The sequence below is a fragment of the Pinus tabuliformis genome, chromosome 7, assembly GCF_031772625.1.
Source record: "Pinus tabuliformis cultivar Carrire ecotype Pingquan chromosome 7, CPIR1, whole genome shotgun sequence".
Classification (NCBI taxonomy): Eukaryota; Viridiplantae; Streptophyta; class Pinopsida; order Pinales; family Pinaceae; genus Pinus; species Pinus tabuliformis.
The window spans coordinates 671,864,398-672,152,755 of record NC_142293.1 but is presented as its reverse complement, the minus strand read 5'-3'; the positions used below and the strand labels follow the sequence as shown (position 1 = coordinate 672,152,755).

At 38.1% G+C, this 288,358-nt stretch overlaps 1 protein-coding gene and 1 pseudogene across 1 annotated transcript; both read right to left on the bottom strand.

Moving 5' to 3' along the window:
* Positions 1 to 11,001: 11,001 nt before the first annotated feature.
* LOC149249249 (2-hydroxyisoflavanone dehydratase pseudogene) lies at positions 11,002 to 11,543 on the bottom strand (annotated as a pseudogene).
* A 60,356-nt stretch (positions 11,544 to 71,899) lies between these two features.
* LOC149249248 (uncharacterized) lies at positions 71,900 to 176,847 on the bottom strand. The gene is made up of 5 exons (XM_089458662.1): positions 174,739 to 176,847; positions 134,456 to 135,550; positions 133,741 to 133,966; positions 72,561 to 72,703; positions 71,900 to 72,424 (listed from the first exon to the last, which is right to left on the bottom strand). The coding sequence occupies exons 1-5, from the start codon at positions 176,527 to 176,529 to the stop codon at positions 72,083 to 72,085; spliced, it is 3,597 nt and encodes a 1,198-aa protein (XP_089314788.1). The 5' UTR covers positions 176,530 to 176,847; the 3' UTR covers positions 71,900 to 72,082.
* Between the last annotated feature and the right edge of the window lie 111,511 nt (positions 176,848 to 288,358).

Here is a 288,358-nt window from a genome sequence, read left to right as displayed (position 1 = left end):
ACCACCCTCTTCTCTTAATGAAGTTTAACTATATTAGGATTAATTTTTATAATTAAATCTATGTCCCTCTACCCCCCTTTTACGTAATTAAAATACTTATGTACATTATCTACCTAATATTTTCCAAGATGGGAAGGGTAGGGTTCTCAGGGTACAATATTTTCATTTCTTCCTATTCTCCCTTTACCCCAAGTTTTATTCTTACTTTAATTGCCTTGGTTCTAACCTATTTACCACCTGATGTGAAATATTAGGATTTTCATACATTGACTATATTTAGTAGTTTCTTTTCTATTCTAAGGGTGCCAAGTCGGTCACGCCCTTCAAGAACTTCCTTTTGAAGTTCCAAGGGTTCCACACCTAACAATTTCTTCTTGATGCCAAGGGTGCCAAGTCGGTCGTTCCCTTCAAGAACTTCCCTTGAAGTTCCAAGGGTGCCACACCATTTTCCCTTCAAGCATCCAGTGGCTACGAGGGGAAAATCTAGGTGCAATGACAGATACCTCTATCATCTCTTGTGTTTCCCACTACAGTGAGACTAATGGTGTTAGGGATCAAGGAATTTGCCTTGATGAGCACCCCTAGTGAAATCCTCATGAGCGACCCAATTTGGGACCTGCCCCCACGACATCGTGATCTTCAAGGCGAAGATGTCCCAACTATTCTAGCCCAATTCACGACGGGAGTGCCAACGAGTGAAATTAGGGACACTGTCCCACCCCTCCCATGTAGTTCCATCCATTTGTACAACCCCATCACCCATTTGTGGGTCATTCGACCAAACAAGTAACTTGTGCCTGCAACCACTAACATGTCATTAGAATTTATAGCAAGATTCAAACTAAACTTTAAAATTTCAAATACAAAATATTAATTTCCAACAAACCAGATGTCGTCAACCTCATCACATGTGAGTGTAACTGGTGGTTTCTTTTCAGACTCAATAATCATCAGTAACAAAGTTTCTCAGTGTTAGTCATTGTCATAATAACATCATCAACATGACCTAGTCATTCACATTGTTGGTCATCGTGAACCAAAACTAATGTAAGTAGTCAACATAAGGAACACATCCATCACAACTATCATCATCATAACATTAGCAAAAAACATACATATCCGTCAAAGTTGTCATCATCGTAACATCAATAGAAAAAAAGTACATATCCATCAAAGTAATCATCATCATAACATCAATAGAGAACATACATAGTCATCAATGCTATCATCATCATAATATCAATAGAGGATATACATATCCATCAAAGCTATCACCATCCTAACATCAACTAGGAAACAAATATAACCATCACATCCACTAATAGTAGAGTCAAGTGTCCAGATCCTCAACTTGAGGTCCCCAAAGAATGTTGTGTGAGCCTTAAGGCTAAATCAATGTTAATTTCATATAAAGGTCAGTTAACTAGAGTGGCGCACTACAAAACTCAAACCATTATTCCTTAGATATATATGATCTGTTTGTGTTTGAAAAATTAAAAGACTATTGCCATTGATTCTCTATTTTGTATGAATATTTTTGCACCTTAAAAATTTGAAGAGGATTGGGATTGTTTTCTCCAATGTGGGTTGTGTTTATATTCTTATGCTTTGTAAAGTATTAGTATCAATTATCACTTCACAATCCTAGTTGGAATTTTTTTCTTTATTATGACCTAGTCTAAAAAAGTTGTTAAGATGGGTATTTAGATAGTTAATACATGGTTGAAATACTACATTTCATGTAATCTTATCCATGTGTTGACTTTGTGAACATATACATTTAATAACACTTTCAACTCTCCAACTTTATGCAGAGACTTTGGATCTATATTTGGTATTTTTTGATATGTTGGTGGTTAAAAGGTCAAAATTCAATAATCTATACAAGTTTCGGTCGAAACAATCACATCCTTTCATTTGACACGGTCACACCGTGTTATTTTTGCGGTCGATGAAAAAAATGAAAAATGTTTTTAGTCGAAAGTACTCACTTTTTGGTCAAAAACATTTTTTCGTTAAATTTAACTTTTGGCTGATGAAATTTATTACTTTCGGCCGAAATTGCAACCCTGCAACCAACCAAATCTAGCTCACATCTGTTCACCCTTCTCCAATTTCAGAACGGTTAAACTCCATCAAATACATGGAATTTACTTTTGGAACCAACACCAACATTTGCAGAATTGAATCTACTTTCATTAGATATTTGCCAATTTTAACTAATTTTCTAGTAAATTTGTGCATAAATTTTCTGAAGGTCATTATGATTCAGTGAAATCAAAATTTGGTATCTTACAAAATACACTATGAAAAGATGGAAAATTTATGGTGCATTACATTGGCCTATTCTCTTTAATGGGTAGTTTTTAGATTTTTTAGTTTTTAACTAATATGATTAGAAACATGGTGCGTTGTTAAACATCTTCAAAATCTGTTGTTTTTTCACAAATTTGGTTCAATTCAAAATTATTTAGTAATTATGATATGCATATGTTGGCTTCATGAATATAATCATGCCACAGTAGAGTCTGCCTATATTGTTGCAACATATTTTTTTTCAAAAACACAAGGTTAACAAGGAATACATTGGTGCACAGAAACATGACTTTTTATCGATCCCTTGATTTTTAAAGAACACACAGTGAAACAATTTCTATGTTTCCATATCAAATGTGAATAAAACAATTCTAAAAATAAGTAGTAGGAAGCTAATAATTTTTTTGACATTTTCACCCAACTTCACATTTTCACTATACAACCACCCAATATTAAACATAATATTTAACAATAAGAGTATCACCATTATAATTACAATACTTAGATGATTAATCATTTTCAACTTGTGTGTAAACATTATATCATCTCATAGATGTGCCTATTTACTCTAAGATAATATATATCATCAAGTAAGAGGACATTGGGTCATCTTCATGATTATCATCACAACACCATCATGAAGATCACCACAAAGAAATATTATAAGAGATATGAAAAGTCAAATGATGAGGAAATTCCAATAATCAAGAGAACACGAAAGGGATGATCAATCCAACCCCTTCTCATTCATAATAGTGTTGTTCTAATATCTAGATCATTACATATAAAAAAGCAAAAAAATTCATCAGAGGGGTTGTTATTCCTCCTTTTACATAGTCTTGGTTTTAAAATCTATGTCATCAAGTTCGTCAAACTTCAATCTTTAGGTTTGAAATTCGGTGCATCTATTTTTTTTAGGTTTGATGATCCTCATTGAACTTTATAGCCATTGACCAAGTCCATAACTCAAAACTCATAACCTCATGTCACAACTCAAGTTTGTAATCTATCTATGTAGTTTCCATGTCCATGACAATATTTTTTATGATTATCGATATTGATTTCTTACTATTTTATGTTATATTTCATTTTAAAGTTAATATATGTATTATATAGAAAATGTATATAGACAAACTTAATGGTAAGCTTTAACCTTATCAAAAAATTCAAACTCAAATCAAACATAATTATTGCCAAACCCAAACCCAAACCTAAACCATATAAATTATTTAGAAATAATTTTACACCCACATCTCCTTAAAGCAAGATGGAAAAAACTTGAATAAAAAATGCTAGAGGAATGGACTATACTTTCCTATTTTATAACGAGAACATATTAAAATTAATAACCTAGATCAAATGCCTAGTGCCAATACAATTTTCATCCATACATAAGATTTTTAATTGAAAACTTATGTCCAAAGAATTCCCTTATCCACATTCCAAAGTGGAAGGGGTGAAGGTTAAGTAGTACACAAGTACTAAAGAAATATCAAGGTATGGGATCTTCTTTTGGGGCTATTTCTAATTTTCTATAATTCATACATCCTCAAAGAAACTGAGAATTGAATTGACCATTTTACTTGTTTGGAGGATTTTTTCTTTACTAGGCCCAATCGCAGGGTCGTTTGGGTGCAAGTTGAAGTAGACCTAAGAGACGGTCTCCTCAAAGAAATAAAGCTAACCTATAAGGATAAAAAATGGAATCAACCAATTGACTGTTGGAGACTACCTTCAAGTGTTTCACATGCCATAAGGTAGGACACCTAAGTGAATATTGTGACAAAAATGTTCGAAATCTCCATCTTTATAAGAAACTCGGATCAAAAAATTTCCTTTGGTGGATTTGCAATCATCTTTGACAAAGGGTGCAATTTTGTTAGAGGTTCATTATTAATTAATTTAGTAGGTAGGAGGGAAGACAATAGATGTGGGCCTCAATTTGATCCTGCTTGCTAGACTATGGATCTGTGTAAGAACCATCCTCATATCCCCTCCTCCTTAATCCTAAATGATGACATGCATAAAAATCATGAAAATTTAAATGATGAATTCCAAAAAATTATAATATTTCAAATGCAGATCTTGAAGGGATGCCAAATCTCCCTCCTTTTGCTTTTGTCGTCGGCATGTTGGCTATTTCCTCTAACTTAATTTTTGTCAAGTCTTCCTCCTTGGTGACCCTTATCCCTTTAGTTAATTACTATGTATCTTTCTCTCATGTTTCGAATCATTGGGATCACATACCTGAGAATAACCCCATCAAGGAGGTTGGTTCACATGTCTCCTCAAGTTCTAGATAAACAATCTAAAAGGAGGTCATATACCCTTCGTTCGAGTTGGTATTTAAGAGAGCCACCCTTTTTCGACGAGATGGCGATGAATGCCTCGTCAGTGGGACACACAAGAAGAAAATCATATTCGTCAAAAGCCCAGTAAAAGGGCAAATAAGATATTTAGAGAAAAAAATAGACTAGAATTTTTAGGGCTAGTAGAGCAAAAGGCCCCTCTTAGGCTCTCAATGAAGATTCTTTCTGAATTTGTAGGGGTCTAGGGGTGCTCCGAAAAGGCTCACCCTCAAAAGGATTATTCATAATAATAAGCTAGACATTATTCTATTACAAGAAACTATGGAAAATGGCCATAGAGCCAAAGATTTTCTTGAACCTTAGCTTATAAATTGGTTTTTCTTCACTGTCGATTCTCAAGGTCTATCTGGTGGTCTCATTGTAGCTTGAATTCAAGATTCATTGATTCATCAATTTCTTCTTCTCTTCGCTATATTTCTGTCAACTTGGAGGTTTATGAATTCAACCAAAAAATATGAATTTTGAATGTCTATAGTCCTTCCTTGGACCAGAGAACTTTATGGGAAGATTTAGTAGTTTTTGAAGTGCTTAATATACAATTCATGATTCTAGGGGGTGACCTAAATCTCATTGTGTCTCTCAAAGAAGTTTGGGGTGCCTATCCTCATAAGGACCTATTCGACAACTTCTTGTCTCATATTTTTCATTCAAATAAACTGATTGATTTGGAACCCATTAAAATTGTCCCCACTTGGTGAAAATTCAAACCTGATAATAGTTCTATCTCCAAGAGATTGGATTGGTTCCTCTATCCATTTTTTCCCCCTATCTCTAAGATTGAAATCCTAGGTGGAAGCAGGAGGCATTTCAAACCATTGTCCCATTGTCTTAGAGATTGTCCAAGATGAAAACAAACCTCCTGCCCTGTTCAAATTCAATAATGTTTAGCTCAAGGAAGATGATTATAAGGAATTGGTCAAGGATTCTTTGTCCCCTCTAATTTTGGAATGTCTGGGATCATATATGTAATAATTTGTAGGGAATTTAAAACTTATAAAAAATAAGTCAAAATCCTGTGCTAAGGAATACAATGCTAGATCAAATGTTGAGTTGAAGGATTTGGAAACAAAAATTCATGACCTCTACAATTTGGATGATGTGGGCTCCCTTTCTAAGGCAAAAATTGAAGCTTTGCGCTCTTTGGAGTGCAAAAAAAGAGAGTTTTTAGCCATTGAAGAGGAAGCTTGGAGACTCAAAAGTTGCATAATCAGGATCAGGGAAGGGGATAACAACATGAAAATTTCCCATATTTATGCAAATTATAGAAAAATGTCAACACCATTTGGTTTATTAAGGACCATAAGGTTCCCTTCACTCTTCTTTTCAAGAAATTGCGTGTTTGGGCTCTCAGCATTTCAAATCCTTTTTCTCCTAACTTGAGGGGTATCCAATTCAGGAAATCTTGGATACTCTATCCTTGTTCCCTCGATCAATTTATTGATGAAATGAATGAGTTCTTGTCACGTGAAGTTTTGAAGGGGGAGATTTTGGGAGCACTTTTTGCTATGTAGAAAAGAAAGAAACCAGGTTTGGATGAAATAATGGTATATTTTTTCACAAGATTCTACAATCTTATCAAATCTGATGTCCTAAAAGTATTTTCGGAGTATCAGGTTCCAGGAAAGCTTTAGATGCTCTTAACTTGACCTTCACAACACTAATCCCAAAAGTTGAAAATGCAATTTCATTTGATTATTGTTCTGAAATGACTTCACTAAGAACTAGCTTCAGTCTAGTATATAAAATGTTGTCTCCAAAATAGAAAATTCCATGATGTTGTCTCTTTGGCCTAGGAGACTCTTCACTTTATAAAAGTTAGGAATCTAGTGTGGTTGCCATCAAAATTGACCTATCAAAAGCACAAGACAGGGTGAACAAGATGTTTTGCAACTAGTGTTGATTCAACTAGGCATGAATCTGGGGTGTGTGAATTAGATATTGAGATGTATCTAGTCGACCAACTTTGTAATACTTATGATGGATTCCCTTCTTCCTTTTTCAGTGCTTCTAGGGTCCTCCATCGAGGATGCATCTTTCTCCTCTCCTATTTTTGCTAGTGGTAGAAGTGTTGAGTAAAATTATACATGAATCAATAAGAAAAGGAGAGCTCAAAGGAACATCACGTGAACCGCAACCATTTCTCACCTTATGTTCATGGATGATGTCTTTCTATTCATTTCTGGAAACAATTTATATTTCTAGAATTTAAATCGCATCCTAGCTCAGTTTTCTTTAGTCACTGGTATAGCCATTAATATAGAAAAATCATGCATGATCCTTCACAACCTTTTAGATAAATCCTCCTAGTAAATACGTGATTTGTTCCTATTCTAGGTCAAGACCATAGACGAAGGAGTTAAGTACCTGGGTTTAATGATGAAAGAAAATGACTATAAATTTGAAGATTGGATTCGGTTAGAAGGTGGGGAAATGTATTCTAGTTTGGACTAATAGACTTCTTTCCAAGGAGGCTGCCTAATCCTAGTGAAATCTGTTTTTGAGACTATACCAGTTTATTGGAACTCCATTACTTTGGGATTCTAACAAAAATTGGAAAGCTATGTTTCAGATTTCTATGGTTATGAAAAGTAGAATATAAGTGTTGTCCTCTTGTTTCATGGTCATCTCTTGCTATGCCAAAATCATTGGGTGGTTGGGGAATAAAAAATATATATGTTTTTAGTCGGTCCCTCACTGTTCACAGTTTTTGGCATTTCTCCAACAATGCTTTTTTGTGGGGGCATACTCTAAAATCAATATATCTTGGGGAAAAATCTATTTTGGACTAGTTCCACAATCCTTAGAAGAAATGAAATAATTCCTCAATTGACTGGAGGGCATTAACCAAATATTTTCACTTTGTTGGGAATTAGGTGGTGTGGAGGATAGGGGACAATAAAAGCATAGGGATTAGGGAAAATCCTTTGTTGGGTGCAGACATAGAATTCAGGTTGTCACAAAATTGATCCATCTCCTAAGATAAGCGAGGACATATGTTCTTGTTGACACAAAATCATAGTATGATATTGCTTTTGGTAGTCAAGCCTGAAAGTCAGTTCCAAATCTTTCCCTCCTTGAACTTGAAGCTTCCAAGTGGTCAACTTATGTAAGGTTGTTGGTCTCTTCACTTATCTGACCAATTGATGATGAACTAGATTGTCTTATGTGTTCTAAGAACTCTTCCTCTTGCGAGTACATTGTGAAGCTTAGTTATAAGGTGTATGCTGAATCCCTCTACTGTGGTGGTGTTTCATAACACAATATTGAATCCTTTGAAGTGTAAATTATATCTAGAGCTAGCTTTAAAAAAAAAGTTATTAATGTGGGATAATCTCATCAAATGGAGGTGGAATGGTTCAAACTAATGTGCCTTATGCCACATGGAATTTGAATCCATTCCTCATCTCTTTATTTCTTGTTCATATGCAGAAAAGGCATGGAGCATCCTTCACACTATTTTATTCCCTTCCATTGTTCGCTGGGACAAAATAAATTTAGAAGAATGTGTTTAGGAATGGGTAATAGATTCATTTGTTCAATGCTATCCAAATGTTCCAACTAATTTCGTTTATAATATATGGTGGGATCGTAATCAAGTTATTATCCAAGACAAGCTAATTCCTCCCGAATTTACTGGCGGGATTATTGAAAAAAATTGTAAAGAATTTCACTCAGAGCCAAAAAGAAAGAAAGTTCATGTGCGTATCACGTTGGATCTAGACAAATAGATACCTTGGGAGTTCTTCGATGATGCTAGCTAGGGAGACCCTCTGAAATCTGAAGTAGCAGTTGTTTATTTCTTAACTAATGACATCGTTATCTACGATATGCTCCTGGGATGGGAACTAACACAAAGGCTAAATTCACTACCTTCTGGACTCTTCTATACACACATAGACATCTCAAAATTAAAAAAATACAGGTTCTTAGTGACTCCAAGCTTGTGATTGACTAGGCTAATAAGAAAGTGGATGTTAATATTCCAAGTATAAATGACATCCCTAGAGAGATATCATTAGAAATGGATTTTTTGAATGGACATTTGTTCCCACATATAAAGAGAACTCAACCAAAAAGAAGACAAATTATCCAAGGAGGCTTTTTAGCTCCCGATAAGTTCTTTGGGATAGTATGAGCTTCAAGATGATCAAGAAATAAATGGAATGGAATCCCATTTTTAAGCTTGTCTGTAGACACTTCATTGTTTTATGGAATGTAATACCTTTTTAAGACTGTCAGTAGACACTTCATTGTTTTTCCTCTTGAAATTTAATTGTTTTTATCTGTATTTTTATTTGAATCTACTTTTTGAGAACACTGAATCATTCTTGGCAGATTGCACAATGTATATTTCTTTTTGAAATATAAGTTTTTTTTGCTTATGAAAAAAGTTATTGGAAATTAAAAAAATGTTATCCTTCTCACTTTAATTTTATTCATATAAATGAGATATTATTTTTTTATAAATACATTATTCAAGAGTGTAAACTTCTGTGATTCATAATGATTTTTCTAGTTAATTCTTTTGGTAAATCACATCTCAATTTTTCAAATTGATGCATTTTGGTGTGGTATGAATGGTCTAGTCAAGGCATGTTAATATATACCGTAGAGATGCAAAATGATTAGAGAAAAAATGATTAATTAAAAAATAACGTTAAAGAGAAAGTAATAAATTATTAAAATTGAACGTTAAGTTTAATAAAATATTATTATGTTATTAATAATAATATTAAATTATTATTGTTATTTTATTTTCAACTACAATAATATAAAACAATGCCTTTCCACTCACGTATTAATAATCAATTTAATTTGTTTATTATTAATAATAAGAGTATTACAGAATGATATGTAATTATTATTTTTACGATATAAATGATTAAACTGCTATTTAAAATTATATATATATATATATATATATATATAACAAAAAAGAGAAACAACAGAAAGATAGGAAAAACAAAAATTAAATACAATAAAATAATAATAATAATATGTTAATGAAATAAATTAAAAATGAGAAAAGAGTGAAAATAGAAATGAGAAATGAATGAAAATAGAAACAAAATTAAAGAATAAATAAGTGAAATAAAATCCCATATATATAATATTATAATAATAATATTATTAATCACGAATTTATAACTATGGGAAATGTCAAATGCGAAAAGGAAAGAAAAAAAAACAAAAAAAACAAAAAAAACAAAAAAAGGAAGAGGGGAGAACAAAACTAGTTTATATGACTTTTTTCATATTTTCACCAAGTAGAATATGTCTCCAGAGATTTGAACCAACCACAACAAAAAAACACAATATATTTTTACAGTGTGAGCTCAAGGCTAAAAACACAATATGTATCTCCACTGCTTGAGCTCAAATCCTTAGATTATAAATACATTATTATTAAAAATATATTACTTTTTATTTTTAATATAATATGATATTAAAATTATATGTGTCACAACCGCTTGAGCTCACATCCTTCGACTATAAATACATTATTAAAAATATATTACTTTTTATTTTAATATAATATCATATTAATTTTATTTTTAATGGTTTGGTAATAAATAAATATATTATATTTAAATTTAAAGTTAACAAAATATTTAAAAATAATTCAAAGGTAAAAAAATGTTTTACAGTGAAAACATTTTTTTAAGCTGACGTTAAAAAGAGAAGGAGAAAATAATGAAATAAAGAGAGATAAATAACTTGTGAGTGAATATTTTGTTAAGTTTAATATTTATTATTTATAATATCATTAAATAATAATAGCTTTTTTCAAGTTAGTTATAGTTTTATATTTATATATACATGGGAGAAATAATTTATAAAAAATTAAAAAGGAGAGTGATTATGTTTTAGAAATTAAAAAAGTAAAAGGTAAATAAAAAATATATATATATATATATATATATAAATTTTTTGAATTTGTAATTTATATTGGTAAAATTATATTTATTATGTCGTAAGGCATTCCCTCTGAAATCAACTCCTCTCCTTGCCCACCTGTCATCCTTGTCCGCCATACGATTAGATGTTAGACGATTGCACAAATTTCAACTGTTTGATCAAAATAGTTACAAATTAGTTGCGGAGCAGTATGCATTGGTTACCTGTAACAGTTCGCGGACTTATTTTTTAAACGATATGCTTTGCGACTACTATTCTCAAAGTCGGGCTGAACTAGAATGGCCCCTTGGAAACACAGGCCATCCCATTTCCTTCTACTTGCAAGGATTCCCAACTGATGCACAATGTTGCCTCCGGCACTATCACCTGCCACGAACACCTTCCTAAAATCTGTGCGTTAAGCCAACCACGGATCCACAGACACCCCATCTAGCGCTACTGCTTGACAGTCAAGCCATTCAAGAATGCCAAAACAATCATCATAAGCAGCAGGGAGGCGATGCTCGAGCACTTTCCTGTACTCCACCGATAGGCATATCACCTTGGCCTGTGTAGCGACTTCACTGACATAGTTGTGATAAAGCGGCGAGACAGCCGATCCGATACAGAAAGCCCCTCCGTGAATGTACACAAGTACCAGAACTTTTTGTTTTCCATCAGTCACTTCGAACGGAGGAAGGAAGAGCCGAACGAAGACGCCTGTTTCAGGATCGATGACCACGTCTCGAATGGAGGAAGGAAGAGCCAAATGAACACACCTGTTTCAAGATTGATGACCACGTCTTTGGATGCCACTCCTCCCTTGGATTCATTACCGAGCTGTGGAGAAGGGGGAACGGTACCCTCGTCGACCAAGTGTTCAACCGTCCCGTCTTTGTATATCCTCAGCAGACCGGAAGCCTCAGCTACGATAGATAAAGAAGAAGATGATTCCTCCATAGGTATGGCGTTGGTAGTGCTGCTATCAATAGCTAAGCCGAGAGGGAGGAACACAGATAAGAATATAGTTACAAACCCCAGATCTAGATGCTTGCATTTAAAGCTCCAGATACCCTGATAATTCCCAAACATACCATGATTTTAATAGCGAACCTTAATGTTCCATTAATATCGTATCATAAACCAGGAAATGTTTTGGACCTTACGTTCATGAAATGCTTACCGGGCCCCACACTTGTGTCATGGGACATAATTTGGTGCAAACTTTTGATGAAAGAACACTAGTTTCCATTATGGTCCGCCGGTCACTGTCCAATGAGTTGTGGCATCACCATAAATTACGGAAAGTTTATTTCTATTGGTTGCAGTTAGGGGGTTAAGTTTGATGGTATTTATTTGTATTTTTAATTAAATAGTAATCATTTTAAAATTTGAATGACAATTATTAAGTTTTCAAACTATCGATTTAATGCATGACTTAAAATTAGTGATTTTGATATAAACAAATAAAATAAATTAGGCATTTTGATTACTTACTGTCCAAGATAAGTATTGCACTATTTAACACTCACAATATTAACTTGACATGATTATGAAACGATTTTGATTATTGCGCTAGTTGTGATTGTTGGTGGCCTTGTCTCTTATATTAACTAACATGATTATGAAACGATTTTGTGTGTTTGATCGGTCTTGTCCTTCTCTTCTTAGAATTGTTGTGAAAATTATTATGATTTTATGGAAAAAACATATTTTTCTGGAATGGTGACATATGGCTCAATATTAACTATTAAAATGTAAATAAAAAAATTTAAAAATTTAAAAAAAATTGATGAAAAATATTAAAGGATTGAATAAATAAATAAAAAACAAAAACAAATTGACTAAATGCAAATAAAGTCATTGCCTATGGACATTTTCAGAACAAAGTATATAAATCAAAAGTTAATATTACAAATGAAGCCTAAATATCTTTGAATGCCTCTAACTAAATGCAAATAGAGTCATTACCTATGGACATTTTCCAAACAAAGTATATAAATCAAAAGTTAACAGTACAAATGAAAAATAATATTTGATTATATATTTTATGATATGGATTTTTTTAATTAATTACTTAATTTAATGTGATTTAAATTTTTTTATCAATATCAAATAAAAATCTAGAGTAATATAGAATAAAAATATAAAAACATGTATATAATTCAAATTTATATAACTTATAGATTAAATTTTATAATATTTTAAATTATTTTTTAAGATATGTAAAAAATTTATAGTATAAAATAAAAAGACTTTAAGGTAATTTTCAATATATCAATGAGTATATTATTGTAATTTATAATTCATGATATTGAGTGACTTATAACCTTTGTTTATAATATTTAAATATGAGGAAACTATTTCTTTGTTGCTTGGCTTTTCGGATACTCAGCTGGGACGCTGTTGAGCTGCGTGTACTTCTAACGGGGCAGACATACCATTCTCCTACAATGTTTGCTATTATGTACCATCTCTCCCCATACTAGCTAACCCACAAAACATATTATCATTTGCTGCCACCAGACTGATATGTGGATTTTTGGGTGGAATGGAAATTTGGATCCTTCTGGTATTGCTCTTCTTTGCGTCACCTCCTTGGTTTTTGGTGAAATGGTCACTTTTCTCTTATATCACCACAAGATTACAACACATCCAATCCTGAACAATTAACCGAGTTTGAAACTCTTCATTGATTTTTCATCCATAACATTCAAAAGTTTTAGCTCTTTGTTTTATTGTAATTGGGTCTAGGATACTTTTGATGTTTTGTCACTCAAACTTCTAGCTTTTTATTGTATTGCAATTGAAGTTGCTTGTGTTATTCATATTGGTAATCTAGGTTTGACATCCTTAAAAATCATAAGGGACTTTTATATGGCTTTGCGCAAGTCAATCTATATTTCTTTGTTTGACAAATTTTTGTTTTTGGTAGATATACCCACCCTAGTGTGGGTGTTGCCAAGAATTAGAACCAACATATAATAAAATTCCAAAGTAGCTTCGTATGTCTTAGCAGCATTGGGAAAAAGCTTTGAATAAACCTCCTATGTGACAAACCAATCCAAATTCCCAAAATATTTTAAGAAGGACAAGCAAAGGAAAATTCAATCACCTTAGGAGAAAGTGGTATAGTTCAATATTGAAAAAGAGCATCTTTTTTATCAAATATTTCCTATTTGAACTTGAAATAGCATCTTTGAAGATTGAGAGGCAACCTATGCTGGAAAGGTAAGGTTATAAAATTTATAAATTCAACATTATGTAAGTGATTTCTCTTTATTTTCTAGATTTGAATGACATTTTGTTTATTAATTTTTATATTCAGTGATCTTTGTCAAGATTCTTCTCGAATTTATGCCTTACGACGTTTCCTTTTCAACATCTGGTGCAATTGATAGTAAATATTTGGTTTGGAACCATTTAATGTGATGTACTATGAGGATTAAGATGGAAATGTGATTCATTATGAAGATCAAAATGGAGAATAGCAAGCAGTTAAATAATGTAGAGAACCAAAGATGGGAAAAAGAATTACAACAATTAAATTCTAATTGTAAAAAAAAAATCAATTAATAATATTTCCATTAATTTTTTTATTATTCAAATGAAACCTCTAAGAACCAATAAATTATTAAAGAGTTTAAGCAAGAATCCATATTAAAAAGATCAAATATAATAATAAAATAATAAATTGAATTTCATATAAAAGTTGATGAATAGTAAAAGCAAAGGACCAAAATATATATATATATATATATAACAACATTGAGTACTTGTTATATTATTACGCGTCTGGTTGCAACAAATTATACAGGTGAGTTACATTTGAATTTTCCCGGCTTCTATTTTGCCATTTCCAGCTTGATTAGCAGAGCCCAAATGTTCATGATCACTACAAAAGGTTACAACTAATGCATTTTTCTTATTTATCTTACTAGTATATATTCGACAAAATTAAGACATGACTGTTAGGTCCATATACTACTAGTGTAACCCTTTATTGTTATTAGTACAACCCCCTTATTATATTGTTGTTCCCATGCAGTCCCCATATTGTTATTATTGTGCCCCATAGAAGCCAACTATTGTTATTGTTGTGCCCTTACATTATTATTGTTATGTCGGCTCTGATTATATTATGACCCCTTAGACTCCTATATATAGAAAGGAGGTCTTGTCATTTGTATCATCCAAGAATTGTTCATTTGTGTAATGTAAAGGAGGTTTCCCCCTCGAAGAGGCTTATTTCTAAGGTGTTTATCTATCTTTTCTATCTTTTTGTGAGATGGTTTCATAACATTTGGTATCAGAGCTTTGGATTGTAGGGTTTTGCTACTCCAACAGGGAATCATGGTATTTTTGCTATAAATTTGTTTCTGCGACGTTTCAGAAGCTAAAATAAAAACCCATTTGAGAAGAAATTGCGTTGAATCTTGCGTCCTAATTTCAGATCTTGTCTCGCTATATTTTCAGATATATGATCTGTGGAAGTTAGGGTTTTTGCAAGCTCTAGAATTTCATCTAAAACAGGTCATCATGGAATTTTCGCTATAACTTTTTCGCTACAAAGTTTTAGAAGCTAAAGAAAAAACCCATTTGAGAAGAAAGTGGTCTGAACCTTAGGTCCAAATTTCAGATCTTGTCTCGCTATATTTTCGGATATATGATCTGAGGAAGTTAGGGTTTTTGCATACTCCCGAATTACATCCTAAACAGGTGACCTTGGAAAAATCGTCATAACTCTCTCTGAGCATCAGATTGAAATTTCGTAAGAAGTTACAGAAATAGGACAGACTGTATTTTGTTTGGGTATAATTTGCAGAACCTAAGGTTGAAATAGTGACACGTGGCACATCGTACAAGTTCACTCTACTGAACTAGTCTATAATTAGGTCATTGCGGGAGATTGGAAATAAATCTTTCTTCAGGAATCCAATTGCGATTAGACTTGCAGAGTTAGAAAGAGGACTCAAAGGGATATTACAAGACAAAATTCCAGAACTTAAAGATCTGAAATTATAGAGTTACATTCGTTTCAAGATCGAGCTTCTAAAATCAAGAAAAAGCAAGATGAGGAAGTTTGATGGCAAGGATCCGGTAAATTGGATACTATAGATGGAGAAATATTTTGATCTACATGGTGTACCACTGTTGCAAAAGGTACGTATTGCATCTAATTATTTAAAAATGAATCAATTTTTTATGGTATAAAGGACTTTGTTCTCGTAAACCACTTGTTACGTGGTCAATTTTCATGGAGGAAATGATAGCACATTATGAGGATACAAAGAGAAACACCTTCTTTAGCCAATTGATAAATCTCAAACAAAAGGGTTCAATGGTAGAGCACATTGAGGACTTCAAAAATTGAATATAAGGGTAAATGATTTTTCGGAGAAGCAAATGATTGATGTCTTCATAGGGACTTTAAAGGATACCATTCAACATGAGGTTCATCTTTGGGAACTTGATTCATTGGAGAAGGCATTCAGGCTGGCAAAAAAATTGAAAGCGAAATTATGGAAACAAGGAAGCCCACCTCACAACTATAAATATGTAAGTGTTTTTTCTCCTAGCCTTCCACAACCTACAAGGTTTACACCACAACAATTTGAAGAAAAAAGAGAAAGAGGGCTTTGTTACATTTGTGATAGCAAATACACTAAAGGTCATAAGTGTGATGGGAAGAAATTATTTTACATAGATTGTGAAGAGGAGGAAGAAAATGATCAAGGAACATCAAAAGAAGAGGATATACACTAGGAACCAACCCTAGAGAAAGAAGAAATGAATCCGACCATATCTTGTAAAGCATTGGCAAGAATTACCACTCCTCAAACTCTCAAGATAGAAGGACATATCAAGAAGAAAAAGGTTCAAGAAGTGAAAGATCACATCGAGAAAGAAGAAATGAATCTAACCATATCTTGTAATGCATTGGCTGGGATCACCACTCCTTAAACTATCAAGATAGAAGGACACATCAAGAAGAAAAAGGTAATAGTGTTGATTGATTCAAGTAGTACCCATAATTTTATTCATTGTAAGATAGCCAAGGAATTGAATTGCTTCCTATACCCAGCACCAAAGTGTCGAGTGATGGTTGCAAGTGGAGGAACCATAAATTGCTCAGGAAAGTGCCATACTATCAAGCTATCCATGGGAGAATATGTATTGAATAACCCAGTGCTTTCCATTACAATGGGTGGTGTTGATGTTGTACTAGGAGTCCAATGGCTACAATCTTTGGGTACAATAGCTTTTAATTTTCAAGAACTTTTCATGAGATTTTGTGCGGAAGGAAAGGAAGTTGAATTAAGGGGTATTGCAGGGAAACCGGGAAAAGTAATCAGCTCTAACGGTATGACAAAGCTTCTAAAGAATGAACAATGAGGCGTAATTGCACAATTATATTCGCTAGAGGTTCCCACATCGAAATCATCTATTTCTCCAGATCTCCAAAAAGTCTTGGACAATCATTCCAAGGTATTTGAGACTCCCAAAGGCCTCCCACCTATTCATGACCATGATCATGCTATTCATTTGATTCTAGGAAGTGTTCCTACAAACATCAGGCCGTACAGATATCCCTATGCCCAAAAGAGTGAAATTGAACGTATGGTTGCAGAAATGCTAGAGGTTGGTATAATTCAACCTAGTCAAAGTTCTTTCGCTGCTCCAGTAGTATTGGTGCACAAGAAGGATGGATCATGGCACATGTGTCCGGATTATAGGGAGCTCAACAAGCTGTTAGGTCCTTATAATATTATTGATCCCCCCATTATATTGTTGTTGTATCCCTTATTGTTATTATTGTGCCCTTATTGTCCCCATAGAATCCCTCTATTGTTATTTTTGTGCCTTTATATTATTATTGTTGGGTCGGCTTGGTTATATTGTGACCCCGTAGACTCCTATATATAGAAAGGAGGTTTTGTCATTTGAATCATCTACGAATTGTTCATTTGTGTAATGTAAAGGAGGTTTTCCCCTCGAAAAGGCTTATTTCTAAGGCTTTGATCTATCTTTCTATCTTTTTGTGAGCTGGTTTCATAACATTTGGTATCAGAGCTTTGGATTCTAGGGTTTCGCTGCTCTAAATAGGTCATCGTGCCATTTTCGTTATAATTATTATTGTTATTTTTTATTTTTTTTATTTTTTTAATTTAATTTAATTTAATTTATTTTTATTTTTATTTTTTAATTAATTAATTAATTAATTTTTATTTATTATTATTATTATTATTATTTTTTTTTTGCGACGTTTTAGAAGTTAAAAAAAAAACCCATTTGGGCCAAAATAGTTCTGAACTTCGGGTCCAAATTTCAGAGCTTTTCTCGCTATATTTGCGGAGATATGATCTAAGGAAGTTGGCGTTTTTGCAGACTCCCGAATTACATTCCAAACAGGTGACCTGGGAAAAATCATCATAACTTTTGTTTTGAGCATCAGATTGAAATCTCGTAAGAAGTTCAGAAAGAGGACGACCTCTAGGTTTTTTTGTAATAGTTTCAGGTACTAAGGTCGTAACAATGACACGTGGCACGTCATACAAGTTCGCTCTACTAAACTAGTCTATAATCAGGTCACCGTGGGAGATTTGGCATAACTCTTCCTTGGAGAATCCAATTTTGATCAGATTGGTGGCATTGGAAAGAGGACGCAGAGGGCTACTGCAAGTCACAATTTTAGAACTGGGAGATCCAAAATTACAGAGGTACATTAGATTCAATATTGAGCTCCTATAAGTGAAAAAACGTGTGTACTTTTTAAATTTTTGCATAAGCTTGGTTTGAAAAATTAGTTTGAAGGAATTCAAAGGGCATAGAGAAGCATTTTATCGGTAATTGATGCCCCGAGGAAAGAAAATGGAAACACCTAGTAACCAACCTGAAAGATCTAGCATGACTCATGAAGAAGAGGAAGAAATGCAACATGATATATCAATATTGTGAAACCAAGTGCAACAAATTTCACTCGCACAAAAGGTAACAGAAAATAAGATGGATGGTTTAAAGAAAGATGCAGAAGCTAAGATGGATGGTTTAAAGAAAGGCGTAAAAGCTAAGATGAATGACATGGAAGCTAATATGGATGGCGTGGAAACTAAGATGGATGGCGTGGAAGCTAAGATGGATGGCATGGACACTAAGATGAATGGCATGGATGCTAAGATGAATGGCATGGAAGATAAGATGGAAGAATTGAAGATAAATTTGAATAAGTTTCTACAAAAAATGGTCACTAATGGTGAAAGGGTAGTAAAGGAAACTCATGATGAGAACAAAATAAATGTTAATCATGATTTCATAGAATCTAATGTTGGATTGAAGACCCACCATGTTCCAAAAATCGATATGAGGAAGTTTGATGGCAAGGATCCCGGAACATGGATACTACAGATGGAGCAATTTTTTGATCTCCATAATGTGCAAAACACACAAAAGGTACATATTGCAACTTTATATTTGGAACCAAATCAGTTTGTATGGTATCGATGGCTTTGCTCTCGTAAACAAATTGTCACTTGGGCAATTTTTACGGAAGAAATGATAGCACATTATGAGGATACAAAAAGCAACACCTTTTTTAGCCAATTGATAAATCTCAAACAAAAGGGTTCAATGATGGAGCACATTGAGGACTTCCAAAAACTGAACATAAGGGTAAAAGATATTCTAGAGGAGCATAGGATTGATGTGTTCATAGGGACTTTAAATGATAATATCCAACATGAGGTTCGCCTTTGGGAACTTGATTCATTGGAGAAGGCATTCAGGTTAGCAAGAAAAATGGAAAGCAAAATTATGGAAACCAGGAAGCCTACCACTCAACTATGAAGATGGAAGTGTTACTGCACCTAGCCTTCCACAACCGACAAGGTTGACACCACAAAAATTGGAAGAAAAAAGAGCAAAAGGGCTTTGTTACAATTGGGATAGCAAATACACTAAAGGTCATAAGTGTGTTGAGAATAAATTATTCTACATAGATTGTGAAGAGGAGGAAGAAAATGAATAAAAAATGTCAAAAGAGGAGGATATACTCCAGGAACAAACCCTAGATAAAGAAGAAATGAATTCGACCATATCTTGTAATGCATTGGCTGGAATTACCACTCCTCAAACTATCAAGATAGAAGGACATATCAAGAAGAAAAAGGTAATAGTGTTGATTGATTCGGGAAGTACCCATAATTTTATCCATTGTAAGATAGCAAAGGAATTGAATTGCTCCCTATATCCAGCACCAAAGTGTCAAGTGATGGTTGCAAGTGGAGGAACCATATGTCCAGTGGTACAACATCAATCTATACCTCATCTATAAAGGTTGCAGTGATGGCGAATTTGAGTTTGCATTTGCTTGTCACTTGCAATTTCGAATTTTCACATACCCAACCCAAAGGGTAAGGTTTAGGATGAGGTGTAGTTTCTAAGTTTAGTTTCTTGACAATAGCTTCAGAGATAATATTGACTTGGAATCCACAATCAAACAAGGTATCAACTTTTGTATGTTTTGTAATGACCTTGATATGAAAAAGCTTAATTCTTTCTTTATCATTTAGAGACTCAATAGGATTTCTAGAAGAACTAGTACTTGCATTAGAAGCTTTACCTTCCATTCCCATGGTTGTGATTTTGGTTTCATCACCTGAATAAGATCCTAGATCTTGTTGAGTTGTTGCAGCAATTTTTTGCTTCCCCTTGTTATTGAACTTTTTTGGTCTCATTTCCGAATGTAGTTTCCAACAATGGTCTTCATCATGGCCTTCTTTTGAGAAATGTTTACATGTAAGTTTCTCTCCCTCTTTCTTTATTTAGCATTCTTTTTTCCTTTTCCTTTAAACTCCCCCTTTCCTTTGTCTCCATATTTGGATAGTTTCTTGTTAGTCCCTTGAGGAACATTCTTGCCTCTTTCTTCTAAATGAGTTTCCTGAACACACACTTCATCTAGATTTATAGGGTTAAACATAAGTATAACATGTATCAAATAACTATGTAGTCCACCTATGTATTTAAGGAGAGTGCCTTGTGAAGACAAATCAAAATCCAAGATTAAAGCTCTTCTTCTAAATTCTTGTGTGTAACTTTGAACACTCCGATCTTTAGCTTGTCTAAAATTTTTCCAATCCATAATTCCTCCTTGCATATAAGATAATGGATAAAATTCCCTTCTTAATGCAACTATAAAATCATTCCAAAAAGAGATAATTTTACCACTTTTCTTCAAATATTCTTGAGTTATGGCCTCCCACCAGATGAGAGTTGCCCTTTCCAAATGAAGAGAAGCAAGCTGGATCTTTGTAACATCATCCTTAATCCTTTGAATCCTACAATAGAATTCAATTTTCCGAACCCAATTATCTAACTTTTCAACATTTTCTTCCACATTGTACATAAGCAATTCAAACTTGACATCAAGCTTAAGCAAATGAGACTTAGCATGTCCTTTTGGATATCTAGGAGGATTATGTCTAAGTGTTGAAGGAGGTGAAGAAGGAGATGAGTATGAAGGTGAAGATGTGTTGGAAATTGGATAACCTAATTCTCCCCGTGTGTTTCGCAACATGGACTAATAACCTCTCCTGGATCGTTATCTCTGGCAATGCAATCGTTGAATAACACCTGCGGGTTTTGGTCTAACGACAATCGTGATTCACAACAAGTGTTATCAGAGTGTAGGTCACGAGTTCGATACACACCCGACCCATGTTGGGGGGGACATTATTGGACATTGGATAAACCAACACTCCTTGTGTGTTTCACGACATGGAGTAACCGCCTCTCGTGGATCCTTATCTATGGCGATGCGATTGTTGACTAACACCTGCATGTTTTGGTCTAACTAAAATTTTGATTCCCAACAAGATGGAGGTGAAGGAGGAGGTGGTGGAGGGAATAGAGGCTTGCTCCCATCACCACCATTACCTTTTGGATGGTTTTAAATCTCTCCTTGCAACCATGTTGTCCTTAATTGTACAACACTTTTACCATCTCTGACATATCATAAAACGACTTTCTGAAATATCTCTCATCATTAAACATCAGCTCCTATCTTTCTTCATGTGCCATGACTAGTGGAGTTCATGGAGTTTATGACCTCCTTGAACCAATTTGAGGATTTGGTTCTTCAAGCACTCCTCCTCTCTTCAACTTAGACATTGTTAACATTTAAAAACACTTGCAAAAATAGTAAAACCTTCAAAACAACCATGCTCTGATACCAAGTTGATATGAAATTAAAAATTTTAAGGTTTCTTAAAAAATTTTGCAAGCTAGTTTATGTCTTGTGGGAAATGGATTGAAATTGCAAAAACACATAAACTTAGTATTTTCAGTTAAGTTTTGCAGATTTAAAATAGAGAAAATAGACTATATGCAACTTCACACAAACAACGATTTGATGAGGGAGTTCACCCCTCTTGGGCTATGTCTTTGGGTTTGGATTCCAATGTTGGCCTTTATATTATATGCTCAAAATGTAAATTACATCAACATACAATGCTAAAATCACAAAAGTAATGCTACCATTGTGTCCAGAACACCTAGAAACCCCTGTGAAGGCTCTTCTTGGGCTCAAAAAGGCTAAAAATGTCCAAGTTAGGCCTATTTCGCCATTTCTCTTCTGTCTTTCCTACAAAATGTAAAAAACTAGCTAACCAGGCAATGAAACTCACCTTTTCCAGGTTCGTCAAGTGACATTTCACGTGAATCCTACTGCAATTGGAGCAAAATGTCGGATAGTTAGTTTGGCATCGTGGCCCCAACTTCCACCATTGGTTTTGGTCATCTGGAGGTTAATGTGGCCAGGGGCGTGGTGCATAGGCCATGTGCCCACTAGCACTCTGCCCCTGGTCGTTTCAGTGGTCATGTGGTTGTGGGCCAAGGCCATGTGCCAACCCCAACCTCTGCAAGCCCTGCCATCCATTGTGCCATGGTCACGTTCATGTCAATGTGGCTTGGGGCTACGGTTTCCCAACACCCCCCCCTTCGCCTTCTGCTTTGGTTGTGTGCACTACCACATAACCATCAGCTAGGGCCACATACCCCACCCCCTCCCGCTAACATTCAAACTTTTAAATTTTAAATAAATTGTTTCCCATTGTATTAAACAAGCAACACATTTGGTCTAATGGTTTGACGGCCGGTTTTTGGATGTGAGGTCATGGGTTCGATTTTTATGGAGGTCTATTGGTCAACCCATTCAAATTTTTGCAAAAATCTCGAGGGCCACGTGGTGCCTCCTGATTGGTCCACCACAAAACTCACCAACCAATCACATCCCACCAAATATCCCTATACGAACATGCCACATGTCAGCACAAGATTGTCCCATACTACACATCATACCGCCTAGTTAGCCTGTTGACGTTATCGTACGACATGCCTAGTCAGCAACCTAGCCACCTTTGCAAGTTGAATTTTTAGTTATTTGCCAAAAAAAATTGAACGCAATAAATTTCTCATACGATGTCGAATTAAGGCGATTTAAGCATGTTGGAATCAAAACAACAAAATCTGTGATTTAACACTAGTTTCCGGTGATTTTGAATACTTTGATTTTTGAGCATATTTTTGATCACCTGGATCAACTCATGACAAAACAGATTGATTTTGAGCCTTTTTCATTTGAAGAAGCAATTTCCCATCACATGTGGGTATATACCATGGTGGAGGATTATGCCTCCATGATGAAGAATAATGCATAGGAGGTTGTGCCAAGACCTGAGGGAAAATCTGTTATTGGCTCTAGGTGGGTGTATAAGGTGAAGTATAAGGCAAATAATGGTAGTGTTGAGAAGTATAAGGTCAGATTTGTGGCCAAAGGCTTCTCACATGTTGAGGGAGTTGATTATGAGGGTATATTTTCCCCTTTGGCAAGATATTCTTCTATTAGGACCATACTAGCATTGGCAGCCTAGATGGGGTGGAAGATCTACCAAATGGATGTTAAGACTGCCTTCCTTAATAGAGTGGTTGAGGAAGAGATATACATTGAGCAACCAAAGAGATTTGAGACATTTGTCAGGGAGACACATGTGTGTAGACTTATGGGAGCCCTTTATGGTCTCAAGCAGGCACCTCGTGCTTGGTACAGTCACATAGATTCCTATCTTAGTGGTTTGGGCTTCACTAAGAGTGAAGTGGATACCAATCTCTACTATATTTTGGTAGATGGAAGTCTGCTCATATTAGTCTTGTGTGTAGATGATTTGATACTGACAGGAGATGAGAGGTTGATTCAGAAAGACATGGATTTGATGCACTACTTCCTTGGTTTGGAGGTGTGGAAGGGATATGGAGAGCTATTTGTTGGTGAGGGGAAGTTCACCTCTGAAATTCTTCAAAGATTCCATATGTAGGACTACAAGGCGATGGACACTCCTCTAGCTACTAACTAGAGGAAAGAGGATTCTTCTAGAGGAGAGGCAATATATGACACTATCCATAGACAATGTTATGTAACCAACTCACAAAATAGAAGAAAATATACATCAACGACTTCAAAATCAACCTCCTCCAGGGGCATCCTCCTTTACATTACACAAATGAATATTTCTTGGATGATACAAATGAAAAAACCTCCTTTCTATTATAGAAGTCTAAGGGGTCACAATATAATCAAAGTTGACATAACAATAATAATATAAGGGCACAACAATAACAATAGTGGGCTTCTATGGGCCACAATAATAACAATATGGGGACAATAAGGGCACAACAATAACAATAAGGGCTACAATGACAATAGTAATGGGGGAATCACATATATTATAGGGACCTAACATGTCCCTCTCCTTCAAAAAAATGTTGTTCTCAACGTTTGAGTAGTTTTGGATGCTTCTGTATAAAATTCTCACCCTCCCATGTGGAATCTTCAGCGGGTAAGTTCTTCCACTTGATGAGATACTCCGAAATTGATCGATTTTGTAGCTGTCGAGTTCTTATTTCTGCGACTGCTTCAGGTTCCAATATGATTTTTCCTTCCCCGTCAAGTTCTGGAAATATTGTTTGAACTGGGAGTTTGTCACCTATAACCTCTTTAAGCATGAAACGTGGAAAACTGGGTGCACTCGGGAAGTTGTAGAAAGCTCCAATTTGTATGCCATAGTACCAATATTTTGCAACACCTTGTATGTACCACAATACTTTGGTGATAATTTATTATCCTTCCTAGCTTGCTTAAGGGACATTTGTTTATATGGTTGTATTCGTAGGAATACCTAGACACCTACATCAAAAATTCTTTCGTTGCGATGTTGATCTGCCTGTTATTTCATTCTATTTTGTGCCAAAGTGAGGTTATCCTTTAAGAGTTGGAGAACTTGTTGTTGATGATCGATGTGATCTTCCATTGCTTGAACTTTAGAATTTTCTCTTAAATATGATGTGATGGAGGGTAGATGATATCCATAAAATGCCATAAATGGGGTCATTTTTGCTGCAGTATGGAAGGAAGTTTTATACCACCATTCAGCCAAAGGCAACCATTTGACCCATTGTGTCTGTTTATTAGATACAAAGCAACGAAGATATCCTTCCAAACATTTGCTTATTATCTCACTTTTCCCATCAGATTCAGAATGATAAGATGAGCTATGAGCTAACTGAGTACCAAGACAAGAAAATAATAATGTCCAAAAATTTCCAGTGAAAATGGGATCTCTGTCGCTTACAATAATATTTGGGTTATAGTATAGCTTTTGAATTGTTTCCATAAATGCAGTAGAAGTTGTACTGGATTTAAATGGATGCGATAATGCACAAAAGTGTGCATACTTGGTAAGTCTGTCAACTACCACCATGATGACACTCTTTACTTCGGACTTAGGTAAGCCTATGATAAAATACATTGAAACCTCCTCCCAACGTTGGCTTGGAATTGATAAAGGTTGTAATAGACCCGGGGTCTTAATTGTTTCAAATTTATTTTGTTGGCAAACCAAACATTCCGCCACAAACTTTTGAATATCCGATTTAAGGCCATCCCAAAAAAACTCCTTCTTAACCTTGTGGTAAGTTTTTAAAAATCTTGAGTGCCCTCCTAAGGGGGAGGTGTGAAATCCCATAAGAATCTTTTGTTTGAGTTTGGAATTCTTACATAGGTATAAGCGATCTTTGTACCATAACAAATAATTTTTCCATCTAAATGTATCAGATGTACTGGGATCTTGTTGTAGCTTTTGAATGAGTGCCCACACTTCTTCGTCATTCTTCCATTCATCCCTTTCTTCGTTTATCCAATCTGGTTGGATAATAGAAATGGCGCAAAGCAATGCTTCCACATCCTCATCCTTTCTTGAGAGTGCATCTGCCACAACATTTTTCTTCCCTTTTTTGTAGATGATTTCAAATTCATAACCTAACATCTTTATGACCCATTTTTGCTGCTCTTTTGAAGATAATATTTGTTCTAAAAAGTATGTAAGACTATCATGATCTGTTTTTACCTTGAAGTGTCTTCCCATTAGGTAGGGTCACCATTTCTTAAGTGCATGTAGTATTGCCAACATTTCCTTCTCATAAATAGCTTTGTGTAAATACTTTCCATTGATTGGACGAATTTCGAAAGCAATGGGTCTTTATTATTGTATTAAAACAACACCAATTCCATTTCCCGAGGCATCACATTCCACAATAAAGGTTTTTGTGAAGTCCGACATATCTAAGAACGGTGATTGGCACATTGCCTCTTTAAGATGTTCAAAGGCCTTCGTTGCTTCTGGAGTCCATGAAAATGCGTCTTTCTTCAATAATGTTGTTAGAGGTGCTGATATTTGCCCATAATTCTTAACAAACTTGCGATAATACCCTATCAACCAGAGAAATCCTCGCAGATGCTTTATGGATGTGGGGATTTTCCATTCCTTAATGGCTTTAATTTTGCTAGGGTCTACCTTCACACCTTCATGAGATACAATATGACCCAGATATTCCACCTCTTGTACTCCAAAGAAACATTTGGAGATTTTTGCATATAATTGTTTCTCCTCCAATAGTTTAAGGACTCTGTCAACATGTTGAACATGATCCTTCCAAGACTTGTTGTAGATTAGTATATCATCAAAAAATACTAACATAAATTTTCTAAGGAAGGGTTTGAAAATGGAATTCACCAAACCTTGAAATGTATAAGGTGAATTAGTAAGGCCAAAAGGCATGACCAAAAATTCATAAGGACCCTCATGAGTTCTAAATGTCGTTTTTGGAATGTCTTCAGTCTTCATTCTGATTTGATGATATGCTGAATGAAGATCCAACTTAGTGAAGTAAATTGATCCATGCAATTCATCCAATAATTCATCAATGACAGGAATGGCAAATTTATCTTTAATAGTGAGCTTGCTGAGCTCCCATGACCCATCCTTCTTGTGCACCAATACTACTGGAGCAGAGAAAGAACTTTGACTAGGTTGAATTATACTAGCCTCTAGCATTTCTGCAACCATACGTTCAATTTCACTCTTTGGGCATAGGGATATCTGTAAGGCCTGATGTTTGGAGGAATATTTTCTGGAATCAAATGAATAGCATGATCATGATCACGAATAGCTGGGAGGCCTTTGGGAGTCTCAAACACCTTGGAATGATTGTCCAAGACTTTTTGGAGATCTAGAGAAATGGATGATTTCGATGTGGGAACCTTTAGCGCATAATTGTGAAATTATGCCTCATTGTTCTTTCTTTAGAAGCTTTGTCATTCTATTAGAGCTTATTATCTTTCCCGTTTTCCTTGTGATATCCCTTAATTTAACTTCCTTTCCTTCTGAAGAAAATTTCATGAAAATTTCTTGAAAATTAAGAGCTATTGTACCCAAGGATTGTAGCCATTAGACTCCTAGTACAACATCAACACCACCTATTGGAATGGAAAGCATTGGGCTATTCAGTACATATTCTCCCATGCATAGCTTGATATTATGGCACTTTCTAGATAAATTTAACGTTCTTCCACTTGCAACCATCACTTGACACTCTGGTGCTGGATATAGGAAGCAATTCAATTCCTTGGATATCTTACAATGAATAAAAGTATGGGTACTGCGCGAATCAATCAACACTATTACCTTTTTCTTCTTGATATGTCCTTCTATCTTGATAGTTTGAGGAGTGGTAATTCTGGCCAATTCATTACAAGATATGGTCAGATTCATTTCTTCTTTCTCTAGGGTTTGTTCCTAGTGTATATCCTCTTCTTTTGAAGTTTATTGTTCCTTTTCTTCATCCTCTTCACAATCTATGTAAAATAATTTATTTTCAGCACACTTATGATCTTTAGTGTATTTGCTATCACAATTGTAACAAGGCCATTTTGCTCTTTTTTATTCCAATCGTTGTGGTGTCAACCTTATAGGTTGTGGAAGGATAGGAGAAACAACACTTCCAGATTTATAGTTATGAGTGGTAGGCTTCCTTGTTGCCATAATTTTTCTTGCCAACCTGAATGCCTTCTCCAATGAATCAGGGTCCCAAAGGCGAACCTCATGTTGGATGTTATCCTTTAAAGTCCCTATGAACACATCAATCCTATGCTCCTCTGGAATATATTTTACCCTTATATTCATTTTTTGGAAGTCCTCAATGTGCTCCATCATTGAACCCTTTTTTTTGAGATTTATCAATTGGCTAAAAAAGTTGTTGCTTTTTGTATCCTCATAATGTGCTATCATTTCTTCCGTAAAAATTTCCCAAGTGAAAATTTGTTTACCAGAGAAAATTCATTGATACCATACAAACTGATTTGGTTCCAAATAAAAGTTGCAATGCGTACCTTTTGTGTGTTTTTCACATTATGGAGATCAAAATATTGCTCCATTTGTAGTATCCATGTTACGGGATCCTTTCCATCAAAATTTCTCATATCAATCTTTGGAACATGGTGGGTCTTCAATCCACCGTTAGAGTCTATGAAATCATGATTAACATTTCTTTTTTCTCCTCATGAGTTTCCTTTACTACCCTTTTGCCATTAGTGAGCATTTCTTGTAGAAAATTTGTCAAATTTGTCTTCAAATCTTCCATGTTCCCTTTAAGTCTTTCTTCTATACCATCCATCTTAACTTCCACACCTTTCTTTAAACCATCCATCTTAGCTTCCATGCCATCCATATTAGCTTCCACGCTTTTCTTTAAACTATCCATCTTAGCTTCTGTTACTTTTAGTGAGAGTGAATTTTGTTGCACTTGGTGTTGTAATTTTGATATATCATGTTGCATTTCTTCCTCTTCTTCATGAATCATGCTAGAGATTTCATGTTGCTTACTAGGTGTTTCCATTTTCTTTCTTCGTGGAATCAATTAATGATAATAATGCTTCACTATTCCCTTTGAATTCCTTCAAACTATTTTTTCAAAACAATCTTATGCAAAATTTTAAAAAAACCACACACCTTTTTTCACTTTGTAGGAGATCGATATTGAATCTGTTGTATCTCTGTAATTTCAGATCTGCAAGGTTTGAAATTGTGTCTTGTGGTAGCCCTCTAATTCCTCTTTCCAACCCCTCAAGTATAATCAAGATTGGATTCTCCAAAGAAGAGTTATGCCAAATATCCCACGATGACCTGATTATAATCTAGTTCAGTAGAACGAACTTGTACGAAGTTCCACATGTCACTGTTTTTACCTTAGGACGTGAAGCAGATACACAGAAAACTAAAGGCCATCCTCTTTCTATAACATTTTACGAAATTTCACTTTGATGCTAAGAGAGAAAGTTATGACGATTTTCCCTAGGTCACCTGTTTGAGATATAATTCTGGAGCTTGCAAAAACCCTAAATTCCTTGGATCTTATATCTGAAAATATAGTGAGGAAAGATCTAAAATTCAGACTCAAGGTTCATAGATATTTCGGCTCAAATGGATTCTAATTTCAGCTTCTGAAATGTCGTAGAAAAAAAGTTATAGTGAAAATTCCACAATGATCTGTTTGGAGTAGCGAAACCCTAGAATCCAAAGCTCTGATACCAAATGTTATGTAACCAACTCACAAAATAGAAGAAAAGATAGATCAAAGACTTCAAAATCAGCCTCTTTGAGGGAGAAACCTCCTTTACATTACACAAATGAATAATTCTTGGATGATACAAATGACAAAACCTCCTTTCTATATATAGGAGTCTAAGGGGTCACAATATAATCAAAGCGGCATAACAATAATAATATAAGGGCACACCAATAACAATATTGAGCTTCTATGGGGCACAATAATAACAATATGGGGACAATAGGGGCACAACAATAAAAATAAGGGATACGATGATAATAGTAATGGGGGAATCACTAGTATTATAGGGACCTAACAGACAACTAGTGGGGTCCTTGATGTACTTGGTGAACATAAGGCCCGATATTTCTTTTGCGGTTAATGAGCTTAGTCAGTTTATGGTGGAGCATACCAAGTTTCATTGGAAACTAGCAAAACATGTTCTTAGATACCTTAGAGGCACACCATATTTTGATTTATAGTACATGAGGACTGATGGAGTGAAGCTCCAAGGGTTCATAGATGCAGATTGGGCAGGTATTTCATCAGACGAGAAGAGCACATCGGGAGCTATCTGTAATGTTGGGTCAACAATAATTTCTTGGTATAGCAGGAAACATATATTTGTGGCACTCAACTTAGCAGTGGCCGAGTAAATAGCTGGTAGTCACGCAACATGCGAGGCTATTTCGATGAGGAATATCCTGGTTGGTCTCTTCAGTTAGGGGATGGAGCCTACATTGATCCACCGTGATAATTTGAGTTGTATGAAACTCTATGAGAATCCAATGTTTCATGATAGGTACAAGCATATAGACATCATGTATCGTCACCTAATAGATTGTGTGCAGAGGAGAATCATTAGACATCATGTATCGTCACCTAAGAGATTGTGTGCAGAGGAGAATCATTTTGTCGCAATACATTTCTACAAAGGAGCAGGATGCAGACATCTTGACAAAGGTATTGTCAAGAGGCAAGTTCGAGTTCCACAAGAGTAGGATTGGGGTGGTCAAGAACCCTTTCCTTGCTAAGAGGGAGTGTTAAATTGTAGTAAGAAAAGGCTTCATTTGACTTATGCCTTAGTCAAATGGAGAAATTCGAAATTCCACATCTGCAAAATGGCTTGAGTTGTAGTTAGAACGAGTGACATGGCCAAATCACTTAGTTAAATTAGTTAATTAGAGTTTGTAAGCTAGAAGTAGAGTTGTGCATGAGTTGATTTCTAAAATCTAGCAATCTAGTGGTGTTATAGTTAGTTAAACTCAGTTATCTAAGCTCTAGTATATAATATAGTCAGTAGGGGTTCTGTTGAGTAGTATAACTATTGTTAACTCACTAATATCTTAGTTAACTGATCAATTTACTAAAAATAACGCTAGTCATGCATGTAATTTTAATTTCCTAGTTGAGGTGGAGGAAAAGGTACATTGTAATTGTCAATTGTATACTAGCTGAGTGTACATGTTTGTATTGAAGAAGGTGATTAATTCCTTCGGGATTTGTGTAAGGATATAGGGAATTATCCTATTTTTTAGGAGCTAATTTCGTCAAGGATTGTGCAAGGAAATAGGAGGAATATTGAGGCCTATTTTGGCTAAGTGTTGGTCAAATCAGGTCGGAGAACATGAGATCAGTATTGCAATGCAGATGTAGCTTCAAGGATTGAAGCAGACATTTTAATAGATCCATATTCTCATCTTATTCAATAAAAAATAGAGGGGTTTTTCCCAGTTGGGTTCCCCAAGAAAAATATTATGTTCATTATGATTTAATGGTTGCATGTGTTTCTATTATGTGTTTTCCTTTCCACAGATTGTGTAGAAGAAATTTGTGTCTATTGTTTTCAGTCTAAATTCATTAATCGCTGCAAATTTTGAGTTATTGCTACAATTAATTTACTTTTTAATATTAAATAAAAATAAACAAATATTAAATAATTACAAAGAAATAAATTTTCCAACATTATGTAAGAGCATGTCACATATCATCTATAATAATATTTAGGGAACATGTAACTAAGAATTGCAGAAACTTGCTAGAGAGTAGTTGGTGCAATCTACAAACTACCAAAGGAATATGAAAAGACCAAGAGTCTCACCATAAGAAAACTTGAGCTTGAGTGGACACATTGAGGACCATGTCTCAATTTGTTATAATGAGCTAAGTGCGTGAACATTATTCTACAATATTGATGGAAAAAATATATCATATATACATTCTATATAAGTAAAAAAAAAAAAAGTAACAGTTTGGTAGAGAGCTCAACTTGACGCAGGGACTGAAGTGGGCATGACAATGGAAGAACCTAGGGTTTCCATGCCTCTGGACAATTTTCCTGCCTACAGGGGGTTAAATCATGGTTTTTTTTTCCTCGTCGCTTTCGATCCTTTTCCTTGAAAATCCCTCGTCGGGTTCATGTGTTAATCCTTGTTTTGGGATGTTTTTTGTTCTAACTTGTGACTATTGAGTACGCATGTCATAGGGTTTGTTTGGTACATCCATGTTATTACATTTATTTATATGGATAAGGTGGAGCTCATAGATTACGAGCCTGAAAATTCTCTATTTTCTAGGATTTTTGTGACCTCCTTTGGACACTTGGATTTTTCTCTTGTTCACTCTAGGCCCCTATTGTCCCCCACTCCTAGTCGCTCTCCTATATCAACAATTTTCTCTATGACTCATGATTCCCCTCTCAATCCCACGACTCTTAGGCTGTCTCGATCTATGTCGGTCCTAGCTCAGGTTTTGGACAATCGTTAGGGCTCATAGCGTTGCAGTTTCGGTTCGATAAGCCTGATCTGGGGCTCAATACCTTCGAGGTCTCTTTCCATTGTGGATCTTCTACAAAATAACCAAAAATTTATTGCCACTAACTCTTGGGTTTTGGAGGGCGAGGGTTTTGATATGGGTTACAACGAGGGTTCTCAACCATTTTTTTCTAGTTAGGCTAGTATTCCAATGTCGGACATCAATATTCTCCAGTATACTTACCATACTACTTTGAGTCATTCTCATCCTATGACCTCATAACACCCTATCAATAATATTCCAACTACACACTCTATTTTTTCCAATGAAACCTTGTTCCGGGTTCCATCCTAGTGAAAGTTCAATTTCTTTAAGCTCGATAGCAAAAAGACTCAGTGTATTCACCATAAACTTTAACCTCATGTTGCTCTAGTTCTGGGTGGCAATGTTTGTATTGAGAGTGTTGGGGATTTTGCCTCGTATTCACTTGTGGGACGCGTTTAGGGTCATCGTTTCGCTATACTAACCCTTCATTTGTGGGTTTCTCAAGATGTTCCTCATTTTGTTCAATCTCCCCCTAAGGTGGAAATCATGCAGAAGGGGTGGATTCACTTGAAGTTTTCAAATGTGGAGGATGCTCATTCTATGGTGGGACAATTCTAGCATATCACTCTTCGCCAATTATTTTCAAATTCTGATCTCCTTTATCCGATACTAAGAAGGAACATTCAAATATTATGTTGGTTTGGGTTCGGTTCTCGGGTCTTCCTCTAGACTGTTGGATGGAAGAGCTTTTCCAAAATATGGGAAATTGTATCGGTACATATTTGACAGATGATTCTTCATACCTTTCTTCTGGTATACTGTCAAAGGCCTATGTGCTAGTTTTCATGGACCTGGGGGATGGTCTCCTTGAGGAAATGGAATTGGGGGATGGAGAGGAAAACATTCAGAAACTAGAGTATGAAGGGGTCCCTTTTCGTTGTCATTTTTGTCATCGATATGGTCATCTGGTAAATAATTTCCCCATAACTCAATAAATTATGGTGGATGAAGATAACCTATTTTGGGAGGATGTGAGCCTTCCCAATGGTCCCCCATCTACTAGTGGTAACTCAATTATCCCTCTTCGACGCTTTGAGGATTTGGTTTTGACGGTTGCCTGTTACAGATCCATTTGGGCACATCAAATTTGAACATTCAAGTCAGTATTTTAGGACTCATCAAACCCTAAATTCAGTTGTTTCATGCCCTAAACAAGTCAACCCTTTGAATTCCTCCTTCCCAGACAGTTTCATGACTTGAAGACATCCAAAAATTGCCTCTAGAGGACCAGCACAGGTAAGCCCTTATGAAGGTGCGCTGCAGAGCAGTTGAGTCGACTACCAGGGTGCTCTATAGAGCACTTAGGCTTCCGTTCACCTACGCTGGGCGAGAATGAGTGAAATTCACATAGGGTTTGGGGTTATATTTTAGAGTCATCTAGAAGTTTCCCTGTCTTATCAACTCCTATGAGCTCGAAAATGGATGAGGAATGAGTTAAGGATCATCCTATCCTCTCATCCCTTCCTCCATGGAACTAATTCTAAGTATGGAAGGTCATTCAATGTCACCATTAATGACAAAACCTCCTTCATCTTCCTATAAACTGACCACTCATCTAAGTGATCAAGGGTTGGCTGGCTGGATTATGTTGAATTGTAAGGAGATAATGTTGCTATGAGACTTGACTTTGGAGCAAATAATGTGATGCCACAAGCTTGTCTTGCTTTTGATGTGATGTGGATGGGATCCAAGCTGGAGGAATGACTTTGAATCAGACACTGATGGTTGTAATTCATTCTTCTATCTAATAAAGTGTTTGAACCTTTTCCCATATGATGTGTTCTTTCGTGATGCTTATATGTATGAATTTCTTCTGATTCCTTTCATTTATATTCAATGGACTGTATGCTTTGATCGGTTTTCGTCTTCTGTTGAGTTGACAGGGTACTTTTCAAGCGGATTAAGTACAGGAAGGAGTGATGGAATCTATACAAGGGAGACAAGAGGAAAGCGGAACTACAAGTAGGCCTTCTATCCTCTTTTCTTATCTATTGCTTATAGGGAAAGTCTAAAACACTTTAAACTATTGTTCCAGGCACAGGTACTTGTCTAGTGAATTAGTGTTTATCCGTAGATGCTAAATTCTCCAAAACAAATTAGTGACCATACCGGGGAAGAATCCTCTTTCCTAGTAGCTTATCCACCTCCTAAGACATCCTTGTAGACTCTATTTGTGTTCAAAGATTGTAATTCAACTGTTTACATTGAAAAATTGGTCAAAAATGTGTCAAATTGCCTCTTGAAATGGCTCACTGTCACCAGTGCAGGCTTGTGAGGGACACAGTTCACTGCAGAGCATCCTTGGCTTAGGGACAATGCTCTAAAGTGCACTGTCTCCCACTCTGGGCTACGCTGATCCTCCTAGGATCAGTTTCCCACCTTTGGAAAGAGTTTTTGCCAAGTTTTCTCTATTTGATTGTTTGTTGATTGATCAATGAATGTTATGTCTCTAAAATGAGTGTTTATCTCCTGGTCTAGCCCAGATTTGATTAGATTGATTAATGTTTCTTCATGTTTTCTTTTTCATTATCGATCAATATTCAAAGTTAGGATATAATCGATTAATATTCATTCGAAAGAAAGTGTCATAAAGTCTTCTCTTCCTTCGAATCTGAACTATCGTAAAAGTCTTCGTTCATATGAAAGATTAATTAATTGTATGTGCATATTTATTTTTGTTCATATTCACATTAAGTGAATCGAAAAGAAATACATGCATGTTGCATTGAAAAAGTTTGTGTGTGCTGATAGGAATAGTGTAGGGAAATTGCATTTAGATTTTTCTCTTTGCTCTTTGATCAAAAGAAATCTAATTGCTCTATCCCTAAGTAGCTAGGATTTTCATCGTTAAATTGAATGGAAAGAATGCTTATCATGATAGTTGCATTCCTAGGAATTTCAAAATACATCATGTGGTGAACTTGAAAGGAAAATTACTAAGCAAGAACAACTTAAAATAAACGTCAATTTACCTAATGGAGCATTGTCATTAACGAGAACATTTAGTGGTTCTAGGCTAGAGACGTGTTCCGGCATCGTAAAACAGAGCAGCTGTCGCTAACTTGTCTGCAATACATCCCGAGTGCGATACCTCATTCCACGTACGTAAGTATATCGTAGCTCATCCACGTACCTTCGGGTATATAGGGCGGTGTTATAGTACGTAAAGTATATGGGAATGCTCTCATTGTGCAGTTTTGCATTAGACAACGCTTATACGGATTGGGCCTCCACGTACCTTCAGATATATATGGAAGGACAACTCTAGGTTGTTATCCATCCTTAAGTAACCGAGTCGGCCGCCTTGTAAACTGTGATACACCGAACACAACATTCAGGGAGATTGCCTGCCTGTACTTCTTGGTTCGCCAGGAGGTATTCTGCAGTTCACAGTTGCTTGGTAAACCTTTTGCCTAGTATACCCCTTTTTGTTTATTTCTTTTTTGATAATAAAATTAATCAACCATTTTGGAGGAACATCAACCCATACCCCGTCATTCATAGAGAATAGCGAGCAAACCTCCTTTGCGTCCTGAAGAGACACCAATTTGGGCAAAACGGTCTCGCTTAACTGAGTCTAGTACATCAAGAACTCCTAGTTCTTCATTTGAATTACCTGAATCATCTATTTTGGTAAGTACTGAGACTCCAGTTACTCCAACTATTTCTGGCCCATCTGTTTCTGAAGAAGAAGTTTCACAATTACTTGAGGACATTAGCATTGATCCTAGTGAAACAGTAACCGAGGTTGTTCAACAACAAGTTGATCCTCAACTTGAAATTGCTCAACAAGAAAGTACTTCTGAACTTGAATCAGTTCAACCAGAAGTTAATCCAGAATCTATCCCAGTTCAAACAGAAGTTACATCTGAACCTAAAGTTGTTCAAGAACCTCTTTTTGAAACTGTTGTTCATTTACCCGAACATCTAGACTTTGAATTTGAACATTCAAAAGTTGTTACTTTACCGGAAGATGATCAACCGGTTACCCCTCAGACATCAATAACTATTGAAACTTCAACTTCATCAACACCAGAAATCTTTTACGGACCTGACGGTGAAGTTCTTCCACCAGGTTTAATTTCTATAAAGGAGGAATTGGAAGAAGATTCCACACCTGGAACCCTGTTTCACTTTGGAACTGGGCTTTATATTTATCTTAATACTCCTGATTTTTTCGCTTCATTTGATCCTGCTTCTTTTCAAGTACCCGTCGATTCTTTAGGACAACTTTTGGATCAATTAACTGTGGTTGAACAACCGTCAACATCTCAGACTGTATCATTTGACGCAGTTGTAGCAATATCTTCTGTTGTAACCTCTTCGATGTTTTCTACCACACCTGAGTCGCACCTGTATGGTGAATCATCCGTCTCGGTTGGTTACCAATCATTTTCTGGAACCCACTCAGGGGTTGCTTCTACACCATGGTCATCACCCATGTCCTCATCCAGAATTTAACCTGGTTCTTCTCTAATGGGAACCCAATAGTTTGATCTTGCATATCAGTATCAAGCTGGGCAATCTGGTCAACAAAAACCTATGTATCCATTAAATACTAGACTGCCACCATATGGAGAGCAATATGCTTATTCACCATATCCTCCTTATTCCGAAGGACTACCATATGGTAATTTCCCACAATATTCAGATCAATATAGAATTAGAGTTTGTCAATGGCAACCAACAATGTCAGTTCATCCGAGGGTTGTGTATCAAACACAACCAATGCAAACTGTGTCAGCTATTCCTACTACACCTGTTGTTACTACTGTACCACAGTCACAAGTTCAAACTGTTGTATCTCAACCGGTACAAACTGATCCTTCTACCTTGCAACCACAAGTTTCAGGTCAAGAAGTTCAAGTTCCTCAAGTTGTTGTACAACAACCACTTGTTTCTGGAGTTCAGCAACAACCTCAGGTTAGTATACCCTTATCTGGATTGACCCAAGCTTACACTAGTATAGTTTATTCACAACCTGGCCAACCTTTCATTGATGGACATCAACAACCGTTAAATCAACAACAGTTGATTCAACAATCGTGGCAGCATCAATTTCAACAACCCCAATTCCAGCAATTCCAACCCCAGTTTGGACTTGTTCCACAGGCTCAACTTGGTTTTGGTCAATCTCAAGCTTACCAAGGTCCTGGTCAACAAGGCTTTGCAGGTTATGGACAACCACACATTCAACCTGGGTATCAAAAACCACCTTATACTGGTTTTTTTCAACAACCAAACCAAGGTTACCAAATGTAGATGCCCTATATTGGTTTGCAAAGACCTATTGCTCAGGCAATTCCATCATATCACGGGTATGATCAACTTGACTTGAATCGACAGTCCGTTTGTAGCAACTTTAGAATTACCATATTTAAATCGGCCCTAATGATCCAATCTTATATGCACCTTGGTGGTCGATAGTTTCGCATAAGTTACCATCTGACATTTCGAAATTTAACGGAAATCCTGGAGAAGACCCATCAAACCATGTCATGACCTTTCAATTGTGGTGTTCATCAAACTCCTTAAATGATGATTCGGTTAGACTTCGTCTTTTCCAAAGAAAACTTACAGGTCCAGCTGCTAAATGGTACATCGAATTACCAAGAGATTCTTTCGATAATTTCACCACTTTAACCACTACATTTTTGACCCACTTCCAGTTACCTATCAGATACGAGACTGGAATGGAACTCCTAACCAACTTTAAATAGACTACTGCTACCCATATATTAGATCATATTCATGAGTGGCGGCGTTGTCGTCGAATGGTTAAGACATATGTTCCCGATTAGCTTTTAGCTGAGTGGTTCATAAAATCCTTATTGCCATCAATCACCGAGGATGTGGAAAAAGGTGGAGTTGTCACAGAAGAGCAAGTTATTGCTCGTGCCCAATACTTGGATTTGATTTACACACAATTCGGAACGCTTTATAACAAAATTCCCAATGCACCTCGACCAGCTTTCACTGTTCCCTCTCCTCCATAATCGAGTAAGGACTCTCATGTCGGCGATGGTGTGATTGGTCCTTCAAGCACGCAAACAGTAGGAAGACCATCTGGTCAAACTCTTGCTATTTTCAATCAAACTACCAATGCATTAGAAAATACCCTTGCCTCTGAGATTAATGTCGTGTCATCTAACAAAGGCAAAAATCCAAAGCAACCAGGGAGCAAGAAAAAGGGGAAAAACAAAAAGAAACAAGAAAATTTCCCTCCAGAGAAATCATCTAATTCCTCTACTTCGGCAAGGAAACCTCATTATCCATGTCTGATATGTAATGACGAGCATTTTACAAGAGATTGTCCACACCGCTCTGAGGTCTCTAAACTTTTAAAGACTTCAAACACATCAATAGTGTTGACTGATTCGTCTCCAACCTCGGAGACACATTTGGTTGCAATAGACCATGCTTTCACATCCCAAGTACTCATGTTGTCCATCACAAAGCCACAAAATGAAGTTTTGGTGTCAACGAGAAACAAATATTATGGAAATCCGTCGTCATCCTCGAATAATCAGGCCACTGATCAACCTAATCCTTCAACTTCAACTTCATCTGAAGTCGTTCCACCCATTGTACTTGAATTGACAAAAAAACCACCAAAGGGAGTTGTGCATAAATCGACATTCAACCCTCGGGCTCGAGTAGCTCAAAATTATAACATAGTGGAAGATCTTGCTCAATCGCCTTCTGCTATGTTGACATTCGAGGTGTTGCAAAACTATCCCTCCCAAAAGCAGGCTTTACTATCAGCAATAGGCGAATAGATCCTACGGATTCAAATCTTGTGGTTTTTAACCATGCGGGATATACACCACAGTTACCGCCACAGTTAGTTTTCCTAATACAAGTAAAAGCTCTCAATAAGAATGTTCACTGAACTATTATTGACAAGGGTGCATCTACTTGCATTATGTCCATAAGCTGCTGGAAAACACTTGGTTCACCGCCGTTGTCACGATCACCAACCACATTGAAAGCTTTTGATGGAAGAACATATACTCCATGTGGGATTTTGAGTAACCTGCAAATCGAATTAGGGGGAAAAAAATTACTGTTGAAGTTGAGGTAGTTAATGGACCCCTCGATTACAACATTTTACTGGGAAGGCCTTGGGTATATGCTATGGCTGTTGTAGTTTCCATGTACTTTCGTACTATTGCATTCTCTTTTAAGGGTGGAATCACAGTCATTGATCAGCTAGCCTTCTTTGCCAATAGTTCACAGGCTATGGTAAGCATTCCGTTGGTACACAGACCCCTGCTGTCACTTCAAAGTGTTGGAGTAGGTCTCTTTAAAGATCCTTCCATAATGGGTACTTTTACCCTACCATCACAATCTGATTTGGCAAGAGTGGCAAGAGTAGAGACTTGCAACATGATTTCCTCCACCTCATCTGATTTAAGGAGGATTACCAACAAAGTTGAAGTTGATAGTAATATTGAGGTGATGTCGTTAAGCCCCATTGAATCATCATAGCAATCAATCTTTCAAGCTTGTGCGGCAAACCCAAATCCGCACTCAACAATTGTATGGGTAGATAGGTCGTTAGAATATGGTACCTCTTCGAATCCTTTTTCACGTATACATTCTACGGATGAAGGAATCATCCAATCAATGATGATAGGAGAGGAACCATGGGAAGATTATCATCATCGTTCCCATCTTCCAGATGACATCGAAGATTATTCAAATGAACTAAACCACCCATCAGTTGTTGATTTCCTATCGAATTCAGTTTTCATAGACGCAATTGAATCTTAGCGAAATCTGTCAAACATTGAAGAAACGATTTCTATTAATATTTCGACCAAGCTTAATATTGTAGAGAACATTCATGTCAGAAAGTCTTGTTCTCCATTGGAACTTGATAACTACCGTGCTATTTTTCATGAATTTAGAGATATTTTTGCATGGTCTTACGAGGAGATGCCAGGCATTGACTCTAGTATTGTTGAACATGAAATTAAAATGTACCCTGATGTCAAGCCAGTTCGACAGCGGCTTCAACCTGTTCATCCGAAGAAAGCTGCTGCAATTAAAGCAGAAGTTGAAAAAAATTTGCGGGCTAGTTTCATTTACCCTGTTCCTCTTACTGACTGGGTTTCCAACATTATTCCCGTCATGAAGAAACAAGGAACAATACAAGTGTGCATGGACTATAGGGATGTAAATCAGGGATGTCCAAAGGACAATTATCCTACACCTTTTATCGATCAGATTATTGATGAGTGTGCCAGATGTGAAATATTCTCATTTATGGATGGATTTTCCGGCTACAATCAAATCAATATATGCCCACAGGAACAATTGAAAACAACTTTTATTTGTCCATGGGACACATTCGCCTATAGGAAACTCCCATTCGGCTTGAAGAATGCTGGGGCAACATTTCAGAGGGCAATGAATTACGCCTTCCATGACATTAAGCACATTGTTCAACCTTACCTTGATGATTTACATGCTCATTTACAAAAGTAGACTGATCACCCGCAACATTTGAGAGCAATATTTTTACGGTGCCGACACTACAAGATTCAACTCAATCCACACAAATGTGTGTTTTGTGTTGGTTCTAGTCGCTTTCTTGGATTTGTAGTGTCTTGAGAGGGAATTTGACTAGATCCTTTAAAGGTTCAAGCAATTTTGGATTTGCCTCCACCTTCAAATCTTTTACAGTTACAAAGACTTCAAGGGAAAGCCAACTTTCTGAGGAGGTTCATTCCTAATTACGTTGAAATGGATAAAGGTTTTACATGTCTTTTGAAAAAGGAGATACCCTTTCATTGGGATTAGGTTGTGCAAGCTTCCTTTGACGCTCTTAAAGATACCTTGATTAGAGCCTCATTAATGTATTCTCCAAATTACCAAAATGACTATTACTTGTATCTCACCGCTGCAGATACAACCATTGGCATGGTTTTAGCCCAAGAAGAAAACGGGATAGAGCATCCTATTTATTACTTGAGTCGTAATCTCAATGATACAAAAAGTAATTGCTCTTATGTAGAAAAACTAGCTTTGGCAACTATGCAAACTGTTCAAATATTTCGCCATTATATCCTGTTACGGAAAACAACTATCATTTCATATTACAACCCTATGACATACATTCTATCACATCAATTGTTGGGGGCCAAATACTCAAAATGGATAGTTATTTTACAGGAATTTGATTTACAATTCATCAAGTCTAAGTCAAAGAAATCTCTAGTTTTCATTGAGTTACTATGTGATCTTCCCTCGACCTCCATCGATTCAACATCTGAACCATCAATTTTGGATGAGTCTCTGTTTCTAATTTCGTCATCTGACACCTGGTATGGAGATATACTGATTTATCTCCAAACCCAAACTTTCCAGCAAGATACCTCTCGCTTGCAACAACGACATATTCGTTACCAAGCCAAAGATTATCTGATCATTGGCGACACACTTTACCATCATGGTATCGATACGGTTTTATGGAGGTGCCTCATGCATGAGGAGGCCGAGAAAAAATTGAATGATTTCCATTTAGGTGCCTGTGGTGGACATTTATTTAGATATGCAACCGCACAAAGGATTCTTTGTGCTAGTTACTTCTGGCCAACCATATTTAAAGATTGTATTATTGCTGTCAGAAGTTGTCATGTATGCTAGATATATGACCAAAAAACCAGATTACCACCTGCACCGTTGCATCCAGTCGTTGTTGTTGGCCCATTTGCCAAATGAGGCATTGACTTTATGACATGTAACCCCACCTCGGCCGGGGGGCATGGGTATATTATAGTCTTCGTTGACTATTTTACCAAATGGGCCGAGGCGATGCCAACATTGAACAACAGTGGCAAAATGGCTGCTCTTTTCTTTTTTAACCATGTGGTTGCCCAGTTTGGTGTACCACAAGCCATAGTTACAGATCATGGGTTGCATTTTCGCAATCACATGATGGCTGAGTTAACTGCTAAGTTAGGACTGTCACATGATAGTTCTACCCCGTATTACTTGCAAGCAAATGGACAAGTTGAGGCCATCAAAAAGGTCCTGAAGTGGTTGTTGCAAAGAATGATAGGGGTTCATAAAAGAAACTGGCACTTAATCATGTACTCTGCCTTGTGGGCATATCGAACCTTGGTGAGAAATGCAACTGGATTTACACCCTTTCAGTTGGTGTATGGTTTGGAAGCAATCTTACCGATACAATGTGAAATTTCATCGCTCAAACTCGCGATTGACATGTTACCTGACACTTTTGAAGAAGAAGCGCATTTATTGGAATTAATCCATCTGGATGAAATCCATCATGATGCCGCATTGGCTAACGAAGCGCATAAGAAATGTATTAAGGCGCAATATGATAGGAATCTGAAGCCTCGTATCTTCTCAGAAGGAGACTTGGTCTTGCTTTACGATTAGGAAGCTGATAAACTTGAAGTAGGGAAATTCAAACCAATGTGGATGGGTCCTTATGTTGTCAAGCATATTCTGGGAAAAGGAGCCTATGAGTTAGTAGATTATTATGGGATTCCATTGTCGCAGCCCCGAAACGGGCTGTACCTTAAATGTTACTATGCTTGATTAAGTGTAGTAAAACTCACTGTATATATGCTTTCATTGCATGTGTGTGTGTGTGTGTCTTTTAGAGATTTTTATCTGGTTAGTAATCTGCTTTGCATTTGTTGCAGATGTCAAAGTCTTCGGAACCTTTTGTTGGTTACGCTAATGGTGCTAGTTGTAGTATGCAGAATTTGTCTTCTGCAGCATGGGCCATTTTTGCTCCAAGTGGCGAGTTAGTGAGTTTTCAAGGGATTTGTATCGGTCGATCGACGAACAATATCGTTGAGTATAGCGCGTTGATTGAACTACTCTCTGATGCCATTTCACTTGGCATTCACTGAATCATCATTAGGTTGGACTCGCAACTCGTTGTACTACAACTAACAAACATTTATACTGTCCGAAATCTAACAATTTTTCGTATGTTCCTTAGAACTCGTATTTTGGAAATACGTTTTGAACACATTCAATAGCAACATATTTCCAGAAATCTTAACACATTAACTAATTGTCTAGCAAATTATGTGTTAAATAGACATTTGCGACATATGTAAAAGTAATATTTTCAATTCACATCATCAGTTGAATAGAATTGCATATAACCATAAAAAAATTTGAAAGTAAAATAGATAAGTGTTTTAAAAGTTTTTACAAAATTTGTGCCCAAGACACATTTGTTCATTTGACCCGAAAACTCAAAAATGCATACAAAATATCCTAAGTAGATCTAGTGGTACTCATGGTAACAGGTCACAGCCTATGTTATCATGCGCAAAAGCCAAGCCCAACGGTTAGGAACACCAATAGTGTGGCGCTGCAGCCTCATAGGTAACTCCTCGATTTGGATATCTGGAATACCAAGGGTTAATCCCTCTATGTGATCCTGCAACTCTGCTAAGGCCTTGGCCAAATCCAAGTCTTGGAGAACTGATCTCCCGATGTTTTTCTGCGCTGGCCCACCTACAGTACCCACATCTGTATGTAGAAGAGTAATTTTAGTTTAGTCTTGGAAACATTAAAAAACACAAAAAACATGTAGAAACTTGAAAAATCAAAAAATTCTTTGGTCAAACAACTTACCCATAGCACCCCATTACGCTCCAACTAGTAGAATCAAATCTGGATCTTCACGATAATCCATCCTTGAGTATGGATGCTTCTCGATAACGACATGTTGTCACTCAAGCCAGTTGAAAAATGCAGGGGAGAAAATGATTGTTGACTAACCAGCATGTCGAGCCATCAATTCAACCCACCTCTGCATATGTGGATCTCTAGGACCAGCCACACCCAGTGATACATGCTGTGGTTGCATCAATGGGATTTTCTCTAAGGAAAAAGCAATCAAGATCAAACCATAGCATAAATTCTTCGTCTTACCGTTTTTTACCTTAGTCAGTTGTTCTTTCAGCAGTGAAAGTACAGCCTCGCACCAGTTGAAAACTTTTGGCTCTAGACACTCCAGTGCATACTGCATATAAGATCTGTTCGCTAGATGTAGTGTCACACTGCTAACCAATTTTGCGATCGTAAAGAGGATCGTTCTTAAAGGAAAATCACTTACATCCTGGATGTTTATTTTCCCATCCCTGCTAGGCTGTGTACCTGGCCGACAAAACCATCTGATGTAATTTCTCAACGATTCACCTCCACGGGCAAATCCAGAAAGTGAGATGGGGGCACCTCGCCTCAATAGTCCGGTAAGAAAGTAAATATCCTCAATAGTAATAGGGATCATCTTGTCCCTAATGTGAAATGTCTGATTTGTCAGATCCCATGCATGAACAAGGAACTGCAATAGTTCTATTTGTTGCCTCATTCCGAACAACTTAAAGTATTTGAGTAACCCGCAATTCCTGAGGGCCTCAACTGTACCCGGGTTATTTAGGGCAACCATGTCTTGTCCTTCATGCTCTCTTTCTTACCATGTAATCGACACTCTGATCCGATGAAAGCCTAAAACACAATCATAAGATAAATCAGGATCCTTTCTATGCAAAAAACAGGATAAATTTTGGAGCAAACAGCTAAAACCAACTTGGGAAATGTGCTCAGCGCAGCCTAGACACAGAGACAGTGCACTGCAGAGCATCTAACCTTCTATCTAGGTGCTCTTCAACACAGTTTTCGATGTGAAATCCTGCGCTGATCCCAGGGAAAAAAAAATGATACCCCAAGGGCCCAAAAATACCCTAAATTGCATGAAATGACAAAAGAATGAACTGAAAAGAAAATAGAGAGGTTTAGTTCCAACCTGGTCCAGACGGCTCGAGAAATGGTCCACAGAATCTTTTGCAATCAGCCGGTGAAGTTTGAGGTAAAAACTGAGCTCAGAGCACAAAACTGGATGGTAAGTTCCAAATGGTAAAAATGATATGGTAAAAACTTATTTTATGTTTATTTCATGTTAATTAATCGACTAAACATTAGTATTTGCCTATTTTGCCTATGAAACAGATATTTTTAATCCATTTGGTGATGTTTTGAGTAGGTTTACAACTGATTTTGCGAAATTCAACGTGCTCGATTATAAGTTGTACTTTTGACCACAAAGCACACTTTTATCTCTTTTTCGAGCTTTGTTAAAAACGAAAAAGGAACCCCCTTGGAGTCCTCTTTAAGCTCTTTTCAGACTCTCTAAACATGAAAAGATTGCCGAGCGCTTGTCCTTTCCAGCTCATTAACGGATTGGAAATGATATCTCTCTTGTATTATTTTATGCTTTTTCAGACTTGAGAGATTAATTTACGAAAAATAACTTGTGGAGTTTTCTTTTTGTCCCTTTTCAAACTCTCTAAACATGAAAAGGACCGAGTTATCTTTGTCGTTAAACTCGTTAAAAACATCAAGTAGCGACAAACTTGTCATTCTAGACAAGACCGAGTTTCACCTTCTCTAGACTCATTAAAACATCAAATAGCGATGGATTTGCCCGAAGGGTGAAATTATACAAAAAGCATATGTTATCCTCCTCAAGCTTGATAAAAATAAAGAGGTACTCGTCAGCAATGACTGAGAAAATGGAGAAAGGGGAAAACCACTTTATGGTAGCAGGTCGCTCTTGAACATGACACTTTCACTTCATTACCATGACTATTTGGGTTGGGTTATTAACTTGATGGTTATCATACCGTTGGTCTATCATACCATCCATCGCTTTGTTTTGGGTCAATGCTACCAATTCACTTTAGTGTCGCCAGCATGTTCAAGAGAAGCCATCCAGTCAAAATCCATCTTTTGCAATACCATAAACCTTCACTTTCATGACCACAATTCCTGAACCTTGTGTCGTCAGTCACATTCCATCTCTAAAATCACTACACTTATTTTGTGTCATTGATGTGGGATACATCAAGGCCCTCCTGCAACGAGTCGCTTCTTGTTGACATCAACTCAATATCCAAGAAGTTGACTTAGAAACACACATTCAGTACTTTGAGGCTTGCATGCATCAATGGCAGGTTTCTCGCTTTTGGCGATAAACATACATCAATGGCCTTCGACCAAAAGACTTTGTATGGTGTTCGACATCAAATCATCCATTCACACGATGTAGAATGTGCTGCAGTACCTTGAGGATCATTATCATTATCGGTGATTTCTCTCACATCTGTTAATAGCTTACATCATCAGTTGGTAACCAAATGGCGTCTTCCCATGTTCGACTTCGGATCACATATTCACATGGTTAGACTCGTACTTGAGCGAACGGTTGAACGAGATTGAAGACCCCGGATCCAGTTTCATCCATTCGGGCTGCGATATCAGGAGTACTAAATCATATGTACATTGGCTTTACATTGATAGTCATTCTGATCATGGGTCTATATCTGTAGACGACTGTTTATGTACATGTAATGAAAGTTTATAAGCCGAGCATGGGTATGCCTTCCCTTAGCAATTCATGTAAAATCAAATATCATGATATATGTATTGTAATTGATGCAGGTCACCTTCCACTTCGATACCTCCTCATCACACCGTAAAGCATTTCATTTTACATTGGCATTTTTCCGACTTCATGCTTTAGGGGGAAACTGTTACAGATCCATTTGGGCACATCAAATTCCAACATTCAGATCAGTATTTTAGGACTCATCAAACCCTAAATTCAGTTGTTTCATTCCCTAAACAAGTCAACCCTTTGAATGCCTCCTTCCCAGACAGTTTCATGACTTGAAGACATCTAGAAATTACCACTAGAGGGACCATTGCAAGTAAGCCCTTATGAAGGTGTGTTGCAGAGCAGTTGAGTCCACTACTAGGGTGCTCTACAGAGCACTTAGGCTTCCTTTCACCTGCGATGGGCGAGAATGAGCGAAATTCAGATAGGGTTTAGGGAATATTCTTATCTTTTGGAGTCATCTAGAAGTTTCCCTATCTTATCAACTCCTATGAGTTCAAAAATGGATGACGAATGAGTTAAGGATCATCCTATCCTCTCATCCCTTCCTCCATGGAACTAATTCTAAGTATGGAAGGCCATTCAATGTCACCATTAATGACAAAACCTCCTTCATCTTCTTATAAATTGACCACTCATCTAAGTGATCAAGGGTTGGCTGGCTGGATTATGTTGAATTGTAAGGAGATAAGGCTGCTATGAGACTTGACTTTGAAGCAAATAATGTGATGTCACAAGCTTGTCTTGCTTTTGATGTGATGTGGATGGGATCCAAGCTGGAGGAATGACTTTGAATCAGACACTGATGGTTGTAGTTCCTTCTTCTATCTAATAAAGTGTTTGAACCTTTTTCCATATGATGTGTTCTTTCATAATGCTTATATGTATGAATTGCTTCTGATTCCTTTCATTTATATTCAATGGATTGTATGCTTTGATTGGTTTTCATCTTCTGTTGTGTTGACAGGGTACTTTTCAAGCGGATTAAGTACGGGAAGGAGCGACGGAATCAATACAAGGGAGACGAGAGGAAAGCGGAACTACAGGTAGGCCTTCTATCCTCTTTTCTTATCTATTGCTTATAAGGAAAGTCTAAAACACTTTAAACTATTGTTCTAGGCACATCTACTTGTCTAGTGAATTAGTTTCCGTAGATGCTAAATTCTCCATGTGGAGGATGCTCATTCTATGGTGGGACAATTTTGGCATATCACTCTTCGCCAATTATTTTCAAATTCTGATCTCCTTTATCCGATGCCAGGAAGGAACATTCAAATATTGTGTTGGTCTGGGTTCGGTTCTCTGGTCTTTCTCTAGACTATTGGATGAAAGAGGTTTTCCAAGATATGGGCAATTGTATCAGTACATATTTGATAGATGATTCTTCATACCTCTCTTCTGGTATACTGTTAAAGGCCTATGTGCTAGTTTTTGTGGACGTGGGGGATGGTCTCCTTGAGAAAATGGAATTGGGGAATGGAGAGGAAAACATTCAGAAATTGGACCATGAAGGGGTCCCTTTTCGTTGTCATTTTTGTCAACGATATGGTCATCTGGTAAATAATTGCCCCATAACTCAATAAATTCTGGTGGATGAAGATAACCTATTTTGGGAGGATGCAAGCCTTCCCAATGGTCCCTCATCTACTAGTGGTAACTCAACTATCCCTCTTCGACGCTCTGAGGATTTTGTTTTGACGATTGCCGCTCCTATATTGGATCCTATGGCAGTGGACGAAGTTGTGGTGGCTCCGCAGAAGCCACTTGATCCAAGTATCATTTTATGTCCTTCTTGTATTATTTCAAATGTTTGCAATGTTGACTCTATTGTAAATCATAATGTTGGCCCTATTTCTAATCTCCTGAGCATGCCCTTTGATTCCTCCCTTCTATCCCATGCCCTCTGCTCTCTATCAATCCCACCTTGTGATCTATCATCTCCCAACACGTCCCCGAATCAATCTCTTTTCTACCAATCGGGAGATGACTCTTCCTATAACCTTTGGCCTAGATCAAATGGTCATTTTCAAAAGTCTCATGACCTTGGGCTATGGTAGTTTCATCTCATGTGTCCGTAGTTAAGGGGCAGTGGTAGAAAGTCCAACATCACCTTGGCAAAGGAGCGAGCTAAGGTGGATATGGTAGCATGCAGAGAAGCTTCAATCTCTGGGGTTCTAAGAGAAATTAAAACCCCTTCCACTGTTCATTTATGAATATTCTTTCCTTCAATTATAGGGTTCTAGAGAATCTCCCCAAAAGACTCGTGTTGAAACATATTATTGATTCTGAATCTTTGGGCATAATTCTTCTTCAATAGACTCTTGGTTTGGGCCTCTCTATTGTTCAGTGTCTGGGAAATTTGTTGCATGTGTTGGAAATTTCAGTATACTTATGCCATAAGCCGTTAAGGGGGTTTGGTGGTGGGTTGGATCAGTCATTCTTTCAATCTCATTAACTCTTGGAGTACTCTGGCGGGGATTGGGGTGGAATTGTTCTCTGAAGAACTTTCACATTCTTTCTCACTACTCAATGCATATAGTCCCTCCCTTCATCGACGTTCTTTCTGGGAGTTTTTTTCAATAACTCCCTGATCAATTTTCCTCGAAGATTTAAATGTCTTGTTGAATGTCTCTAAATCATGGGGGGTACAGGTTAATTCTAACCCTCTGGCTGATTTTTTCGTGACTTTGATATCCCAATCCTTGATTGACATAGACCCTCTAAAATTTCATCTTACATGGCAAAATATGAGAACATGACTAACATGAATCACCAAACGATTAGACCGCTCCTTGTAACAAAGGGTTTATGGGGCTCTATCAAAACATCAAACAATGGATCAACACTAGTGGTATTTCTTATCACTCTCCTATCTTCTTAGAATTAAAAGGTGATGCTCATAAACCTGCCTCCCCTTTCAAATTAAACTCTTCTTGGTTGAAGGATGCCTCTTTTATTGATATAGTAAAGGAGCAGTGGGATCACTTTTCTCCTATTGATGGGCGTTCTGCAGGGAAACATTTTGTGAAGAACCTTAAGCACATCAAGAAAAAAACAAAAGAATGGGCACACACCAATAGGGTGGTCGAAGTTGTGGACCTCAAGACCCTTGACGACCATATTTGGTCATTTGTCTCGGTTGAGGACGAGGGTTTTTCTTCAGCTGAATCTAGAGACCTCATATTTCAATTAGAAAAAAAGGCACATTTTGCAGCTCAAAGAGATTAAGTGCCGATTAAAGAGCAGAGTTGTATGGTTAAAATGTGGAGATAATAAACCCAAAATTTTCCGTTCTTTTGCTAAAGGTCGTAAGATGGCGAATACTATTTGGTCATTGAAATATTCTGCTAGGAGTGATGTCTTATATTTCCCAGACTTGGCAACTACGGGTGTCAACCATTTCAAAAATATTTTTAGTGCTTAGGATGAGGCAACTATTGCTAAGATCATCCAAACAATCCTTCCTTTCCCTTGTTTCCTAGATGAGTCGGAAAATATGGACCTTATGACATAAGTTTATGAAGCTAAGCTCAAAACAATCCTTCAAAGCTTTCAAAAGGACAAAAGCCCTGGCCCAGATGGTTAGGGCATTGAATTTTTTCTGGGGCTATATGAAATTTTGGGGAAAGATCTACTGGAGGTGGTGGAGGTATTGAGAAGGTTGCAATATTTAATCTCGAATTTAAATTCTACTTTTATTTCCTTGATCCCAAAGGTGGACGCTCCTATTTTCTTTGACAATTTCAAGCCAATTTCACTTTGTAATGTTGTATACAAAGTGATTTCTAAAGTGGCTTCACTTCACGTCAAGACCATTCTCTTGGATTCCATCTCAATGGAACTATTTGGGTTCTTGGAGGGACGTCAGATCCATGAAGCTATATGGGTGGCTCAAGAAAGATTTCTCATCCTTAAGACTATCCATCTAAAAGGAGTTATTTTCAAACTTGATTTGTCAAAGGCCTATGATCAGGTCAGTGGGATTTACCTTCGCCTTTTATTAACTCATGAGATATTTTGCCTCGATTTCATCAATTGCGTTATGAGTTGTATACAAAAAGTCTCCTTTGCAATGCTTATTAATGGTGCAACCTCTCCATTTTTTCATGCTCAAAGGGGACTTCGTCAGGGATGCTATTAGACATTGACATATCTACATCAATGAGCTTTACTCGGGGAACATCAAAGATGAAATCATTTGGTCAGGTGCTAAGTGTGATGTATATTCTCTGAGGGCAGGGTAAAATTATATCTTTGTTGCTCAACAACCACCAAAATCTAAATGGTGGTGACCTTGGGTGTGTAAAGTAAAATGCCCACCCAAGGTAAAAATTCTTATGTGGTGCATATTGAGTGACACTTAGGATATTTTACCAAAAAAAAAAAATTCCACCGGCGCTGGATGGTGTGTTCTTTGCCAGACTGATGGAGAAATGGAGAACCGATTGATCACATGTTTATAAATTGCTCTTTTTCTCAATCCATTTGGGTATAGTGTCATGTTCTAGATTCAGAGGTCAACGAATGGAGGGGTCCATCTGTGGATTCAATCTAGAAATAATTGCACACTTACATGTCCTCTCACAAGTTCATGGCCCTTCCTCTTATTATTTTATGGGGCATATGAATCACCTGTCATCGAGCCATTTTCCAGAGCCACACTATGATTCCTTACCATGTCGCAGCTGAAGCGATGACGACCCTCTGTTGTTTCCTTCAGGAAATTGAATCTCGTCGCTCTTGTGTGCTCGTAAGATTCAATCCAGATAAATCATTCCCATGGGATTTTTTTGCTAGTGCTTCCTCAGATTTTGGTGCAATCAGCGGTGCTGGGTTCATCTTGCATATATCCTTTGACCACTCCTTTCGCATCTCCATTGGATTGGGGTCAGGCTCAAACAACCATGCCAAAATTCTTGGATATCGGTTCCTTCTCGCCATTGCCATTGGTCAGGAAGTGACTCATCTACATTTATTTATTTGGCGACTCAAAGCTAGTGATAAATTGGATGAATGGCTCACAAACATGCAAGAATTTTCTATTGCAGCCTATTTTTTTTATTCCATGAAATTAAAATATGCGAGATATGCTCTCGCAGTGCACATTTCTACACATATACAAGGAATTAAATTAGTGTTTCGATGCTCTTTCTAAGGTGGCACTCTCCTTTGAAAAATATTTTTGACAGGTCTCAGAGGTGAATAATGGAATTACTACAACTACATCTTTCAGCCAAGCTTCCGACCATACTCTCTTGGTCGTAGGCGAGTCCTGACCACTTCTAGGCAGTTTACAGTTTATATATGTTTTCTTTTTGTTTTTATAGAGGATTGATTGATCAACAACCAAATATATATGACAAAAATGCAATATTTTTTGGTTTATGTATGGATGATATGGGAACCTTTAAAAAGTCCCTGAAAATCTAGATAATTATGAAAGACATGATGCACCAATTAAACTGCATACACACAATAGTGTGTTTATAAAATGTAATTTTTAGTAATCATTAATAAAAATTACGATCATAAAAAATTAGTAAATAAAAATGATCTTTTAGTAAGAAAAATAAATCAAACTAATAAAAAGGATCTACACAATAATAGAACAAAATGATATTGCATTATATAAAATGTTTTATAATCCATGTGTATAATTATGGATGGTTCAAAATGGTGTTATTCATTTAATGAAGTCATAATTTTCAAAGTATTGATATAATTTAAAAATAAATTATTAAAAAAAATCTACAAATCCAAAACATTTGTTTATCAAATTTAAATGGATTTTGTCAAAAGATTTGGGTCTTTAAATTCAAAATGATTTTTGGGAAAATAAAAATAAAAATAGTGTCTTTACTCTTTGTTTGCTTGCGACCATATTGCAAGCATCTTAATGGAAAACTAGCTGATATGTTTTAAGAGAAAACTAATTTAGAAAAATAAATTTAGATATTTCTTAAGTGAAGATATCACATGTAATTAATTTTTGAAATGAAGAGTTCACATGTAATTGATTTTTGAAAATTGAATTGTAAAGATATATATTTGAGGGAAAATATTATTATTAATTAATTATAAAATTGATGGACAACTTTAAATTTAATATATTCTATAGATATTTTAAATTAATTATATCAATCAATATGAAATTGTTTTTAGAAATTAAGGAAAAAGTTATCTATATATATAGTGTTGGAATAATTGAGAGGGGGTGAATTAATCCCTTTTTTTTTACAACTTAGTATCAAAAACATTAACTAACAAGCTAGTTTAAATATCGTTAAATTAAAGTAAAAGACTATGAAGATTTGGCAAAAAGGTAGGTAGTCTATATAAGTGCATGCAGAAATCGTAAACCATAATCAGAAGAAAAAGAAGAAGATAAATGGAAAACAAGAGACTAAAGAAAGAGGGGGTCTATTTTTAATTATATAGAGTTAAGTTATGCAATTTGTAAATTCTAAAGGTTTTTTATAACATATTGCTAATTATTTTTCCTTTATTAACATATCCTATTTTATAATTTTTCTTTTAAATATAATATTCAGCGATAAGTAGCATGCATTTGTGGATAGCAGCCAAAGACCACTATTCAAATGTTAGTTTATGATAGGTTTTCCCACTATGAAAAAAAGAGAGGAGAAAACTTCACATAAACCAATGTGGATTTAGAATTCGTAGATGTTTAACATGAATTTTAAAGATGGATAGTTTTATAAGATTTTAAATATTATAAATTTGAATTAATTTACCAAGTTAACAACATACATTTTATTCAGATTCCATACAAATTGGATCAAGTATGCTAATTGGTGCAAGGGATATAGAGTTGGTTAATTTATTTTTATTGTTTTTTTAACTAGCGCTCTTTTATTAATAGAACAAATGGTATTGCAAGTATTTTTAATAATAATAATAATAATGTTCAATGTTCTTTTTTGACTAATTCTCTTTTTAATGGAACCAATGATATTGCAAGTATTTTTAATAATAACAATAATAAATGTTCAATGTTCTTTATTGGCTAATTCTTTTTAGAGAGGTATGTTACATTTGAGTTTTTTTTTTTCAACTTTATTTAATTATATTAAAATTTTGAATAAAATGATATTTGGTATTTGAATTGTAATAATTTATTTATTTATTTTATTTAAAATTTAATTAGAAATTAGAAAATTTATAAGTTTAAGTGAGACACTTTAGATAATTGTTCTAACAATTTATTTTTTAAGAAAATGGAGCTATTGTACTCAAAAGTTAATTATAGTGACAAAACCATTAAACTATTCCCTTTGACATTCACTTTTATATTTACAATACAGTTTCAATGATAACGCGTTGTGATTATTGGAATAAAAGCTACCTAAGATTAAGAGAACAAACAAATTGGATATTAATAGTGAGTTGGGTTAAGACACTCTTGATGAATGACATTTAATACCCTAATGTACCAGAAACCCAACCCACTCTCGTTCCTCAACGAATCCTAATTTAATCCAATATTGTGGTATTGAGAGTTTAAAGGGGAGTAGTTAGATTTAGATTTAGGTTTTTAATAATTTTAATAATTTAATCTAACTATTTTATGTTCTTTGTTTTGTAAGATAAACAGAGAAATACAGTTTTTGGAAAATTCTAAACTTGTATATAGTTTTGAATGTATAAATAAATCTAGTGGATAAAAAAATTCACAAATTTCACAACTCATATTTACAATTCTTACAAATTCCAAAGTGAAAAATAAAAATAAAAACCAAAACCTTGCAATGTTTAGACTATCTTTTTTTAATTTTCTTTTTATAATTTGTAAACCTTGAATCTTAAGCAATACCTCACAGATGTGATTTCATTTTCTCCAACACACTGCACTAATTCATTTATTATTATTTTTTAATAATAACAACAACAACAATAATAATTTTTAATTTAATTAGGATCAGGCGACGATGGAGGCTCTGCGACACTGAGATGATGCACCTTGGGGCCTAGGGTAAGTTTCATGGGTGCCACTGCCATTACACCTTCCAGTCTCCTACCTGCAGGCTCCCATGCGTTACAGTTTGCGGTCTGACCCCGAATTTTTCGTGCAAACGTTACAGTCCCCTGACCTCCATCTCGATTTTCGACATGGAACAAGACGTTGTCGACTATTTAGCGGACCCAAATCCCTACGAGGAGATATGGTCTCACCCTCGCACTGTGTCAAGTTCTGGCTCCTTTGGCTCGTCTTTCTGCCCGTTGTCTGCTCAGAATCCTGTCCTGAACTGTTCTGGGCCATCTGTGCCCCACCTGCCTCCCTCTGTTGCACTGGACGCCGCATCCGGTTTGGACTGTCCTCCACTCTCCCCGGCAACCCTCAACCTCATCGGGGCATGCCTTCCTCCATCACCCTCATTTGAATCCCCACTTCCTAACCTTCCTCATACTGCTGCTCCTTCCGGCACTCCCTTCTCCTCAGGCATCTCACAGCCTGGGACATCAACCCCCCACTTTTCCTCTCCGGATGGATGCGCTATCCCTAACCCTAATTGCCCTCCACACAGTTTCCCTATTCCCTCGGGTTGCTTCAACACGCCTAAGAGTACTCCTCCATCCTCGCAGGTGGTTTACCAGGGTATCAAGGGACCCTTCCGAGACTACCCGACGACACCTAGATCCAACAAGGTCAAGAAAGGGAGGTGCTTAAAGGTGACAGACAAGGACATTAATCTCTCTTTGGGGGAAGACCTTACGATGGGTGAAGTGGTGGACATGGCCAATAGGGTCCTGGTGGGACGCGTTAGAGGGCGGAACTACTCTGCGGAGTGACTGCGACTCTGGACCATGGAAATATGGGGTTCACTCCTCAAATAATTACCCTCGATCAGAGTCCTCATGCGGGGGTGGTTTGCTCTCAAATTCCATAGGGAGGAGTATACTGATTGGATCCTCTCGAGATTTTGGCACATCGAACTTGCACCTGTTCTGCTTAAAAGATGGAACCCCCTTTTTGACCCTGAAAGGGAATAGCTAGGCGCTAGGTCGATATGGGTTCGCCTACTAGGGCTTCCTATGCAATTTTGGTCAGAGGATGTCTTCAAACGCATCGGTAATGCACTGGGAACTTATCTGGAACATGACAAGACCTTTGAATCCTCCGGCAACATGACCATGGCTCATATACTGGTTCATCTAGATACAAGGGAAGGATTGGAGGAGAAGATAACCCTCCACTGGAGGCATTATTCACGCAGACAAATCCTTGACTATGAAGGAGTTCCCTTCTGGTGCAGGAGATGCCACAAGGTTGGGCATCTATTCAAAGAATGTCCACTCGTCTCGCCATCATCTCCTCCTACTTCTAAGGGTAAGAAGCATCTGCAGACTGAAGACCCAATAGTGGATGAGCAGCCCTCACATCCAGATAGTCCATTGGAAGCGGTTGGGGACATTGTTTGGCCATCGTGCTCTGCCCAGGTTCCGCCTATCTCCCCGCCCATGACTAGATCCCGGACTGCTGCAGCGGCTACTCCATCTACGGGTATTGATCCTCCTCTCTGTTCCTCTGCTTTGCATTTTAGTAATTTCATTTTATCTCTGGTTTCTTCTGCATCTATTCCTTGCATGAATACCACTCCTATCAATTGTTCGCTCGACCCCCCTCTGGCTATCTTCTCCACTACGCCCCTGGTTGTACACTCTCTAGGATATTTTGACCCCCCCGTATCCTCCTCTGCATCTAGATCACATTCATACAACCTCCGATCTCGTATCCCGGTTCTCCCATAATCGTTTGGATTAGGTATCTCATCCACACTTGTGGAGCCCAAACCCTCTCGGGGGAGGCCCTCCAAGATTTCTAAAGCCATCAAGCTTGCGGGGGCTGATGTGGCCCTGGGCAGACAGAACACTATTGAAAGGGTACTTAGAGCACAGGATACCCTTGTGAGGGTTCCCCCATGAAGTGGGTATCTTTTAACTGTAGGGGTTTAGCTAGCCCTCCCAAAAAATTAGCTCTGAAGAGGCTTTTGGACTGTGAGCCCTGTGATATCATTTTTCTACAAGAGACCCTTGGTATGGTTGAGCAGATAACCTGGACCCTACAATCTATGCTGCCTGGATGGAGCTTTCATGCCTTGGATGTCTTAGGGCGTTCGGGGGGTATTTCTCTGGGGGTAAACCCCAGACCATCAAAACTATCTCTACTTGGGGTGGACATGGGTTCCTGGGTATGGACATTTTCTCTGCAGAGCTAGGCAAGAATCTCCGCATTATTAATATATATGCCCCTAATCATAGCAAACTAGATTTCTGGCATAAGATATTAGGGCACTCCCTGATAGACAACTCTACTATATTAGGCGGAGACCTAAATTTTACCATTGGTCATGAAGAATCCTGGGGACATCATTCTTAGTTGGACCCCCTCTTAGACCAGCTAGAACTGCTACTAGAGCAGCACCGCCTTATTGATATCCCCATGAACAAAAAATTGTCGACTTGGCACAACAGAAGGATAGGAGATGCGGCACTAGGCAGAAGATTGGATCATTTTCTCATTCATGAAGACTTGTTAGCATCCTTCACAAATTATAGGCAGTGGGTGGGTTCCGGCGGGATCTCAGATCATTCCCCCATCTATTTGGAGCTGGCAGGTCCATCAAGAAAGCCCAGGTTGCCCTTTAAATTCAACTCGACCTGGTTAAAGGACCCTGATTACCTCAGGTTAGTATCGGAGTATTGGAGAGACCATCCACTAACAAATGATCCTTGTGTAGCTGAGGGTTTCTGTCGTAATCTGGTGAATCTTAAAAGACTCTCTATATTCTGGGCAAAGGGGAAAAAGGCCAGGGAGGAACAGACTCTCTGTGACATTGAAAGATAGTTGGATGTGCTAACGGATGACCATGGCAGAGGGTACACCTCAGTTGAAGCTAAAATTCATTTAACGGGCTTGGAAGCCCAGAGATCCAAGATTCTGTTGGATTGGGAAGAGACATGGAGACTCAGAAGCAGAGCGATATGGCTTCAAGCTGGGGATGGAAATACTAAGTTCTTTCATAAATTTTCCAATGGAAGGAGGGCCAACAATACCATATGGCAGATGCCCACAAAACATGGGCAGATGGCCAATACCTATAATCAGTTGGCACAGATGGGAAATACACACTTCAAGCAGCTCTTCAAAGCCCCACCAGGTGCAACACTTGCAGAAATTATTCATTGTGGGGAATTTCCCTAGATTTGTGGAGCCAGACTCTGTGGAGGATCTTATCAAACCAGTAACCATGGGGGAACTGGAGAGTACATTGAAGTGGTTCAAGAAGGATAAAAGTCTGGGGCCAGACGGATGGTCAGTGGAATTCTATCTAACCTTTTTCGACATCATTGGCCCGGACCTTCTCAAGGTGATCGAGGAATGCAGAACATCTGGGAGAATGTATGAAGCCATAAATACCACTTTCATCGCCCTGATTCCCAAGACAGACTCCCCTCAATCTTTCAACGACTTCCAGCCCATCTCTCTCTACAACTGCCTCTACAAGATTATTGCCAAGATCATTACAAACTGAATCAAGCCGATCCTATCCGACAACATATCCTCTAAACAATTTTCCTTTCTCCATAACCATCAAATCCATGAAGCCATAGGCATGACCCAGGAAGCCCTCCATTCCATCAAGCTGAAGAAACTAAAAGGTGCCATTCTCAAAATAGATCTCTCTAAGGCCTTTGATCGAGTCAGTTGGCTTTACATCAGGATGATTTTAACTCACCTGGGCTTCCCTATCCCACTCATTAGATGGATCATGTGCTGCATTACATCTGTCTCATTCAGTACTCTCATAAATGGATCGGCCTCCTATTTCTTTCATGTAGAGAGGGGACTTAGACAGGGATGCCCACTCTCCCCGTTTCTCTTCTTGATTGTTATGGAAGGATTAAGCAGGCTAATCTCATCAGAAAAAAGGTCAGGTAGGCTAATGGGACTCAAGATCATGGATCAATGCACTCTCACTCATTTGTTGTTCATGGATGATATTCTGATCTTCCTCAATGGCGACATACAAGACTACAACACTCTCTCTGAGGTGTTGCGTTTATTTAGCTCAACAACGGGGATGGAAATAAACAGACCCAAATCCACCATCACCCTTTCAGCTTTCTCCCCTCAGGAATCCTGTCAAGCATACCAAAAATTTCCCTTCTAGAGATTACAGCTAGAGGATGGATTGAAATACCTGGGCTTCCGTATAAAATCTCATGGATACAAAATAGTTGATTGGACCTGGTTAGTGGCCAAGGTCGAAAGAAGATTGAACAACTGGAGTCATCGACTACTGTCTAGAGCAGGACGTCTAGTGCTTATAAAATCTGTTCTAGAAGCCACCCCGGTCTACTGGATGTCTCTTGCCTGGATTCCTCAAGGTATCTTATCCCGGATTCAAAGGATATGCTGCAATTTCTTATGGAAGGGGCACAAGGAAGGGAAACCCTTTGCATGGGTTAAATGGAGCAAAATTGCAGTCCCAAAAAAATGGGGGGGTTGGGGCCTCAAGGATCTCCCTGCATTCGCACAGGCACTAGGGCCAAATTGGGTTGGCTTCTCCTGAAGCACAAAAGCCTATGGACAGAAGTTGTTACCTATAAATACATTTGGCCTCGCAATATTATGGAATGGGTCCAGCTACCAGCTTGGAACAAACAAGGAATATCGGTGATATGGAAAGCTGTCATACAAACTCTCCCCATTATCAGGAGCGGGCTCACTTGGTGAATTGGAAATGGTTCGGTTGTCCGCATCAGGGTTGATCCATGGATTGGATGTGGCAACATGAACAATCTACCTCCGGAACTGATAGCATTCCTAAACAGAAGAGGTGTGGCCACCATTGCCCATATAGGGGACCGGTTGAATACTTCCATTTATCAACAAGCTTGGATGTTTGTTGATGATCTTGGTATACCCGATTAGTGGAGTATGGAGTGGAGGCACTACACAAATGCATTAATTGAATCTCATGTGAGGCTCAGGGACGATGAGGATGAACTGATCTGGGCTCCGGCTATGTAGGGGGCTTACACTCCAAAAGATGGATACCCCATCATCCATGCAGCTCATAAACCCAACACACTGGAATGCTGGTGGCGTATGTTATGGAAACTCAAAGGCCCGCCACGCACTCGTCTCCTCATGTGGAATATCATCATGGAAAAGACTCCTACCGACACTAATCTCATGAAAATATCTTTCCAGGGTCCATCCTGGTGTGTTCTATGTCGACAAGAGGAGGAATCAAACAAACACTTATTCCTATCTTGCACCATCACACAACAGCTTTGGGAACAGGTGCTTCCCGTGCTAAATATCAATCAGTGATGGGAAGGGGATTGTATAAAGGATGCTTGGAACAACTGGTGGACTACTGCCCCCACCATGAAATCTCGAAATCTCCCATTAATTCTATGTTGGAACATATGGCTTTGTAGGAACAATATCATCTTTAACAACAAACACATTAGATGGCCTCTTATTGTCCCAAAAATTTGCAACAATTACAATGAAATTCTAGATGAGGAACAACCTGCCACGATTCGAACAATCATCCCGGAGGTTATAGATCATGCTCATCCCTGGGCCTACTTTGACGGCTCTGCACAAGACCAGGGGTGTGGGGCCGATTCTACTACACCTATCCGAGACACATATCTTCCACATCCGTATGGGATTGGGTGCTGGCACAAACAACTTCGTTGAGCTCCTTTCGCTTCGCCATCTATTATACTTTGCATTAAACCAAAACTGTTGACAATTACAAGTCTTTGGGGACTCTAAGATTGTCATAAATTGGTTCAATTGCATTACTACATGCCATGTTCACACACTCAGGAACATTTTGGATGATGCATTGTTTTAAAATCACATTTTGATCAGATTTCATGTACTCATATTTACAGGGAGCACAACAAATTTGTGGATCAGTTTTCTAAAGAGGCAACGCACCATCCCAGAGGAGAATGGTTGATACAGGAGGAAAGACAGGGACAGGCCTATCAGTACTACCACAGGCCATATATAGAACAGGATCAGCAAAGGGCTGATAGGCCCTAATTTATCATAGTTTTTTGAGACATCTGAACAGTGACTCACAGATCTGTTTTGGTTATTTTTGAAATTTTGTAACATATATGTATATGCATACTGATACATGATGGTACACCCTTCCTGGGTTTTTTGTACAGACTTACTACTTTTAGATGACTTCGGTCACTTGTACTGCATATGCCAATGGCATCTACAACATGTAATTTTCCACCATAATAGAAAATTATGATTTTTCCCCGGGGAAAAAAAATTAATTTTATGTTTTTATTTTTATTTTTATTTTTAATAACATGAAATATATTGTGAAATAAATTAATTTACTAATTATTTAATTTATAAAGCTAAATTAATTATTTTATTTTAATTAAAAACATATATATGAAAAATAAAAATTATATCGTTTACATTACAACTTTCTTTAAATACCATGATAAAAATTTATAGCTGAGATTTCTTGTTTTCTAGGTATATTACCTAGAAATGTTTTGTAAATATCAATTATGTGAAGGAAGACAATTGATAAGTAAAAATATAATATAATCTTTGGCCACATTTGAAAGTGTTCCAAAAGCTACTATAAAAATATAATAACTTTCTTATTATTAAAATGTTATATTTTAACAATGGCTGCATGAAATAAACCTAGAAAGGATCACCACTTTGCAACTGTATTTTACAACTTTACAAAGCCTGTATTTTCACAAGTTACGGAAAAGGTCCCATCAGACTTACAATAATTTAGTTACGGTTTTCCACCATACAGAAATGTAATTTTCACAGTGTACATATTGAGAGGTACGTTGTCGTGGGTTGAATGAGGCAGAAAATTATTTTTTATTGATATGAAATCTCATTGGTGCAGTAAGAGTATCTTAGAATAAGGTGTTCAAGGAATTGAAATAATGAATTAATGGTAATATGTACAACTAAAGATTTGATGGTACAATCAACCAAAAATTGTGTACACATGTAATCATTGCCAAATAAGAGGTGAACCAATCATATTTGAAATAAATATATTAAAACATTATCAAAAAATAATAATAAAAAAAATCTAATATTAAACTATGGAGAAATTTGCAATTTTTTTTTGTTAAAGCAAACTAATTTCTAGTCAAAAGAAAACTGAACATAATATATCCTGCTAACAACAGGTATAATAACATAACATCAAAGAAACACAAGATATATATATATATATATATATATATATATATATATATATATATATATATGAGCTACAACTTCCGAATTTACCAACTATCAATATGGGCGCTACAACCCCAAGTTTACAAACTCCCACTAGAATGAGGTGACAACTTCCTGAAGAAAGCTACAACTTCTTTGCCTAGCACCACCCTGCCATCCTTTACAACAAAAGTTAAACCAAAAACTCTTGGGCTCCTGTATCAGGAAAAGTGATCCAATTACAACGATATCAATAATGTCAACTTCTATCAATACATGCTCAGAACTTTGTCCAAGTATCATTGTCTTGTCACTGTAAAGATCATACTTCAAGACTGCTTGATAAATACTACTTAACAACCCTAGTACTGAAATTTTTCGAGGAAACTCATACCTTCATATAGCCATTGCACAAGGAAGACTTCTTTTGATGATCTGTAATTGAAACTTGAAGGTGATATACAAATTGGAAGTGAAATTTTATGTGTTATGGGTGATGGAGCAAATTACAAAGCACATAAACAAGTGATTTTTAAACTTAATTATTAGCCAAAACAGAGACAAAATATCATATTAGAAACACATAACAACAAACATGATAAAGGAGTTCACCCCTCTCCTGGGTTACATCTCCTGGTCCAACTTCGAATGCATGGCCTCTTTCATTAAGTGCTCAAATTTGTGTTTTTATGGCTTTACAATGCTCAAAATGCAATACAAATGTCTCCAATGGGTCCAGAATTGTTAAAAACCCCCATCTAGGTTTTTTCTGCACCTCATTTGGTCGAAAAATGAGAAAGTTATGCATGCTAGAAGTTTTTCTCCAATTCCCTAGCTAACCATCCTCCAATTCGACCCAAACCTGGCTTGAGTGCCCCAAATCCGGAATCGATGCATAAACATGGCCTACAATCCCGCTCGATGGGCAAAATTGTCAGGTAGTTAAACTACCCTCTAATGCCTAGTTTCCAAAAATTAAGGTCGTATGGGGGCATGTGATCAGGGGTCGGGGCTAACCGCCCGCCCCCATCGGCCGACCCCCAATGAAAATGCACATGGTCATATCGTGCCCCATAAAACCGAGCCACTTCACTTGATTTTTGCACTGGGTGTTATAGATCTGGACGCTCCCTTTCTGCTGGCGGTGTGGTCACATAATAGGCCATGTGGCCCGAGGCTGGCCCCTCCACTCCTCCGCGCACCTGGTCGCATACAGGGTCATGGGACCCTGGGGCTAGCCCCTAATGATCTTTCTTAGTTCAGATCCACGAACTTGATTGGCATGGAATGTCACAACTCGAGGGTATATATAGAGATTGGAGAAGGGGCATATATAAGGCCAAATTTCCCTTAAAGAAAACAAATTTTGCCATCCTTTATTAGGTCGAACTAAACAAGAATGTTTGGTCAACTTTAATTTTAACTAATATTTTTTTTGGGGCCCTATCTTCTTTTAAGTTTGATTTGGAAACATGAATTTAGGCCAAATTAAATTTCAATTTTGGTCTCCTTTAAAGAAATAATGAGACCATAAACTTGTGGGGCAAGAGTTGGTGATACACTCATCCATTTGGGGCACCAAAATTCAAACATCAATATCTCTTCACCCAAGAGGACCCATAAGGGTAGCATCTATCAAATGAAATGGTGTGACAAGGGCTACCAATCTAGAGTATTCTTGCATCTGAATTCATTATCTTATGCATGCATATCATCAAACAAATGTTGGCTCATTCATCCTTTGACAACAATGACAATTTCTTCCAAAAAAATATTTATTAGTTTGTCTTTATATGCATGATGAATAATTGAAAAACTATATATATATATATATATATATATATATATATAACAAAAAAGTGTTTATTTTAGTTGTTTTTATTTCTATGATACATAATATATATAGTATAATAGATATAAATAAAGTTAAGATGATGAATTATAAAATATGGGTAACAAATTATCTTAGTGTTGTTTTAAAAATGGTACATAGTTATATAAATTAGGTGTATTTTGAATGAAGAGCATACGAGAAAATTGAAAAGGCATCTCATTTAAATTAATTTGGAAAGATGATTTATCAGGGATTGACTTATTAGTTAATAAAATAAATATTATATTTGATGGTAAATGTTTATAATATATAATAATAAGTTTTTGGTGGTTAAACATCTTTTTAAGAGGGGCATTGTTAAGATTAAGGAGATTTTTGATGTTCGTACTAGAGATTGGATATGTTGATATGCTTTGAGTGTTAAATTTAATTTGGTCGACATGGAGAAATTTATTCGTGAGTGGAATTAATAGTTTATTGTCGACTCTATGTTTCTCAAGATTGGTTGCCAAGCCTCTTGAATGGTTTGGTCATACGGTTAGATATGGTTTACTTCTAAGGCTTTGAAAAGGAATGACAAGCCGATGGGTATTATTGGTTGAATACCAAACCCATGTCGAATGCTCTATTGAATAAATTGTGGAATATATCTTCTAAACAAACAACTCAATCTATTAGTGCCAAACTTTGGAATCCTTATATCAAACCAAAGAAAGAAAAATTTGCCCCTCGTCTTTGATTTTGGGGTGCCTTCCTCTTAGGCCAACATCTTCAATATCTAGGAGTGGCACAACCCAAGTACCCTTCTATAGGAAGAGACTCATTAAAACTTTTGTTTTGGTTTTGCTATTTTGCCAAGTCAACATGGGAATGGCCTCAACCCTATGTTGTTAGCTTCTCTCCACAACCATTCCTTGGAATTGCATTCTTCGTGATAAATTTCCATGAGTTGTCAAATTTCATGCAACATGGCAGTTTGTTAGAATATAAATTTTATTTTTTGTCTACAAAACAAATGAAATGATTGTGTTTAAAAAAGAGTTCAACATTATTACATGCTTATTTTATTTGATGATGGGATTATTTGCCATTGTAAGACCCAAGCGCACAAGGGTAAGGAGGAGTTTTAGTTAGGCATTTTTTATAGGCTTTAAGAACACTGGGGGGTCGTTCTTGCGCTGAGTTGGGTTCCCCTCCAAATGCTTAGATTTGTCTTGGTATAGCCCACTTCCATAGGTTTGATAGTTGTCCATGCATTAGGGTTGGTTGGCTTATTTGTGATCGCATAGAGCACCATAGTTGGTAGCATCCAACTAGTCGTTGTTCCCTCATGAGCATGTCACTGACAAATTCCTTTGCCCAAGTCACTCATTTATATGGAGAATTAATTAGAGTAGCAAAACAATGATGGATGAAACATTACCCCACTTGCAAATAATCCCACCATTAATGTGTCGATAGTAAATAGATAAGCTCACAATTAACAAGTGGGGCCTAAAACTTAATAATAAAGATCCTCCACTTGAGATGGCACTATGCTTATGATTGCTTCTTATTTGTCTTTGTCTTGGCTATCTTAGTTTTTACGATTATGTTCATTAGCCCTATGAACTCCAAAAGTTTTAATCTTTGAATTCATTAAGACCATAGGGCATATATTGTTTTATAAGACACAAAAGCATAAGGGAAAGGCAAGGCCTCTTATGCCTATGATAAACATTAATTACATGTTTTACTTTAAAAACACTTGGAAAAAAGGGATGTAATTGTATGAATTAACATAATGTAAAAGACATGAAGTTGTCAATTCTTTCTTACTTTAAACCTTACACTCTTTGATGGATACATGTTTATTACCATTAGTATCAACAATGAACCAATTTTTTTTTACATTGAGAAGCAAGGTAAAATTGACAATTACATATAAATGAGATTATAATGCTAATAAACTAAAAGAGGTTGACCATAATAATGATAATAAAATAATACACCACATTAGAAGTTTACAAGTCAACTTTTAATCTTCCATGGTGCTTAAAAGATCTTTGATTAAGATGAATTTGTGCTTTTTTACATAAATATTCTCAAACTTATTCATTTATTTGCTTAAGGCAAAGTAAGTGCAATTGATTTCAAAATCAATTTGTGAAATGATTGTAACAACCTAGTTAAAAGATTGTTTTCATTTGTGATAATGTACCCTTGTCCACATTTGTTGTTCATTGAGCTTGTATATATTGAATTCTTTCTTGTGACTATATTTTATATTTCTTCATTGAGACGATGTTGAAACTTTTCATATGAAAGAATGTGAGAATGGTTAGTTGAGAAGTTGAGAATTCCATATAGGTATTGTAAGATGCTCGTTTAAACCATGTGAGAGAAAGTGGAAGAGTTTGGATTGTTTGTTTTATATTATTTTAATCCATGGTAGTTATTGACTCCTGAATCTAAATTTCATTTGTCCAAACAATTTTCTTATCTTCAACGGATTCCAAGAGAGAGAAGGAAGGGGAACTTAAACTTGGACATTATTACTTGTTTGATTGTGCTAATCCTATGGCATGGCTTGAGTCCAAATTTCCTCATGGAAATTTGATTTGATTTCTTGATTAATGACACAAGGCCCTTAGGTGGGTAGGTGAGTCTAAGATCACATTTTTGAAGTTGATTTTCAACAATACAAAATCTATGAAGCTGACTTTCAGCACTACAAATCCATGATTAGGATTGATGGCCAATTGTCTTTTCAGTTGTCTAAATTCAATGCATTATGGTGGGCAGAGTGTTTAAATAATACAAATTTTGTCAAGGTTTGAGAATTTATACTGTTATATTTGTTTAAATTATTACTTTGATTTCAAAAGATTGTTGGGTTTATCTCTCTATCCATATTTTGTGTAATTGTCTAAGTGAATTTGTTTGGCTTTTTATGTTAATTTCATTCTAGATTGAGTATTATCATGTTGGTGGATGTTTCATTGTCAATAAACCTTTGTATATTCCATTTTTTTTGTATTTGTTTTATGTCTTTGCTTGTGGGTGGTTAATGCAAAACCATTGAAGAGAACCCGAAATTGGCATGAGCTAAAAATTCAAGTTTTGTGGTGGGATAAGTATTCATTTGCACATTCTGATCACTAGATAGTTTGGCGACAAATACAATATTTCTAATCCCTCTCCCTTTTGCACTTTATAAAAAGTAGAAGTTATACTAGATTTGTATGTGTAAATGGCGCGATTTCAACAAACATATGCATAATATGACTAGATATTGAGTGTGGTACAATTCTAGAATTTCAATAGGCAAATTTGTCATTATCATTTGCATTAGTTCATTTTAAGTTGGACAATTGCAGAATTAGATATTTAATTAACATTGTTTCAATCTCAACACCACATCCAATTTGTAGAAAGATGAGAAATCCTACAACTTTTCTCTCAATTTGTTTATATTTTATTGATTGTATTACATGTTAGTAAATATCCTTTGAGATGAAATTATTCTACTAAAATCTTTACTAAATAATAGATATTATATTCTATTTAAAACAATATATAGTTCACCAAATATAGTGTCAATATTTTTTATTGACCTTAAAAATGATCATATATCTTACTAGACACAATTATCATAAAGTTCATAAGCATTTGCTATTTTTTTGGGACAATTTTTATTTGGCATCCAAAATTGCCTCATGGTATCCATAATTTCACTTATTATCCATGTATTACATAATTACCATTATAACTTGCTACATGATACTTTTAAATTGGTGTACATTTGGCATATATATTTCTTAGATTATTTTTTGGTAATTTATATTTAACATATTTACTTTTCAAGTCATTTTTGGTGTTCACTAAGGAAGGGAAAGAGAAAATTGAAATATTACAATTACTCCAACAAAAACTCAAAGCAAGCCCCTTGCTAAATGGTTATTTAGGAAAGGTGGAGGAAAAGCCAATGTTTTTGTTCAAATTATCTTCTTATGGGTAAATGGTTACTTGAGAAAGGTGGAGGAAAAATTATTTTTGTTCAAATTATATTCTTATGGATAAATGGTTACTTAGGAAAAGTGGAGGAAAATCCATTATTTTTGTAAATTATCTTCTTATGTGTAAATGGTTACTTAGGAAATGTAAAGGAAAAGCCATTATTTTTCGTTCAAATTATCTTCTTACAGATATAATGTGTTTGATGTCAAAGAGAAGGCAATAATTTGTAAATATCCTAACCTTCATACCATCCTATAAAACAAAAACAAATAAAACTTCGATGAAAAACAATTGGAAATTGATGAGATAAGTGTTTGATCTCTTATGGGTACAAGGTTTGTGATTTCAAAGAGAAGACATTGATTTGTAAATATATAGAGTTTCATACCATCCTCTGAAACAAATAAAATTTTGATAAAAAACAATTAGAAATTGATGAGATAAGTATTTGATTTCTTGTCGTGTGGTTAACGTTATTTTTTACTTTCATCAAGTGAAAAATGAAAGGATTTCCTTTAAAAATTTATGCTGGACAACATTATTTGTCAGATTTTGAGAAATATAATTTAACCTTCTTTAAATAACTACTTTGACCTCAATTTGGTTTAGAAGACCACTCTCACCAATAGAACCATGGAATAAAGACTTGTTGAGATCCATCCATAAAATATAAAAAATATATCTAATCCTTTAATTTACACCTAAAATGTATATGTATCCAAACCTTTAATTTACACCTTAAGTGTATATGTATCCAAACCTTCAATTTATACCTGAAACATATAATGTAAACAACTCCCAGAATGTGTATAAAGGTAGATTTTGAAAATCCAATCCAATTTGTATGACTGTAGAGAGGGGTGTTCACGGAAAGACTGGATTATGAAAACGTAACTTTTATAGCAAAAACTTGTTAAGAATACAAACATCTTAAACAATCGATGTAAGAAGAAAGGAGGGTAAACGAAAGAATGAAATTAAAAGCCACATCTAAATGTCCAAGAAATGTCTTAGCCAAGGTCACATACATCACATTACTCTTGGACAACGAGATGAATATTCTTATTTAGAGTTGGTGAGGCTTAAGCCTCATATGTGAGTGGCTTCATGTTCAATATGTACACATATTTTTACCATGAAATGGGAGATCCACATTGTTATTCTGAAAAAAGTGTCAATTATTCAAGGCTCATTGTCTGTTCAAAAGTTTTGAGCCAAGGGAAGAGAAAACAGACAGAAAGATTTGGATCTCCTAATTAAAGACTCCAATAATAAAGTATTTTTACATTAAGATTTGGTCGATAATTTCAGGTTGAAAGTTTCGAGTCGGATTCCCTGGGAAAGAACTTGGATTAGGATGGTAGCGTGTCAAGCTATTTTAGATATTAAACAGGACGAAGCTACACAGATCGAACCAAATGCAGGCAATAAAACCAGGTTGGATAATAAAATAGCCATATTAGACGGTGAAGGAAGGGCTGACTGAGAGGTATAAGTCTATTACATTATTGGAGGCAACGTGTTTTCAATCTGCCCTCCATGTTTGTGTTCTAAGTCGAACGATTTCTATTAGCGTTAGCCTCATGGTTTTGTCGAGAACAGTGATCGAGCTTTCTAAGCTAAGCTAAGATTGCATTACTTGTCTGAGCAAATAATTTTTAGGTGTCCCAGAACTGCTTTACTGTTATGATGACTTGGCATTCGATGCTAACATTGCATGGTGTGAATAAAGAACACTTCCAAGGCATAGCTGTTTTTATCTTTCTTAGGACTCAAAAGCTGTTCAGGCAGCAAGGCACAACGTGAAGGTTCAAATGTCTGCCAAGAATCTCAGGATACACTGAATGTCAGTGTTGCGAAACTCGGCATTGGAAAAGAATTGGCAAAACTTGGCGAGCATAAAACTATGGACTGGGAAACTCAGAACCTGAAAACTCCAGAAAATTTTGAGAAAATTGGAGCATTTTGCAACACTGATGCTGATATCTCAAGAGGCTGGGAAGCTTTGTTGTCCAATTCCTATTGAATTAATCCAGATGTTATGAGGCAGTCGTTATTGATGGGGTGGATTGGAGAACCTTGCAATAGTTGGCTCATCCCCACGACAAATCAGGGAACTCCTGCGAAAAAAAAATGCTTTTTAAACATTAAAAAGGCATCCTTTTAACGTGGATCTTAGTTTTCCCCAATGGGGGTGTCCAATGCTGGCGATGATGTGGTGGCTGGACGGATCGCCTTGGCTCCAAGTGCCGTTGACTGCCGACGTGCCAGCCGGACCACATGAACATTAATTCTGGTCTCAGGAGAGGCGTCCACGACCTTGCATGGCGTCCTACATTAATCTCCTTCGCGCCTTCGCTGCATCCAGACTTCTCGTGAAAGATTTGGGTTTCAGACTACAGGATATGCTCCAGTACTTCTACTTCCTGCTCTTCTCTTTGCTGTTTCCCCTGCTACTCATGGAACTCAGCTGTATCTCCTTCCTCTTCTCGCCTCCACTTGAGCACTACTCCTTGGCTTTCCTCTCGCGCCTGCTTTATCATGCAGCAAGGGACATTCTCCAGTTGCTGTAGATTAACTGGAGGTCCCCCCTGGAAGGCTTTTGTCTGTTCTTCGGACTGCATTTCGTCCATGCCTCGGCCTTGGGGTTCCTTTGTCCAGCCCCATTATTCCTTCTGTCAGCAGCAATGACACGCCAGTGCGCTCGTTGTCGTTGGGGTGGCAGAGGTCGAGGGGGGGTTGGGGATTAGAGGGCTTGGTTTCATGCTGAGGCTTCCACGCAACACTTTCAGGCCCACATTTCCCTTGAGATTCAATCCCAGATAAATGCTGTGGAGGATAAGGTTTGCCATGAACATCAGGGTATTTTGGATTTGGAAGTTCTGGATGCTCTTGCTGAGTGGATTCGGAGGTTCTGGATGTTCTTGCTGACTGGAATCCCGACACTGGGAATATCAGAGGCAGACAGAACCACTACATTTATGCAGTGGATTTATATTGGCACATGAAGCTTCTTCCAAGGAAAGTATTGGTGTACAGACAGGATGCAAGAGATAAATTTTTGCACAATAAACTGGATGAATTGAAGATGTTGCCGATGGATGTTAAAGGCAGTCTTTCCCGCCTAGAAATGGGCTCGCCTCCAGGCCCAGCAGCGGCACCACAATGCAAAGATGAAGGCCACCTCATAGACTTGGATACTTCCTTATCTTCATGACTCTCAAGTTCTTTTTATTTGCTGCTTTTTCTGAAATGTTTAGTCCCCTGGTATATTATGTTGTTAGTCTCTTGGCTGGTTTCCCGCTTATGGGACGGCCCTTTTTTTCGCAATAGGTTCTGGTCAGACTTATGCATGCAATTTCTAAGGTCACTAGACTCACTCCTTTTGCTATTCTCTCAGCTGGTTTCCCCACTACAGGGGCAACTCAGCTCTTAGCTACTCAGTCTGATGCTTCACCCCTCAGTATATTTTTGGAAAATCAATGGAAAAATTAACTTCAAAAAACAAATATGGATCTTAGTTTAAGGAGTTTTGTATTATTTAAAACATTATTAGAAATGTGGATCTTAGTTTAATGAGTTTTGTGTTATTAACTTATTTAAAACATTATTAGAAAAATGTAGTCTAGCAATGGACATGAGTACTCACACTGTGTGTCCATTTTTATTTTTAAAGTGGCTTCGTACTAAAACAAGAAATTGTCAACCTTGAAAGCGGGCAACTCATACCCGTTTCATTTCAAAGTCACCCAAAGATACGCTTCCAGAGATTGCTTCAAATTTATCTCTTACAAAAAGCCAAGCATATGCCAGGAACCGAGCTAAGTTTTAACATTTTCACAAACATGGGGAGGCTAGGTAGATTGTCGGTACACATCAGAGGCCAAAAGACCATATGATCAAACTCCAAACTCAAATACTCGTCAAAGAATGTATTACTAAGTTTTTTTTTACATGGTACAGATGAACCTTAATGGTTCAAGAAATTTAATTGCTTCATTCACTGCATAAAATACACTGCCCGAGCAAATAATAATAATAACCATAATCAGCTATAAGATATCCAATGAATTTTTGTATTACAAACCAAGAGAGCTTGAGAGTGATGCCATATTAAGCACACCTGATTTCTTCCTTGATTTCCAAATCGTGGTGTCTGGGCTTGCTTTTTGAAAGAGATCAATAAAAAATCCTTTACTTGAAGTCGATCCTTGCGTATTCAAGGAAGAATTGGAAGAAACTTTTAAATCACTAGAATCATTTTGGATGTAAGGTTTCACATCTAACTCATCACATAAAGGGGACGTTGCATGACCATCATCGGTGTGATCAGAAATACTACATGGACAACCACCGGACTTTCTGAAACAGGACAGATGAAATACTAAACCGCAGGACTCACAGCGCATCACTTCACCATCCTAATGAGAACACTAGAAATCAGCCATCTATCTTCATAAAACAGGTCACTTAACATAATCATAATCTTAAAACACTCGAAAAATCTGTCCTGTGTAAAAGACATACAATCAAGTAATGACAAACAAATTTGCACACCTGAAAAGGAAAGATGAGGCTTGAGCGTTTTTCACACTTCAAGTGAGCACCACACAATTCTCCCACTTCTCGACAGATGGAACAGTGCTGTGTAATATGAGCATAGATTTTTTTGGATAGTGTCTCCATCAAACTTGGAAGAGCTGCAGAAAACGATAAATAATATGGCAGATCAGTTTGCTTAGCCTTTAAAGTTTACATATTATAGTGCACTTAGTAATCCGAGTTCAGGGCACCTACTGTCATCAGTCAAACAAAATGCATGATGTGAAAATTGCATAGTTCACCGCTTACCAACTTACTAATGTCTCCTACACAGATGACTGAATTTGGAATGATTGCTAAAACTTACGGTTGTTAAAGTTATAAACAGACGTTGCAAAAAGAAGATAAAAATAATTGACAACAAAATAAAGAAACAGTGCTTCCACTAAATTACTGAATTTGGAATCGAAACGCTACATTAAGTAGATAAAAAGCTAACAAACAAAAAAATAGAGAGACTGGGTTTCCACTAAATTTGGACTGATTGCTGACAGCCTGACTATTATGCTTTATAATTTCATCGGTAAACTACCATGAAAATGTCGATGATCAGATGGAAACTAACTTATACAAGTGTATAGTATATACATGATAGCTCTGTCTCTGTACTCGGACTCAGACTTTGACTCGAATATCAACTCAGGTTTCGACATGGACTTGGATCAACTCGAATTGGCTCCGATTCAGTAACTCTGTTTTCAAAAAAATACATAAAATAATTAAATTTTAATGGAATATATATATATATATATATTATTAAGATTTGGCCATCTGGCACCATTAGAATAAAGCAGCAACAAATTGGTGTGAAGTCTCACTGGAAGATTACAGCATAGAATGATCCTAAGTCACGTATTTCACATGTCGGACACAACACGTGGGTGACAGGTGTCGGACACGAATTTGACTTGTGTCCTATTTGCAGGACATGGGTTTGACTGGTGTTGGACACGAGCCCTACTGGTGTCCCGGAATCTAGACACATGTCCAGTGAAAAAAAAACATCTTAAAATTGATTTATTGCCTCATTCTCACACAATTCAGTCACAGGATTGGAGCTCTCAAAGGTTTTGGAGTCTAGCTAAGAGCAATTAAGCAATGTTAGAAGGGATTCCAAGTGTTGGAAAGTGGATTTGTCCAGGCCCTACTAATGCTATGCAGTTAATGGTAATGTTAAATTCTTAAAGTAAAAGGATGTTTACTTAAATTTTTAGCATTACCATTAATTGGATCAGGATGTTTGAGAGTGGTTCCAACCTCACTGGGTCTCATATGGAGAAAGTAGAATTTTAGAACCCACTCAAAATCTAACAGAATTAAAAGTTTTCAAGATTTCAGGATTGGGGAGATTGAGTTTGTCATGTATAAAGGTATGGAACTAACATTTAATTAAGGGGACCAAGCCCTCTACGTACCTCGACGTTGGAGACATTGATTGTTGAACTCCTCTATCATGACCCTAATAAAAATGTACCCATCACTCAAAAAAAATCTCGATTTGACATGTTAAGTTTTTTAAATCTTATTTTAATGCTTAGAGGGCAATGTAGATGATGAGGATCCCAATAATGGCAATTATTCGTTGCAGCATGATTTTCTTTTGGATTCAGAGATGGATTGCACTCAATGCTATTTTAGTTATATGCATTAGTTGTATGATTGGATTTGTATCATCATGTAAATGTTTTATATATTTCATATTTTATGTGTAATTCACTAATTTGTTATATTTTTAATATATAATATGTAATGCATCCTTTCTGTCATGTTTCGGGGGGCCACCGTGTCATGTGTCGGATACTCGTATTTTCATGCCCTCTGTTTCCCGTGTCCTCATGTCATGTGACTTAGGAAAGATCTAATAATTGCTTGCCACAAATATAAATACATGGTCTAAATTCTAAACACCATCATCTAAATAAAATATCGAAGGACCAAAGTCATCATTCCTATCAACTGCTACAATAATAATCCTTTGTCCAGTCACTATTGAACATTCACCATTGGAATAAGCTCTGCCCACCATTTATGATTCGTGATTTTTTTTCTTATAGATGCATTGGAATTACATGTAACTGAGCTTATTAAAAATTATGAAACATAAGCTTATAAACAAAGAGTAAAAACATAATCATGCATGAGATTAAGACACAGAGATTTTGATTACGGAGTTCGTCCCATTTGGACTACGTCTCCGGGCCCGGCCCAACAGTGGGGAGGCCTTCATTTATTAAGTGGCACGAAAAGAGAAGAAGTACAAGTAAATTTTACATAAACACCCTTATACCTCCAATCTGGAATATAGATGAAAAATGGAGAGCCCAGTTCTAGAAACAGACAACATCACTGCAATCATGGAGAAAACTCATGCATAAACCCCAGTTTGAATGCCCAATTCTGATAATCGGGCGTCTTGCACCTCTCGGAACCTTTAGATACTTGAGGTAAGGTTCCGACCACCTGCCAGGAGCAGGGGCCGCTGCTCTGCAATGGTATTCTCAGAAATCCTGCAACTGCTCTCCCTCTTTCTTCGACATGGATAGTCCTTTATATATGCTGGTGGTAAATTTCTCAATTCCCAAGCAATTCTAAACCAACGACAAGTTTAGCAAGCAGGTACGTTTTCTTTAATACAGAGGATCTCGGGTTCCATGTAATATGCGACAACAAACCTCATAAATATGGCAAAACTCTTAACCGCGCATTAAACCCAGCGGCCTTTTACTATCGGCGTTTCCAATCGGTGGACAGACTAAAAGCCCATACATCAGGCGCCCTGCGATAACCGTGGACTCGACGAACTATTAACCACAATATATAATATATCGAGTCCAAGAGTCCATATCGCAAATCGCAATCAGCTAGAAATCAAAATTAGTACAACATGCAACTGCTTCCCCTTTGCGAAATGTGATTGCGATATCGCAAATCGCAACATAATTCTACAATTGCGATATATCACATCGCAACCAGGACTTGCTTCAGGGGCCGATTCTTTCACCTTCTCCTTTTGCGATGGGCGATTGCGATTTGATCGCATCGCAACCATGGCTTGCTTGGGGCCAATTTTCTTTAAGCCGCGGCCTCTTCCTTCTGCGATATGTGGGACCAATGGTAGCCTGCCACTTGGCGCTTCCCCATTCGCTGAGAGTGTCTGCCATGTCATCTCCTCCTGCCACCTGTCCAAGTCAAACATAAACTTTGACTTGCTCTAACTTCTTCATATGAACTCGGATTTGAGTGTCGTTCACACTGTTGGAATTAGGATGACAAGCACTTCGATCCGATGCTAAGTTTATCCAAATTCTGCCACTTTGAATTTTTGAGCCTTTTACCATGCCACTGGTACTTTTTGAAGATCCACCTGGATCAATCCTCCCCATTGAGAAGCTTTTGGTCCTCCAAAAGCATTAAAATAATTTGCAGCTGCTATGTACATTGTCCGCACCACAAGTAGCTTAACGGGTCCATCATTCCTTCTCCTTCACCTTTGTCCTTCGGAGCCATAAGCGATGAGTCGACACCTGCATCCCCTGCAAACCTGTAGTACAATACTCTTGCAAATTACATGCTTAATTCTATGACCAATAACGAGCCAAGCATCCCATACTTGCCACGAGTTTATAACACATAATCTGTGGTCAAGTTTACATAAAAATGGAAACAATACCACAACTATCAATACAACGCCAGACATCACAGTTGCTTCAACAAGTGATGGAAAACACATCATCACTGCAACATATGATTTACAAAAATAAGGCCAAACATCATTGTTGCTACAACAAGTGATGGAAAACACATCATCACTTTTACAATTTAACACGCAACACATGATTTTAAAAACAAGGCCATGACATTCTACCACACCTAGAAAAACCATCTTTCACCTTCAAAGTGAATGGGTCATCTCCCTGTGGTGCATTTGTTGGTCGAACAATTGTTTCACCTGGTTCGTGCACGGATGCTTTGTCCTTGCAACACTACTCTGGATGGAGCCTCCGACACGTGGCTCTTTGATGACCACCTCTGCCGCAATGACTACAATAAGTCTTCTTCCTCCATATATGCTTTACCTTCTTCTTTGCCTGCTATTGAGAGGGTCTTTCACGCCTCATCCTCTTTCGTGCTGCTATTCTCCTCCAACACTCAGCAAACACATGGTTATGCAATCCACAAAAACTGCAAGTTCTTCTATGCCATGATTTTCGTTCATTATTAACAATATGGTTGTAATCAAAATGAACATTAGAATACCGAGACTTGTTATACCTTTCCTGTTGGTCTCTGGTACGATCATGGGAACGAGAACTTACCTCAGCTCTTTTTCTACAATGCATACTGGCATAGGTTGATGGTGATGCATTCCCATCATCCTCTTTCCTTGACGAGTTCAACAATGTCATGGAAGCTTCTGACACCTTTGATCACTGTCTTTCAGTGTACCCCAAACTTGCAAAACGAGCTTTTTGCTCAACCTCCAATGGCTGAGTTATGCCTTGGCTGTTAACACCAAGTCCTTCTCCTTTGTACCTCATCTTGGTAAGGAGTCTCATGCTTGTTCCTGTAATGGGTATCTTCACATTTCCAATAGAAATTATATTATGTGAAGATGAAATTGAAGATAAATCAACATCTTTTACCTCCACAGTCGATTTGGAAAGAATTGGTGAGGGCTTCTCATCATCTGTCGTTGATGGTTCGCTGGCTATTTTAGCGCATTCCCCAATCTCCTTCCTGACATACCCAAGTCTTGTATGTCAGGGTAATTCCGCTACTTTGATGGGGTTTATGATGCCCTAGCCATTAATGCCGAGGCCTTTCCCCTCATACCCCATTCTCTTTAACAGTTTGGAGCCGATACCTATGGTATGTTCTTCAAAAGTGGTGAAATCATTATCAAGAAAAATACACGGAGTCGAAGAATTGCTCTTTACCTCACGGGAGTTACGCTGTAGCTTTTCCAAAGCCTCGTCCTTAGCTTGCAGCTGGCGTAGCAACCTCTATTTCTCCTCTTTCTCTTCCTGTAGTAGCCTCTTTAATTCAGCATTCTCTTCTTGAAGCCTCTGGTTAATCTCCTCATTCGAGGGATGAGAAGACGAGGAAGGCGGTGAATAAGATGCATAAGCATTGGAAGATGTGGATGAAGCATTGCTTTCGGATCTTCCTATTGAAGTTTCTAAGTTTACTTAGTTAGAAACCCTCCATGCACTTTATCTGATTTATTCCTACCTACTTGTTATTTTACTTAACAAGTTATTTACAATGTAAATACTAAAAATAAACACTAGTGCATGCTCAACATATTATAGATCAACAACTAAAGGAAACAGAAACAATCACACCATATGACACCATTATTTTTGGACCAATGTCCCCGGAAAAACCCAATGTGGGAAAACTGGTGCAGCTATCTAAGAGTTTTCTTATTAAGCAATATCATAGTACAATCTAGGTGCCGAAACTAGCCTTCCCAACAGAGAATTTCCTTGGCAGTAATACCTCTCAGTTTGAGACGAATCTCTTGGCTGAAACCCCGAATAATCCTTTCGGTAGCTCCTCAGCACCAATCTACCCAGAAACCCCAACATCAGCCTCACTCTGGACTTCGTCAGCCCCTCTCTGCCCAGCGATGGCCCTGCGTCCACCGAATGGGTCTACGTCAGCCCTCTAGCCCTCTACGTCAGCAACGCTGACCTCTCTGAGGCTCTGTGCAACTCCCGGCTGCCTCTGCGTGGCCCTGCGTGAGCCCTGGCTGGCTCTACGTCACACTCCCCGGCTACTGCGCTGCTCTCCTAGCACTATCTCTACTTCTCTATCTCTCTGTACTCAATGCCCCTCAGCTGCAACTCCCGATCACTAATTCTATCTCTCTTAGCAAACCCCACTCTAGAGAATAGAATGACTTATCACTCTGGTGTACTCTCCAAGTTACCCTCAAGCCTCCTCTTATACTTTTCCTGTTGACATATCAACGGCCAAGATTAAGTCCCTAATCAATGGCTAAGATTAGATCTGACTTGATCCATGTCTTTTGGACCACTCTAACACAGATTCATATTAATACACATTAATATTTTATTTTCCCTAAGTTTAGACTTAGGGACTCCATTAAAAATATTAATTATTTTAATATCTCCTGAACTGTTTAGAATCTGCCCAAACCCTTTCTGGGTATTGGAGATCTCATGTGCCCCAGCCTCTCCACCAAATTTCGTGGCTAGAGCACATCCGATGCTACCCCAAATCAACACTCCCTCTTAGCGAGGACTGTGCTCTAGCAATACTCATTGAGTATTACTCTGATCATCCGGCATCAGTATCTGTGCTGATATTAGGCCTTCCTGCCCAACATCCCCTGCACTGCTGCCCATGGTTCTGCCACTGCCATTGCTACATTTGTACGACAACTCCCTCTGCATCCGTGCTGCTGCTGGTCCTTTCTCCCAGCACTGCATCCGCACTGCACCTACTCTCATCATGTTGCATCGTGATGCCCACTGCTGCATTGCAACTCAGTTACTGAGAAGTAATAACTGATCTCCCAACCTGACCTCCCTGTTGGGCTAGAGACATCCACTGATGCTGAAGCTCCCTCTGCCACTGACAAGTGCTCCCTCTCTGACCTCTGCACTACTGCAACAACTCCCTGCATCTCGCACCATTGCACACCTCTCTGTGCCATCCTGCACTGGTGCAACACTCTTGTGCCTCTCGCACAACTGCAGCCTGCTAGCCTCGCGTTGTCTCGGGACTCCTGCACTGTAGCTCTCTCTGCTGCTCCATCTGCATCCGTCTCTACCCGACTTAGTCAGTCCTACTACTCCTCTTCGAGGCTCCCATAGCAAGGTCTAATCCAAGAGGTTGGGTACCTCGAGGATCCTGCCCCTCATTGCCTGTAGTCTGCCTGACTACAGCTCGATGTCTCCCCACTTCCGCTCAAGTGGTGCGTGTGCACTCATGGCACAGTCATTGTCTGTCAAAACTTCCTTCTCTGCCCGTGCTGGCACTGCCTTAGTCTCAGATGACTCTCCCTTACTTTTCTTGCTTGGACAATGGGTCGCATAATGACCCAGCTCCCCACAATGGAAGCACTTGATCTTGGAGAGATCCTTCTTCTTCCGCTTTTCCTGCTTTCCCTCAGATGCTAGGGCAACAGCTTCCTCCTCCTGTTTGACTTTGATCCCCTTGCTGCTGCTACCTGTGTTCGACTGCCATCTGATCTCATCATAGCGAAGAGCCGCCCACATCTCGTCCCAAGGTGGGAGAGTCCCTCTGCTCAGTATACTCTAGACAAATACCTCCCAGTCTTCTAAGACAACATTCAGGGATGTCCTCACCATCAACCCCTGATCCACCGTAGCTTCTATAGCAGTCAACTGATCTCGGATCTCATTCAGTCCTCCGAGGAAGGTGTCAATCGGTTCTCCCTTCTTCATCTGATACGACCTCAACTAGTTCTCAAGTAGCATTCTTCTCTACACAGAAGTATGTTGCTACAATTTCTTGAGAGCCTCCCACATCTCATATGTCATTTCCTTCTCAGCGATGTGTGGTACTACATGGTACTTGACCCCGTCAAGGATGATGCTCTTGGCCCTCGTCATTGCCTGCCGTTACTTGTTGTTATCATTGGGGTCGAATGGGATAGCTATTACCTTCAAAGCGAAGTTCTTGACACGATTTCTGTCAAGTACGAATAAGATTCTGGGCTTCCAAACTGTGAAGTTCGACGCTCCGTCCAGTGTATCCTGGTCTCTTACTCCGTGTAGTGCCATGATGCTCTTCTACTTCTCTCCTGGAAGTTCTCTGTTCGACTCCTTCGAGTCTCTACTTACCGTCTGGAAGTTCTCTTCTGGACTCCCTCTGAGTCTCGATTTCCCTCCTAGAAATCCTTTTGCCGCTGTCGAGATGCCCCCTACTCTGATCGTCTTGTGCAACCGCACCACTGATTCGGGTTCCTCGGCTAGAAACCCTCGACAGCTACTCCCTCCTCTTGGCCTTGCTCTGTCAGGTATTGTTCTGACTACAATACCTCACCATCTCCACTCTACAATATTCCCACAAGCTTCTAAACCCCAACAACCTGAAGGTCAGAGCTCCTAGGCTCTGCGCAATCCCGACACCAGCAACCCGGCCTCCTCAGCAGACTACGTCAACCCTCCAAACTTCTGCATGGCTCTGCGTGAGGCTCCCTTTTCCTTCCTTAGCCTCTGCGCTGCCTCTTCCCGGCTCACCCTTGATGATGCAGGCACTGCGTCACCCTTGTTGTTGCTCTGCTAGAAACAACTTCTGTCACCTCGGGACAGCTATTTTCTGCTGCTATTTCTCCGCTCGACTGATGTCCTTAGTCCTCCTGTGATCTGCAATCACGCTCGGATACTAAGTTGAAGTTTCTAAGTTTACTTAGTTAGAAACCCTCCATGCACTTTATCTGATTTATTCCTACCAACTTGTTATTTTACTTAACAAGCTATTTACAATGTACTGAAAATATACGCTAGTGCATGCTCAACATATTACAGATCAACAATTAAAGGAAACAGAAACAATCACACCACATGACACCATTATTTTTGGACCAATATCCCCTGAAAAACCCAATGTGGGAAAACCGGTGTAGCTATCTGAGGGTTTTCTTATTAAGCAATATCAGAGTACAATATGGGTGCCGAAACTGGCCTTCCCAACAGAGAATTTCCTTGGCAGTAATACCTCTCAGTTTGAGACAAATCTCTTGGCTGAAACCCCAGATAATCCTTCCAGCAGCTCCTCAGCACCAATCTGCCCCAGAAACCCCAACATCAGGCTCACTCTGAACTGCGTCAGCCCCTTTGCCCAGCACTGGCCCTGCGTCACCCCAGATGGCTTTGCGTGAGCCTTAGGAGGCCCTGCGTCAGCCCTCTGGCCCTCTACGTCAACAACGCTAGCCTCTTTGAGGTTCTGCGCAACTCCCGGCTGCCTTTGCGTGGCCCTGCGTGAGACCTAGCTGGCTCCGCATCACACTCCCCGACTACTTCATTGCTCTCCCAGCACTATCTCTGCCTCTCTGTCTCTCTGTACTCAATGCCCCTCAGCTACAACTCCCGATCACTAATTCTATCTCTCTTAGCAAACCCCGCTCTAGAGAATAGAATCACTGATCACTCTAGTGTACTCTCCAAGTGACCCTCAAGCCTCCTCTTATACTTTTCCTATTGACATATCAACGGCTGAGATTAAGTCCCTAATCAACGGCTAAGATTAGATCTGACTTGATCCATGTCTTTTGGACCACTCTAACACAAATTCATATTAATACAAATTAATATTTTATTTTCCCTAAGTTTAGACTTAGGGACTCCATTAAAAATATTAATTATTTTAATATCTCCTGAACTGTTTAGAATCTGGCCAAACCCTTTCTGGGTATTGGAGATCTCATGTGCCCCAGCCTCTCCACCAAATTTCATGGCTAGAGCACATCTAATGCTACCCCAAATCAACACTTCCTTTCTCCTCCTCTCTTCTTTTCTCATACGCGCCATACATGATGTCCACCATTTGGGACATCCTCAGGAAGGCTTCGTGCATTTCCTTATCATCCTCCATGGCTGTGCATTTGGTCATTCACGCACGAAATTTCCTATTAGCAAAAGATCGCTTCGCTTCCCAACGCACTTCAACATCTTCCATGTCTCCTCTTCGTAGCGCACATCCTTTGAAGCTTGTTTCTGGTTAGTGTACTCATGCAACTCGCATCAACTAAGACCTGCTCTGATACCACTTGATCCAAGATTTTTTTTCTTATAGATGCATCAGAATTACATGTAACTGAGCTTATTAAAAATTATGAAACAAAAGCTTATAAACTAAGAGTAAAAAAATAATCATGCATGAGATCAAGACACAAAGATTTGATTACGGAGTTCGTCCAATTTGGACTACGCCTCCGGGCCCGGCTCAACAGTGGGGAGGCCTTCATTTATTAAGTGGCATGAAAAGAGAAGTACAAGTAGATTTTACATAAACACCCTTATACCTCCAATCTGGAAGATAGCTGACAAATGGAGAGCCCAGCTCTAGAAACAAACAGCATCACTGAAATCCTGGCGAAAAATAGTGTAAAAACGCCTGTCCAAACGCCCAATTTTGGTAATCGGGCTTTTTGCACCTCTCAGAACCTTTAAGTACTTGAGGTAAGGTTTCGGCCACCTACCAAGAGCAAAGGTCGCTACTCTGCAATGGTATTCTCAAAAATCCCGCAGCTTCTCTCCCTCTTTCTCCCACGTGGATAGTCTTTTATATATGTTGGCGGTAAATATCTCAATTCCCAGGCAGTTCTAAACCAACGAAAAGTTTAGCAGGCGGGTCAGTTTTAATACAGAGGATCTCGAGTCCCACATAATATGCGGCAACAAACCTCATAAATATGGCAAAACTCTTAACCGCGCATTTAACCCATTGGCCTTTTACTATCTGTGTTTCCACTCGGCGGACAGACTAAAGGCCCATACATCAGGCACCCTGTGATAACCGCGGACCCGACGAACTATCAACCACGATAATTAATATATTGGGTCCAGGAGTCGATATCGCAAATCGTAATCGACGAAAACCAAAATTAGTACAACATGCAATTGCTTCCCCTTTGCGAAACGCGATTGCGATATCGCAAATCGCAACATAATTCTGCGATGGCGATAGGTAGGTTGGTTGGCTTTTCATCAGACTGGTTCTTATTCACATTTAATCTTCAGATAGAGGATTGCTTGTCCAATGCCCTTTTCAATTCTCATAATGGTTCAACATCTTGTTTCTTTAAGCCCACCAGAGGTCTTAGGGGGAAATCTCATGTCTCCCCCCTCCTTTTTCCTTTTGGTAGCTAGTGCCCTAAGTACACAGATTTTTCACCATAAAGTCCTCTTTGGCTCTCAAGGGGGTTCAAATTGAGAGGAAGTTAACTGTCACCCATCTCTCCTTTTTGTGGATGACTCCCTTCTCTTTAGAACTGGATCTTGTTGAAAAGCCAAGACTTATGACAAAATCCTCTCTCTACAGCAAAGCCACTGGGATCGAAATAAATTCTCTAAATCCAGTGTTGCTTGCCCAGGGCATGCCTTTCCACCATAATGTTACTGGATCCATTTTCCTGTTTAAAGCAATTCCTTTTGACTCTAGAATAAATACCTAAGCTTCAATATGAGGCCTACAACGATTGTCTGCAGGATTGGCAATGGTTTCTCAAGCTTAATAACTATTGTGTGCAGGATTGGCAATGGTCGCTCAATAAAATAGACAGAAGGGGCTACAACCTAGTGTAGCAATTAGCTTTCACTTGGAGACAGGTTACCTCTTGTGAACTTTGTTCTGGAGGCCACCCTTGTTTACCGACACTCCTTGGCCTATATACCAAAACCCATCCTTAATAAAGTTAGGAAGATGTGTTTCAGATTCTTATGAACAAGCAAGAAGGGAAAAGGAGGGGCTACTCTTAGCCAAATGGACCACTTTGTTGGAACCATGATTGTCGTGACACTAAAACTTGCAGGTGTTAGTAAATAAACGCATCGCCAGAGTTAATAGATCCTCGAGAGGTTGTTAGGCACATGTTGTGAAACACACACAGAGTGCTGACTTTCATTTGTCCAACAATCTACCCCCAGCGTGACCTGGGTGTGTTTCAAACTCAAGACATTTGGCTCTAATACCACTTGTTGGAATCACAATTGTCATTACACCAAAACCCGCAAGTGTTAGTAAACGGACGTGTTGACCACTCCGTGTCAACTACCCTATGGCAGTACACATTTTTGCAAAAGAATTCCATCATGTTCAAGCAATCAGATATCCAAGATTCATCATCATCATTCGTCAATCTATAAGAGTTGTAAACCCAAATTCTGCAAGTTTATTGCAAATGATGCTATTATTGACCACTTAATTATATAGCAACACCTTGGTAAGCCTCTGATTTTGGCCAAGAATTTCATCTTAGGAAGTTTTTTAACTTCACCGAATTATGCGTGTTTTTAAACACAGATAATCGGCAGAGTTTTTCTTCTAGCCTTAACTCCAAAGATAGGGTGGAATTCGTTGATAACGTCTTAAGTTAGTCCGAGTGTTATATTGAGTCTTCTGTAAAAGTGTGTTTAGGAATAATTTAAGCACATTTGCCTAAATTATTTTATTACAAACACATCTGGTCTATATTAAATCATATTGTGTCATAGAATTCGACAAATTATTAAGATTCTATGTCTAAAGGTGTTTTCCCCTTTCAAGGGTTGAATTAATCATAATATCTTGATGTAAAAATATTTTGGTGCATGGTCCCTCATATTTAGACACCATGACTAAAATATTTAAGGGTGGAAAAAATTATTAATACCCTTTAGTGTCAATTAATTAATTTTTTTGGCTAAATTAAATTAAAATACTAAGCCAAAAAATTAAATAATTTTGGGTCAAAAAATAAGTACTTTTATTTTTGGTTTTCTGGAGAAAAACGACAAAAATATTAGCAAGAAAATGGTCAAAAAATTCAAATTAAAAGAAAATAAAATTCTCTCCCAGTGGAAAAACAAAGTTTGGAGAAAGTGGTCATTTCCAAGGAAGAATTAAATTGACAAACCCAATTCCAAGGTGAAAATAATCACAAGAAATTCTTTGGAACCAAAAAATAATTATTTTTTTCAAGAAAATTATATTTTCTGGGTCCAGTTAATTGAAGAAAATTCGTGGGTCCAAAAGAAGTCCAATTTCCAAGGTCCTTTATCAAGGAAAAAATCAAATTTTTAACAAAAATTGAGCTTATGGACCAAGGTGATTAAGTCAAAAATGATTTTTTGAAGAAAAAATAATATTTTTTGGACCAGGGAAAAAGGGAATTATTATGGAATTCGAATTTCTTCATCAAGATCAAGGGACGAGATTTATTTTTGGCATGGATCAAGCACCAAGTAGTTGTTATTATCTAAGATCAAGTCAAAAATGTGCAACTTATTGGACCTAGCCGTTTTCCACTTGGAGGGGGATCTAGATCTCTCTATTTTCTATATAAGGAAGCTATTTTCTCCTCATTTGACACCAAAATTTTTGTAAAGAAGCTTCGAGTCAAGCTCTGCCGCCATAATAATTTTCTAGAAATAATAAAGAAGCCTTTGGGGTTTATTCATGGTGGTGTTCCTTTTTTACTTTCGTGGTAATATTTTTCTGATTCGTGTTCTTAATGTTCTATTGAAATTAAAGTTTTATCAGTTATTATTTCATTACCCAGTTGTTGGATTAATTATTTGCACAGTTATCTAGCATTAGTTGTTGGGTTTAGAGAAGCATTTTAAATCAATTGATCTAAGAGGTATCTTTAGATTTTTTTTGAGATTTATTATGTTATCTAACCTCTAGTGATCTAATAACTTGATCTTAAGTGTGCAGAAATTTTTACAGTGTTCAAATCTTAGGTGTGAGGGGGACTCTTCGGCTAAACCAACCCAATCTCAAGACAAGAAGACTCGAGCCCATCTGATTAAATTTTGAAACTTATCTAACGATTTGTTTTGCAGTGGATTTGACTATTGCTTACCATAAAAAAATATTATTTCTCTTATCTATTTGAATTTATTTGTGCTCCAATTGATAGATCTGCTAATTAGAGCTATTAATCACTAGACAAGGGAATGGAGTTGGACTCATGTTCCTCTTGATCTAGTCCATTGTTAATATTGTAAATAGTTTTTATAAAACCCTTGTACATTTATGTTTTTATTGTTTTTTGTATATAGTATTTGGGCTTTTCTAATCTGGGTTTTACAGATTCAAAGTGGAGAGATAAGGGTTTTGTTCACTAAGTGAATTTTGCAGGCATTAAAGGCTAGAAAACTCATATTTTTTTACCAATATTCACGTGTTTGCAGGCCTAGTAGAGAATTTGGAAGGTCTGGTACTGAATATTGCCATAACAATTTCAGATCTGAAGCTTTCTCCATTGCAGACCCTAATCTTACGAAAACTAATAAATACAAAGCCTAAAAACACTTCAAAATTAACTCATAGCAATCACACATCAACCACAGGTGTTTTGGTTATCATATCTTGCTATTCTGAGTGATGATTGGGGTTGTTAATGGGCTGATATCATTATTACAGTGGCTGTCACAAAATAATCAGGTTTGAAGTATTTTATTTCAGTACCTAATCTCAAGAACAACAACAATAATAGAGCTTAAAAACACTAAAGAGTCATCATAAAAGCTTATTAAGGATTTGGCTATTGCATTTTGGTGACTGATCTAGAGCTATAGATATCTGATCTTACCTTGCAGGTGGCACTAGAGTGGTAATATTTACATTGAAATTGGTTCTTGTGCATTAGATTTTTTGTTCCTTGCATTTTGGTGGCTAATTGTGAATAATTTGAGTGCTGATTTCATCATTAAAGACTGATATATTCTCAACAGAGGTTACAGTGGGCTTATCTTGTTTTGACAGTGGTATATTGAAAGTCTAACACATTGTTTTTAGCATCAAAATTGGCCCTTGTCATAATCATTTTTTTGCAGCGATATTGTCACTGAAGTTCTGTGAACCATTTGACTGAGGAAACACACTTGGACAGAAAACCTTTCTCACTGTTAAAATTTTCATCATTATTGGTGAGCCAAAGTTTTTGAGGTTTGATCATTGAGGAAATTCCTGAGGACATCTCAAGAGGATTTTTGTCTTTAAGTCTTTTGGTTATGAAAGCTCATTCTTGTTGTGAGATTCCTTGAAGAAGAGCTCTCTCTCTGTCGAAAATGCTCTTCCATCTTTGTAATTCTCATTAATAAAAGATAATTTTTTCTCTTGGGGAGTTTGGGACATGGATCCCTTCGCATCTTCCATCTCGTTATTTAAAAAGGAGAACTAACACAATAATTTACTTCTGCCTACTAACTTGCATTTGCATTCTAACTTTATTTGCATTGCATAGTTTAATCTTTTTGTTGTATTTCATCATTTTGAAAATCACTGTAAGCAATATCTTTTTCTTTTAGTTATTTGTATTGATGTCATTAAATTTCACTTGCTCCTATTCTCTATATCTCAAAAGTGAAGAACGCTCTAATAAATGCTATAACTAAAGACTTTGAAATTGTTATAGTTATCATTATCTAAAGTTTACTTCATGGATTTGCTCTTAGAAATCTTGTAGCTTTGTGATCTAAGTCGGTATCTTAATAAAGCTTGGTTATAAGTAATTTACATCTTTACATTGAGGCATATTGTCATTGAAGCTATCTAACTTTGTCATCATTTGCATTTGCATCCTAGTTTATATTGCAAATTGATCTCCAAGCTTAAGCTTGGTTGAAAGAAAATTAGGACCACCTTTCTTTTGTAGTTTGCGAAGGATAGAACCTCTTTAGTGTTTAACACAGTGACCTTGCAGCTGTTAGAGCCACAGTGTCTGCAATGCCGGAGGCATCGGGTGGTTAAATCTCAAGGGGAAGGATCATTAACCAAACCATAACTTGCTTTTCCTTGCTTTCTCTCCACAACTTACTCTAGAGACCATTGTTGTTAATACCGGCGATATTCGAAAATATCGCAATATTTTCGGCGAAACGATATATCGTCGAGAAAATATAGCGATATTTTCTATTTTGAAAATATCCGCAAAATATTGCCATATTTTGAAAATATCGGCTATGTTTAAAAATATGAAAAATTGATTTTTTATGCTTGTCGATATTTTCGATAAGATGTTTTCTGGACCCTCGCCGATATTTTGCCGATACCGATATCATCAACACTGCTAGAGACTAACCTCAAAACAGCGAGGAGGAAGGATTCATCTAGATTAAGCATCTTAATTAAAATTAACCAAGATTTTGCATTTCAAATTAACTTAGATCTTGCATTCATTCCTTGATTGGAATTGTGGGCTAACTTTATAATTTGCAAGTTTATTGTATATGGAAATTATTGAGAAATATAGGGCATAGAAAAAAGGAGATTTCTCTTCTAGAAATCACTGTTTGTGAATGATTTTTACTTCTTAGGTTAGGATCTTTTCTTAACTTAGATTATTATTGTGTTCTTCTTCATCAAACAGTGACCAATGCATAAACAATAATGAGACGAGAGACACTGGATGTAGGTGATTAGCCAGGGCCAAAACCTCTCCCATTTGAGAGGAAAACCCAAACGAATTATTCTTCTTATAGAGACTTCAATTTGTTGATAAGTGTAATTAGGTTCAATCTTCATGTGTAATTGTGATTTTATGTAATTGATGAAAAGAAGAAAAATAAAATTATTATTGTAATACTTGTCTCATGGGTTTCATGAGCAAGGAATTTTATTTTTAGTGATGCCTCCCATTGTGATCCTTTAGGATTTGTCATCTAATCATAAAGGTCAATTTGAGTCTATGTCATGTATAAAGGACCCTTCTTAGGCATGTTACATTTTGTATGAGTCACTAAATAAGTATGAAAGCCCTCCAAGACAAGCACAAGACCTCTCCTTCAAGTCGGCCTCAAAAAGGAATAATGTAAACTCCCCAAAGGGCATGTCGGCTCATTATGATTGGAAACAACGATAAATAGGGCAGTTCAAATTCCATTTTAGAGAAAAATTTCATAAAAGTAATTCAATGAAGATCTGAAGCTAGGAAGAAGTGTGAAGGTCATCAAGGGAGCCTAATAACCAACGAGGAAGAAGGAAAGGAGCAGTGAAGTCTCTAGTGTTGTTTTGGGATTGTTTTTGGCCAACTTACCTCCACACGTGCGAGATTGCAGACCTATGTATTGCAGAAAGAAGGCCGAGGCATTACAGTCACAGTGAGAGAGGATTTCGGGTGAAAGAAAAAGTCGAAGTGTCAAGAAGTCTCCTTCTAGAGAGAAGAAGATATAAGGTCAAAGTTGGTCAAGCTCATGTGTTAAGGGTTTTTGCTAAATTGGGAAACTAGGGCCAAACTCTACCTTGGACAACTCATATGATGGAGATGATATATTTGTTGGATTCCTCTTTCCGAGAGGTGTAGGATTGATCTAAAGATCATCTCATTCTGACATGTGTAAATGGAATTATGAACTTATTTCTTCTATGGACAAATTGTCAAGGTTGCCCAGCAAACTAATGTAGACTCAAAAGCCCAAAAGTCATGTCTCTTCACCCTCAACATTGCATATAAATAGAAGGAGCATCTACCTCATTTGGACATTCATCATCTCACATATATCTCTCTCTCCTCATCTGATTGGGTCGTACGAATTTCAGGACAACCTTCTCCTCCACACGTGTGAAGGGTTGACTGCAATTTTTGTTTTCAGGCGTTGACCAAGTTGCAGCAAGTTTGACCAGCATTGACCAGGCAGTGTTTGGCTTTGTTTGACTGTGATTTTTGTGGGAATATCTCTATTTGGGCAGGCCACATAATTGGGCACAAAAACCGTGATTTTCTGGGTTGTTTGACCAGCGTTGACTACAGCGAGTTTGGCCGCAGGTTTCACTGTGCGTTGACCAAGTTTGACCTATTTCTTCAGCACTATTTTGGGCTTATTTGGACTGTTTTTGGAGGCTGAGTTGATTCGGTTTGCCCAAGTTGATTTGGAGGAATAATTCTGTTGATTTTGACCAAAGTTGAATTTCTAGTTTGGGCATCTCGTTGACTGCAGTTTGACTAGACAAATTTTACTGTATTTGGGCAAGTGAATTTTGTATATTGTACTCACTCTCTCTCTGCTGAACTTTTGAAGAATAATAAGAAGACTTTATCAAAAGGTTTCCCCACATTGGGGTTTTTCCCTGGCATCCGCCAAATATTGTGTCCTCTTGTCTTGGCTTGTCTTTTGCTTTTTATTTGTGTTCTATCTACATTTACTGTCAATGTTTATGTGATTGCTAATCTGGAAATTGTAAGAAAATTTGAAGTAAATTGCTCTAAAGCATAGAACATACCATTGTTATCTAAAATTAACATGGTATCAGCGCTGAGGTGAAGACAAAGCCCAAGCAAGAATCAAAAGAGCAATCACTGAGATTTGTTGGAGAAGGACAAGATTCAATGGCTTTCGCATCCTACTTCAAACCTGATGACAAGCTCAATGATAAGTCTGATTATCATGCATGGAAGATGTCTCTTGATTTGACTTTGGAAGAGCAGGATGTTATGGACTATGTGCAGGGAAAGATTACTAAACCTCCTTCAAATGCACTGGCTGCCGCTAAGACAAAGTACAAGAAAGGTGAAGTCAAAGCTAAGAAGATCATCAGGGATTCTATTAACAAGCATTTGGTTGCATACATCTCCGATTTGAACACATCTAAGGAGATGTATGACAGGTTGGTTGGCATGTTCAAAGTTAGCAATGCAAACCAAGTCCTCTTTCTCAAAAACAAGTTGAAGGACATAAAGAAGGGAAGAGGTGAAGATATCCAATCCTACTTCATGAGGATTACCAAGATCAAAAATGATCTTCTTTCAATTGGAGAAGTTATTGTTGATAGGGAGCTCACTCTCATTGCCCTTGGAGGTCTCCCTCATGAATGACATGTGTTCAACACTACTATCCTCAACAATGACAAGATTCCAGGTTTTGATGAATTGTTGACTAATGCACTCAAGAAGAAAAAATGATGATGGAGAGAGACATGCCTTCAATTAGGAATGAACCTACTGCTTTCTGCGTTCATGCTAAAAAGAAGAACAATGCAGGTTCAAAAAGCAATGTCAAGGAAGACCGGGATTCAAAGATCGAAGGAAGGGAAGATGCTTCATTTATAACAGGTTTGGCCACTATGCTAGGGAGTGTCCTAATAGAAGGAATACACCTTGGGATGATGACAACAACAACTACAAGAATTTCAGGGGCAACAACAATCAAAGGAATGGCAAGTTAACAACAAAGGAAAAATGAATGCTCCAGCTACTCAACATGGAAATGGTCGACCTCCCAAAAGATCAAGAAACTCCAGGTATGATGAATCTAATGTTGTAGATAACAAGCAAAAATAATTTATTCTTATATCTACCCTCTCTACTGCCTCTCCTCCGGATACCTTGGGAAATTGGTTGATTGATAGTGGTGCCTCAAGGCACTTTATAGGGTATAAGGAATCTCTTTCAAATCTAATAGAAAAAGGATACAAATTTGGAAATCATTCTTGGGGACAATACCACCTATCTCGTGAAGGGAGTTGGGAATGTTACTCTTCAGTTGAATCAAGGCAACACCATTCATCTACAAGAAGTACTATATGAATTTGATCTAAAGAAGAACCCGGTATCTATCTCGGAGATAGAAGACAAAGGATTCAAGGTAGCATTCATCGATGGAAAGGTACGTGTTTGGAAAAGAAATTTCAAAGAAGCATTTACTCTTGGATTCAGGGTTGATAGCTTATATCAAGTTGGAGGAAGTCCACTAGGAGCTATGTCTTGCCACACATCTCTTCAATCCGAATTATGGAACCAGAGATTTGCTCATCTTCATTATAAGGCTCTACCCGATGTGAGGAAGATGGTGACAGGTATACCTGAATTTAAAGTAAAACATGAAGGTGTTTATCAGGGATGTGCCGAAGGAAAACATGCAAGGGGACCATTCCCCTCAAGTGATAGCAAGACTATCGACATTTTGCAATTGGTTCATTTTGATTTATCTGGTATGATGCCCGTGACATCTTTGGGAGCATATTTATATTATGCTATCTTTGTGGATGACTTCTCGCGCAAAACTTGGATTTATTTCTTGAAGAAGAATGACGAAGTGTTCACATGGTTTCGTTCTTTCAAAGCCTTGGTCGAAAATCAAATAAGGAAGAAGATCAAAATATTGAGGACCAATAATGGAACCGAATATGAATCAAATGAGTTCAATGACTATTGTAGAGAAGTTGACATTAAGAGATAGACTACTACCGCATATACTCCTGAGCGAAATGGAGTTGTTGAAAGAAAGAATCGTTCCATTATGGAGGCCACTCGTGCCATGTTTCATGATCAAAGCCCTCTGAAGTTCTTATGGGCAGAAGTTGCCAACACTGCCATGTACGTTCAAGATATATGCCCTCATCAAGCATTGGACTCCAAAACTCCCGAAGAAGTTTTCACCGATAAGAAACCTAATGTTTCTCACTTTAGAATTTTTGGTAGCCCTGTGTATTTTCATGTGCCGAAAGAAAAGAGAAGCAAGTTGGATGCATCCAGGGAGAAAGGAACATTTGTGGGCTACAGTGAAACTTCTAAGCCATATAGAATCTATGTGCTTGGTCAAAGGGAAATGGAGATAAGTCATGATGTCATCTTCGATGAAGATGTTGCCCTTGGGAAGATTAGTAACCTTCCTATTCCAAGGAAGGACAAAGAAGCAGATACAGGAAAGCAGGAAAACAACGGGATGAGCTAATGCCCGATGTTGAAGGACCAATGGATCCCATTGATCTACCTCCTCATGAGCCCTCCTCCTAAAAAAGGAGACCCTCATGGCTTAGGGAAACTCTCGAAGATGCTGAGAATCATATTTCTCCAAGGGGAGCTTTTCGTGAAAGTAAGAAACCAAATAAGTACCAAGGGTACTTAGCTGCCATCAGCACCATTGTTCAATTTGAGCCTTGCACATTCGAAGAAGCTGTGAAGCACCAAGTTTGGAAGGATGCTATGAACGAAGAGTATGAGTCTATTATGAAGAATGATGTCTGGTATGTGGTCCCTAGACCGAAGGACAAATCCGTTGTCACCTCAAAATGACTCTACAAGATCAAGCATGGAGCTGATGGAAGTGTTGAAAAGTTCAAGGCCACGTTTATTGCTTGAGGCTTCTCTCAAAAGGAAGATGTGGACTACGATGAGATATTTGCACCAGTTGCCCGAGATACCACCATTCGTTCAATTATAGCCCTTGTTGTCTCGCAAGGATGGAACCTCCACCAAATGGATGTCCAAACTGCCTTCTTGCATGGTTCAATTACAGAGGAAGTCTATGTAGAACAACCCGAGGGGTTCGAAGTTCAAGATCGTAAGACACATGTATGGAGGTTGAAGAAAGTCCTCTATGGGTTGAAGCAAGCTCCCCGGGCTTCGTATGAGAGGATCAACAGTTATCTGATGAAGTTGGGTTTTACAAGAAGTGAAGTTGATCTGAACCTTTACTTTAAGGTTGAGAATGATAGACCTCTCATCTTGGTACTTTATGTGGACGATCTCTTTCTAACAAGTGGAGACCCTCTTATTCATCAATGTAAGAGGGAGTTGGCTTCCGAGTTTGAGATGAAGGACCTAGGATTGATGCATTATTTCCTAGGGTTGGAGGTCTGGCAAAAGCTAGGTGAAATCTTCCTCTCTCAAGGAAAATACATTGTAAAGCTACTTGAAAGATTTGGGATGGTGGACTGCAAGTTCGTGACTACTCCAATGGAATTTAACTTCAAAAAGTTATGTGGAAGTGTTGTTGGGCCCGATTTGGGAAATCCTTCTGAGTATCGTCAACTCGTGGGGGGCCTGATGTTTTTGGTGAACTCCGATCCAGACATATGCTTTGCACTGAATATATTGAGTTAGTTTATGGTTGAGCCTCATCACATACATTGGATTGCTACCAAGAATCTCTTGAGATATCTTCGGGGCACAATCACCTATGGACTGAGATACACTGTCGGGAATGTGAGGCTCCATGGTTATTATGATGTTGTTTGGGTTGGCAATGTGGTGGATCGTAAGAGCGCATCAGAATGTTGCTTCTATCTAGGTTCTGCTTCGATATCCTGGATGAGCAAGAAGCAGAAATGGGTTGCTTTGAGCACCGCCGAGGCCGAATATATTGTTTCTAGTACGACCTCCTATGAAGTTTGGTTGAGGAAGCTCTTTAGTGAGCTATTTGGACATGTGTTGGATACCACCGTGATCTTTTGCGACAACCAAAGTGGGATTTGTCTGTCTGAGAATCTTGTGTTTCATGACTGCTCCAAGCATATTGATATCAGGTAACACTTTATCCGGGATATGGTACAACAAGGAGCAATAAGGCTCCATCACATTGGTACTGATGATCAGGTCACAGATATTCTTACGAAGCACCTAGGAAGGTCAAATTCTTAACCTTCCGTGAACGACTTGGAGTCGTGGAGAGACCCTTTTATGAGGGTCCCATTTGAGTTGGATATTGAGCTTTGGGAGCTCCGGGGGGCTTGGAGTACTTCTAGGAGCGATGAGCGACCATAGGGTGAGTGGTTCACATTCCCCTAATGGTGCGTTGTGTGCAGGGTGAGTGGTTCACCTTCCCCTATGATACCCCATGATGGTTGATATATGCATAGGATGAGTGGTTCACCTTCTCCTGCCAATACATCCTACCCATGTAGTCCGGGACTCATGGGAAGTACCTCTCATCTGGCCAATGAGTAGGGAAATGAGGATAGGGACCATAGTACTAGTGATGGACGCATTGTGTACTACCATACTCCCTACGCTAAGATGTTTGATATTGATGTGGGATCATTGGAGACTGACTTCGGGTCAGTGGAAAGTGGTATGATACATTCTCGATCATTGGAAACTGACTTCGGGTCAGTGGAGAGTGGTATGACACATTCTCGATCATTTCTTCTTCATTATTTCTTCATGGTTCAGCAAAGCAGAGCAGATTATAACAGGGATGTCAGAGATGGTGCAGATTGACAAATAATTTGGCAAGTGGAGTTCTCCCTAGTTGAGAGGGAGTGTTAAATTATTTCTTCTATGGACAAATTGTCAAGGTCGGCCAGCAATCTAATGTAGGCTCAAAAGCCCAAAAGTCATGTCTCTTCACCCTCAACGTTGCATATAAATAAAAGGAGCATCTACCTCATTTGGACATTCATCATCTCACACATATCTCTCTCTCCTCATCTGATTGGGTCATACGAATTTCAGGACAACTTTCTTCTCCTCCACACATGCGAAGGGTTGGCTGCAATTTCTGTTTTCCAGCATTGACCAAGTTGTAGCAAGTTTGACCAGCGTTGACGGGGCAATGTTTGACTTTGTTTGACTGTGATTTTTGTGGGAATATCTCTATTTGGGCAGGGCACATATTTGAGCACAGAAACTGAGATTTTTTGGGTTGTTTGACCAACGTTGACTACAAGTTTGATCGCAAGTTTGACTGTGCGTTGACCAAGTTTGACCAATTTCTTCAGGACTGTTTTGGGCTGATTTGGCCTATTTTTGAAGGCTGAGTTGACTGGGTTTGACCGAGCTGATTTGGAGGAATGATTCTGTTGATTTTGACCAGCATTGACTTTCTGGTTAGGGTATCTTATTCACTGCAGTTTGATTGAATAGATTTGACTGTGTTTGGGCAAGTGAATTTTGTATATTGTACTCTCTCTCTATTGAACTTTTGAAGAATAATAAGAAGACTTGATCAAAGGGTTTCCCCACATTGGGGTTTTTCCCTGTTAGGCCCCTATACTACTAGTGTAACCCCTTATTGTTATTAGTACAACCCACTTATTATATTGATGTACCCATGTAGTGCCCATATTGTTACTATTGTGCCCCATAGAAACCCACTATTGTTATTATTGTGCCCCTACATTATTATTGTTATGTCGGCTCTGATTATGTTATGACCCCTTAGACTCCTATATATAAAAAGGAGGTATTTTCATTTGTATCATCCAAGAATTGTTCATTTGTGTAATGTAAAGAAGGTTGCCTCCTCGAAGAGGCTGAATTCTAAGGCGTTGATCTCTCTTTTCTATCTTTTTGTGAGCTGGTTTCATAACATTTGGTATCAGAGCTTTGGATTCTAGGGTTTCGCTGCTCCAAACAGGTCATCGTGGCATTTTCGCTATAACTTTTTTTTGCGACGTTTCAGAAGCTAAAAAAAAACCCATTTGAGAAGAAATCGCGTTGAATCTCGGGTCCAAATTTCAGAGCTTTTCGCGCTATATTTGCAGAGATATGATCTGAGGAAGTTGGTCTTTTTGCAGACTCCTGAATTACATTCCAAACAGGTGACCTGGGGAAAATCGTCATAACTTTCTCTCTGAGCATCAGATTGAAATTTCGTAAGAAGGTACAGAAAGAGGACGGACTATAGTTTCTTGTATATATTTTTTAGTGCCAAAGATTGAAACAGTGACACGTGGCACTTCATACAAGTTCGCTCTTCTGGAAAGGTCTATAATCAGGTCATCTTGGAAGATTGTGCATAACTCTTTCTTGGAGAATCCAATTTGGATCAGACTGGTGGCATTGGAAAGAGGACACAGAGGGCTACTACAAGTCACAATTTCAGAACTTAAAGATCCGAAAGTACAAAGTTACAGTGGTTTCAATATTGAGCTCCTAAAATCAAGAAAAAGCAAGATGAGGAAGTTCGATGGCAAGGATCCAGTAAATTGGATACTTCAGATGGAGCAATATTTTGATCTACATGATGTACCACTGTTACAAAAGGTATGTATTGCATCTTCATATTTAGAACTGGATCAATTTTTATGGTATGAAGGGTTTTGTTCTCGTAAACAACTTGTTACATGGTCAATTTTCACGGAGAAAATGATAGCACATTATGAGAATACAAAGAGCAACACCTTCTTTAGAGCAACACCACAACAATTGGAAAGAGTAAAAGGGCTTTGTGACATAGTAGAAAGAAAAATTATGGAAACCAGGAAGCATACCCCTCACAACTATAAAGATAGAAGTGTTGTTTCTCCTAGCCTTCCACAACCTACAAGGGTTACACCACAACAATTGGAAGAAAAAAGAGAAAAAGGGCTTTGTTACAATTGTGATAGTAAATGCACTAAAGGTCATAAGTGTGCTGAGAAGAAATTATTTTACATAGAATATGAAGAGGAGGAAGCAAAGGATCAAGAAACATCAAAAAAAGAATATATATGCCAGGACCTCACCCCAGAAAAAGAAAAAATGAATCAGACCATATCTTGTAAAGCATTGGCAAGAATTACCACTCCTCAAACTCTCAAGATAGAAGGAAATATCAAAAAGAAAAAGGTGCAAGAAGTGAAAGATCACATCGAGAAAGAAGAAATGAATCCAGCCATATCTTGTAATTCATTGGTCAAAATTACCACTCCTCAAACTATCAAGATAGAAGGACATATCAAGAAGAAAAATGTTCAAGAAGTGAAAGATCACATCGAGCATCAAGAAATAAATCCGACCATATCTTGTAAAGGATTGGAAGAAATTACCACTCCTCAAACTCTAGAGATAGAAGGACATATCAAGAGGAAAAAGGTTCAAGCAGTGAAAGATCACATCAAGCATCAACAACAAGTTCTCCAACTTTTAAAGGATAACGCCACTTCGGTGCAAAATCAAACGAAACAACAGGTAGATCAACATCGTAGTGAAAAATGTTTTGATGTAGGTGATTGGGTATTCTTACTACTACATCTCAAGCAAGCTATTTATGAGAAGGAAATGTTGGCAATACTACATGCACTTAAAAAATGGCGACCTTACCGAATGGGAAGACTCTTCAAGGATGAGGATGTGGAAGCATTGTTTTGTGCTATTTTTCTTATCCAACCAGATTGGATAAACGAAGCAAGGGATGAATGGAAGAAGGACGAAGAAGTATGGCCACTTATTCAAAAGTTGCAAAAGATCCTAATTCAAACAATATTGCCAAAAATTGAAGAGGAAGGAAAAATCATATTGGAACCTGGAGCAGTCACAGAAAAAAGAACCCGACAGCGACGAAATCGATCAATTTCAGAGTATCTCATTAAGTGGAAGAACTTACCCGCTGAAGATTCCGCATGGGAGGACAAGAATTTTATACAGAAGCATCAAGAACTACTCAAGCGTTGAGGACAACTCTTTTTGAAGGAGGGGCATGTTAGGCCCCTATACTACTAGTGTAACCCCTTATTGTTATTAGTACAACCCACTTATTATATTGATGTACCCATGTAGTGCCCATATTGTTACTATTGTGCCCCATAGAAACCCACTATTGTTATTATTGTGCCCCTACATTATTATTGTTATGTCGGCTCTGATTATATTATGACCCCTTAGACTCCTATATATAGAAAGGAGGTCTTTTCATTTGTATCATCTAAGAATTGTTCATTTGTGTAATGTAAAGGAGGTTGCCCCCTTGAAGAGGCTGAATTCTAAGGCGTTGATCTCTCTTTTCTATCTTTTTGTGAGCTGGTTTCATAACATTCCCTGGCATCCGCCATATATTGTGTCCTCTTGTCTTGGCTTGTCTCCTACTTTTTATTTATGTTATATCTGCATTTATTGTCAATGCTTATGTGATTGCTAATCTGGAAATTGTAAGAAAAAATGAAGTAAATTGCTCTAAAGCATAGAACATACCATTGTTATCTAAAATTAACTGTTTCTGAACTAGAACCAAGGAGTGTAGTACTAAAACCAAGGGACAAAAATTCTGAAGAGTAGCTGCGAAGGAAGAAGAAGCAAAGATTTGATCATTGCAGGAAGAATCTCATCTGGGAGGATTTGTCTTGGTCTTGGAGTGGCAAATAGGTCTAGGGTCTTGGTCTTGATATTCATCAATTGAAGTCCCTATAAGAAGAAGAATTTGTGCGGGTTTTCCTCTCAAGTGGGAGAGGTTTTGGCACTCGACGATAGCCTACATTCTATGTCTCTTGTCTCTTTATGTTTATGCATTGGTAGTTGTTTGATGAAGAAGAACACTATAATAACATAAGTAAAATAAGATCCCAATCTAAGAAGTAAAAAGCATTCACAAGCAGTTATCTAAGAAGAGAAATCACCTAAGACTTGATGCCCTAGATTTCTCAACACAATTGACGAATACCAAGACAAAGACCCTTGACCTATTTTCCTCTCCAAGACCAAGACACAAAGCTTCCTCTTCTTCCTTGAGTTAATGATAGTCAAACTCCTTGTTTCTTCCTCCTCGGCTATCTTGAAGTGTTTCGGTTCCTTGCTTCAGCACTGCAATTCTCGGCCTTATTTAAGAAAACCCTAGTTGCAACACCTTGTTACCACTTCGCTTAAATGGGGAGACTTCCTTCTACACTTCGACTTCATGGTTGCAATGTCTTCTCATTGACTTGGCTTCTAGAGTGAACTTACCAACCTCGGCACTTCCTTGTAGCAAACAATAATACTCTCGGCCTTTCCTGCAACGGATGATGCCTCTTTTCTTCGCACGTGTGACAATAAATAGCCCTAAAACAGATCCAAAGTAACACCAAAGACTTCGTTCTTCCTTCCCTTCCCTTCGTTGGTCATGAGGCTCCTTTCCAAATGTTTTCCGCACTCCTTATTGCAGACTTGCTTGACCGAATTCTTTTGTGTTCAAATGAGTCGAATTGCCTATTTATAGTGTTTCGTCCATCAAATAAGCCGACTTGAGTTGGGGGTGAGCCCACATGTCCTTTGGTGTAGTTCCATTATTTCATTTAAGGCCGACTTGTTGGAGGTGCTTTTGCTTGGTCTTCGAGGGTCTTTTTACTCTTTTAATAACTCATACAAATATGTAACATGCCCAAGAAGAGTCTTCCATACATGACATAGACTTTTATGACTTGATGACAAAACCTAAAGGTTCACAATGGGAACCTTAACTAAAATAAAATTCTTTGATCATGAAACCCACAATTCAAGCATTACAAAAATAATTTTATTTTCTTCTTTACATTAATTACATAAAATCACAATTACACATGTCATTATGAAGACCGAACCTAGTTACACTTTTCAACACTCCCTCTTAACTAGGGAGGTATTCATAATCCATGCAAGGTACTTGGACATTCTCAATCTGAAGAATTCTCATAAGAAGAATCGGATTGGTAACCCATCTGTATAGCATCATATCGACTAGCATTGTCACACAGGAAGGCCTTAACTAAGAACTCTATCTCTCCACAAGATCAGAGCACAATGCTGGCGAGACCAATGATGTGTAGACACCCTCATCATTGTCCCTCTCAAAACATACCCCACCCGAGTTCTCAGAGTGTGTTCCACCATAACTATTCTTAACTTGGATTCCCAATCCTCAAAGAATATCAGTCCTCTACGATTACTCTTATCTTGAATGCCCTAACTCATCCTCAAAGAGTATCAGATGCCAGATGTTTACCCAATCCTCTATTTTTTCTTCCCAAGTGAAGACAAGAATGATGTGTCTATCTCTCTCCTCATGGCCTTCACTAAGACTTACGGTTGTTAGCCCTGGCCAGTGCATGACACATGAGATAGATAACCACAACTATCACTCCCTCTTAACCAGGGATGACGAACCCATTCCATTAAGGAGTGTACCCAATCTCCCTCTTAACCAGGGATGACGAACCCATTCCATTAAGGAGTGTACCCAAGCTCCCTCTTAAATAGGGACTTGACCAAGCTCCCTCTTGATCAGGGACTTGCTTTCAGCATCTCTCTAAGTGGAGATCATGGGACAACCAACTACTTGTAGAGTTCCTTTCTTTGATGTCATGAATTTTTCTTCTTTGTCAAGGAGTCTACATTTTACAGGACTTCTTTGTAGGGCACTAACCATCCATCACTTTCATCATGAGTTAGTCATGTATTTATTCCATTCATCGAAAAGTAATCCATCAGTTCATATATGGCCTTCCTTCATGCCATGTTGCCTTCTTCATGCCATGTTTCCTTAAGGATCTTTCATCCTACTACATTGACATTAGTGGTGGAAGATATCCATAGATCTTCCCTTGGCATCCCTACATAAGGCCATCCAGATATCATTCAAAAATAAAGGAATGAACATTAAATCAAAATTACCTTTGAGATGGTCTTTCATCATGACATCTTTTAGTTCGCATCAACATCCTGCATACACATTGAGTCATCGACACATCTCCAAAAGATATATATTGTCAAGGGTCTCTTCCTTTTCAGAGTACATCAAAGTCTTCGTATCTTTCACGGAGATATCCTAGTCAAATTTCTCAATCCTCAGATGTTGATTGTCTTTTCCATGGTTGCATACTTCATGATCTCTTCCTTTATTTCTTCACACATTTCCTTCTAGGAACTTCCAGTCATAGTTCCTCCAATTTTGTCAACCACCTCATGTATCATATGAGGACATATTATGTTGATTTCATCTAGACCATGTGTGACTCATGCCTTCCTGCATTCTTTCAAAGGAGGAGATACCTTTCTTTTGATCATGCTCTCGAGATAGAGCATTTATCCATGTTATCTGCAACCATATGACATGACTCTAGAATATCGAATACAAGCATATATACCTCATTTTCCTTATCAGCTAGACTTCCTTCAGCAACTTCCTTGATTGAAAGAGCTTCAATCCCTTGATCTGCTTTACCTCTTTTGTCATCATACCATCATCCCATGAATTCCACAAGTTGGAATTCTTGATGAAACCCTTGCTTCCTTTTGATTGGTGAACCTTCCGATGAAGATTCCAATAGAGGATCTTGAGTATCCTCATCCAGCAAATGTTTCCTTTTGACTGATGTATGATGAGCTTTGTACTAGATGACTTTTTCTTCCTTTTCCCATAAGTACCACTTATGTTACTAATGAGGTTACCAAGAGCTATATCCTTCCATAGGTGATTGTCATAGACTTCTATTTCAGCCACCTTTCATGTTTTTCCATGATGATGTCTCACGCTCTTGCTTTCAATGCTTCTATGATGCCATGATGCATCCTATCATTTTCTTTAATGACTCATGATAGCCATATCTTACAACAAAAAACTTGAAAACAGGAACTTGAAAAGAACTGGGTGAGAATACTATCTCAATCATAGTAGAGATCTCTTACTTCCTCTTTCTTGGTCTTCTTCTTTTCAGCTTCCTCCACTTCTTCGGTGATATGGGCTTCTCTACCTATTTTGTTATTGTCCTTCTTGAGCTTAGGACAATATCTTTTGTAATGCCCATATTCTTGACATCCATAGCATTGAATCTTAGCCATGTTCTTTTTCTTTTTTCTGGGGACCAAATTTTCCTCTTCTCCTTGTCATAGCAGCTTATGCTTGATTTTGATCACTTGATCCCACATCAATTTTAGCCTTCAACCTTAGCCTTCAAGCAAAGTTACCCCGCTCCTTTGGTAGTGCATTTAGTACTACTGTGGTTATCTCCTTGTCAGACATTATCTCCCAGATCTTGAATTTGATCCCTTATTTCAGATATCCTCATAAAGTATGAGGTTATCCCTTCTTCTTTTGATATCCTTACCTTGTAGAGTTCTTACCTTAGAGAGATAACTTCTCCTGCAGTGCTTACAGAAAACAACTCTACCAATTTGTCATATATTTCTTTTGAGGTGTCGAGTTTAGATACATACGGAATGAGGGGATCCTTGATGGATTCTATGAGAAACCTTTGAGCTCTTATTTCCCCTTTCATAAACTTTGCAAGTGCTTGAGCATCTTCTTTCATTGGTTTGGTGATAGATCCTTTGACATGTTCCATAACCTCATTTTCAATGAGATTCAGATCTGTCCTCTTCTTCTATGCAAAATAGTTTGAAGCCCCAACCAATTTGTTGCTTTCCTTGCAAAAAGACATTTTGACAGAGTCAGATGTATACATAAATATATTTACTTGTGAAGATGCTTCTTCCACTTGTTGCCTCCTTGATCTTAATGGTGAGATAGATAACAAAAAACTTCTTCTTGATGAAGATAGTTCTCTACCTTTGATGATGATGATGTCTTGGTGCTTCTTGGATGATCTTCTTCAAGGATGAATTCTTTACTTCAATGAGAGGGAGATTTGCCTTTTGACGATGATGACAATGTCCTTGATCTTGCTCGCTCTGGATGAGTAGTCTTCAAGGTACTTCAACTCAATTTTTTTGAAGTTATGATTGAGTGCAGATCCCAAGAATGCTTCTAGGGTTTTGACATTCTTCAAGATAATAATCTGATCTTTGTCCTTGAAGTGCTTCTCTTGGATGAATAGATTTCAAGTTGCTTGGATTTGTAGATCTCTTCAACTTGAGATGTAGGGTCTTGGCCTTCTTTTCTTGATAGTGATCCCAAGACTTCTTCTTCAATCTATGGTTTTGGCACTTCTTTGTAGATCTTGACTTTGCTTTTAAGTCCTTTGAGGTTTGATCCTTGAGTGCTTATGTCTCTTGATAAGATGCCCTTCCTTGAGATTGTAACCTAGCTCTGATACCATGTTGAGAAATCTAGGGCATAGCTAAAAGGAGATTTCTTTTCTAGAAATAATTGTTTGTGAATGTTTTTTATTTCTTAGATTAGGATCTTTTCTTTACTTAAATTATTATTGTGTTCTTCTTCATCAAACAATTACCAATGCATAAACAATAACAAGACAAGAGACAAAATGTAGGCGATCAGCCAGGGCCAAAACCTCTCCCATTTGAGAGTAAAATCAAAACAAATTCTTCTTCTTATAGAGACTTCAATTGACGAATACCAAGACCAAGACCCTTGACCTATTTTCCACTCCAAGACCAAGACACAAAGCTTCCACTTCTTCCTTGAGTCAATGATAGTCAAACTCCTTGTTTCTTCCTCCTTCTCAGTTATCTTGAAGTGTTTGGGTTCCTTGCTTCAGCGCTTGAATTCTCGGCCTTATTTCAGAAACCCTAGTTGCAACACCTTGTTACCACTTCGCTTGAATGGGGAGACTTCCTTCTACACTTCGGCTTGATGGTGGCAATGTCTTCTCCTTGACTCAGCTTCTAGAGTGAACTTACCAACCTCGGCCCTTCCTTGCAGCAAACAGTAATACTCTCAGCCTTTCCTGCAACAGATGATGCCTCTCTTCTTCGCACGTGTGACAAGAAATAGCCCTAAAACAGATCCAAAGTAACACCAAAGACTTCGCTCTTCCTTCCCTTCTCTTCACTGGTCATGAGGCTCCTTTCCAAGTGTTTTTCACACTCCTTATTGCAGACTTGCTTGACCAAATTATTTTGTGTTCAAATAAGAGTTGAGCTGCCTATTTATAGTGTTTCATCCATCAAATAAGCTGACTTGAGTTGTGGGTGAACCAACATGTCCTTTGGTGTAGTTCCATTATTTCATTTAAGGTCGACTTGTTGGAGGTGCTTTTGCTTGGTCTTGGAGGGCCTTTTTACTCTTTTAATAACTCATACAAATATGTAACATGCCCAAGAAGGGTCTCACATACATGACATAGAATTTTATGACTTGATGACAAAACCTAAAGGCTCACAATTACACATGTCATTATGAAGACCGGACCTAGTTACACTTTTCGACAAAAATATCATCTTTTCTTGCAATTGTCTTTCTTTAAGGTTCATTGCTCATATATCTATTTATCTTGGTCTTTAATTTCCTGTGCTAACTCTTCTTGCAACATTATTGTTATTATAACTTTGAGTATCTATTTCTTGCAAGTTTCTAAATTTCCATTGAGCATTGTATAGGCACTGATCTGTTACATTTATATTTTGTATCTGCCTTATTGATCCCAATTGCATTTCTCTTAATATACATTGCTCATAAACTCTCACACTTGCTTTAATTAATAATCAAGTTACATTAATCAGGTTTGAAGTGTTTTATTTCAGTACCTAATCTCAAGAACAACAATAATAATAGAGCTTAAAAACACTAAAGAATCATCATAAAAGCTTAAAAGGAGTATGCTTATTGCATTTTGGTGACTAATCTAGAGCTATAGATATCTGATCTTACCTTGCAGGTGGCACTATAGTGGTATACTTACACTGAAATTGGTTCTTGTGCATTAGCTTTTTTGTTCCTTGCATTTTGGTGGCTAATTGTGAATAATTTGAGGGCCGATTTCATCATTAAATACTGATATATTCTTAACGGAGGTTACAGCGGGCTTATCTTGTCCTGCCAGTGGTATATTGAAAGTCTAGCACATTGTTTTTAGCATCAAAATTGGTCCTTGTGCTAATCATTGTTTTGCAGCGATATTGTTACTAAAGTTCTGTGAACCATTTGACTAAGGAAACACACTTGGACAGAGAACCTTTCTTGCTGTTATAATTGTCATCATTATTGGAGAGAAAAAGTTTTTGAGGTCTGATCATTGAGGAAATTCCTGAGGATGTCTCAAGAGGATTTTTGTCTTTAAGTCTTTTGGTTATGAAAACTCATTCTTGTTGTGAGATTCCTTGAACAAGAGCTCTCTCTGTCTAAAAGGCTCTTCCATCTTTGTAGTTCTCATTAATAAAAGATAATTTTTTCTCTTGGGGAGCTTGGGACTTAGATCCCTTGGCATCCTCCATCTCCTTATTTAAAAAGGAGAACTAACACACTAATTTACTTCTGCCTACTAACTTGCATTTGCATTCTAACTTTATTTGCATTGCATAGTTTAATCTTTTTGTTGCATTTGAAAATCACTATTAGCAATCTGTGTCTTTTAGTTATTTGTGTTGATGTCATTAAATTTCACTTGGTCTTATTCTCTATATCTCATAAGTGAAGAACGCTCTAATAAACACTATAACTAAAGACTTTGAAATTGTTATCATTATCATTATCTTAAGTTTGCTTCATTGAGTTGCTATTAGAAATCTTGTAGCCTTGTGATCTAAGTTGGTATCTTAATAAAACTTGGTTATAAGTAATTTACATCTTTACATTGAGGCATATTGTCATTGAAGCTATCTAACTTTGTCATCATTTGCATTTTCATCCTAGTTTAGATTGCATCCTTAAAATTTAGTTGAAAGAAAATTAATACCACCTTTCTTTTGTAGCTTGCAAAGGATAGACCCTCTTTAGTGGTTAACACGGTGACCTTGCAGTCGTCAGAGCCATAGTCCCTACAGCGCCAGAGGCATCGGGTGGTTAAATCTCAAGGAGAGGGATCGTTAACCAAGCGATAGCTTGCTTTCTTTTGCTTTCTCTCCACATCTTACACTAGAGACTAGCCTCACAACAACTAGGAGGAAGGATTCATCTATATTAAGTATCTTAATTAAAATTAACCAAGATTTTGCATTTCACATTAGCTTAGATCTTGCATTCATTCCTTGTTGAACACTGGTGATTGGAATTTTGGGCTAAATTTATAATTTGCAAGTTTATTGTATCTAGAGATATCATCTTTTCTTGCAATTGTCTTTCTTTAAGGTTCTGTTGTGCCCTACAACAACCCCCCATTTCATAACATTTTTATCACAAACAATTTACATATGAGATGGGTCCCTTTTAAAATTTTTAATTGGCATTAATAAACTTGTTCCAATAAGGTATGATAATCAAATGAATTTGTGCATAAAACCCTTGTTGAACAAATAATGAGCAATTTTTGAGGTTAATCGCAAAGTTGGTTACCATCTTGGTTCTTCCCGATGCGATATCGCTATCGGCCATCGGCGATAGCCAATGCACACAAAGAAAAAGCACATACCTTTTCCCCGATGCGACACGATATCGGCGATCAACTATCGGCGCTATTTCTTGTGAAAAATGTTTTAAAGCTCCGACCCGATGCGATATCGCTATCGGCAGTCGGCAGAATCCTACGCAGTTTCATAAGGCGTTCATATCTTTTCCCGATGCGACATCGCTATCGGCATTCGGTAAATCAATTGATATACATTTCGGGATTATGTACGCGCGCTAATACAATGTCGCAATCGGCGTTCGCTAAAGATCTTTCCCAAATGATAAGGTCACTCATACTTCCGATGCGATGCGATGACACTTAATGATGACCTCAGTTTCCAAAAGGTGATTATTTCAAAGCATTAAAGTTATATTTAAATCCGATGTGACAAAAGCTCAGATTTCAAAATGCCGTTAAGTAAAGGGATAAGGTAATGCATGCGTATTTAAAGCTTTGCCCCTTCGAATTAACGAGCAATTACGATTAGACCTTTGAAAAAATCTATTGCACGCTTTAAGGGGTCATTCGGTTTAATAACTTAAGTAATGGTCATTTATGGAACTGCAGGCCGTAAAATCACCATCATTACGTCTACGGTGCCTTCTCAAATCATTAGATCCGCAGCCTCTTTTAGAAATAATCTCACCACGCTTCAAATAATATATCTATCCCGTTATGGATTGTCATTGTTATTTCTTTGTTACGATTTCTCTTGCATTTGTGTAGAATTCAACTGTCGAGAGAAGTCTGAATATGATGGGAAAGAAGTTCAAGAAGGTGGCAGGTTCTACTGCGACACCTGCCTCAAGCCAAGCTGCTACAGTTTCAAAGAAAGGCTTAATCTCAGATACTACATGCACTGGTCTTACTAGTACTACATGGCAAGGGACATACAATTTGCTAGAAGCAGAACAACCAGAAACGACAGTAACGGAGGCAAGTGTAGATGAACTAAGAAAGTCTGAGGCAACTCTTAAAGATTTGGCTGACTCCTTTCTGCACAGAATAGCAGCCAGAGAACAAGTCTTGCCTTATACTGATGTGGTACGTTGGGCAATTGAAGAAATTACTCTCACTAATAGAACCTTCCATACTAAGGATGGAAGGATTTTCGGTTCCTTCAAGCCTGACGATTTGAGACGGATGTATCATTTGCCCAATCCCGAGCAAGTCTATAACAGAGCCTTTGTGGAGAAATTCGCCAGAGAAAATGAATCACCAGCCGAACCTCTCCGAGATTGGAGGCAAAATCCAGCAAAACACAAGCAGGATATGTCGGGTAAGTACTCCAATGCTTCTTTGGCTTCACCTTACTGTTATGCTGGAATTATGATGTGTAGATTGTGGGGATTTCATGATTCTGCAAATATCCATGTTGATATGGTTCCCTTAATGGAAGCGGCCGTCAATAGTATAATCATGGATTGGGCCACTATTCTGTCTGATAAGTTGGTCTTAGCTATTCGTGAGTTTAGGGCCAAAACCAGAGTCACCGAGAGAAAAATCCCACCCTTCTATTACTCTGCCTACATTATGGATACCCTTTGTTTTAATTCTGAGTTTCCTGTCCTTGGTTGGAGATGGACAACCCATGACCCAACACCTATTCATTTGTATCATCGTAAATTGTGGAAACCCTCTCACAAAGACCATTTGTATCAAATTTGCAATGGTTTTATGGTTCCCGTTCACTATTCTATTTTTGACAGACCTATCCCTAGAATTTCCTATGAAGCCTCTTTTGACCTACCAGCCGTAGCCCATTGGTTCGGCGAAGAATATTTTTCCTATGTCAGAGTTTTTGGAAGCAAGGCTAGGCCACATGTTCTTCCCTTGTACATCCCAGACAAATTGTTAGCCCGAGAAATCTCCTATCAGATCATGTCTGAGGGTGTCACACAAACTCTCAAAGAAGAGAAGAGGAGAGGATGGCCAGCTTTTCCTTTGAGAATTGGAGTTTACACGCTGCTAAATTATAAGCATGCAGAAAAGGAAGCAGCGAAACTCCAAATGGTATCTCTAGCTTCTATTCCCAACAGACTCTATGACCCGAAAAAGACTGCTTTCATTGCCTTGGAACAGGCTAAACTGACAAAGGTTGTTCATCAAGAAGACCAGTTTGACGACCTGTTCATGGGCGCCGATTCAATAAGCCAAGTCAAACAACTTGCTGCAATGAGATATGAAGATGTGGAATTAACTGAATTTAATAAACTTAGAAAGCAAAGGTTGCAAACTTTGCCTCTAAATTTATTATCCACAACCCCAGCTTCATCCTCAAGCGAGCCTGATCAGCTGGAAATAAATTCACCTCCCATTACAACTAGAGAACAGGAGGAAAGGCAAAACAAGCTGCAGGCAGAAAGGCAGCAAAAAGCTCAAATTGAACAAGAGCAAAGAAGGCAAAGGGAATTAGAAGAGCAAAGAAGACAAAGGGAGCTAGAAGTACAGAGGAAAAGAGAGGAAGAAGAAAAAGCAAAGAAAGAACTGGAAGATAGGCAGAAAAAGGAATTGGAGGAACAGCAACGAAGAGCACAAGAGGAGCAACAGCGGGAGGCATTCGAGGAGCAGCAGAGGATTGAAAAAGAGAAAGAACAGAGTAAGCAAATCTCTGCTGATACTGAATTGATTAAAGAATGGAACCAATTCGATTCCATTATAAGTGGTAAGGAAGCCTCCAAAGACTCAAATGCCTCAAAGACTCCCGATACTATGTTTTCTCCGGTTCTTGAAGGAACCAGCGGCCCACCCATGGTACAGAATGTTGAGGAAATTACTCAAGAATCATCTGATCAAATTGATCTTCAGGTAGAGGAAATTCCTCCCTTAGACATTTTCTACAGCCCTAAGCATAAAGCCGTTGTAAGGCGCTCAAGGAAGAGACGAAGGATTGATCAACTTTCTGTTTCAACTGAGCAAACAGTCACGGGAATGTCGTCTGGAAGGGAGAATTAGATCCCTCTGAAGATTTGACAAAGCTGTCGCAATTTGCGGGAGCTTATTCAGCGGCAACCATTGACAAAGCATCCGAGGTGAGTCTTCTTTTGAAGACTAAAGAGCATGAGGCATATGCATTGCAAGCAGAAGTGATAGAAGCAAGGAATAAGGCAGCACAGGCAGAAGAACAATTGCTGGCCCAACAACAAGAGAATCATTTGTTAACCCAGCAAATTGAAAAACTGAGGATAGACCAAAGTGACATTCAAAAAGCACAAGAATTGTCAGAAGCATTATCCCAGTTGGAGGCATCGAATGAGCTGTTGTTGAAATCTAAAGAGGAGCAAATAATTCAGCTGTCAGCACAGCTTGAAAGTGTCAAAGGTGCCAAGAGTATTGATGATTTCAGAACAGAGGCAACTCTCATAAACGGCGCATTGATATCTCAGACCAAACTCTTGTGCCAACAACTAGTTGAAGCTGAGATACTTTGTGACACATCTACAGCAGTATGTGAGCAAATCGAGAAAGCCAGGGGTAACTTGGATCAGGCCGAAGAAGATATAACAGAGTATATTGAATGGCAAGACACTCCAGAAGGGAAAGCGGCAAATTTTTCCCGAATCTGTGTAACATACAAAGACATACTTTTCATGGAATGGAACACACAGGTAATGAAGGCAGAAAGGGCAGCATCCAGATGCAAAACGATTGCCAGAAACATGATCGATCTAGTCAATGATACATTGTACCTGGCAAACATGATTTCACAATGTACACCTGGAAACATAACAACCGCCAACATGCTGGAGCACAGGAATTATCCTGAGCTGGAGACACAAGGGCGGTTAATTGCTGGAGTGAATACCTTGACTGCCGACGCATACTGGCTTTTCCTGATTAAACCACATTCTCAAAGGTCGGCTCTTAACTGCCTAACAGATGCTCTCCGATACCTGATTGCCGATTTCCGAGATGCCACATACGATGCACAGCTGACTTCACGCCTCAATACTCCACCAGAAGTAGAGCCAATGCTGGCGATATGTCAGCGAAGGAGTAAAGGCAAAGAGACCTCTGACTGAAACATCGCCGCCGACTGCCGAATCACCCAAATGCACAATGATATTTGTTAATGCCGATTTAGTTGTTTTTCAGTTTTAGATATTTAGATATTTTTAGATTAGCATAGTATTTATAGACCCTTTCATTGTTTTGGAAAGGGTCGTAAAATTTTGTAAAAGACTTAAAGGCTGAAGTTTGCACTATTGTGCTTCAGTCTATATTCTTTTTGAAACTTGACCACTGGTCCTTAATTTTACTTGGAATGCTGTTTTAAGTAAATTGTGCACTATTGTCGTTTGCTTGGGATGCTTTCTGGTTAGAAGGAAGGACTGCGACATAGCGATTAATATATTGGATTGATCAAACAGCTTGCATGGTACTATTATCTGTATCTGTTCTCTTTTCTATTATATGAATTGCTGTGTTATTACTTTTGCTATTGTTGATTACATGTATGCAATATAACAGCAAGTCTGCATTTCATATCACTATTGAATGTTTTGTGATTTGTTATCTCTTTTAATTATGCGTGTAACAATGATATAAATGACTGAGTGCAGTAATTCGCTATTATCGCTCTGCATAACTATTTATGCAGAGCAATCTTAAATGGTTTAAACATTTATGCTTACTGTTAGTGACATCTATATGCCTGCCATTAAGCATAGGTTATCAAACGCTGCATTATCTGAATTGATAAGTCCCGGGATTAGCTTATAGTTATTATATTTCTTTTATAGTTTAGTTATTTGTTTGTTATCACTTCATATCGTAAATCATTCATTCATCCCGTTTGCTTATAATCTTTGGGAAACTGGTCCCATTATCCCCAGTCGGAGCCACTATTCCAAACGGAAAAGGAGCTGCACTAAGTTCCGGACCGGGTGGTTTCCCCGATGTTGTTGCAACGAATTTCGGGGCATCAACATTTTTGGCGCTAGAAGGAAGGCCATCAACTGTGAATGGCAAGTAGGTCCAGGTCCACAAACCATTCTAAGAGTAATTCCCCCTCCAAACCCTCTTCTCCTTCTCAATCACATGCTGGTTCTCCAGCACATGATCAAGAAAAAGAAGAATCAACCACCACTGCTCACACCCATCATATTTCAGAACATTTAAGTCTTGAATCCCCTGAAGTTCAGTCTCTTATCCATAAACTTCAGAGATTCTCGATCTCGCCTCAGAAATCTGAAGTATCACAAAGCAGTGTGACTTCGCAGTTAAGCTTATCTCATCCACTTACCAGACTTCAAAGTGAAAAACTCGGTATTGAACCTACTGAGTTTCCTTTACCAAAAAGGAAAAAGGCTAAAAAGATTACTGAAGTATCTGATAGTGAAGATCTTTCTTCCATATCTTCCATTTCCACTCCTCCTCTGCGAAGCCAACCATCCACTCCTTCATTACACACTGTTGTTTGTCAGGGAATAAGTACTACAGCATCTCAAGCTACTCTCGCTCCAACAACTTCTTCTCCTCAGTCATCTGGAATCCCAATAGTAGTAACAACTATTATCGCCAGCATAATGGCAGATCCATGGACTACGCCAGGTGCAGTCAATATGCCCGGACCATTACATGATCTACCTGATGCTCCCGAAAAATGGTTGCCTAAATTTAATCCAGATAACGGAACACAAGCTGAAGAACATATTAACAATTTCATGTTAGCAGTTAACTTAAAAGGAGTGACAGAACAAGATGTTGTTGTCAGACTTTTCCCTTATACCCTGCAAGGATCGGCAGGATCCTGGTACTTCTCTTTACCTTCTGGTTCTATTACCAGCTGGACTACATGCCAAGAGCAGTTCCTTACCAAATATGGAGATGACAGGTCTCTGGCGACTTTAATAAATGACCTCTCCAATTTGAGAATAGAACATAGGGAACCAATAAAGGAGTTTAATGCTCGATTCAACAAACTCCTAAATAAAATCCCCACCGCTTCGAAGCCAAGTGAACAAATCAGGAGCGAATGGTATATTACTGCCCTCCCTTCCAACATAGCCATTTTTGTTGACAGGGCTGGCAAACCTACCTTAGCCGAGAATATGAAGGAAGCACTTGCCGTTGAAAAGCGTATTAATGCTCTAGAGAAGAAAGCTGCCTTGGAGGATAGAAAATCCAAAAAAGTTTCATTTAAAGAAGATTCTAAGAAAAAGACCCCAAAGGACCCGTACGACATGGAAGGTTTACAAAAGGTCCTTAAAACATTGTCTAATGAAATGGTTGAAATTAAAAAACAGGTGGCTGAAACTTCGAACAAAAGACCATTTAGAACTTTCAAGAAAACTGAAACAAAGCCACCCAATGTTATATCTAATGCAGACTCTGAACAGGAAGAAGAAGAAGAGGAATCAACCTCTCAAACGGATGATGAAGAAGAAGTAGTTGAGTGTCACGGCATGTGGGATTTCATACTCCCAAATTCTGACACCGAGAATCAAGAAGAAGCTTTTCCTGTTACTACAAGAAGTAAAATCGCTTCTGAACCTACTCAAACAACTACAAAAAAGAGGAGTGCAGGTGCTGCCACACCAAAAGAAAAAGTTCTTCCAAAGAAATCTCCGGTAGCAGCCCCTCAAAACCAGCCTCCGATTTCTAACTCTCCTTCAACATCCAAGACACTAGTGCTATCTGACTCCATGGAGTATAATATTGTTGATGATATGAAAAAGACTAAGGCAAACATAACCATGTTTGAACTAAGTAAGTTAAAACATCAGCAGAAATTGCTCCTAAGAGAATATAACGTTGTCCCCTCTTCCCCTCTTCCCAGTTCAAAAGCTGCTAATGATTCAGGACAACCCCCTCCAGATATGGTCGAAGCTACCGATTCGGTTCTGATCGGAGACAGATCCAATTCTCATACCCCACCTTTCTTACTCACCTATGAAATCTATAATCGAAATCTGCATAACTGTTTAATTGATTCAGGGGCTTCATCTAATATTATGCCAGCTTCAGTTTGTTCTAAACTGAACATAGAACCCCAGAAGTCCGCAATTCATATTGTACAGTTAGACAGAACCAAAGTACAGGTTATTGGAGAAATTAATTCCGTGACTATCAGGTTGACTGCTGATCCCAGAATAGTACAGAGAATAGATATTTTGATTGCTGACATACCTGAATTCTATGGTTTAATTCTGAGCAGAGATTGGTCTGAGAAACTGCATGGATACATTTCCACGGATTGGTCACATATGTGGCTCCCCTACAAGGGTAAGCCAAATCAAATAAGGATCGACCGCGAGAAACACATGACTCACACAGTAACCGATTTCGAACAAGAAAACCAGCCTGTGGCCTTCAACAACAACATTTTGGGAAATTATTCCTCAGAATCATTCTTTGGCAACTTTGTTGCCCAATCTTCCCCTTTTTTAGTTAACCATTGTACATCTCAAGTAGAAAAATTTTCACAAACCAATTTATCCAAATGCTTCAACGAAAATCAAAAAGATGTAAATATTTTTGTTGATTCTCCTTTATTTTGGTCTTTGTATTTTGATGGCTCTAAGTCCAGTGAGGGGTCAGGAGCAGGTTGCATTTTGGTTAGTCCGCAAGGCGAAAAAACAATGCTATCCTGTCGATTAGAATTTGAATGCACCAATAACACGGCCGAATACGAAGCTCTAGTGCAGGGACTATATAAGGCAATTGACCTTAAAGTCCAATATATAAAAGTATTCGGTGATAGTGAGATCATTGTTAAACAGGTAAGAAATACAATTCATTGCCTTTCAAGCCACCTTAAGCATTATCAATCGCTAGTGCAAGATCTTACTTTGCATTTCTCAGCATTCAACATTTCTTCAATTCCAAGATCACAAAACTCGGCAGCTGATTTACTAGCCAACGTAGCTTCCAAACTCCTCCCTTCCGAAGATTATAGCCTTGATAGATTTTCTATAGAATTAATTTTCAGGCCTTCAGTTCCCGATAACATCACTAACTGGAGGGTTTTCAACCATGACGAGGACATCTTGCAATTCTTAACCTCTGAAAAGTCTTATGACAATCAAATCATTGAAGAGCATGACCATGATTCTCAAATGAAAGAAACATCTCAAGATAACGCGATTCCTAAGCCTGTGGTAAAGCTCGAAGACCTTTATGACATTAAAGATAGGTTCAAACCTGTAATTAATGCAAAACTCCAAAGCTCTACTCTTAGGTTTGAATCAATCAATTTGGGAACAGATCAAGCTCCTCAAAATATCAACTTAGGACTAGGACTTTCTATAGAAGAAAAGGAAGCATTCATCAAACTCTTAAGGAAAAACAAGCAAGTTTTTGCTTGGAAGTATGACGACCTCAAGACATATGATACATCTATCATACAACATACTATTCCTATGCTTCCCGATCAAAAACCTATCCAGCAGAAGTTAAGAAAAATACACCCGAATTTGGAGAGCCAAATAAAGTCGGAACTTAATAAACTCTTAAAAGCTAAGATTATCTTCCCTGTCCGACACTCAAACTGGGTCTCCAATATGGTTCCAGTTAGGAAGAAAAACGGCGACATTCGAATCTGTATTGATTTCAGAAACTTGAATAGGGCAAGCTTGAAAGATAATTTCCCACTGCCTACCATGGAACAAATCCTCCAATCGGTAGCAGGATCTGAATTGATGTCCTTTCTCGACGGTTTCTCAGGATATAATCAAGTGTTGGTCCATCCTGATGACCAACTAAAGACTACATTCAGGACAAAATGGGGAACTTATGCATATCAAAAGATGCCTTTTGGACTCATAAATGCAGGAGCAACATTCCAAAGAGCTATGGATACAGCCTTTAGAGGGTTAATTAATCGCACAGTAGTCGTCTACCTCGATGATATTACTGTGTATTCTAAAAAGAGATATAACCACTTGCATGATTTAAAACAGATTTTTCAACGATGCAAAACATATGGTATCTCTCTCAACCCGAAAAAGTCTTTCTTTGCTCTCAACCAGGGTAAGCTTCTAGGGTTTATTGTATCTAAAGATGGCATTTATGTAGATCCTGATCGAATTAAGGAAATTTCTGAAATTCCTTTTCCGCACAACAAAAAATCGATGCAGTCGTTTCTAGGGCAGATTAATTTCGTTAAACGATTCGTTCCAGATTTTTCACAGATTATACTACCACTACAAACGATGATTAAAAAGAATTCAACCTTCAGATGGGGAATAGAGGAAAAGCAAGCTTTTAATGATATTAAGCAATCAATAATCAATGTCCCAGCTCTGAATACTCCAAATCTTTCTAATCATTTTATATTATATACCATTGCATCCGACTTATCTTACGCAGCAGTGCTCACCCAGTTGAATGATGACAATTTGGAAGCGCCTATCTCGTTCTTCAGTTCAAACTTTCAAGGCGCCGAATTAAACTATTCCGATATTGAAAAACAAGCTTTTGCTGTCTTTAAAGCAGTCAAACATTATCGACCCTTTCTTTTAAAAACCCATACTAAAGTAATAGTTCCTTTCTCAGCAGTTAGGCAACTATTAATCCAAAAGGAATTGGGAGAAAAGAGGGCAAATTGGGTCGCAGCCCTTCAAGAATATGATCTAGAAATAAAGCCAGCAAAGTTTATTAAAGGTCAAGGTTTTTGCAGGATATTAGCAGGAGCATCAAACATTCCTGAATCAAGTGATACAGAGCAAACCCAAGAAGTTAATCAGCTAAGTATACCGGATTCCGAATCTCAATATTCAGATCTGATCTTTTATTTAAAGAATGGTTATGCACCTACCAATTTGTCCTACAAGAACAAAAGAGCCATTAGATTGAAAGCTAAGAGTTTTTCCCTTATTAATGATGTGCTCTTCAGGAGAAACTATGATTCTGTCCTATTAAGATGCCTTGAGAAACCTGAAGCTCAAAAGGTTTTGCAGGAGCTACACGATGGACCGGCAGGAGGACATTTTGGAGCTGATACAACAGCTCATAAAGTCATTCATGCTGGATATTATTGGCCTACTTTGTTTAAGGACGCTCATGAATATGTAAGGAAATGCATCAAATGCCAAACTGCCAGTGGAAGACAACAAAAGCCAGCTTTCCCTTTGCAACCGATCAACATTGAACAACCTTTTGAACAATGGGGATTGGACATCATTGGAGAAATAAATCCTTCTTCTTCCAAGCAACACAAGTATATCCTTACAGCAACTGATTACTTTACAAAGTGGGTAGAAGCAGTTCCGTTAAAGACAACAAACTCTGAGGCGATCATTGAATTTATAGATCAGTTCATCATTACCAGGTTTGGTGTTCCAAACGCTCTCGTCTTTGATAATGCTTCTTACTTCTCAGGTAATGCAATGATTGATTTCGCTATCAAAAGGGGATTTAAATTAAAGTATTCTGCTAATTACTATCCTCAGGGTAATGGCCTAGCAGAATCAACAAATAAAAACCTAATCAAGATCATTAAGCGAACAATCGAAGAGAATCATAAGAATTGGCATAAATCCTTGGTATTTGCATTATGGGCCGATAGGATAACACAGAAAGCTTCCATAGGGACCTCTCCGTTTAATCTCGTCTATGGAAAAGAAGCAATCGTACCAACCAACCTTCTTCTTCCATCTCTAGCCTTAGTGCAATTTATCGACGAAACTCCTTCTTCTTCTATACAGTATAGATATGATCAAATTCTTAAACTTGAAGAAGAAAGGGAAAAAGCCAAGGTTACACACGCTAAACATCAGCAAGTCATTAAAGCAGCTTTTGACCTGGCCTCATCTAGTCCTAAACAATTCCAAGTCGGAGATCTAGTCCTGAAATGGGACAAAGCCCATGAAGACAAAGGTAAACATACCAAATTTCAAAAACTGTGGCTAGGACCATTTCAAATCTGTGAAAAAGTAGGCCATTCCACATTCATACTCCAAAATCTATCAGGGGTGAGGGATTCTCTCCCTGTCAATGGTCTAATCTTGAAGAAATTCTTTAATTGAGGAGGTAACCCCTTCTCTTTGTAGTTTGATAGTTTTTATATAGTTTGTAGGATTTGTAGAAATAAGAATGTGGGACATTTCCCATTGACCTTTCGCTGTAATTAAAAGCTGTCTCGCCATGACAATATTAGTATTTACTTTTGGATAATAGCGTCTTAAACCAAGAGAGATCATTTCTAGGAAATTAGATATCTTTTTATTCTGAACATCACAGTCTAATCTTTGTAAACTTCACTCTGAACGAAGTTCTATGAGTTATCTTGGGTGTTCGAAATTAGTCCCCAAAGGTTATCTATATGAAAATAGGAGCTAATTCATCTTCAGTATCTTTAACTCTTAAACCTGTCATCCATTTATTCTTAAGAAGATAGTTGTTCATCCCATTCACCAAAAAAGTTTATGATTACTCAGAGTGTAATTCTAAAATATAGAAGATTAAAGATAAGAGGTCTTATTACAAGCCTGCTTACCATGTTCATAGGAAAATAATTTAACTGACATTACCAAAACTGCATATCAAACAGGGTAATGGCTTGAAATTTCAAGACAAGGGGTTTCATCACGAGCCAGCTTGTTCAGTTTAAATTACTACCCGTGAATGGCATTGTCATTTATCTGGCCACCAAACCAGGACAATGGCTTTTATCTTAAGCAAAGAAGAAAGTGAAATTCGAAAAATACGAAAATATCTTTTGAATTCATTCTGTTTAGTCACACTCTAAGGTGAATGGAACAATGGACAACAACATGGTTAAAAGGTAACCCTGCCGAGACTATGAATGTTTGCTGGCAGCAGAGGCTCTACCTGTGACAGAGGAGTTTATTTTAAAAAGCTGATATGGAAAAGTTTTCTATTTTTACCTTTATAAACCAACAAGGACTTATTTTAATACTCAAAGTGCATTTATAAAAAGAGGAAGTCAAATGAAGAAACCTGTTTTATTCAGAATCAATAGACATCTAGTTATATTAGAAAGTTCCTTTCCTTTATAAAGACTCTATTTGAAAAGGTGTAAGTATATTTATTAGTCCAGAGATAACTGGTTCTGCCAGCGAATCGCCAATTGTTGTGCCCTACAACAACCCCCCATTTCATAACATTTTTATCACAAACAATTTACATATGAGATGGGTCCCTTTTAAAAATTTTAATTGGCATTAATAAACTTGTTCCAATAAGGTATGATAATCAAATGAATTTGTGCATAAAACCCTTGTTGAACAAATAATGAGCAATTTTTGAGGTTAATCGCAAAGTTGGTTACCATCTTGGTTCTTCCCGATGCGATATCGCTATCGGCCATCGGCGATAGCCAATGCACACAAAGAAAAAGCACATACCTTTTCCCCGATGCGACACGATATCGGCGATCAACTATCGACGCTATTTCTTGTGAAAAATGTTTTAAAGCTCCGACCCGATGCGATATCGCTATCGGCAGTCGGCAGAATCCTACGCAGTTTCATAAGGCGTTCATATCTTTTCCCGATGCGACATCGCTATCGGCATTCGGTAAATCAATTGATATACATTTCGGGATTATGTGCGCGCGCTAATACAATGTCGCAATCGGCGTTCGCTAAAGATCTTTCCCAAATGATAAGGTCACTCATACTTCCGATGCGATGCGATGACACTTAATGATGACCTCAGTTTCCAAAAGGTGATTATTTCAAAGCATTAAAGTTATATTTAAATCCGATGTGACAAAAGCTCAGATTTCAAAATGCCGTTAAGTAAAGGGATAAGGTAATGCATGCGTATTTAAAGCTTTGCCCCTTCGAATTAACGAGCAATTACGATTAGACCTTTGAAAAAATCTATTGCACGCTTTAAGGGGTCATTCGGTTTAATAACTTAAGTAATGGTCATTTATGGAACTGCAAGCCGTAAAATCACCATCATTACGTCTACGGTGCCTTCTCAAATCATTAGATCCGCAGCCTCTTTTAGAAATAATCTCACCACGCTTCAAATAATATATCTATCCCGTTATGGATTGTCATTGTTATTTCTTTGTTACGATTTCTCTTGCATTTGTGTAGAATTCAACTGTCGAGAGAAGTCTGAATATGATGGGAAAGAAGTTCAAGAAGGTGGCAGGTTCTACTGCGACACCTGCCTCAGGCCAAGCTGCTACAGTTTCAAAGAAAGGCTTAATCTCAGATACTACATGCACTGGTCTTACTGGTACTACATGGCAAGGGACATACAATTTGCTAGAAGCAGAACAACCAGAAACGACAGTAACGGAGGCAAGTGTAGATGAACTAAGAAAGTCTGAGGCAACTCTTAAAGATTTGGCTGACTCCTTTCTGCACAGAATAGCAGCCAGAGAACAAGTCTTGCCTTATACTGATGTGGTATGTTGGGCAATTGAAGAAATTACTCTCACTAATAGAACCTTCCATACTAAGGATGGAAGGATTTTCGGTTCCTTCAAGCCTGACGATTTGAGACGGATGTATCATTTGCCCAATCCCGAGCAAGTCTATAACAGAGCCTTTGTGGAGAAATTCGCCAGAGAAAATGAATCACCAGCCGAACCTCTCCGAGATTGGAGGCAAAATCCAGCAAAACACAAGCAGGATATGTCGGGTAAGTACTCCAATGCTTCTTTGGCTTCACCTTACTGTTATGCTGGAATTATGATGTGTAGATTGTGGGGATTTCATGATTCTGCAAATATCCATGTTGATATGGTTCCCTTAATGGAAGCGGCCGTCAATAGTATAATCATGGATTGGGCCACTATTCTGTCTGATAAGTTGGTCTTAGCTATTCGTGAGTTTAGGGCCAAAACCAGAGTCACCGAGAGAAAAATCCCACCCTTCTATTACTCTGCCTACATTATGGATACCCTTTGTTTTAATTCTGAGTTTCCTGTCCTTGGTTGGAGATGGACAACCCATGACCCAACACCTATTCATTTTTATCATCGTAAATTGTGGAAACCCTCTCACAAAGACCATTTGTATCAAATTTGCAATGGTTTTATGGTTCCCGTTCACTATTCTATTTTTGACAGACCTATCCCTAGAATTTCCTATGAAGCCTCTTTTGACCTACCAGCCGTAGCCCATTGGTTCGGCGAAGAATATTTTTCCTATGTCAGAGTTTTTGGAAGCAAGGCTAGGCCACATGTTCTTCCCTTGTACATCCCAGACAAATTGTTAGCCCGAGAAATCTCCTATCAGATCATGTCTGAGGGTGTCACACAAACTCTCAAAGAAGAGAAGAAGAGAGGATGGCCAGCTTTTCCTTTGAGAATTGGAGTTTACACGCTGCTAAATTATAAGCATGCAGAAAAGGAAGCAGCGAAACTCCAAATGGTATCTCTAGCTTCTATTCCCAACAGACTCTATGACCCGAAAAACACTGCTTTCATTGCCTTGGAACAGGCTAAACTGACAAAGGTTGTTCATCAAGAAGACCAGTTTGACGACCTGTTCATGGGCGCCGATTCAATAAGCCAAGTCAAACAACTTGCTGCAATGAGATATGAAGATGTGGAATTAACTGAATTTAATAAACTTAGAAAGCAAAGGTTGCAAACTTTGCCTCTAAATTTATTATCCACAACCCCAGCTTCATCCTCAAGCGAGCCTGATCAGCTGGAAATAAATTCACCTCCCATTACAACTAGAGAACAGGAGGAAAGGCAAAACAAGCTGCAGGCAGAAAGGCAGCAAAAAGCTCAAATTGAACAAGAGCAAAGAAGGCAAAGGGAATTAGAAGAGCAAAGAAGACAAAGGGAGCTAGAAGTACAGAGGAAAAGAGAGGAAGAAGAAAAAGCAAAGAAAGAACTGGAAGATAGGCAGAAAAAGGAATTGGAGGAACAGCAACGAAGAGCACAAGAGGAGCAACAGCGGGAGGCATTCGAGGAGCAGCAGAGGATTGAAAAAGAGAAAGAACAGAGTAAGCAAATCTCTGCTGATACTGAATTGATTAAAGAATGGAACCAATTCGATTCCATTATAAGTGGTAAGGAAGCCTCCAAAGACTCAAATGCCTCAAAGACTCCCGATACTATGTTTTCTCCGGTTCTTGAAGGAACCAGCGGCCCACCCATGGTACAGAATGTTGAGGAAATTACTCAAGAATCATCTGATCAAATTGATCTTCAGGTAGAGGAAATTCCTCCCTTAGACATTTTCTACAGCCCTAAGCATAAAGCCGTTGTAAGGCGCTCAAGGAAGAGACGAAGGATTGATCAACTTTCTGTTTCAACTGAGCAAACAGTCACGGGCAATGTCGTCTGGAAGGGAGAATTAGATCCCTCTGAAGATTTGACAAAGCTGTCGCAATTTGCGGGAGCTTATTCAGCGGCAACCATTGACAAAGCATCCGAGGTGAGTCTTCTTTTGAAGACTAAAGAGCATGAGGCATATGCATTGCAAGCAGAAGTGATAGAAGCAAGGAATAAGGCAGCACAGGCAGAAGAACAATTGCTGGCCCAACAACAAGAGAATCATTTGTTAACCCAGCAAATTGAAAAACTGAGGATAGACCAAAGTGACATTCAAAAAGCACAAGAATTGTCAGAAGCATTATCCCAGTTGGAGGCATCGAATGCGCTGTTGTTGAAATCTAAAGAGGAGCAAATAATTCAGCTGTCAGCACAGCTTGAAAGTGTCAAAGGTGCCAAGAGTATTGATGATTTCAGAACAGAGGCAACTCTCATAAACGACGCATTGATATCTCAGACCAAACTCTTGTGCCAACAACTAGTTGAAGCTGAGATACTTTGTGACACATCTACAGCAGTATGTGAGCAAATCGAGAAAGCCAGGGGTAACTTGGATCAGGCCGAAGAAGATATAACAGAGTATATTGAATGGCAAGACACTCCAGAAGGGAAAGCGGCAAATTTTTCCCGAATCTGTGTAACATACAAAGACATACTTTTCATGGAATGGAACACACAGGTAATGAAGGCAGAAAGGGCAGCATCCAGATGCAAAACGATTGCCAGAAACATGATCGATCTAGTCAATGATACATTGTACCTGGCAAACATGATTTCACAATGTACACCTGGAAACATAACAACCGCCAACATGCTGGAGCACAGGGATTATCCTGAGCTGGAGACACAAGGGCGGTTAATTGCTGGAGTGAATACCTTGACTGCCGACGCATACTGGCTTTTCCTGATTAAACCACATTCTCAAAGGTCGGCTCTTAACTGCCTAACAGATGCTCTCCGATACCTGATTGCCGATTTCCGAGATGCCACATACGATGCACAACTGACTTCACGCCTCAATACTCCACCAGAAGTAGAGCCAATGCTGGCGATATGTCAGCGAAGGAGTAAAGGCAAAGAGACCTCTGACTGAAACATCGCCGCCGACTGCCGAATCACCCAAATGCACAATGATATTTGTTAATGCCGATTTAGTTGTTTTTCAGTTTTAGATATTTAGATATTTTTAGATTAGCATAGTATTTATAGACCCTTTCATTGTTTTGGAAAGGGTCGTAAAATTTTGTAAAAGACTTAAAGGCTGAAGTTTGCACTATTGTGCTTCAGTCTATATTCTTTTTGAAACTTGACCACTGGTCCTTAATTTTACTTGGAATGCTGTTTTAAGTAAATTGTGCACTATTGTCGTTTGCTTGGGATGCTTTCTGGTTAGAAGGAAGGACTGCGACATAGCGATTAATATATTGGATTGATCAAACAGCTTGCATGGTACTATTATCTGTATCTGTTCTCTTTTCTATTATATGAATTGCTGTGTTATTACTTTTGCTATTGTTGATTACATGTATGCAATATAACAGCAAGTCTGCATTTCATATCACTATTGAATGTTTTGTGATTTGTTATCTCTTTTAATTATGCGTGTAACAATGATATAAATGACTGAGTGCAGTAATTCGCTATTATCGCTCTGCATAACTATTTATGCAGAGCAATCTTAAATGGTTTAAACATTTATGCTTACTGTTAGTGACATCTATATGCCTGCCATTAAGCATAGGTTATCAAACGCTGCATTATCTGAATTGATAAGTCCCGGGATTAGCTTATAGTTATTATATTTCTTTTATAGTTTAGTTATTTGTTTGTTATCACTTCATATCGTAAATCATTCATTCATCCCGTTTGCTTATAATCTTTGGGAAACTGGTCCCATTATCCCCAGTCGGAGCCACTATTCCAAACGGAAAAGGAGCTGCACTAAGTTCCGGACCGGGTGGTTTCCCCGATGTTGTTGCAACGAATTTCGGGGCATCAACAGGTTCATAGGTTCATTGCTCATATATCTAGTTATCTTGGTCTTTAATTTCCTGTGCTAACTCTTCTTGCAACATTATTGTTATTGTAACTTTGAGTATCTATTTCTTGCAAGTTTCTAAATTTCCATTGAGCATTGTATTGGCACTAGTCTATTACATTTATATTTTGTAACTGCCTTATTGATCCCAATTGCATTTATCTTAATATATATTGCTCATAAACTCTCACACTCGCTTTAATTAATAATCAAGTTACATTAATAATAATTGTCTTGCCCTTAATCTCCTAGGACTTGTTTTTCCAACAAGTTTTATCTTCCATCATTACCTTTAGGGACCACCCCCCTTCACTGAGCTAGGAGAGAGTCTAAACAGAGTGAATAAGGATTTAGAGTGACAGCCCCTATTCTGAGCGTTGCACCTTAGGTGTACACTTCAGGCGACAACAAGACGCATCGCCAAAGTTAATAGATCCTCGAGAGGTTGTTAGGCACATGTTGTGAAACATGCAGGGAGCGCTGACTTTCATTCGTCCAAGACACTCTTGTTAAACCTATGGATTACGGAGATTGTGGTCTAAAACATATTCACGGTTTGGGAAAACACTGGCTGCAAAGAATATTTAGTGAATATTAATCACTCATATTTATGACAAAGCATTATCATCAATACACCTATAGAACCCTTGTCACAGGAAGATTGGCTCAGATCTCCATCCAAAAACATTCTCAATAATGTCATCCTTTTGGAACCCATTGGTGTCAGCTTTCCATTGGTTGGAAGTTCCTTAGCATGGCAGGTAGGTGATGGAAAGAGAATCAAAATTGGTATTGACCTGTGGTCGGAGACAAGGAGACACCTACCTCAGCTGGGCCATTTTTATCTAGCAGATCTATTTGATGAAGATAGGGCTTCTTGTGGTTTTTCAGGTTGGCTTTCTACTCTGGACTTAGGGTTACAGGAGGGCCTTGCACATGAATGGAACTCCTTTAGGAAATCCCTTGCAACAACCTGCATCAAAATTAGAAATGATCTGTTGAAATTTGGTACCGGAGGACAGGTGGTTCCCTTAGGCTTTGATCTTTGGCCTAGGAAAAGTGTCCAAAAGAATTTAATTTTTCTCCTAAAGTGACTTTATAATTTTATAAAGTTAAATCTAATTTAAAAGTGACTTTAAGTGATAAAGTTACTAAGTCTAATTTTAAAGTAACTTTTATAAAGTAAATGAAAAATTAGAAAGGAAAAGTGACTTTGGAAATAAATGACTAAGTGGGTCTTTATTAAAGTGTGGTAAATTAAAAAATAGAAAGTGAGATTTAAATGAGCATTTAATCTCAGCCATTGATCTAAATCTATTTCAGCCATTGGATTTAGAGATCACCCAAAAGTCACTTGGATCACCCAAAAGTCACTTGGAGTTATATTAAAGGAGGAAAAGGAGGAAAAGGTCATTCATTCTTTCATGAGCAGATTGGGAGAAGGAGAGCAAGAGAGCAAGAGAGATTTCTGAGCAGGGAGGAGAAGGAGACAGCAGCTTGGCACACATTCCAAGGCAGCAGTTGAGCAGATTTGTACAGCTGATTCAGCACATAGTGAAAGGCAGATTTTTGCACAAAAATCGAGGAGCAGTTTGCTGATTTTTCTGCACACAAAACGGAGGCCGTACAGCATTTATTGTTGTCCTGTTTGCTGTAATTTCCAGATTTCTGTGAGGCACGGGAAAGGAGATAAGTTGTAAATTTGCTTGCTGATTTTTTTGCTGAATAATTCTCACTGTAAAAAGGCAATTTTCAGAAATAAAGAAGAGCTCTCAAACTGGTTTTCCCCAAGAGTTGTAGGGGGTTTTTCCAGGGTCAAGTTGACCAAAAATATCAGTGTTTTAATGTGTTTTAATGGCTGTTTTTGATTGCTGATTTTTAATTCTGCAATTTCCAGCATTCTGAAAAAATTTCCAGAATTTGTGTTTTCAGCAATATTTATTTTTTTCAGTCTGTTAAATGTATGGTTATGGGAATGGGCATTTAACTACATGGGAGAAATAAGGAGAAACTGAAAACCGGGGTGGGAAAACAGAAATTTTTACATGGTATCAGAGCTTGAGTGCTGAAGGGCAGTTTGGGACAGCAAAAGGAAAAATTACAGTTGCTGATTTTTCACTCAGAAAATTTCAGCAAGCTGATTTTTTCATAAACAGCAGTTTTATCTTTACTACAGCAGTGCTATTTTTCAGTTTTAGGACAGCAGGATGTCATTGGGATTGAGGGTGGAGGATAGGTTGGATGGGCATATAAATTACAGCGTTTGGAATGAGAGAATGCAGAGTATCTTTGAGGAGGCAGAAGTCTGGGATATCATGGTGCATACCGCACAGAACCCTGTTGTTGTGCCCACTGATGTTACTCAGTTGGCTGAGTATAAAAAGAAGAACAATAAGGGTAAGAGGCTGATTCTAGACGGAATCAAAGACCATTGCATTCCTCATGTGAGAGGAAAGAGCAATGCCCATGAGATGTGGACAGCATTGTCCAATCTCTACCAGAGTACCAATGAAAACCGGAAGATGGTCCTGAAGGAGAAGCTGAAGAACATTAAGATGGGGAATGATAGTGCAGCTGGATATCTCACAAAGATTACCAATGTGAGAGATGAGTTGGCAGCGATTGGAGAGGCCATTCCACCCACTGAGTTGGTGCGGATTGCAGTGAATGGCCTCCCCCGTTCATGGTTGAACTTTGCTGATGGGGTTTGTGCACGTGAAACCCTTCCCACATGGGAGAGGTTTTGGGATGATTGCATTCAGACAGAAATCAGGAAAGGTCAGCTTGGGGCAGCCAAGCCAGTTGAGCAGGATGAGGATGTAGCACTGGTGGCAGGAGGCAAGAAAGGCAAAGGGAAGAAGCAGGCTTCCACAAGCAGTGGTGGGGGCAAAGGCAAAGGTAAAGGTAAATAGGGTAACACACAGAAGGACTATTCCAAGGTGAAGTGTTGGAATTGTCAGAAGATGGGACACTATGCAGTTGTGTGTCCGGAGAAGAAGAAGAAGGGGAAGAACCAGGACGTGGCAGCTTCAGCAGAGATTGAGGACTTTGCTGGTCGTTTTGACCGAGAGTTTGCGTTCACTACGTGTGAGTCCTCTAGTGCAGGATCACCTGCCACACAGGTTCAGAGGGAGCATGCTTTTCCCTCGATTAGCGGAGCATCTACAGGTATCTGGTATGTGGACAGTGGGGCTTCACGTCACATGACAGGAGTCCGGGAGTACTTCTCAGAGCTTTCAGAGAGTGGCACTGATATTGAGGTAGTACTCGGTGATGACAGAGTTGTTAGAGCAGTCGGGGTGGGGACAGTGACATTTCAGAGGGAGTCCAAACCTCCCTTGAAGGTGTCAGAGGTTCTTTATGTGCCAGGGATGAGGAAGAACCTCATATCCGTCTCAGCTTTGGAGGACAGAGGATATGAGGTACTGTTCAGGGGAGGACAGGTGTTGATGTATCCCAGGGGCACTCCAGCTGATTCAGCTAGAGTGATAGGTGTACGCAATGCAAAGGTGTACAAGTTTGCATTCCAACCCCTTTTGGCATTGAGCAGTAGTACCGACAGCAGAGCTAGCAGTTCTGAGCTGTGTGAGATTTGGCACCGCAGGATGGGACATATGTATCATGGAGCCTTGAGGACATTGCGGGAAATCACTACAGGTGTGCCAGATTTCAGTACTGATCACTTTGATACTTGCAGAGGTTGTGCGATGGGCAAGTTTGCCAAATCCCCTTTTCCCAGCAGTGACAGCAGAGCGACGGGGATACTTGATTTGATTCATTCCGATGTGAGCGGTCGGATGTCTCATGTTTCCTTGAGTGGATATGAGTACTATGTTTTATTCATTGATGATCACTCCAGGAGGACCTGGATTTATTTTTTGAAGACCAAGAGTGAGGTCTTCAAGCGGTTTCAGGAGTTCAGAGCTCTTGTGGAGACTCAGACAGGTCGAAAGATCAAGTCCTTGAGGTCGGACAATGGAGGAGAGTACACCCTTGGAGAGTTTGTTGACTATTGTGCGGAGGCAGGCATTAGGAGGGAGTTCACTGTTCCTTACAACCCCCAGCAGAACGGGGTTGCAGAGAGGAAGAACAGATCCATCATAGGGGCTGCCAAAGCCATGTTACATGATCAGGGGTTGCCATTGTTCTTGTGGGCAGAGGCCTGCAACACAGTTGTTTACTTGCAGAACAGGAGTCTGCATCGTGCCTTGGGGCACATGACTCCGGAGGAGGCTTTCTCTTGGAAGAAGCCTGATATTGGTCATCTTCATATCTTTGGATGCATTACATACTCCTATATACCCAAGGAGAAGAGGACCAAACTAGAGCCCACCGCAGAGAAGGGTATCTTTGTGGGCTACAGTGAGACCTCAAAGGCCTTTCGGATTTACATTCCTGCACAGAGGAGAGTTGTTGTCAGACGGGATGTGAAGTTCGAGGAGGACAGGGCCTTTAGGAGGTCACGGGAGTTAGAGTATCTGGATCAGCCAGACCCTCAGCAGCAGTTGAGTCAGTCGCAGGGATCAGGAGGATCAAGAGGTACATCTATGAGGATGTCAGGTCCGTCAGTGAGCAGTGGCTCATCGAGCCAGAGGGGTGGTGCTCCGGGCAGCATGCAGAGCAGTTCACTAGGGAGTCCACTGATGGACAGTTCACACGGTACCTCAGCTTCTACAGGTTCAGGTGCAGGCAGGAGGACAGCAGACAGGCAGTCAGGAGTTCAGGCTACTGATGATGATGAGGAGGAGGAGTTTCATTCTCCGATGGGAGAAGTGCGCTCAGGGAAGAGGAAGCCCAAGTGGCTTCAGGACACCTTGAGAGATGCCACATCTGTTGCTGAGCCGAAGAGGCCGGTCAGAGAGAGTAGACCACCTGAGAGGTTCTGTAGCTATATGGCGATGGTTACCAGCATCCTTGACTCTGAGCCTTCTAGCTATGAGGAGGCAGCTAGCCAGCAGGTCTGGAGAGAGGCCATGCAGGAGGAGTATTCTTCTATCATGAAGAATGATGTTTGGGAGGTGGTGCCGAGGCCTGAGGGCAAATCCGTGGTTACTTCTAGATGCCTTTACAAGGTAAAGCATGCTGCAGATGGCAGCATTGAGAAATTCAAAGCGAGGTTTGTGGCTAGAGGGTTCTCCCAGGTAGAGGGAGTTGATTATGAGGAGACCTTCGCTCCCGTGGCTCGATATACTTCGATCCGCTCCATTATATCGATAGCAGCAGAGATGGGTTGGAAGATCCACCAGATGGATGTGAAGACCGCATTTCTCAATGGCTTCATACAGGAGGAGGTGTACATTGAGCAGCCACAGGGCTTTGAGGTGCATGGGAAGGAGTCCCATGTGTGCAGATTGAAGAAGGCCCTTTATGGCCTGAAGCAAGCTCCCAGAGCTTGGTACTCCAGGATAGATGCATACTTGCAGGGGATGGGTTTCACAAAGAGTGAGGCAGATCCGAACCTTTACTTTATTGTGATTGGTGAGGAGCCTCTCATTCTGGTGCTGTATGTGGATGACTTGATCATTACAGGTGCAGAGAGACTCATAGAGCACTGCAAGAGAGATCTTGCGGCGGAGTTTGAGATGAAGGACATCGGCTTGATGCATTACTTTTTGGGTTTGGAGGTGTGGCAGGAGGAGGGGCATTTCTTCCTGGGGCAGGGGAAGTATATTGTGGACATCCTTAGCAGATTCCACATGGAGGATTGTAGACCCATGTCGACACCGATGATCACCAACTGGAAGAAGCTTCATGCTTCGGATTCCGAGTTGGTGGATCCCACATTGTACAGGCAGCTGATTGGTTCCTTGATGTATTTGGTCAACACTAGACCAGATATCTGTTTTGCAGTCAACACGATGAGTCAGTTTATGAGTGAGCCTAGGAAGGTTCACTGGGTGGCTGCAAAACACATTTTGCGGTACTTGCAGGGGACAGTGGATTATGGTCTGGACTACAGGCAGGGAGATGGAGTGAGATTGGCAGGATACACTGATTCTGATTGGGCAGGTTGTGCTTCTGATAGGAAGAGCACTTCAGGGTGTTGTTTTGGGTTGGGTTCAGCAGTAGTGTCATGGTTCAGCCGAAAGCAGCAGTCAGTAGCACTGAGTTCAGCGGAAGCAGAGTATATGGCAGCCAGTCTAGCTAGTTGTGAGGCTATCTGGCTTCGCAAGATGTTGTTTGGCTTATTTGGTCAGCCGTTGAGACCTTCAGTGATTTATTGTGATAATCAGAGTTGCATTAAACTCACGGAGAATCCAGTATTTCATGACAGGTCAAAGCATATCGGGATCAGATATCATTTCATCAGAGACTATGTTCAGAAGGGAGCTGTGAAGCTTGAGTATATTTCCACTGATGAGCAGGTTGCAGATATTCTTACCAAAGCCTTACCACGGGGCAAGCATGTCTACTTCAGAGACAAGATGGGTGTGGTGAGGAACACCTTCCTCGGTAAGAGGGAGTGTTGAAATTTGGTACCGGAGGACAGGTGGTTCCCTTAGACTTTGATCTTTGGCCTAGGGAAAAGTGTCCAAAAGAATTTAATTTTTCTCCTAAAGTGACTTCATAATTTTATAAAGTTAAATCTAATTTAAAAGTGACTTTAAGTGATAAAGTTACTAAGTCTAATTTTAAAGTAACTTTTATAAAGTAAATGAAAAATTAGAAAGGAAAAGTGACTTTGGAAATAAATGACTAAGTGGGTCTTTATTAAAGTGGGGTGAATTAAAAAATAGAAAGTGAGATTTAAATGAGCATTTAATCTCAGCCATTGATCTAAATCTATTTCAGCCATTGGATTTAGAGATCACCCAAAAGTCACTTGGAGTTATATTAAAGGAGGAAAAGGAGGAAAAGGTCATTCATTCTTTCATGAGCAGATTGGGAGAAGGAGAGCAAGAGAGCAAGAGAGATTTCTGAGCAGGGAGGAGAAGGAGACAGCAGCGTGGCACACATTCCAAGGCAGCAGTTGAGCAGATTTGTACAGCTGATTCAGCACATAGTGAAAGGCAAATTTTTGCACAAAAATCGAGGAGCAGTTTGCTGATTTTTCTGCACACAAAACGGAGGCCGTACAGCATTTATTGCTGTCCTGTTTGCTGTAATTTCCAGATTGCTGTGAGGCACGAGAAAGGAGATAAGTTGTAAATTTGCTTGCTGATTTTTTTGCTGAATAATTCTCACTGTAAAAAGGCAATTTTCAGAAATAAAGAAGAGCTCTCAAACTGGTTTTCCCCAAGAGTTGTAGGGGGTTTTTCCAGGGTCAAGTTGACCAAAAATATCAGTGTTTTAATGGCTGTTTTTGATTGCTGATTTTTAATTCTGCAATTTCCAGCATTCTGAAAAAATTTCCAGAATTTGTGTTTTCAGCAATATTTATTTTTTTCAGTCTGTTAAATGTATGGTTATGGGAATGGGCATTTAACTACATGGGAGAAATAAGGAGAAACTGAAAACCGGGGTGGGAAAACATAAATTTTTACATGATCATGAGTTATTAAATTATTAGTATGTTCTGCAAAATCCTGAAGGAGGACTGGTGACTGTACTGTGAAACAAAGTTATTCCTATGCTTTTCCTCCATTCAGACAAGAAGAAGAGGTGGTGGTGGGCAGTAATCTGGAAGCTCAATACTCCACTCAAGGTTAGGTTTTTCTCTGGCTTGCCTTCTCAAACAAGATACGAACTTGGGAAATTCTGCAAAGGAGGGCTTTTAAGGGTCCTGGCATGTGCATCCTTTGCAAGAACAGCTTTGAGGAGGTTCATCATTACAGCTTTCTTGTCCTTTTACACAGGCTGTGTGGGTTGCTGCCATCTCCTAACTGGAGGAAGAGAGTAATGGTCAGGGAAAACCCTCAAAGATACCTTCAAATGTTGGATGGAGTATGCAGAGATGAAAGACCCTAGACATGTCCCAGACATTGTTTCTTGGGCAATCTGGTAGGCTAGGAACAAAGCTACCTTGCAAAAGAACTTCTATCTCCCCTCCAAGTTTTTCATATAATAAAATATATATACAGAGATCTGAAGATTCCAAAGAAGCCAAAGAAAATGAGATGGGTTAAGGAAGCTGATATGGATAGAAACAAGGCTTGGGCTTTTTTGATGGGCCCTCAGAAGGCAACCCAGGCATTTGTGGTGCAGGAGGTCTCCTCTATACCAGGGAAGACGACTGGCTATCTTTCAAGGGGTGATTAGGTCAGGAGTCAGGACAGCAACAATTAGGCAGAGATAAATACCCCAATCCTCCACCCTAAGCTGGCTAAAGAAAAGCAACTCAGAGATTTGCAGGTGTTCATAGATTCAAAGCCTGCCATTTCATGGATGGATGGCAGAAAAGCAATTGAAAACCTTTTGTTAGAAAATGTCATCACAGAAGAAAGGAAATCTCAGGCAGTCTATCCTCTATACCCTATTCACACATCTTCGGAGGAAAAAAACAAGGATGCTGATCTCCTTTCAAAGCAGGCAGCTGACTTGCAATTCGGAATTCTGGACTGCACTGAAAGCAAGCATGATGGGGAGGTCCTCCTTCCACAAAGACTGTTTCTCCTAAGTCCAGTACTCTCCATAACAGAGATACATTTATCCTCATGATAGTTGGACTGTAGCATCAAGTCATCATTCTTTGCTGATAAGACAGAAACCACTCCAGTATATACTGTTTTTGCTTTTGCTTTTGCTGATACTCATTGTTGAGATGATAGGATGACAGACAAAGGTTTCTTCCTTTGCTTTGTTCTTGAATGCAAACAGTAGTATGGACAGACTTCTTATCAGCTTTTGGCTTTCAACAGTGTCTCCTCTTGACATGTACAGAATGTATCAAAACCATTTATTTCCTGGAAATAATGTTCAATATGAGTTTTTTTCCTTTGAAGAAAATATGCTTATGTTACTGAGAGAGTTTAAGTTTTAACATATCCATATGACAGCAGATTCAGTTTGCATCTTCTTAATGTCCCTTTCTTTACCATTAATTTTACCACTTAAATTTTAAATAGCTGCGTTTGGTGGGTAAATTCTGCCCTAAAAGGATGATATGTGATGTCTCAAAAGTCAAATAACCTTTATAGATATGCATATTAATGTTGCAGGTATCCAAAGTAATTTCTTTATTCAGAATTATGACATATTTTAATAACGCAAATTCCAAAAAAATTTGGTAGGTTACATTGCATCTTTCCATCTTGCAGAAGTTGCTAAACTAAACAGATGAATTTTTTTTGTCTAAAAGAATAGAAGAATAGAGCATTGGTTGGTTGTAGTGTTCAAGTCTCAACCAGCAATGGAATGAACCACAAGATTTGGTGGGCATTGCACACTTGTTATTTCAAGAATACACTAAATGTCAGACGTTTAAACAAAAGTTGGACCAATAAAAATTAGTGAGCAACAGACCAAAATAGATTTTTGGTTAATGTAGCGAGGACAACATTAAAAAATACTGCAGGTCAAAAGCAGACAAGAGGGATGATTTTCATTCTATGAGTGAAATTTTAGTTTCCAATTAATGTAAAAGCCATAGTGGGTGAAATGGATGCAGATAATGCACTCACCAGCAAATGCACCTTTTGAAAGGTCCACAAGATCACGCAAAGCAAAAAAGTCGCTACTCTCAAGAAGATATCGCCGTGACCCAAGGCTGCGTTGTATAGATGCTCGAGAGGGGCAGCGAATGCATGAAAGCATTCTACTCAGTTTCTTCCGCATCTCCATAACATGCACCAATACAGGCACCCTTGAAAATATAAAAGGATTAACTGCACTGACACAGAGCATTGGCTACACACAAGAAAAGTTGGACCGTTAAAAAATAAGATCAAGATAGTGAAAGATTTAAACAAACATTCTGCAAGCATATAAAGCAGACCTAGTAGTTAAATATACACATAATTGATGAAAAAGGATGGAAGTCAGAAGAAGGTATGAAATTCTACAATTTCTCGAATTATAATAATAAATAATAATAATATAATTTAAGATCACAGTCTAACTAGACGCCAAATTGATGTATGAGAGCCCTTTGTGGTACAAGGGAAACCCTATGCAACAACTAGACTGACCAACAAAACAGTACAAGAAAACATGTTTCCTATAATAGAATTCAAAACATTCCAAGATTTAAGGGCATGTCATATTTTAACTGTATATCTCAATCCAAGTTCTGTATAATTTCACGCCACTGTTAAAATCTCTCTTATAAATACCTTTCAATAATCAACCTATACTGCACATGCCCTAGGCAAGATTAATTCAGTTGGAAATGATTACCTGGTCATAAATGGAATCAAGATATGCCTTCGCTAACTGAGAAACAGGGCAAGGAGTGAAGTCCCAATGTTGCAGGACTCGGGCTGGCAGTACTGCAGTTTCATTTGAATGGCATGAAGAGCAGAATAACTGTCCCATGTATTCACAATGCCGAGGCTTCCCCCAGCCAAGTGTTTGCACAAATTCTTCCATCAGGCTTTTTGCTACGTCAAGGTGTTTGTAACAACCTGCACATGAATAGTGTTGTGCTTCCAACAACTGTTTCAAAGATTTATGAGGATGGGTTTGAACAATAAGCCTTATGGTCTTCCCGAAAGCAGAAGTTTCCTCATTATCACTGTGTTTGTAATCATTGGTAATGAACCCAGTATGTGAACTAGGTGACAGGCCTTCATGAGATTGGAAACTGGAACTTTCTTCTGATACTCTCTGCATATTTGCAGGTGCATGCCCTTCCAAACTAGCAGGTGACTCGAGAAAATTTCTTTGTGGTAACAAAAACCAAAACAATGGTGGCGCTGAATCAAATGGACTTCCAGCACGGAGAAGGGAGAGTAAGCATTCTTGAATAAGCACACTTCTTTCACTGACGACAGTGGGGGAAGCATTTCCAAATATCTTATAAGAGTCTTTTTCAACAAGATCCCATGGAGAGGGGAGATTTCCCCTGCCTTGAGAAGAAAATGTATTTTTCAGTTGACGGTAAAGACCAAGGAAATCACGAAATCTCCGTTCAATCTCCCATTGATTTCTTCCACTATGAACGCTTATTTGGTATACAGTATATTCCTTTACACCAACCAACCTTTCCCCAAAGGAAGCTCCTTTTCTTTGCTTTGCTCCAACAACTTCAATCCAATCAAACTTCTGGATATACTGCATGTGTGGATAGGCACTATCCACACCTGATGTAGAGGCACCTAAAGCTCCATCCCTATAACCCCCAGAAGAATGTCCTGATAAGCCTCTTTTAGTGTGAAGTTGAGCGAACCTACCTCCACCACTTTCACCTGAATTAAGCAGCACCTCCTCCATGTCATGAACAGTGTTAACATAGGATTCATTCACATCCAATGCCTCAACATAGCGTGAAAGCTGCAGAAACACAATGAATCAAAGTATTAAACATCTATTTAGTTAAGTTATAATATAAGCCCCTGTTTGTAGCAAGAAATATCCTTAACAATAAGTACATAGCATATCCCAATCCAATAGTCCAGATATAAGGCATAGATAAAACAAAAATTGCACATAACATGAAGTATACTTGCTAGGGGCAATGATTCACATGCTGTGCTTTTATACTAAAAAAACTAAGTATGTAGAAAACAGAATACATAAACTCAGTCCATGATTGTGTAAACAAAATAAGATTAAATGCATCTCCCAGTAAATACCAAAGATAGAAAGAGGAGGAAGAAAATCAGAGCATCTCCTGAATTGGCAGTGTAGTAAAATTGGCATTCTAACATGGCAAAAGCGACCACTGTTTAGCACATCAGCCATGCTTTCTATAATCTTTAAATCAAACATGTGCATCAGAACTAAAGAAATAATATTAAATATGTTGCCTAGTAAACTACTCAAAAGACAATATGTCTTCCTGGTGGTGATCATTTATTAAAAGTTCATTTGTTGATAATTAAGCCCACACCGTGAAATTTTGTGTGGCTCTGTTGAAGGAACAAAAAGATGTCTGGGCATTTTTGGTAAAGCAGGCAGCACAACAGTACATGAGGAAAAGACAGAGGCTCTTAATATAAGGCATGAAGACTTATTGGCTTGTTAAAAAATCAAACATTGTTCATCCAAGACAGAATACAATACCCCAGCTTTCAAACAAAATGCTTTACTACAGTTTGGGCTAATTTAATTATATTGCAATTTCTTTTTTAATCCTCCACTTGTCCATTTAAGTCTTTTTCATATGATAATGAGTTTGTAGAAAGAGCTCAACACATTTTGGTCTTTGGGCCAGGCAGTGATATTTTGTCATTTTCACATCTCGCCTACATATCTACAAATTGTCCTAGCCTTTTGGGTTAGATTTTTTTTTACTGTGGCCTAAAATTAGGGAAAATGATAACCCATTTCAACATTTTGAAGTCCACACCTCTTCTTAACTTTTGGTTCAATGGGTATAAGAGAAAGGTTTTTGATTTTTTCAAATTCTCTTAAGACCGCCTTCATATTTTCATGACTTAGGCATAAAAAGAATTAAGTCTGCTCTGTCCTCCTCTTGCTTAGCTATTTGAAGCAAACTTGTATTTAATAGGGGTCTGGGTGCTCCACTGTTTCATTGAAATCCTTGGGGTCCTTTTTATTAATATCCAAAAGCAAATCTTGATTAGCCCTGGCCCCTCTCGTGTCCTCGAGACACGGGGGGCCTTTTTGTCTAGCACTTTAATTCGCCCAAATACATCTTTGGTCAAATTTAAAGAATACATTTTGTTGTCCAAATCACCATGGCCTCTCAACACCTGTCACCAAGAAGGTGGTGACATTCCAGAGAAACCAAAATCTCAATCTCGTCCAACTCTTGCAGAAGGGCTCAAGTGACCTTGGCAACAGCAGAATGAATTTCAAGTGAAAGGTAATCCTGGTCATGATGACCAAGTTCCACCGTTTAATGGGGCAAAAACAACAGCCCCTTGCACATTAATTCAAGTTTCCAAATGATTTGATAGCAGTGGGTGCCTACAGCCATTCCATTTGCTAAGCCAAGCTTCAAGTTAAATATAAAGTTCATCATCCTTCACTTCAAGGCATATTTCCAAACACAGCACAAAGTCACAAATCCTCAAAAAAAATTGATTGTTGAGGTGCACATAGACAACCAAATTCTCAAATATTGGAATCCCTACAGCCAGTTGCTGTTTACTACTAATGAACTAGCCATGCAGAAATGGGACCTGTTAACCTGCGTGTCAGCAGGGTTACATATGGACACTTCGCAATATTTATCACCACCATTGTAAGCCCAAGGTCACAAGTCAAAAGCAATGCAAAAACCATATGAGGCCCTGTATTAGATATCCTAGACCTGTGTCTTTTGGGCCTATATCTTGTCTTGGTCGGACCATGGCTAGTCCCTTGAAGTTTCACTTTAGGTTACTCTCATCCTGTATGGAATTGGAGGGCCTTAGGTGAATTTTATTTAGGACCCATGGTTTTATGGGAGTTGGCATTTGTAGGGGTAATCGCCGGTGTATGGGCCATTTCAATGCGCATCAAGATGCACTATGTCATTCCACATAGTTATGGCCTATAGAGTCTGTAGGTGGCCTTGGATTTGGTGCGATATTCTTCAGACAAATGGTTATGGCCTATAGAGTCTATAGGCGGGCTTGGATTTGGTGCAATATTCTTCAGACAACTCTTTGAGCATGGTGGCCTCATGACAACTTTTCGTGTTTCCCGATGCAAAGTGGACCCAATAGTCAAAAAGTCAACTTGGTCTCAGATTGTGCAATTTGATGAGAGGATTCCATGCCACGTAGAATTTTGATCAGAGCAACCAATGCCTAGTTACAACTTGGTCAAGCTTAATAAACTAATCAAAGTAGATTTCCAAGTGGCAAAACAAGTGCAGCATTTTGGCCAAATCAGACATGCATTGCATCAAAAGTGATCACCCTGACAAGACGAACAATAGCCATGTGTCAGATTTCAGAGATCACTTAGGGCATTAAAGAACTGACACAGGGTGGTGATGACATGGTAGAGAAGATGATGATGTGGCAATGCCCAATAGGATATGGAAAATATGAGAGATACCCCATATAGATCCAGGCCAGCAGGGCAATACCTAGGTTCCAAAACTGCCAAAAGGGCAAGGGCATTGAAAATCCAACAATTAGGTAGCTAAGTCGAATTACACAAGGAAAAAAGTCCAGTCGAACTAGTCGTTGGAGGTCCAATTAGCCATTAAGACGAGCCCACTAGTCATTGGAAGGAAGATGGATCGAGAAGTTAGATGTTGGACCAAGAAAGTAGTCATTGCAAGATGAATTTCTCCATTAAAAGACCAAGTCAAATTCTTCATGGACCAAAATAGTGGAACACTAGGCCAAAAAAGCCTACTATTTTGACTATTGACCATCATGAACCATTAGCAAAAACAATCTTTAGTTAAATTGTGGAAATTTGTCCAAGTCAACCCCCTAGTGGGTGAATTAAATATTATATTGTAATGTTTTATGACTTATTAACTAAGTCTTCAACTTGTGGATGACTAATAAAATATTTTCTCAAGGAATCAAAACAAGCCATTAGCTAGCCTTTTTGTAGCCACTACAATTTTTTCTGTAAAGGCTAGCCTCCCCTCATTGTAAATGTTGTTGTCATTTGAGATTGGTGCCATCATTAATTAAAAGCTCATTTCTTGCAAACCTTTGTCTATTCTATATGGATTGTGTAGAGCTAAATTTATTTTCACTTCTTTTCTTAATATATGCTATTGAGGTTTAATCTAATTTTTTTATAATAAGTAAAATTACAGTAAGGTTAACAGATCTTGCTATTGAGGGGCTACACAGCCACATGGAAAGGGCAAACTAGAGGGCAACCCCACTTTGTCAATTTGTTTTGCACGTGGATTGATCCACGCAACCAGACCATTTCGAGGGAAGATTTGAATTGTGGAGGATCTTACATTCATCTGACATAGGATCTGAAGACTGGAAATGCCATGTTGAGAGGGGCCGCTCCTAAGTGGGTTCAAAGATTACCAAGGAAATTAAGTCAATAGTGGGGGCGATTTATTTTCAAGACCAAACCTACTCCTTTGAGTTGTCAAGCTATATCGATCTAAGAAGGTGTTGATTCTGTGCTATAGCAAGGGTGAGGTAAGTAAGGCATGGGTATAACCAAACAACCACCTCTTTTCAAAAAATTATAAAACTTTTACTTATCAGCATTTAGTTTATGAAATAATAGCTTCTTGTTTTTTATTTGTTTTATTTATTTAGCAAGCATCTCTTTAGAGGCAATTGATTAAATTGATAGCCTAACCAAGGATAGATACAAGAAACTATTTTTGCGCATTTTACACTTGTATTTAGCTGATTTGTTTTGCAAATCTAGACATTTGCTGGCTGTAATACACATGATTGACAACAAAAATAAAGGTTTCAGCTATCTAAGTAAGTTGCATTTTCATCACACCTCTTGTATTATATAGTGAACTTGTGTTCCCTATCCTTTCACCAGATCCTGCTACTGATAAAGAAGCTCACTTTCAGCCGTACAGCCATTGGTAGGGAATAAAGCGTATAGAACTGGGTCAACCTAGTACAGAAGCAACGCGATTCCGCGTGTTCTGGTTATAAATAGAAACCCACCGAACCTGCTATATATGGTGGCGTTTTCCATTTACTCTATTGCATTTAATTTTAACAGTTTCCATCATTTAAATTTTAGATAATTTCCAGCCACACTAAAAGGCCAAATCAAAATTTGGAAATTATTGGGTGAGTTTACCCAATGGGGTTCCAATCATAATTCTGAAAAATAATTTCCAGCTTGGTGGAAACTTATTTTTTCAGCTGTTTTAGGTTGAGGGGAGGCCCCCAAAGCCTCAAAAGTGACCCTCATACCTCTCCACCCCTAGACTTCCAATCTAGAAGTGCTTAGGCACTTGTAGGGTGGATGTTGAAAGTTAAATAGCTTGTTGTCCCTGTTTTCTTATTTGCAGACTTTACAGTCTGATATACAAGACAACAAGTTGGTTTGACCTATAGCTTTCTAACCAATAGCCTAAATTGAAAACTAATTGCATATTTGATTAGGTTAATTTCTATAGACCAAAAACCACTGGTTACACTCTATATTTCTTGTATTTTGGTACTGCTAAAATTCCCTGTTTAGTTTTCTGCTGCATAGTGACATCTTTCACAGCTAGACAGTTCTGGGAGATTAATGCCTCCACTTCAGGTAACCCCATATAAGGCACTAGTCATGGTTGGGATTATTTGGGATTATTTTAGGGACTCCTTCCTTGCCCATTTAGGAGGTTGTTGGGCCAAAACACTGGGGGCTTGGACCAAGGTGACAATGAGCCCCTGCCCTGTGTGCACCCATCCAGCAGGTCGCCAAGACCTAAGCAACCCTGCTAATGGATAGGTAACATCATTTAGTGTTGTTGTTAGGGAGAGTATTTCAACCTGGTCAAACATGACATCAACCACCTTTTTTTTTCAATTGTTTGTTTTGTACTTTGATAAGATATTCGTTTAAGGACTAACCTACAGAAACTCATCTGGTGACTCCATCCAAGGGAACTTCATCTGAACATGATCATAACAAAAGGTACACTACAGTGTCTTCTAAACAAGGTGAATTAACTTTTGCTCTCAAACCTGAATTATTTTATCAACGTAGGAAAACTAATGCTAAACCTGGGGAACAAAATTGCATTGCATCTCCACTTGCACTCCTTTTGACTTGAAAATTTTTTGATCATCAAGAGTCTTTAATTCACAACACTTATTTATGGCTTTACCATGGTTGATTGATTTATATAAACCATTTGATTTCTCACAAATAGCTGGTCAACCTCATGATCTTCCTAATTCCCTAAAAAAACTACCCAATTTCAAGGGAGATTATTAACAAACTGCACAAGAGTTTTGGGAATTATTTACTAGAAGCATGTCAGCATTGAAAGTTAGTCATATAGATGAAGCAATGAAATGTTTTGTACTTGGTTTAAGTGGTGATGCATCTAGATGGTTTTCTAATCTTCCAGATAATTGCAAAAGCAATTTTAATATTACTAATAGATATTTTTTTCAAAAGATGGGCTAAAAAGAAAGACATTAGGTTCCTTTTAAATGCATTGACAGTTATTAAGAGAAAAGATAACAAAATTGTAGAAGAATTTAATGTTAGATTTGATAAAGTGGTCCAAGGCAACCCTGAAGACCATAGACCTCGTGATAAAGCAATTCTAACATATTACCTTAATGCATTTGAAGGAAATTTTCAATCATTCTAAACCTAACAATATCGGTGAGGCCAAAGAGAATGTCAAAGCCATTGATGACAGTTGGGCATTATCTGCTAGACACAACATAATAACCCCATCCAAATCGAGAATCGAATCCCAACCCAAAAACTTTGAATCAATGGACAAAACTTCCACATCCCATAACTTTGATGATTCAATTTCCCTTTTAGCTCAACAATTTAAAGATTTTCAACTAACTGTGAAAGACATTGTGCAAGGCCAATAGGCTATGCAAAATAAAATCATATAATTGGAAAGAGGTCAACAATCTCTCCCTCCGAGGAACAATTTCCCACATAAAGGAATACATAAGGCTCCTTACTAGGGCCAGAAACCTCCAAACCCTTTAGAATCAAATAATGCATTAAATCACTTTCACCCTCATTTTTGTAGAATTTGTGATGTGTTTCACTCAAAGCTCACTTGTGTAGCCTTTGCGGAAGCATGGAATGAACATAATTCCGATAGATCGGGAGTACCCGATATATGCACCTTATCCTCTTTTTTGGGGATTGATGGATTATTTGGTGAACCAAAACCAATGGAAAGGAAGCCTGAAGTCAATAAAGCCACTCAATATTTGGGAGGATGACTTCTCCTAAAAAAAATTAACAAATATATGTCGAAAAGTTTAAGGGGAAAACTTTTCAAAGAAGACCTAAGGATACATCCTTCCCAAACCAAAATCCTGGTCAAGCATCCTATTCTTTCAAGAAAGGCATAGATAAACTTGAGCCTTCGAACTCCAAAAAATTGGATATAGACATTTCTAGTTGTGCCAGTAATGTCAAAGTTTTATCCCTTTGACTAAGGTTGTTAAGTTGCCTACTCAAATCAAATAAGGAAGGTCCTAGGTTTTAGAATCCCATGGTGGATAAAGACATTAAGAGTAAGTAGCTTGTTATGGAACAAGTTGAAGATCCTCTACTTTTTCTCACCATCACTATGTTTAATAAGCCAAAGCAAGAACCCCTTACATGAGCCATTCTTAGTTTCAATGATTGTGACTTATTGGATCCTTCACAATTGCATGATGGATTCAGGGACCACAGTTAATGTCATGAGCTTAGAGGTGGCCAATAGGATGGGACTTAGAACTTTGCGTCCATATAGAAATATATGTGCCTTTGATTCCTGTGAGATCCCATCCACAGGCTTAATCAAGGATCTACAAGTCCACCTCGCAACACATCTTGATGCTTTCTTAAGTATGGATATCATGGTGTTGGATGTCCCCCTAACTTGGGGAATACTTCTATCTAGAAAGTGGATGGCAAACATAGGTGATGCGATCCAAATGATCTATCATACATCACGCTACATACCCTAGAAGGTTAACCAATTCATTTATATAGGGAGGAATATCGAAAAAAACATGTGGATGATCCTAGGAAACCTCATAATGACATGAAATTCATAGAAGATAACATGGGGTCACACACTATCATGGTTATTGATGTCATTCCACGAAAGGATACAGATGGGTTATGGAAGATGAACTTTGATGGTGCATCCTTGAAGTATGGAAAAGGAGGTGGGATTTTTTTCACATCCCCCAATCATGAATTGATTCATTTCTTTACAGATTGGATTTCAGGCAACGAATAATGAGGCCAAGTACAAAGCTTTATTGTTAGGTTTCACTGCTGCTAGAGATTTGGGAATAAGATGTTTGAAAATCATTGGGGATTTTGACTTAGTGGTTTGTCTTGTGAAGAGCCTACATGCCTACAAAAATGAAAGACTCAAACGATATAGGCAAGCAGTCATAGGAGCAATAGATGCATTTGATGCATTCGGTCTAGAGGTGGTGCCAAGATACATGAACACGACAGTGGATTCATTGGCAGTATCTACCTCAATCATGCGACCTTGCCCGAAATTGGAGAAGGGTGGTTGTATCGAGATTCTTTATAGACCCTCGATCCCATACAATGTTGAGAACTCGCAAGTATTTGAGGATGATGATCAAATTGTCTAGTTTCTCGAGGGTACTGAAGAGTTTTCGAGAAACAAATTTGACTTGAGGGATGAGCATTTTGTAGAAAAATTGCCCTCCGATTTGATTTCGTTGAAAACATCTTTTAATTGAGATGATGCTTCCAAAGGACAAATCGATGTGATCAACCCGGATGTGTATGAAGCGATCAATGTGGGTATCAAGGCTAATTCGAAAATGATTGAAGTAGGAAGTCACATCACGCATGAGGAGAAGAGTAAGATTAAAAAGTTAGTGATGGACTTCAAGGATGTGTTTGCATGGTCATACAATGAGCTTAAGGCATATAAAGATGATGTCATTTAGAACACCATCCCATTGATCAAAGATGCTAAGCCTTTTATGCAAAAGCTCAAGCAAATCAATCTAGACCTAGCACCTCTTGCGAAACAGGAGCTAAAAAGATACTTAATGCTGATATCATTGCCTCGTCTAGACGTACCACTTGGATCTCAAATCCCATGGTGGTGAAAAAGAAAACGGGTAAAATCCACATGGGGCATATATTTTATAAATCTAAATGTAGTCTCAATCAAAGACAACAATCCCTTGCCCAACATGGAAATGTTGTTGCAACAGGTCATGGGGTCTAAGATCATGTCTTTTCTCAACGATTTCTTTGGGTGTAGCCAAGTTTTAGTAAAGGACGAACACAAAAAGAAAACGACATTCACGACTCCATGGGGGACATGAATATATAAGAATGCCTTTTGGGTTGCAAACTGTGAGTGTGGCATTCCAAAGGGCAATGGATTATGCATTTCATGACATTATGAAGATCATCGAGGTTTATCAAGATGACCTTACGATATTCTCAAAGAAGCGCAAAGAGTCAATCACTTGAGACAAGTCTTTGAGAGATGCCAAAAATATGGGATTTCACTGAATCCAAATAAAATTGTGTTGACTATGACAGAAAGAAAGCATCTAGTTCACATGGTTTTGTAAGGTCAACTTTATTAGGAGGATCATCCAAAATGTTGTTGAGATCATAAAACCCTTGAATAATTTGTTGAAGAAAGATGCCACTTTCAAGTGGGATGAGGCAAGTAGGACAGTGTTTCAACAACTTAATAATTCCATCACCCATGCCCCAATCTTATTGAGTCCTAATTATACAAGGAATTCATCATTTTCTCATTTGCTTTGAATAATACCATCATTGGGGTTCTCCTTCAAAACAGTGAAGGAGGTCATGAACAACCCATCACATTCACGAGCAAAGATGCTTAGGGATGTGGAGCTTCACTATGGAATTATGGAAAAGCAAGCTTATGCATTGGTTAAATCATTAAAAATTTATGTAGTTATGTGGGCTACTCTAAAATAGTGGCATTTGTTCCCCATCCTGCGATTAAGGAGATTCTATCACAACAAGATTGTTTAAAAACTAGACGAAAGTGGGTAGTGAAAATGCAAGAGTATGATTTGGAAAACAAAACCCACTAAAGTTATTAAGGGTCAAGGACTTATGAAACTGATGGCCGAGGGCAATGAAAAATCCCTGGGACTCTACAATGATACGTGTACCACGGTTAGCAAAATTACTCAAAATTTCGACAACATTGAATGGTACAAGGACATTATTTATTATGTCCAGAGTACTCTTAGGCACCTTCTGAATCATAAACGCAAATCTTTGAGGTTGAAGGCCTCAATGTATTGTTTTACAGATCAAAGGTTAGAATGGAGAAGTCTTGATGGGGTGATATTGCGATGTGTAAATCTTGAAGAATCCCTAGCCTTAATCCAAGAGTTTCACAAGGGGCTATGTGGTGGCCATCACACAGTGAGAACTACCACGCTACTATTGGCCATCCATCTCTATCAATGTCCACAAATTCGTTAGAGTGTCAGTCGTGTCAACTCTTCATGGGAAAGAAAATGTTGGTTGCACTCCCTTTGCAACTAGTGGTGGTAGAGGAACCATTCCAGCAATAGGGACATGATTTCATTGAAGAGTTTAAAGAGAATTCCAATAATAGTCATAAGTGGATTTTTACCTCTACCAATGATTTCACTAGATGGGTAGAGGCCATACCTACAAAAAGACAACCAACAGGATAGTGGTTAGTTTTCTTGAAGATAAGATTATAACTCGTATTGTTGATAAGACTTCTTTTGGAACCACTGTGTAGAATATGAGAATTATCCAACATTTCGAGTGAATGCTCTATGATATCCCTCTTGGGAAAATTACCCTTATGACACTATTATGATCTAGGGTTTTCAATGAATACAGGAAAGACCAATATTTCATCACAACATTACAATACTCATTAATCCATGAAATGGTGATGCTCTTTAATTGGGTACACAACACAACAATAAAGAGTTTAGCAGCCAATTGATTCCACAAACAATTATTTATAGTCTAATGTTGATTCAACAAGTGATTATAGACTTACAACATCGTAACAGAGTTTACATAAACTATAGCTAACCATCACCAATTAGAGACCTATCTCAGCCCTGCTGTCATAACCACACTAACCAGTCTCGTTGGTTACTCCAAATTGCTATTACACTAGCTGCTTCAAACCTCCAACGGGCCAACATCCTCCTAACCCTTGTGGATTCCTATTTGTACCCCCTTTATGTTCCTCATGGCCTCAGAGATAGCCTCTTGATCTACCTCTGTCACAATGAATTGGTCGCCAGCTATCCTCTACCTCAAACATGATTGTATGGGTCTCCTGCAACCTCTACCATAGAGAAGGGATCTCTAACCTCCTCGTTGCCTTAGGGCACTAATCCATTGCCTCACAGGGTTGATTTCAGCCCTGTTGCCACAAAGAATGGGCCCCTAACCTCCTCGCTACCTGAGAGGATGGATCTGCTGCCTCATAGGAATGATTTTAGCCTCGCTGCCTCAAAGCACTGATTTGTTGCCTCAAAGGCATGATGTTAACCTCGCTACCACAGATAATGGACTCTAATCTTCTTGTTGCCACAAAGCATTGATCCATTGCCTCACAGGGTTAATTTTAGCCTCGCTACCATAGAGAATGGACTCTAATCTCCTCGCTACCACAGAAACAATGATTCGCTGACTTGGAATTGACTTATCCAGCTTGGCTTCTTCAAGAAACATCCTCACATGCCTCAAAATATCTTACTGCCACAGATAAAAGCTCAGAGAGATTTGTTTCCACAAATACAGCCTCAAGAGTAATTTGTTGCCACAAAATGCTGCTTCAAAAACCTTCGTTGCCACATAATGGGTAAACATTGCCTCAAAAACTCTCGCTACCTCAGAAATGATGATTCCATCTTTGGTTTTGCTTCGGAAATATGATCTTCCAATCAAACTTTGGCCTTGTAACCAAAAAGGGAGAAGGATTGGCTAGGGTGGAATCCTTCACCACTGAAACCAAACAGAAAGAAGGGGGTCTTAAAACCCTCCCAGAGCCTCAGCCCAAAAATAAAAAAGAACAACAATCCATTATGCTCACAATGAACCTCCTCTCTTCTTTCTATAGATTCCCTTTGGGGTTTTACCTCCTAATTTTAATTTTGAGTGGCTTACAAGTTTCCATCTATTTTCCCCAAATTTAACTTCTATTGCAAGTTTCCCTCCATTTGCCCCAAATTATCTAATGTTACCTAAGTAACATCAAAAAATGGGTTCCCCCTTTACAAATGACTATAGCCTACGAGGTTAAATAGGCTACTATGTCCTCCCTTGGGCAATTTAGTTGGAAGAGGACATTATAATCCCCCCATCCTGGCATTGCTTGCCCTCAAGCAACTGAAAATTCGGGTACTATATTATTTGTTCTTCTTCCCACATGGTGTCCTCTTCAGGCAAATCCTTCCACCTGGTAAGATATATTGAAGTCATCCTACCCGTCAATCTCCTCTCTCAGACAACAATGGTAGCATCTGGAGTTAATACTAACTGCCCCTCCAATATCTCTCCCTCTTCAATGACTTCATGATTGTTGCTCTGTCTCATCTACAACAATCATTTCAGAAGTATCATCTTCATCTACTTCTGCCTGCACTTCATCAATGCTAGTAATTGAACCCAAAAGGGACAATTTTGTCTTTCAACCTGCAGTGGAATTACATTTGATGTCTCCCAAGACCAATGAAAATTTTCAAAGGCTTATTTGGCCATTCGCTGAAGGAAAAATTATTGAACATAAATCTGAAAATTTGCAACTAGTGGCTTCATTCCCTTTTTATTTCTCGACTAAGAAGTTTTCTAAAAGTGTGGGTTCTCTTTTTGGATTCTTGGAAGCCAAACTAGATTGATTATGGCTATTATTTGACATCCGAACACGAACATGGTTACATCTTTGTCCTTTTTTCCAAAATCCCTTTTGGAAATATCAACAAATACTTTGTACTTTATGGAACCTTTTACCATCACTATGTTGAAGTTGCATATCCACATCTGTGATATCATTTTGTGGAGCAATGCCTAAGGCCTCCTTATCACTTTTATCCACTCTTGGAGGCAAGGAAGCACTTTCAAGGCATTGAATGTCAAAAGCAGGGTTGATTGTTTCAATGGATTTCCTGGTTTGTTTCACCTTAAAATCACTAGCATCATTTAGTACAAACTTCAGAGTTGTTAAATCCTCAAGTTGTCGTATCTTCATGGCTGCATCATCAGCCCCCACTTCATTGCTTTCACCATTATCATGTGATTGAGATTTCTTCTATTTCTAAATTTGTAATTATTTGGAACCATTTTGGATGTGAACGAATCTTAACGAAAGCGACCATGAAGACCACTTTTATGGTGCCCCTTATGGTGATTTGCACTGCCATTCATATAATGATCTAGTACTTCATCTACTTGAACGCATAATTCTTTCTGTTCAGCAAGAATTTCTCTCAAGCATTGCCTCCTCTTTTTGGCATCCCCATCTATAAGCTCTAGAATTAGCGTGGGTTGTAGCAATCCTACAGGATGAGTATGCTTGGGCTTGTTCTACTGACAATTCATGTACTCCCTTACATGCCTCAACACATCATCCTTGAGGCCTTTCCAAGAAAACCTTTCTCTAATCTGCCTGTAAGTTTTGAAGAACCCTTGGTGTCCTGCTAGTGGTGTGTTATGTGTGGTCTTCAAGATCTTCTCCTTGAGTGTAGATTCAAGGACCAAATATAACCTGTCTTTATAGAAAATGACCTCATCTACTACTTTGTACCTATCATCTTGGATGAGACAGTCCATTAACTTGCAAGCAAACTTGTTTTTGGAATATTCTACTAGGAGATGGGCTTTCCAATCTTTGATAATTCCATCAACGAACACATGGTTGGTTTCCTCGAAAGCGCATCAACCACAACGTTCTTCTTGTAATCAATATCAAAATCATAGGCCTAATACTGTGGTTACTATCCGACAACTTCTGACTTGTGATCAAACATTCCACTATGCAAGCTACATCTCCATGCCTAAATATAGCCTCCATTATCTTAGCTAATATAGTTCAAGGACTACCAATAGACATACCTCTCAACACTACCCTGCTACCATTTGAGGCCTTGAATTCCATCTCCATTACCAGGTAGTTCATTGAGAAATAATGTCTATACCCCCAACCAATGTTGCACAAAACGGGGACGTTTTTAGGAAGCGGGGACGCAGAAGCATCATTTTCCAAAAATCTAGGAAGCGAAGCATCTCAGAAGCGTCTACTATATATATATATATATTATATATATTTTTTTTGCATTTATATTCAAAACAAACATCCCAAATACCAAATTAGTTGTAGAAGACATGAAAACATGCATATTTTTACATAAATCAAGATAGATATGACATCCATTGTACATCAATGATTAATTATTCCAACATCAACCATCTACAATCTAGATTCCTCTTCTCTTGTCTAGCCTTTGCCTCTACTTCAATTCTATAGGGATTTTAGTCAACATTGCCTAATTTTGATCAAACAGCTTAATCCAAGCCTTATAACATGGTAGAGAAAGCTTAACATGCTTGATCAATGATTTTGACTTGATTGAAGGGTACATAATTGCTAGGCCATGACAAAGGAGTTCAACAATCAATAACACCATCACTAAGGTACATATAGGGCTTGTTGCTCTTGATTAAATGCCAATCACATGCCCTCATACATGATATAATCCAATGAAATGCCACAATCCCATTGATCCTGAAAACTGTTAAGTGTGCTGAATTTTGAATGGGTTATGAAATTCTATTTTCTCCATATGAATTTTGATGAGGTTGGAACCACTCTCAAACATCCTTAAGTCATTTCATGGTAACGTTAAAAATTTAAGTAAAAGGATGGAAATGAAAGATAAAGGAGAATGTCACTTTTACTTTAAGAATTTAACATTGCCATTAGGGAGCATTTAGGAAGCGTCTAGGGAGCATCAAGAGGCATCTTGGGAGTATTCGAAAAGTGTAGTTCCTCATAGAATAGTTCGAAATTTCCAAAAAAAAAAACAAAAAACAAAAAAAGCCCGGCGAAACCATCTATCTTCTCTCGGATCCTCTCGCGATCTACGGTGGATACATGCCCAAACCTCCACAGATCCGCACTCGATCCTTTCCGGATACGTGGATTGGGTAGTAGGAACCGCGGATCCGATTTTCCGATCCACAGTTCTGCCGAAGGATCAGTGGTGGATCCGTACAGGACGCGGATCTCCCTTTGGATCCTTGGGGGGGACGGTTCCTGCAACACTACCCCCAACACAACATTGGTATCTACAAGATTTACTATGTACAAATCATCGGTGAATGTGTAATTACCCAGTGTCACGCTCAAGCGTGGACTCTTCTGTGTGCATCTCATGTTGTACTCATTAGCCACCACAACGCCAAAGCCCTCAAACTATTCTGTGAGAATACCTATCTTTGCCACCAAAGTTGCATCAATGAAATTGCGAGTTGCTCTGCCATCGACTAAAGCTATGACTCGTTGTACCACTAAAGCTATCGACTAAAGAGTGGCGATAGTACCACCCTTAATTCCTGTACAAGGTTTCTCATCCCCTTTAGCTTCCTCATGGGATTTCTCCCCTCTAAATTGTTAGGCTCACTGCTTGGTGTTGGCATTGGATCCTCTTCATTGTCATTGTCTGACATCACCTCAATATAGTGCACCTTTCCCTAGCCCAAGCATCTGTGACCTAGTTCCCATGGTTCTTTGCAAGTCAAGCAGAGTTTCTTCCTCCTCAACTCACTCTGAGTCTCATCACCTAACCTGTCCTTCCCAACCCACTCCTTCTGGAATGGTTTCTTTTCCTTGATCTTTTGAGTGATAAGCGGTTTGGATGGAAATTTAGTTTTTGGTGTTGCATCTTCCATGTCTTGTGTCTTAGTGATGACCTCTTGTAAGGTGGTGGGCTTGAACTTTGAAGGCCTTGACCCACCCACGTATTGGCTTGGCTAATCCCTCTGTGAAGAGCATGATCAACCTTTTTTCAAATGTCTGTCACAATGTTGCATGAAGCGTGGACGAAGCGGGGATGTTTTTTGGAAGCGGATCCACGAAAGCGTCATTTCTCAAAAATCTAGGAAGTGAAGCATCTCGAAAGCGTCATTTCTCAAAAATCTAGGAAGCAAAGCATTTTGGAAGCATCATTTCTCAAAAATCTAGGAAGCGAAGCATCTCGGAAGCGTCTACTATACATATATTATATTTTTTTGAATTTATATTAAAAAAAACATCCAAAATACCAAATTAGTTGTAGAAGATATGGAAACATGCATATTTGTACATAAATCAAGATAGATATGGCATCCATTGTACATTAATGATTAATTATTCGAGCATCAACCATCTAGAATCTAGATTCTTCTCCTCTTGCCTGGTCTTTGCCTCTACCTCGATTGTCTAGGGATATTAGTCAACATTGCCCAATTTTGATCAAACTACCTAATCCAAGCCTTAAAATATGGTAGAAAAAGCTTAACATGCTTGATCGATGATTTTGACTTGATTGAAAGGTAATTTTTTGCTAAGGGCATGACAAAGGAGTTCAACAATTAACACCACCAACACTAAGGTACATGTAGGGCTTCGTGCTCTTGATTAAATGCCAATTACATACCTTCATACATGATATAATCTAATGAAATGCCACAATCCCATTGATCATGAATTCCTTAAAATAGTTAAGTCTGTTGAATTTTGAATAGGATATGAAATTATATTTTCTCCATATGAAGTCCGATGAGGCTGTAACCACTCTCAAACATCATGAGTCATTTCATGGTAATGTTAAAAATTTAAATAAAAGTCACTTTTACTTCAAGAATTTAACATTACCATGAGGGAGCATTTAGGAAGCATCTAAGGAGCATCAAGGGAGCACCTTGGGAGTGTCTGAGAAGCCCCAACCCAACTTAAGTCAAAGAAAAAATAAAAAATAAAAAATTAGAACACTGTGGAATCGTTTGTCTCCCTTCGGATTTGATCGAGATCTGTATGGATCCATGCCCGATCCGTCGTCGGATCCACAGTTTGAAAATCAGGAACTGCGGATTTGACGACAGATCCCTCATGAATCTGTACAAGATGCAATTCCCGGTTTGGATCCTTGGGGGGGAGGCTTTCGTGCAACATTGGTCTGTCACCGTAACAACCACTCGTTGAAATTCTGCAATGTAGGCTTCAAGTGTGTCGGTTTGCTTGAGTTGTCCTAGCTCCCTTAAGTGTATCTCCAAATTCTTTTTGTCAAACTAGTCTATCAATCTCTGTGTGAAATCCATCTACGAAGTAATGCTGGAATGTCCCACCGTGGTGCCACCATTCATGAGCTTCTCCTTCCAAATGCAAGGTGGCGAACTTGATGGCCTCTACTTCCAACATTGGGATAAGTTGGAAGTAGTTGTCTAAATTTTGTACCTGAGATCTTGCTAAGTACTTGAATAACCCATCGAAAGAGGAGATGGATAGTTTCCCAACCTTATGTTGTAGGTCATGATTCTATTGCATGCCCCTATTATGATCCCTGGGCCTACTTTTGTACTTAATGTTATTGAACACCATAAAGGCCATAGTTGCTCAAGCCTCCTCTCCTAGTGATGCACAATCCTGGAAATATTTTGAAAAATCTTTGTTCTATTTTGCAGATCCTTGGTTTACTACTTCCTAACCATCTAAAAATTGGGGTAGTAGAGATCTAGAGTTCCTTCTACTGATTTCCCCTGTGTTAGTTCGTGCAAAGATGTTAAAGGGGCCAAGATTATGGTTGTTGCTTCCTTCTTCCAAGCTCCTGCTACCTCCATTAGATCCATTAGTAGCATTGTTACCTGTTGTTATGCGAAATTTACAATCGCAGACAAAAGTATCTTCCCTAGACCTAGTGGACTGGTCTAGAACAACAGAAAGCAAAGAATATAGAGTTTCCCTTAGAGAAATTGAAGAATGGAAAGAGGCTTACTTGGAATCCGTCACAAGCTTTACTTTCCTCCTGGCTTGTAAGCTCCAATCGTAGCTTCGATTGCTATAATTAGAACCTGCACATACAATTAAAACAAGCCAAGGATCCACAACATCTACGTAGCATAATTCAATTACTCTATTCAATGAATCAGCAAGGCATTGAAATACATGAATGTAAATGTAACACAACACATATAGGAAGACAACACATATACTCTTTGTATTAATAGAAATAGGAGAGATTTTACAACCAAGAATAGTAGCTGATCTTGTAGAGATCTCCCCAAGTTGACTTGTCCTTCCTTGTCACAAAGCACACCTCAATGTCACCCTAATGCATGAAGATGATGACTCTCTTAGATTCAAGGCAGCAGCATGAGGGCATGATCAGTCTCCAAAATCCAACCTTGATGTTGTAGATGGCAGTAAATTTATAAGAGAGTGATGGTAGTTTAGGAATTCTTATCCATTTACCAATCTAGGCTTGAGATCCACTTAAGATGGGAGGATGAGCTCAAGGGATAAGAGGTGAAGTCTCCAAGGTAGGATCAAATAGGACTCGAGCTTCTTATCCAAGGTAAATGGTTAAAACAACCCCTGGAAGCTTTTGGAAGAGGAAGCTTCAGGATTCTTTTTAATTTTCCCGAATTTCTAGAATCAGTGCACCCCCAGCAAGGAGCAAGTTGTCGCTGACCAGCACTGGTGCGGAAGGAAGCAACCAGCGCTGAACACGGGTCTCTAAAGGGGCAGAGTGCGCTAGGGCTTAAAAGCTTGATTTTGAGCAGTTAATCCCAGAAACTCAAACTTTTTGGAATGGTCATGCTTAGGGCTTTGTGTAGGGATGATGACAACATGTTCACAGATGTGGATTGATCCACTTTGTAGGCCTATAGACCAGATGCGACAAAATTGCCTATGACACCTGCATTGTTTAGATTTGCCACAATCTGGGTAAAAAATTGGGCCATTTGTTGTTGCCCTTGTATCATCTGTTGAACTATTTGTTGCTGCCCTTAAGCCATCTGTTGGGTTATCTGCTACTGCCCTCTTGCTAGCTCCCCCAAGATGTTAAAAGGGTTAGTTTATGGTGGTTGTTCTTCCCTGTCTGCCATAATTGAGTTGTAGATCCCCTTCTTTTTCCTAACTGTAACATTTTCCCTGTCCTACAAGAGCATCCAGTGGTCATATGCTCACAGGCTCGCAGGATACACAGTTTTGATACCACTATGATATCCCTCTTGGGAAAATTACCCTTAGGGCACAATTCTGATCTAGGATTTTCAATGAATACAAGAAAGAACGATATTTCATCACAACATTACAATACTCATTAATATAAGAAATGGCGATGCTCTTTAATTGGATACACAGCGGGGCAATAAAGAGTCTAGCAACCAGTTGATTCCACAAACAATTGTTTATAATATAATGTTAATTCAACAAGTGATTACAAACTTACACCATCATAACAAAGTTTACCAAAATTATAGCTAATCATCACCAGTTAGAGACCTATCTTATCCCTGTTATCATAACCACACTAACCAGTCTCGTTGGTTTCTCCACCTTGCTATTGCCCTAGCTACTTCAGACCTCCATTGGTCGGCATCCTCCTAACCCTCGTGGACTCCTATTTGTACCCCCCTTCTACTGCTTGCGTCCTCAGAGCTAGCCTCTTGATCTATCATTGTCACAGTGAGTTGGTCCCCAGCTATCCTTGACCTCAAGCGAGATTGTATGGGTCTCCCACAGCCTCAGATAGGAGTCTCCAATCTTGTTGACACAGAGAAGGGCTCTATCCTCCTCGCAGCCTCAAGGCACTCATTCAATGCCTCGCAAGGTTGATTTCAGTCTCACTGCCACAGAGAATGAGCCTCTAACCTCCTTGATGCCTGAAAGCATAAGTTTGTTGCCTCATAAGAATGATTTTAGCCTCACTGCCACAGAGAAAGGGTCTCTAAACCCCTCGCTGCCTCAGAGCACTGATTTGTTGACTCACAGGGATGATTTTAGCCTCACTGCCATAGAGAATGGACTCTCATCTTCTCACTACCTTACTACATTGATCCACTGCCTCACAGGGATGATTTTAGCCTTTTTTCCACAGAGAATGGACTCTAATCTCCTCATTGCCTCAGAAACAATGATCCGCTAATTCAAAATTGACTTATCCAGCTTGGCTTCTTCTAGAAGTATCCCTCACATGACTTAAAAATATGTCGTTGATAGAGATAAAACCTTAGTGAGAACTCATTTCCATAGATAATGCCTCAGGAGTAATTCGTTGCCACAGAATGTTGCCTCAGAAACCCTCGCTGCCACAAAATGGGTAAACAATGCCACCCTCACAGCCTGATAAGTGACAATTCCAGCTTTGGTTTTGCCTCAGAAAGATGATCTTCCAATCAGACTTTGGCCTTGTAACCATAAAGGTAGAAGGATTGGCTAGGATGGAATCTTTCACCACCAAAACTAATCAGAAAAAAAAAGGGTCTTAAAACCCTCTAGGAGCCTCAGTCCAAAAATAAAAATAAAAAACAACAATCCATGATGCTCACAATGAACCTCTCTCCTTTTTATAGATTCCCTTTGGGTTTTTCCCTCCTAATTTTAATTTTGAGTGGCTAACAAGATTCCCTCCATTGGCCCCAAATTATCTAATGTTACCCAAGTAACATCAAATAATGGGTTCCCCCTTTACAAATGACTATAACCTACACGGTTAAATAGGCTACTACATCCTCACTGGGGCAATTTAATTAGATAAGGACATTACGCACTCCACCCATCATCAGGGATAAACAAAACTTCCATGGATAGTTAAGAGTGTCAAACCTGGATAAATAGGGAGAAATGCTAGCAGAGAGTTCCTAGGATTCATTAAGTTTGGGTCAATTTGACCTTAATAATATTAGAACATTATACGCTGAAGGTTTTCAAGATAAATAGATTTAACAAAATTCAAAATAAATATTGAAGGCAAGAGAAAAGGTTTAGATAGTAATTATTATCTTAATAAATAATATTATTAGGTAAAGAAATGGATTAAATAATCATACTAATTTTAATGATTATAATTAATAATAGTAATTAATAACTAAGATGCAATATGATTAAGGTTAGAGGAAGGGTTCGATATTAATTATGATCATAAAAAATAAATAATATTATTAATTTAACTAATAATTAAAGTGAAAATGATAGAAAATTATTATTAATTAATAATATTAAATTGATGTAATAAAGTTGTTATTATAAATTATTAATTATTGATATAAATTATAATCGTTATAGAGGAGGATGGGAATTAAAAGAAGAATAGATTAGATTATGAAGTGAAGAGAATAGTGGTTTTATATATTGAAGTATAATGATAATAATGGTGGTAATATAAATACTATTATTATTATTATTAATTATTTTATTAAGATAAAGATAATGGGGGCGGGAATAGAATTCTACTAGAGTAAAATAATATCCTAAAATTAAATTTGAAATAATTAGATTTAACAAAATTCAAATAAATAATGAAGATGAGAAAATAGGTTAAATTATTTGGTCCCTTCTGCCTCCCATTCTTTGGTCCCTATCTCTTTAAAACCTAAGTCCCCTTACATCCTCGAGCATTTCATTATCTTTTTCTTGGATCCTTCTCCCTTTTTCAAATCCTTCCTGCCTTTCATTCCCAACCCTATCCTAATTTTTGAACATCAATTATACCTACGTCTCTCCCTCCGCAATCCTCCACCTTCCATTCTTTTGACTCTAAAATAAACTATTAGAATTTCAATTGATAAATACATGAACATCCTTAACCTCCCTCCGCCCCCACCCAGCTTTTCGTATTAATTTCTCTTATCTAATCTAAATTTATAATATTAGTTTCCTCTTTGCCCTCATCATCACAATTATATTAATATTTATAATACCACTAATAATAGTATACTTTAATGTAATTACCACTAATAATATCACACCTTATTGTAACTATCCCACCATAATCTAATATAATTTTCTTCCAACACAATTATAATTTATAATTAACAATTAATAATATATAATAAAAATGAATTTATTACAAAATTCAAATATAATATTTTTTTTTTAACAAGGTCGATTACTGATGTATTATAAAAACTTCAAAAGGGGTGCAAGTCCTGATACATATGGTGGAAGGAGCAATGAAGAGAGGATCCAAAATGGGTGCGCAGACCCTTAATCCGAGTCAGAAGACTTGAAGTTTGAGAATTGAAAGAGATAATGACTATATTGTCGTATAAACTGGCCTACAAGAAAGCAGAATTTACAAAACATAGGAAGAGTTACATATGCTGGTTTACTGAATCGTCGATCTGAGGCTCCTTTTTTTCACTGATCTTTGTCGAGGTCTCTCCTTGCATACTTTGGGTCATTGTTTTTATGTGATTTATAGCTTCTTGCAGGTGGTTGCACTTTTCTTTGAGACCTTCAATCTCTGCTCTCTGTTTCTCCAACTTTTTTCTCTTGGATTTGCTGTCTGCCTGGAATTCTTCCTTGAGCTCGTTGAAATGTTTAACAAATCGAGCGATCATGAAACAATGGGCTTTGCACAGAGTGCAGGAGCTGTTGGTTATAACGCGTTCCAAAGGATTCTCGACCATTTCTGATGTGCTTGGATAATACTTGTGGATCTTGGGACAGAGGGAGAGATGAAGGTTTGCGCAGAGGGGTGAAGGGATGAGAGGGAGTGTGAAGAGAGCAGACTGGCAGATCGGGAAATGGTGAAAAGAGTGGAACTGGAAGAGGGACGAGGATCGACAAAAAGAACGACCTCCGTCACAAGGAATAATGGGAGGGAGGAGACAAGTAAAGGAAGAGGCAAAGATCTGGGAAGCGGGAAGCGGCGAAGAAGGGAAGAACTGCTTCAAAAAAACCGAGAAACTGTTAGAGATATAAATTAGAGATGCACAAAAAACTTGGACTTTACCCCGTCTGGCAGAGGTTGCGAGCCTTCTTCGATTGTTGAACACTGAGTGCTCTCTAGACTGACTGTGGGTCGAACTGAAAACCACCTGAGACATTCTGAGGGGAACACGACTGGGATGCGAACCTTTTCTCTTGTGGCAGCTGAAGACTGGAGCTCTGGGTCGGAGGATAAGAATGACTTCCTGATGAATATATAATAGCTCAGGGGGCTGAGCATCAGATTCCGGATCGGGCGGTTCAGAGATTTTCCTGCCTGGGGTGTCGCTTCTTGGGTTGCTTGTGCAGTCTATTTGAGTCTTGAGAGGACTGTTGCCTAACTTGTCACGAGACCTCTGCCTTCCCATAATCCCGTACCAGTTCCCGATATCTCTGTAGATTTCATTGGCAGCTACCATGATGAGGATGGAGATATTGTCAGGGAGGAAGGAGTCGGCAGACTGATTGACAGTTTTGTGAGGAGAGGCTGAAGGGATGTTACTATGACTGATGTAATCATGATTCCCACACTTTACTGAAGGGCGGATCGGATTATGGGATTGGCTTATCATAGATTTGGTCATTCTCACGAACCTGGCCAGTTGATCTGTTTACAGCCCTGTTGGCTAAAGAGTCCGCCTCCACGTTGTTGTTCCTCAGGACATGCTTGAAGATGGTGTCTCCAAGCTAGTTTAAGTTGTCCATGATCCTGTGCTTAATGTTGCTGAGAGCCTGTTTTTTTAATTCTCCCCCTGAAGCCATTGCAGCAATCACTATTGCGAATCTCCGATTATAATTGGATTTTTAACTTGCCGTTTTTTCATAATGCTGGTGCCGAGAAGCAGACTATAGGCCTCCGCCATATTATTCGTCATATTTCCTAGGCCCCACTCATAGGTTAGAAGAGTTTGGCCATTCTGATCTTTGATTAATCCCCCTGCCCCTGCATTCCCCGAATTATTTTTGGATGCACCGTTGAACTGTAGGGTGAATTTCTTTTGTTCTTGCATCCATTGATCTATGTCTTCTTGAGAACCTCTGAGTTTCCAATTGTCCCCCCTCTTGCCTGTAGTGGGAGGAGGTTGGCTATTCTTGGCATAGATTAAGCAGAATTTGTTAAACCACTCTTCCTCTTCCTTCTGCCAGCTGGAGCGGTCAGGCTGAGAGACAGAGTTGGCACTTATCATTTCAGCGATAAGGCCCATGGTTTTTGCCAGGGTGCGGGTTGGATTAGGCTTCTGGTTGTTGAAGATGCAATTGTTCCTGGTAAGCCAAATTTGCCAGCTGAGAGTTGAGGGAATGCATTTCCACAAGCGGGTGATGATTGCCTTGCCTTTTCTTGTGTGGGGGTAGCATTTCTCCCAGTTTCTGTTGAGGGTGGGGAGCTGATCGAAGGTGTCTCTTATTCTCAGCGGACTGATAATTTGCTTCCAACAGTTTTGTGCAAATGGGCATTCTAAGAAGAGGTGTTGAGTACTCTCCTCCTCAGCGCAGCAGAGGCAGCAAATTGAGGGACCATGTATTCCTCTTTTTTTGAGGTTCTCGACCGTGAGAATCTTTCCTTTGAGAAGGGTCCAGGCGAAGAATTTTATCTTTGGAAGGCATTCAGTGTTCCACACAGCTGATCGAAGATTCCAGTTGCCAAGGGTGGGGTTTGACTGTAGAAGTTTGTACCCATCTTTTACAGTGAAATTTCCTCCGCTAGGATCCCAGATGAAACTGTCACAAGCATCTTTGTTTAGGGGAGCTGATCCCGTCAGAGAGATCTTGAGGTCTGCCCATTGTTCTCTAAGATTATTTGGAAGATGGAGATCCTTCCAAGTTAACCAAGTGTTTTGCTCCCAAATTGAGATGTCAAATAAAGAATGCAAATTTTTGGCCTCCATCCATAATTTCAAAGAGCTGAACTGCTGTAGAAGATTTCTTGGCTCCGATCCCATGATTCTGTCCGTCCATATGTTTATTTCTTTGCCATTCCCAGGTGACTTAGAGATGTGATTTTTGATTTGAGGGAGGACTTTTTTAATAAGTTTCCAAATTGGAGTGCAAGGTCTTTCCACAATTACTTCAGTGAGGACATTGGAGTTCAGCCCAGTGAGGTATTTCCTTTTAATGGCCTCGACCCACCAAGAGCCTTTTCCCGTTAGCATTCTCCACACCAACTTGAATCCCATCGCTTTGTTGGAAAGGCTAGGGATTTTGATTGCTAGACCCCCTTTTTCGAAAGGGAGGATAACTTGATCCCATCTGACAAGGCTGAATTTTTTTGAGTCTTGCTTCCCTCCCTGCCATAGGAAACTTCTCATGATTAACTCCATGTGCTTGTGGATGCTGGCAGGGGCCAGAGTGACAGCATATTGATATATGGGAAGGGCTGAGAGGAGAGCCTTTATGAGGGTGGTTCTACCCGCCAGATTTAGCCAGGACAGCCCCCAACTTTGTAGGAGCCCTCTCATTTTTTCGATTTGCTTAATCCATATCTCAGACTTGACTGTTTCTTTTGCTAGGGGCAGACCCAGATATGAGAAGTGGCTCCAGTTTCTTTGAACTGAAATATCCATGATCAAGGAGATTCTTTGCATGATGTGGAGGGGGACATTCCACGTGTAGATTTTGCATTTGTTGTTGTTTAGCAATCCCCCTGAGACTGCCAGGAAGGTGTCCAAAGTTCTTTTAAATCTTCTTGCCATTAAGCTTGAAGCTCCCCCTATTAAAAGGGTGTCATCTGCGAAGAGCGAATGATTGATTTCTTTTATCCCTCTCGCTATGCTGATCCCTGTGATCTCCTTTTGTTTTCGAAGATTTTCCAGATGGATGCTCAAGGTTTCTGCCATGATGATGTATAGGAAGGGAGAGAGGGGGCAGCCTTGTCTCAATCCTCTTGTGCTTCTAAAGTAGCGACTGGGTCTGCCATTTATTAGAGGGGTTGTCCAGGGGTTTGAGATGCACTCCATAATGGTGCTTATAAATTTGCTAGAAATTCCAAACTTCCTGAGGACCTCTGTAAGGAATTGATGATTGACCCTGTCAAAGGCGTTTGCCATATCCAATTTTATAATCATACCTCTTTCCTTTCTATTGATGCTGCTGTGAATTGCTTCTTGGATCAGAATTACATTGTCCGTTATTTGTCTCTTAGGGACGAATCCACCTTGGTTTTCTGATATAAGGAAAGGAAGGAGCTTTTTCAGTCTATTTGCCAGGATTTTGGTTATTATTTTGTAGGAGACATTGCAAAGAGAGATAGGTCTGAAACGCTCAAAAGAGAGGGAGTTGGGATCTTTGGGAACAAGCACCAGATGTGAGGTTTTGGTGTTCTCTCCCATCTTATTTTTTTTAAAGATGTTTTTGACCATCCTAACATAGTCTTTTTTTATAATGTCCCAGTGGTTCCTGTAAAAGGCAGCAGTGAAGCCGTCCGGGCCAGGGGCCTTGTCCGGCTGCATGCTAAACAGAGCCAGCCTTATTTCTTCCTCCGTAACATCCTGCTCCAATTCTCTATTTTGATGCTCAGAAATTTTGCGCTCAACTGGCTGAAGGAAATCCGCGTTGTCCCTATACTAGGGGTCTGCTAATAAGAGGGATTTGAAGTGGCTGTACGCTGCTGTTTTGATTTCCTCCTGTTCACTGAGTTCTTTCCCATCAGCGGTGATTTTATCGATTTGATTCCCAGCTCTTCTAATCTTAAGATTATTGTGAAAGAAGGAGGTGTTTTTGTCTCCAGCTCTGAGCCAAAGGCACCTCGATTTCTGTCTCTGCTCTTCTTCCTCTTCTCTATTCTGCCTGTAGAGTTCCCTGAACATTTCGTTTTCCTGGGATTGTTCTTCCTTTGAGATAAGGTGATCCTCTTTCTCCTGGTTCCATTGCTCCACTTGCCTGTGTAGCTCGATTCTTTTTTTGTTTTCGATTGCTGCATTCTCTTTGGCCCACTGTTTAATCGCAGCTCTTAAGGATTTCAGTTTTGATTCCCAAATGTAGTGGGGTGAACCGATGATTCCTTACTCTATTGTTCTTTGATGAGGTTTTTGAAGCCCTCTTTGGTGTCCCAAATTTTGTTGTATTTGAAAGGTAGGGGACCAAGATTTCTTTCGTTGTCGAGAATCAGAACCACAGGCTTATGGTCTGAGGCTGTGGCATGAACTATTTTGCTTTTGACTGAGGAGAAACCTGTTACAATTCTTTCATGGATTAGTATCCTGTCCAGTCTCTCTTTAATGTTGTGGATTCCTGCTCTCTTGTTGGACCATGTATATTTGCCATTGTTAGGGGGGATATCGATGAGTTTGTGTGTCTCTATTATTGCTTCCAAAGAATCTCTTGAAGGATCAGCTAGGAATTTCCCTCCTATTTTTTCCTCGATGTTCCTGATTAGGTTCAGGTCGCCACCCATAATTATATTCCTGTCTTGGGAGATCTGCAGCTCTGAGTTGATAGATTCCCAGCAATATGCCTTATCCCTGAATTGGTTCGGGGCGTAGATGTTGAGGACTGTGTATTCTTCTTTTGAGATTTTGTTTTTCATGTCGGTTCTGACCCACCAGTTGGAAGAATTTTGGCTGATGAGGTCCCATTTTTTCTTGTTCCATAAAGTACCTATGCCTCCTGAGGCATCCACTGAATCTGTTGTTGTACCTGCGCAGTTTTTATATCTTTTTGTGAGGATTTGAAAGTCTTGGCTGGTCATTTTGGTCTCCTGGATTAGGAAAAGGCCTGGCTTCTCATGAGTGATTAAGTCCCAGGTTGCATTTGCTTTTAAAGAGGAGCCCAGCCCCCTACAATTCCAAGAGACCAAAATCATTACTTACTGATTTTTTGGTGAGCCCCGCTCTTCTCCTTTGGCTTTTCCCCGCTTCCTTTTTGCTTGTCCAAGAATGAGTCCATCGGCTGCTGAGTTCCCGTGGCCATTTCTTTTGCTGCTGTTTCATCTCTTATTTCTTTGTTTGACTTCCTGTCGGCTTTCCTCGGTGGATCAGAGGTGAGATTTGCTTCTTTGGTTTTGTTTCTTGTTAAGATACGATCTATTGAGGGGAAAGGGGAGGAGAGGGGCAGCGAGGGGGAGGGGATTACTGCAAGAGCAGTGGCTGGAGGGGAAGGAGGGGGGGAGGAGGGATCTTCATCAGCCAAGGCTTCAAAGGGGTTGGAGGAGGAGGGGAGAGGCTGGGTCGAGATGGGTGGCCGGGGGGGAAGCTTGGGATTCCGGGAGGGGCTTTGAACTGGGGCCTTGCTGGGGAGGCTTTGATTTCTTCTTTTTTACTTGTTCCCATGAGCCTTCAGAGGTTTCAACATTTTCATTTAGTTCATTTGCTTTTAACTTACTACACCTGTTAGCAAAATGTCCATATTCATGGCATACCTTGCATTTGAATGGTAGTTGCTCGTAGTCCAGCTGTTGGATATGGGTCCATTGATCCACTTTGATCTTGATCGCTTCCGGTAGTCCTTTCCCTAAGTTGACTTTGACGCAGATCCTTGCGCAAGCATGCATGTTTTCCTTTGGTTCACATCTATCAATGTATTTTCCAACAGCGTTCCCAATGGCCTTCACAGATTCGTCTCCCCAACAATGCAAAGGAAGGTGAGGCAGGCGAACCCAAACCGGAACAGCGTTTGGGATGTCCATTTCCGAATCGAAGTCAGGGGACCATCTGTTCAGGTAGAGACATCTCGAATCCATGAAGTAAGGGCCATTTCTGAAGATGAGGTTCCGATCTTCCTTTGTTTCGAAGAGAAAGGTATAGAAGCCCCTTCCGCAGAATCTGATGGCGATTTTCCCTTGTATGATCACATTCAGTTGCGTTCCACCCATTTTTGGACTACTCTGGGCGAAGGCCAGAGGCCAGTGAACTGGCCAACAAGACCCCTCTCAGCTAAAGAGATCACAGCCTTCCTCGGGAGACTGGGAGGGAGAGAAACTTCTGGGATGTCTGCTAGTTTCTTGACAAACTTTGATGCAGTGGGGCGGATTCTTGAAATGGCGTTTTCTGGAATGAGGGAAGCAAAAAGTTTTTCCTGATCTTCATTGTCTTGAAGCGAGGAGTCGTCGGTCCCAGGCATGGCGGCGAAGGGGAGCCAGGCTCTCAGAAGGCAGCGAAAGCAGGAAAAAGACCAAGGAGAGGCCCCACCGCTGGGGCCGGGCAGGAGGCCCGAGAGAGACCACGGGGTCCGTAGGGAGGCGCAGAGGAAGGAGCCTAGGCGGGCCTGCAGAGGATGGCAAAGGCCCAGCAGCAGAGCTGCCAGGCGGAGGGCCTGCGGGAGGCCTGTCAAGAACTCAGAATGCGTGGGAGCTCCAGTTTGAAAAACGCCCGTCCACATAAGTCTGACCCTCTTTAGTGGTTAACATAGTTCAAATATAATATTAGTAATTGAAAATTCCTAACATTTTCTATAAATTTTGTTTTCTTTTCACTTTTCTCCATTAAATTGTAACCTCTCCCCCAAGCTTTAATATTAAAATAGTAATTAAATTAATAATATTATTTAATTAATTAGCTATTTATTATGTTAATAATTAATATTTAACTCATTTTGTCAACTTAGTCATACTAATCATTAATTATTATGATAATAATAATAATAAATTTATTATTATTATTATTAATTAGCCTTAATAATGTTTAGATAATAATTTTATTTAACCTATTATCTCATCTTCATTATTTATTTGAATTTGGTTAAATCTAATTATTTCAAATCTAACTTTACGATATTATGTTCCTATCTTATTGGAATTCAATCCCCATCCCATCATCATCACCTTATTAATTAATAAAGTAATTATTCATATATAATAATAGTATTTATAATACCATCATCATTATAAGCCCCAAGGGTTAGCTCAACTGGTCAAATCCCCATTGTTAAGTGCCTCGCCGATCGGGAGGTCACAGGGTCAATTCTCCTCGACGCCCTTAGGGTTAGGCCTTGCTAGTCTGGTCGACGGACTTTAAAAGATTCCCTTCAGGGTTGATCTGCCCACATTTTCCCATGGATGTAACGGCCACCCAGTGTCTGTGAACCACAATGTTCAAAAAAAAAAATACCATCATCATTATCATTATTATTATAAATACCACCATTCTCTTAGAATTCATAATCTAATTTATTCTTCTAATTCCCCTCCCCCTCCTGTGTCACAATTATAATTTATATCAATAATTAATAATTTATAATAACAGCTTTATTACATCATTTTAATATTATTAATTAGCAATCATTTTCACTTAATTATTAATTAAATATTATTTATTTATTATGTTAATAATTAATATTAAACCCTTCCTCTAACCTTAATAATATTGCTTATTAATTATTAAATATAATTATTATATTTAATATGATTACTTAACCCCGAAGTCACCTGACACGGGGATTCAAGATTCGACGGATTCGAGTGTCGGATACAGACACATTGACCCTCGGAACAGGACACGTTCGGATACGCTATATATTATTATATATATATATATATATATATATATATATTAAAAATTAGATATTTCTTACACAAATTCTCATTCATGTTACAAATTCATTGATTCAAACATAGATCTTCATCTAGATATAAGTTTTACAAAGTAACATTATGCATACAAAATTACAAATACAATTGTGACATAAATGATAAATGATAAATTATAATACATATTCAGCTCATCAATAATCCAATAGGAGAAAGACAACATAGTAAGATAAAGATATTGTAGTTTTCTCATTAAGTCATCAAAATCAAAATGTGTTACTTTTTACATAGGTAGTGCAATGCCAATGGCAAATAGAAATAGAAAATACAAAACAACTACAACTACAAGACTACAAGTATACAAGCCTTAAGGCAGTAGGTAGTTTATGACTCATGAGTCATCAGTGCTCATAGTCATCATCAAAATCAGCATCATTGTCCTCATCATCATGGTCACCATTGCTCTCCTCTACTGCATCCTCCTCCTCTGTATCCAAAGTCACCATTGCATCTGCAAAAACTGCCTTTCGACATCCCTTTTTCCGGATTTGAATCTGAAAATAGGGATTCGTCGTGTCCAATCGGGACACGATCCAAATTCGATCGTGTCCCGATTGGACACGACGAATCCCGATTTTCGGATTTGAATCGTGTCCGATTCACCGGATTCGGGACACGACAAGCCTAGGGGACAAATCCGGTTTCATAACTTAACCCATTTCTTTACCTAATAGTATTATTTATTAAGATAATAATTACTATCTAAACCTATTTTCTCACCTTCAATATTTAAATTGAATTTTGTTAAATCTATTTATCGTGAAAACCTTTAATTTGTAACATTTTAATATTATTAAGGTCAAATTGACCCAATCCTAGTGAATCCTAGGAACTGTCATCATTTCTCCCTGCTTATCCAGGTTCTGCACTCTTGAGGCCTTGTGCTTTTATGGGAGCCTGTAATTGTACAGATGATCACCCAGTGTATGAGACAGTCCAACCCACGTCAAGGTGCACCTATGTGATTCCACATGGTTATGGCCTATAGAGTCAGTAGGTGGTCTTGGCTCTAGTGCAATGTTTCTTAGACAACTCTCATAGCCTGGCAGTATTATTTGACAATTTTTCATGTTTCTTGAGGTAGTTCATGGTTCCCAATGCAAAGTGTTCCTAATGTCAAAAAGTCAACATGGTCTAAAATTGTATAGTTTGATAAGAGGATTCCATGTCGTGGAATTTTTCAATCAAAGCATCCAGTGGCTAGTTACAGGTTGGTCAAGTTTGGTCAACTAGTTAGAGCAGATTTCCAGGTGACAAAACCGGTGAAGCATTGGGCAAAATCAGACGTGCATTACGTCAAGACTCAAAAGTGATTAGCACAAAGAGACAAACAATACCCATGTGTCAAATTTCAAAGATCAGTTAGGCTATTAGAGAAACAACACAGGAAGGTGACAATGTGGCAGAGAATATGATGATGTGGCAACACCGCACAGGATATGTAAAATCTTAGAGATACCCACTATAGATTTGGACCAAAGCAAAGCAATACCCAAGTTCCAAAATTCCCATAAGGGCAAGGGCATTGAAGATCCAACATTTGGTGGCTAAGTTGAATTACATAAGGAAAAATGCCAATTCGAACTAGCCATTGGAGGTCAACATAGTCGTTGGGACAAGTCACATAGACGGTGGAAGGAAGATGGACTAGAAGTTCGATGTTGGACCAAGAAAGTAGCCATTGCAAGATGAATTATTGTGCTAAAAGACCAAGTTGAACTTCTCAAGGAAATTGCACCACTAAAGGAACCAAGTCAAATTCTTCATGGACCAAAGGAGTGGAACATTGGGCCAACCAAGCCTACTATTTTGACTATTGACCATCATGGACCATGACAAAAGAGAATCTTGACCTAAATTGTGGAACTTTGTCCAAGTTGTCTCCCTAGTGGGTGAATTAAAAATTATATTGTAATATTTTATGAATTACTTACTAAGTCTCCAACTTGTGGATGACTAGTAAAATATTTTCTTGAGGAGCAGCCCAAACTGGCCATTTCCTAGCCGCTACAAATTTTTCTATAAAGAATAGCCTCCCCTCATGGTAATTGTTGTTGTTGTCATTTGAGATTGGTGCTATCATTAATAAAGAGCACATTTCTTGCAAACCTTTGTCTATTCTATATGCATTGTATTGAGCAAATTTTATTTTCACTTTTCTTCTTGATATATGTTATTGGAGTTTAATCTAATTTTTTTAATAATAAGTAAAATTACACTAAGGTTAATAGATCTTGCCATCGAAGGGTTACATAGTCACGTTGAAGGGCCAAACTAGGGGGCAACCCCACTTTGTGGATCAATCCAAGCAACCAAACCATTCCAAAGGGGAACTTCAAATTGTGGATGATCTTGTGTTCATCTCACACAGGATTTGAAAACTGGACATGCCACATTGAGAAGGGCTGCTCCTAAGTGGGTTCGAAAATTATCAAGGAGATTATGTCAATAGTGAGGGTAATTTCTTTTCAAGATCAAACCCACTCTACTGAGATATCAAGCTATATCAATTTAAGAAGGCATTGATTTCGCACTCAGATCAAACCCACTCTCTTGAGATATCGAGCGATATCAATTTCAGAAGGCATTGATTTCGCACTCCAGCAATGGTGAGGTAAGTGAAGGATAGGTATAACCCAACAACCATCTCTTTTCAAAAAATGCTAAAACTTTTACTTTTCAGCATTTCCTTTAGGAAATAATAGCTTGCCGGTTTTTATTTGTTTTATTTATTTAGCAAGCATCTCCTTGGGGAAAATTTATTAAATTGATAGATCTAACCAAGGATAGGTACAAGTAACTATTTTTGCCTATTTTTGCACTTGTATCTCGCTGACTTGTTTTGCAAATCCAGACATTTGCTGGCTGTAATACGCAAAATCAGCAACAAAAACAGAGGTTTCAGATATCCAAGTAAGTTACATTTTCACCAAGCCTCTTGTATTTACTCTATTGCACTTAATTTCAGCATTTTCTATCATTTAGAGTAAATTTTAGATAATTTCCAGCCATATTAAAAGGCCAAATCAAAATATGGAAATTATTGAGTGAGTTTACCCAAAAGGGTTTCACTCAAAATTCTGAAAAATAATTTCCAACTTGCCAGAAACTTATTTTTTCAGTTGTTTTAGGTTGAAAGGAGGCCCCCAAAGCCTCAAAAGTGACCTCGTACCTCTCCACCCCTAGAATTACAATTTGAAAGTGCTTAGGCACTTGTAGGGTGGTTGTTGTAGGCTAAATAGGTTGTTGCCTTTGCAGTTTTTCCAGACTTTACATTATAATATACAAGAAAACAAGTCGTTTTGACCCATAACTTTCTAATGAGTAGCCTAAATTGAAAACGAATTGCATGTTCGATTATATTGTTCTCTGTAGACCAAAATCCACTAGCTACACTCTATATCTCTTGTATTGTAGTACTGCTAAAAGCCACTGTTTAGTTTTCTGCTGCACAGTGACATCTTTTACAGCTAGACAGTTACGGGAGATTAACACCTCCACTTCAAGTGACCCCATATAAAGCACTAGTCTTGCTTGGGATCATTTGGGGTTATCTTAGGGACTCCTCCTTTGACCATTTAACAGGTTGTTGGGCCTAAATAGGGGGGGCTTGGGTGGAGGTGATTGTGGGCCCATACCCTGTCATGTGTGTCCCTGTCATGCCACTAAAGACTTCGCACAGTTTTAGATGCCTCGTGATCTCTAGTCATGTGGCACCAGTGTGTTTCTCACTGGTGACCCAATCATAGCATCATGATCACCCTGTTTCCGCTGAGAAAGTCCTATCCCAATATCACATCAAATCATTCATTGGCATCACTGTGAAGTCAAACAAACCATTCCACCCATCAATCTGAACTGGCACACCAATAGCCAATCCCTTGGCTACCTTGGCCTTGGAATTTACTGACTTCATCGTTAACCTGCTTGCGGATATTTGCAATCCAAGTTCCCTTGCTAATTCTACTTCCATGAAATTGTGCAATGCACATGCATCCACAAGTGCTTGTATCGTCTTCTCGTTGATCACTGTGTCCACAAGTGACAAAACCCAATCTATGCTTTCGACTGTCCTGAACCTTCCCCAAGACACCAATTCTGATCTGCAAGTCATCATGAGAACATAAACAACAAGGAAACAACATAGCTCCATGCTTACACTTCTTCATCCTTGCTCTGATACCACTTTTCATGCCCCTAGACTTTGCATGGTTTTAGGCATCCCGTAATATCTAGTCATGCAACACCAACATGTTTCTCACATACAACCCAAACACTTCAGCAATACTACACCCAAACTATGCCTCACAAATTAACACTTGCTTTAATTGTCTTAGTTATGTTATTAGAAGAATATCAAACTCAAGCTTAAACCAAGTGCATTATTGTCTTCATTATCAATAGCATTTACAGTGATACGTAAATAACATCATCCATATTATTAAACATAAGCATTCATTCACACATGTAAAATACACCAAGAATATAAGGGAGTGGCCCGCGACCTTGCTCCAAAATTATTTACATAATGGCTGCAAATTACAAAGGTTTGGGATCAAGACCCCCCCCCCCCCCCCAAGTCCACCCAATCAGTTCAATGAGACAATACCAAAATCCACCCTTTGGGTCACTGGCCCTAGTTTCAAGAACACCGCAAAGGTTGTGCACCTACATGTCAAACTGTTCTACACCAGCTTGTCGGTCTGCCTCCCAGCCATTCGATTGGAAGAGCAATTGCCCATATCCAAGAGAAAAGGAACCTCTCACTCGGCTCCTTCATCTCACGCTACAATATGGCTCATTCCACTTGCTATGTGAACTCCTATTTATGGTTTGGTTTGTTGGTTGCTTTCCTTGTTCGTTCTACTCCCCATTCGGTTCACTCCTCACCATATATATGAGAGGAGGGGGAATGCCAAAGGGTGCGACCCTTGGCATTCTACCACATGTTGCAACCATTCACCCCATGAGCCAACGCATCTTTGGTTACACTTCACTACTTCGGCTTAAGCCAACCCGTTCCAACTCGTTCCATCTGTGGCACAGCTAGTCCCTTGGTCATTCCACTCATCGGCCTGTCACACAGTTGGGGTGTGCGCACCCAACGCCACGCTAATTGTCTCGTCTCGGCGACATGTGCACTCGCACATTACCTCATGCCGCCTTGACTTGGGTGTGCGTGCCTTGTCACACCCAAGATGCCAAGAGGCCTTGTCTCGGTTGCATGTGCGCCCTCCTCGCTACGCCGCACTTGCTATGTTGACTCGTCTAGTGGTGTGATGCCCGCACACTCGAGGCACCCAGTTGGGATGCGGACGTGCCGGTGTGCCCAAGGGCCTAATAGTGCCCATCTAGCAGGTTATTAGGACCTTAGCAACCCTAATAATCGAATTAGTAACAAGACTGATTCAAAATAGCCAATCACAAACAATTTTATCTTCCTAGCTATAGGGAGATAGTGTTGGCACTTCTAATGAACTAGCCACGCAGAAAAGGGACCAATTCAAAATAGCCATTCACAAACAATTTTATCTTCCTAGCTACAAAGAGATCATGTTGGCACATCAATTACAGCTTAGGCAATCCACTAGACAATCCGTCTAGCAATATATTGACCGCTTAAACAAACTCAAAGTGTGAAATCTTAACGAAACTCTCTGCACTGAGTTTATTTCTATGAAGCCCTAATTTCGGAAATTAACAATTTTTAACAAATTTGTACTCAAAATCCAAACAGTGAAATTTTGAAACAGAATTTATCAATTCACTATTGAGTACTTACAACTTTGTGTTTGAACATGTTTCTGACCCGCTCTAGCTCCCGCTCTCATTACCAAACTGCCTTTTTCCTCCCAGCCTATCTGGGGTCTACCTATACGTTCCCCGGATCCAGAAGGCAAGTCTTTTGGCCCCCATGCCCAAAACTCCAAGAACAATCAAGCTCAATCTCTCGCTGTATGTGACTCCATTAGAACTTCCCACTCAATCTCTGTAAAACTCAACAAAAAAAACTCCCCTTAAATTCCTCCATCGACCCCCTTATATTCTCTAAGGTTCCTTCCTTCACAGGCAACCTCTCCACCGTTTCAGGTTCCCGATTAATAAAATGTTTTCTTCTTGGTCTATGTCGGTCACAAGTGGAGCAAATTCCAGCTCCCACACTGCTCTTTTACTTTTAGAGGTGGTTACATTTCATAAGATTAAGAGTGACGGGCTTACGTGTTATATTTAGTTCATGAGCATCATTTTTTTTTATAATTTAATTTCTTAATGTTTTATATATATATTTTATTGAACCTATATTTTGTTAAAATTTATTAAATTTAATTTTAAATTAATTAATTAATTAAAGTTGTTTGGGAATGATTTATGATAATGTTATATGTCCTTTCCATTATATTTATTTAGTTTCTTTTTAGTCAATATAATACATATACAAGTTCTTTTAGTTACTATAAACAAAATTTCCTTTTATTTAGTATAGTCCATGTATTAACTTTATTTTGGAATTATATATTATGATGATAGTACACATACCAAGTACCCCATTCGACATAATCATTATATTATTGTAAGGTATTTGCTTCAAAATCAATTCATTACCTACACATAGTCATTTTCCAATATTAACTAGTATGTATACTAGTGTAGTGCATGTGATACATGCATATGTAGCTATCATACGCATTAGTCATTTTCCAATATTAACTAGTATGTATACTAGTGCAGTGCATGTGATGCATGCATATGTAGCTATCATATACATGCCTCGTATGCATGCTAATATTCCTATGTTCCCTGTAATTAGATGGGTCATTACAATTTCCATTCTCATTCCTCATCTCTAACAGGATCTCAATACCACTTCAAGCTTTTCACTTTGCCTAGAAAGTAGAAGCCAAATTACAGAAACTGCTCTAGGCCAAATCAGCAGCAGCAATTGCAAAAGGCCTCTGTACCTCCCTCTTTATCTTCTGATCCTCCTCCTAGGAAAAAAACACATTGTGTTATATAAGGGTAACGAGAAATATTACAACTATTGAATGAATCTGGGCATTCAACTGTCAAATGCTACACGTAACACACCACAAGTCAAGAAGGCCAAAATTCTACTTTCCAAGATACAGCAAGACTGCTAACGATGATAAAATACAGATATCAAATTCACCTCAACTAGTTCTCATGATCGTGTATTATTATTCTGTAAGCAATTGATAAGCTCTTTTCACTCATAACTGCCACATCAAGCACAAACTGCGACAGTTGATCATGGGCAATGACAGTTGTTCTGTCCCCGGTTCAAGTGCTCAAGCTTCAGAGGAAATGCAAGTCCATACAACAACCCCAACTACAATACGCCCACGGATCATTCCATACTTCATTGGAAAAAGTGTACCCCATTTGGATCAGTGATTATTATGCTATTATGTTATGTTTGTTGTTATTACTGTTTAGCCTTGTCTATCTTTCCAGTCCCATAGTTTCAGTCCACCCACAGTTTTGCGAAACAAGTTCTGGGTACCTCTTAGCTTTTAAGCCTATTTAAATGTAGAGTGTAAAACATGTACAATTCTGGGAAACTCTCTTCTTTGTGTTCTCTTGTATTGTGCTCTTTTTTTTCTCTTCAGCCCTCTGCCTTTCATTTGTATGCTCATATCACAATTGCAATGGATTTTAGTGACCCCAAAATCAGCTGGCCTTTGGCTACAAGATCGATTTTGCCTGTTTCTTTGGATAGGTTACAGATTGCTTTAATTCATTTATTTGCAGGAAATAGGTTGGCCAGGAAAAACTGTTGAAAATGAGAAAATATGTGGAATAAAGACTCAAGCAACTGATAGTGTTGGGCAACTGTCAATTAGGATTAAATGCTTTTGATAAGAGACAAACGAGCCCTCACTGCAATGTGTAGAATAATTCCAGATGCCAGCTTTTTGTAGACTTAAGGGGCAATTTGGAAAGACTAAAAATGGTCCTATAGGAAGCCCTTCACTAATTTCAGAGAGAAGAAGTATTATATGATTTGACCAAAATATCCCTTGCAAATGGAATTAACAAAAAATGGACCACTCACAACATAGAGACCAGATGGCTTTGGAGGTGTCAAGACATTTGGAAGTCGCACTCTACCTTTAAGACTAGAATGTTCGGATAGTTGGTCCTCAACAATCTAGCCGTTTCTATCAGGTAAAGATAGGCTACATCACTCCAGTGTCATAGATGGTTGCTGCATGGTCTGCCACAGAGCTGAAACTGTTACGCATGTGATGTGGAGCTGCAAAGTTGTCAGAGACTTTGGGGCATGGAAAGGGGTCCTTTTGGGGGACAAATGGATGGCCCAACGGACAAGAAGAAATGTTTGGGACATCATTAAATTGCCATGCATTTCCTTTTTATGGAAATGGTGATGGCATGCTGCCTTTCGTGGGGTAACTAACATGTCTCATTTTGGAGATGTTACAACTTTTAGATCACAGTTGGTTGTACAGATCTCAGCCATGATTGGCATCTTCAACAAAGATGTGGATTCTCTTGAGATCATAGCCAAAGTTGACATATTAGCTCTCCTCGCCTATGTAAGGAAGGGGTAACTTGTGTACTCATGCTTTGCCTCCATGATGTATAATTATTGCTGTATTATTTACTTTTCACTATTGAAACATAGGATGCATTTGCTATTATCTTCTTTCCCGTTCTTTCCCGTCAAAAACTTACCTAGGGTTTCAAAAATCTTATAAATAATATAAGGGAGACGTTCAAGATTTTGAATATTCAATCATAGGTCTTACCTCCACATAGAATACGCACTAATTCAAATATGCTGCAACTTTATCCAAAATAGATAGAGTTGCAAAACTCTGATAAAAAGCCAGACCCCAAAAAGAATGAAAGAAGGTCTTTAAACACAGATGATGCCTTCCACATTTTTCAAAAGAGGCTGAACCCATACACAGCATATTAAACACATAAATAAGCATGACAACCTCTCTCTTCTAGACTTCGTTTCTTTCATAAATCTCTTTGAGAATAGCAATTGAAATTAATCGAATGAAATCATATTTACAATTTCCAAGAGTAGTGATCAGATACAACTTTCTTGCAGAAATGCTCAAGCGGGATAATATACCAAACCATCAGTATTGTAGAGGGGAATTAAAAAGAGAAAAACGCAGGTTTGCTTATTTGTGCTAATTAAACCACCATCTTTGTAAAGTTGTAAACCAATATATACAAAAAACACAGCATTAAGAACAACACATATATTCTTTTTCTTCAAAATCAAAACATCCAATTTATAAGTTTCTGACAGAAACTAAATTATCGAAATAGTCAATAATTTTAGTAAAACATATGTAGATCCAAAGTGTAAACTATTTTGTCCATTTGCTAGTTGTATAAATCTCGGATGCAATTTTCGCTTACCTCGTCTGGTCCAAGATCCTCTTTTCCCCAATCATTAGCATCATTTGCCTGTTTATTAAAATTTGCGTCACAAAAATAAACATCCCTTTGTTCAGAAGTCAACGGACGAAAATTCTCACTCTTTCCCTCAACTCTTTGCGTTTTGACAACAGTATTTTCTACTGCTGCTGTAGGAGAATAAGTTGTTTTGGCATCCAACAAGGGGACTAGAGACATGCCTATTACGCTATTGGTTTGCCTCAAGGGTTCATGGCATTTTAAGCAATTCTCTTCTTTTTCCTCCATTTCTTCTGTATCTGATAGGCATTCAAGTTCGTTTTCATAACGAATATCTTTAAGATTTATTTGAGATGGCTGCAAAATGGATGTGTCTCTATTTCCATCGGGGTAAAAGGCTTGTATCCGAGTCTTCTCCAGACATGAGTTTCTTTCTTCTTCTTTGGCAAAACCGAAGTGCGGCGGACTGTTCCGCAACTCGTTGGAAAGCCCAATGTCTCCTTTTGCATAAGCATTCGTCTTGGGAAATGAATTTCTACCGTTGCCAATGCCAGAATTAGACTTATCCACTGTTTGAAAGTGATCCTTAACCCTCGATAGCTCTGGGTTGTCATCTTCTTCGAGGTCTGGTCTGCCACTTCCACTGCTAGTGCAGAGACTTGTTAATTCAAAACGAGTTCTCAGTGCATCTTCATAAACAAGTTTATCAGCAATCCCTCCGAATGAACCACTACGATCATCTTCTGCCTTTAATTTGGAAACACCACCAATGTCCTCTCTAACATCAACTGTCTCCAATTCAACGACTCCACCCTCTATTTCTGTAACTTGCAAATCATTTCCTCCTGCCTCCTGATTAAACTCATCCCAATCGCCAGCACCGAAAGCAACATCCGAGTTTAAAAGCAAAGGATTCTCCTTGCCAGTTCCGTTCGGAGTCGTGGCTAGATGCAATGACCTGTTCTTTCCAAAATATGGTACATCTTCATCATCTGTTGCATCTCCCATCATTGAATCAAAATCACTCTGGCCATCTAAATCTGAAAGCTTCTCTGACAGAGATGATACCTCTGAAGTCCTGAATGTCCTCGCAAACAACTCTCCCTCGAATGCAGACCCGCCATTGGCTTCTTCATCATGCCCTGATTCAAATCCTCTCGGTTGAAAACCACGCTGATGCAAACAATCAATTGCCTTAACATCAGAATTCTCTAAGCTCTCCTGTACGGCCTCGTGGACTGAGTCCGATGTTGTTGGCTGAGATTTCTGTAACAAGGTTTCAAACGACTGCCGGAAACCCTTTATCGAAACCCCACATTCTCCTGTTTTATCTATACTCACCGATCCATTATCAAATTTCCTACCCAGTCCCTGTGTTTCAGACAAATAATCTTGTGCCGCTGTAAAATTATCCATTCCTTGCAAATTTACACCCAAATTTCTTCTGGATCGCCCAGAAGACCTCAATTGTGAACCCTCGGTCTCATACCCCGGTTCGAATCTCTCCAAACTGCGGTCTTCTTTGAAGCTCATGCTCCTGAACGATCCAACATCGGAGTCGAGGAAATCATTGCAAGTGCCAAATGGGCTTCCAAGAGAATTCGCACTGCAATAGCCCGAATCGTCGCAATGAAAAAATCTTTCCCCGCAGTCGGAATAATGGGTAGATGATGGTGAATTGTCGTGGTTTTCAGCTGCAAATAATCTGAGATTTCGGCCCAGCCCGGGGGGTAGAGAATTATTTGTAGTTTTGATTCGCAAATCAGGAGGAGGAGGAGAAACCCCATTGATCATTTGATATGGATGGGCAGACTATCATTCATGCTACACCATGAAAACGTATGAAAACATCTGGGTGCTTCTGTGGGTATAAACAAAACCAGAGACAGATTGATATAAGATACAATCAATACTGTATGGAAGATTACCTGTTTTACTTGGATTAAAATTTAATTGCTTCTTTCTTCGGTTTCTGCAGCATGAATTACATCAAATTAGAAACTCATCATATCGGAATATGTGTAAGTCGGAAGCAGGAGAATCATTTCCATGTCGCATGGGCAAAGGGAGCTTTTGGTGATGTGGCATCACTGTTGGCCATTGGCAAAATGGTCGTTGATCGGTAGATGTAAGAATGATAGGTGTAGAAACAACATCAAGTGGTGTTACAGCAAGTTCATGCAATTAGTCACGCTGTTTTCGTTGTACAAATGAAGATTTCAGCAACAGGTTTACATAAAAAATAAATTTGTGTGTCTATTATTATTATTTTAATTGATATATTAGGTGAGTGTGAATATGTAAACGATAATAAAGAGTACATAATACATGTGTGGGGTTGGATTTAAAAAAATTATTTTCTCTTTCATATCATATTTAATTTTGGATTTTTCATCATAATATGTAAGCCTAAGTGTTAATATTCTTATTCATAATAATAGTTAAGTGTAGATATATTGATAGAGATATTTATCAAATTCATAGTGTTTTTATTAACCCAATGGATTATTGGTGGTAGATATTTATACATTTTACTACTTTATAAATTTACAATATTTGTATTTGTAAAATTATATTAGTATAGATCTATCTTAAATATGGATTTAAAATGAGTTGAGGGGGATTCAATTTCTTCACGTGTAAATTTTCGGCCAACATGAGCAAAATTTCATCTTTGATGACAGATGGACAGAGTTACACATCACACTGGGTTGTAAAATGAGCCTCTCAGCTCAATAATCTTGATTTGTGGCTTTTTCCTTTTCAATTTGGTTAGTTGATAAAATAATGGTGTTTCATATCTCCAACAAAGTTCAAATTAGTGGTGATTCATACTTCCACCGAGGTTCAAATCTCTCTAGACATGATTTGACTCTTGCCAATAATCTTTCCCATGTAAATAAGTTCAACAATGTTAACATCTCGATTAAAAGAATCTTTCTAAATGTAATAAGACATTGTGTCTCATTATAATACTCCAAAATTTGGGAGGCACGTATTTCTTATAGTGATAATAAGATTCATTTTGTGTGTGTGTGCGCATAAAAACCTTTAGAATTTTAGGGATGGAGCATTGTAACATAGGGATAGAGGGGTTAAGTTTTCCACGAGTCTTGACTAAAATGGACACATGTGACAAATTGATTGACTACTCAAATCTTTCCCATGTAAATAAGTTCAACAATGTTAACATCTCGATTAAAATAATCTTTCTAAATGTAGTAAGACATTGTGTCTCATTATAATACTCCAAAATTTGGGAGGCACATATTTCTTATAGTGATAATAAGATTCATTTTGTGTGTCTGTGCACGCATAAAAACCTTTAAAATTTTAGGGATGGAGTATTGTAACATAGGGATAGAGGGGTTAAGTTTTCCACGAGTCTTGACTAAAATGGACACATGTGACAAATTGATTGACTATCAAAAGATGGCATGTCGGAAGACCAAATATTCTCCTCTGCTTCGAGCATTGCATTCTTGACTGAGGAGATTTCAAATCACCTGTATGAAGAGGTACCTCCTTGTTATATGTGATCCTCTGACAATATCTTTGGTCCTTGTCAAATCATGGGTCAAGTGGGAATTATTTATGATTTGGAAGGCACGAGTGGTTGAGTAGATGAGGTGTTGGTGGCACCTCCCCCTAAAAACACATTTCAAGGAACTTTAAGAGGGCTTGTGGCATCACGTGGGCTAAAACAAACTCTAGTTGACCACCAAGATGTCAATTCCATCACCACTTTTTTGTAGACTTCATGTTTGTGTGTGTGTGCATGTTGGGTGTGGGGGGGGGGGGGGTGTGGTAGTCGTGACGATAGCCAAACTCATTATCCATCGTCAAAGTTAGGCCAAGAGTTTGTAGGGGTAGACTAAGATGAAGCCTACTTATAGTGTTGTAAAATGTCGATTTCAAACAAGAAAACAAAGGAAAGTGGTAAAAAATTATGGAGGGATTTTGTCCCTTTTCATAAGCAAGGATATCGTGTTCAACCAAATAATTGACCTAGCAAATACACCTTTCACGAGTATTGTCATAAGTCTAAGGGTCTCTTTGGCACTCATGGGGAGGTGGATGTAGAAAACCTAGAGGACAAAGTTAAGATGCTCCCCAGTTTGCCACATTTAAGGGCTAGTGTAGTTTTATATCTAGGTCCAAGGAAGATTTTAATGGGTAATTGGGTCTTGGATTATTCCCCTGTGATATTGAAGCCATGGTACCCATTATTTGATGTTGTGATGGAAACAATAGGAAAATCCCTCGAATGGATAAAATTATGAAGTCTACCGATGAAATTTTGATCAATTCATACTATAAAGGCCATAAGAGATTGCATTGGTCATACAAATTTGGTAGATGAGAGTTGCAAGAACAATGAGGTGCACTGAGTACTTGTTGAGTTGGATGTCATGAAAGGTTGTCCAAATTAATCGTTTTTGTGGTAGTGAACCAATATGATACACAAATTATTGATTATGTTTGTATCCCATTTAGATATGCCCATTGTCATGTCTATGGACACATTGAATTCAACTACTTGAATGTGTTCACCAACAAATTTTGCCAAAAAAAATGTAAGTGACCTTCCCCAACATTGGTGTGAAATATAGAGTAGCTCCAACTTTAGAGAAGGAATACAAGGCGCCATCTAGTATGATTGCAAGTTGACCTAGCTCTAAAGACTCACAAGGGGAGGATATGATATTTGTTGTGGAAGACTTCTCAAGTCCATGTATTGTAGAGGAGTGCCTTGAACCCCTCGCTAAAGCTTTTGATGGTTCTTATTCCCACCATGGTACTTTCTCTCTAATGACCAAGTTAAGAAGTGTAATAGCATTGTGATGCTCTTGGCCCTGGATTTGGGTATGCATCGTCCATCACCTTCTCTTTCTAGTTGTACCAAAAATCTAATCCTTGATCCTTGCTCTTACTCGCTTAAGGCACAAGAGAACTAAGAGAGGGGAAGCCATTTTGGGAATGATAAGGAGCTAGATGTTTCTTCTTTCAAAAATTTGGAATCCTTCTCTAATATGTATGATAAGCATCTGATCAAGGAATCAATGGTTCACACTTCTACCTCCTAGGGGGGATTTATAACCTCCGCCCACTTTGCTCCTCCTCACATGATCAAGGATTCTATGGAGCGTCCAGGGGAAGACCTAATCTCTGGTTAGGGAGTTACCACTATGGTATAAAAGTCAAGTTTTTGTCGCGTTCAAGAACAAGCAATTAGAGATATTAATGAGGGATGACCAAAAACATTATTGGGGGCTCTTAGAGTTTTGTATGTTGCTATGGGGGAGAAAACACGAAGTTTCTTTCCATTAATGTTAGAGGGTTGTAGGTATAGGCTGGAAATTGACCCTACAACATCTAGTGTAGTTGAAAATTCTTGAGGTGGTTCTTCTAAAAGAGACTATAAGTAGTGGGGTTCATCTATCCCAATTTTCTGGAAAATAATGAAGGATTGGAGCTTCTTATCTTTGGATTCTTGTGGGCTTTTGGATGATATCATTACTAGCTAGAATGCCAGTCTTCATTTAACAAATTATTTTTCATTACTCGGGCTTATGTTCGGAATTGTATGCAAAGGGCTCAAGATACAAGATTAATGTAGTTAATTTATATGGGCCCTATCTGTATAGACAAGGCTTCTGGAATGTTTTTTTAATCCTTAGATCATTGGCCCGAGATATAGGGAGATACTGCCTGACCCAATTGTCTCTTACGATATTTTCAAGATTATTTAGATTCCTACAACCTAGTGGATAGAATATTCAAAAATTAAGCTAGCCCGAAAAAATAATAGAAGTGGTGCTTAGGAGATTTCAAAGAGGTTGGATAGATTCATCGTCAACAATGATTTCCTTCTACATGTTTTTATGTATCACTCTTGGGTTCATGAGGCTCGATTCTCAGACCATTTCCTAATTCTCTTAGAGTTTGAGTCAAATATGGACAAATTGAGGGCGCCCTTTATATATAACCCAATTTGGAGCAAGGAGGAGGGTTTCATAAATTTGGTCGAATCTTTGTGGGTAAGGCACAACCCTCATTTAAATATTTCAACATGTGATAAATTCTCCAAGTCTTTAAAACGGGTAAAGGAGAAAGTAATGGAATGATTATTACCAATGCTTAAGCTTAGGGATTCCAAATTGAAGGAAAACGAGGAAGGAATAACAGTGGCATTTGGGAAAACAAGGAATGTCCTGAGAGAAGAGAAACTAGAACGTATAAAATCTTCTTAGGAAAATAATGTCAAGATTTACTAAAGCATGAAAGGGATCAATAGTTAAAAAGAAAGCCCAATTGGCTCTCCTTGGCAGAGAACAACACCAAAAAAAATTCCCAACTATGTGGCTCGTAGAAAGCAGAAAAACACAATTTGGGAACTTCCCTCCATGAAGGGAAACCCAATCCATGATTTTTAGGGTTTAACAATAAAATCAATGGAGCACTTTGGTTCACGTTTTTGAAGGTTTGATGGGTAAACATTGCTGAAATACTCAATATAGCCTCATATTTCCCAAAAATGGTGGATGAGAATACTTGTCATCCTATCAGTTGGAAGGACTTGTTACAAGTTTTAGTGTCCATGGGCAAGGACAAGAGTCCAAGTCCCTATGGGTGGACAATGGAATTCTTCATCAATTTATTTGATCTTTTGGGGGAATATCTATGGTGGAAGAGATCTAACTTGAAGGGAAAGTACCTAGTAATATGAATGTCTCTTTTATAAGTTGTATCCCTAAAAAGGACTAACTGATTTCTTTGTAAACTTTCATTTGATTTCACTATGCCATTTTGTTTACAAAGTTACCTTTAAGATAATTGCCCTTATATTAAAGCATGTTCGATTACGATATATCTCAAAGGAATAGTTTGGGTTCCTATTAGGTGGATGGATCCATGAAGCCATACATTAAACACAGGAAGTCACCCATTCCATAAAGACAAGTCACATTCCAACAAGTGTTCTAAATATATACTTGTCAAAGGCTAATGCTTAATTTTCAATGTTATACCTCTACCTATTACTAATTCATCTACATTTTACAATCCTAATAGTTGGATGGATTCAAGGATGTATTATTTTTGCAAATTTCACAATTTTGATCAATGGTTTAGCATCTAATTTTTTCAATGCAACTATAAGACTTCGACATGGTTGCCTTCTCTTCTCATATATTTTTCTTTTAGTGGTCAAAGGGCTAATTCAAGAACTGATAGATGCTAGGAGATGTAGATTTCTTACAAGTGCCAATTACGGAAGAGAGTTGGCATTGTCTCATCCTTGAGTTGTTGATGATGTTCTTACTATTTCCATGAATTATGCACAAGATTCCTCTCATACAAAGAGGTCTTGTCTTTTTTTTAAAGATACAAGGATAAAAATAAACTTTGATAAACTAGCATTGCATACAACAAATATAGATAGGATTTTATTGTTGGAGGCATACAAAATCCTTCCATTCTAGCAACAAGATCTAAAGTCTAGGTTTAGATATATTGAGTATAATATCGAACCAAACATGTATGTTTCTTTTAATAATAATTGATGAATTGGTAACTTCAGAGGACTAATCTAGGCAAGACCCAAGATCAAATCACATTGGCTACCACTATTCACCTCAATTCCAAGATCTTCAAAGATCACGATTGTTCAACTTGTACAATTTTTTTGCAACATGGGCTAACATGTCTTTGGTGTCACAAATGGATCTCCCATGGTTGCAGATTGGTATTGATGAAAACTGTCCTAGAAGCCACTCTAGTCTATTGTTACACACTTGCTTCAATCCCAAAAGGTGTTATAGAATATAAGGAAATGTTGTTGTAAGTTTAACTAGAAAGGAAGTATAAAGTATAAAGGATGTCACTGGATTTGTTGGGAAATAATGGGAAAACAAAAGAGCAAGGTTGTTAGGCTCTAAGGAAATTCTCATACTTGGTCATGCATTGGCAACAACGTCTATTTAGAGGTTCATTATATTAGACAATTTACGGAAAATACTTTATCACACAAGTATATAACTCGTGACACATTTTTGGATTGAATCCAAAATGATCCTAATTACCATCAAGGGGGTTGAACCATTAGAGAGCTCTTAACCTAGATTTTCCATTGCTGAGACAATTCTTAGCTTGGAAAACTAGAGATGGGATGGAAATTATGACAAGCAAGGACTCAATTATGGGTTGCACTCATAGGGTTATATTACCTAATGAGATTCTTAGTAAGCTCCATGAGACTGGGTTATTTAAGCTTCGATAGTTGGTAAACCTAACATCTATTAATATTTGGTGCCAAGTGTGGCTTTTTGTAGAAGAGGTTTGTCTAATTGGTGAGCATACTCATTATTGATGAGGATGTATTAATGAACTTTCTAGATCAAGGGTCAGGTTTGACAGGGCTTGGATACCCTAGTTTGGAGCTACAACGAATCAAGAGGAGATCACTCTGCAAAGTTGAGCTATAAGTCTGCATTGTTAACAAGGGAAGATGATAGTAGGTAGTGGTGGCCAAAAATATGGAAGACCTTGACCCCACTTAAATGTAGTAGTGTAATGTGGCATGCTTTGATGGCTAAGGTGCTAACCTAGGATCTTTTATTGAAAAGAGGATGAGTTTGTCTTGGCATCTATCTACATTGCAGGACAAGTGGAGAATCCAATAAGCACTTATTTACACAATGCTCTTATTCACGCAACGTTTGGCCTAACTTGGAGGTTTTGGTGGGATGGGAAAAATATATGATCATGCTCCATCATAGAGGATTGTTTAAAACCCTAGTATGAGAAGTGGATTTTGAAAAAAAGGAGAGTTATACTTTTCCTTATCGTATGGGGCATGTAGATCACTCACAATCTTATTAATTTCTAGGACAATTATCACCCCTCTTTTCAAACAATGGCTAATATTTAGTCTATAGCGTATTACTTCCTTATTAGACAAATCGCAAGACACCCCAAGTTATGAAGTAGATGAACCTAGATAAGCATTGGCTCTGAGCTCGTTTTAATGGAGCTTGCAGATATGGAGATTAAATTATGGGCATGGGATTTGTTCTCTTTTTGTTAGACGCACATTACTAGGGTTTTAAAGTCAATGGAGGTTTGGCGTAAACAATGCTGGTGAGTTTAGTGCTTTTCCTTATCTTTCCAAACTTACTCTATAACTTTTAATCAATGCTTTGTAGGTCTTTAAAGACTTATTGTTGACAATCAATTGGATGAAGGATAAAGTTTATGTGTTCAAAAACTCTTGATTTCATCCTGTGACTTACTTAAAGACTATAAATGACAAATTATAGAGCATTAATTTATAGTATATCTATAGAGAACAAAACATGGAGGTGGAAAACTTTTAAAAGTAGGATTTGGGTTTATCTATAGTTTGTTACGGTATCATTTAATTGGAAGATTGTATCCTTAAATTTTTTACACTTAACCTTTATGTTGAAGAGTTAGTCTAGATACATAGTCACTAGAGACTACAAATGACTTGTTTTTTATATTTTTTGGAGACCTTAGGTCTATGGATATTGATGCTTTTGCATGCGCTGAATGTATTTTGATTCTGCTTGAATAAACATATGTTTTTGTTCCAAAGAATGTGTGTGTGTGTGAGTGCATTATTTTTTTAATTGATATATTATGTAAGTGTGAATATGTAAATGACAATAAAGAGTCCATATGGCATGTTTGGTGTTGACTTTAAAATTTTATTCTCTTTTGTGATATATCCCCTTTTTTTTAACTTCTTTTTTTGTAACTAAAGGAATTGACAACTAGGTTGGGATCATACTTGCATGAAACAAGGTCAATTTTGACCACTACCACTATAACTATTAGGTGTTAATTATTACCCTTACCATGGATATGGGTGTAGAGCCTTGAACCTGTACCTTCCCATACACCTCTCAGCCTCCTTTTCCCACTCATTTCATCCACCAAGTTGATTAAATCATTGTATTTTAGGACTTTTTACATGGTTTTCTAACTATGCTAATGACTGTTGTTTGGTTTAGAATTTTGGTTTAGAGTGCTGCGTTTCCGCAGCCAACACAGGTTTCCGCAGCTGATCCAGGTTTCTGCAGCCAGCACCGGATTCCACAGCTGTTTTATTAAACGATATGTTACAGGTGTCCTCTGAGAAGATGAGCCACATGGGCAAGTTCCAGGGGTCAAGGACATGGCACGTGTCCCTCCAGATCACCCAGAACAGCCATAAAAGCCCGCGGTCAACGAGGAGGCAAATACCGGTCAACAGAAGTGTTCAGCGGTGGCACGGCTCTGCGTTGCTCTGTTTTTGGGCACATGAAACTAGGTGGCATCATCCTCAGCCACGGAGACAATCTAGAAGCACGAATCCAACAGCCATATTCTCCAGATTGAATGAACACGATGACAATTACCTAGATCCGGGGACGCAGAGGATTCACGTGTTTTTAAACAGCTGGTTGAATAGCATAGATCTCGTTAAAGTAGTTTGCTTTCTCCTTATAAATAAAGCGTCCTTGAACGCTGTAGAGTTAATCGTTTTGTAATCGTTTTTAATGTAATTTTGAGCTCCCCACTGTACTTTTACATTTGCTGTCAATACATGAGAAGATTGTTTTTCATTTAAGCGTATAACTGCTCCTTGAACCGGCTGAAGTAGGCAGAGGGCCCCTGTTTACTGAAGCCCTGTACAGTAATCTTTAATTTCTTGCATTTCTTTTTCTTGTTTCATGTATATTAGCTATACAGATGTCTTTTAAATTGCTGCGTTTTTTATTTCTTTTCAACATGTATATTAGTTGTACATAAACTTTGATTTCTATTGATTTACATTTCTGCACTTTTATGTTCATGACTGATCAGTGTATTATGCAGGTTTCTTAGGCAAGCCCGGGACAATTTTCCTTCTTTTCTTTTCATAACTAGTGGCATGCGTGATCATCTTGTCTATGTTGCTGACCTTCATTGTTTTGCAGTTTTGATTTTCCTTACTGTCATTTCTTTAACTTGCATATTTACTTTCTGCTCTTAGATATCAAGTTGTTCATCTATTGATGGTTCCTTTTCCATAATCAAATAACTTTATTGGGAGCCAAAATATCACTCAGTATAGCTTGATTTAGTTTGCTTTAGAACTCACATTACTTGACTTATTCATAACTGTTTCTTACATGATAAATTCAGCTGAAAGGCAAAAGGTTAAGAGAAAGTTAAAGTATTGTGACTAGTCTCTTTTATGTAGTTTCACTTAGATTTCACATTGCTTAACATTTCATGATATCTTTTCATAGAGAAGATTAAGTTGAAGAGTTGAAATAGTGTGAGATAGTTGTTTTTACTTTTAGTTGGATTTAATATAGATTTCATTTTCATTTTCATTCAACAGCAGAGACACTGGGCCGATGTCATTAGTCCTTTATTTGATGTCTTTATTTTCCTTTAAGAGTTGATTTTATTGCAGTTGTTGTTCAAGCTTTCTTGTAGAATACTTTTTAAGTTTTGAGAAATCATTTAGAGATCACCACAATCATCCACATTTCACTTGCTTTATTACATTTCCATCACATCACAGTAGGAAAGATACATTCGAAAACAAACTTAAAAAAAGCTAAAAACGATAAAAGACTAAGAAAAGGTTATCTAAGTACATATAGTACACCTCACTTCATCAGCTTACGAGCCCCGGGTTGACATTTAAAAGTTGCAATTTAGACATCACTAAATTGACCAAACATTTTGGCGCCGTTGCCGGGGAAGTGAAATTAGGTAGCCGAATTCTTAAAAAAAAACAAGAAAATTTCAAGGAAGGAAAATTGATAACCTCTCAAAGTATGCTCTCCTCTTGCACTTAGTGTGATCTGGAGGATCATAAAAGAGAAAGTTATTGGTTTAATAGTTTCTTGAGTATGCTCTCTTCTTGCACCTAGAGTGACCTGGAAGATCAGAAAGAGAATTATTAGCCCGACTTGAAGAAAAAATAAAAAATGACATGCATAGAGCAAGAGATTCTAGGGGAAGGTTTTTAGCTAGAGCCAAAAGTTCGATTTTTACAACGCCATCTAATTCAAGGAATAGACAAGAGACACCTCCATCATCTCCAACTTACACTCCTAGCCCTAGGATTCCTGGAATTCAAGAGGCAGGAGTCGACTTTCCCACACCTTCCATCGAATCTGAACTAGAAAGAGATCCTTTCCTTCCTTCTACAAAGAGACAAATTGTAATTGAAGAAGTAGAATCATCTGAAGAAGAGGGAGAAATTCCTTCTCATACACCCTTAGTAGAAGAACCAGAAGACTCTGAAGTCTCCAGGGAAACTACCATGACAGAGGAAGGAGCAACTGGATTTGGTAGAGGTAGAGGTAGAGGAGGAGGAGGAAACAATGGAGGAGGTAGAGGTAACATTGGGGGAAATAGGGATGGGGATAACTCATTCGGATTTCCTATAGTCGATGAGGACTCCCGAGCCACAATGAAAAACATCTCACCATCTGTCCTCCCAAACTTCCATGGGTTCAGGAATGAGGACCCTGAAACATTTCTATTTGAGTTTGAGGTAGTGTGTCGAACTTATGATTATTTGGAAGACTCTAAAAAACTCAAATTGTTTCCTTCAACATTGAAAGGAGCAGCCTTGAAATGGTTCATGGGATTACTCACTCAATCCATTAGGTCTTGGAATGATATGAAACAAGCATTTTTGGATAGGTACCTAGACTATTGTATGCCCACCAATCACAAGGATGAGGTATTCAAAATGATGCAAAAAGAAGATGAAAACTTGGAGGAGTTACTTGAAAGATTTCAATATAATCTGAAAAGAGCAAAAATGAGTAACTTGGATGAGGAGACCTTGAAAGCCCTTCTATTAAAAGCCATTAGAGATGAATGGATAGATATTTTGAACATGATGGGAAAGGGAGATATATCTCAACTTCCGCTTTCTGATATAGCAGAATTATGTGTCCATCTCTCAAGGGGGAAATCTAAAACTCAAAAAGGGCCTAGAGATCCTTCTCTCATCAGAGCAAATAAATCTGCAACTGGATCGGTAAGTAGGGCTGAGATTGGCAACATGCTTGATGAATTCAAAACTGATATCTTAGGGAGTCTTAGTGAGCAACTAGACACCCTTAAGATTCACAATCAGCAGAAAGCAGAAGCTGAGGCTTTGGCCATCTTTTGCCCAAAGTGTAGGAAGAAACATGCTCTAAGGGAATGTCCCTTGGATGCAAAAGTTGTAGAAACATGTGTAATTTGTTCAGAGAATCATGAGACCAAGGATTGTCCTTCAATTCCTGGGCTCAAAGCTGTCTTTCAAGAAGATCCAAATACAATCGAATCTCTCTGTTTTGTTGCAAGGAGACCTTGGCAGGGGCAACAAAATCAAGGGTTTAGCAACTCTATGAATTTTCAACCCCCACCAAATTGGAATCCTTGGCAACAACCTTGGTCCCAACCTCAAAATCCTTTTCAATCATGGGTACAAGGTATGCAAAATCCTTATGGGAGATTTGCTCAATTTTACCAATATCCTCCATCTTTTCAAAACCAACAAGCTCCACAACTTCCAAATCAAAATCCACAACTATCATTGCCATTTCCACAACAACAACAACAACAACCTTCTCAACAGAATCCAAATTCTCAACTCTTGCTTCCATTCCAACAGAAGTCAAATCAACTTCCTTCTCAGCCATTGCCAAACCCCAATAATAAAAACCCTCAAAATGCTTACCTGATGGAAGGTCAACAATTTCCTACCTATATGATTGTTCCTCTTAATGAAGTACAACTCAGATCAGGTAGAGTCCTAGATAAACCTTCTATAAATGCTCAAGAGCAAAGCATTTTTGAGGAAGAGTATCTGGAAGCCAATAAGGGTTCTGAAGCATCTCTTCAAAACCCAAACACTCAAAAAGAAAAAGAAAAAGAATTAACCCCCACAACTCCCATAGTTGAGCAACCTGCATCTTTATCCACACCTCCTTTTCCTGAAAGATTACAAATTGACAAAGGAGTGGAAAAACAAATTTGGTTGCCTGACTATAATTTTCTAGATGAATTGAAGAATGTCTATATCAAGATTCCCTTGTTACAAGCCATTAAAGAGATTCCTATTCTAGCAAAAACAATAAAGGAGTTGAGTCTTAAAAGACCAGGAAGGAAACCAAGAGATACCAGAAGGATCCACCTGGTAGGGAAAATTGCAGATATAATGATGGGAAAAATTACTATGCAGAAATATGTAGATCCCGGTAGTCCAATTGTCAAAACACATATCAATGGGGTAGAAATACCAAATACTTTGATTGATTTAGGGGCTGCTATCAACATCATGAGTAGACAGACTATGGAACAGCTAAAACTTCCTAATCTTCTTTTTACACCTACTTTATTGCAACTTGCAGATCGATCAATTATTAAACCAGATGGTGTATTAGAAGACATTCCAGTCTCCCTAGACTCTTGGGAATATCCAGTGGATTTCATGATTTTAACTCCCAAGAGTAATCTAGGAGGACATCCTATTATTTTAGGAAGACCTTGGCTAGCCACAGCTGATGCTTTCACAAGTTGTAGGTCTGGGGATATGTATATTTCTGATGGTAATTCGACAAAGAAGTTCAATCTGTATCCTCCAGCAAAAGCAATTACAGAAATAGGAGATAATGAGTGGGTTGATGATGAAGATACTATACAACCTGTCTTTACCATTTCTGAGATCAGTGAAGATAGTCAAATTCTGAACACATTAGAAAACTTTGAACCATCTTCAGAATATGACCACACACAATTTCAGTTGGATTCTGACATTGAGTGTCTATCATCTAGACAAATGTCTCTTTTCTCTATGGAAGAGTTTGGGAGTTCTGCCATTGAGATTTTTCCAGGAAAAACATTGAATATCAACAAAAACTTGGAAAAATCACAACAGGGGGAGCTAACCAAAATCTTGCAAAAACATTCTACTGCATTTGCATGGGAGTATACCGATATGAAAGGTATTGACCCGAAGACTTGCATTCATCACATCTACATTGAGGAAAACAGTAGGCCAATCAGACAACCTCAAAGAAGGATGAATCCAAACCTTAGGGAGATAGTGAAAGAAGAGCTCCAAAAGTTACTTAATGTAAACTTCATTTACCCCATTTCAGATAGCCGGTGGGTTTCTCCTTTGGTTATAGTACCTAAAAAGAATGGTAAATGGAGGGTTTGCATTGATTACAGGGAATTGAACAAAGCAACTTTGAAGGATCACTTTCCTTTGCCCTTTATTGATCAAGTATTAGATACTTTAGCAGGCAAAAAGTATTTCTCATTTTTGGATGGTTTTAGTGGTTACAATCAGATTCAGGTAGCACCTGAAGATCAGGGCAAGACCACATTTACCTGTCCATGGGGAACTTTTGCTTACCGAGTACTTCCTTTTGGATTATGTAATGCACCCGCAACATTTCAAAGGGTAGTACTAGGATCTTTTCTGATCTAATTCATGATTGTGTAGAGGTCTATATGGATGATTTTACAGTTTATGGTAATTCATTTGAAGAGGCATTAGAAAATTTGGAAAAAGTCCTTATAAGATGTAAAGAAACAAATATTTCATTAAGTCATGAAAAATGTTTTATGATGTTTACTGAAGGGATTGTTTTAGGACATCATATTTCAGGAGATGGAATTAAAGTTGATAGATCAAAAGTTGAAGTCATCTCCAAGTTACCTATTCCAAATTGTCAAAAAGATGTTAGAAGTTTTCTTGGATTTACTGGATATTATAGAAGATTTATTGAAAACTTCACTAAGATAGCATCTCCGCTTTTCAAATTACTTACAAAAGACTGTGAATTCAATTGGGATCCTGACTGTCAATCTGCATTTGAAACTTTAAAAACAAGAATATCTGAAGCACCCATTTTGAGAGGGCCAAATTGGAAACTTCCTTTCCATATTTCTATAGATGCTTCAGATACAGCTCTAGGAGCTGTGTTGGGTCAAAAGGATTTAGTTCCTTATGCCATTTACTACACCAGTAAAAATTTGACTCCCACTGAGTTAAATTATACTGTGACTGAAAAAGAGTTCTTAGCTGTTGTGCATGCAATCAACAAGTTTAGACATTATATAACAGGCTATGAAACTTTTGTCCATACTGATCATTCTGCAATTAGATATCTCATGAACAAACCTGTTACTAATGGCAGAGTTACAAGATGGCTTTTACTTTTACAAGAATTCAATATTACTGTGTTAGATAGACCAGGGAAACAAAATACAGTAGCTGATTTCTTGTCTAGAATCCAAAATACTAACGAAGATTCTCCTGTAGAGGATAAGTTTCCAGATGAATATTTGTTTGCAGTAACTACTAAAACTCCTTGGTATGCAGATATTGCTAACTATTTGGTTACAGGGAAGCTACCTCCACACTTATTTCCTAATGAGAAAAGGAAAATCATTCAGGAGAGTTCAAAGTATTCATGGATTTCTAATGAATTGTTCAAAACAGGGCTAGATTGTGTGATCAGAAGATGTGTTCGGGAAGATGAAATGCCTGACATCCTTAAGGAATGTCATGATGAACCGTGCGGTGGACACTTTGCTGACAAGAGGACGGCCTATAAAATCCTTTCTTTAGGATATTATTGGCCTTCTCTCTTCAAAGATGCAAAACAATATGTTAGAAGGTGTGACAGCTGCCAAAGAGTTGGGAGACCAACTCTTTCAAATAAAATGCCATTACAGCCACAGGTACTCATCGAACCCTTTGAAAAATGGGCTTTAGATTTCATTGGACCTATTAATCCACCATCTAGACAAAAGAAGTATATATTGGTTTGCACTGATTATGTTACTAAATGGGTAGAAGCCAAGGCATTGCCTTCTGCCACTGAAAATTCGGTTGTTCAATTTCTTTTTGAGGATATTTTTACTCGTTTTGGTGTCCCAAGAGAAATTGTGACAGATCAGGGAAGTCAATTTACATCCAACTTGATGGAAAAGCTGATGGAAGAATACAAAGTCAAGCATAGAAAATCTACTCCGTACCATCCGCAAGCAAATGGTCAAGTGGAATCTACAAACAAAGTTCTTGAGAGCATCATCACCAAAACTGTTCATCTCCACAGAAGAGATTGGGCAGAAAGGCTTCCTGAAGCCTTATGGGCTTATAGAACTACATGGAGGAATACAACAGGACATTCTCCCTATGAACTTGTTTATCGGAAAGAAGTCTTGCTCCCCATTGAGTTTCAAGTCAGGACCTTCAAGATGGCAGTTCAGTTGGGGATGAATCTATCAGAAGCCCAAAAGCACAGAATGGAGCAGCTGAATGAGCTAGATGAAATAAGACAAGATGCAATTTTAAGGACTGATCTAGTTCAGCACCAAAGAACTAAGTGGCATGACAGATATATCAAAGAGAAAAAGTTTCAAAAGGGAGATTGGGCGTTATTGTTTGATTCCAAGTTTAAAGACTTCAAAGGGAAATTTCAGACTCATTGGCTTGGACCATATGAGATTGATGAAGTCTTTAGCAATGGAGCAGTTCGAGTCAAGACCATTGATGAGTTCCAAACTCCTCTTATTGTGAATGGCCACCGATTGAAAATTTATCATAAGCCACTCTCAAAAGAGGACTTTGTCAAAATGTTTCAAGAAAATTCTGCAATGAGGCTGGTGGAGAAGAATCCTTCTCCTCCATCAGCCTAGTCTTTGTTTCTTTCAGTTGAAAAAAAAAAAAAATAAATAAATAAAATAAAATAAAATCTTTTGTATAAGCCTGAAAACCAATCATAGTTTGACAGTCTTATACAGAAAATGTAGAGTGAAAATCAGGGACACCTGACACTCTATATTTTCCAAAAAAAATCTCTCTTCCTTTCCATCTTCACTCCACCTCACTTGTCATTTCCATCTTCACCTCCATCTCATCTTCATCTCCATTCCACTTCACTCCACTTCATTTCCATCTCATTCCACTCATTTCATTCCACTCCATCAATAAAAGTCCCTCTCAGGACTATTTCATTCAGTTAGTTCTTTTTCTAACTATCTTTGTGCAGTTAAAGGGGTGTTGTCTCAGTTTCTGCAGCTGGAAACCGTTTCCGCAGCTAGCACCAGTTTCCGCAGCCAGCATCACTCTGTCTCTACAGCCAGCATCATTCTGTTTAAAAAAAAAAAATCACAGTCAAAGGTTAGCATCATCATCACCAAAGGCAGCAAAGATATGAGGCATCTGCAAGATCAAAGAGCAATAATGGGTCAGAAGCCTTAATCAACAAATGGAAAACTTCCAAAGGTATGATCAAAATCTCTACCAAATAACAATTTAATGTCATTGTATGCATAGTTATTAGATCATGGAAATTCCACTAAATACAATGATTTGATACGGCAAGATCCATATCACTCCTCTTCCACGATGATAATCCATCCACCTCATTCCTTTCTAACGGTCCCATAATCACTATTAATTCAAACTCGAAATGGGGCTGCTCTTTCATTTATTGGCCGTACGTGGAAGAAGTGACCTACTGTACTACGACTCTCCTCCACCATAATTTCCGCAGCCAACGTTGAGACGTGGCGCAAGCCAACCGATTCAAAAGGACTCAGCCGTTATACTGCCCATTTATCACTTCACTCCCGCATGCATTTGATGCTAAACCCGTGACTGTTGCTTACCTCGGTGCTCATACCATTCTCTGCTCTCCATTTCCGCTGCAACCTCCATAGCTTTGCTCTAAACCCTGATTACAGTCACTGCATACGCTTTGCATTTCGATTACGGCCACTCCACTTACCTTAAGAATCCCGTAATCAGCTCGTTTTTCCCTTGAACGTCCACACAGTAAAATTTTCAGCGGGGTTGAAAGCCGAGAATGGGAAAGTTACTCAGAGCTGAACCTGAGGGCCCAAAATACCTGGAGGGGTATCCGCAGACGAAGGAGTCATTAAAGAAAGCAAAGTGGCTGAAATTTATTCAAAAGTTCAGAGGTTATAATAAGGAAGTCACTAAAACCTTTGCTCGGTCCTTTAATGGACACGTAATGGAGGTAGGGGACTTGAAATTTACAATAACAGAGGCCACAATAGCAGCAACAACCAATTTATCACAAGAGGGAGACAGATGGTTTAAAAACAGAGGTTTGGATGATCAAGGATGGAAAGTCATGCTCAAAAACCCAAGTATGGATACTTCTATATTTACTAAAGGAATTCCTGTGCATGTAATCAAAGAGGAATGGTTTGCGCTGTTATTACTTGTTCAGAAGTTTATTACATGCGAGGGTCGTTTTGGCACCATGTACATGTATCATGCAAGGATTATGATGAATTTTATGGAAGGCCGTACCCTTAATTTACCTTACTTTCTGTTAGCAAGCTTGAAGAAAATGAGCTCTACTGTTCAGAAACATGTAGGCCATATTGAATCCCACCTTTACCATCACGGGCTCATCAGAATTCTCATTGAAGATCAATTGAAAAATAATAACGATACTTGGGAAAAGTTTTTGATCAGAAATCACTTCCAAGAAGTGACTGAAGCCTCTGCCAGCAGTTCCCCAAAAATCCCAAAAAGAAGTAGGAGGAAAGAAAGAAATGTTACAGCCCAGGACCTTCCTACAGTAGACACTCAGGAAACTGTTCAGGAGGAAGAAGAGGAGGGAGCTAAAAACAAGAAACAAAAGAAGGATAAGGGCAAAGTAATCATTCAAAACACCTATCCATCCACTGAACCATCCATAGATGAAGAATCTCAAACTTTGGCAGAAAGGTTAGCACATCTTCAAGCTGCTGCCTCAGCAAAGAAACAAAAAGAAAAACAGAGTGCACAGAAAAAGAGCACTAGTCCACATGTGAGGAGGAGCAATAGGCTCAAAGGAAAGAAAAGTGTAACCCAAGAAAAACAATCACACTTTATTGATTTAGGTGCAGGAACACCTGAAAAAGGTCCAGCTCAGCAAGACATTGAGGCAAGTCCTCCACGTGAGGAAAGCCCTTTTCAGCAGGAAAGAGAAAACAGTCCTCCTTTACCAGAATTTGAGTTCAGGCCGAGAAAAACACCTGAGGTAGATTCCACCCAGCAAGAAGCATATAACTACTTAGAGTCCTTGGAACAATCAGCTGCAGGACCAAGCACTACCTTGCCACTTGATGCACAAGTACAGTCTTTAAAACAGGAAGTGTTTGAGCTAGAAGTCCTAAACAGGCACATTAAACAAGAAAATGAAGCATTAAAAGAGCAAAGTAAAGTGGACAAGATTGTCCATGACAATACCATGCTTCACTTAGGACTGTGGCAGAGGAAGAATAGAAAGTTGAAGAAAAAGTGTAAGAAGCTGAGAAGGGCATTGATTAATTTGAAATTCAGGTGTCTAGTCAAGAAACCAAGGACCATTTTGGCATCAAGGAGAAAGAGAAGAAGGCTGGATGTTCTTGCAGAAGCATCAGAGCACATGGATTGAGGAAAAGAACTAAGTTTTGGTTGCATGAGGACATGCAACACCTTCACAGTGGGGGTATGTAGAGCCTTGAACCTGTACCTTCCCATACACCTCTCAGCCTCCTTTTCCCACTCATTTCATCCACCAAGTTGATTAAATCATTGTATTTTAGGACTTTTTACATGGTTTTCTAACTATGCTAATGACTGTTGTTTGGTTTAGAATTTTGGTTCAGAGTGCTGCGTTTCCGCAGCCAACACAGGTTTCCGCAGCTGATCCAGGTTTCTGCAGCCAGCACCGGATTCCGCAACTGTTTTATTAAACGATATGTTACAGGTGTCCTCTGAGAAGATGAGCCACATGGGCAAGTTCCAGGGTCAAGGACATGGCACGTGTCCCTCCAGATCACCCAGAACATCCATAAAAGCCCGCGGTCAACGAGGAGGCAAATACCGGTCAACAGAAGTGTTCAGCGGTGGCACGGCTCTGCGTTGCTCTGTTTTTGGGCACGTGAAGCTAGGTGGCATCATCCTCAGCCACGGAGACAATCTAGAAGCACGAATCCAACAGCCATATTCTCCAGATTGAATGAACACGATGACAGTTACCTAGATCCAAGGACGCAGAGGATTCACGTGTTTTTAAACAGCTGGTTGAATAACATAGATCTCGTTAAAGTAGTTTGCTTTCTCCTTATAAATAAAGCGTCCTTGAACGCTGTAGAGTTAATCGTTTTGTAATCGTTTTTAATGTAATTTTGAGCTCCCCACTGTACTTTTACATTTGCTGTCAATACATGAGAAGACTGTTTTGCATTTAAGCGTATAACTGCTCCTTGAACCGGCTGAAGTAGGCAGAGGGCCCCTGTTTACTGAAGCCCTGTACAGTAATCTTTAATTTCTTGCATTTCTTTTTCTTGTTTCATGTATATTAGCTGTACAGATGTCTTTTAAATTGCTGCGTTTTTATTTCTTTTCAACATGTATATTAGTTGTACATAAACTTTGATTTCTGTTGATTTACATTTCTGCACTTTTATGTTCATGACTGATCAGTGTGTTATGCAGGTTTCTTAGGCAAGCCCGGGACAGTTTTCCTTCTTTTCTTTTCATAACTAGTGGCATGCGTGATCATCTTGTCTATGTTGCTGACCTTCATTGTTTTGCAGTTTTGATTTTCCTTACTGTCATTTCTTTAACTTGCATATTTACTTTCTGCTCTTAGATATCAAGTTGTTCATCTATTGATGGTTCCTTTTCCATAATCAAATAACTTTATTGGGAGCCAAAATATCACTCAGTATAGCTTGATTTAGTTTGCTTTAGAACTCACATTACTTGACTTATTCATAACTATTTCTTACATGATAAATTCAGCTGAAAGGCAAAAGGTTAAGAGAAAGTTAAAGTATTGTGACTAGTCTCTTTTATGTAGTTTCACTTAGATTTCACATTGCTTAACATTTCATGATATCTTTTCATAGAGAAGATTAAGTTGAAAAGTTGAAATAATGTGAGATAGTTGTTTTTACTTTTAGTTGGATTTAATATAGATTTCATTTTCATTTTCATTCAGCAGCAGAGATACTGGGCCGATGTCATTAGTCCTTTATTTGATGTCTTTATTTTCCTTTAAGAGTTGATTTTATTGCAGTTGTTGTTCAAGCTTTCTTGTAGAATACTTTTTAAGTTTTGAGAAATCATTTAGAGATCACCACAATCATCCATATTTCACTTGCTTTATTACATTTCCATCACATCACAGTAGGAAAGATACATTCGAAAACAAACTTAAAAAAAGCTAAAAACGACAAAAGACTAAGAAAAGGTTATCTAAGTACATATAGTACACCTCACTTCATCAGCTTACGAGCCCCGGGTTGACATTTAAAAGTTGCAATTTAGACATCACTAAATTGACCAAACAATGGGTAAATCATGGTTTGAACTAGTGACCTTTCCACGAGGAGTGCCTTAACAATACACCTTATCACCAACTCATCTACACCCTTAGGGTTTCTTAGATTTTACTTCACCACAACATATAAGTGTTATTATATATGATATTTGTGTTAATGGAGGCATTCATAAAGGCAATAACCTTTTCATTAACATAATCGATGATTGGTTTTGTGATTTGGTTTCAATTGTTATAGTGATTGTAATGCAATTTGATGATTTCAAGGTGGAAAAATCAGGGAAATCAACATGTAGGGGTAGTTTTAGTGGTGGTACCCGGTTTGGAGAATTGGGGTTAGAAAACTTACAAGGCCAATTTGAGGCCTTAAATTACATTTTTTGGGGGTAAAAGTTTGTTTCGAAAGTGCAACACCCTTGACTATTCTACACACAAATACATTTCCAATGATAAAAGAAATATGTCAATTAGAGTTCAGATGCAAAAATTATTCTTATCGAAAGTTGACATATCAAGATTAACCAGTATAATTTGAGAGGTTGCCACACCAACCCCTGTTACTCCTGGAAAAGGGGCTAGTCATGTGAGGATGATGAGGAAGACTATAGAAGGGTAGAATTGTAACTCACATTGAGAATTGAACGAGTCAAATTCAAACCCTAGTTGGCTGTTAGGCTATGTTATAACCAGACCACTAGAAGGAAAAGTGGTTTTTCATTCAATTTGCTTTCTTTTTGTTCCAAAGTAGAGTAGAGTAGCTAAGAGTGGATAGAGAGAGAGTATAACTAAGGAGGTTTGTGTTTCGTAGCAACCCATGGGTCATAGGTCTCAAGAAACTCCATAGAGAGTGTCTTCTCCTTTATATCTGCATCATTTCTATTCTAAACAAAAGAGAGTAAAACAACCCCACCTTCCAATTGGGATTTCTCTTGAAAAGTGTTTCTCAAATCATATCTTAGTGTTGATGGCGTTTGGTATGTGATTGCATATCATTGTTCTCAATTTTTTGCAATTTAACTATTACATACATAAACAGACAAACAATAATTACTAAATCTAAACATCTTAAAAAAATTAACCCTCATAATATATGAATTTCAAATTTCAAATTATTTTTATTAGATTTATTGTGATAAACTATCTAATAAAATATCCACACTAAATTAAAAATCACTATAAAAATATACATACTCTTGATTTTTCTACACTAATTATGCACTAGTTATTTTTTAACTTTTATAAATCATCTTCTCCATATAAACGAGTCCACTCAAACCATTTTAACATTTCAATCAAAAGAATCTTTTTAAATAGAGTGATACCACTGCCTTTCATTGTAATACTCCAAAATTTGGAATACACATATTTCTTATGATAATATAACTCATTTTTGTCTTCTTCTCCTTTTTTATATATGATACACTTTCACAGGGTAACATGTGACTGTCATCACTTTGTAACCTTACGTGTTTATTTAATGTTTGACTTCTTGAAATAACTTTTAACACTTTGTGTTTGTCTTTTTAAAATAATTTCGTGTCTTGTGACATTCTCATTGGAATATTGATAAGTTAAATGTGCTTCAGACCTCTTTTAAGTTTAAATTTTCCTATAATGTTTTGATTATGGTAAATCATTCTGTTCTCTTAAGTGAGTTGTAAATAAAAGTAAATTTTAGAAAAAAAATAGCAAATAAAATTTTTCCACGTTTTTCTTTTAATGATTATAATTTCTTTTAAAAGGATCAAATAATACCAATAAAAAGTTTTGAGTTGTAAATTAAAGGGTAATTTTTTGAAAATTAACTAAGTAAATAAAAAATTAGTAAAATTATTATAAGTTTGTCTGAATATCTTCGGCAAAATCACATAATCAATCTTTTGTCGACGCGTTTCGAACCAACCAGTGTGGTTCATCGTCAGGACAAGTTGAAGAACTGATCAGGCTAAGCTTGATTAAATAGAGTGTGCAGAGACTCCAACGGCTATATTGCAACGGCTAATTTTGACCCGAGGATCAAAGTCAAACCCTTGATTTTTATTAATAGAAGCATTAATTATTATTAGTTAATTGAGTAATAAATATAATGGTCATTATATCATCATATTTATTAAATAACCTATATTTAATATTATCCCCAAATTATTTAAATTAAATCGTATTAAATTACTATTATTCCTAGAATTAAGTTACAATCGGTAAGTGTGTATTAATTTAATAATAACTGTTTAAACCCAAGGGGTCCAAAGGTAAACAAGAATTATTGGTCATTAATAAATAAGGTAAATTAAATATAAATAAGGTAAATTAAATATAAAGGTCATTAATAAATTAATTTTTTTTTCAAATAACCTAAATTTATTATTATTTAGATATAATAATTAGTATTAAATTACAAATATTCTTATAAAATAGTTACAATAGGTAACTGTGTAATACTTATTAAAATTCAGGGTCCAAAGGTGAACTAGATCTCCTCTAAATTTAGAGGAGATCTAGTTCACCTTTGGACCCTGAATTTTAATAAGTATTACACAGTTACCTATTGTAACTATTTTATAAGAATATTTGTAATTTAATACTAATTATTATATCTAAATAATAATAAATTTAGGTTATTTGAAAAAAAATTTAATTTATTAATGACCTTTATATTTAATTTACCTTATTTATATTTAATTTACCTTATTTATTAATGACCAATAATTCTTGTTTACCTTTGGACCCCTTGGGTTTAAACAGTTATTATTAAATTAATACACACTTACCGATTGTAACTTAATTCTAGGAATAATAGTAATTTAATACGATTTAATTTAAATAATTTGGGGATAATATTAAATATAGGTTATTTAATAAATATGATGATATAATGACCATTATATTTATTACTCAATTAACTAATAATAATTAATGCTTCTATTAATAAAAATCAAGGGTTTGACTTTGATCCTCGGGTCAAAATTAGCCGTTGCAATATAGCCGTTGGAGTCTCTGCACACTCTATTTAATCAAGCTTAGCCTGATCAGTTCTTCAACTTGTCCTGACGATGAACCACACTGGTTGGTTCGAAACGCGTCGACAAAAGATTGATTATGTGATTTTGCCGAAGATATTCAGACAATGTTATGGATCACAGAAGTCTAAATTCCTTAATTATTATAAGTTGTTTTAAAGAAATTAGATTTAATAATAAAAGGTGAGAAGTTTTCAATTATCTAATTTGATTCAATTTTATGAGATTTATTTATTTTGAAAGTAATAAAATTTTTTTGAGGTAGTAGTTGAAGATATTGTTGTATTAAGAGATTATATTAATGGTCTTGTGACTCATACATAAATAAGCGCATAGTCTAAGGAGGCAAGGAAAGGATGGTACGGGCCTGGCAGATGTGTACTCTGCCTCCTGGAGAATGAATCCAACTTACATATGTTTCTTCAATGCCCTGCTGCTCAAGCAATCTGGTTTGATCTCTCCACTCATCTCAGTTTTCCCCTCTGTTCTTTCTCCTCCGTTCAGGATGCCTTTTTATGGTGGGCGGACCAAAGCTCCCACAGACAAGCTCTTTTCTGCCTCACTTGCTGGAATATTTGGACATGGCGCAACAGATGCATCTTTCAGGCCTCCTGCCTGCCTTTGCTCTCTATTCTGCCCCTTATCATGGGATCAATACCCCCACAGGCTGACTGACCGCCGCTTCTTGCCCATGCATGCACAGGTTTCTGCACATCTGTATATGTCTCAAACATGCCATCTATATGGCGGATATAGTTTTTGTATAATGCTCCTTCACGTTTTCTGCTGCTGCAGACGCTTTATATCCTTCTGACTTCACGTCGGCTTTATGCTCTTTTTTCTCAGCGTTTTCTAACAGTTATCATACACATATGCGCCTCTCCAAGCATATGATCCATGTCGTCCCATGTGCAGTCTATATCAGGCTCATTCTGTTATACTATCAGTTACCAAATACATATGCGTCTCCAAGCATATGCTCCATGTCGCCCCATGTGCAGTCTATGTATCAGGCACATTCTGTTATACTATCAGTTATTAAATACATATGCGTCTCCAATGCATATGATCCACAATGTAATCGATCAATATATCTTTCTCAATATATAATATGCCGATTTTTTCCTTCTGAAAAAACGATTTTGTCCGAAAAATGATGGAATTTTCAGCACAATTTTGACAAAAATCCGACGGATACTTTTGGAAATCCAAGTTACAACTGTCAAGCTTTTGGATTTTGGGTGTCCCAGGTGTTTTTGATGGTATTAAATCTATTTCCACCATCAAAAAAGCGATCTAATCACTCCCACAATCAGATTTTGTCAAGAAAAAAAACAAATGGCTGGATTCCAACAAGAAATGGCCATCCGAGCAAAAATGTCGCTTTTGTAGACAATGCCCACACATAAGTGGATGGGAGTCCACCCCTATGTCATTCTATATTGCTTAAAGTCAAATCCTACCAACATGATAGGATTTAGAGGGTTTCATTCTAAAAACTAGCAGTAGTTAGGAGGAGACACCTAAAAAAGTCAAATCATGTGAAGAGTTGTCGTGGCCTCAACCAAACACAATACCCATATAATTTTGATGATTTAGATACCCTTAAGTCACAATTTCTTAGCTAGTTCCCCATCTTATATAGATATGTATATATCGTTTAAATTGCACTTTTAAATACATAAATGGATTCAACGTGTCGAAAATGCCCTTGAGCAGTGGATTAGAGACCTTGAAAATTCCTTGGGGTAGTTGTATTGTGTAGAACACACAACTTAAATTTGCAACTCCAACAAATCTTTACTATATTTCACACAAAATTGACTAAAGAATATACTTTAAAAAATATCAAAATGTAGAATAGCGAGACTACTTCAAATGTTTTAACCATAAAAAACTATTTTTTAAGTTGCTTTATATAATATTACATTATTCTTTTTTAACCATATATAATATACAAATAGTGAACATTGAAATATTTTACTTGACATGGGCATTGAAATATTTTATCTATGACCTCCATTAATTTATATTACTATTAATAATATTTTTAAATACCACTATTAATTTTAGATTAAGAATCACATAAATTATACATCTCCCTCTTATTGTTATCCCTGCTGATATCACAATTGATTTCCATTGAACCTTTAATTAATCATTGGTTGACTAAAAATTAAAGAGACAATTTCTAAATTGAACATTAGAAAACAAAAACAAATTATTTTTTAAAAAATTTTGAATTATATTTATTTGCATTTTGATTGGTTAATGGGCCTTGGGTCTTATTTCACAATGAGATTTTCGTCGCCTTTTATAGTAATGCAGTGTACCATGGTACGATTATGTGATGGAAGGCCTATGTTTGGCTTCAAACCTCATCTGTAAGTGAGTTAATTTTGTTCGCATAATTCCAAAGCATACACAGTTCCCACAGTAGGTCGGGGTTGGTTTACTCCATGCTATTTGCAGCAAATCACAACTCATTATTCCGACGGCCCAAGTGCATTTGCAAGGGTGTTGAATTAATACAATGTATGATGAGAGTTAATAAAATTCCATGTCACTAGATTTGGCATACTTAAAAAGAAAAAATTACAGACTCTGTGAATTTTAAAGTAAATGGAATAAATTCATATGAAGTTTTAACGTGGGTCACTACCATACATCAAAGCACAATTAATATTAAACAAAAGAAAAACATGAATGTCCCTCCTGTCATCACGCGAAGACAAGTGGGCCCAAATGGAACGATCGAGAGGTCGAGCCCCTCATCCTTTTGCGTTTAAAAATAAGTTAGTTGTCTTATTGACATAATGACTAATATACTTTTCCCATGTTGTAATTGTTCAGTCGCTCAGGTGTTGGTTGCAGTATTTAGGTCAAGTACTAGTCTGATTCGAGGCTATCCATTAGGGCAACCACTTCTATTGTTTCTGGGCCCGACCCATAACCTCTAACCTAGTTGGGGTTGGTGCTCTTCGTTGGTGCATCTACTTGGTTGACTTGGGTGCATTCCCAACTACAACTAAATATAATATATGTGTGTATGTGTGTGTTTAATTTATATTTCTATTCATTTATATACTTTTCCATATATGTATTATATATGCTAACTTCTAATTTTGTAATATATCTATATATATATATCTAATCACAATTTATATTATTATTAATTATTTCTTATATTTGTATTCTTTTTTATTAATAAAATAATTATCTTATTTGCACAACAAATAATAAAAAAATTCTTAGCTGGTAGTGGCTTAGTGGCCCACGTGGCAGTGGCAGTATTTAGATCAAGGAGTAGCCACTTTCGTTGTTTTTGGGCTCGACCCTTCACCTCCAACCTAGTCGAGGTCAGTGCTCTCCCTTGGTGCATAAACCTGTTTGACCGGGCACATTCTTAACCACGAGTATATATATATATATATATATATATATATGCAATTTGTATTTCTATTCTCCATGTTGCAGTATAGCATTATGACAAGACCATCCATTATCTAGGTGGTAGTAGTCAGTTCAAAGCCCATTCGAGGTCGGCCTTATCCATTAGTGCGACCATCTTTGTTATTTCTAGTCCCGACCATCGAACTCCGACTTAGTGGGGGTATGTTCTCATCATTGGTACATCCTAATTGGCGTCGGTCCCGTTCCTTGGTATGCTAATGTGCTTGACAGAGGGCTTGTCCCAACTCTGACTACCTCCTAACGCCTGAAGCTTTGCTCGTTTGTTCGTCTCAGGAAATCTGTCTACTTTCAACTTAGTGCTTCTTTTGTTGCATAGTGATAGGGTTATCCCTGGTTTTCCAATTCAGAGTTACCACAACTAGCTTATGGTAAAGTTGGATGGATAAGTGTTATTTGAGGTGCAACTTTGTGTAGGGTGTGAATGAGCACTTCGTTGGATTTTAGATCCGGTGGCTTTTACCACGGTTGCTCTAGCATATATTTTTCCTATGGCTCTTTTGTAGTGGTTCTACAATAAACTCAACCTTTATAGATGTGCTGCCAAAGCCATAACTGCTCACTATAGTGTCCACTGGTGCTATCCCTCCAGAGATTACGACAATGTGATTGTTTCCTAGCCCATAAGGTTCTCAGAGAACAGAGAAGGCCACACAAAGATCGACATTCATCAAGGGCATGGGGAATATGTTTTCAAGGTTCAATTATGGCCCTGAATGCTATGCACATGCATGCATTGTATGTGTTGTCCGCGTGTAAACATTTCTGCATTGGGGACAGGGAATTCCACGCATGTCTGTGCGGGTAATCTTTCAACGGCTTCCTACTAAGGACTTGGTGACCACTGCAGAGCATTCAATTTAGTTGATACGGTAGCGAGTCAAGTCAATACTGACACAGTTTGCAGGGTAAAGCTGTCACCCACATGAATTTCAACAACAATGCAATGCAAATAAATTGCTTGGCTAGATACAAAAGTCTTCTTGTAAAGTTAGAGTTTTGCTAATGTGTCATTGCATTCTATAACATACCATTGTGACCCTCATGAACTGGCAGTCTAGGTTGACATCCTATCGCCAATGTAACCTATTGATTACAATAAAGAAAATATGTTAATCTGTTATATTTAGGCCTTTTTTTTCCCTGCTTAAGGGTCTAAATATAGGCAAGAATAATTTTAGGCATATTAATTGAGTATGATCTGGATAAAAATTGAAATTAAGATGGTGTCGAGTGAGGTAGCAAGTAAATCAAAGCAGTATAAATTCCATTGTAAGATTCACAATTGTGATTTGGATTTCTATTGATTTCACTTGCTTTGTATTAATTTCATATTCCACCTTCTCCTTTAATGCATTATTTATTGTTTGTACAAATTTGAAATGAAATTTAATATAACAACACCTCTCTTATACTCGTGCTTTAATATTTCCATTTATTTTTTTTAGGGTTTCCATGTAATGAAAACATAAATATTTGAGCCAAATCAATCGCAGCACACGCATCGATGTGCAAGCTCAAGGGAAAAATATTTGACGATACTCCCACACTTGCAGCAATAGCAAACATTAATGGCCTAGGTACAATTTTCCAAAGGAAGTCGATGATCAAGACTTTTCTCTATTCGCCAAGTTGTTTCACTGTCCATTCTCGACTAATTGGGCAACAGAAACATTGTAACTTTAGCGTAATCAAGAAAAGATTATAGTTTTAGAGTTTCATATTTCCATTTATTTTATATGACTGAAAATTTATTATTATGAATATTATTCAGTACTACACACAAAATTTCATAATAATATAGTCATAGTAATAATGATGACAAAATATCAAATCTTTTGAGCTCTGGATTATACTGCAATGTTCACTAAATTTTATGCAATCCTATGCATTCAATGAAATTACTTAGAGCTTTAACACTTAATAAAATATTTCATGCCATTGCCAAATAAATTGAATAGTATGTATCTAAACATGTATGATTGTTACAATTCATTCTATGATGAATATTTTGGATAGCATTTCAGCTTTGCCAATAGTTTTCATTGGTTGACAACACCTGAAAGAGCTAGCAAAGAGGTCTTTGAAAGAACTGGAACTTTGAGAACATTGGTGCAATTGAATCTATACCGACATTGTCAATAAGGTATGTGAGTGTCTCAGTTTGTATTTTTTCAAAATGCAACAAATTCATTGGTTGTCTGCTTTGCTTAACCCCTTTTGTGTCCTTATGGTTCACTCTGTGCTGTGAGGAATCTATCTATGTAAAATCTCATGAGTTTGCTTTCCGCTATTGATAAAATGCATTTAAAAAACATATGTGAATTTAGCATTTTAAACAGGATTTTTTACTTTCACTGTCTGTTGTTTGCACTCAGGCTAATGAATAGGAATATTTTCCACATTTGTTTCCATTTGAGTGTTGCAGTTGCATTTAAAAACATTGTAAACATTAAGTAATATGAATATTTACTCTAACTAGATTTTAAAAAAACTTTAGAGTTAGTCTCATGTACAACATAGAACATTGCTACACAATCAGGAAAAAATCAGAAAGTTATGCCATAAACAAACTTGAATTTCCTAGGAAGTGCATCTTCCTTTAGATGCTATAAGAAATTGCACATAATAACTAATATATTTAACCTACTAGGGAACAAAAAGTAGAGAAAGGTTGACAGGATTAGTCCATTCATTAGTCGCTATTTTGCTTGCTTGAAGACATGAACTGCTTTTGTTATATGGCATAAGTCAATATTTTTTCAGATAGAAAATCATATGCCAACTACATTGTTCTCTTTTGCATATGTGTTTTGAAAATACATGAAAGTGGCAACGTATAATTAGTTGCATGTTGCATTGTAACGTTCCTTTTTTTTCCCTATTTCATTGCAAGTACAATTGTCACAAACACAAGGAAATTACATTTAGCTAACCAGTTTCAACGAAAACTTTCATGGGACAACTATACAAAAATGCCTGAAACAATTGATGTTGACAATTGGCAATAGAAAAAGCAATGCAACAATCATGCAATTATTGACAATGTCTTGAACACAAATAATATTTTCAAACTTCAAGCATTTTCATACACCCTAGGTGATTGTCTTTTCAATGAAATTGAAGTACTTTTGAATTTCTATTATACATCGACTGAATTGCAAAATGGCACAATTGAACACATCTTGATATGTCTTGAACAAGGCCATATAGAAGCAACAAAATCATTTAATTATGGGTTAGCACCTTATTTCCTATATCAACTTCATGGAATTCATGGCGTTGAAACATATTTGGGGAGGATGCATCTCCCTGCTTCAAATGGCCCTATTCACAATGAACAAGGACTATGGGGAGATACATTTTGCATACACTGGTTGGCCATATGGTTGAACTTACCAATAGGAATTTGGTCAAGCTCTTCAATTCAAGCAAAACAACAAACCCATTGCATATATTATTCCATGATGAGAATCCTCTTAACGGTCACTATGAACCCTTTTTGTACAAGAAAATAAGCCAAAGCATTGCAACACGTAGTGAATACTTTTCTCCTTCTTGTAAATATATACAAATCCATTGCAAAGCAATCAATGACAAAATGCAAGCCCATGAATGGAATAAGGTGACAAATCCTATATCCATTTGTGGAGATAGTACGTTCTCTACACTTTTTCATTTGATAACACCTGACTTTGATACATGGTCCTTGAGACTTTACATTGTCCAATCATTTTGCAATTTGATAATGCACAATGCACAAGATGCATTGCATTGTTTACAAAAATATATATCAAATGATGTCATAGAAAGTAAAAAAAGAGTGGCAAGCATACCTTATTAATATGATAATGCCATATGAAAAAGGTGGGGTTGAAGGTAGGCAATTTTGTTTGCAATGGGAAGCGATAATATTCAAAGTGAACATACAAGAGTGGTCCTTTCTAACTAGAAGCATTGTCAATTATTTCCAATGCAACAATTGTTCAAACCAAACATATAGCTTAGTGTCACTTCGAACAAATATATTGCATACTCATTATGCACCTTTGCCATTAGATGAGCATAGCAATAGATACTACCAATAGGAACAACCTCCTTGCACATTGAACATGGGCCCATGCCAACAAAAGCACATAGGCATCAAGACACATTGCAATGTGCCATGATTCTAATGAAAACGCAAAAAAACACTAAGATCAATGTCCATAGATTAAAACAACTATTGTGTTTAGAAACAAAGAACCATAAAAAATCATGCAAAGAAAAATTTCAAAGTCAACATTGTTACTTGTCCAAGAAAGATCCCTTGACAATTTACCTAGCCAAGATAGAAGACACACTTGAAAAGAAATGTCCAATATGTAAACAATTGCAATCCAAAAGAATCTAGTAAGCATTGGACATGACCTGGAACAAATATATGTAGATTTATCTGATAATCATAAAAATATTTGTACAAGAGTAATATGCAAAGTTTGCAAAAGAGCACTTCAAAATGGAAAATTGCCACAATTTGTTGTTCTTGAGAAGATTAGATGGAACAAACCATTGCAAATTGTAACCACACTCTCAGAACTTGAAGAGTGTCTTGTCACATTGAGAATTTCATTTGCATAAATAAGGCAATGGGGCTATAAACGACCACAAATGGGCTTAACATACTCGATTATAAATGTTCCTATCCAAATAGACATTATCAAAAATTCATTGCCACAATCTATGGAGGACACAACAATAGTTGTTGTTGCATTGAAAAGATGATTGGAATATAAAATGCATTTGAAACAGGAAAAGTTCGCCTGCACAATGTGATGAACACATTGAGAAAACTATGTTCTTGACACCTTTATAAAGATGAAAACATAAGCATAAATAGATATTGGAATAGCATTCTACAATTAAGCACTTTAAATGCTTCAACTGAAACCATTGACATTGAATGCAAAAATGAAATAACTAACGATTCAGAAAATGAAACACTGACTGAAACATTGGTACATGGATACATAGGGTCCCAATGCATCCATGATTTGCAAGAGAAGCTTATCGAGGTTGCTCCAGCTAAAGGATAACAACCCCTTGGAATTTTTAGAGACAAGTGTGCAGAGGAGATGAACTTTCCATCCATTTTCTTTGGAGACCCGCGGGATAGTGACATTATTGAAAGATTCCACTACCAAAAAATTTTGCAATGGGAGTTGATGCATTATAGTGGTGATTTCTCTTACCACACAACTAATCTATTTTTCAAAACATTGTGAATAATAATTGAAAAAGTCCTTTCATGCATTTCAATAAGAATGAGAAAAGGAAAATTAAAAGGAAGAAAGTTATGAGCCAAAGATGTTAAATACAAACCCAACGTGGACAAGATTCTTCGAAGTGACGTTGGTTACACAAATTTCAAACACATAATAATTCTCATGATTTCTTGCAATAAATGAAGAAAAATATATTTTCCATGATACATCAACAAGGACCGCCAACTTTCTTTGTTGCATTTACAAGTGTTGAACATTGGTGGACTTCATTGGTCAACACATTGACCATATTACATGACAAAAGAAGAAAAAGAAAACATATTGAAACAACAGAAGACTGCAATATTGAGTATATGATAAGGAAAAATGTAATAACATGTAATCATTATTATAGCCATAGAATTAACGTGTTAAAACAAATGATATCTCAAGATAAAAGATTCTTTAGAAACATAGTGGATTACTACTTTGTAACTGAGTTCCAAAATAGAGGAAGCGAACATGAGCATGGGTTGCTATGGGTAGAAAATGCACCGATATATGGAGTCAATAGTAACGTTGACATTTGAAATTTTGTTGACAATTATTTGACTTGTAACACAGATCACCTTGATCTAGAGCTTGCAAAAATACATCAACACCATCATACAAAAAGTTGTAAAAAGAGAAAGAGCTCACATTGTAGATACAATTTTCCAATGCCACCCATGAGAAGCACAAAAGTTCTTGAACCAATTGCCTTGGTAGATGACACAATGAATGAAAAAGCGAATTATTAACCAAAAAATATGATAACAATAGTACTTTTCCAAATCATTTTTTGGAAGATATACATTTGGCTGAAGATGATTACATCGTAACAATACGAATTACATTGAAACAATCGTTGATTTTACTAGAACGAAAACCCTGTCACATTTGGAACAATAGTTTTGCAAAGAACATGCCACAATTGTGGAATGCAAATACTAATGTCCAATTTGTGCTTAATGCATATGTAGTTGCATCGTATTGTACATATTACATGACAAAAATTGACAAATCGATGACAAATGCATTCAAAAGAATAAGAAGAGAACATGAAAAGAGCAAAATAAATGCTATTGAAATGATATGTTCACTGGGAAATGCTTTGCTTAATCTCCAACAAATGTCGACGCAACAAGCAGTGCATATAATGCTTTCTCTACCATTGAATCATAGTTCATGGGAATGCATATTTATAAACACAAGACCAATGGATGAACACACATTTATCCTCAAACCATCATTCCTGCTAAGACAAGAAGATGACAATTCTAAAAATGTCATGTGTAATTCCATTATTGATTATTACATTGCTAGACCTGATGTTATAAAGCATGTGTGCCTTGTTGAATTTGTGTCAAGGTACAACAAAAATGGAATGCCCATTACAAAAAGAACGAAAACAAAAGGTAATGCAATTCATCAAATACAAGAAGCACACTGACTATGAAAACTATTGCAGGTTGCTCTATTTCCCATTTAAAAAAAAAAATTGAGAATGCATTGAAACAAAACTTGGTATAATGGGAAACCACTTATATATTACATGAAAACACAATAAAAATAAATGAATCTAAATTCACATATAACATCAACCCACTATGGGGTTGAACTCCTCAGTGAGAAATATGATTTGGAAATAGACCTACAATATTCCCATCACCTTGAAAGAAAAAGGCAGAGTTAAATTGGATTTCATTTGTTTGAACATCCATTTCTACTTGAGAATGTGAATATCGCAAGTTAAGAAGAATGTTCATTAGGGAGCAACAAACAATTATCAAACATATTGCCATGAAAAAGCATATGAACATAGAGAAACTATTGTATCTATTTCTAATTGGAGGTGCTTGAATTGGGAAAACATTCACAACAAAAGCAATATTCCAAATGCTTATACGACTTTATGATGCACACTATTCAACTGGTCCTTTGAAACCAAAGGGATTGATACTATTTGCATCCTAAGAAAAAAGAGTTAAAAAAAATTTAGTTCTTTTTTTTTTTCTCAATATTTAACATCGAGATTTACCATAACTCTATTCTTTCATTTTAGGCCCTTTTTTGACCTTTAACATCGAGATTTTTCACAAGTCTATTTTTTTCATTTTAGGCCCTTTTTTATCATTTTTTTTTACAATATCATATGATACCTTTATTTTTGAAAGTTGCTATAAACGCTCGGAAAATGGCCTAGGAGGCCTTATATAACATATTGTTGGGCCTAATATAGTACTATGTACTTTTTTTCGGCACTTCTCATGTCGTTTGACAAGTTTTCCCCTACACCACTTAGCAATGAAACACTAGATGCACTCGAAAAATTTTACCAAGAATTGAGACTAGTTTTCATTGACGAAATTTCCCTTTTAGGTTGTTGCTTCTTGTTTTGCATTGATGATCAAATGAGAAACATTAAACGTGTCCAGACAAAGTACTTTGGAAATGTTGACATTATATTTTGTGGTGACCTTTATCAAGCACGACCTATACAAGATCCCCTAATATTCCAACAACATATTCTCAACAAACAACCAATTGCATATGATTTTTGGAAAAAAAAATGTAAAATGTTATGAATTGCATATTACAATATGTCAAACATATGAGAAATTCATCTCAATATTGAATAGAATGCACACAAACACTCAAACAGAAGATGATCTGATATATTTGAACCAAAATTATGTTAGGCCTGCACATATTGACCCTACTTTTCCCTATCTCTTTTATAAAAATAAAGATGTTTCTTTGCACATCAAAAAAATGTTGGCACTTTCTCTCAGACATGAAATATTCATCAATGCAATCGACCAAGAAGAAGAAAACCACAACGAGTTCCCTTAACATTTACATACAACAACATTACCTTCAGAAATAGTAAAAAAAAAATACACCAAGTTATTATAGATCTTAAATGTCAATGTCGAAGGAACAATGAACATCACTATGTTCAGCCACAAAAAAATACTTTTACACTGTAAAACATTCATGTCAAGCAGAGGAATTTTTTTTGCTCATAGTGACATAAATGTTTTGAAACATTGTCTGCAAATTTTTATGTGTCCTACTATGCGTGAGTTTTGATTCTTGTCAACTAAATAGTTTTATAAGCATTGAATTTTGTTTAGTCGAAGTATTTTGAGAAACGTCCAATGCAAACTTTTGCTATACTCTACTCTCTTGCCTTAAGCACTGAATTCTGTTTAGTCAAAATGTTGTAATTTGTTACATTATGCTATCAATCTGAATGAATGTGCTCATGTAATTTCAAGTCTCAAAATGGCAATCATAATAGAGACATATTAGAAACAATGCTCCTAGCCATGTACCAAATCTAAAAACAACAATGGGAACAAAGACATAATAACATAGAGGTCTCCTAGTCCTATCTTGGATATCATAACATCATTGAATATTGCAAGTTTGTGAACCATGTTTCCAAGACTAAGTATCAAAGATTGGCCTTCTTACCACAATAAACCAACTGCTTCGTATACATAACCTCGAATACAATGAAAATCTCCTTATGGCACTTGTAGCGTAAGGCGTTCCTAAAAATCACCCTCAAAAGTGTGGCACCCCGCCCTCCCCATAGTCGAGATTGCGAAAATGGGCAGGTCCTTTCCTGTGGTGCCTGTGGGATCTAAACACCGACCCCGCTCCCTTCCTCTAAAATATGATGGAAGAATCTTCTTCAGACCATGTCTCTTCATGGGAAACATATTAAATTATTTTTCTTTGCTCTGTCAACCATCACAAGCCCATTGAACATACCAACCCCTTCAACAATATGCATCAAAATTATTAACAGTTTGAAAAATATCTTGATTCCATGGTGCCTAGCTTCTACAATCATAAAATCCAATTCTTGCAACCACTTTCGTTTGAATTAGAGCTTTGTTGAAAAGCCAACTAAGAATCATACATGCATTTTACACGGTAAGGGCACAACTTTGAAATGCAATGTAAATATTTCCAAGGGTCGACTTAATCTCTTTCCACATCCATGCCATGGTCGGGAGTCAATGTTATCTCCCTTCAAGCAGTGTCAAACGAACAGGCTCCAACCTTTGACTAGGCAGTGTCGGGTTTCTATTTCATCTCCCAAGAATTTTAAAATTATGCCTCTGCGCATTGGGAAGCATTATTTTATTTATGAAATCAAAGCTATATTGGAAAAACATTATAAACTCTTTCAAAATGCACTCTGACATGCAAAAAATAACTAATTTATCATATGTGCATATTAAAAGAAAAACAACATTTATATCTACATTAAACTTTATGGCAACAACGAAAAGGTTTAAAAAAAATGAATTGTATGTCTATAATGATATAGCTTTGTAGCGAAATTTTATTATAAAGTATAAGAATGATACATCTTCCTCACATTAAAAATTAAAAATATAAGATCCCTTTTATTTTTAATTATGTCGATATGCATGTCTATTTTGGAAAAGGACTTCCAAAATTATAATTTAATTATCCAAGGTTGCAATTCATTTCCAAAGTAGTGATTCCTTTTTGGCCCTTTTCACTTAAATTTATTAATTAAAAAAAGGGTCATATGAACAAGCGTCGTATGAAATGAGTTATGGTTTTTTGGGCATCTGGTATTGATAAGTCATGGTATTGTACAAAGCCTATCAATGGATTAAGAATGTCCAAGATAAAATGGGGTGAATCTCAATGATTAAGAAACTTATTACATGTTTTTCTTAAATGTATATATGTTTAACTTATATATTATTATTTTTTATCAATAATAATAATAATAATAATAATAATGGTTTTAGGTCGTGAAGAGCAAATGCAACATTAGTTCGATGGTTAGGATTTTGCAAGGAACTGACGCTTTAATCCTATCAGATCTGAAACTTTCTTCGCTTGATTCTAATTGAGCATATGAGTTATTATGGGGGGGGACTCCCTCCTACAAAGGCGTGGTCAGTGGTTCCCTTGGAAGTTCAGGTAACGGAGGGGCGACTCATGTAAATGTGCCTAGAGATGCTAATTCATTAGCAGCACATGGAGGAGGAAAATCCCCAACACTAGAAGCCCAGTGGCAATCTTGGGTTAAAATTCGATGCTTCTCGAAGGCGAGTGAAAACCTCAATTTTGTAATCCCTAATAGATGTGTAATAACCCTGGTGAAAATTTCATGTAAAAATATATATAAGGCCACGGTGATGGGACACATATTCCAACTTGAATGGTGGGGGAAACATCCTAGTGGGTGTTGATTCAATATATTATGGCTAAGGAAATTGGCAAAGACAATGGCTAAGGATTTGGAAAGGAAAAGAGGCATTAATTAGCATTTTATTTATGAAATTAATGGAAATTAGGAGAAAAGGAAGGTGAAAGGTCACAGGTTGCATGTGAGGAGGAAAATGAAGGAAAGTAGTGGAAAATGAAGAAAACAGAGTCCTCATTAATAAAAAGGCTTATGAGGATTAGTGGGCAAGACCTGGATCAGTTTAGTTTTGGAGCTCTCTCATTATTATCTCTCTCTCATACACTTGGATACATAGATTTTTCTTGGAGCACTCTTGGAGGGTGTGGCATACTTGGAGTTTTGGGGCAAGAAAGCAAGGGAAGAGCAGGAAAGCGCAAGAAGGCATCGGGATCAGCGACTCCATCAGATTTTCTTGCAGGTACCGAGTTGCATGTATGATTTATTAACTAGTTTTGGCATGCATGTGATTTCGTGGTTGTGATATGTTATTGGCATGGAGGATTTCCTGGATCGACAATGGATTGCCTAACCTTTCCATTTCCTGGATATCCATGGTGATTCTGGGTTTATTTCCTTGTTTTGTTTTTAGTTGGTTCTCATGTTTCCTTAGCTTGGGTTGATTTACTAGTTCCTCGAGCCTTGGTTGGACAAACACTCTGGAGCCTTGTAACAACTTGGGTTGAGTTACTAGTCCCGTAGACTTGGTTGGACAAACACTCTGGAGCCCTTGGCGAGTCGAGTTACTAGTCCTAGAGCCTTGGTTGGACAAATGCTCTGGAGCTCGGCGATAACTGTGGGTTGAGTTATTAGTCCTGGATCCTTTGTTGGAACAAATGCTCTGGAGCCCTGGATGGATATGATAGAGACCGATCATATGATGGTTTTTTGATGTCCACCGTGAGGTGGAATCACTGTTTTATGGGTTGAGGTGGATGGCCTCTAGAAGCCCTGGATGAGTTTTGATTGATGTGTTCTATGAGATCTCACATTCATGCTTGGAATATGGCACAGGGATGAATGACTGAAGAGAGATTTGGCTCAACCATTCTACGGTTGCGTGGAATGTGGAAGTCCCATTGTGGGTTTGGATTTTGCATCATTAATGAAAGGTTATTTCTCCTTGTATTTATATGAGTATTTTGATGAATTATATGTGGTCCATATGGTTGTATTTTCATGATTATTTTCTACTGCTATTATGTTGGTTATGTATGTGTTTTATGACAACAACCATGTGTGGCTCTCATCATGGTTTTACTTATAATTGAATGATCAATGTATCTACGACCTAATGGATGGAATGTTAGTTGATGTGTTAAGGCATCAATGGTTCTTAGTGATTCTCAGCTAAGTATGAGACCCCTATGCTCAGAACTGTGAATTACACCTACAGATTACACATTAGCAATATGTTTGACGAAATGTGTGTCATGGCTAGTAGGCCTCCAGTCAAGGTCTTGAACAAGTTTTTGCTCTAGTACTGTCATTTCCATGTTATTTTACTGATTTGAATAGATGGTTCTATTCTGAATAGTGACCTGGGCTCTGGGCCTGAAAAAGTGGCTCAAAGCCCGGAGTCGCTGGCATAGCACTGACAAATTGGGTCTTTGGTCGCTGGCAGGCAAGCCTGTGAAAGCTATTATATGGTTTTAGTCGAATGCATGCCTTGTTATGGGAGTGACTTTGGGTTTAATTCATCTAAATGCTAGGTTAACTCAGGGGTTGGGCACATGGAGTTGTGGTTTAGCTCCTGGGGTCTTGAAGCACCTAAAGGAGTTTTGTGTGTTGTGTTTTCTTCGATTCCATTTCCTTAAGGTTACCTAGGAGATTGAATCATATCATAGTAGCCTCTCATCGCATATTTACCCCGGCTAGCCGATTGCTTGGGTAGATGTGGGAGGAGGGTTTTACAAAGTGGTAGCAGATTGTGGTTGCACTCTCCTTGGGTTGTGTGTTGATCATGCTTTCATGTTGGTTTCGTATGTGTTCCTTATGCATGTAGTATTTGTTCTTGTTGCATTTGCATGGTGTTGATCTTGGTTATAGTGATGTCACCATGTGAACGTTGAAGTTGTTGTCATGGAGTATGTCTTCATGTGCGTATGGTTGATTATGCATTGTTATGCATGTCAGTGTTCACATTTTATCAAGTGCACATGAGGTGGTTGTTGTTGTCATGCGTGAGGTCATGGTTTGTGTAATTGATAGGGTCATGATGGCTGGAATCTAGCTAGAATGATGTGTATATGGTTTTGTACTAATATGTTATATGTCTATATGCAATCGTTATGTATATATGGTCTTGGTTATAGTTATGCATGAACAGTAAGTCAAATATGCCTTGTGAAGTCATTGTATGCAATTTAGGTCATCATGATGCTATTCGCTTTTATGATGCTAATGTGTTGGCTGAGATAGAGCAAGAGATGTAGACTATCAAAGTGAGGTTGCAACATTAGACTTTAGGGTAAGAGCAGACCGCCATACAGGTATGGTATGTTTGGCATGCATGTATGTAAGTTAAGGATCTTTATATGCATTAGGTTTATGTACATGTCTTTTGATGTTATGGTTACATTCATGATAGATGTTAGTTGATTAGTGTAGTTATATGCACATGTGTCAGATAATCAAGGATGGTAGTAACCTGTGGTTGTATGCATTGCTATTTTTGTTTTATGTTAGATAACTTGATGATCATGTTATATGTTGTTGATAAGTATGCTATAGGTAAACTTGTTGTTGTTATATGATATTTATCTTGATGATTAGGTCATATGTCGTTGATAAGCATGTTATATGTTAACTGATTATTGTTATATGTTAGTTAACTTAATAATTAGGGTTATTTCATTGAGATCTTGATGTTGTAATTTGGACTGGTCATATTTGTGATGGTTATGTTAATTGCATTGAATATCTTGATGTTATATGTATTGTGTTAACTTGGTTTGACCTATGCAGATGGTTATGGTTGCGATATTCAGGTATGAGCCAACATATTTGTGATATGGTGTTGTACTAATCTATATTGATCGTACATATGTGATTGTTGTGCATGAACGACAAATGCTTATGAGCTTATAGTGTGAACATGTTAGTTAGTTACTTCTATGGATATCATGATTTAGGTTTGAGTTGATATGTTGTGAAGTTGTATCATGCTAACCTAGATTGATTGTGCATACAAGATAGCCTCCCCTGAAATACACTAAGGGATGAGTTTCTTATGTCAAATATTTGGTGCTTGATTGTTTGATTATGTCATCTATTTGGTGTTCGAATGTTTGGTGTGCATGTTTGCAAGTTGGTTGAATGTTTGATGAATTGAATAATATGAGTATGTTCCAATGATCTTGTTTTAAGATGATTGTACTAATACATATGTGTTGAGACAGTTGATAGGTACTTGAGTGTAGTAGGTGATAGTTGTAGCATTGTGTTGACTATGAATTATGACATGATTGTTAGTCTTGGTAAAGGTTGATCTCAAATTTATAGATATGATTGTCTTGAAATTTGGAACACATGGTTGTGTTGATGCCTTGAAAATCGCTGCAACAACAATGGGGGATAATCACCCGGTCCGGACCTTAAAGCAGCTCCTTTTCCGTTTGGTGTGGTGGCTCCGACTGGTTTAACTAGGTCCAGTTACCTTCTCCCTGTTGCTATTGGTTTATGATGTATCTTTACCTACCAATAGACAGGTATATCAGATCACTTCTTCTTGCTGATCAGGCAAGAGAATGACCCTTAAGCTGATTTGGGTTCAGCCAAGCCACAACTAAAGTTTTGCCTCTTTGAGGAGAGGACTTAAAAAAATGTAGAATTTACTCTAAATGCAAGCTTATTCTATGATGCAAGCAAAAGAAACTAATCTAAATCCTATCTTAATTAGGCAGATATAGATCTAACCCAACTAAGAGCAAGATAATTAAAGTATTGGGATTTAAATATGTCTCGTTTATAATGAATATCAAGTTAATGAAGTAGTTCAATTAACTGATTTTATGATTACCAAAACACATCCTATTGAGACCTATCAACTGAAATAATAAACCAACAACATTCCCGGAAGTAGTTCACAAAAATGATATTGATTATCATATCAGTATATCCAATAATTGAATAATGACATGTGGAAATAGTTCACAACACATTACCATTCAATAAATCAGTTTTATAAGACAGATTTCTGAGTAAATAGTTACTTAGAAATAAGATTTTAATTCGTAAGAACAGAGATACATAATAACAATATTGAGACAAATTACCCACGTTGACAATAGTGCACAAACATGAATAAAATGAGACATTCATGTTACCATAAAAATGAAACTGATATTTGAAACAGTAGTATTAGAAATACCAATTTATTGCATCCATTTCTCTGTCCTTGGTCTCCAACAGCTCTTTACATTGCTTGAACTTCTACTTTCAAAGCTAAAGCCACAATAGTGCAAACTTTGCCCTTCATGTATAATTCAAGATACAAAAGGAAAATCCTCAATAATCCCCAGATCTGAGATTTTCTCTCCTCCCTCCTACAACTCTAAATTCCAATTACAATAGTGCTTTTAGAAGTCTAGAATTGCAGAGGAGAGCAGCCCCTAATTACATTCTGCAATCTGTTATTTATAATATTTGTCAAGGAATTCTTGAGAGAAGAGTTTGTTGAAGAGAAATCTGCTAAATCCAATTTTACTTGCTCAAAAATCCTAATCTTCAATTGCTGGAGCATTCTCATTGATTGAGATTCTTTTCTCCATATTTCTTCCACTGTTTTCCTGCAAAAGAAATCAAAATAAATTAAGATGCAATCAAAATATCATTTCTGGCAATTAAATCAAATCCAATCAAATTATATTTAAATAATTGAAAATAAAATGTAAGCTTTCAATTGATGCATGGGATGGTTTGATTGGCTAAAGATATTATTAATCAATGGATCTGCAATTAGAAGAGGCTTGGACAAATGAAAATAAAACTCATAAAATTGATTTTGTTTTTCAAAATTCGGAGCTTGATTTTTTGCCTGATTTTTTATCCAATAAATGATCAAATCTGTTAGTGAAACCTCCTCAAAAATGTTCTCCTTGATTTTCTCTTTCCAATGAGCCGTCTCGGGCCTCGTTTGGCCAAGTAAAACTCATTCTATGAGCTTCCAAAGTTGACGAGTCAAATCTGGAAATTCTGTTGCTGGGCTAAAAAATCAAAATTCTCATTAAAAATTAAATCCTAAATTAGAATTCTAATTAATTCTAAATTAATTGTTAATTATAAACTAAACTAATTATTAATAAACTATTTATTAATCTAACTAACTGATTTATAAACAAATTTAATCTAATTAAAAAACTAATTAATATTAATCTAAATGATATTTAAATTTTAATTTAATCAAATTAATTAAATGTTATAAATTAATTAATCTGATTAATTTAAAATTCATTAATTAAATATTATATATTAATTAATTTAAAATATTAAATAATTACTTTAATATATTACATTATAACTAAACTAAAATATACCAACCTACTTTACTTTACTTGTTCCTAACTAACTTACCTTTCAACGAATGAGTGTTGCATTAAACAAAAACAAAACTTATATTGTTAGTGCTTTTTAATATATGTTCTATGATTTTTATTTATGAGTGAGTCGAAACTCAAAACAAATATTAAGTTAATGCTCATTTCACCTTACGCTTATTGGCAAATCGCATCGGGAGATGGTTATCGGGGTTTTTAAAATGTGTCAAGTCAAAACTCCCGATGCGATACATGAACTTTATAATGATCGGCGATCGGGGATATGAAGTGTCGGGGCTTTTTAAAATATGTCAAGTTAAAACTCCCGATGCGATCTCCCGATTGCGAAATAAGTTTTATATATATATATATTTTTTATATATTAAATTTTAATTTAATTAAATTAATTATATATTAATTTAATTTAATTAAATTAAGATTTAATATCATTTTTTATTTTGATTTTATTTTAATGAAATTTAGTTAAGTTGTGAAATTATCTAAACTACAGCCACTTGAAAAATAAATAAAAATAATAAAAATAAACTACAACCACTTGAATGTTTGGGTTTTCGAGATTAAGATTTGATTTGGAAATTGGAGTGAATTTCTTAAATCCTGATGCTTAATAATTTGGCTGTATAAGTAAAAAATAAAATAAAAATGTTAGTAAGAACTAACTAGGGGTTAATATTTAAAATAAATGCATTATTGAGCTAATTTATTTACAAAATGCAATATTCTACATTTTATGCATTTTAACCCAGGCTAGATAAATGACGAGACTTCAAAGGAGTACCATTTTCAAACCGGTTGACCAAATGAGGCGAAACAAGTGTCAATGGGAAGCTTATAAAAAATTGATTTTAACAAAGCAATCAAAACAAGAATCCAAAGAAAATGAAAAATTAACGAAAGCGTGGGGTAATCAACTAAATAAAAATCCAAAAAGGTGTTTAGCCAAAATTTTTATAGAAAGGGTCCCCATTATTTGAGTTGAGCAAATCAATAATGGGGGGTTTGTGTTTTCATCACAACAATGGCGACACACGGGAAAAGAACCAGTTATCTCTGTTTGATATGAATGAGATTTTCTTAAAATTAAAGTAAAAATAATTAAAGAAGAGAGAATTATGTTTGAAGAATACTTGACTAGGTTCATTAATGTTAATAAAAACAAGAATCATCTAACTGTAATTTTCCTCAAAATTTCTCATAAATTAAAATATTTCAAAACTCTATATCAATCCTTAATTAGTTGTAGAGATAAAGCAGGGGTCACTTTACAGCTTAGCTTTTAAAATATACTCATTTGTCACAGGTAGAGCCACTGCTGCCAGCAAACATCTATAGTCTTGATAGGGTTACCTTTTAATCATCAATGATTCAGAATCCCATCTTTTTAAAAATTATTGATCTAGAAATAAATCCATATATATATATATATATATATATATATATATATATGTTTACTTTTTATTTTTTATTTTTGTTATAAATCTTTAAAAGCCATTGTCCTGGTTTGGTGGCCAGATAGTTGACAATGCCATTCACTAGTTATAATCGGTCTGAACAAGCTGGCTCGTGATGAGACCCCTTGTCTTATAATTGTTTGCAATCATAAGCCATTACCCTGGTTTGTTTAGCAGTGTTGGTAATGTCAGCCTATTTTTCCCCTATGATCATGGTAAGTAGGCTCATGATGAGACCTCTTATCTTTTAAGTTTAAATATATTTCTGGATTATACTCTAGAAAAATAAGACTCTTTGGGACAGGGAGAATCATTGACTCCTTAAGAGTTAAGAATGACAATTTCAGAGTTAAAGGTGCTTTGCTGTAAAGTGTCTTTACTTGGTTATAAATAACTTTTCTTGACTGATAATAAAACTTTGAAAGATCTTAATAAAATTTTGAAATCTCAAAATGATTACAATTTGATGAAAAAGAAATTTTCAGATTTTATGATACTTTGCCAACTTCTCTTGATTGGTAATCTCTTCCTTAAGTATGTTTACCTTTATAATAAGAAAATCAAACTCTACTAAGAGATTTAAGAAAAAGCTAATAGGTGATTATTAACAATTTTTCTCTATGTATGCTGACCATAGTTAGGTAACAAGAAGGCCTTCCATATAAATCACGGCAAAGTCACCAAAATCAAAACTGAAAACCAAAAGAAAAGAATTCTTATGCTAAAGTGAGAAAAGAAATCAGCGAACAAAACAAAAATGAAAAAATTTTAAAAGTGAAAAGGAAAATCCAAGTTTCAAAGATAAATTCAAACAAGAATGTTTATACCAATGTCTCAACAACATGAAGAAAAATAAAATAATCACGTAATCATTTCTTCTTATGTTGAGATTTAGAAAAATCATGCCTTGCAGGGTTGTGAATGTTTTAGGCTTTAGATGGCAGTGATTGTAAAATTCAGCCATAATGAAAACTTTCTGTCTGATACTAATCTTCTTGTTTCAAAGCATCATCTTGATCATTTTCTAATAAAGGAATGCTTAAAGAAACAGATTAAAGGTTTAGAAACTTCCTGGTGTAGCTGTTTCGATGAAGATTATCGCTGCTTATTGAAATAAAGCCAGGAGAAGAGTATGGACTTTGAAAATATGATCTGGCAGAGGATTGGAAGCTTTTATGAAGCGCTGCAAAACAGATTCATATATCAGAAAAACAAAATTGAAACTAAAGTAACGAAATGGAAATTAATGAAAGTGGGCACATGAATCTTACCATTGGATAATTGTTTTTGATCTTACCTGAAAGGTATCAGTTTCTCCAAACTAGCTAACTTCTTATTTTAATTAACATTAAAAACATGAAGAAGTCAAACTAACCAAGATCATATAACCCAAAATCATTGTTTATTTTACTTACACTAGAGTAAGTAGTAAAATGTAAAAATAAAATGCTTAGTGCTCAAGGAAGTTGAGATTAAAACAAATACATCAAAAATGAAAATGAGAATTTGCAGTAATGAATGTTTCTCAAAATATTATAAGTTTCATATAAATCCATGATTTTATAAATTGTTCAGAATCAAGACCAAATCCAAGATAATAAAATTTAAATATGAAGATAGAGAAGTCTCGAATTCCATTTTAAATTATGGAATTATATATTTAAAACTTAAATGTATGAGAAATCAAAATGGTTTAAATATGCTGCAAATTGGTCATTAACTGCTTTCTTACCATAGTGGTTACCCAAGCTCGTTTTTTAAAATAACATTGCCGTATCGGATGATTCACATAACATGTTTCTTCACCATGCTTCAAGTTTAATTTGCAAGACTTCACCTTTATTGCTATGCCATATATCGATTAAATGTTAATGGCTCAAACGCATGCATTGGAAGCTATTTCATCGGCTGTTGAAATAGCAAATTGCAGATATGAGATCATGCGAAGAAAATATGATCACACTATTGAAAAACTGTTATACCGCGAATCAGGGACAGTCATGCTGCAATTTGGAGATCGCACACTGCATCTCGCGATTTGTATTTTGCACATTGCACATAGCAAAATTTGGAATAGTGATATGGCCATAAAAATGTGATGAAGCGATTGTGATATCGGCGTTTCAGAATATCGGAGAATAATCATGTTGGAAATGCCAATATTGGCGATGCGATGGATGATATAGCGAATCGGCAATCGACAAACTTTGGGTACCCGATGTAACACAATATGATTCTTGCGATGTCGATATGTGATGAAGAGCGGACCCGATAACTTTTTATGATGGGATTTTAATAACATATCGGATCCGAGACATCGACCCTTTTAAAGTTATGCCCTTACTTTTATTGCGATTGAACGGACGCGATATTTTTTATGAATTTGATTTGAATTTCATATTGGGTCCGGGATTATGTGTTTATCGCAATATCGGTAAAGTCGATTATTGGCGATTCACAATAATGGAAGTATACTTCAACTGCAAAGCTCTAATATGCGAAATGCGATATGGCATATGAGTAAGATAATACATCGGAGGTATTTTATGAACAATTTGTTATCAAAAGAAATGTTAAGAACTACTTCCGATGAAATCTTATGATGCGAATGGTCTTATGATATTCCTAGAAATTTCAATTGGGTTTTTTAAGTGAATAAAAGCAAAGTTAAAGAATGTTCAAATTCTAATGAATCAAAAGTAAAATTTCCCTGAACCTGTTGCAAATTTGAAATGGGTTTGCTGCTTACTTCAAGTTTCGAAAACAAATGAAAACCTGTAAATAAAACATAACACAAATAAAAAATAAACTAAGGAAAAGAGAAACTAATAAGAGATGAGAACGAACTTGCAAATGCGTACCTGGAAGGAAATTGTCTGCAAATTTTACCTTATGAATCTTCAAATTCTTCCTTTGATTTATCAAAATTTTTCCTTCATTTAAAATCATCTCATTATTTATTCTAAATCTAAGTGTGCAATCAACCTAAATAAAATATGTTTATTCATGTTCAAGAAATATAGAATTTACCAGAAATAAATATAAAAATAGGCTTCCCTTTTGAATTACTACAACAATTTATTACCTCTGCTTATTCTGAATAACTTGAGAAGAATCTGTATTGTTATAGCGACTATTTAATAATGCCTTTAGTAAATAAATATAATGCGTATGATAGCATCAAATAATCAACTAAAGATGAGAATGGGATAGAGCCACTAATTGTGGAAAAATATCAAAACAGATTTGAATGTGTGCACTCAGCAAAATGGACATCCTGAAGGTCAGCTTTGCAAATTTCAAGGAAAATAATATGAACTTCATATGATTACCGTGAAAGGTTAGACTGACTAATAATGATTGAATTAGAATTAAGCTTATCATAGACAGTGATACATTTCATGGGATAATGGGGATCATGAAGCTTTTATATCCTCAAATTCTTACTATATAAATTTCAAAAGAAAATCTTAGAAGGAAATCCTGAAATGAAAAAGAGTGGCTTTGAGGCGATTGATGCCAAGTGCAATCTTAATTGAATTTAATCAAGACATTATTCAAAATAGGCAGAGTAGAGATATTGTTGTAAATTTTTTTTTTTTTTTTAAGGAAAGCAAAAATTAAAATTTTCTGATAAGAAAAAAAATGTTTTCACTGAACATGTATGAGAATGGCTAATTGCTTTGTTTTATTTTTAATCTACAGAACTGTTGAAAATAAATTAACTACATAAAACAAACTAACTAATTTAATTCTACTCCTATTCTAACCATGTACATGAAAATGACTAGGTATAGTCATATTTCCAGTGTAACCATTTTTTCATTTTAATTCCTGCATGTATGTACAGTTCAAATGTTAGTAATAAAAATAGAAATCTTATTGAACTAGGAAAATTAAATATGAAATCAGAATGTACAGTTATTGTTATTGTTAGTAACTTATTTAAAATCTCTTTCTCTTGAATTTTCCTTTTCAATTGAATACCAACTGGATCATAGAAATCTGGATGGATTTCTATTAAGGATTGAGAAATGTTCAAAGGAAGAGATAACAGGCCAGATTGTAAAAATGAGCTTTTAAATTCAAAGGCCTGAAAAAAATTGTTAGTATGATGTACAAATGTTAAGTCATCGACAATTTTCCTTGAAGGAAAAATTTCCAAACAATTTTCAAATGGGTTAATGAAAAATGGATGGAATTTTTTCAAATAAAATGGAAAATTATTAATTAAATTGGATTGCTAGCCAGATTGTAAAAATACATTCTTTCGTTGATATTGCCTTTGAGAAGATAGAAGCTTTTGATAAGCAATGAACATCGATTGACATTGATATGTTAACAGCTCTTGATGTTCATGGTTATAGCATGAAACTTCAATTTCCCAATAAAGCAATTCATCAATTGAGTATTTGACAGTAAGGTGTTCAATATGCCAGCGAAAAGTGTGAAAATTTTGCAAAATAAAATCAGAAAATAAATCTAAATTTAAACAAAATAACTGTGAAAGAAAAACTAAAATGAAATCACTATTTGTACAACTAATGTTACAGCGCAATTGGGATTGTTTTGAAATAATTTCTCTTTCACAAGGATTGGCTAGAATTATGAAATTTGGGTAATTTCGAATTCCAACTTGTGAAATAGAAAACGAATTATGATTATGAATAGGAATGGGAGTTTGATCCTGATATGAATTATAAATTGGAATGTTTTCTTGAATGATGAAATCATGAAGATAATTTGCTGCTCTAAAATGAGGACTAGTTGGGATAATTCCTAAATTGAAGCGTTTCTCATTCTCAGATGTTATTTTAATTTTCTCATGAGGATTCTCTTGGGAGGAATAGAAATCAACATCCTCAATGTCAGAGTAATTATCATAAATGACTTCACAATATTCTCTACAATTCCCTTCTATTTCATCAAATATATCCAAACAAGGCGGAACAAGAATTTCATGTTCATTAGTGGCAAAAGAATGATCAATAATTGCTTCTCTATCTTGATAAAAACTTAATGGTAATTCATTTAGATTAGCCTCTATATTTTCTAAAATATCATTAATACCAAGAGGGGAAAAATTACCATCATTAAAAATATCAGGATAAAGGGAAAAATGTGAACCTGAAACAATGTATTTAAAAGTGTCTCTTTTTGAGAACTCTTGTGCATTATGCTCATTGTAAATTTCAGATTGCAGATCATTCCTTTGCGTGCTTATGTTTTCTTGAAGAAGGCTGCTTTGCTGCTCTGATTTCGACATTTGCTCATCATGGAGAAATTCATAAATTTGTACAACAGTTTGCATTTTATTATTTACTTTGATTGCTGCTTGTACTTATTGATTTGCGATCTGATTTTCTGAATTAACCGTAGAGTAATTTTCAGATTCCAAGGCAGCTCTTTCTCCAAAATTGTTGTTGTTGTATTCTTGCATTTGATTAGAAATATTTTCCAAGCTTTGTGAAACCACTTCATCACAATTTATTTGCACATCCAAATTGGAATTCTCATTTATGTTGGAAGGGGATGAAACAAAACTTGAACTAATTTCATATGGATTGGGAATGGGAGGAAGATAACAAATATATTCAAATCAATCTAATGATTCTTCTTCCGTAGATTTATCTTCTTCTTTAAATTTTAAACAATTCAAATGAAATCGAATATTAAAATCAATAAGAGACTCATTTTTAAACCTTCGTAGATATTCAATTTCTTCACATACCTGTTCATAATCATAGCCGTCAAATTTACAAATGAAAATTGTAACAAATTGATTCCAACTGTGGATTGAAGCAACTGGAAGAGTTCTACACCAGTTTCTGGCTTTTGCCGTAAATGTGAGAGTAAAAATTATGCATAAAATGCCTTCATCAATTCCTTGAAAATCGTAATTTGAAACATTTTGAATAAATTGAAAGACATGGTTAAAAGCAAAAGAATTTCTCTTACCATTGAACTTTACCTGAGACAAGAGTCTTACCACTTCGGGTGGAGTATTAGAAGATGCACGTCCATGGATACAACACCAAATTGGAAGTTTAAAAGGAGCCATCACAATAAATAAAATATTAAAATTGAAAAGACTCCAACAGACAAAAAGTCTCAGGCCCTCCTTCTCGCGCCAAAAATGTTGATGCCTCAAAAATCGCTGCAACAACAATGGGGGATAATCACCCGGTCCGGACCTTAAAGCAACTCCTTTTCCGTTTGGTGTGGTGGCTCCGACTGGTTTAACTAGGTCCAGTTACCTTCTCCCTGTTGCTATTGGTTTATGATGTATCTTTACCTACCAATAGACAGGGATATCAGATCACTTCTTCTTGCTGATCAGGCAAGAGAATGACCCTTAAGCTAATTTGGGTTCAGCCAAGCCACAACTAAAGTTTTGCCTCTTTGAGGAGAGGACTTAAAAGAATGTATAATTTACTCTAAATGCAAGCTTATTCTATGATGCAAGCAAAAGAAACTAATCTAAATCCTATCTTAATTAGGCAGATATAGATCTAACCCAACTAAGAGCAAGATAATTAAAATATTGGGATTTAAATATGTCTCGTTTATAATGAATATCAAGTTAATGAAGTAGTTCAATTAACTCATATTATGATTACCAAAACACATCCTATTGAGACCTATCAACTGAAATAATAAACCAACAACATTCCCGGAAGTAGTTCACAAAAATGATATTGATTATCATATCAGTAAATCCAATAATTGAATAATGACATGTGGAAATAGTTCACAACACATTACCATTCAATAAATCAGTTTTATAAGACAGATTTTTGAGTAAATAGTTACTCAGAAATCATATTTTAATTCATAAGAACAGAGATACCTAATAACAATATTGAGACAAATTACCCACGTTGACAATAGTGCACAAACATGAATAAAATGAGACATTCATGTTACCATAAAAATGAAACTGATATTTGAAACAGTAGTATTAGAAATACCAATTTATTGCATCCATTTCTCTGTCCTTGGTCTCCAACAGCTCTTTACATTGCTTGAACTTCTACTTTCAAAGCTAAAGCCACAATAGTGCAAACATTGTCCTTCATGTATAATTCAAGATACAAAAGGAAAATCCTTAATAATCCCCAGATCTGAGATTTTCTCTCCTCCCTCCTACAACTCTAAATTCCAATTACAATAGTGCTTTTAGAAGTCTAGAATTGCAGAGGAGAGCAGCCCCTAATTACATTCTGCAATCTGTTATTTATAATATTTGTCAAGGAATTCTTGAGAGAAGAGTTTGTTGAAGAGAAATCTGCTAAATCCAATTTTACTTGCTCAAAAATCCTAATCTTCAATTGCTGGAGCATTCTCATTGATTGAGATTCTTTTCTCCATATTTCTTCCACTGTTTTCCTACAAAAGAAATCAAAATAAATTAAGATGCAATCAAAATATCATTTCTGGCAAGTAAATCAAATCCAATCAAATTCTATTTAAATAATAGAAAATAAAATGTAAGCTTTCAATTGATGCATGGGATGGTTTGATTGGCTAAAGATATTATTAATCAATGGATCTGCAATTAGAAGAGGCTTGGACAAATGAAAATAAAACTCATAAAATTGATTTTGTTTTTCAAAATTCGGAGCTTGATTTTCTGCCTGATTTTTGATCCAATAAATGATCAAATCTGTTAGTGAAACCTCCTCAAAAATGTTTTCCTTGATTTTCTCTTTCCAATGAGCCGTCCCGGGCCTCATTTGGCCAAGTAAAACTCATTCTATGAGCTTCCAAAGTTGATGAGTCAAATATGGAAATTCTGTTGCTGGGCTAAAAAATCAAAATTCTCATTAAAAATTAAATCCTAAATTAGAATTCTAATTAATTCTAAATTATAAACTAAACTAATTATTAATAAACTATTTATTAATCTAACTAACTGATATCTAATTATCTATTTATAAACAAATTTAATCTAATTAAAAAACTAATTAATATTAATCTAAATGATATTTAAATTTTAATTTAATCAAATTAATTAAATGTTATAAATTAATTAATTTGATTAATTTAAAATTCATTAATTAAATATTATATATTAATTAATTTAAAATATTAAATAATTACTTTAATATATTACATTATAACTAAACTAAAATATAACAACCTACTTTACTTTACTTGTTCCTTACCTTTCAACGTATGAGTGTTGCATTAAACAAAAACAAAACTTATATTGTTAGTGCCTTTTAATATATGTTCCATGATTTTTATTCATGAGTGAATCGAAACTCAAAACAAATATTAAGTTAATGCTTATTTCACCTTACGCTTATCGGCAAATCGCATCGGGAGATGGCTATCGGGGTTTTTAAAATGTGTCAAGTCAAAACTCCTGATGCGATACATGAACTTTATAATGATCGTCGATCGGAGATATGAAGTGTCGAGGCTTTTTAAAATATGTCAAGTTAAAACTCCCGATGCGATCTCCCGATTGCGAAATAAGTTTTTTATATATATATTTTTTATATATTAAATTTTAATTTAATTAAATTAATTATATATTAATTAAATTTAATTAAATTAAGATTTAATATCATTTTTTATTTTTATTTTATTTTAATGAAATTTAGTTAAGTTGTGAAATTATCTAAACTACAGCCACTTGAAAAATAAATAAAAATAATAAAATAAACTACAACCACTTGAATGTTTGGATTTTCGAGATTAAGATTTGATTTGGAAATTGGAGAGAATTTCTTAAATCCTGATGCTTAATAATTTGGCTGTATAAGTACAAAATAAAATAAAAATGTTAGTAAGAACTAACTAGGGGTTAATATTTAAAATAAATGCATTATTGATCTAATTTATTTACAAAATGCAATATTCTACATTTTATGCATTTTAACCCAGGCTAGATAAATGACGAGACTTCAAAGGAGTACCATTTTCACACCGGTTGACCAAATGAGGCGAAACAAGCGTCAATGGGAAGCTTATAAAAAATTGATTTTAACAAAGCAATCAAAACAAGAATCCAAAGAAAATGAAAAATTAACGAAAGCGTGGGGTAATCAACTAAATAAAAATCCAAATAGGTGTTTAGCCAAAATTTTTATAGAAATGGTCCCCATTATTTGAATTGAGCAAATCAATAATGGGGGGTTTGTGTTTTCACCGCAACAGGTTGACATGTGTGAGCAATTGCAGGGTAACATGTTAGGTATTAGCGTGACAAGGTAACACTTGATGTGTTTATATAACTAACAGTTAGGTGATGTGACAGTACATAGTAAGCCTCAATTGTAGCAAGGTAAAAAGGGTAAAAGAAAGGAATTGGACAAGAATTCATTTGGCTATGTTTGGAAACCCTAATTCTAAACGAATGAGTGCCTTACATACAGGGAGTCTTATTAACCTTGATTTTGTCTGACATTATGTGGATATGTGCTACAATCATGAACATGTACTTGACAGGTATATTAGCTAGTCTTTATTTAAAGGTGGATCTGCTAAAGGATTGGAGTCCCTTGAGAGATGGTGTGGATGTGTTTAGTTGCAAGAAACATGCTTGGCACAACAAAATGAGGTAACTGGTGTATTGTTATGTTTATTATGCATTGATGATTATGTGTTGATATCAGTATGATGCAGGGGATTGCATGGCAAAAGAAATTTCCATGAAATCTTCAAGAAGGCTCTGGTTGAGTTTCCTTGGGAACCATGGGGATTGAGTCATAGTGTTTGTTGTCAATCTTGTGCTTTTGGTCTTTCATGATTTTTTGTGCTTGATTTGTGGCTTTGTTTATGTCTAGTGTATGCCCATACTGCTTTGGTTGCAAAGTCGTGTTATTATTGGTTTTCATGGTTTTTCTTCTTGTTTGTTTCTTGTGCTTGCATTTTATGTTTTGAGTCTTGGGAATTGGTTGGGAAAGAGGAAAGTTGATGGAGCTCGGGAGAGTTGTGTGGTACCCAACAGGTAATGTAATAACTCAGATGAAGCTCTGTGCATGAGTAAATGCAGCGGAAGGTAAGACTATGACAGTTGGTTGGACTGGTTGGGTCCATTGTGGTAAACAGATGGTGGCAGTACAGACATGAGAAAGGTAACCAGAAAAGGTAAAGTATGTGGATTTGAGGTGTCGGTTTCCTTGGCTATGTTGGGAACGATTGTTCTCAATGTTGTGTATGAATAAAGAGAGTTCTCTTAACCTTGACCTTTCTATCTAGTATTTATGTTGTGATCATGATTGCTTTATGCTAATGATTATATGCATGTATGTATGTACGTTGTTGTCTGACAAGGTCGTCATGGATCATGATTGTTTTATATATGTATGAATGTGTCTATGTATCTATGTCACTGTTCGACAGGGTCATCAAGAATCGTTCTGGTGGAGGAATGATTGCTTACGCAGGCAAATGACATGAAGAGGTTCCCAGTCTTACGAGGAATCAATTGGGAAGAGTAGTTATGACAAATATATGAGGTCATCATGTGGATGTGAATTAATGTTGTATACTTGTATTATGCCTATGTTTATGATATGTAATGTGGAAGGATACATCAGTGAAATGAAAGCAGTGTGGTCTGCAACATGCTAGGAAAAGCATAGATAAGACATTGGGAGCAAGGTTTCTTGGTAGAGACATTGCGCTTTTGGATGTGAGGTACTATTGTTGTGCATGTTGCATCTATGATGTTGTGCGCATGTGGTGTTTTGTATACATAGCGTGTGTACATGTTGTTTATGCAATGTTATGTACAGGATGGTACATATAGTGTTGTATGAATATTGCATATGCAGTGTTGGGTACAGATGGTGCTATGTACATGATGGATATGCGGTGTTGTGTGCATATGGTGTTGTGAAGATGTTGGGTATTCAGTGATGTGTACAGATGATGCTATGTACATGTCGGATATGCAATGCTATGTACATATGGTGTTTTATGCATGTTGTACATGTGGTGCTATGTACATATGGTGTTGTGTGCATGATTGTACAAGTGGTGTTGTGTACATGTCGTGCATGTGGCGCTGTGTACATATGATGTCGTGTACATGTCGTGCATGTGGTATTTCTACACATTGTACAGTGGTGCAGTGTACACTTGGAATTGTGTACACGTTGTGTAGGTGGTGTCGTGTTACATGTGATGCTAAGCACACGTTGTTCAGGTGGTTGCAGTGTACAGGTGGTACTGTGTACCTGTGGCACATATGGTGCTGGTGTAGATGCATGTATTGCATGGTGTTGTATGACATGTGTAGCTATATGTGTGTGATGCACACTATGTGTATGTGCACATGATTGAGGAGAATGCACTGGGTGTTTGTTGGGTGTGGAAACTGATCCGGTGTGTGTACAAAAGAACAAAGGCAGAAGAAATGATCGATGAAGGATAAGTATCGGTATTGTATTTTAGTTTTACTATGCATATGATTTATGATTCTGGTATATGATGATTACATGTGATCTATGATTTTGGTTTATGATGGTTACATGTGATTTATGATTTTTATGGTTATGTTTTGAGCTAACATGATGTGATATGTTTATACGTGTTGATTTGGTCAAATATGCTAGTTTGACTTGTTGTGACAAGAAGCGAACAAGATTTCAAATGTACCTTATTGATGAGCTACCAATGATGTATGATGTGAATTTATTTCGATTTATTTTGAATCTAATGGAAGTTATGTGCTTGGAACAGGAATGCATGAACATGCCCGGTTGGGTGGTTGAAATCGACTGCAAGAATTAGTAGCAACAGCGAAAGAAATTGGAATAGGCAACAACATGTTGGTAAATCACTTCAGGAGTAGGGTTGTTATGGGACATTGGTACCCAATAGTGTCCATTGATTTCCATGAGCATGTTATGACCAGTATGATTGTTTTGAGGCAGGTATATGCCTTGGTTTTTGTATCTTCCGGTGCAACGAATCCTTGTCAAGGAATGGACTGCCCGGGATGAGGGTGCCAACAGAACTTGGAAGGTGAGTGACTGCACAGAAGGGGTTGACCGGATTGCCCAAGGGATTGTGTAGAAGACAAGGGAAGATTGAGGATGGATTTGTTTTGGTCATTAGCATTACCAGATGGAATCAGATGCACATTGGGAGTGTGCCCTAGAACAATGAATCGATAACTATTCACTGAGAGGACAAGTGGAGAAGGATTATAGCATTGGACATTGGATTCAAATTTGACTTTGAATTGGATTTTGGACTTCCTGGGAAGGAGGTGAATCTTGGTATTACTTTGAGGGTGGAGGTGTGAGCCTTCGAATTCCCTTGTTGCGGATGCAGGCATCATATTCTTTTATTTGTTGGTAGAAAATGTGAATATGTGTATATGTGTGTATATTGTAAATACTGTATCGAGCTAGATTTTTAAAGCTCCATAGAAAATATGGTTATGATCCGGATTTAAACAGGAACGCAACAAATTATAGAGATAACCATATACACAAAGATGCAGCGGAAATAATACGTCATTTCATTAATGGAAAATACTGAAATATGCTTACAAACAGTAATGGAAATAAACCAGCTAGGGCGATGGTAGCTTATCTCTGAGAAGAGATGTGGTGGCTACATGCCTCTGAATTGTGTTACAATGAGGCTCGAAGGCCTATTTATTGTTGAGAAACAATGGAAAACCTTTCACATCTCGAAACCTAACCCTAGAAGATGAAACACCAAATTGTGGGGCCCGTTTGGGTAAATTGGTACATCAATTTCCTGGGGTCGTAACTTTGGCATACGATCTCCGTTGACATGTACAATAGCTCGTTAGAAAGATCTATCCGAGCACTACCACTTTGGGAGGACCCATGTTGCCCCAAATTTCCCAAAAAACGTCGTTTAGGGCCTCAAAACGGCTCCAGAAGTTCAGGACCCGAAAAACTGCTAAAAATAGTAAACTGTGCTACAATTTAGGAAACTAAAAATGCTGAAAGAGACAGTTGTGGGGGTCCAAATGGGATAGGTGGGTGGCCACCAACATCCACCTGGATCATTCCTCCCCCCTTAGGAAGCAATGGTCCCCATTGCGTTGAGTTCATCCCTGAGATGAGGAAGCTTCTGCTGATCTAGGTCTCTGGTGAGCTGTTCTGCAATCTTTGATGTGTCCAGCAATGGTGGGAAGCATGGTCGACAATGGTTCGCATTGAACACTCGGTGCAAGCAAAGGAATGGGGAAATGCTGTGCTTCAAAGCATTGTTGCCCATGGCCTTGGTATTGGTGTAAGGACCACGTCGGAGTGGTCTGAGTTTCCGATGGGTTCTAGTAAGGCGTTCTCTCTGCAGATGTAACCAAACTTTGTTGCCCACCTGAAACTTATGTGGTACCCCTGTGGGTGAGGAGAAGTTGTTCCTGTGTTCTGTCATGACCGTATCCCTTTTCTGCTGCTGCTGCGTGGAGGAACCCTTTGCAGGGGTCATGGATGTAGCAACGATCTTCCCCTTACTTTGGGAGTGAACCAAACAGATGAATTTCCTGGTCTGGGAGATAAGCTTGCTACCTTTCTTATTAGTGATCAAAGAGGTGGCAATAGGTGGGGCTACCTTTGGTATCCTGTATAATGAATTATTCAAAGAAATAATGACAGCGCGAGGCCTTGACTCATACACAGCATGTCGCCTCCACAAGTATGGTTGGCCTAATAGTACATCACAAACATCCAGAGGTGTAACATCAAACAATACCTTGTCTATGAAGGGCTTGATGCTGTAGGGAAGGTGACACTGCTGGCGAACTTTGAGATCTCGTCCTTCATGAAGCCACCCGATACTATACGGCTGCGGGTGTGGTGTAGTTGGTAGGCCCAACCGCTTCACGACCTCTGCTGAAATGAGGTTCTTTTAGTTGCCATTGTCGACAATGAATTGCAGCGGCGAACCCTTCACCCACATCTGTGAGTGGAAAATACGCTCCCCTTCCTCTGGATTTTCGGGCTCATTTTTCTGGATCTTGGAAATGGCAACAGTGGCGCTGGGATCCGCATCAACGATTTGCTTCCCTTTTCCATTCCCCTTGTCGGGTTCTGGCTTAGGGTTTGAACATGCATCTGATTCAGAAGCCTTCAACTCGGCCACCAGCGATTGCTTGGTCCGACACTCACTTGTGTTATGAGTGGGACTCTTGTGGAACTCACACCACTTTCCTGTGTCCTTCTTCGGCTTCGTGGTGTTGTTCTTTTCTTGCGGCTTCGACTGGTTGTCTTGGGTCACCCTGCCTTGGCTTTGTCCTTTGGGCTTCGGATTTGCAGATCAAAGTCTCGCTTCTTCTGTTTGAACTTTTGCTCGATTTTGACAGCGTATCGGTATGCTGTGCTGAGTGAGGAGATGTTCAAGAACTCCATCTCTTCCTGAATGTACCTGTGTAGGCAGCCGCGATATTTGAGTACTAGATGTAGCTTAGAATATTTGATACCTAATTGTGTGCGAAGGGTATGAAAAATGTTTGTGAACTCTGGCACATCTTGGTCTCGTCCTTGCCGCAGTGTGGTCCATTTGATGTATTTGTCCTCATAGATTTTGACAGGGTAGTACTGCTCCTTGATGGCATCTTCTAATGAATCCCAAGTGGGTGCGGCTGAAAATAGTGAGCTTGTACTTTCATCCTTCTGCTCGCAGTAGGTTTCCCACCAGTCCTTGACGTGGGGGGCTGCTTTGAGAAGAGCGAAAACAATCTTTTCCCAACTCGAAAATTCATGAACAGAAAAATAACCCTCTAGTAGATTTAACCATTTATCTACGGCATTTGCGTCTATCTGACCCTCGAAAATGGGGATTTCAAAATTAACTTGTACCTTAAAGGGCGTGGCGTTTCCAGAGTAGCTGCTGGAAGCCGATGCGTCGCTTCTGGGTAGCCGCTGAAGGATCTGGGCAAAGCTGTCCATCATCGCGTTCCATTGTCGCTCGAGGGCTTCTTCGAGCAATATTTTGATAGGATCTCCTGCCCCCTCGTTTTTCTTCTCATCCGCCATGGGAGGCCGTCGGGATTTGCGGGGCTGGTCTTGCAAAGGTTCGACCAGTTCAAGCCCTAACTCCTTATATCTTGACCTCGTTGGGGACATGCAAAGAAAAACAAAGAAAAAGCAGACCGCTCTGATACCACTGATCCGGATTTAAACAGGAACGCAACAAATTACAGAGATAACCATATACACGAAGATGCAGTAGAAATAATATGTCATTTCATTGATGGAAGATACTGAATATGCTTACAAACGGTAATGGAAATAAACCAGCTAGGGCGATGGTAGCTTATCTCTGAGAAGAGATGTGGTGGCTACATGCCTCTGAACTGTGTTACAATGAGGCTCGAAGGCCTATTTATTGTTGAGAAACAATGGAAAACCTTTCACATCCCGAAACCTAACCCTAGAAGATGAAACGCAAAATTGTGGGCCCCGTTTGGGTAAATTGGTACATCAATTTCCCGGGGTTGTAACTTTGGCATACGATCTCTGTTTGACGCGTACAATAGCTCGTTAGAAAGATCTATTCAAGCACTACCACTTTGGGAGGCAATATAAATCGATGGACCCATGTTGCCCTATATTTCCCAAAAAACGTTGTTTAGGGCCTCAAAACGGCTCCGGAAGTTCAGGACCCGAAAAACTGCTAAAAATAGTAAATTGTGCTACAATTTAGGAAACTGAAAATGCTGAAAGAGATAGTTGTGGGGGTCCAAATGGGATAGGTGGGTGGCCACCAACATCCACCTGGATCAGCTTATTTGCTGATTGAAGCAAATGTGTAAGTGTATATGTGGTTATTGTAAATACCGTAATGAGCTATGTTATAAAGCTCCTATAAACGATATGATTGTCATGTTTCAGCAGTGTTCATTGTAAATACTGCAATGAGCTGTGTTATAAAGCTCCATGGGTAGTATGTTTTGTTTTCAGCAGTCTTATTGGTTATAGGTGTCATTGAACACTGAGGACGATGTTACCCCAAGGGGGAGGGTTCTTTAACAACCCTGGTGAAAATTCCATGTGAAATATATATATAAGGCCACGATGATGGGACACGTATTCCAAGTTGAATGGTGGGGGAAACATCTTAGTGGGTGTTGATTCGGTTTATTATGACTAAGGAAATTGGCAAAGGCAATGACTAAGGCTTTGGAAAGGCAAACAGGCATTAATTGGAAATTTATTTATGAAATTAATGGAAATTAGGAGAAAAGGAAGGTGAAAGGTCACAGGTTGCATGTGAGGAGGAAAATGAAGGAAAGTAATGGAAAATGAAGAATATAGAGGCCTCATTAATAAAAAGGCTTTTGAGGATCAGTGGGCAAGACCTGGATCAGTTCAATTTTGGAGCTCTCTCATTATTCTCTCTCTCTCATACTCTTAGATACTTAGATTTTTCTTGGAGAACTCTTGGAGGGTGTGGCATACTTAGAGTTTTGGGGCAAGAAGGAAAGGAAGGGCAGGAAAGCGCAAAAAAGCACAAGAAGGATCGGGATCAACAACTACATCAAATTTGCTTGCAGGTACCGAGTTGCATGTATGATTTCTTCTCTAGTTTTGGCATGCATTGCACATGCATGTGGCTTCTTGGTTGTGATATGTATTTTGCATGGAGGATTCCCTCCTAGCCTTGCCATTTCCTGGATAGCCATGGTGATTCTAGGTTTATTTCCTTGTTTTGTTTTTGTTTGGTTCTCATGTTTCCTTAGCTTGGGTTGATTTACTAATTCCTGGAGCCTTGGTTGGAAAAACGCTCTGGAGCCCTGTAACAACTTGGGTTGAGTTACTAGTCCCGTAGCCTTGGTTGGACCAACGCTCTGGAGCCCTTGGTGGGTTGAGTTACTAGTACTGGAGCCTTGGTTGGACAAACGCTCTGGATCCTGGCAGAAGTTGTGGATTGAGTTATTAGTCCTGGAGCCTCAGTTGGAACAAACGCTCTGGAGCCCTAGATGGCTGGGATAGAGACCGACCAGATGATGGTTTTGTGATGTCCGACCGTGAGGTGGAATCACTGTTTTATGGGTTGAGGTGGATGGCCTTTGGAAGCCCTAAATGACTTTTGATTGATGTGTTCTATGAGATCCTACATTCATGCTTGGAATATGGCACGAGGGTGAATTGTTGAAGAGAGATTTGGCTCAACCATTCTACGGTTAGGTGGAACGTGCAAGTCTCATCCATATGGTTGTAATTTCATGAGTATTTTGTGCTGCTATTATGCTGGTTATGTATGTGTTTTATGACAACAACCATCTGTGGCTCTCATCATGTTTTTACTTATAATTGAATGATCAATGACTCTATGACCTAATGGATGGAATGGTAGTTGATGTGTTGAGGCATCAATGATTCTTAGCGATTCTTAGCTAAGTATGAGACCCCTATGCTCAGAATTGTGAATTACACCTGTAGATTACACATTTGCACTACGTTTGATGAAATGCATGTCATGGCTAGTAGGGGTCCAGTCAAGGTCTTGAACAAGTTTTTGCTCTAGTATCGTCATTTCCATGTTATTTTACTGATTTGAAGAGACGATTAAATTATGGGTAGTGACCTAGGTTCCAGGCCTGAAAAAGTGGCTCAAAGCCTAGAGTTGCTGGCATAGCACTGATAAATTAGGTGTTTGGTCACTGGTAGGCAAGCCTATGAGAGCGACTATAGGGTTATAGTCGAATGCATGCCTTGTCATTAGAGCGACTTTGGGTTTAATTAATCTAAATGATAGGTTAACTCAGGGGTTGGGCATCTGAAGTTGTGGATTAGCTCCTGGGGGTCCTGAAGCACCTGAGGTAGGTCCGTGTGTTGTGTTTCCGTCGATTCCATTTCCTTAAGGTTACCTAGGAGGTTGAATCATATCATATTAGCCTCTCATCGCGTCTTTACCCCCGGCTAGCCGGTTGCTTGGGTAGAGGTGGGAGGAGGGTGTTACATGATGATTGGAACTGTTGTAGCCCAATCTGGCACAACTAAAATATTAAAGAAAGTTCAAGCACGAGATTAAAATCGCAAAATTTGAGGGCACCTGATAACATTTGCTGGCAACGCTACAAAGGGAAGACATTCTTGTTGTTATAAAAAATAATAAGAATGATGAAATGCCTCATGGTTTCATTTCAAATGTTTGGAAAGGGGGACAATTTTATGGGAGCTATTTAATGTCAAGTATCATATTTCTATAATCATGTTTTGACAAAAATAATTTTGGTCCAAATTAAGTGTTTAAGAAATTAATTGGCGCCCTCGATCTATTAAAAGAGAAGTGGAGAAGCGTTTTTATTTAAAATTATAAGGCTCAAGTCTAATATTTAAGTCTCCTTGGTCTCCATTGTGCATCATATATGACTTTTGCATCTCATAAATTAATAAACAGTGGGAAAAACAAGCTAAGGTATTGTGTATGTAAGCTTACAAGAGCCTACCTATTGGACGACGCACCCATGAGCCACAAGTAGTATAAGAGTTGAAATTTCCTTTTATTCGAACAATGTGGGATGTATGTGCCATTTGTATAACGAATGCAGCTCAGCATGAAAAAGAGCATGGGTATGTATGTTGAAGACATTAAAGATGAAATTGTTTTATTTCCTACATATGCACTTTTATTGGTTGCTGCAGGAGAAGAGCATTGCCATGTGGGATCAAATATGCAGTGTCCAAAGATCTATTCATTTTCCTACTATTGGTGGTTTGGAAATTGGATCACGCTCTATAAATGATGACCTAGAGCATTCTGGTACATCACAGGGAAATGATGATGCAATCCAATGGAGGTAACAATGAACTCAGAGAGATTTTATAGGTGGAGTTATCGACACTTCCTCTAATCTTGAAGACTGTAATGGAGGGTTGTATTATGGATCATATTCGGGTGGTTGAGATTATAGTTCAAAATCAAATCTTTATACAGAAGCTTCTTGATTTGTTCAAAATATTTGAAGATTTGGAGAACAATGATTGTCTTTATTTGATATTTAAAATGGTCAAAGGAATCATTCCATTGAATAATACACAAATCTTAGAAAATATATTCAGTGACAAGCATAAAATGGATATTGTGAGTGCGCTCGAGTATGATCCATAAATTCCTTTTCACTGGGAACATCACACTTTTCTAAGAGAGAAGGTTTTATTCAAGGAGGAAACCCCCATCAGAGATCTTTCTTTATTATTAAAAATCCATCAAACATATAAAATTAGCTACATAAAGGATGCTATTTTACCGAGAGTTTTGGATTAGTCCAAATTGGAAACTTTGAATTCTATCATCCATACCAATAATGGAGCAGTGGTATTTGATCTTAAGGATGATAGTGCTTTCATTCAGAAATTATTTGCGAAGTTGAAATCTCCACATACACCAGATGAAGTGAAGAAAAACCTTATTTCGTTCCTTCAATAATTTTGTAGCCTAAGAAAAAGCCTCCTCCTTACCAACCAAATGTGTCTTTTTAGGGATCTGGTCAGTAATGGGTTGTTTGAAATTGTTACTAGTGCTCTGCTGAGTGGAGATAGACTTCTTGTCTAACTGGGACTGATATATTAATTGTGGTCCTAAATCAAGATCCTTCTCTTTTGTGTACATTTCTGATACAACAACAAGGCCATGGACTTATACTTTTTCAAAGATATTCCACAACATGAAAGAAATTTGGTGTTGGAGCAGCTAAAATTCGTTCTCTCTCTAGGTAGATTATTTGGTTGAATGCAACTTTGGCTACAATTTACATGTGGATCCATGATTTTTCTCCAAAAGTTCGAAGGTTTGAGGAAATTTGAAACACCACAATAGCTCTTGGAGTTTCTACAACTAAGGTTGAAGGCATTGAATTCTCTGAAAAAAAAAGGTTGAAGGCATTGAATTCTCTGAAGAAAAAAAGGTTGAAGGCATTGAAATGTGAGAAAACACAACATCTCCAGACAGTAAATTTTGGGATCAATTTATGGGCTATTGGTGTTGAATTTTAAAAATCTATAACACACGTTTTTTGCAGGATACCCTCAATTGACTTTATTGTGGAGGATTTCAAAAAATTGAGAGTAATTTTAGAGATTTCGCCTATTCCTTCAACACCAATTTTAGTAAAATTGCCCTGCAAGTTGTGAAATCAAGGTATAAACGAAATTATAATAATAACACTATTGCAGACACCTCTATTATAAGTTCGTCTATCGAAAAATTTATTTCTTGTTAAAATGATGTGGGGAATCGATCCCTCAGAAGCTAAGTGTTGAAAGTATTTTTTTCAACAATTATAGTTTAAAAACAAAAACAAAACAAAAACCAACACATATATTGGGTGCCAAATAAAGACAAGAAGTCTAGGAATGGTCGTATTACTGAGACACCCTTCTCAAATAATATTGGTGTTGTGGTATAACCTCATAAATGAAAAATGTCATCGATAAAATGCGTTTCTTCAGCACATCAAATTCAGAGTCGATAGCCAAGATAAGCAATGGTCCACAATTCTCGTGCCCATATCCAATGGTTACCCGACATCATAAACTGCATGAAGATTAAAAAGTTGAGTGCTCCTACGACGCTGATTGTAATCCAAAATCTTTTTGAACCTTGAATATTGCAGTTTGATTCCAGTTATGAGAAGTTGTAGCCATTATTTTTCCTCTCATGTCTCAGCATTTATTCATCTATTTTCTTTTCCTAGACAATGTAAGTGCAACGGGTGATGAGTTTATTATTTAATAAATTTACTTAATTGTACTCGTGATAATTAAGCTTGAAGCTCTTAATGGGCGTCCCACTTTTAGGAACCTCATTCACATTTTCTTAGTCTTGCATTATTCTTTCTGCAGTAGTCTAAATTCAGATTCTTAAGTGCCTAATTTGGACTATGTTTTCTATTCTTCTTCAACCCACTCCTCTAGTCCAACATTCTGCAACTCTGAGAGCCTCTGGCCATTCTGCTTTGGAAGTTTAAGGTTTCAGAACTAGAACTTTTGGTTACAAGCCTTCATGGCCTGTACTTCTAGCCACTAATTTTAAATTATTTTTATCCAATTTCAAAATGTCTCAGGCACTAGTTCCCCCACAACCAAGAACTGTCTCCTAAGGTACAACATTTTTGGCGCCGTTACCGGGGAATGGAGACACGAAGTTATTTTTCCTTGGGCTTTATAAAGTTTGAAGTTGATTCTTGAGGGTGACAAGTCTCAACAGTTAACTGTATATTTTCACCTTTGGTCTTCACTTTGGAGTTTTCTTTTCTAGGTTTTAAGATGACATTTTCTGCATTCTTTTTTCATGAAAGAAAAGACCGCATTCAGTTGCAGGCAAGCCCTCGGAGGACTTATGATGCATATTTTTATGGTGCACCTATTATGATTCTTATCTCTCAGATGAGGGTTTTTATTCCTCAACAGATTCTCCAGTTTATGACACCTATAGTTCAAAAGATGAAGACTTTGTTGCAAATTTCCAAGAAGATTGGCTTGCTGGCAAATGGCAAGAAAATGTCTTGCAACAACCTTTTCAAGAAAATCCCGGAGGTGAAGGGCTGAACAATGTTTGTGGTTGCCCAGCCCAAGGAGATATATGTCAACAAAATATTCAAGAAAAGGAGGAAACTGAAATTTTTTCTCACCAGTTCTATGATCCAGTAGCTAATTAAATGACAACATTATTTGGTCAGTCGTAAATGTTATTTCTGGGGTATGTATAAAGTCTTTTGTTTGAGGATTTTTCATGATGTGTACCTGTTTTGATTTTCGAATTTCACTAGCATGGATGCATTAGGTCCAACACTCAAATGATGGCCTCGTACCATTGGAAGGTGGATTTTACTTGAGATAATCCAACCTTGTTTATAACTGGAAACTGTACATAAATAAGCTCAACCAGTGAGCATTTTATTTTCAGTTGTAGTTCTTCAGCCAGTTTTTAGTTGATGAATAAGGGTGACAGTTCTAGTTGGAAACAGGTTTGGAAGGGTTTTAGATTTTAAAAATGTGAGATTTCAGTTTTCAGATTTCAAGATTTTCATAATTCTGGACTCCATGCCCAACTATGGACACTGATCTACAATTCTCAGCACTTTGCGCACAAAATGTTATCCCCAGTTCGAGCTAGCTGTTGTAGCCCAATCTGGCACAACTAAAATATTAAAGAAAGTTCTAACACAAGATTAAAATTGCAAAATATGATGGCACCTAATAACATTTGTTGACCTCGCTATAAAGGAAAGACATTCTTGTTTTTATAAAAAATAATAAGAATGATGAAATGCCTCATGGTTTCATTTCAAATGTTTTGGAAGGGGGATATTTTGATGGGAGTTATTTAATATCAGGCATCATATTTCTATAGAGTACGCTACGATGATCCGGAGAAATGTGTGGTTTCTGAACCAATTGAGATGACCCAAGAATTCCGCTATTTTGATTTTGCTAGTCCTTGGGAACAAATGGCGCGTAGCGACTGATTGAATAATGAATAATCTAGGGCGGGCGAATAGATAGGAAATGCTTGAAATACCAAGCGTCGAATGCGGAAGTTTCGATCAAGATATTCGAGGGAGGGTGGGTGGAGAGACGAAAGCTTGGCTGCTTTACCCCACTCATTTCAATAAGGGAAGGGGTTCGGTTCGAATTCAGACGTATCTGTTATGTATAAAGGTTCCTAGGGGTATATGTCATTATGCTTTTTTGCCATTTCGATTTCTTCCCCTCAATTCAAAATGAGAGGGTTTATCAGGACCTTGAATAAGGGGGGCCTGACTCTTCAAGTAGCTTCGCCTATAACGTTACAGGGCCTTGCGATAGTTTGATGGGAGTTATTTAATATCAGGTATCATATTTCTATAATCATGTTTTGATAAAAGGAGTTATTTAATATCAGGTATCATATTTCTCAAATCATGTTTTGACAAAAATAATTTTGGTTCAAATTGAGTGTTTAAGAATTTAATTGGCGCCAAATATGAGCCTACAAGATTCTACTTATTGGACGACACTCCAACTTGAGAATTGAGCCACAAGTAATATAAGAGTTTAAATGTCCTTTTATTCGAACAATGTGGTATGTATCTGCCATTTGTATAATGAATGTAGCTCAACATGAAAAAGAGCATGGATATGTATGTTGAAGACATTAACGAGGAAATTGTTTTATTGCCTACATATGCGCTTTTATTGGTTGCTATAGGAGAAGAGCATCGTCGTGCAGGGTCAAATATGCAGTGTCCAAGGATCTATTCATTTTCCTACTATTGGTGGTCTGGAAATTGGAGTACGCTCTATAAATAATGACCTAGAGCATTCTAGTACATCACAGGGAAATGATGATGCAGTCCATGGAGGTAACAATGAACTCAGAGAGCTTCCACAGGTGGAGCTATCGACACTTCCTCTAATCTTGAATACTATAATGGAGGGTTGTATTATGGATCATATTCGGGTGGCTGAGCTTATAGTTCAAAATCAAATCTTTATACTGAAGCTTCTTGATTTGTTCAAAATATGTGAATATTTGGAGAATAATGATGGCCTTCATTTTATATTTAAAATGATCAAAAGAATTATTTTATGGAATAATATACAAATCTTCGAAAATCTTTTCGAGTATAAAATGGATATTGTGAGTGTGCTTGAGTAATACAGCTTGAGTGGGCCTAATGGTTAAGAGCATGTGTTTCCTCTGAAGAGGTCACAGGTTCAAAACCAGAGGGGGTAGAGTATGTATGCCTTCATAGACTTAGCAGTGAAATCGCTGCGTGGAGGTGGGTCCCTTGTCCCACAAACAAGGGGGTCTCATATGGGTCTCATACACCAATTTGGTGTCTGGCTTGGCCGTGACCTTAAAAATGGTGGTGGTTGTTGTTGTTGTTATTATTTTCACCAGAAACATCAAGTTTTTCTAAGAGAGAAGGTTTTATTCAAGGAGGGAATCCCCATAAGAGATATTTCTTTATTATCAAAAATGCGTCAAACATATAAAATTAGCTACATAAAGGATGTTATTTTACCGAGAGTTTTGGATCAGTCCACATTAGAAACTTTGAATTCTATCATCCATACCAATAATGGAGAAGTGGTATCTAATCTTAAGGATGATAGTGCTTTCATTTAGGAATTATTTGCGAAGTTTAAATCTCCACATACGCCAGATGAAGTGAAGAAAAACCTTATGTTTTTCCTTCAAGAGTTCTGTAGCCTATGCAAAATCCTCCTCCTTGCTAACCAGATGCGTCTTTTTAGGGATCTGGTGGATAATGGGTTGTTTGAAATTGTTACCAGTGCTCTGCAGAGTGAAGATAGACTTCTTCGTCTAACTGGGATGGATATATTAATTGTGGTCCTAAATCAAGATCCTTTTCTTTTGCGTACATTTCTGATACAACAACAAGGTCGTGGAATTATACTTTTTCAAAGATATTCCACAACATTGAAAGAAATTTGGTGTTGGATCAGTTGAAAGTCGTCCTCTCTCTGAGTTGATTATTTGGTTGAATGCAACTCTGGCTATAATGTACATGTGGATCCATGATTTTTCACCAAAAGGTCCAAGGTTTGAGGAAATTTAAAACAACACAATAGCTCCTGGAGTTTCTATGACTGCGGAGTTCACATTAGTATGGACGAGAAGCTTCAATTTTTAATTTCATGGAACGGAGGAAAAGGCTCTAATAGTATGGCTGAAGCAAGAGCTCTAGCAGGTCTTCTTGCCTTCTGTGTGTTTTTTGATTTACAGGCTATTTCAATCTATGGTGATTCCAAATCGGTGATCGATCATGTAAATGGAGCTTGCCACATAAGAAGCCCTCACATGGCAGGCTGGATGGACAGGATAATGTTCTTATGGGGGCTCACGAGAGATTGTTCCATTCAACACATTTTTCGTGCTCAGAATCTCCACAAACAGACGGGCCAACTCATGATGAACTCTGACATTTGCCACCCTTTGACAAAATTCAAAACATGCTAGGTGCTGGAAACATGACATAGCAAGAGGGCATGCCTGCAATTCAGTGAGGGTGTTTGGCTCATCCCTAACATGTTTTCCACTCCTGTGATGTCTCCTGGGGGCTTGTTCTCCTGAAGCTGTATCACTGTGAGTTTCCACCTCATACTCTGATGAACCCTCAGATGCCATGACTGCTGTTTATAAATTGTATTTAGGTTGCCCCTTTGATGATGGTGAAGCTGGGTGTTGTTTGTGATATTTGCCACCAAGGGGACCAATGAAACAAAGGGAGTATTAGGAGGGGAGTAATGTAATGGGAATAGGGGTTATAGGGAGAATTTTGTTTAGGGATATGTAGGGGTTTTGGGTATTTTGATAGATTAGGGTTTGGGGTTTTAATAAGGTAAGGTTTGGGGTTTTTATTGACCAATAGGAGGAGGGGAAAGGGAATATGAGTTTGGTAGTGTTAGGGTAGTGATAATAGGAAAAATGGCATAGGGGAATAAGGAACAGGGGTAAGGTAGGGAAAATAAAGCCTTGGCAGCAATAACACAATGGCACAACCCTAACAAAATGATTTTTTGGTGTCTTCTTGTGGTTAACTTTATGATTTTTTTTTTGCATTTAATCACAGGCAATAAACCACCATATCTTTATCAAATTTGATGCACAAGTGAGTTTATGGAGCCTACCTTGCAATTTATGTGCTTCACAAAAAAATTTGAGGGAGTTTGGCAAATTCTGGGCGCTTTGTCTCTATGCGCCGCGCGCAAAACCCAATGCGCCGCGCTCTGGGTGTGCGCCGCGCCCTGTGTGTGCGCCGCGCCCCTGCCTATATGCGCCGCGCGCCTGTAATGGCCTCCAAACTTGCTCCAAACCACGCGATTGCACTCTCCAACCTTTTGCAATGTCTCCCTATGCACTTGATTTGCACAATGACTTCAATTGTGGTGGAAAATTGTTTATAAAGACTTGGAAGTGATGGGTTAGATTTTTGCTTCTCCAAAAACCCATTTTTCTAATGTTCTGTTTTGACACTTTTTCACTGATTAATAGCAACGCTGATTTTCACTTTCCCTTTGAAATTTTAGCTCAAATGATGAAATTTTCGGCACTTTTTGCAGGGATTGCTTGACAGGACATTTGGCCACGGAAACCATGACTGCACTTGAAGAAATCAACTGAAGACCTTTTTGAAAATTTTGTCACCAATAACACTGTTTGACTTTTCTTCAAAACAGAGTTTTGAAGAACAGTCGAAGTTTATCAATATGACGATGAAACTCTGTGAATCATTACTTTACAAGGGCATCACTCTGGCCTGCATGGCTTTACTGGACATATTTAAAGACCAAATTGATTTAATCCCTAGACCTAATGACCGAAAATGACCTTTGTCGATTAAAGGACTAGACCTTGACTGTCATGGACTTTTGTGATTATTGACAAAAGACCTAAGTCAGCAGGAGCCAGATATGAGGGGAAATGACTAGCATGACCTTCTCCGTCAGATCATGGCATGCTCCTAGCGGAATGCAGCTGAGTGAATGGAGCGGGACACGTAAAAATGAAATGCACAAAGAGTTTTGATCTCTGACGGAGGGCTGACCAGACCGACTCTAACATTGGCTAACATTGGCTCCAATGGGGGATGGTAGCTCCTTGAAGGTGCCAAGAACAGCAGATCTCTGGAGGAGCTAGACAGTGCCTTTGTCCATTGGGCTAAGGAGTCATCATTTCGACAACAACACAGGACTATGACTCATTTATGAAACTAAAATGACCAAAAAATTGACTCAAACTTGACATTGAAATGACTCAAAGACTAACTTGACAGACTAAAAGCACACTGAAATAAAAATGGTATTTACAATGATAGTGGAAGCAGCGTTAATAAACTCATAAATGGTACCGCTTGAGCAACCGACCATTGATCGGCCCTCCTGGACAATCTTCCCCGTTCATTTCCTTCAGAAGGAAGGCATTTTGACCCCTATATGCTGCAAGCTTGAAAGGACCTTTCCAAAGATTCTCGAACTTTCCATGCTTACCTTTCTCTTCATTTCTTGCATCCCACTTCAGCACCACATCATCCAACTGAAATTTATCTGCCTTTGCTTTTCTGTCATAAATTTTCTTGATCTTCTCCTGCAATTTGGATGTGTTCTTGAAAACTTCTTCTCTTGTCTGCTACAAGTGGACCATTTGATTCAACCTTCTCTGCATGGGATCTTCTTCACTGCTGGCCTCCTGAAGAAGTCTGACTATCGGGGCAGCGAGAGAGGCAGGAAATACTATGTCAACTCCATAAACAAGCTCAAACGGTGACATACCAATGGATTTTTTTGTGACTGATCCGATCTACCCAAAGCGCATGGACCAACCTCTTATTCCAGCACTTTTTATTTATTTCCAGCAGCTTCTTGATGATGTTGACCAATGATTTGTTCAAAGACTCCGCCAATCCATTGCCTTGCGGATGGTAGGCAGTTGAGTGACCCAAAATGATGTGATATTTATGACAAAATTCTACCATCCTTTTTGATTTGAAAGCTGCTGCATTATCGGTGATTAACTTATTCGGACAACCAAAACGAGACAAGATGTTATTTTCAAGAAATGAAATGATTACCGTATCTGTAGCTTATCTGGTGGGAGTTGCCTCAACCCATTTTGTGAAATAATCTGTCGCTGTGAGGATCCATCTATGCTGATTGGAAGAAGCGGGATGAATTTCACCAATGAAATCCAACCCCCACTGCTGGAAAGGAGCGCTCACCTCAATAGGCTTAAGTGGCAAAGGCTGTAACTTCTGTTTTCCTTTGAAAATTTGACATTTATGACAGTGCTTGACCATCTTATGTACATCAGCAAATAATGTCGGCCAATAGTATCCTGCTCTCAGAATTTTATTTGCTGTTGACTTCCAAAAAAGGTGACCACCACACTCTCCTCCGTGGAAATCCTCCATGACTTTCTTTGCCTCCACTTCCACCAAACAATTTAAAAAAAATGCACCGGGATCTTTCCAATATAGCACAGAATTTAAAATGCAAAACTTGGCAGCTTTCAACTTGAGTGTTCTCGCTTTGTTTCTAGTCATGCCGGGCAGTGGTAACAGATTTTTAAGCACATATATGATATCTAAATACCATGGAGAAAGAGTAAACATTTTAGATACCTGCATTGATGATGATTCTTCATTCTCATCGGACATAACAACGATCATGTTTATGTCCAAGGCATGCAAGTTTGATTCGGCCATTAGCTTTGCCAATCCCTGTCCTTTGACCAGCTTTGTGGGCTTTATTTCCACATCATATTCCAGCAAGGCTGCAATCCATTTGCCTCTTCTTCCTTCAGGATCGGTCTGCACTAAAACATCTTTTACAACAGCGTTAGGTACATAGGCCAGAATATGAGAATGTAGAATATATACCCGGAAATATTTCAATGCCTTCACAAGTGCTAGGGCTTGTTTCTCAATGATGTTGTACTTTAAGGCCGCATCTCTTATGGCTCTACTGAAGAATGCAATGGGTCTTTCATGATAATCTCTTTTATGCAATAATACTGCTGCCATAGTGTGCTCCGAAGCAAATGAAAACAATATGAAATCCTGAGTGTAGTCCGGACTGACTAGAATAGGAGCTGAAGAAAGAGCCAATTTGACCAAATTGAAAGATTTTACAGCATCCTCCATCCATTTCACTTGGTTTTCCTTCTTAAGCATGTTGGTCATTTCTCTTAAGTGTTCAGCAAGATTAGGCACAAAGCGAAATATAAAATTCATCTTACCATTGAACGATTGTATCTCTTTTTTATTCCGGGGCAGGTCGATTTGCTGAATTGCTTGCACACGTGCTGGGTCAATACGAATGCCATCCTTTAAGATAATGTGCCCGAGTAATTTGCCTTCCTCCATGGCAAATAAGCTTTTCTTCGGATTTAGTGATAAACCATATTTTCTGCACTTTTGAAAGACAGTTTTTAGATGATGCATGTGCTCTTTATCAGATTTGGAAAACACCGTCAAATCATCCAGGTACACCACCAAAAACACATCCTTCTCATTTGCAAAAGCCAAGTCCATTGCACGCTGAAATGTGGCACCTGCATTCTTTAAACCGAAAGGCATTTTGGCATAATGAAAGGTTCCCCATGGAGTGGTGAATGTTGTTTTGTCCCGGTCATCTTCATGGATAGAAATTTGGTTATATGCAGAATAGCCATCAAGTAGTGACATACGAGATGCCCCCACTACTCGCTGAAGTATATGGTCCATTTTGGGCAGTGGATAGTTGTCCTTCAATGAAACTTTATTGAGATTTTTGAAATCAATGCATAAGCAGATCTCACCTGTCTTCTTTCGTACGGGCACCAAGTTAGATATCCAATCTGAAAATCTGATGGGCACAATGATCTCTGATTTGTACAACCTGTTTACCTCCTTTTCAATAGATGGAAGCAATTTTGGATTTATCCTTCTCAAATTTTGTCTGAATGGTTTTTGATTGGGCTTGATGGGTATCGTGTGCTGAATTATATTGGTATCATATGCATTTAAGTCAGAATAATCCCAAGCAAACACATCTGAAAATGAAGCCAACAAACTGATGTATTTGTCCTTGATCTTTGGCGGCAATGCGTTGGACAATTTTACCAACTTAGGATTGGCAACTGTTCCGATGTTGACCTCTTCTACACCCTTCTCTGTTTGCTGCAATGTTGGCTTGCGGGCTACGTCATCTTGATCAAAAAGTTCTTCTAAAGGTATCAAGCCTTTAGGAATAACGTTATTCTTCAGCTGTAACACATCCATTTCATTGATCTGCACTTCATCTGTACCATTCCCTTTACCATCGTCATTTTCTACAACTATTGAGGTTTCTTTGAACTTGCCTTTGTTTTGCAGAAAATCCTTAATCTCCTCATCATCTCGAAACACCTGCCAATATCTCTGATTGTCTAGAATGGTTGGACGATGCTTGACATGGATTTTGAATTTATTGCTGGAATTCATTGGGATCTTCAAACTACTTGTTGCCTTGGCAAGAGTGTTAGCAATACTATTTTGTATACGAGGCACACATGTCAAGGTGTATTCTGAAAATAATTTTAGAATGTCTAGAACTGCATTATGGTAGGCCCGCATCCTAGGATGCTTTTCTTGATTTTGACCTGCTTTATTACCAATTCGAAGTCGCCATATACCGAAATCCTCTTAGCATTCAGCTTTCTTAGAATCTTCAGGCCAACAATCAGAGCTTCATATTTAGCTTCATTGTTTGAACACTCAAAATCCAACTTGTAAGAGCAAACCCTCATGCTATTAGGCACTTTGTTTAGGGCGGAGAAAGGACTGCGTACGCAAATTCCAATTCCAGCACCATCATTTCCCACTGCTCCATCAAAATCCATGGTCCACAAACCTTCTTCCTCCTCTTGTAAGTGCTGGAAATCTGTTTGTTGTGCCTTGTCTGTTTGCTATCCATTACTTTCAGCTGATTACCCAACATTGTTATGCTGTTCTTGTCCTTCTTTCTTTAAAATTTCTCTGAAATTTTCTGTTATTTCCGGAATATCATCTGCTTCTACTACCTGACTATCTATATCATTTAAACTATTTGAATACAAAACAAAAGACTCTAAATCTGTATGTACATAGTTAATTGGATGATTTATTGGTTTCTCCTTGCTTGCAATCATATATTTCATTTTTTGTTCCCGATATAATTTCCTCATTTGTCCGAACACCAGAATCGTTGCATAGGAGAAATCTAGCTGTAGTGTCCCTTTCAATTTCGCTACCCAAGACCTGGAAAGAAGCATGCCAAACCTTGGAGGAATATCTGCTACAACCACATCCATCAAAACATTCCTCATTGGGAGTTGATCCAGACTCACAACCAAGTCTTTGATGAGTCCTATACATCTTATTCTGCTGGAATCAAATGAATAGAGATTGTGGTATTGCCGGGTGATGTCCAGACCAAGTTTATCCATGATAGCCTTGGGCATGAGATTGTGAGAGGCTCTAGAATCGAACATGGCATTGTGTAACACAAAATCATGCAATCTTAAACTGATGTAAAAGGGTGACACATCGCTATCGGGAGACTCACCATTCAATGCTGGTCCAAAAATCATTTCAGGCTGATTGTCTTCAACATTCACCATGTCAGACATTGGGTCCAAATTCAACATCTTAGATATTTGTCCTCTATAACTATTGTTCTTCATTATTTCAGTCAAGGGGATGGATACTTTTAATTTGGAAATCTCATTTTCTAAGTTAAAAGCGGGAATCTTTTCTACCTCTTTGACTGGGATTTCTTTCTTTTCCTTTTCTTTTGATGCAGTTTGGTGATGTGATTGTTCTGCTGATGGTGATTTGCTGCTCTCCGAACCAACCGCCTCTTTCCATTTCCTTTGTGTAGCTGATGAATCATTCTTTGATGCCTCAACATCCTTCCTTTTCTGAATTGGTTTGGCCGGCACATCTTTGTTTCTAAGTGAATATCGCTGTTGCTGTGCGAATAGAGCATTCATATATCCCCTTTGATACTCCTCTGATTCTTCTTGTAAAACAATGTCACTTGCTAGAATGAAATCTGCATCTTTGTGTGTAGCTAAGCTCACCGCACACTCCTCTTCTTTGGTAATGTAAGTAAAGAGGTGGTTTTCTTCACCTATTACATTTCCGTCCTCATCTGACTCCGGTCCATGCACAAAATTTTGCTGCAAAGGTGTCTGTATTGGCTGTTCTGCTGTCTGCTCTTGGGCACACTGATCTCTCTGTCTTGTTCTATATTGTGGTTGCTGCTGGCCACGGAAGTTAGGATTTCTAACTTGTGGCTCAGGTTTGTCGAGCTTCACCCTTTCAAGCATCTGCTCTACCTTTTTGAGTAATTGATCCATTGAATAAGACTCTTCCTTAACCGTGATTTTCTTTTCTGCTTTCGCTCTATCTCTCTTGGACAGCAGATTCGCTTCAACGCTGACCGTGATTTTCTGCATGTCTTCCATTGTGGCCGGTTCTCTCTCTCTTAATTGGTAGGCCATATCAACATCAAAACCATCCAGAAATTTCATCATAGCTAGTCCCACAAGTGGCTTTAGATGATCTGGAATTTCGTTATAAACTGTATTGAATCTAACACAATAGTCTTGGATCGACTCACCAGCGTTTCGTTTGATTTGCTCATATTCAGCCAGAATTTGAAGAGGATTCTTTTTCACTTCCCATCGGTTTAAAAATTGTCTTTGTAGGTCGGCCAAGGTAGCGATACTTGCCGCCGGCAAACCTCTGAACCATTTCCTCACATCACCTGCAAATGTCTGTACAAAGAGTCTCATTGCCACATTCTCCGCATCGATCTCATGAAGTTCATAGAAGTTTTCCATTTTGTCCACACGTTGCTGGGCAGTAATGCTATTAGGAGTGCCATCAAAAAACGAGATTTTGCTTTGATAATCTGTGGGCATGTCATCTAGAACTTGAGGCAGCACAAGGGGTGCAAAATGGGTAGCCATCACTCTTGGTGGATTTGGCCTTGGAGGTGTTGCAGGAGTTTGCATAGTTTGTAAGGGGCTAGCAATTGGAGTTTGAGGCTGTGTCGCAATATAATTATCAATTAACCGATTAGCTCTTTCGGTTTCTAGATCTACAAGAAATTGCGGATTGGGGACAGTATAGTCAACGACCCTTTCGGATTTAGACTCAAACAATGATATTTCAAACCGCTCGTCAAACTCAAGCTCTTCAAGATACTCAAAAATGTGAGGACATGAATGGGATTTGAACACGGGAGTTATGGTGCTCTCTTGACGAAGGAGTCTTGGAATCAAATTGGGGTTTTCGTAACTATGAGGAGGATTCGGGTCTGGATTGGCTCTGGTATATCGTCTTGAAGCCAGCGTGCTATTGAGAAAAATCACTGGACATAATCAACTTACTCAGCCTATCCAATCCTAAACTTATCATCCGGAAGCTTAGAATTATTAAGAAATAAGGGGATTTGATTTCAGTGTTCCCCAGCGGAGTCGCCACTATGTTAGCACCTAAATCTGCCCTAGGCTGAAGGAAGGCAAAATTCAGGGTAACCACAAACCACGCTCAGTCTGGTAGCTAGCCCTACCAGAGCAGGAGAGGGCTCTCTCCGAGTCACGCTCAGTGAATTGATAAGCAAAAAAAAGGTCTGAGATGACTTACAGTGAAATATTGATCTTAGGCTAGTGAGTGAATAGGGATATGAGAAATGATTTTTATGAATGACTGAGCTTCTGGGATGGTATGGGAACAATGGTCAACAAAGAACAGAGAATTTAATACAAAGGCAGGGATTACTTCATGAGGCAAGGCAAGCGGGAAGTGTAGCAATTTAGTTTGAAATAATGCGGAATGGAGAGATTGTTTAGGAGAGTGAAAAGGGCATAGGAACATGAATCCTTTTCAATAGAGGAAGAACACTGAACATGAAATTTTCCCATAGGCAGAGCAATAAAATTGAATTCTACCTTATCTAACTCAGAAAATTTCACTGGAAATGAACATGAATTGAATTATGAAACACAACGAAATACATATGAAAAACATAAGAGACACATTTGCTACACTCACAACCACATGAATCTCATGAAACAGAGCCTCTACCTTTCATTAATTCTCTGTAAAAAATATACAGTGAAGAAGCAAAGTTTCTTTCCCACAGTCTCCCAGAAGTTACAAGCCAACCAACCCTTTGCAAATAGCTTGCATACAATATATAGAATGTGCCATGAAGAGATAGAATGCCCAAGGGTTGGGGAGTTACCCGAATCATTACAAAATGGAGGTGAAGAGCCAACCATCAGCTACAGGTGCAGCATTACAAACATGACAAATGGCTTGGGTGACCATTTGCCTTCCTTCGCCACTTGGATAGAAGCCAATCTGGAGAGAAAATACTTTAAATGCCGCCTTAGGTGCCAAAACCGAAATGTAGATGAGCGGTCCCACTTGGAGAAGTCGTGAATCGAAATTTCGTGAAACGGAAGCAAATTTGGCAATTTTTCCTGTGTGCGCCGTGCCATTTTCTCTATGCACCGCGCTACTTTGGAGCTTGATTTGAGGCACTTTCAGGTGTCCAAAATGTGCCCAAGTGTGCTTGTTGGAAAGCCTGTCCTGTCTACTTTCCAACCCAGCTAGAATTTCTGAATTTGGTGCTCATTTTCCCTCCAAATATTCATTCTCCCAAGACTGCTTCCTATGTGTCAAAATAGGGGCAGAGAGGTCATTTTTTGGGTGTTTTTGACCTCTTGGAGACTCAGATCTTGCCAAAATTTCTTGTCCAAGCACCAGTAGTCATGATTTTCCATGCTGAATCCAAAAATGGAAACCATTCTTCATTTGGAGCTCCCAATTTTTAGCATCGCGCCAGTTGCGCGGCACATAGGGAGAAAAAACCTGTGTTTTGCCCAAAAATTTGTCATGTGACCAAAATTTCCCCAAATTCCTTGAAATTTTTGCTGGAGGTTATCTATGGGGTGCTATGCTATGCCAAAGAAGCCTCAGCCAAGATTCGAAGCCGATCTTTCTCTTTTGCCTCTTTTGCCTCTTTTGTTGCTTTGCTCAATTTTGCCTTCAAGCTCCTTATCCGGGCCTTTGCACTCATATTTCGTGTCCTGTAATGATAAGCCATGTGTCTCAGCAAGGCATGGTCCTTGTTGGCTTTGTCCAGCAGCCTCTCCAAGTGCATGTTAACGCTCTCGAGATGGGCCTCCCGGTCCTCATCGATCTCTTGCTCCAATGCAACTTATCAATGTGCAGATTGGTGATGCTCTCGAATGTTTTGTAGCTCCATGATCGCCCGTTGATCCTCTAGCTATTTGTTTCTCTACTCCAGGTACTTCATGTTCCACTTAGGCCTCTCCATGTCAAAGGATAAGGCCTCAATCACTAATTGTTGCTCCTGGATGATCTCTCTAAGCTCTGCATTTGTAGCTTCTGTATCTGTCTCATCATCATGAAGGAGAACGAATTCTGTCTCTCATTCACCTGATGGCTCACCTGAAGGCCCCTCATCATGCATGGGCTCCTTACCTTTGTCTTGTTCCTGTGTCGTCGATGTAGGAAGTGAGGTCCCTTCCACCCTGGGTGGAGATAACACTCGCTTTGCCGTTGCAAACAAATGTCTACTGCCTCTTTGATAGGTGATGAATATTGGCATAGTAGCGGCCTCATGGTGCTCATACTGATGAGAAGGACCACCTATCTCATGCTCTGCCTCTGATACTACCTGTGGAGTGTTGAAGAAGTCACGTGAGATGAAGTCCTCCCAAAAAATGCCCTGCAATCCCAACTGATGATCCACCAAAATCCGGATAAGAGCAAAGTGATAAACACTGTTGAGCTGCTGCTGAGGGGTCTTATGTTGCATGAAATTTTTCATCCTCTCTATGTTCCCGCAAATGAAAAACGGGAGGTTCATCATCCACACCCTGGTAAAGTGCATGAGCAACTTGATGTGATAGGCATATAGGCAAGAAAACCTCCCCTCACAACTGAAGTACTTCATGATCAATTTCATGAGAGGAGCATACTCATCTTTCAAAAATCTGAATGGGAAGCCTCTTGTGAGATGCCTCAAACAAATGGCCTTAATGTAAGGCTTATAATGATGCCTATCCACCTTCTTTTTCTTGTGCCACTGTTCTCCAACATTTGGTATGCCTGTTGCCACTGAGATAGTTTCGGGTGTCAATGTGAAGGTGACCCCGACCAAGATAGACTGACCTCCATGTAGGTGAAGCACAAACAGACGGGCCAACTCATGATGAACTCTGACATTTGCCACCCTTTGACAAAATTCAAAACATGCTAGGTGCTGGAAACATGACATAGCAAGAGGGCATGCCTGCAATTTAGTGAGGGTGTTTGGCTCATCCCTAACATGTTTTCCACTCCTGTGATGTCTCCTGGGGGCCTGTTCTCCTGAAGCTGTATCACTGTGAGTTTCCACCTCATACTCTGATGAACCCTCAGATGCCATGACTGCTGTTTATAAACTGTATTTAGGCTGCCCCTTTGATGATGGTGAAGCTGGGTGTTGTTTGTGATATCTACCACCAAGGGGAACAATGAAACAAAGGGAGTATTAGGAGGGGAGTAATGTAATGGGAATAGGGGTTATAGGGAGAATTTTGTTTAGGGATATGTAGGGGTTTTGGGTATTTTGATAGGTTAGGGTTTGGGGTTTTAATAAGGTAGGGTTTGGGGTTTTTATTGACCAATAGGAGGAGGGGAAAGGGAATATGAGTTTGGTAGTGTTAGGGTAGTGATAATAGGAAAAATGGCATAGGGGAATAAGGAACAGGGGTAAGGTAGGGAAAATAAAGCCTTGGCAGCAACAACACAATGGCACAACCCTAGCAAAATGGTTTTTTGGTGTCTTCTTGTGGTTAACTTTATGAATTTTTTTGCATTTAATCACACGCAATAAACCACCATATCTTTATCAAATTTGATGCACAAGTGAGTTTATGGAGCCTACCTTGCAATTTATGGGCTTCACAAAAAAATTTGAGGGAGTTTGGAAAATTCTGGGCACTTTGTCTCTGTGCACCGTGCGCAAAACCCAATGCGCCGCGCTCTGGGTGTGCGCCGTGCTAGTTAAGAATTTGCACTGCGGGCGGGCTCTGTGTGCACTGCGCCCCTACCTATATGCGTCACGCACCTGTAATGGCCTCCAAACTTGCTCCAAACCACACGATTGCACTCTCCAACCTTTTGCAATGTCTCCCTACGCACTTGATTTTCACAATGACTTCAATTGTGGTGGAAAATTGTTTATAAAGACTTGGAAGTGATGGGTTAGATTTTTGCTTCTCCAAAAACCCATTTTTCTAATGTTCTGTTTTGACACTTTTCACTGATTAATAGCAATGTTGATTTTCACTTTCCCTTTGAAATTTTAGCTCAAATGATGAAATTTTCGGCACTTTTTGCAGGGATTGCTTGATAGGACATTTGGCCACGGAAACCATGACTGCACTTTGAAGAAATCAATTGAAGACCTTTTTGAAAATTTTGTCACCAATAACACTATTTGACTTTTCTTCAAAACAGAGTTTTGAAGGACAGTCGAAGTTTATCAATATGACGATGAAACTCTGTGAATCATTACTTTACAAGGGCATCACTCTGGCCTGCATGGCTTTACTGGACATATTTAAAGACCAAATTGATTTAATCCCTAGACCTAATGATCGAAAATGACCTTTGTCCATTAAAGGACCAGACCTTGACTGTCATGGACTTTTGTGATTATTGACAAAAGACCTAAGCCAGCAGGAGCCAGATATGAGGGGAAATGACTAGCATGACCTTCTCCGTCAGATCATGGCATGCTCCTAGCGGAATGCAGCTGAGTGAATGGAGCGGAACACCAAAAATTGAAATGCACAAAGAGTTTTGATCTTTGATGGAGGGCTGACCAGACCGACTCTAACACACTCCTCTAGTCCAACATTCTGCAGCTCTGAGAGCTTCTCGTCATTCTGCTTTGGAAGGATAAGGTTTAAGAACTATAACTTTTGGTTAGAGGCCTTCATGGCCTGTACTTCAACTACTCATTTTAAATGATTTTTATCCAATTTCAAAATGTCTCGGGCACTGATTTCCCCACATCCAAAAACTATCTCCTGAGGTACAAAACATGCATAATTACATCGGTAGTCCTATCTAGATTAGAACAATGTTGCTCATGCTTCAGAAGGATATTGAAACTGGTTCCAAATCATTGTACCCAGATGCCATGGAAGCAAGAGTATGCTTCCATCTAGACACCATTACACAGTTTGGGAAGGTCATCGCACAATACCAAGCTTGGCACCAATATGTGATCAATAATCATCAAGTGGCAGTTTCTAAGTTAGAGTTTCCCAAACTCAAGCATCATAGTGTTTCATCTTGTTAGGTTGTTAAGTTGTCTCTACCCTATTTTGTCTTATATGGGTACAAGTGTAAATTGCAATATTATTTGTAATTATATTGTAAGTGAAATTCCAAGTGTAAATATTGGAATATGAAGAGTCATGATGTAATGTAATAAGTCATTTTGTAAAGAAGTTGAAGAGTCAAGGGGAGTTGAATAGTCACCCCCTCTTCTTATAAATAGAACCTCATAACTCATGTAAATGGCTTTTTGGAGCCAAGCTTTTGGCTAGGCTTAGGCTTAGAAGGAGCTTGGGAGTATTGTGAAGAGCCTTGGCTTCTTCGTAGCATAGAACGAGTATACTTCTTTCGACGAACAGGAGTTCTTGACTTTAATGATCCACTATTAGGTCTAGTGGCCCATCAATGGTGCATGTATGAATAGAACTTTCACTTATAGTAATAAAATCAGAGCCAAAATGATTTCATGCATATGTTGTGAATATAGTAGGACTATTATTGTTGTATTTGTAATGCATGTTATTTAACTTACGCTTATGCTTATGAACTATTTCATTTTCATTTGTACAAATTTTTTTGAATGGTGTTGTTGTATTAATTCATCACTTTAACTTGTGGACTATTCAACATCTTAGCTTGTGATGTCATTAGGCTCCTGTGTTCCTTTCAAATTGTGTACAATTACAGGCTTCGAAGGGACACACTTTCTTTCCCCTTTGTTTGTTGGAACCTTCATGCATCACACTTGACTTTTCGCAGGGTCACACACTTGCTCTCACCCAAGGTTACCGTGCTTCACTCTGCACGTTTTCACAATGAAAGCATAACATTAGCACCCACTATTGGGACTCCTACTCCAAACAGTGTGAGGTCTAGTTGGGAATTCATATCGAGGAGATCCCATGAATGTTGGCGGGTCCATTACCATCAAGATATCTGGCGCTAGAAGGAGGGCCAGATGACAAGCTCAGCCCTTGAAGTTTGTTTTGAATTTCTGCACTCATCTAATGACTTCTTCCATAATCATAACCCCGACATGTTTTTCCAGAAATGTAAGTCTGCAAGTGCCGACAAGTATCATATATGATTTGTAAACTCTAAAATTTGATGGCAAGGGTGAAACAACCTTATTTGAGCATACTGCTCGTTTTCTTGAATTTTAAATAGAACACATCATCCACTGTGAGGACGTTGGTTGTAGGTTGTTCATTCTCACGTTCAAAGGGTGCGTAATGGTGTCGCACATTTCCTGATGGCTCCATACACTATTTTGAACATCTTGTCATAGAATTATTTCGCTCTTTTGATATGTATGATTGTAAATGTCTCTACACGAACATTCTGCAATTGTGAAAATCACCTAATGAACCACTGCATCATTTTCATAATTGTTTCATGCATTTTTGTTTTTAATTTCCTAAAGATGAAGTTGATTGGCCTTTCTTGTTAGGGAGATTTCAATATCTTGTTCACATTTCAAAAAATACGCAGGAGATTGAATCCTTCGAACTGCTCCCAACATAGCTCAGAGTTAAAACTTCTAAATCTGCGACGGACAAGGTTGTTGTTCCAAGTGACCCTCCATCCCCTTCTCATAAAACAACTTTGGTTTCATAGGTTGAGGTGAGCGAGATTGAAAATTCATCACCTAATATATCACCATCTTCTCTCACCCCACATACTAATAATCTTAGCGTGGGTTTGGACTGCAAATCTGATGGTTACGATGAAGTGTTATCTCCTCGTCCTCCATCCTTTGGTCCCTCTGATCCTCCAGATTGTGAGTTTTTGTGTTCACCTGTTTCAAATCTCTCTTGTGATGTTCATGAGGATCAAGTGTTGGATGGAGTTGGTGTTGAGAAACTAACTTGTGATATCATTCACGATGATTATGTGTGGGAGCCCATAGCTGAACAAGAATTTGTGACGAAGGATGATTTTCTTCCTTCCGCACCTCTCCTTCATCATCTTGACATTTTCCACGATTCTGTCATTCCTGTTGAATCTTGTGAAAATTTAGTTTTTGATGATGTTACTACTTCCGATCATTCATAGAACACGTGGGATGTCATTTTTTCATCCAGATGTGGAGAGGATGGATCTTCTACTTATAATCTTCCCAATCTCTCATCTCATCTTTATGAAAAATTAGAGGGTGAAATTCATCGTTTTTCATCTTCCCCTCTTTGCGATTCATCAGATAATGAGGATGCCTCCGTCTGTGATATTGAACTTTCTGATTGTGGTTTTCGTGACCTCTTCATTGATTCATTTGGTCACAATTCCAATTTTTCCATAGCTAATCTTTCCGAGCCACCGATCTATGACGATCTACCTTCTGATGAGTTGGAGCTTCCCCAAGATGTCGAGGCACTTCAGCCCAAGATGATGGTTATGTCAAGTTCTCGTAGGCTTGAGGTTAGTTCCGCTTTTGATCAGAATAGTTTTGAATCTTTTGAGGCTCCTCATCACTCTATCACACCTATCAAAAATCAATTTGTTTTACAGTTTCACATCCTCCATCTGCATTACATGATATTATCGCTCAGTCATTGGAGGAGTTGTATGTGGCGAGCATTGTCACAAAAAGAAAATTTTCTTCCTTCTTTATGTTCACTCGTATTCGTAGTTTGAGAGTTTGTGCCTACATGTATTTAACTCACAGTGTGTCTAAACACCATGGTGCATTCACAAAATGTCTTTCATGCGCTTTACGTTTTTATTTTTCTATGTGTTCTTTCAAACTTCGAATGTTTTGGCTTGTATTGTCTTATCTTTCTTGTTCACTATTTTGGAGAAATAATTGACTTTATTTTTTATTTTAGTTTTATAAGATAGTGTAGTCTAATGATGCGTTAAATTTGCTCAGAAAAGAATAGAAATTTCGGTTTTTTGCTCAGAAAAGAATAGAAATTTCGGTGTTTTTTTTTTTTTCCTAAAAATTTGTGCTACATATGTCAAAATTCAAGATTTTGGGTGCCCCAAGGGATTTTTATGGTGTTGAATCCATTTATACCATAAAAACAAGACTCAAGCACTCCTACTGTCATTTTTTTTGGAAAAACAATTGGCCAAATTTTGACAATTTTTGGTTGTCCAGATGAAATTGACGCCTTAGTAGACAACGCCTTAAAAGATTTGTTATACATTTCAAATAAAAAATTAAACAAAAGGAATAGTAAAATATTCATATTCTTTGGTACCTAATTTTGACTCTATTTTCTATTCTTCTTCAACCCACTCCTGTAGTCCAGCATTCTACAGCTCTCAGAGCCTCTGGCCATTCTGCTTTGGAAGGCTAAGGTTTCAAAACTAGAAATTTTGGTTAGAGGCCTTCATGGCCTGTACTTCGAGCTACTCATTTTAAATTATTTTTATCCAATTTCAAAATGTCTCGAGCACTGGTTTCCCCACAGCCAGAGACTATTTCCTGAGGTACAAAAAATGCAAAAATACATCGGTAGTCCTGTCCAGATTAGAACAATGTTGCTTATGCTTTAGAAGGACATTGAAATTGGTTCCAAATCATTGTACCCAATTCCATGGAGGCAAGACTCTACTTCCATCTAGACACGATTATGTAGTTTGGGAATGTCATCGCACAATACCAAGCTTGGCACCAATATGTGATCAAGAAGCATCAAGTGGAAGTTGTTGAGTTAGAGTTTCCCCAAAATCAAGCATCATAGTGTTTCATCTTGTTAGGTTGTTAAGTTGTCTCTACCCTATTTTGTCTTATATGGGTACAAGTGTAGATTGTAATATTATTTGTAATTATATCCTAAGTGAAATTCCAAGTGTCAATATTGGAATATGAAGAGTCATGATGTAATGTAATGAGTCATTTTGTAAAGAAGTTGAAGAGTGAAGGGGAGTTGAATAGTCACCCCCTCTCCTCATAAATAGAACCTCATAACTCATGTAAATGGCCTTTTGGAGCCAAGCTTTTGGCTAGGCTTAGGCTTAGAAGGAGCTTGGGAGTATTGTGAAGAGCCTTGGATTCTTCATAGCATAAAGCGAGTATACTTCTTTGGAGGAACATGTGTTCTTGACTTTAATGATCCACTATTAGGGCTAGTGGCCCGTCAATGGTGTATGTATGAATGGAACTTTCACTTATAGTAATAAAATCAGAGTCAAAAAGCTTTCATACATATGTTGTGAATATAATAGGACTATTCTTGTTGCATGCTATTTAACTTACGCTTATGCTTATGAATTATTTCATTTGAATTTGTACGAATCTTGTTGAATGCGCGTTGTTGTATTAATTCATCACTTTAACTTGTGGACTATTCAACATCCTAGCTTGTGATGTCATTATGCTTGTGTTTTCCTTTCAAGTTGTATGCTGTTACAGGCTTCGAAGGGACACACTTCCTTTCCCCTTCGTATGATGGAACCTTCATGCATCACACTTGACTTTTCGCAGGGTCACTCACTTGCTCTCACCCAAGGTTACCGTACTTCACTCTGCACGTTTTCACAGTGAAGGCATAACATTACCACCCACTGTTGGGACTCCTACTCCAAATGATGTGATGTCTAGTTGGGACTTCATATTGGGGAGATCCCATGAATGTTGGCAGATCCATTACCATCAAGATATCTGGCGCTAGAAGGAGGGCCAGATGACAAGTTGAGCCCTTTAAGTCCATTTTGCATTTTTGCACTTATCTAATGACTTGTTCCACAATCACAACCCCAACATGCTTTTCCAAAAAGGTAAGCTTGCAAGTGCCAACAAGTATCATATATGATTTGTCAACTCTAAAATTCGATGGCGAGGGTGAAACAACCTTATTTGAGCATACTGCTTGTTTTCTTGAATTCTGCACAGAACACAACATCCACTGTGAGGATGTTGGTTGTAGGTTGTTCATTCTCACATTCGAAGGGCGCGTAAGGGAATGGTGTCACACATTGCCTGATGCCTCCATACACTATTTTGAACGTCTTGTCATAAAATTGTTTCACTCTTTTAATATGTATGATTGTTTCAATTTTGTCGTCTTTTGCCACTTTTTTTGTCGTTTCGCTTGTGTGAGTGTTGTTTTACTTATTTCTCTTCATGGTTGTTGGCGTTTAAACTTATTTCAACTTGTAGAAACATTGTCCTAAGTTTTTGTTTGCCTTTCACAAGTGTCGCATTGGTTTTCTTCTTTTTTCATTGATGGTCTTCATTGCAGCAACTCTCCTCACATACTCGATTTTCTTTTTGTTTGATCAGTTTCTGCTCTTGATTTACATTGATTCAATCATAATTATTAAGTTTTTAACTCAAACTCACATCATCATTAGCTTCTGCTCGTTTTTTCACACTTCCACCGGAGAGATATGCACTTGCTTTGGCTAGTTTGGCACTACGCAATCCTAAGGCTCAAGCCAAAAGCTTGGCCTTTAGAACTATGTAGTGCACAGTACAAGTTGGGCCCAACTATGCACTGTGCAGTTCTAAGTGTTAGCCTGTCACCTTGGCCATTGAGACTGCACAATGCGTAATCTCTCCCAGCCTATGCCCAGACTGGGACTACACATTGTGCATTACCAAGACACAAGCTTCATCCTTGTCCGCTGGGACTCCATACTACGCAGTTCCCATAGTCATCCAATCTCCCTTGTTGATAAAACTTGTGCAATTCTTCTCTCTAGTTGCACGAATTGCTGCTTGATCATGCTTTGAAGGTAGATTTGAGGAAGCTAATGCTTGTGTGCCATGAGTTTCCTTTTTTTCCCATAGGTACCACACTTGTGAAGCACTTTCTCCCAAAAGTCATTGTTACCATGGCACCAAAGAGGGCTTATTCAAAAGAGACCACTGAAAATAGTACTAGGGAGGTAGTTGAGCAAACACTAGTAGCCTTGCCAATATATGCAGACACTCAACTGTTTATAGAAAAGGATTCAACAGTAACATGTCAACAAGTTAATTAAGCTCTTTCGACAAACATCCTTGAGGTAGACCGAGAGGACAACTCCATAAACAACACTAGCAAAAAGAAACAATATCGTATAGGTTAAGGGAAAGAGAAAGGTTTCTGGTAATCCAAGGGGAGAACAAAGGTGCAAGATGAAAGAGTATATAATCATTATGAAAGAAGATTTAGCAGTAGAAGCGAAGAGGAAGCAGAGGATACAGAGAGAAGAGTAGAGGAAGAGAGAAAAATAGATCTTTCATGAAACAAAACTGAGATGGAAGAAAACAGAACAAGAACTGAAGGAAGAATGAGAGCTGAGGAGGAAAGAACAAGAAGAGAAGCAGAAGTAGGAAGAAGAAGAAACACAAGGTGCCATAACAGAATAAATACACCAATACAAGTTGAAAAAAAACATAACCAACCAGCAGCAGAGGAGGAGGGTGAACAGATGCAGGACCGGGAGCCTACTCAACAGATTGAAGTTTCAAATACAGAGTTGGAATTGGAGCCGCAAAATGAGGATGTTGACTTGATGCTGATTGCACCACTGTTGTAGTGTTTTCTTCTCAAAGATGTATGAAAAGAACCCACTTAAGACTGTGGATAACAAATACTCTCAACAATATAAATGGCTGATAAACATTATAGATCTACAACAACTGATAGAAACAAAACCTACCAAAGTCCTAATATATGCTACAATCATAGTTAAACAACAAAAAAAAAGAGTAATAACTCCAATCATCCAATGGAAACCAGATTACAAAGAATAGTTTTATTATAACACTTGTGAAGGGAACAAATAGATGTTACCAGTCCCCCTCTATGGGATGGGTTCTTGGCTATCCTCACGTCTTCAACTTGTGTAGAGTCTCTCTCCTCTATAATGTGTAAACCCAACAAAAATATGATGTGCGACAATGAAAATAATCATAGTTACAACAATGAATGCAACAATGAAAATAATCAAAAGTGAATAATGAATGGAAAACCCTTCTATTTATAACAAAACATTGAGTTATCCTCGAATAATGAGCAATAATAAAATATTACTGATCCCATTCTTGGAGGAAAAAAGTATTTAAACTTTTATTTAGAAATAATAAATAAATAAATGATTTATTTATCATCTCAAGGAATTAGTTAAGGAATAATAAACAAATAAGGATTTATTTAATTATCCCTAAGGGATTTAGTCAAATTTGACAAAGAATAATAATTAATTAATTATTCTTAGAGAAAAATAAGATAATTAATGATTTATCTATTTATTTTTCATGATTGGGTCAAATATGACAAGGAATAATAATTGAACAATGGTTTAATTAATTATTCTTAGTAGAAAATCAAATAAATAGTGATTTATTTAAATATTCTTCATGGGTTTAACTATAATTTACTTAACAAATGTGGTTTATTAAGTATTTTCTCACAGTGAAAGCAATTTTACTATGGTAAAATTGGCTTTACATGGTGTACTTCGATCCATCTAGTAAATTAGGTTAGATGATCAATTTTTTGGTGATAACAGATTGCCCCCCAATGTACGAGTGTTAGGAGCAAAACATATGACCGAAGTACATTGTAAAGACACAATCACTAGACAACATAGGGGAGTCAGAGAGAGAGAGAGACCAATAAAGCTGAAGTGAAAGAGGATAGGGACAGAGGGGGCGAGACTAATGCAAGTCTCCTTTTATGTTGTGGTACCGGACGTTAATGAGGCAGGGGAAGCATACCCATACTTGCAAGGATAAATTAGTACAAAAATAATGGTGTGCCCGGAAATATAAAACTGAGCAATGAAGTACATGTTGAATGGTACATGACATGCTGGCATAATAGAGCCAGAAAATAATACAATGTGCCCCATATACATAATGCACCTGGAAAAATATGAGCCAGGACTGAATATAATAATATCTATGTACATGAGATACAAAGGTCCCTCCATCAAAAAATGGGCAGGAAGGAGGGTAAAACAAACGAAGAAGCTCTGCTGGACAACGAAGGGCTCTGTAAACTGAATGGATCATTTGAAGGAGACGTGCATGCTATGAATACTGCGATTGGTAGGAACTGAACCCATCAACTCTGCAAACTGCATATGAGGCTGTAGCATAATAGGAATGCATCTGGGCATGTGGGGGGCTACCTGAAGGGCCACCCCCTGATGAGGTTTGAAACATATCACACACACTCGGTAATCACTGGTACAATCTGTTGCATCACTAGACCATCCAGTGTATGAATAAAAAACATGAAATGACCAAGTCAAAGGGAAATAATGTGTCCCTCTGCTCTATCTGAGGCACTGAACAAGAATGGAAGCTGGAACCAAGATACATTGCCCTATAAACCGTTCTTCTGGAATAAATGAGCTGATGTCGACAGAATACGGTCCACGATAGATGAGGCAATGAGGATCCTCAACTAAGTCATGAGGGAAAATAGTAATGTGACTGATGGACCGACACCAGGAATAATGGAAAATGTGGTATTGAGGGAAAAACAAACAACTTCCCTTTTAAGAGCATAAAGTGCATGGTGGACCTGGTAGCGACAGAATTAACTCTGGAGGGGATGGGGACAGTATGACTGGAGGCCAAAATGGGCAACACAAGATGAACGATATACAAATATGGATGGAATACCGTGACATGATAGAATGGGACGTGGAACAGACTCCATGGATGCAAGGATGACTCATTGCGGATGCTTTGAACAAGGGTGACTCGATGACACTGCCACACAGAATAGCCCTGCTGGGGACCATAAAAGCATGAGTAAATTATGGTTACTCATGAAGAAAATTGACACATGGTACGACAAGTATTAAGAGGAGGTGGTCCTCAAAGTAAAAGTTTCGTTTGTGAAGAAATTCAATTTAGAGAAGCGACGAAGTGGCCCTTCTTAGAAAAATGGTTTCGTGGTGGAGTGTCAAATCATCTAAAACTAAGAAAGACCCATTATAATACTCAATGAGAGATTTCCAATGGTTCTGAAGGTTCGTCAAACTGAGCTACAGTTTGGTCATAATGAGCGATAGAAAAATTGGGGATTTCTCTATAAAAGGGTGTTTTCCCTCTAGGTTGAGAGGAGGAGAAGTCCCTAAATCTTATGTAGATCGTAGCGGACAAACCAACCATCAGAATTGGGGTCTGTGACTTTTAGGCAAGTGGCCTTAATGCTTCTTGGAACAATGGTTCCTGGTGAAGGATTAAGGGAAGAGGAAAACGAGAATGAACTACTAGAGGAGGTCTAGAATCATTCTCACCCACTAATTCAAACATGGGGACTAGGTGGTACATGGAGTAGAATATTTGAAGTTATGGTATCAGGTTTCTACAATATGCGACGTGCATATGGATCGCCAGAGAGGCCGGTAGGACAAACTATCCAAGGAATGGGAGGATAATCGACCATACCTAGATCCGGTGGGATCTAGGCTGAGACTTATGTTAATCAATTGAGAAGATGGCTAGGGGAAAACCATCATGCCCTCAAGCATGAGATACTTCCCGCAAACATATGTAATGGGGGGGACTAATCTGGTATGAAAAGGTGGGAATGATGCCCCCTAGTAGGAGGGGTTTGTGGAGCACCATTGTGTGTCGAGTGCTCGAAAAAGGGATTCAAGAATCTCGGCCCAACTTGGCACGAGATCCTCTAAAGGATGATAAGGAGATGTAGGGGCCTATGTGCCCCACCCATTATGCTATGGGTGTACCGGATGTATTTGGAGCTAAGGGCTCCAAACACTTGTATGTTTTATTTGATACATAGTGTGATTATGCATCTTTATATGTCGATGATGGTTCGCCATGTGTTGTGTTTTATGTTCGTCTTCTATGGTATACATGTGATAAATGCCAATCTATAATGTTATTTTTAATGGTATCTACATAGCTATTTGGGATCTAGGAACATGACTGAACGTAATGGTTTCAAATTCACGTACCAATAGCTTAACTTGTAGAAATTTTCTAAATAGGACTTGTTTATGCACATGATACACACCATTCAATTGCATGACAAGTAGCAAGGAATCTAAATGAACATGAAGATGAAGGATGTGATAAGCAAGGGCATCAACTAACAAACCTATCACTGCATCATATTCGGCCTGGTTATTGGTGGTAGATCCAATGCACATGCTGTTTGAAAGGACTAACGTATGCAAGGGGATAAAAATGGCCCAGGCTGCCAAGGCTAGATTCCAGAAGAAGCGACTTGCACCGTCGGCGTGACCGATATACCGTGTGGATGATGCATCCATCTGAAAGGTGCAAAAGGCAATGGATGAAATGATGTAATCTACATAACTTATGGCAGAAATAAAGACAAGCAAATCAAAGTGATATGCCATAAGCGACATTTCTTGAGGTAGAGCGCATTGGGAGAATTAGGAAGGGAATGGCCTTCAGAATCCTCCAAAAATGTGCCCCTTTGCTTAAGTGCAAGGGTAATGAGGGGTAGACATAGCTTCCATGATGTCCTCATCAGAATGGAAGATGGGCAAATGGGAGGAAGATTGACTACATTATGCGGTGGCGTCACCTGGTGGATCAACCTGAGAAGTAAGGTTCACATACGCATCATCTTGAATGGTAGATGACGAGATGGTAAATGGAGGATCTATGGATGTTTAGACCTGGGATTCAGTCGAAATAGGTTCAACAGAAGCGCGCGCAGAAACCTCAGAAAGTTTTTCCTGTGAGGAACTCAAGGGTGATGACAGGTAAAGTATATGGCCTGTGGTGTCCATCATCTTGACATCAGGGGGAGGGATCACAATTGTGGGACCAGAGTCCCCCTGTTCTGGTTCACTAGGGGTACCAGAATCCATGGGTAGAGGAGTAGGGGTTCCACTTCGAGTGGCCTTGTATTCGCGAAGCGCTTCAAGGAAATTGCGAAATTCATCGACACAAGGGCAACAATGGGAATAGTGACCATGATGATCACACAGGGCACAAGAGTGATTTGTGTGCAAAGTTTTGAGTTTCTTGGGTGGACCTATAAATTTGACATGGAATTCAGGGATATTTAACTCAGGGAACGTTTCATGAACCAAATATTTAAGTTGAGGAAGCTCGGGACAATTATTGGTGGCATGCCCAACAATTTTACACAAAGTACATGGAAGTGACGGCTTTGGGGCCTTAGGGGCTGGAGGAGCTTGGGGAGCCTTGTCCTTAGGTTATTTCCTCTTAGCTTTGCTCCCCTGTTCGGATGATTTCGCAATAGGAGTGGGTTCCTCTTGAGGTTGTGATGGAACTGAAGTAGCAGCAAGGGTCGTAGGGACTAGTTGAATCGCGGTCAAAGCGTGATAAGGTCTTCGCTGACCAGGCGGAATGATTGTAGGGGGATCGATGTACCATAATGGGATCCCCAAATTCATGTTAGGAAGTATCAACGAAGCCATGATAGGGAAAAATAATCCTCCTGGAAGGGGAAATAAGAAAGGTATCTGGCCTGCAGGGTAATGTCCTAGCGAAATAGCTCCTGGATGGTTGAGACTTGGAGTAACAGTTCCTAGTGGAAACATAGGAGAGGCACCCACAAACGGAGGAGGTCCTGGTGGGGTGGATCCAGAGCGCTTAGTCAGGATGGCAACAACAGGGTGTTGAGGAGATGAATGTTGATCAGATGTACTAGAATGCTTAAGGGCAGCCCGTGATGCTTGTAACATGCAAATACTCATAGAGTTAGGCCTTGAGATGGGAGGGGGAGGACAAGGGAAAGCACCCAACAATGGGGAATCTTTATAGACTCAGGGTGAAACACCGGTGAGGGGAGGTGAAGACTGCTTATCTGACATTGACGAGATAATGGACTCGGGGGAGGTCACAAATGTCGACTTGTAGTAAGTCAGCTGATCCATGGTAATGATATTACCTTCATGGGGGAAGCACATCTTGAAGAACACTGCAGACGCAAAGGATGACATGCCATATGTGTAACTATAACCTAAGAGAATTTTGTAATCCAAATGGGCATCAATGACTTCAATGTCAACATGGACAGTCTTGCCCGCAAAGGTCACTTGACAGTTGTGGTACATGCCAAGGGGCTGGGAGGAGTGTTCGTCCCAAGCACGCAAAGTGATGGTGGAGGGGGACAACTCAGGTGACTTAAGTTGTTTCCAAGAAGTAGTAGACATCACATAGGTGGATGCACCTTCGTCATTAATGCGTTGGGAGATGATGGCATTACGGACTTGAATTGGTATTTGGAAAGCAATGGATGAAGGCAATGGGGGATGTTCTGATGTATCAACAGGGAAGAAAACCAAACGATCGTCAGAAGGATCTACTGCACCCAAGAAATTTAGTAGAGATTTCTTTTGAGATGGGCACGACTGGAGGACTTCTAGCGTCGACATGACAGCAGGGGATTGCGCCAAGTCGTCTACTATACTGTATGTATGGGAAGCTCGGTTAGAAGCCACATTACGGCATAATGGTCCCTTTGGGATCTTGGGAATGGCCTCAACTTTAGGTTGAGGGATCTGTAACGGACCATTTGGTGTCGTAAGAGGCTCAACAGATGCTTTGGTTTTGGACTCAGTGGTGGACAAAGTCGATGGCTTGTCATATTGACGCGACCAAGTTTGTAGGTTGAAATCAGAGGGATTAACCTCATCAGAGTTCATCAGAAGGATCTGGTAGTCACTAGGACCAGAAGGTGCGCGGGTGGGTTGCTTGACATGGCTGAGGTTGAGTAGTAACAAATCCTTGCTGAGGGAAAGGATTTGTGAGCATTGCCGGTTGAGATGGTTGATTTCTAGAAGTTGCTTGATCTTCCCACATTTGGCGCATCTGGGGTAAGAGAGGACACTCATGTGTTTAATGGCCATGTAGACCACAAAATGCACAAATCTTGTTCGTACAAATAGCCTTGTTCTTCTTGGGCCAGCTGCCCTGTTGCTTGTTGTTGGTGTTAGGCTGGTTCCCCTAGGGTTCACTAGGTCCTTGATTACCCTGGTTACCCTTGTTACCCTTCCCCTTATTCTTTTTCTTCAAATTTTTGGGATTGGTCGCACTCTGCTATCCAAACATTTGACCTTGAGGGGGCGGTGGCTACTGGGGCTAAGGATGCATGGGAGGCTGCGGCGCTAATTCTTGAGGGGCTGGAGCGCTTGGTTGTGCATAAGGAGGAGCAACAGTTTGGTAGATAGGTTGGGGTTCTGAAAACATGTTGCTAGCAGAGGGGGCATAAGTGTTCAAGGAACTGGTGCCCCCCTGCGGATAGCCATAACTTTGCTGAGTATATGGCAAAAGGTGTGAAAGGGTTCCAATGATACCGTTGGCGGCATGAAATGCCCCTAGTGCATTGGCACTTCCAAGATGACAGATTGCACATAAATCAGGTCATATCTTAGAATGGTTTGGAGAGCTTCTTCCTCGGTCTAAGGAAAATGGGATGCGACATCTTTCCCAATGGGTGATAAAAGGCTCCTAAGAAACCAATCTAGGTAGACACGGTCTTCAAAGGGCGGAACACGACATGTGCTCCTCCTTCGATGCCACTCTTGAACATGGTCGGAAAGGCGAGTGGTGAAGGATTGACGGAATGAGGTCAATAGCTCCATACCAGTGTCATACCAGAGAGGTAACTAAAAATATGAAAGGAATGCTTTAGCAAGCATCGCGAAAATGGAATGAGATGCGACGGGCTGGTCTACATACCATTTTGTAGCGTCTCCAGTGAGCGTGTGTTGGAATAGCCAAAGACGAATGGAGTCATTGGTAATGGAGTTGGACGAACACCACATGTGGAAGGATCAGACATGGTTGGTATGATCCTCGATAGCATTACCCTCAAATTTTGGGATGTCTGAGGGAAGCTTAGTTGACATAGAAGGCCAACAAACATCGTGGTGTATGGGGTCATTTATCAACTAGCTAAAATCCGGTAGACTTAACCCAGCCATAAATGGGAGCATGGGGGCTACTGGAACGGTTCCTGAGACTGTTCCTCTTTATGTGACTACTGGGATAGAACCAGTGCCAACACCAGGTTGGCTTCCTACACCAGCTGTAGGTCCAGACATGGTGATGATATGCGGTGAAGGAGGCTCAAAATCAGATGAACTGGGAGAAGAGTTGGTATGGGGACTCGGAGGGCTATGAACTCAAACCCGACAGGGAGGGGTAATATGCCCAAGAGAAAACTAGGGGTGAAGGCCTAATAGTCTCCGTGACAAACGCCTTGGTGGCGCAATGGTGGAATGACACACACGACATAGAAATGGTGAAGGGAGATCAACAATATGCCTTTGTCTCGATGAGGGGAGATAAATTTATTATGTTAACTCTTGGCTTAGGAGTGTAAACCAAGCGCCCTTCGCTTAAGGTGTGTTAGTGTGTGCAAGTGTATTTATTGATTAAGCCCAGATCGTGTTTTTAAAGAAGAAAAAAGCTTACTTAAAATAAACTGAAATTAACAACAAAAAATGAACAGAAAAACAATTAACTAAACCCCACCCAAACTGGGCTTGCAAATATTATGCTGGTTGGTGGCTAAATCGATGGAAAATACACTTAAATGGTTGAGAGATCTAAATTTCGGTGTGACTGGGATCAAGTGACACTAGGCTACTTGAAAGTGGTGCAACAACCAAAAAAAACCAGAGAGCAAGATTGCTGCAAAAACTTAGTGAGATGGGTGAAACACCTAGGGCAACTGATGGGACCCTAAGGGCAATGACCAGCAAGTTTTAATATGAAACTATGGATGGCGACAACCTATATTTATAGATCTAAACAGAAGGGTACATATATCGAAAATATCGTTGAAAGCGCTGCTGAAACTTAGACTACTCACTCAACTAAACTCCTCCTATACAAGTGGAAGCGTACTAGAAGCCCTAGGGGGGATAAATTTGAATTCGACGAGTAAATCCGAGTAGATCAAGGCCTAAGTGGGATGAGATAGAGGTCAGACAACCCAACAAACAACTCTCTACAAAACCCAGAAACATATATGAGAAAAACCCAAAAATCGCAGGTAATGACCTGTTTTTCAGGAAGGATCGCATTTTTTGGGTTGATAAGTGCGCTTTGGCCTCCATATCACACTTTTTGGGCCAAAAATTGCGATTTCTGCTCCGTGGATCCCAATCAACAAACCTCGGAAAAAAACTGTCGCCTTTGTTGCGGTTGGTTCCTGTGACCTGCGGAAACGACCAGAAAGCTTGCGGAGTCAGAAATTTAATTTATCTAGGGTTAAAAAACTAGGAAACATTAAGAGAATTGAAAAAAGAAGAAACCCTAAGCTAAAAACCGAATGTCACCTAGGTTTTTGGATCTAAAGTATAAAACCTAGCGGAGTCACCAATTTTGTTGTAGTGTTTTCTTCTCAAACATGTACAAAAAGAACCCACTTAAGATTGTGGATGACAAACAGTGTCAACAATATAAATGGCTGCTAAACATTGTAGATCTGCAACAACTTATAGAAACAAAACCTGCCAAAGTCCTCATCTATGCTACAATCATAGTTAAAAAAAAAATGAAAGAGTAATAACTCCAATCGTCCAATGGAAACCAGATATACAAAGAATAGTTTTATTATAACACATGTAAAGGGAACAAATATATGTTACTTGTCCCCCTCTATGGGATGGGTTCTTGGCTATCCTCAAACGTCTTCAGCTTGTGTAGAGTCTCTCTCCTCTATAATGTGTAAACCCAACAAAAATATGGTGTGCGACAATGACAATAATGAGTGTTACAACAATGAAAATAATCAAAAGTGAATAATGAATGGAAAACCCTTCTATTTATAACAAAATATTGAGTTATCGTGGAATAATGAGTAATAATAAAATATTATTGATCCCATTCTTGGAATAACCACTTGGAATATTTTATTATATTTGGTTAGGAGGAAAAAAGTATTTAAACTTTTATTTAGAAATAATAAATAAATAAATGATTTATTTATCATCTCAAGGAATTAGTTAAGGAATAATAAACAAATAAGGATTTATTTAATTATTATTAAGGGTTTTAGTCAAATTTGACAAAGAATAATAATTAATTAGTGATTAATTAATTATTCTTAGAAAAAAATAAGATAATTAATGATTTATCTGTTTATTTTTCATGATTGGGTCAAATATGACAAGGAATAATAATTGAACAATGGTTTAATTAATTATTCCTAGAAGAAAATCAAACAAATAATGATTTATTTAATTATTTTGCACGGGTTTAACTATAAATTACTTAACAAAGGTGGTTTATTAAGTAACTTCTCACAGTGAAAACAATTTTACTATGGTAAAATTGGCTTTACATGGTGTACTTCAATCCATCTAGTAAATTAGGCTAGATGATCAATTTTTGGTGATAACAACCGCAGGTCACTGTTCATTCTCCATCACCTCCAACAACAGAGTTAGCTTTAAGCGAAGAAGGGGATGTTGTTCCTCTTGATGATAATCTAGTAATGGACTTGTACAATCTGCCTTATGATGATTCCTCGAAGATAATTGTACAAACACAGAGAAATAATTTTCCGAATGATCATGCATCACCTGCATTCACTAGAGATAGGGTGATAGTGGTGGACACCAACAAGTATCCAAATGCCATTTCCAGAGCCAACTTGGCCTTTGCAAGTGTAGCAAGATCAAACACTCAACGTTCAACAACTAAGAATAAGCAATTGACACAAAACTTATAGGTGGCCAGATAAGAGACAAAACAACTCTGTGCAACAACATAGAATGTAGCCTCTGCACGGGTCCACTTGGGGGAGATGAGAACAACGATACTCGCTGAAGTATCAACACTTGGAGAGACCATGCGGGGCCTCTATGAGGAGCTCATTACCATACATAAGGCAATTGTTCGCTTGCATGGCTTGCAGTAGTAGAGCAAAGACTTCGTCAAATATCTTAGGAATATACAAGCTTCCATCTCATCCATGCATGAATGGGCAATGCGATACAAAGGGGCACCAATTAACTTCGGATAGAAAATGAAGCCATAGACAGACCTACAGAAAGCAAAGGTTCGAATGTTGATTCAGAACAAGCAGCTTGCCTCGTTCGTTGGAAGTATGGGCCTCATATGTACGTTTATACAACAGTTTGTATTTCTTGTTGAAGGCACACACGATCCCATCAATTGGCTTGCTCACCGAAGCCAAAGCAGACACCAAGTCAAGCAAGATATCAAAGATTACTTGGAGTAGCTTAGATTGATTGCCACCTAGGAGGATTTGGAGCTAAACAGACAAAACATGCAGAATTGCATTGGTGGTCTTATCTAGATTAGAACAATGTTCCTCATGCTTTAGAAGGAGATTGAATTGGTTCCAAATCATTGTACCTAGATGCCATGGAGGCAAGAGTCTGCTTACAGCTAGACACCATTACACATTTTGGGGATGTCTTCGCACAATACCAAGATTGGCACGAATATGTGATCAAGAAGCATCAAGTAGAAGTTGTTGAGCTAGAGTTTCCCCAAACTAAAGCATCATAGTGTTTATTCTTGTTAAGTAATCAAGTTGTTTCTACCCTATTTTTTCTTCTATGTGTACAAGTGTAAATTGTAATATTATTTGTAATTATGTTGTAAGTTATTTCCAAGTGTCATTAGGGTAGTCCAGAGGTCACAAAGGGGAGTTCAATAGTCACCACCTCTTGTTATAAATAAAACCTCATAACTCATGTAAATTTATTTTGGGAGCCAAAATTTTGGTTAGGCTTAGGCTTAGAAGGAACTTGGAAGTATTGTGAAGAGCCTTGGCTTCTCCATAGCGTAGAGTGAGTATACTTCTTTGGAGGAACAAGTGTTCCTAACTTTAATGTTCCACTATTGGGGCTAATGGTCCGTCAATGGTGTATGTATGAATGGAACTTTCACTTATAATAATAAAATCAGAGCCAACACGCTTTCATGAATATGTTGTGAATATAGTAGGAGTATTCTTGTTGTATTTGCAATGTATGTTACTTAAATTATGCTTATGCTTATGAACTATTTCGTTTGAATTTGTATGAATCTTGTTGAATGTGTGTTGTTAAATTAATTCATCACTTTAACATGTGGACTATTCTGCATCTTAGCTCGTGATATCATGACACTCATGTGTTCCTTTCAAGTTGTGTACTATTACAGGCTTCCAAGGGACACACTTCCTTTCCCCTTCGTGTGTTGGAACCTTCATGCATCACACTTGACTTTCCGTGGGGTCACATACTTTCTCTCACCGAAAGCTATCATACTTCACTGTGCGCATTTTCACAGTCAAGGCATAACATTACCACTCACTACTAGGACTCCTACTCCAAACAATGTGAGGTCTAGTTGGGACTTCATATCGGGGAGATCCCTTGAGTGTTGGCATATCCAACACCGTCAACAATTCTCTAAATATGAGAACCATTTTTCCATATTGAATCAAGAAGGGAATCCATATGATGACAAGGTAGAGGAGGAAGAGCACTAGAAGGAACATATGATGGAAATCGAGAATCCTGTTGCTCCTTAGGGCGATAACCAACCACACATCTGAAAGACCTCCTAGCTAGCACATCCTCCATTTTGGAGGTTGAACATTCCCAATACAATCTCAGTCATGATGAGAAAACTATGTTGGAATTCTTGTGCACCTAGGCCTCTGCAGAGACACAAGAAATTCCTGCTAAACAACTCCAAGACTTTCTGCACCTCTTTAGGTCTTGGCGAAAAAACTTCCTAGGCTCAGAAGGTGGAAACTCTGGACCTGGGGGGGTTGGAAAGGGTCGGTTCCATCAACGCGGCCTAAAGAGGCAACAACTTCTGACCAAAATAGGAAAGGAAGGAAGACATATAGGGAAGTGTTACACGAAGCGGGAGAATTCTTGTTAAACTTTGGTCAGATCTATAAGATCACGGGGTATTTTATCCAGCTAACAAATGTTTCTTCATGAATCTCATCTCGTGGAACATTTGGGGCCTTAACAGTAAGAGTAAGCAACGGTACTTGAATTACCTAATAAATGAAGAAAAACTGTAAATTGTTATTCTTCAGGAAACAAAGGTATCCATCACAAAGTTGGAGGTAATCCTGAGAAGGTTTTGGAAAGTTTGTGTGTCGATGGGGTTGGATGCACAAGGCAATACAGGTGGGATAGAAATAATCTAGAATCCCTAGTGGGTGGCTTTCGATAATTCAATTTCCAGTCCTCACATTCTTTCAGGCCACTTTCACTACCTGGGCTCTAGAAAGAATCTATGGTTATCGGTAGTTAAGGTCCTGCTACTTCGAGAGGAAAGGAGGGATTCATGTTGGAGTTGTCGGGCATGCATAGTTAGGTCGACAAGGAATGATGGATTCTAGGGGGTGATTTAAACCTCCTCAGGAGTCTTGATGATAAAAAGGGAGGAACTAGGCGTTTAGAACCTGCTTCTTCACTTTTCCAAGATCTGATCCAATAGTTGCACTTGGTAGAGATGGAAACAATCAATAGGACCTACACATGGAACAATCGAAGGGGCGATAAGCATCAAATTTCTTGTACGTTGGACCAGTTCTTCTTAACAGAAGACCTGGTGGCATGAGATATTTTCTTGGATCTTGCAATTTTGCCTAGTTTGGTATGAGACCACTGACCCCTCAGACTGGCGGTAGACTTGAAAATGACCCCTCATAATTGCCCTTTCCATTTTGAAATATTTTGGATTCAGAATCCCAATTTTTTGTCAAAACTAGAAGGGTGGTGGAAAGAAATTGGGGTCTTTGGGAATATCAAAATGTAAACAAATGCAGCTAAAACTCAAGGAACTGAAAATCCAAATCAAAAAATGGAATAGGGAGGAATTTGGTGACATCTTTATAGAGAAACCTAAATTCGAGGAACAAATGGAAGTTATCCAATCGACTACCATCCAAAAGAGCGAGTTTGAGGCACTGGTGGCAGAGGAAGGTAAGCTGATCCACAATTTGGAAAAATGTAGAAAATAGGAGGAAATCTACTGGTGGCAAAAATCGTGAGTTTAGTGACTCCGGGAAGGTGAAAGTAATACAAGATTCTTCCATAAAGCATTGATCAAGCATCACCATAACAGTCGAATTTTCTCCCTTTGGTTGTCTAATGGAAACTAATTGGTAGATTGAGAGGGCATTGAGGAAGAACTAGTTTCATATTATCAAGATCTGTTGAAAGAAGAACGTACTGCTATGGACGTTTATATTTCTCGCATCACTAACTACATTGCTAAATTAGTTACCCAAGAACAAAATGAAGCCTTAATGAGGAAAATTTCCTCTTCAGATGTAGAAGAGGCTATTATGGAGATGTCAAGCAATAAATCCCCCCACCCAAATGGGTTCACTATGAACTTCTTCAAGGCCTATTGGTCCGTCATAAGTAAGGAGGTGTTTGACGTGGTGGAAGAATCATGACTACAACTACATGTAATGTTAGATTTGAACACCACTTTCTTGACTTTGGTCAAGCTTCATCACTCTGATGTAGCTAGTAATCTTAGGGCTATTTCTCTTTGTAATGTTATTTATAAACTTATCTCATCAGTTATCACAAAATGACTCAAACCCTTGTTAAAGTTTCTTATATAACTTGAATACTTTGGCTTTGTGGAGGGCTGTCAGATCCTGGATGGAGTCATTACTGCTCATGAAGTAGTTCATTCCATGAAAAAATTTAAAAACGTGGGCATGATAATCAAGTTGGACCTCTCTAAAGCCTATGATCGCTTGAATTAGAGATATTTGATTAGGGTCCTTGAGGCTCTTGGTTTTTTGAATGCATAGGTTCGTTGGATCTATTGCTTGATCTCTTCACCTTTTTTTTTCATCCTCATTAACGGTTCACCATCTTAAACATTTTGTGCCTCGCATGGTTTGAGGAAAGGGGACCTGATTTCCCCCTTCCTTTCCATCTTGTTTGTTGAAGGTCTAGGCCGGTATATTAAGGTAGAAGTTAAACAGGGTCACTTGAAAGGTCTTAAACTCTGGGGGAGTGACTTGACAAGCTCCCATCAATAGTTCGTCGATGATATTATGTTGTTTGGAAAACCAAAAATCTGAGAACGCAGAGCTCTGAGTCATATCCTATTGGATTTCCAAGAAGCATCGGGTACATTAATCAATGGAGGTAAGACTTAGGTATTTTTATTTAATATTAATGCTTTGATCTAGTGAAATATTTCTAGGTCTCTTGAATTTCAAATTAGATAGTTGTCAGCGAAATACCTAGGGCCTTCTGGCAGAAAATCCACTGTGGATTTCTTTGTGGAAGGAGGTCAAAGAAAATATTGAGCGACACTTAGGCAGTTGGGCCAATCGAGCCCTGAAGATGCTTAGTAGAATAATTCTCCTTAAAGCAGCCCTGTAGGCATTACCAATTTATCAACGTTCTTCTCTCCCAACCTCGAAGGTTGTCTATAACGTCATCATCACCCTGTTTAAAATGTTTTTATGGCAAGGAGCCCAAGCTTCTAAGAAATGGTCATTGATAGCGTGGGACAAAGTATGTTTACCAAAATGGAGGGGGGGATTAGGGATGAGAGATCCTAGTCTACCTAAAAATGTAATGGGAGAAAAAAACTGGCGGAGATTGCTACAAGGAGGGAGTGAAATTTGGAAGTAGATATGGAGAAGGAAATACTATCCAAACATGGAATTGGTTGACATATTGCACCTAACCCACCTCCTAGAGGGTTCTTCTATCTGGAACCTGACTAAAGAACATAACTCATTTTTCAGAAAACATATCTTCTGGGAGGTTAGTAATGGAAGGCGAGCTAGATTTTGGGACAAGTCATGGCAACAACTTCTGAAACTGTATTCTAGGGAGGATTTGCACAACATCAGAACGAGATCTCTTAGAGAGGGGGTTGTGGTTGTTAAATATTTCTATAAATTAGGGGAGACAAAGGATCAATGGAAGGTTTGGAAAAACACAAATGACTGGAATGATGTGGAGTTATCACAACGATGGGATGAGATAGAAATTATCTTGAAGGAAAGAAAAATCTTAGTTGCAAATGATCCAGATCGTTTGATATGGGGTCATAAATCACTAGGTTCATTTACATCCAAGGAAGCTTACGACCTATTGGCTAATCATAAATAGATCCTAATTTAACCTTATGACAAAGAATATGGGGGAGAAGTCTCTGGCCTAAAGTGGCTAGCTTCTTATGGTTAGTAGGACAACACCACCTCTTAACCTAGGACCCCCTTCAATGTAAGGGAGTTGACGGGTTGTCTCGATGTCCTATGCATTAGGAGCATGAGGAAAATATGGAAAACATTTTTGATTTGTGCTCGTTCACTGTGAATCTATGGACTAAGGTTAGAACAACTTTTGGATACTTTGTCGCACTCCAAACAGTGTGGTAGAAACTATTGAAACCTGGAGACACTCAATATTTAAAATCCCGGTGGTTAATCGAGCTTAGATAATAACTCCAAAGCTGTTGTTGTGGAATGTATGGAAGGTGTCAGTGTCAGTCTGTCCAGCCTTCCTCCAGTGATCAAATATGCTCTTACAAAGTGGTCTCAGAGTTTCCAAGTCAAATTTTGTCATTTCAAAGAGTTTTCAAGCAAAATTTGGTCACTAGGCATTAGGTCTAGGGTTTGCTTTCACTCCTTCTAAAGTTGTCCAAATGGCGGTCCATGTCATCATTCAGCTGAGTTTATCATCATTCAAAGGGTTGTCATTATCATCTCAGTGTCTAATGAGTCATTGTACACCTTGTTCATGCTTCAGTTGCACCTAGGCAAGGTCATTTCCTTCTCCTAGGGTTTTGAAAGCCAATTTCTCTTGGACGGTCAAGTCATCGGCAAAACTTGTATCCAGATGTTCATACACCTTCCCCTATCCTTAAAATACCCTATCAAATGCTTCCCATCCCTTAGATCCCCAAAATTCCTCATTTTCGCACAAACCCTAGTTTCTAGCTACAACCTGGCAATTTTCTAGGTTTGGCCTGTGTTTTGCCCTTTTGGACCCCTTCCCCTAGCTCAATCTCTGATATTCCACTTTCCCCTGCTTCCTAACATCCCTCCCTACTTCCAAAAATTTCCCCAAGAATTTAGAAGCCCCCTATCCCCTTCATTTCGCTTCATTTCGACAAAATTCCTTGTTTCACACATCGGGATAAGTTTCACTCAAAAGCTGTTACAGAGCAATAAAAGATGAATTTTAGAAAACGGAGAGAGGTTTTTGTCCAAAACATGCCAAAAAAGAAAAACCTCCTTCACTTTTTGTACAAGTGTCATGGTTTGAGAGAAATGTCAAGAATTCCGTTGCCTCAGAAGAATCAAAGACACCTCTGAAGTGACCTTGGAAAAATCAAGTTTTCTCCTAGCTTGGTTGGCCAAATGATTTTCGTGATGGGTAAAATGATAACTAGACACAAAGAGCTTTCAAATGACCTATCATGAGCTCAATTTGGGGTTGAGGAAGGCATTCAAAAGTTGACTTCAACAACACTCTTCCTTGAGGCAGCCTCATTTGGCACTTTTTGACCAGTCTTGGGAGATTTGATTTTTGACAGGTCAAATCAACTCCAAATTGAAAAATTCCAGTTGGGTTGGAAAGTAGACTCAAAGATCTTTCCAACGAGCTATCCTACACCCAATTTTGACACCGGGAAGGCCTCCAAAAGCCTCCTGCAAAATCACGCGACCCGTCAGGGCACCTCCAGCAGTGTAAAAATTACACTGGCGCGACCCGTTGAGGGCGCGCGACCCGTTGGGGATTTCTCCACAGAAATTTGCCAGTGAGCTGCCAAGGAACCACAAGTTGCTAAATTTTGCAAGGTAGGCCCTCAATCATGAAAAATTATTGCTTGCTTCAGTTCAAAAAGATCATGATTGTATTTTTAAAGGTCTTCATTTGCAAGTAAAAGTCTCCATTGTGCTTTTGGGCTTGAAGTTGTCAAAATTGCTAGGGTTTATTATGTTGTTTTGAGGTATCCCTTTTCTTTCCTATTGTCCACCTCCCATTACATATTCCTTATCGTTTTATTTAAATTTCCCTTCCAAATTTGCTAAGAGCCTTAAACCCTACCCCTCTTCCTATATTCCTGAGACTAGACATGTCAGCTCTTCTCCATTGGTCACTTATCAGAGAGGCCACAGGGCCTTATTTGCAGCAGCTAGGCGAGTATTTTCTCCACACCAGGTGGAAGGGGTCTCACCTTCTTCATCAGCACCACGAGTGTTATCTCCACACCAGGTGGAAGGGGCCTCGCTTTCTTCACCAGCACAGGTACCAGAGAGGGGCAAGCAGCCCATGATTGATGAGGGGCCATCAGGAGTTCCAGATATTGAGCTTGTTGATCTTGAGGCCAGTTCTCCTAGCCGAGAGGCAAAGGAGATCATTCAGCATCTCAGAGCTGAAAATGATGCCTTGCAGAGGATATTAGAGGGTGCACAATGGACCATCACATACCTGGAGCAGCGCAACAAACAGTTGGAAGATGAGCAAGCACTTGATGAGCTATGGAGGATTCGAGGAGACCGAATCTTGAACAGAAGGAGGCTCGGTGACCTATTGCCTGCTGAGAGAGAGTCCATGCTCATCCGGGTCAATGCACACTTGGAGAGGCTGTTGGCAAAGGCCAACCAAGATAAAAAGTTGCTAAGAAACATGAAAAACCATTATTGGGCACGAATGCACGTGTGCAAGGCAAAAATGAAGGTGCTCCAAAGGCGGTTGACCGAGGCACTCAAAAGGAGAAAGAGGCCCAATCCTCTCCGTATCTTGGCTGAGGCTTCACTCAAGGATCAAGGCACTAAATAGCCTAGCCACAGCACAAATCCCAAGAAATTTTGAGAATTTTGGGTGAATTTTGGCATTTTTAGGCAATTTGCAGGTTTTTCCCATTAACGGGTCTCACCCCCCGCGCGACCCTTCATCATGGCAACTCCTTTTGACCAAAACTCAGCATTTCCAGATTTTTCATGCAAATTTACATATGCTCATGGATGGACTTGAGATTTGGTGAAGTTTTGGGCCTCCAGAAAGTCAAAAAACTAGGAAAAAATGGCTTTCTGCCACTTTTTTGAATTGCAGAAAGCAGTCTTGGGAGATTTGAGTTTTGGTAGGGCACATGAACTCCAAATTCAAAAATTCTAGTTGGGTTGGAAAGTAGACTCACAGACCTTTCCAACAAGCCTACTCTTGCCCAATTTGGACACCTACAAGTGCCCCAAAAGTGGCTCCAAAGGCGCGCGACCCGTCAGGGAGATTTTGCCAAAATGCACTGTACAGCTCAGAAAACGCAGATTTGACCAATTTGACTTTTTGGGGTGAATTATGATTCTCTTTGATGTAATTATTGTACTTTTTAGACACTTTTACTCTTATGTAACACTTCTAGAAGATTCATTCATGAAAAGGGTAAATATTAAATGAATGAATTGGTTTCCAAGTTTATAGAGGCAAGTTGTTTTGACTGCCTAGTTTGTAGTGCTTAGTTTAGAAGTGGTTGAAACAGCTCCTAGGATAGTGAGCTCGACCCATGGAGGCAGGGAAAGAGGTTAGATCATCTATATTATTTACTTTCTTGTTCATTTTCATGGTTGGACTCTTGAGGGAGAAGCTATCATTGTATTATTTCACTGTATCTCTGCAATTTTTGGCTAAGGAAGACCGGGGTTTTGTAGTCCTCTTTGGGATTCTTGTGGACTCATGTGTTGATGGTGTGTTTCTCAATGTACTTGTAAGCTTGTTATGTGATTCATTTCCTTTCTTTTACTTCTGCACACTAAACAAATGAAGTGTTAAAGTAAGAATTCATGCTTGCCATGCTCTGCTTTTAAGTTTGTTTAATTTCAATGTGTTCTTCTGTCTAAAGAGAATTCAAAGTTATTGTTTGCTCTCTTTAGCTCTTCATCTTTCTTTCCTGACCATCCACCTCAGTTAAAGGCATCAACACTGTCTCCTACCTCGCCCCAAGGAACCCCCTGCAGAAACTGTGTCCAATCCCCGCACCCAAAATTGCCCTCTCCTCAATTGCCACCAAAAACCCAAAAAACCCCAAATTAAACTCTTTTATCAGTTTACTAGCCTAAAATCAGTGTTACCCTATTAGTCATCTCATCTATTGAATATTTTACGAGATAGACCGGAGAGAGCCTTCTCCTACCCCGTAGGGCTAGCTACGAGGCTAAATGGTTTGATGTTGCCTTAAGGTTTACCTTTCTCAGCCTGAGGTGAAATTTCAAGCGCTAACAGAAGGAAAAAAATAAAGTAATATTTAAAGATGGCAGGGGTACTTAGGAGGAGGTTTGGAAAACAACCAGAAGAAACATCAAGGAAATGATCTTGTCGGAGATATGGATGGATAAGGACTGGAAGGCTGATGGGGAAGAGGCTGGCATCCTGCATTCTTTGGGGCTTTTACAGGAAATGGTGGTTAGGTTCCCATTTCCACCTTTAGTGGGTAGATTTTCCTACACCTTGGTCTTTTGCCTCCCTCCCCCTAGCTTCATTAAGTTAAACTTTGACGATGCCTCCAAAGGGAATTCGGGTCCAATGGGTTTTGGGGGTAAATTTAAAGATGATAAAGGTAAATATCTAGGTTTATTTGCAGGCTATTATGGCTTCACCAGTAATAACATGGCAGAGTTTTGAGGGCTAAAAAGGGGTCTAGCTTTGGCCAAGGAGAATGGATTTTAGAAGATCCAAGCAAAGAGAGACTCCTTATTGACGATTAATGTGGTAAAGAAACTTTTGGATGGGGCACCCGACCAGAAGGTTGTGAAGGGATGGTGCCTTGACCTTGTGGCCCAACATATTCAGGAGTTGCTATAGTCATTTCCCTATGTTGTCAAAACTTTCTATTTAAGAACTGGAAATAGAGTGACAAATCTACTTGCAAATTGGGGTAGCCGATATTCTAGCATCTCCACTTACCAAGACTAGCCACCCTCTTCCCCTTTGGAATGGACATATCGGTTAGGCAATATTCTAGCCCCAAGAAAAGGGTTTCCTGATGGGGGTGGCAGAGCATCGTTATAATGACGGGGTAGGGGTTGGGGAGTGCACCCCCTCTTTCAATGCGAAAGGTACATGAATATGTCATGGGGAAAGTGTGGCGCGTGAATGTGAGGGTCTAGAGCCTTCTATTATTATGTTAAATATGTTATAGCATGGCAAGGGGAAACTTTGTGGTGCTTATTCGAGATGATGTGCGTTGTTGGTAGTCTTAAGCAGTTGGATACGGTTGCACAGGTTGGATTCCTGTGTACTCTGGAACAATGTAGATACATTGCAAGGTTTGTGTCTGTGCAGTAGAGCTTCAATTTTGCATTGGATTGGGGGATTTTGTATTTCACGGTTTGGGACCCTAGACCTAGTGCAACACTTGAAAATTGGAAACTTTGTTGGGAATTGGTGTACCTTGTCCTTGGTTGTTTTGGTCCTATCAAGAATTTTTTAGTAAAGGCAATTTTTTGTATATTTTTTGGGGCAATTCCTTATTTATCTTTGCTTTGGGTTTGCATTTGGAAAGGGTCTAGTGTTGGGTTCCTTGTGACGTTAGCTTTGGTATCCCTCTTGTTCTTTTGTTTCCTGGTTATCGGTTTGAGTGTTGGCTTGTTGGTACTGAGGTGCTCTCGATCGATATAGCTTTCATTTGGGTCACAAACAAAGCTTTGTTGGATTATCAATGTTCGAAGCTAGGGTTCTTGTGGTTGAGCCTCAATTCCTTGTGTTATTTCTCTGTGGTAAGTGTTCAGGTGGTTAGTTTTTTGTTTCTAAGCGGTTGAGTCTGGGTTGGTGGGATATTTTCTTCTCTACTTAAGGTACTTTGAACTTTTGGGGTGAGAGGGCATCAGGGTCCTTTAGGCCCTCTTTATTTTTTTTGTTTCTCCTCATTTTCTCTTGGTTGCTTCTCCTAGGGGGGTGGTGCAAGCCTATTCAACACCTCTTTTGGAGAATATCTTGCACTGTGTGTGGTTTGAGACCTTAGTGGAATATGTTATGTAGGCAAGTGCAACAAGTAGAGGCCATCTAGGGAGGCTTGGCAGGGCACAATGGTCATGCGAGGAGAGCTGAGAACAACAATGGCAAGGAGGAAGTGTCGGTTGGTGAAATTAATCAAGAGGTTTTTCCAACCACTGCGTCCATGGTGGCTCCCCCTACTATGGAGTTCATTGCAGGAAAATTCCATCATATTATTGCTCTTGTGGTGTACATAAGTAGGCAAATGTAGGAGAACCAGGCTAAATCAATGGGCCTTATGGAGGAAATTCATCAGGACCAATGGGACCAACTCGATCGTCTAATACCTCTCTGACGTAATGAACGTCGCCTCCATGCCTGACTAGACATGTTAGAGGCCCAGGTAGAACACCTTGAGTATCATGATCACGGGTAACCTCACCCTCCTGGTAATCCTGAAGTTGGTCATGTTATAGTTCCTCCTTGTAATTTGTAATATTGGTCGGTTTTGTTTGTATCCTTTCTATTTTTTGGAACCTCAATGGTTGTGGTCTTTTGAAATCTTATGGATTTTGGCATGCTACTAGTTGTATCAATATTTCTCTCTTAGCCAACAAATCTGGTCAGGGTGAGGTCGGGAGAGAAGAGTCATCCAAAGATATCTTTTGTACTCTTTTGAAGCATTAATGAAAAATATTTGATCGGCGAAAAAATAATAATGGTTTTAAATTAAGTTATAACTTAGATAATTCATATTATATTTTTAATTTTAGGAGCTTAAAATGTATGATGAAGTAAGTGTTTTGGTTCATCATCATACATTTCAAGCACAATTTCCCTCAAATATTTGTTCAAAATGATTATCTTGTCACTCACTTTAAGGGGATTGGGGGAGCCTCTAAATGCAATTCCTTTAAGAGACTGCTAGATATCCATAGGCTCGCCATTATCTTGCTTCAAGAAGTGATGGTTCTAGGGGAGAATTCTAAAGAAACTTTTTGACATTTGTGTCTAGGGTAGTATTCCACTTCTGTGGATTCCATTGTCCTATCATGAGGTCTCCTCTCTTTATAGGCATCCTTCTCTTCTGTTGCTATTATCTCAGAAAGGTTTGTAAGGGATTTCCCCTTCCGATCACATTGGTATATTGCTGCTTGTTATTAGTCTAGCCCCCTTATTGTTATTGTTGTGCCCCATAGAATCCCACTATTCCCTCATTTTTATTAGTGTAGCCCCCTTATTTTTATTGTTGTGCCCCATAGAAGCCCACTATTGTTATTGTGGTTCCCTTACATTATTATTGTTATGTCGGCTCTGATTATATTGTGACCCATTAGACTCCTATATATAGAAAGGAGGTTGTGTCATTTGAATCATCCCAAAATTGTTCATTTGTGTAATGCAAAGGAGGTTTCCCCCCTGAAGAGGTTGATTTTGAAGGCGTTGATCTATATTTTCTTCTATTTTGTGAGCTAGTTGCATAACATTTGGTATCAGAGCTTTGGATTCTAGGGTTTCGCTGCTCCAAACAGGT

Excerpts from the sequence above, each read along its gene's own strand:
- LOC149249248 (XM_089458662.1), bottom strand. The coding sequence starts at position 176,529 with ATGATCAATGGGGTTTCTCCTCCTCCTCCTGATTTGCGAATCAAAACT. Across the intron at positions 133,967-134,455 it reads TTGATTCCATTTATGACCAG|CCAATGCTCTGTGTCAGTGC; the intron begins GTAATCATTTCC and ends TCTTGTGTGTAG. Across the intron at positions 72,425-72,560 it reads GCCTCATCTTTCCTTTTCAG|GATGGTGAAGTGATGCGCTG; the intron begins GTGTGCAAATTT and ends TGTTCTCATTAG.